We start from the raw sequence: 243,793 nt of genomic DNA, 5'->3' as shown, positions 1-243,793 counted from the left end.
CTCATGGTCAAGCATAGGAGTCATCAAGGTAAAGTGCTACTTCAGACTTTGCTGCATTGAGGGACACCATTAAAACACCCATCACACTTGAACATGTCCTGGCCAGATATGCCTTCAAAACCCTGCACCCCACAGTGGACATTACAGGCATTATTGCCAAAGTGCTGTTGCCTACCAGATCTACTGAGAGAGACTCAGACTTTTGGCCTCCATCTGGCTAGTGTGCGTCAGTATACCGCAAAATTATAGAAATGGTACTCCTTCACAAGTTCTCATTATCAACTGCAGAAGTGTTGGGATCAAGTTGGACAAGACCCCATAACAGTCTATAGTACAAACAGCCTAACTGGTAAATAATATATCATAATATATGATAATATATCTAAATGTAAAAATACCTGTGGAACCATGGCTGATTCAGATGATGAAGAATCCATTCTCCTACCTGATCTTACCTGAAAACAGAAGACAGAAAAGTGAAGAAGACACAGTCGAAGATGTCTACTGTCGTTAATACATGGAAAAGGCCATAATGTGTGGCCACAATAGGTCTATGCCGACTCTAAAGATGACTTTCCATTGAGAATTGTGGTCAGATGGATGACCATACAACTGTGCTTTTTGGTGAGGGCACAAAAACATCTTGCCCGCGTCCATAAGGAAGATCCATAAGGGTTCTTTGGTTACAGACAGCCCCTTTATCAAGTGAATCCTAAATGGATCTTTTTAAGAAGAAGAGGAGGTCCCTAATCCAGATTATCCTTCTAGTAGCTTAATAAAGACTGTATCCGGCACAAGATGGAGAACAGATCGACAACATGGAAATGTTATTCCACAGAGACTTTTTATTGAAAAGTTACTAACCCTTAAGTTGCGCTCATCAATGTCCTCGCTGCTCTCGTGATCACACCTCCCAAGAGAACAGGGTCCATCTCCACCATGTTTCCTTCCAACAATGGGCAGGATCGCAGATGCTTCAGTTTTTTTCAGAAAGGCTGATAAGAAATAATCTAACATAAAAAATATATCCCGTGTTTTTTATGTCTTTGTGACATCAGGCATACATATACTCTGCTGGATGTATAGCCAATGACTGTACAGCATAGACAGCACATTTCAGCTGCTGTTCTATGGCAGTGCCCAGGGTCGGCAATAACTCCAATCTTTTCCATTTAACATCTTAGATGCTGTGCCAATAGCGACCCTGACAAAGAGAGAGAGAGAGGTCGCGCCTGTCATTCCGTTGGTATCCCTGTAAAGCTATTGCTGGATTCAGTTGGATTGCTATATCAAGATCTGGGACTGCCCTTGTCATATGGATTTGCAGAAACAATGAAACACAAAACCCCACAAACTGCAAAAATTGTGTATTTTTTCATTAAAAAGATAAAAATAAAAAAGGAAAAACTAGCTGAGCTCTCAAGGTGTTATTGGCACCGCCTCCTGGGACATATGAACCTAAATGGAGCACATTTACCAATGAGATTCTTACCCAAGTGTGCAAAATGGAAAACCAGGCCGTAGCAAATACTCAGAGCCAACAGAAGCTTCATGTCTCCGAATACAGCCTCGTCCCTCGCAGACCCTTTTATAGCCACCTGTGTACATACCACACAGCGGCACTCACCTGGGATTAGACGTTATTATGCTATCAATATGTCTCTTCACATACAGGAGCCTCTGTTGAAGGATAAGGGATTTATTTCATAGACGAGGCTCAGTTGTCTTCATAAAAATCTCAGATTAAAAGATTATCAGAAGATACACTCGAGTAGGTGGTGAACCCTTGCATTCCACAGGAAATAATATATATTTTTTGTACATTTACGTTATAAACAATACTATGTTGATGGCTATTGGGATTTGAGCGTACAATACATTGCAGCCATTAACATAGTTCGTAGTCAGGCCTGGATTTACCTATAGACACAGCAGGCCTGTGCCTAAAGGCATCCCTTAAGGGCACCTGCAAATTTACATATGAAAACACAATATGGTTAAGGGCTCATGCACACGACCGTTGCCCGGCCGTGGCCATATTGCGGCCCGCATACGGCGGGTCCGCAATACACAGGCACCGGCTGTGTGCTCCCTGCATCCCGGACCCATCTACTTGAATGGGTCCGCAATCCGGAAGATGCGGTGCTGAACGGAAGCACTGATCGGAAGCCCATGGAAGCACTACGGAGTGCTTCCGTAGTGTTTCTGTCCATGCCTCCGCACCGCAAAAAAATAGAACATGTTCTATTTTTTTACGGTGCGGACAGTCTACTGACCCATTCAAGTTGAATGGGTCTCGATCCTTCCCGTCCGCCGCACGGATGTTGCCCGTGCATTGGAGACTGCAAATTGCGGTCCCCAATGCACGGACCGGCCACACAACGGCCGCGTGCATGAGCCCTAATTAATATTTTAACCTCTTCAGGACACATGACGTACCGGCACCCCAAAATAGTGCCAATTGAACAGTCATCTCATCCCGCAAAAAATTAGACCCTACCTAAGATAATCGCCCAAAAACTGAAAAAAGTATGGCTCTCAGAATATGGAGACACTAAAATATGATTTTTTTTTTGTTTCAAAAATGATATTATTGTGTAAAACTTACATAAATAAAAAAAAAGTATACATATTAGGTATTGCCACATCTGTATCGACCGGCTCTATAAAAATATCACATGACCTAACCCCTCAGGTGAATACTGTAAAAAAATAAAAATAAAAAAGTTGTAAAAAAAAGCCATTTTTTGTCACCTTACATCACAAAAAGTGTAATAGCAAGCGATCAAAAAGTCACACGCACCCCAATATAGTGCCAATCAAATCGTCATCTCATCCCGCAAAAATCATACCCTACCCAAGATAATCGCCCAAAAACTGAAAAAAACTATGGCTCTCAGACTATGAAAACACTGAAACATGATTTTTTTTGTTTCAAAAATGATATCATTGTGTAAAACTTACATAAATTTTTTTTAAAAGTATACATATTAGGTATTGCCGCGTCCGTGACAACCTGGTCTATAAAAATACCACATGATCTAACCTGTCAGATGAATGTTGTAAATAACAAAAAATAAAAACGGTGCCAAAACAGCTATTTCTTGTTACCTTGCCTCACAAAAAGTGTAATATAGAGCAACCAAAAATCATATGTACCCTAAACTAGTACCAACAAAACTGCCACCCTATCCCGTAGTTTCTAAAATGGGGTCACTTTTTTGGAGTTTCTACTCTAGGGGTGCATCAGGGGGGCTTCAAATGGGACATGGTGTCAAAAAACCAGTCCAGCAAAATCTGCTTTCCAAAAACCGTATGGCATTCCTTTCCTTCTGCGCCCTGCCGTGTGCCCGTACAGCAGTTTACGACCACATATGGGGTGTTTCTGTAAACTACAGAATCAGGGCCATAAATATTGAGTTTTGTTTGGCTAACTGTAAAAAAATTATTAAAATGGAAAATCTGCCAAAAAAGTGAAATTTTGAAATTGTATCTATTTTCCATTAATTCTTGTGGAACACCTAAAGTTTGTAAAATCAGTTTTGAATACCTTGAGGGGTGTAGTTTCTAGAATGGGGTCATTTTTGGGTGGTTTCTATTATGTAAGCCTCGCAAAGTGAGATTTGCTTCTAAACTTCTAAGCATTGTAACATCCCCAAAAAATAAAATGTCATTCCCAAAATGATCCAAACATGAAGTAGACATATGGGGAATGTAAAGTAATAACTATTTTTGTAGGTATTACTATGTATTATAGAAGTAGAGAAATTGAAACTTTTTGGCAAATTTGGTATTTTTTTTATGAATAAAAAAGATTTTTTTTGACTCCATTTTACCAGTGTCATGAAGTACAATATGTGACGAAAAAACTATCTCAGAATGGCCTGGAAAAGTCAAAGCGTTTTAAAGTTATCACCACTTAAAGTGACACTGGTCAGATTTGCAAAAAAATGGCCGGGTCCTTAAGGTGAAAATGAACCCAGTCCATAAGGGGTTAATTCACCTTCATAGAGTTTAATGGAGCGTCAATGTGCCTCCTCTACCACCGCCCCATTCCAACTTATTTCATAGACACAATTGATTTTCCATAGTGATTCTCACACCTAGAGAATAAATGGCCTTTAATAGATTTACATTATATACAGTCGTTTACCGAGCTGGCTATAGATATTCTATACTCAGCAATATTCAGGGCAGAGTCTGACTAATTAAAAGTGGAGACTTTCATCTCATGTTCCTACTTGCGGAATGTAATTGAATATTGTAATTTTGAAGGATTTCATTGTACAGTGGCGCCTGACTCTTAGTAGAAGGAGAATACCCTAGTTCTGTCCAAGACGGGCCATTGTTGTCTTGGCCTCGCTTTACCCTGTAGGTGATACCTTCACTCGCATAGCAATAACTCAATAAAAGAAATTAAAAAGAAATTAACTGAAAAGAATAAACCCAAAAGAATGACCCTCTGTATGGAAGGGTCAGTAGGGGAATAAGACGCACAGTTTTGTGGCACTCGGGAGGATTATTATTTTTTTTTAATTGGTACATTTTCTTCTAAAGCTCTATGCACGGGGCCGTTGTTGGCAAACAGCAGGTCTGCAATACACGGGCATTATGGAGATGGACCCATTCAATTGAATAGGTCCGCAATCCGTAAGGTAAGGTGAGGAACGGAGGCACAGAAGCACTATGGAGTGCTTCCGTGGTTTTCTGTCCGTGCCTCCACACCGCATGCACTACTCCTTGAGGTGCGGACTGTCAGATGCAGATTCAAGTTAATGGGTCTGCGTCCACACAGTCAGTACCCGTGCATTGCGGACCACAATTGTCGGTCCGCAGCAAGGGCAAGGCTGGCGCACGGTCGTCTACATGAGGCCTAAAGAAGAGATAACTCTACAAAATGCTTCTCAACCAATTTCTAGACTTCAAAGATCTCTAACCTTCTGATCGCTATAGGAGTCTAGGGGTACGGAGAAAGATAATAAATATGTATGGAGCAGGTAATCTATTTTATTTAAAGGGGTTGTCTCACTTCAGCAAGTGGCATTTATCATGTAGAGAAAGTAAATGCAAGGCACTTACTAATGTATTGTGATTGTCCATATTGCTTCCTTTACTGGCTGGAGTCATTTTTCCATCACATTATAAACTGCTCGTTTCCAGGGGTTATGGCCACCGCTGCAGCATAGATAGGCCAGTGTGTTTTCAAGTATGCAAGCATGACCACTGATGCTGGATTGCAGGGTGGTCGTAAGCCCTGGAAACGAGCAGTGTATAATGCGATGGAAAAAGGAATCAAGCCAGCAAAGGAGGCAATATGGACAATCACAATACATTAGTAAGTGCCTTGTATTAACTTTCTCTACATGATAAGGCCTCATGCACACGACCGTTGTTTTATTCCGTGTCAGTTGTTCCGTTTTTCGTGATTTTCTGCGGACCCATTGACTTTCAATGGGTCCGTTGAAAACTCGGCTAATGCACCGTTTGTCATTTGCGTCCGTAATCAGTGGTTCCAGTCCGTCAAAAAAATATAACCTGTCCTATTTTTTTCACGGAAAACAGTTCGCGGACCTATTCAAGTCAATGGGACCGTAAAAAAACGCGGAGGCACACAAGATTGTCATCCGCGTCCTTTTTTTCCCTATCATTTGCATGGCAAACTTGACTTAGATTTTTTTTTACTTTCCTTTATGTCTGGTGATCCTCCAAAAATAAAGGAAGACACACGGAAACAAATCACGGAACAACGGAACCCCATTTTGCGGAACGGAACACAACAACGGTCGTGTGCATGAGGCCTAAATGTCATTTGCTGAAGTCAGACAACCCCTTTAAAGGCCTCTTGCACACGACCGTATGGCTTTTTCAGTATTTTGCGGTCCGCGTGTATTCAGTTTTTTTGCGGAACGGAACAGCTGGCCCCTAATAGAACAGTCCTATCCTTGTCAGTTATGCGGACAATAATAGGACATGTTCTATCTTTGAATGGAACAGAAAAACGGAAATACGTAAAACGGAAGGCATACGGAGTAGATCCGGTACTGGAGCTGCACTGAAACAGCCGATCGTCAGCGATGCGGGGTGTGGGACCTCTGCCCATCAGATATTGAGAAAGAAGAGGACAGCCCATTTGAAGGAGAGGACAGCCCCTTTAAGCCCTAATGAAATAACAAAAACATAAATGCACACCTGCTTGTGATAATTAGATTTTTATTACAGTCATGAGAAGTATTTCTGGTAACAATTCACAAGTTAAAGCAGAAAAACGCTCAATAAAAAATATATACAACATTCATTTTACCTGCCTTAACAAACGTCCATAATAATTGATTGACCGTACTCCAACTTTCATCCCGGGGGCTCAAAGCACAGTACGAAATGCATGGTGAGCCTCTGTTGGCGTGTTCTGCCGCTTACACAAAACGAAGGCAGCCATTTTGTGGGCGGGACTTTCAATAAACAGCTGCACTGGTACACCGCTAGCTTTCAGTGAATCGGCAGAACATTTCCAAAGAACAGTCGTCCATCCCGCAAAACGGCTGCCGGTAATGTGTACAGGCGGCAGGTACACTAGAACATACAGCATAAGAAGCGGTCTATTCATATTAAGGGGCGGACATAAAATGCTTATTTTTAAACAATCAGCCAAAAAGTGATAAAAATATATTTAATATTAGTGATTGTGCCATTAGTGACAAAAAAAACTAAAATTCAAAAAGCATAGTTAATACTAGGCTGGCTTTTTTTTTCAGAAGCCACCAGGTGGACAATTTCATTTTGCTTTCATGGTGTTATAAGGATTTTTGGGACTCATTTGTAAAATATTGTATATGAAGAAGTCACCTGTAGCCACCCCCACCAGAACAATAGCAATAATAACCCTATGTTTTATTGCATAATAAAAAATTAAAAAAATAAGCGTCAGAGACTCTTCCCCAATTGGTCAAAGCAGAAATGGGTTAGTGTATTAGAAAAACATAGCTGCTTTCTTTCAAAAACAGCGCCACGCAGGTTGTGTGTGGTATTGCCGCTTGGCTCCATTCACTTTAGTGAAGCTGAGCTGCAGTACCACCCATGGGCAGTTGGAGCGCTGTTTCTCACAGATAGCAGTCATGATGTCTTTCTATACTTTTACACCCACTTGAAGTCATTTGCCGTTAGAATAGTGCATACGGTTGACCATAGCTGACGTGAATCTGCAGTAAAAAAAAAAATTATTGTTTGTAGCAAACAGAAAGCCCTTGCAGCTGGTACATGACCCCCTGAGGCCTTTACAAGGTAGGGTCTTTCCCTGTAGAATAAAAAATAAAACTGGTAACTGGGCAGTGGGTCATGGTGCCCATCCCTAAAAGGGAATAGAATTAAAGGGAATGTCCAGGATAAATTTAAAAAAGTTACCTAAAGTCTACAGCAGAAAATGGGCCACTCTTGACCATAGGTTGTATCAAGCACTAATACTCTTCCCTGTTGAAGTGGGTGAGACTTTATTATCGAATACAACCAAAAGGTCAAGAGTGGCGCTGGTTTTGGGAAAAAACTAGACATTTTTTTCTAATCCCTTTAACAGGCCCTACTGGCCACTTTTCTTCTACAAGAGATGAAAATGGGATGGGGGCATGTGTCAGACCCTCCTGTGTTAGGACCGCATTTGTGATATAGGGTCTCACTATATTTATGAATACGGCCCTCCCCCAATTTGTGTCACTCGGCATGATGAATGATACAGTGGCAGCTGGTGACCAAATGACCCTCCATCATTAGAATATGGACCATGTAATACTTCACTGAGGTCTAGTGCAGGACTGTCCCTCAGGATATCATCAGCAGATCACCGGGGGGTTTCAGCAGCTGGACCTGTGGCAATAAGCTTACTTCTAGAGGAGGACACTTCTGACGAGGAAGTTCCTTACAGTCGTCCCAAGACTTATATGTATCACCTATCCATAGGATAGGCGATAAGTGCTTGATCGGTAAGTGTGCAACACCTTGGACCCCCACAGACCACGAGAATGGAGGTCCTGTGTCCCCGGAGGGGTGGCCGAGCAGTGCGCTGCTGCCCTATTGATCTCTGTGGGACTGCCGAAGACAAGCAAAGCACAGCATTGACTCTGTCAGAACCTTAGAGAGCAATGGATCTGCAGTGCGTTCTGAAATGTAACTTTTGGGACTCCCCCTTTAAAGACGATGGACACCTATGGGTGGGGCAGTTTTTTTTTATCATTGTGTTCTACTTATTTTGGGCTAAAAAAAAAAAAAAAATTTTCAATTGGTTTTTATTAAGAATTTCAACAGTTTTTCTTCTGCAATTTTCACTTTCATTGCATCTGCAGAGTCTTGCTTCTTCCCTCTCGGTGAATCCATCAGAGAGCTGCTCTGTAGGCCTCATCTCTGAACTCCTGACAGCTCCTTATCACTATTATCACTCATAAGCTAAGGCCTAGTTCACACGATCTGTTTTTTTGCGAGTGTACGGGCCATTTTATACGGAACCATTCATTTCAATGGTTCTGCATTAAAAACGGAATGTGTTCCGTAAGCATTCAGTTTCCGTATTTCCGTTCCGTTGAAAGATAGAACATGTCCTATATTTGGCCGCAAATCACGTTCCGTGGCTCCATTCAAGTCAATGGGTCCGCAAAAAAAAACTGAACACATACGGAAATGCATCCGTATCCATTCTGTTTTTGCTGAACCATCTATTGAAAATGTTTTGCCCAGCCCAATTTTTTCTATGTAATTACTGTATACTGTACATGGCATACGGAAAAACTGAACAGAAAAACGGAAAGGAAACACAACGGAACTCAAAAACGGAACAACGGATCCGTGAAAAACTATAAAAGCCATACGATCGTGTGAACTAGGCCTGAACTAGGTTCCGTTGCTGGAACTGCATGCCGGATCCGGCAAACTATATGCTAACGGATATCCTTTTTTTCCGGATCCAGTGATATACCGAATCCGTCTCATCCGTTATCATCTGGAATAACGGATCCGGTATTAACATTTTTTCAAAGATCAAAAGTGAAACTAGCTCCTCCTATATCCTGGCGGAGGCGCAGACCGGAAAACCTTATCCGGCGACACGGCAATTTCCAGAACACTTGGAACTGGATCTGGCATTAATACATCTCTATGGAAATGAATGCCGGATCCAGCAAGTGCGGCATTGTTCCGGGATTTGGGCCGGAAAAAAATACCGCAGCATGCTGCGGTATTTTGTCCGGTCAAATACCGTGCAAGGGACGGAACGGAAGACATCCTGATGCATACTGAACGGATTGCTTTCCATTCAGAATGCATTAGGACAAAACTGATTTCAATACCGGAAAAGAATAACGCTAGTGTGAAAGTAACCTAAATCCTTATTAAAATGATGAGTGTTTATGAGCTGTCAGGAAAGGACAGATATGCGCTACACGTCGGGCCGTCACAGCAGCTTTCTGAAGGCTTTAACGAGAAGGGGAAGCAACAGTCTGCAAATGCAGTGAAAGTTGGAAAAACTGTTAAACGTTTATAATACTAAAAAAAAAATAGAAAAATGTGTTTTATCCCAAAATGAGTAGAATGCAAAGATGAAAGAAAAAAAAAAAAACTGCCCTCAAAGGTGTCCGTAGTTCAGTGGCTTTTGCGAACCCTTTAATAACTTCTTTTGTTATATGGTAAGAGTAGAAATTCTTCCACATGTACAGAGAGGAAGCTCCCAGCAGTTCCAACACTTAAGGGACATACATATATTACCTAAAGTGAATCGTAATAAATCACGCTTAGATTCTTGAAATATTCTCAGTAGTCCTGTGAAAGGCAAACATAGGTGAATTTACACAAAAATACAATTATGTTGCCTAAAAAAGTGCAGATCAAATACGATTTTAAGGTGGCGAGCCCTCAACGACGACTTGTCGGCTCTCCTGACAGCTGGGCGTCACCATTCCCTCTTTTCAGCAGGGCATTGATTGGACATACTCAATCGATAAGGGGAATGGTAACATACATTTCCAGTAGGAACAACAGAGGAACCAATACAGACTTCTAATAAAAGATTACTCGGATTTCTTATTTTATGGGGTCACTAAGACACGTCAGGAGTGGAGACAGGTCCTCTTTACTGTAAACACTATGTACAAATAAAAGGCATATAAAGTACCTGAACATACAACATATTAGTCATTGGTTTTACTCCAGACGTAAAAACGTGATCCAGTGCGTTAAGTCTACTGCACTGGGCATACAGCCTGTGTTACAACCTGGATTGGACTACATGTCCCAGATGCAAATCACAAGAGTAAGCTTTGAGTAGCAAAGGAAACCTGGAGATTTCAGCTCTGGAGTCTCCAGAAATCTGAATGCTGGTCTGGACTGTCCTATGATAGGAATTAATCTGCAAATTAATTAACCCTTCAAGGGGTTGTCCAACCCCCAAAAGTGCTCAGCCCGCCCCTTACCTATTCACCAACACTCTGTCCCAGCGCCGAGGATCCCATCCCACACTGCATCTATTTCTCTGCGGAGCAGAAGTGGCAGCCATTCACTGACCTCAGTGGTCCCATGCCACAAAGGGACAGATCATGCGATGACGTCACAAGGGACCCACAAAACTGTCTCATCTGGGACATCTGCATTTGACAGTTGAACATCATGGGCTTTGTCCCATCTTCCCAGGTGCCCGCATTCTTGAGAAAATTGATATTTTATAATATGCAAATGAGCCTCTGGGAGCAACGAGGGTGGTGCCGTTGCATCTCTGAACTCCCAGATGTTCTGCTCACTGCCATTCATGCCCCATCACTCAGTGACAGGGCAAGGCAGAGAAGAAGTACACAAGTCTGACGTATGCACTCCTGGCCCTGAAGTTTCGCTGGAGCTCGTTAAGTGCACGCGCTTTAGGCCTCTTTCACACGATCGTATGGCTTTTTCAGTGTTTGCGGTCTGTTTTAAACTGATCCATTTTTCGTTTCAGTAGTGTTTCTGATTCCGTTCCGTTTTTTTTTTTTGCGGATCGCAAACAGAAATGGAAGTATGGCGTATACAGTGATTACATAGAAAAATTGGGCTGGACATAAAATTTTCAATACATGGTTCCGCAAAAATGGAACGGATACGGAAGACATACGGATGCATTCAGTTTTTTTGGCGGACCCATTGACTTGAGTTGAGCCACGCAACATGATTTGCGGCCAATAATAGGACGTTCCCGTGGCAGGTACCAGGAGATCGGAGAGACTGGCAACTCGTGGGTTAAATTGACAAGTGTGTTTTGGTGAATGCCACTCCCCTTGCTTCAGGTGTTGCTTGTAATTTACTTTTCCCATAAGTAGCTGCTTCTCACTCTTGGAGGTGCGGTTTATAGATTTTCTTCCTGCCTTCTAACTAGCTGGTCAGTTGTAATCTGTGGTGCTTCTGGAGTTGCCAGTTTTCTACTTTCAGATAAGTCTTGTCGTTTCTTATTGTTTTGTGTTTGTTATATTCCCTGTTTGTATCTGGGCCTGTGACAGACTTCCATTCGTCCATCTGGGGAGGAATGGGTTGTCTCTGGTCCTAACCTTATTACAGGGCCTTGTAGGGATATAAGGGCCTAGGTATCCTGCATATGAATATTCCTACCTTCAAGGTCTATTCATATTGATAGGTAGTTAGGGCCCGGATTAGGGTTGTTTAGGAGGTGACCTGTTCCCTCCCTAGTTTCCAGGCCCAGTTACTGTTCCCCTTTCCTCCTGTGTTTAGTGTGGAGTTTTTCCCCCCACACTGATCGTGACAGTTCTATCTTTGAATGGAAATGGAAATACAGAAACTGAATGCATTCAGTTTTTTTTTTTTTTTGCGGAACCATTGAAATGAATGGTTCCGTAAACGTGTGATAGAGGCCTTACAGGGATGGAGGCGCTCTATTCCTGTACAGCCTGGGCTGGATGACCTCCCACAATACCTCAGGGCCAGGCGCGAGTACGTCTTCACTGTTCCTCCACCGCTGTACAGCGCATTTGCTGCACAAGCTCCCCCTAGACTTCAGAACCAGGCATGAGCATATCTTCACTGTGACGCCAACCCTGTACAGCGCATGTGCTGAACGAGCTCCCACGAGACTTCAGAACCAGGCATGAGCACGTCTTCACTACGTCTCCATCCCTGTACAGCGCATGTGCTGAACGAGCTCCCCCTAGACTTCAGAACCAGGCATGAGTATATCTTCACTGCGACGCCAACCCTGTACAGCGCATGTGCTGAACGAGCTCCCCCGAGACTTCAGAACCAGGCATGAGCACGTCTTCACTACGTCTCCATCCCTGTACAGCACATGCGCTGAACGAGCTCCTGCAAGATTTCACGGTCAGGTATGGTTATATCTTTACTGCCTGGCCCTGTCAGTCAGTAAGGGGGAAAATGAAGAGAAGTGAGTGGAGCAAAAAGGTGCAACGGCACCACCCTAGGTTGCTCCTAGGGGCTCATTTGCATATTATGAAAAACATAAATTTTCTCAAGAAAGTGGGCACCAAGGAAAATGGGACCAAGCCCCTGATGTTCAACTGTCAAGCACACAGGTCTCAGGTGAGACGGTGTTATTGCGGTGTCTCTGATAACAGAACCCCTTTAATTTCAGGGCTCATTCAGACGAGCGTACACATTTTTGCAGTCTGCAAATTGCGGATCCGCAAAACACGGATACCGGCCATGTGCATTCCGGGGAACGGCCATCCCTATGATAGAAATGCCTATTCTTGTCCGCAATTGCAGACAGGAATAGGACATGTTCATCTTTTTTGCAGGGCCACAGAAGGAAGTACGGATGTGGACAGCTGCTGTCCACATCTTTTGCGGCACGATTGAAATTAACGGGTCCACATCCATTCCGCAAAATTGCAGAATGGATGCGGACTCGAATATACAGTCGTGTGAATGGGCCCTCAGGCTGAGCACTTTCACTATGGGGGGGTCAGACAACCCTGTTTAATGAGACAGAACTGTAAAATGGCCATGAAAGGTGAACGTACAGTACAATGTTGTGACCTCCTGTATAACTAAGTATTATTACGGTATTAAGGGATCTAAGTAATGTATCCACGGAAATTATTTGATTAATTTTGTAGGATAGGGAAGGAAAGTTTCACCTTCTGAGGATAAATTGGCTACAAAGAGGTTGAGCTTGATGTGCGAGTGACTTCTATCAACTAAATAATATAAAAAACACAGAAGCACAAACGCTGCTTAACGCAACCGATACCGAAATACTGAATGATTATCGAATCAAACCTGCGCCACAGTCACAACATGGTCAACCTAAAATCCTCATCCTCACCACCTACCAATAATAATACTACTAATAAAAGCGTACCGGAGGTAATACCATAGTAACATAAAGAAGCAACTAAACATATACTTCCAATGATAATGAGGTAAAGGGTCACAAGATCGTTAGGCTGGTTTATAAGAAAACAGGAATGAAAACCAAAGTAAAAAATAAGAGATTTCCATCAAGGCAGCGCCCAGTAAGATCATCAGGATTGGAATATAATAATAATAATAATAATAATATTGCAGTTTCTGGCATATCTGACAGTAGATATCTTAAGCAGTGGAGACTCCACCCCCTCGGCGAAGCCCCACCCACCGTGAAGCGAGAGCATAGAGAAAATCTCAACAAAATGCAAAAATGTGGCTTACCCAAAAAATAGCAATTTTTGTACACCAGGAAACTGGCATAAGCAGGGTGACGAATCCCCCCTAATCCTAGGCAGCCCAGTCATTTCTTTATGTCATCTTGGTACAGGTAAAGGGGGGTTCGCACTAGCGTTATGCCATTCCGTTATAGGTTCAGTTTATAACGGAATGGCCAGGCGGAATGCAAAACGGAAAACTTTGGGAGGATTTCCGTTTTGCTCCATCCTAATAGAAGTCTATGGGCAACATAACGGATCCGTCTGGTTTCCATTATGCAGGACGGAAACAAAGTCCTGACGACAGGAAACCAGGCGGATCCGTTATGCTTGCCCATAGCCTTCTATTAGGACGGAGCAAAACGGAATGCCTCTTAAAAGGTTTCCGTTTTGGATTCCGTCTGGCATAACGCTAGTGCGAACCCACCCTAAGGCCTCATTTCTGTGAAAACCCGTCCTGCAGAGTGTTCGGTGTCACTGGTTGCTATGACGCCGTGCACTTCGTATTGACCATACGAATGCATTACTGTACAGCTGCAGCAGCATGAAGCGCATAGCAACCAATGGCGCAGCGCACTCAGCAGGACGGGTTTTCACGGACCATATGTGTGAATGAGGCCTCAGAATTATAGAAGGTGGTATTAGACGGGAACTGGGCTCAGCTACTTGAAGTGAGTTTTTGTTGCCAAACATTTTCCTTGGCCACCATATTATTCCACCGATAGGACCCCCTGCAGTCAGCTGTAATACTGTCTGTAGGGGAATCCGGCAGTAAGTGATCAGTCAGCAGATCTGTACCCATGACACCGGCTGACCTGTTACATGTGTGCTCGGCAGCTGAAGACATCTGTGTCGGTCCCGTGTTCCTATGTATCCGCATTGCTGAGCAAAATGAGGTTTTAAAATACGTAAATGCACCTCTAGGAGGAATGGGGGGGTTTCCATTACACCTAGAAGCTCTGCTCTCTCTGCAACTTCTGTGCCCTCTCCACTTTGATTGACAGGACCAGGCAGCGAAAACATCATTACGCCTAGCCCTTTAATTAAAAGTTCAGAGGGTGCAGCAGAGGTGTAATGGTAACGCCCCCGTTGCTCCTAGAGGCTCATTTGCATATATTAAAACAACCAACACAGATGTCTTCAGCTGCCGAGCGCACAGGTAACAGGTCAGCCAGTGTCATAGGGACAAATCTGCTGACAGATGCCCTTTAAGCGTTACACTGTGCCCATTGAAATCAATGGATCCTCAGTGAGAGACACTTTTTTTTAAGACTCTCTTCAGCCTGGCTGAGAATAGTCTTGAGGACCCTTCTATATTAGGTAACATTACAATTATAGGATATTTGCAATCCCTGAACAAGGTGACCACTATTATAAATGCTCCAGCGCTATTAGCTTATGCACACAATTATCTTAATTATAATAAAGAATACATTGAAAGTTTTCTTCTAAAAGAATATTTGACAAAATTGTGTCATCTTCCCTTTAAGATCCATAAATAACAACAACATTTCATATACCACAGCCTGCTCATGACTATTCATGTTCCCTGCACAATACTTAATTAGTTAGAGAAGCAGTTTGGCCTCCAGAGCTGCTCTTCCTACTGTACAGTAACTGGGGGCAATCAACCCATGTCAGACATTTTTAGGCTACTTTCACACTAGCGTTCGGGGCTCCGCTTGTGAGCTCCGTTTGAAGGCTCTCACAAGTGGCCCCGAACGGATCGGTCCAGCCCTAATGCATTCTGAGTGGATGCGGATCCGCTCAGAATGCATCAGTCTGGCACCGTTTGTCCTCCGCTCAGCAGGCGGACACCTGAACGCAGCTTGCAGCGTTCGGGTGTCCGCCTGGCCGTGCGGAGGCAAACGGATCCGTTTGAAGATGACACAGTATGGCTCAATTTTCAAACTGATCCGTCCCCCATTGACTTTCAATGTAAAGTCAAAACGGATCTGTTTGCATCATCATGAACAAAAAAAAATAAAAAATTTTTTTTTGTTCATGGTTATGCAAACGGATCCGTTCTGAACGGATGCAAGCGTTTGCATTATAGGAGCGGATCCGTCTGTGCAGACACCAGACGGATCCGCTCCTAACGCAAGTGTGAAAGTAGCCTTAAGTTGCAGAGCGGAGTCTTCTGGTCACCCACTCTCTCACATGCATATAGACAGTGCTCTCGTCTCCCACCTTGCCGCCTCCTCCTTCTACATGGCAATCATCTATACGACTCCATATGCCATCTGTGCCCGCCTGCAATATTTCAAAAGGGGAAGGCAATGCCAATATGAGCTAAAACTGCTACCATAATAGGGCAAGATGTGCAATTTTTAAATAAAATAAAAGCATATATGGTGCACCCCAAGGCACAGCTTTACAAGAAGCTTTAAACAATTACCTGAGGCATCATATCTTAGAACTCTGTGTTGTGTCATTCCTCTTGTATTCCTCCTGGAAATGTATGAATACATTGCCAACTGGGTGTCCCCATTCCGCTGGGGCCCTACACACTCGGGCCATTCAATCCTGCAGTGTCAGACCCATTTCCAAGCTCTGTTGGCAGTTCATCATACATTTTCCAGGACGAATAACTGAGGGACAGCACAGAGTTATAAGAAAAGATTCTCTGGGATCGTTATCTAATTGGAGATGCAAGCATTTACTAAAACAGATATGTCAGAAAAGCAGCTAAAGGGGCCGTATCTATGGAATAGCACTACTCTCATCATGGACACCACTACTCTCATCATCCCAGGTGTGATAATAGCCCTGAAGTAGATTATTCGTTCCAATCCTACTAATGCATAAAGTGCAACATATTATTTCATTATAATTAGCCCGGGCAAAAGTTTATAGATTGTAAAGGTCCAATTCAGATGTAAAAAAATACTCTGTGCTGTATTCAATATACTGTATGCAAATATTACACATCTACTGATTTATTCAGATTAGAAGACTATATAGAAAAATAAATCGGCATCGCACGGACGCCAAAATAAATATATGCTCTACCGAATGCAGAGGAAGTGATATTGTGATTGGGCCACGTTCTTAAAGGGGAAGGATCAGTCACCGATGAAACAAGCAAACATTGTTAATGCAGGTCTTATAAAATGAAAATGTCCCTTCATTGGGCAATGATAGATTATGGCAATAAGGTACGTGTAATCCGTGTAGTTTCTTTTAATGATATATTATGTTTTTTTAAGCAATAATAATAATAAAAAAATAAAAATAAAAGATATATCATGGTTGTCTCGTCACCGCTTTAAACAGGGGCAGACTGAGAACTTAGTGGCCCTGAAAAAAAAAATAAATATTAAAACTGAAGTGGGTGGGGGCCAGCAATACCATATACCACCCCAGCAAGGCCAAATACCATAGTGCATCCAAAATACTGCCCCAACAGTACAAAACCCCCAAAAACTGCCACTGGCCGGCCGCAAGCAGGGCTCAGGCGGTCTCCAGGGCATCGTCCCACCGGGAGGTTTTCCTGTAGGGTCTATGACCAGTCCACCCTTGACTTTAAAGGGTAATAAAATAAAAAAATGGGTTAAAGGCCGAGAATGAGTTAAAATAACAAAATACCATATCCTCACCAGTTCAATCCAGTTTTTTTGCCCTCTGCTCCGGTCCTCCCCGCTTTACTAACATGGCTGTAGTGGTGACACGGCCGTATAATCCACGTGACTGCTGAAGCCAATCACTAAAATTTTCAAGGTCTGTTCATAATATACAGAGACTGTGCTGTCAAATTTGGGCTATCCTAGGCTGAAAATGGGTGGGTTTTGTGTGAGCCTCACCCATAAGAGGCCAGTTCCTCTTGTTTGGGGCTTGCATGTCTGAATTTACCAACTGCAATGTTGGTAACCATGCTCTAGCCTTAGCGATCTCGTGCAGTATACTGCTGAGGCCAGTGACTGGTTGCAGCAGCCGCATGGGGTACACGAGCACGCCTTCGATGCATCCATGTAAACAAAGCCGAGCGGGGATGGGACCGCAGCAACAGCGCTGGAGCAGAGGACTTGAACCGGTGAATATAGGGTCTATTTTATTTTGTTTTTAACACATTCCAAGCCTTTGTCCCATTTTTGGGATTATCTCGGACAACCCCTTTAATATGGAACCCCTGCATGCACTAGTTTTACCATTAATAGGATATATGGAGAGGGGTTGTGCTGATACATTAAGGCTTGATGAATACTGGCTTTGCCGATGCCTGAGATATCTTCCCCTGTACGTTCAGGATCAAATTCAACAACTTCGCAGTCAATGACACCGACGCCAAATCTGCATAATGATAAGGAAAACCATATCTGACAACCACACTGCTCTCTCTAGTGGCCAAAGGGATAAACTGCAACTCTCATTCTTCCATTGGTCATCAGCAAGGAGTGCGCTTGGTTCCCTAACTCGCTGCGTTCCTGTCGTTGTTAGATGCAGGTAATACTGCACTGTAGTCATAAGGAAATAGGAATGTAATACTGCCCGGACCACGGGCTGGTAACACAAATAGCGTTGATGGCTGGTCATGTGACACCTCACGTGGCAGTTATGATAACTGTGCAACACGCAGAGGACAACTCTTAGAATTTTGAACATGCAGAACATGTATGCGGTAAACACAGCTTAATAAACCGTACGCTCCCACGGGCCCCTCCGGGGTCACCGTACAGATGCACTGGATAGGTTATCTGCTGACAACCTGACAACTCTTGAATGTTGCATCATATGGAAAGCGTGGGCAACACAGCAGCTCAGCCACAAATCTCCACAGCCACGTGCAGTTGTATGAGGACACTTCCGTTGGTGTTAGGGCAAAGCATCATGTACTAAACGCTGTGGCGGCTAAATACAGGGTGTAACATGGCTTCTGAGAGCACGATCGCACGGCGTACACTGGAGGGTTCCTTCCACAAACAATCTGCCAGTCAAGTAGAAAGATGTCCGGGTGACATGACAAATCCGGCTTGACACGGAACTTTCATTCCCGCTTGGCAATTTGTTTTTTACACTACTTGCTCATCGCTTGGTGTTGTTGCCGTTCTTCTGAGATTTTCCTTCACTTTGATGAATTCGGGAGCATGGCTTTCTTCTTTAGGTTCCTCTTCTTCCTTTTCCAGCTACAAGAAAACACAAGTAAAAATGAATCAAAGTAGAATCCAAACATTACTGCAATATGCCTCATTCACACATCAGTGTTCGGTCAGTGATTTTGAGCCAAAACCAGGTGCAACTCTAAACACAGAACAGATGCAGATCTTTCCCTTATACCTTATGTCTGTGGAGGCTCCACTTCTGGTTTTGGCTCAAAATCCCTGATGGAAAACACTGACCAAACACTGATGTGTGAAAAAGGCTTTAAACTGAACAGACGTGCACTACGGTACACTGAAGATGATGCATACTGCCGACCACTATATAGTGGACCGTAGACACTATACATCTGGTCAGTCGGCACATATATACCGTATTTTTCGCTTTATAAGACGCACCTGATAAGACGCACCTAGGTTTTTGAGGAGGAAAAAAATATATATATTTTGAACCAAAAGGTGTGCTTTTGGTAGGTTTTGAACTAATGGTGGTCTGTGGATGATGCACTGTTATGGGGCGGTGATCTGTGGATGACGCACTGTTATGGGGGGGTGATCTGTGGATGACGCACTGTTATGGGGGGGTGATCTGTGGATGACGCACTGTTATGGGGGGGTGATCTGTGGATGACACTGATGGGGGGGGATCTGTGGATGACACTGATGGGGGGGGGATCTGTGGATGACACTGATGGGGGGGGGGGATCTGTGGATGACACTGATGGGGGGGGGGGGATCTGTGGATGACACTGATGGGGGGGGGGGGGGGGATCTGTGGATGACACTGATGGGGGGGGGATCTGTGGATGACACTGATGGGGGGAATCTGTGGATGACACTGATGGGGGGGGAATCTGTGGATGACACTGATGGGGGGGGAATCTGTGGATGACACTGATGGGGGGGGAATCTGTGGATGACACTGATGGGGGGGGAATCTGTGGATGACACTGATGGGGGGGGAATCTGTGGATGACACTGATGGGGGGGGAATCTGTGGATGACACTGATGGGGGGGGAATCTGTGGATGACACTGATGGGGGGGGAATCTGTGGATGACACTGATGGGGGGGGAATCTGTGGATGACACTGATGGGGGGGGAATCTGTGGATGACACTGATGGGGGGGGAATCTGTGGATGACACTGATGGGGGGGGAATCTGTGGATGACACTGATGGGGGGGGAATCTGTGGATGACACTGATGGGGGGGAATCTGTGGATGACACTGATGGGGGGGGAATCTGTGGATGACACTGATGGGGGGGGAATCTGTGGATGACACTGATGGGGGGGGAATCTGTGGATGACACTGATGGGGGGGGAATCTGTGGATGACACTGATGGGGGGGGAATCTGTGGATGACACTGATGGGGGGGGAATCTGTGGATGACACTGATGGGGGGGGAATCTGTGGATGACACTGATGGGGGGGGAATCTGTGGATGACACTGATGGGGGGGGAATCTGTGGATGACACTGATGGGGGGGGAATCTGTGGATGACACTGATGGGGGGGGAATCTGTGGATGACACTGATGGGGGGGGAATCTGTGGATGACACTGATGGGGGGGGAATCTGTGGATGACACTGATGGGGGGGGAATCTGTGGATGACACTGATGGGGGGGGAATCTGTGGATGACACTGATGGGGGGGGAATCTGTGGATGACACTGATGGGGGGGGAATCTGTGGATGACACTGATGGGGGGGGAATCTGTGGATGACACTGATGGGGGGGGGGATCTGTGGATGACACTGATGGGGGGGGGGGGGATCTGTGGATGACACTGATGGGGGGGGGGATCTGTGGATGACACTGATGGGGGGGGGGGATCTGTGGATGACACTGATGGGGGGGGATCTGTGGATGACACTGATGGGGGGGATCTGTGGATGACACTGATGGGGGGGATCTGTGGATGACACTGATGGGGGGGGGGGGATCTGTGGATGACACTGATGGGGGGGGGGATCTGTGGATGACATTGATGGGGGGGGGGGGATCTGTGGATGACATTGATGGGGGGGGGGATCTGTGGATGACATTGATGGGGGGGGATCTGTGGATGACATTGATGGGGGGGGGGGGGGATCTGTGGATGACACTGATGGGGGGGGGGGATCTGTGGATGACACTTATGTCATCTACAGATCCCCCATCAGATGCATCAGTGTGGAGGGAGGAGGTGGAGACACTCATGGCGGGGCCCTGTTAAATACATTCAATCCGATTTACATCTAAATGTATACGCTCTGTTCGGTACTTACTGTAGTACTGCAAGTATAGCATTAAGACGGTGCAGACCGGCAGCTCCCTCGGTCATGCGCCGCCTGCCCCAGCTCCCTCGGTCATGCGCCTGCCTGCCCCAGCTCCCTCGGTCATGCGCCTGCCTGCTCCAGCTCCCTCGGTCATGCGCCTGCCTGCCCCAGCTCCCTCGGTCATGCGCCTGCCTGCCCCAGCTCCCTCGGTCATGCGCCTGCCTGCTTATCTCACTTTATGAATGAACAGGCAGGCGGCGCATGACAGAGGGAGCTGGGGCAGGCGGCCCATGACAGAGGGAGCTGGGGCAGGCGGCGCATGACAGAGGGAGCTGGGGCAGGCGGCGCATGACAGAGGGAGCTGGGGCAGGCGGCGCATGACAGAGGGAGCTGGGGCAGGCGGCGCATGACAGAGGGAGCTGGGGGCAGGCGGCGCATGACAGAGGGAGCTGGGGGCAGGCGGCGCATGACAGAGGGAGATGCCGGTCTGCGCAGTTAGATATAGATCAGATTGAATGTATTTAACAGTTGCGGGGCCCGGTGTATTAGAGTAGAGTCACTGCACCGGGCCCCGCCATGAGTGTCCCCGCCTCCTCCCTCCACACTGATACTTCGCTGGCCGCGCTGTGCAGCATAGCGGCCAGCGAAGTATCCGCTTTATAAGACGCACGGCCATTTCCCCCCCAGTTTTTTGGAGGCGGGGAAGGGGGGGGGGGGGGGGGGGGGGGGGAGTACGTCTTATAAAGCGAAAAATACGGTATTTGCACGGACGTGACAGCAGGTTTTTCACCATCCCTGCCTTCCCATTGCTCTACACACAGCGCTCCATGACTCAGATCAGCTTTGCAGAGAGGCTGTACAAGGATGTACAACCTCTCTGGAGGCTGTATTCCTTCTTTAACTGGGACAGCAATGTCAGCCGCAGTTGCAGGAGAAATCGTAAAAAAAGAAAAAAAAAAAAATTAAAAATGTCCCCCAAAAGTCTTGTAAAATAAAAAAAAAATATATTTGTTTTTTTAAACAAGCCACAAAAGCCGAACTGCAGCTTCTAGCCCCGCCCCCAGCAATATAGGTCCTGCATTCCATAAATCAAACTAAAACTGTTATGGAAAAGGGAAATACTAAAAATAAATATTTTAGTTGCACATTGTGTTATTAACAAAACATAAAAATGTATTCCCGTGAATAATGTAAAAAAAGAAAAAACGGGCATCATATAGTACATGACAATATCTTTCTAACAAAGCTAGAACCAGCCCTGCACCTGACATGGAACCAGAGATCTCCCCATTCATTGCTCCAGTTGCTCTTCTAGCTTTTCTTTTAGAGAGCAGCTCAGGGGTGTGTCCTTGATGCAGCAGCTCTCTGCCTATCACAGCTCAGGGGTGTATCCTTTTTGCAGCAGACACAGTTTCTAACTGTAAACTGTCTCCGTTTCGAACAGTAGATACAGCTGATGGCTATTTAAGGCTGGACCTGACCATGTGCATCCACCTCAGTGATGTCACTGAGATGGACAGAGAAATAAGGAAAAGCACAAACAGCAGGTGGCGCTATTCAGGTACATTTTATTGAATAACTCAATAGCTAGACTGCATTTACATTTTTGTGGACAAGAATAGGCATTTCTACGACAGGGCCCACACAAAGTGCGGGATGCACAGGGCCACAAAATGTCAACAGCCATGTGCATGAGCCCTAATAGTTCCGGAGAACCCCTGTAATGTATATTCATCAGGCATACTTCTCATGCTTTCAAAATGTTCATGATTTGTATAGAGAAGAATTACCTGCTCGAGCCTCTGCTGTCTCTTTAATAACTCTTGTTCAAATGGTGACTGCATCTTCTTGCTCTCCTCCTCCTGTCTCTTCTGTTGTATGATCTTGTCTCTTCTCCGATTTTCCAGCACCCTCTGCAGTTCCGGCTTCTTGTCAATGCTCAAACCTCTATAAGGACCAGACATGGTGAATTACCCCACAGAAAGGACAGCTTACCATGACATCCAATCACAGTAAAAATACAAATAATCACCAAAATGCTTCAGAGTAAAAAAACGAACAAAAAACCTTTATAAGAATTATGTTTCTCTAAAACTAGATGCATTTGGTTCATTCCGTGAACTCAGCTGCTTGTGGAGGTGCAATACACTCTTCTGGCACTAGAGGGAACAGCAACACCGAGACAAGAATAACATGACCGGGTCATAGTAGAGGTCTACACGACATGTAATCACAGCAGAGCACTTGCTTTAATGCTTTTTTTTTTTTTTTTTTAAAGGCACATTCAGATTTGTGCGTCACTTGATCTAATTGAGATGGGATGTAACAAAGGGCCCACTACCGTAGGTGTGGGAAAATATCCTTATTAAAATTTAACTTTTATAAAGTATGCAATAAAATTTATACACCCAAGGATGCAACAACATGACACATGAACAAACATATAAAGGGGTCCGTATGAGGGTACCCCACTGCTGGTAAAGCAAAGAAGGAAATTGGGCCTGCTGCGCCTATACAGACGCAAGCAGTCTTACCCGACCAACAAGATGGCTAGGATCAGCTGAGGCTTAGGTGATGCCCGGACCAGATGGAGCCTGTGTAGTCAGAGGGAGTGATGGTGCTGTGCCCTATGTCACCCTATATATTTGGTAGGAAGGGGACTGCTCCCTTACTGCCTGTCTACACAGAGCACTCGCCCTGAAAAGGGCGACCCCGTCTGGATACCTGTCCCTAGTTATGGACCTGAACCCTAGCACTGTTGAAAAGAATTTTGCGGAATCTTCAAACCTCCCGACGTGGCACGTTTCTGTCGTGTCGACTCCTCAGGGGAAGTTGGTACAAAAAGAAGGGAAAAACCGGCATATAGCATAAATGACCGCACGTACACAGTAAAGTGGACCATACAGTCAGAGATGCAAAACGAGGCTCTATCAGCCAGATAGAGAGCCAATGGACAGACACCCCTGGTGTTGAAGTGCCGTACTTTAGCATACACAGCCGTGGGTACAGCCCGAAGAATGATCCCCACGGTTAGAGATGCCAGAGATAACTCTATCAGCAGGATTAAGAGCCGATGGGCAGGCACTCCTGATGTGGAAGTGCCGTGCAGCAGAGTGATAGATGTTCCTCTGCACGTTGGTGTGTGGGGATATGGTGATCCTCACTAAAGGTAAAGTCCCACTAGTTCTGGGGTTCCTACGTTTACCTGCCACACTGATACATACCTTTGTGGGGTTTAAATAAAGCCCACACGCGCCTCTCCTGGATGGACCGCCCTGTGATCGTCAGCGTCTGACGTCACGCGCATGCGCCACGCACGTCTTGCGCATGCGCCGCGCCGAATGCACGTCAGACCCCGGCGCCCGACACCACGTGATAGCGGCAGCCAATCACAATCATGAGGAGGCCGTGGGAGAATGCGGTTGCCTTGGAGATGGTAACAACAAAGCGGCAACCCTATGGACTGCCTCCTGATAGAAGCGTCCATAGCGACGCTGTGACACAAAATCACAGCAAGATAAAGACTGATATTTCCTGCAGGATACATGTAGAACTAGAAAGCGCTGCAAAGAGCTAGCTGAAGGAATTGGACATATAACCGAAACCTAGAGGGGTAGTCTAGGTTCCTATTAGCAATGTCATTCATATGAAGCACCCATAGTCCAGCCTTTCATTAAGGCCCAGGGGTGCGGTAGTTTTCAAGCAGAATATCCAGCGGGATTCACGCTGGAGAAGATGTTTATCCCAGTCACCCCCTCTAATGGGAGGCTTCACCAGGTCAATGCCCAGAAACGCCAGGGATGCCCTACCATTATGTGCAGTGTGTACATGCTTGGATAGTGGGGTGTCCCGTTTATGTGAGATATCCCCCAGATGTTCTCCTATCCGCTTCCTAAACTCGCGTATTGTTTTCCCTATATACTCCATCCCACACTCACACTGGATATGATAGATAACCCCTCGAGATTTACAATTGATAAAGTGTGGGATGGTGTATATTTGGCCTGTCACGTGACTCACAAAGGATTTTGTGGTCTGTATGCGTTTACACGCAATACAATTCCCACATTTGTGACAACCCACAATGTTTGACCGTAGCCAGGTGGACTTGGTGCGACTAGGTGCAAAGTGGCTGTGAACCAGTTTGTCACGTAAATTAGGCCCCCTTCTGTAGGTGATCTGAGGCTGGTCTCCCAGCACATTCTGCAAGTCTGGGTCCATTTTAAGGACCTCCCAATGACGTTGGATGATGCGCTTTACCTGTTTGGACCCTCTATCATAGTTACTGATGATCCTCATCACTTTTGGTCGCGGGGTTGGGGATTGATTAGGAGTTAGTAGGGAAGATCTTGGTCGAGTGAAGGCGGTCTGAAATGCAGACCTTAAGACATGGTCAGGTTATCCCCTGATCTGGAATCTCCTTCTCAGATCTGCTGCTTGATTGATAAAATCACGTTTGTCCGAGCAGTTTCGTCTGAGTCGCAGATATTGGCCCCTAGGAATTCCACTCCTGAGTGGGAGTGGGTGATTACTCTCCCATCTCAGGAGGGAATTCGTGGAGCTGGCCTTCCTGTAGATGGTGGTGTCTAGTTCACCTCTATTGTTTTTGGAAATTTTGATGTCCAAAAAAGGTAAACTAGTGGGGTGTGATTCGCTCGTGAAATGCATCCCTATTTGGTTTTGATTGAGATGCAGTACAAAGGCCTCAAAACCCACTTTATCTCCATTCCAGAGGATGAAGATGTCATCGATGTATCGCGCCCACAAGCCAATTTCAAAGGTGTCCAACGCTTCACCCTCACTAAAAACCATAGTCTCCTCCCACCAGCCCAGGAATAGGTTTGCGTACGATGGGGCACAAGGGCTCCCCATCGCCGTACCCCTGAGCTGGTGGTAGGTCTTGCCATCAAAGGAGAAAAAGTTTAGTGTGAGGGTGAATTCGAGAATGCGCAGGACAAATTGGCTGTGGGCGCGATACTGACATCCCCGTGATCGAAGGAAATGCTCCACAGCGAGGAGGCCTAAACGATGTGGTATAGAGGAATATAATGCCTCCACATCGATGCTGGATAGGAGGCATGTCTCCTCCAATGTCAGACCCTCCAGACGTTTAAGGAGGTCAGTGGTGTCTCTGACATGGGAGGGGAGAGCCGTCACAAAGGGTGCCAATATCTGATCAATGTAAATCCCCATATTCTGGTTGAGATTATCCACCCCAGAGACTATCGGTCTCCCCTTCAGGGGATGAACCCCCTTATGGACTTTGGGGAGGCTGTAGAATGTGGATTTACGTGGGTGTGCCGGAAATAAGAAGGCATATTCGTCGGCTGTAATGATATGAGAGGTCTTGGCCTCATCTAAAATGATCTTCAATTCCCGCCTGTAACCCTCGGTGGGGTCTCTATCCAAGATTTCATACGTCTCTGTATCCGCTAAGATGTTCCTACACATATTCTTATACTGCCCCGAGTCCATGACCACAATGTTACCCCCCTTGTCGGCGGGTTTGATGACAATATGGGGGTCATCCGCTAGTGTAGAGATGGCAGTGGTCACAGACCCGGCGCAGTTGGAATAATGCGTAGTCACTCTCAGATCCTCCAGATCCCTGGTTACCATATTTAAAAAGACGTCGATACAGGATAATTCTTTCGCAGTGGGTGGCATCTTGGTACTTTTTAATTTTAAGTTGGTAAATGGGCCAGCGCCAGAGGCCCGTCCCTCTTCAGTACTCAGGGAACACAAAAGTTGTACGTCACCCAATAGGTCAGTGGGGATCCCTAACTCCAGGCACCGACGCCGATCCATATACTTGTAGTGCTTATGCCACCTTAACTTACGAATGAACAAATTAATATCTTTGACGGATGAAAACCTGTCGAACTTGGGGGTGGGTACAAAAGATAAGCCTAGTTCTAGGGTCTTGGTCTCATCCACGCTCAAGATGCGCGAGGAGAGATTAATCACTTGTGGGCCTAGAACTAGGTTGGAGGTTTCTGTGTGCGACTGCGCAGCGGGTAGTCCTCCGTTTGGTTGAACTGGCCTAAAAAACGATTATCCTGTCCCCTATAGGCACCCCGACCTTTACCCTTTCTGTAGTTGCCCCTATTATTATGTTTGATCACCTTTGGAACTGTATCTTTATCCGAGTCAGACAGGTCAGTTTCAGTAGAAGATCTCTCTGAGTTGCTTGGTACTACCTCTCTTCTTGTGTTGCTAAGAGACAAGTAGATCCGGTTTTCTTTGAAGTCAGAGAGATCTCTAATGAACTGCCGGTGTTTTCTCTCTCCTGTGATTGGCTGCCGCTATCACGTGGTGTCGGGCGCCGGGGTCTGACGTGCATTCGGCGCGGCGCATGCGCAAGACGTGCGCGGCGCATGCGCGTGACGTCAGACGCTGACGATCACAGGGCGGTCCATCCAGGAGAGGCGCGTGTGGGCTTTATTTAAACCCCACAAAGGTATGTATCAGTGTGGCAGGTAAACGTAGGAACCCCAGAACTAGTGGGACTTTACCTTTAGTGAGGATCACCATATCCCCACACACCAACGTGCAGAGGAACATCTATCACTCTGCTGCACGGCACTTCCACATCAGGAGTGCCTGCCCATCGGCTCTTAATGCTGCTGATAGAGTTATCTCTGGCATCTCTAACCGTGGGGATCATTCTTCGGGCTGTACCCACGGCTGTGTATGCTAAAGTACAGCACTTCAACACCAGGGGTGTCTGTCCATTGGCTCTCTATCTGGCTGATAGAGCCTCGTTTTGCATCTCTGACTGTATGGTCCACTTTACTGTGTACGTGCGGTCATTTATGCTATATGCCGGTTTTTCCCTTCTTTTTGTACCAACTTCCCCTGAGGAGTCGACACGACAGAAACGTGCCACGTCGGGAGGTTTGAAGATTCCGCAAAATTCTTTTCAACAGTGCTAGGGTTCAGGTCCATAACTAGGGACAGGTATCCAGACGGGGTCGCCCTTTTCAGGGCGAGTGCTCTGTGTAGACAGGCAGTAAGGGAGCAGTCCCCTTCCTACCAAATATATAGGGTGACATAGGGCACAGCACCATCACTCCCTCTGACTACACAGGCTCCATCTGGTCCGGGCATCACCTAAGCCTCAGCTGATCCTAGCCATCTTGTTGGTCGGGTAAGACTGCTTGCGTCTGTATAGGCGCAGCAGGCCCAATTTCCTTCTTTGCTTTACCAGCAGTGGGGTACCCTCATACGGACCCCTTTATATGTTTGTTCATGTGTCATGTTGTTGCATCCTTGGGTGTATAAATTTTATTGCATACTTTATAAAAGTTAAATTTTAATAAGGATATTTTCCCACACCTACGGTAGTGGGCCCTTTGTTACATTGCATCTTGAAATATCAGTGAGGCTTATACATCTATTAGCTTCATTCAGCTTCTGCTAATTGAGATGGGGAAACAGCTCTCCTTGTCTGAACACTGTGTAGATTAAATTAAATGATCTGAACGGACATTCTGCTGTTTGGCCACAAGATGTCACTGTTTTATAAACACAGCTACAGACTGTATATATATATGTCTATATTCATGAGAGGTAGGGTTACACAGAGCCTGGAGAGGAAGAGAAAGAGAGCAGCCATCTTAGAGGGAGCCGAGACGGAGGAACTGTGTGAGCAGAGGATCCAACTGCATCCAGGTGTGAGAGCCTACCTCAGTGACCAGAGCGGCAGCTAAGTGAAGCTGATTGAGTCCAAGACCCTGATCCTGACCAGAGGAACAAGGATTGCTTCTAGGAACCCTGATGAGAGCGGAGGAGCAAAGTTACCGTACATACACTGCAGCACCGCATGCTTGTTGGAGAGGCATTTGTTTAGTTTCGAGTCACCAGCAGAGGCAGAGCAGACCCGGGTCGGTAAGATCGTGCACGCACCTCATCACAGTGTTGGCACCTAGAGACTGAGGCCTGTAGTTAGAGGTCTCTGTGTCAGGCCACAAGTGTTGCTATTGTTCATTGCAAGGACTCCATAATTTAAAAGGGACATTTCACACTGAAGAGCTGATAAACTTCCCACAAACTCAAGCCAGGCTGGCGTTTTGCTCAGAAGGAATACTCAGGCAGGTGCTACAGGACCAGTTATGGGAGGGGGAATACTGTAGAGCTTTGTAAGCTGTTGTGCTGCACCGCAGGCTAGCCCACACCACACACCCATACAGTTATTCTTGTTTTTTAGGGTAATAACAGGTAAGGTGTGGCAGTTTAGTTGTGCCCACCAGTAGGTAAATTACCCCGCTTTACTCCTGCATCCATCGGAGGGCGCCGTGCTGTGCAGCACAAGGGTCTCAGCCTTCGGGCTGGGTGTATGTAAATTTATTGCGTGTTCCCAGCATGTGTGGTTGTGTTCATTACCACGTTTAAGTAAAATTCTGTTTTGGCAAAAGCTGCTGGTGGAGTTGTTTTCCTAGTTTGTGACTTCGCTGTATCCTGGGGAGCCCACCCCGGTATCCGGCTTCAGTGGCACACCTACAGGGGGGGTCCAGCGGGTCTGGACCCCCCCTAGAACAACCAGACAATATATATATTTTTTTATCCCTCAGGGCCGCACCGCCGATCACCACAGGCGGCGCGGCCCTGGATGCAATTGCGGCAGCGGCGGCGGGCAGTAGGAGATGAGCGCTTCCATTGTGGAAGCGCTCATCTCCATATCCATCTGTATCGCTGTCCTCAGGACAGCGATACAGATGCCTGTGCTGCGGCGGGGGAGGGAGAGGCGTGTCCCTCCCCTGTTCTTCTGATAGGCTGCAGGCATTAGTGCCTGCGGCCTATCAGAGGCCGGCTCAGGCGGCGCGATGACGTCATCATCACACCGCCTGAGCCGGGCAGCACACAGCAGGGACACAGGCCGGAAGAGACCTGCATCACATCGCTGCTGATGGAGGCAAGTATCAGTGTTTTCTATTATTCTTTTTTATTTTTTTGGAGGGGGAGGGGGGAGCGAGCTGGCACTATGGGGGCATCTGACAATTCTTACAGCCCATAATTTCTTACTGGCACATAATGGGGGGGGGCACCATGGGGGAGAGGAGCACTATGGGGGCATCTGGGGGGTCTAAAGGGGCTTTTTTATTGACACATTATGGGGGGCACTATAGGGGAGAACGGCACTATGGGGCATCTGGTGGCACTATAGGGGCATTATTTGGGGGCACTATGGGGAAGTGGGGGGCTCTAAAAGGGCCTTTTTTCTTATTGGCACATTATGGGGGCATTATGGCATCTGGTGGCACTAAGGGGGCATTTTTTACTGGCACTATAGGGGAGAGCGGCACTATGGGGCATTATTTGGGGGCACTATGGGGGAGTGGAGCACTATTGGGGCATATGGTGGCACTTCGAAGGGGCATTTTTTACTGGCATATTATGGGGGACACTATGGGAAAGGGCGAGAGGAGCACTATGAGGGCATTTACTGGGGCACTATATAGGGGTATTTTATACTGGCATACATTATGGGGACATTAGCTCAACTACGGGCACTAAGCGGGGGTATTTCATGTACTGTCATATAGGGAGAATTATTACTACTAGGGGGTATTAGCTTTACTACTACTGGGGGTCTATGAGGAACATGATTACTAGGGCACTATAGGGGCATTATTACTACTAAGTGTGCTCTGGCAGAGAATTATTTCTATTGGTGGGATTTTGGGGAGCACTATTACTTTGGGGGGCACCCTGGCACAGTATCAGCTTAGCACAATAATTTTTGGGGGACTATCTTTATACTATTAGTGTCTGGGCATTTTTTAGAGCACTGTTTGCCAATAATTGTTGAAGGCGGTACTATCTGTGTGGTAGTAGTATTTCCAGGGGGACTTTCTCTGCAGTATAGTATTGGGGGTGGCAGGAAAGGGTGTTCAGAAGATGATGGAAATGTGGGAAACTAATGTCTGTTTGTTAATCTCTGCAGAGACGGGAGATGGCTGAAAAATCATCATGGCGGTCTGGTGGAGAAGATAAAGAAAGAGAACGTCTACAACAAAGGTGACATTGGATGTAAGAGGTATGTGGTGGTATGTAGGAGAGGAGATACTCCGGCTCCTCCCCCTGCCATTTGCAGAATGAGGATTCAGAGCTGGGTGAGGACGGCCAAAGGGGGCAGCAGGCCACGGGCGGGTGACAGATGGTGGGGGGAACCACAGGCCTTGAGCAGGATCTGGGGAGGGAGGAGAGCGGAGGAGCTTCCTGGCTGTAGCTTGTTATATAAGCACGCAGAGCAGCCAGGACAGGCCTCCCCTCTCCGTATGATATGTAGAGACAGGCCTCAACTATAGAATGTCAGCTGTACAGTGTGTGTTGGGCGTGGCCTATTATATGTAGGAGGGGCTTTTAATAATGGGCGGGGCTAAAAGAAAATTGGCGGTGCGCTGCGCGCGACGCATTGTTCCATTCCTGCAGAACTTTTAGAAATGGCCAAGTAAAAGAATCAGCGCAACACACTACAGAAACCCCGCCACCCCCCCGAACTACACATGCCACACTTTTTTGCCTTTTGGAGCCCCCCCCTAGACAAAATTCCTGGGTGCTCCCCTGTGCGGCTTACATAACTTCATAATGTGTTATCTATCCATGGTTTTCCACCAGACTGCAGGTAAACCAGTTATGTAACAAAACATTCAGTTCTGTTACCATTTCAAAACATGAAGATTTTTTTGTACCTATTTACATCAATCTGGTTTCATTTTCAGCTCCTCCTATGTAACAATTCTTACAGCTCTATTGTTCCTATCCAGAGGATAGGTCATCTGTAAAAATATCTCAGAAACCCCCGTTAAAAGCTCACGCGCACAAACGCATTTTCTTTCTGTGTCCGTTCCGTTTTTTTTGTGGACCGTATTAGGAACCATTTCAAAGGGTCCACAAAAAAAACAAACACGTTACTTCATGTGCATTCCGTTTCCGTATGTCCGTTCCACAAAGGAATAGAATAGGTCCTATTTTGTTGTCCGCATTATGGACAAGGATAGGACTGTTGTATTAGGGACCAGCTGTTCCGTTCCGCAAAATACATACGGTCGTGTGCATGAGCCCTAAGGCTCATGCATACAGTAATGGTGTTTGTACAGCAGTTCATGGAGTCTGTGCTCCACTTCTATACAGGCGTCATGGGACCAAGCATGGGAGATTCTCTGCTATAGGTACCAGTGAGAAATCCATGCTTGGTTTTAATCTGTACATAAATAAATGAAAAAAATAAAAAATTAAATAAATATAAATAAGGTCAGTGATACGCTACAAAGCCAATACCACTCTATGTAGCTCCAGCATATTCCTAAGAGATGTACATGCTGGAGAAAACTACAATGTAGATGCAAAAACCATGAACAAAGACTAGGTAACACTATAAGAAGCAGCTGGATAAAAGGAGATAGGAGGCAGCTTGTTAGACGTTACTGGCGCCGGTCTTCCTGATGCTTTACTGTATGTCTGTGTATCACTGCTGGCGCTGCGGCTGGCAGTACGAGCGGCTGTAATGCATACTACATGAGGTCGGAGCCTCTCTGCTGCTGTTAAATGGGAGTATAAAGGTGACTTGTCGGACAGGATTCCCTGGTGATCTTGTCGTCAGGCTTCTAACTGTCTTGTAAATGGAGAGCGATACTGAGCTGACAATGGCTGTTCTGGGACAGAAGATACTGTTAAAATGCGGGACTCAAGGGCAAATTCAAGAAAAGGAACTGTGCCCTCTTACAATAATATGACACCTTTAATCAATGTGCGAAACTAGCGGATTTGCCAGTTTTTTTTTGGGGGGGGGGGGGGGGGGGGAATGTTTCTTTCATATATGGAAGGTTACAGATTTAGAATAAGTCCATCGCATCTCAGCCCTTTTAACTTGATTTCAGGGAAATACAGAACTGCAGGGAGTTTTGGTGCTATAATACAGATTACGACAATTATACTGCTATAATATATTGAAAATGACAAAGTGCAGGATGGCCACAGCCATTATCTTTACCATAAAGTATTAGGTAAGCAGTTTTCAAGTAATGCCACCTCCATGCTCAAACACATTGGTATAATACTGCCAAAATGATGCCACATACTGCCCTAATACTACCGCTATACACTGTCTAAATAACCCTGCCATATAAGCTCCTGATAACTACTTTTCAAGCTAAGTCCCAAACATGTGAACTGCACAGCAGAAAAGTAGAGAGACGGGTGCCAGCGGGGTGATGGCGCGATCCTCTCCCCCAAGATAAACAGTCAAAAATATCCACGGCACTTCCTTCAGTAAAAAAGTGCAGGTTTATTCACCAGTAGCAATGTTTCAGTTCAGACACTGGAACCTTTCTCAAGCAGTACTTTTCAAGCTAAGGATCAGAAAGGTGTTACAGTAGTTACACTTAAAGGGCTATTATGGTTGTTGCAAATTATTTCCATCCTCGGGATAGGGCATAATTATTAGATCTGTGTGGGTCCTACTGCCGAGACCCCTACTGAACATGAGAACGGGGACTCCGTACCCCTTGAAGTCCCGTGAAATGAATGGAGTGGCAGGTCGAGCATGCACACTGGCACTCATTCATCTCTATGGAAGTTCTGGAGACAGCCGCTATTTCAGGAACTCCCATAGAGATGAATGGAGTGGCAGTGTGCATGCTCGACCTGTCACTCCATTCATTTCAGGGGGCTCTGAGGGGTACAGGTTCTCGTGATCGGTGGCGGTCCCAGCAGTAGGACTCCCACTGATCTAATGTTATACCATATCCAGTGTCAAGAGGGATACACCATCTGCAGTGTTACAAGTGACCACGTATGGGACGTCACCATTCCGGAACGCTAGAGGACGGAACCCTCAATAGAAGAGTTTTCTTTTTCTATAAACATTTTGAGGGGTTGGATAAAACCTTTAAAGAGGGAGGTGAATGCTTTTACGTGGTAGAGCAGGGATCAGCATCCTGGGGCACTCCAGCTAAAACTACAACTCCTAAAATCCTCCTTCCACTTCTACGGAGTTACAAGAACAGCCGAGTAAGTGTGCATACTGGGAGTTGTGGTTTTACAGCAGCTGAAGTGTCGGAGTTTGCTGATCCCTGTGGTAGAAGATCAGTAGGAGTTGAGAGGAGTAAGGCTGGGTTCACATCTGCAATGTGAACTACGGCAGTCTGTTCCGGCGGAAGAAACAGACTGCCGGAGATCACCGTATCCGGCATGGCCGGATACCACAGTGTAATCCAGCTGCTTTCCGGCATATATGCCGACTTTCGGCTGGACAAAAATAAATAAAAAATGTTGTGTGTACTCTTTTGTCCAGCTTTAAGCCAGCATGTATGCCGGATACAGTGACCGGATAATAGTGCTGGAGTTGACAACGCAGATGTGAACCCAGCCTTAAAGGGAACCTGTCATCAACTTTATGCTGCCCATGCTAACGGCAGAATAGAGTAGAGACCGGAGAGTTGACTTCAGCGGTCTGTCATTTATAAGTTAAAAGTAAGTGGTTGCCGAGAACCAACATCACAAACATTGCAGACCAGGCCTGGAAAAGAGTCACAGCCACCTGAGAAGAGTCCTGGTTATTCATGAATTCCTGCTCTCCTGCTGATGGCTGACAGTCTTCTACCATAAAGTTGATGACAGGTTCACCTTAAAGGGGTTTTCCAAGATAAGCACATTAAATGTCTATCCTTAAGTTAGGCCCCTGGTGTTCAGCTGTTTGAGGGGGCTGCAGTGCTCATGTGTGCGCTGCAGCCACTTCACGGTTCACCTTGCATGATACATATAGCAGCAGTGGTCCAGGGTAATTGCAGCTTTGTCCCATTCAAGTGAGTGGGAAGAAGCTACAATACCCTGTAACATCACTACGACAAAACAAGGTCACAACGCTCGCACAAGCACCGGGTTGCTTCAAACAGACAGCTGATTAGCGGGAGTCGGACCTTCATCGATTTGAGGCCATCTTTATGCTGAGCCCGGAAAAGTTGAAAGTTAACTACTGTATGAAAAAATTGAAAATGTACCTGCGATGGTTCATGAGCAGCTCGCGATGGAGCTCCTGGTGACTTCTAGATGCCTTCACAGGATTCGAGAGCTTCTTGGGCTTGATGAGTTCAGCATTTGATTCCAGATAGTCAGGATGAGCCAGAATACTCCCTATATCCGGCGGCTCCCTCTGTATCTCAGAGTACATGGAAGCTGCAGGTAAAACACACATATAATACAGTACACATGTTAATGCAAAAATGAACACAGGCTGAGATACTGCAGGCACGGAATTCCTAGATCCCCTATTCAGTGTGCTGACCGTTGCACTCAAGTTTAGGGAGCCGTATGGCAGGTGCACTTAGTGTCCATTGGTTTCTACCTTTACAGATACCAGCTGATTTAAAAAAAATTGCATTATTTTTCAGAAACCGCGCCACAGGTGTCCCATGACTGTCTGGTATTGCAGCTATCTTCCATGTAAACTAAAAAAAACAACAAACAGTGCTATACGCTAATTGCTGAATCCTGGAACCATGACCTATAAAATATCTGGTTATTAGCTGAAATGTTAGGCTTAAAAGGGCATCTGTCAGCAGTTTTGTCCCTATGACACTGGCTGACCTGTTACATGTGCGCTCGGCAGCTGAAGGCATCTGTGTTGGTCCCATGTTCATATGTGATCGCATTGCTGAGAACAATGATGATTTATTATATGCAAATTAGTCTCTAGGAGCAACGGGGGCGTTACCATTACACCTAGAGGCTCTGCTCTATCTGCAACTGCTGCACCCTTTGCACTTTCTTTGACAGGGCCAGACGTGATCATGTTTACACTGTCAAAGTGGAGAGGGAGCGGCAGTTGCAGAGAGAGCAGAGCCTCTAGGTGTAATGGTAACGCCCCCATTGCTCCTAGAGGCTCATTTGCATGTATTAAAGCTTAATGCGGACACATATGAACATGGGACCAACACAGATGTCTTCAGCTGCCAAGCGCAGATGTAACAGGTCAGCCAGGGTGACAAATCTGCTGACAGATGCCCTTTAAACGTGTCCAAAATGTGTAGTATAAAAAAAGTCAGCAATTTGGGGTGCAACAGAAATTTATAAAAGCAAAGAGTCAATAATTGGTTCCCATTTTTTTGTCAGAATAATGCAAATAAATGTTTTATATGTTGGTGGGAACAGGGTCAAATACTGTAGAGAACATCAGCAGCGGGAGTCTCCAGTGATCCCTTCAAGCTGTGCTCTTTGGAAAGGAGAGGGTTAAAACATACTAACGAGGATTAAAGAGCCCAGTAACCGCTTCAGCCGCCGCCGAGTTGGGAGTTTTTAACTCTTTCAATTCCAGAGAACACAGCGAACAGGACTTCTAGAAGAAAGCAACGGAAAACCTTCTGAGCTACTTTAAAAGGAAAGTTAATTTCCCAAGAATTTAATCTCTACATGAAGTCGGTCAGGTGCACAGCGATTCCAGGCCAAAACGCCCTCCGGGGTCTAGCGATGTATACATGGAATTAGCCTAGATCTACCGAGGTCTATAAAAAGCCATCAATTCCTGGTTAATATTAACTGAGGCCCCGTTGTGTAGAAAGAGGTTGTGAGAGGGAAGGAAAGCGAAGAGGAGGAGACACTGGAAAAATGGAGAAAGACCTAGTTCGGGGGGGGTCAGCAACCTTCGGCACTTCAGCTGCTGTGAGACCACAACTCCCAGCATTACATTTGCTTAGCTGTTCAGGTAACTCCCATAAAAGTGCTTGAGGGTTCTGGGAGTTGTAGTTTCAGAACAGCTGGAGCCACTTGGCCTAATTCACACTTCAGTGATTTCCATCAGTGATTCTGAGCCAAGACTAGGACTGGAGGCTACACAGAGATCAGGTATAATGGAAAGATCTGCACCTGGATCTGGTTCACAGTCACTGATGGAAACCACTGACCAAACACTGAAGGGTGAACTAGGCCAAGTGGATACAGTGTGAGACAGGAGGTGAGAAAGAAAAAAGAAGCATCACATTATAAGAAGGCAAAAACATAGGACATAAGGATTGGGCCCCATGCACACAACCGTATCCATTTTTCGGTCGGCATTTCCTGCCCTATGATAAAAATGTCTATTCTTATCCGCAAAATGGACAAGAATAGGACATGTTCTACCTTTTTTGCGGCACTGCAGAACGACCATGCAGATGCAGACAGCACACGGTGTTACCATTCTCATTTTTTGCGACCCTATTGAAATGAATGGGTCTGCATCCAATCCGCAAAAAAACTGCGGATCTGATTCAGCCTTAATGGAAAATACAGCAATTAAAGTAGGCTTTGGAGCCCAAGGCCCTCCCAATTATCTAAACTTCCCCTGAAGATCATATAGATGGGTTATCGTCTTTCTAATCGTCACTTAAAGGGGTTGTCTGAGTTATTTTTTTATTCTTTCTAGGTTTCTAACTAGGCAAATGTAACAGCTTTCCAATTAACTCACTTTATCTCCAGTGGCTGGTTTCTCTCCCTGCTCTGATGAGGTTTGTGCACAAGCCTGAGAGATCTGTACAGAGCGGTCACTGTGCTGGCCACGCCCCCTGCACTGCCAGCTGCTGCTTATTGCTCTCTCCCAGGATTCTTAACCCCTTCAGCTGCACAGACTCAGGGCTGAAATGTTTACTGTGTAGCTGCAGGCAGCGAGGAGACAAATGCTGGGCACAGGAGCTGAAAGAGAAGTTCTGCAAAGCATTACAGGTAGGGGGAAGATCCTGTGTGTATTAGCAGTGTCATTGTACAGCTGGGACTTGTAGTTCTACACATACAACATGCTGCTGAATCTCCCAGCAGGCAGGCATGTCACTCAGGGAAGCACTTGTATTCACTCCCTTAGCAGTGTTATTATACAGCTGGGACTTGTAGTTCTACACATACAACATGCTGCTGAGTCTCCTAGCACACAGACATGTCACTCAGGGCAGCACTTATATTCACTCCCTTAGAAGTGCAGGGGGAGGGGCAGAGATTGTTTTTATTGCAAGTAAACAAAAGGCCAGAAGAGAACCAGGGAAATGAGGAAATAGATATTTTTTTTGCCTAAGACTTACTTAGTTTAGTTATATAATCGCTGACCATCAGATTTACAGTGCTATATATTTTTTTTCCCCATAACTTGGACAACCCCTTTAAAATGTAAAATTGTAATCCAAAGTCACTTCTTTGGATAATCGCTGTTTTTATTTGCATAACCGCCACCAAGGTTTACATTCTAACTTTTTAATCTGTAACACAGTGGCTTAAAAGGGTATTCCAGGATTTCAAATAGGGACGGCCTATCTTCAAACAGCTGATTGGCAGGGGTGCCCGTGGTCTGACTCCCACCAATCTGATCCTGAGGATAAGTCATCAATATCAAAACCTCAGAAAACCCATTTAAACCTATCTCTGCCCAAGATCACAAAAGATGCAGATAGAAAAGCCTTAATTATCCTGGACCACCAGGAATGTACGTATTGATGACCCATCCTGAGGATAAGTCATCAATATGAAAAACCTCAGAAAACCCATTTAACACCTGTTTCTGCCCAAGACCAGAAAATATGCAAACACCTTAACTATCCAGGACCACCAGGGTTGTTTGCACAGCCACTATAAAAAATATTCACCTGGACAATGCAAGGCTGAGCAAGCTCACGAAGCCCACGGTCATGCCAAGACCTGCACAGTGGAAGTCACTCTTTCATAGAGGCTCTTCACCAGCTAGAAGGTCTACCCAACCCAGTATGTCGGATGGCCAACCTGAGGCCCTCCAGCTGTTGCAAAACTACAACTCCCAGCATTCCCAGACTGCCTACAGGTATCAGCCTACAGCAGGGCATGGTAGGAATTGTAGTTTTACAACAGCTGGAGGGCCGCAGGTTGTGTCTCAATATATGTCATGTTGAGGAAAACCCCTTTAAGACAACCTGGTGGGGTTTGCCTGGTAAATGAACATTTCAGTTTTGGTCTTCAAGTGTCCTTCAGACTCTCTTTGAGGTGTCAAATTTGCCTTCGCTGGAGATGTCACAAGTCCGAACGGCCTTTAATTTGTTGTGATGCATTAATTATCATCCTCTTTATAACCTGAAACTGTATTTGCCTGCAAAGCAAGAGTCATTCGATATGTCGAAGACACGGCAAGACAGAATATGGAGGAGCCCAAAGGCCGTCACTAAAGACACCTAATCCCATTACGTATTAATAGCATCCAATGGATTGTGCTCCGACAACACAGTTATCGTACATGTCATTTTCCATTTGGGTAATAAACATGACTAATGTAGGGTGCAGCCAGTGAGGGTGTGAGGCAAGAGACCTGCGGCAGTGGCGTTGCTAGGGGGGTGCGGACCGGCATTTACGAATCATTTGTATTGCCGTCCTCAGGAGAGGGAAAGATGTGTCTGGGATTCAAACCCACGACCTTCTGTATCAGAGGCAAAGCATTTAACCACACAGCCATAAGAGCAACCTTGCTACTGACTGAAAAAATATGAGACTTCTACTGTTGTAGCTGGCTAAGTGTACATCTATACACATGACAGCTGCCCCAACACACCCAGCACTGCTATATCTCTATATTACAGCTGTCCCAGCACACTCAGCTCTGCTATATCTCTATATATGATAGCTGCCCTAGCACACCCAGCTCTGCTACATCTAATACACATGACAGCTGTACCAGCACACTCAGCTCTACTATATCTTTATATATGACAGCTGCCCCTGCACACTCAGCTCTTCTACATCTATACACATGACAGCTGCCCAAACACACCCAGCTCTGCTACATCTATATATCTCTAAGTATTGCTATACAGTAGATAGATATATAGAGATATAGCAGAGCTGAGTGTGCTGGGGCAGCTGTCATGTGTATAGATGTAGCAGAGCTGGGTGTGTTTGGGCAGCTGTCATATATAGAGATATAGTAGAGCTGAGTGTGCTGGGACAGCTGTCATATAGATATATAGCAGTGTTGGGGCAGCTGTCATGTGTATAGATGTACACTTAGCCAAACAGTAGAAGTCTCATATTTTTTTCAGTCAGTAGCAAGGCTGCTCTTATGGCTGTGTGGTTAAGTGCTTTGCCTCTGATACACATGGGGGAATTTACTGGGGGGGCACTATATAGGGGTATTTTATACTGGGACATTATGGGGGCACTATGGGGACATTAGCTCAACTGGGGGCATTACAAGGGGGTATTTTTTGCACTGTCACATTAAAAGGAGAATTATTTCTACTAGGGGGGGGGGGGGAATTATGGTGGGCTTTATTACTCCCCCATGGTATGACCCCCTAGTAGCAGCACCAGCCTCTCCCCGCTCTGCTATTCCTCTGCCCCTTCTCCAAATCCTTATTATGAAATCTTTCTCATTAGGATAAAAACACAACATCAGCTCCGCCGAACTCCCGGCCAAAGTGTTGAAGTGGTGTCCGAGATCCCCAAGGGCCAAGTCAAGTAATTGTAAGTTTTCATGTGGAATATGTTTGTTATACACATATAGCATCCACTGTGCCACACAATATACAGTATACCGCTACACTGTGCCACACAATGTACAGTATACCTCTACACTGTGGAGTCTGTTCTATAAGCAACATTGTTTTGTGGCGACGGACAGAAAATAATCTGGAAGTGGCCCTCCCGAGACCAGGCTCTGACTGCTAGGGGGAGGTCTGCTGAGCTAACGGATGCCCCCTATGGCAGTAGCACCACCATAGCCCCCATATATGGCAAAAAAAATTGCTTCGGGGAGGAGGGGGAGGGGTGACACCATTTTCTACCGCACCGGGTGACACCAGCCCTAGCAACGCCACTGACCTGCGGGCATTCATAACGGACCCAAAAATACAGATTTACAGTCATTATTATCCTCCTAGTTGTGCCGACCTATCCTGCAACTCTGCATGGATAAGGGATTTAGTTATATGCAACGTAGCTATCAGTTTCATTTCCCTACCTCCAGGCCTATGAAGGCACATTAATCTAGGAGGCCATTTTGCCTACACTACGAGGGAGCAGTCACAAACAGAGAAAAGCTACAAACTACATGCATCGTGCCCTAAAGGGACTGTCAATTCCCATTCACCTTTTAAAAGCCCCACAGCTCTTATCCCTGTTTGTCAACCCCCCCCCCCCCCCACCCGTCCATGGTCATGCCGAGCTGTGCAGCCATTGACCAGGCTCAGTAGTGACGTGTCCCCGAGCGGCATGTGACTACTGAGCCTCTGCCATCACAAGTCGCTTGGAACACACCAGAGAATGGCCACAGTGGTCAACTTGACCATGGATGGGACATCATCAGTTTCAGCCACAGGGAGCAATGGGGACCGGATGTCACGAGGGTGTCAAGAGCCACGTCTGACTCCGTTATACCTGGGGTCAGGAAGTCGCAGCGGGTGATCACGCTGTTACTTAATGGTAGCTTTCTGTGTTTGCCTTGCAATCCTTTTTGTCTCACTCAGGGATCCGTAGCTTCTTCTCCTGAGCGGTTTCTTGTCCAGCACTCCCAACCTCCTTATATTCCCCTCTCCCACTTCTCTGGTTGCCAGATATAGAGCTTCCTGCATGGACTTTTATACTGACCCACTGGAGCTGAGTTGCTGTTATCCCTGGTTGTCGTCCCAGAGCATTACCCTCCGGATCCCTGATGGTTGTTTGTTGTCGCCCACCTGGGACTATATGTTTTGTCTGTATTGTCTGTCCTCTCCTTGGTGTTTTCCCTTAGTGTTAGTGGTGCGGACTAGTGATCCCACTGCCCTATTCACTACGTAGGGCTCATCTCAGGGAAAGCCAGGGTTTAGGCACGTGATCGGCGTACGGGTGAGAAACCCATCTAGGGGGGTCACCATCTTTCCCTCTCCCTTGGACAGGGCCTTCCTTTTCCCTCCCTTTGCGTCACGTATGTGATCGGCACGCCGGTCGTGATATTATATCTGGCCCTTATTTTGTTTAAAAGATTTTTTATTTATTTTTTTCTCTTCTGCCTATTTACAATCCAGTATGGATCCTATTGCCGCTTTGACAAAAGCAACTTCAAGGCCTGTCTTTGGAGGTGGTAGGATTGAAGGCGTCGGTCCTTCAGCAACAGCAGCAATTGCAACAGACCGCAAGTCCTGCAGTTGCTACGGGTAACCAGGTTGCTCCGGAACCCAAGGTTGTTCTTCCTGACAGATTTTCTGGGGGAAGGGACAAATTTGTGACGTTCTGTGAGGCCTGTAAGTTATATTTTAGGCTGCGCCCCTACTCCTCTGGTAATGAAGAACAGCGGGTGGGGATTGCTATTTCCCTGCTTCAGGGGGACCCGCAATCCTGGGCGTTCTCTTTACCCACTGATTCTCCGGTCTGTGGAGGAATTTTTTGGGGCTTTGGGTCTCATATATGATGACCTTGATCGAGTCGCCCTGGCTGAGTCGAAATTACGGAGACTCCTACAGGGAGAGTGGCCAGCAGAGGAGTATTGCTCAGAGTTCTGTAGGTGGGCTACAGATACCCAGTGGAACCATCCGGCTCTCAGGAGTCAGTTTTGCTCTGGGTTATCCGAAAGGGTTAAGGATGCGCTTGCGCTGTATGAGACCCCCTTTTCCCTAGATAGACGTCTTAGGCCTCATGCACACGACAGTTGTTGTGTTCCGTTCCGCAAAATGGGGTTCCGTTGTTCCGTGATCCGTTTCAGTTTTTGTTTCCGTGTGTCTTCCTTTATTTTTGGAGGATCACCAGACATGAAGGAAAGTAAAAAAAAAAAAAAAAATCTAAGACAGGTTTGCCATGCAAATGATAAGAAAAAAACGGATGCGGACGACAATCTTGTGTGCCTCCGTGTTTTTTAGCGGTCCCATTGACTTGAATTGGTCCGCGAAAATAATAGGACAGGTTATATTTTTTTGACGGACTGGAACCACGGATCACGGACGCGGACGACAAACTGTGCATTAGCCGAGTTTTCAACGGACCCATTGAAAGTCAATGGGTCCGCAGAAAAACGGCACAATGGACACGGAATAAAACAACGGTCGTGTGCAGGAGGCCTTAGGTACCGATTGAAAGATCCTAAGCAATTAGTAACCCCTCCAAAGCAGCAGTTAGTCTGTACGGACTTAGACGAGCCTATGCAGCTAGGAGGAACTACTCATAAGGTCCGTCCTCCTGAGGCTCGCCGTAGGCGGGGGGGTTTGTTTTTTCTGTGGGAGGAGGGGTCATTTCATTAATGTCTGTCCTTCCATACTCAAAAACAAAAGACCGTCGGAAAAACTACTAACCCCAGGCTGTGTGGAGGATGTCAGCCGGGGGTGGGTAGGGTATACGTTTCCTCCATACGAACATCTCAATTTGTGTTGCCAGCGGTTGTTGTTTTTGGTGTTAAGACGGAGACTATTTCTTTCTTCCTAGACAGTGGAGCAGGAGTAAATTTGATAGATGCCCAGTTTGCCCAGACTATGGGTTTGTCTTTCTGTACGCTACAGAGACCTATTCCCATTTTTGCTATCGACTCTGCTCCTCTGTCTCAGAGAAACCTTACTCATATTGTCCATAACTTACACCTTCGGGTAGGGGACCACCATAACGAGTGTCTATCATGTTATGTTCTGGAGGGCCTTCCCACTCCTGTGGTATTGGGTCTTCCCTGGTTGGTAGCGCACAATCCAGTGGTGGATTGGCAGGCCAGGGGAGATATTGGAGTGAGCATTGCAGAGAAAATTGCTTAAATAGCAATTGCTTATTCGCCTCCATAACTACTCTACCTACTTTTGTTTCGGACTTTGAGGACGTTTTCTCTGAAAAGGGGTGTCAGAAGTTACCACCTCAATGTCCTTATGATTGCCCGGTTAACCAGATTCCAGGTGCGAAATTACCCAAGACCAGGTTATATAAACTTTCGGGTCCCGAGTGACAAGCCATGAAAGATTATATCTCCGAGAGCTTGGCTAAGGGACACATCAGACCCTCTTCATCACCCGTGGCGGCAGGGTTTTTCTTTGTTAAAAAGAAAGATGGGGGCCTGCGTCCTTGCCTAGATTTCCGCGAACTAAACCAGATAACCATCCGTGACCCATACCCTCTTCCTCTCATTCCTGACCTTTTTAATCAGATTGCGGGTGCTAAGTGGTTCTCCAAACTTGATCTTAGGGGGGCCTACAATCTGATTCGTATCAAGGAAGGGGATGAGTGGAAGACAGCCTTTAACACCCCGGAGGGGCATTATGAAAATCTAGTCATGCCTTTCGGTCTGACCAATGCTCCCGCTGTCTTCCAACATTTCGTTAAAGACATTTTTAGTCGTCTTATCGGCAGGTTTGTGGTGATATACCTAGATGATATTTTAATTTACTAGTCTGATCTGAAGACACACGAGGTGCATGTCAGACAGGTACTGCAGGTCCTACGGACGAATAAATTATATGCGAAAATTGAGAAGTGTGTTTTTGCCGTTCAGGAAATACAGTTCCTGGGATATCTATTATCTGCTTCAGGTTTCCGTATGGATCCTAGGTCCAGGCAATTCTAGATTGGGATCTTCCTGAGAACCTTAAAGCACTGAAACAGTTTTTGGGTTTCGCAAATTTCTATAGAAAATACATTAAAAACTATTCTGTGATTGTCAAACCCCTTACTGACATGACTAGGAAGGGGACTGATTTTTCTATATGGTCTGACGCCGCCAAAATGGCATTTTCCTCTCTAAAAAAGAGAGGTTTACCTCGCCACCGGTACTAATCCAACCTGATGTCTCCCAGCCTTTTATTGTTGAAGTAGATGCGTCAGAGGTGGGAGTGGGGGCTGTACTATCTCAGGGTCAGTCTACTAGCGTTTGAAGAATGGCGTCACTTTTTAGAGGGGGCAATCCACCCAGTCACTGATTACGGACCACAAAAACCTTCTGTACCTCGAATCAGCTAAGCGTCTCACCCCTAGACAAGCTAGGTGGTCTCTATCTTTTTACCAGGTTAACTTTTTCATCACCTATCGTCCTGGGGCAAAAAATACCAAGGAAGACGCATTATCTCGTAGTTTCCCTGGAGGGGGTAATGTGGGTGATCCGGTACCCATTCTACAAAGAGGATTGGTTGTCTCTGCTGTACACGCTGTTCTGGAGGGAAAGGTGTTAGAGGCCCAGGGGGACGCCCCGGTCTCTTGTCCCTCAGAGAAATTGTTTGTACCGTTAAACCTGCGTCTCAAATTATTAAAGGAACATCATAATTCGGCACTTGCTGGGCACCCGGGTAGTAAAGCAACCTTGGAGCTATTGTCTCGTTGTTTTTGGTGGCCAAGGTTGCGTCAGGATGTAATGGATTTTGTGTCTACTTGTTCTACTTGTGTACGCGCTAAAGTCTCTCATACACATCCTGCAGGGTCTTTATTACCACTTGTCATTCCCAATAGGCCATGGACACATCTGTCAATGGATTTCATCACTGACTTACCTTTGTCTGCGGGTAAAACGGTTATCTTGGTAGTAGTGGACAGGTTTAGCAAAATGGTACACTTTATTGGGTTACCCGCACTACCTAATGCTAAGACTCTTGCTCAGGTATTCATCAGTGAAATCGTGAAGCTTCACGGGGTCCCTTCCGATGTTGTTTCGGATCGGGGAACCCAGTTTATAGCTAAGTTTTGGAAAGCTTTTTGTTCCCGTTTGGGGGTACACTTGTCCTTTTCCTCAGCTTTCCATCCTCAGTCGAATGGACAGACTGAGCGTACCAACCAAAACCTTGAGACATATCTAAGGTGTTTTGTGTCTGAAAACCAAGAGGTGTGGTCATCATATTTACCGTTAGCAGAGTTTGCTATAAATAATCGCCGTCAGGAATCCACTGGCAAGTAACCATTTCTTGGTGCATATGGTTTTCATCCCCAATTCTGTACTTTCAAAGAGGGGGGGGGTCTTCTGGGGTTCCCGAAGAGGAACGGTTTTAGTCATCTCTTTTATCTGTATGGCAGAAAGTGCAAGCTAACTTGAAAAATATGGGAGGTAAATACAAATGCATGGCTGATAAGAGACGGTCGCCAGGTCCGGACCTAGGAGTGAATGACTATGTGTGGTTATCTACTAGGAACATTAAGTTAAAGGTTCCCTATTGGACACTGGGTCCTAGGTTCATTGATCCTTACAAAATAGTAGCCATCATTAACACCGTGGCTTTTCGCCTGGAGCTACCTCAAACTTTAAAAATCCATAGGTCATTACTCAAGAAGTATGTTCCACCTCTAGAACAGTCACCGCTGCCACCCCCTCCTGTTGTTGTGGATGGTAATCTAGAGTTTCAAATATCCAAAATTGTTGATTCTCGTCAGGTCCGCCGCTCTCTTCAATATCTGGTGCATTGGAGGGGTTACGGTCCCGAGGAAAGAATGTGGGTTCCAGCGTCTGAGGTAAACGCCGACAGGTTAGTTCGGGCTTTTCATGCCTCTCATCCTGAGAAACCTAGTGTCCGAAGGCCCTTCGTGGAAAGGGGGGTAATGTCACGAGGGTGTCAAGAGTCACGTCTGACTCCGTTATACCTGGGGTCAGGAAGTCGCAGCGGATGGCTGCGCGCTCTATGTCTAAAGATAGCGCTGTTACTTAATGGTAGCTTTCTGTGTTTGCCTTGCAATCCTTTTTGTCTCACTCAGGGATCCGTAGCTTCCTCTCCTCAGCTGTTTCTTGTCCAGCAATCCCAACCTCTTTATATTCCCCTCTCCCACTCTGGTTGCCAGATATAGAGCTTCCTGCCTGGACTTCTATACTGACCCACTGGAGCTGAGTTGCTGTGATTCCTGGTTGTCGTACCAGAACGTTACCCTCTGGATCCCTGTTGGTTGTTTGTTGTCGCCCACCTGGGACTATATGTTTTGTCAGTATTGTCTGTCCTCTCCCTAGTGTTTCCCTTTAGTGTCAGTGGTGCGGACTAGTGTTCCCACCGCCCTATTCACTACGTAGGGCTCATCTTAGGGAAAGCCAGAGTTTAGGCACGTGATCGGCGTACGGGTGAGGAAACCGTCTAGGGACGTCAGGTGCCAGCCTCAAGGCGAGTTAGGGGTCACCATCTTTCCCTCTCCCTTGGACAGGGCCTTCCTATTCCCTCCCTTTGCGTCACGTATGTGATCGGCTCGCCGGTCGTGATACCGGAGCTTTAGAGCAGGAACAGAGGGGCTTTCAAAAACTTTATGCTGACCGTACTGAGGGTATCATAAATTAGTGACATAAATGCTGATCTCAGCGGTGTGTCACTCATGAGCTAAAAGTAAGTGGTTGCCGAGAACCAGCATCATAATCATTGCAGCTCAGGCCTTGAAAAGAGTCAAATCTACCTGAGAAGAGTCCTGGTTATCCATAATCTCCTGCTCTCTCACCATCTGCTGATGACTGGCAGTTCTCTCCTAGAGAGAAAGGGAGAAAACTAGGTAGGAGACGGTCAGTCATCAGCAGGAGAGCAGGAATTCATGAATAACCAGGACTCTTCTCAGGTGGCCGTGACTCTTTTCCAGGCCCAGTCTGCAATGTTTGTGATGTTGGTTCTCAGCAACTACTTACTTTAAATTTTTAAATGACAGACCGCTGAAATCAACTCACCTGTCTCTACTCTATTCTACCGTTAGTATGGGCAGCATAAAGTTGATGACAGGTTCCCTTTAAGAGAACTTTTTGGTTTGTTTTACACCGCTTCCCCCACCCTTACTAATTTTTGTGGAGGTCAGGAAAGCCCTTTGACTTGCTGAATGTCATAGTCAGGCCTCGGGACTGGAGCAAGGATCCACTATCCCTACTGGATTTAGCTGATCTAAGTGTAAGGTGGGATGGAGTCTGAGTGAGATGAGAGTCATGAGTCTCCCTGACCTTTCTCTCTTCTCCAATCTGAATTCTGAAACCAGCTGACCTGTTACATGTGCACTTGGCAGCTGAAGGCATCTGTGCTGGTCCCATGTTCATATGTGCCCGCACATGGTTTAAAATGAGGTTTTAATATATGCAAATTAGGCTCTAGGAGCAATGGGGGCGTTGCCGTTACACCTAGAGGCTCTGCTCTCTCTGCAAGTGCCGCACCCTCTGCACTTTGATTGACAGAGCCAGGCAGTGGAAACATCATCACACCTCGCAGAGGGTGCAGCAGTTGGAGAGAGCAGAGCCTCTAGGTGTAATGGTAACGCCCCCGTTGCTCCTAGAGGCTCATTTGCATATATTAAAACTTCATTTTTCTCAACAATGCGGACACATATGAACATGGGACCAACACAGATGCCTTCAGCTGCCAAGTGCACATGTAACAGGTCAGCCAGTGTCATAGGTTCAAATCTGCTGACAGATGCCCTTTATCTCAATGGTCCGTAGCGTTTCCTCGTCCCACTGCACTTCAAAAATAGTCTCCAATTTAATTCAATTTTCCGTCAAGACTTTACCAGGTTCTAGAAGTACATATCTCAGCATGGTGACCGCACATCAAAGAATTTTGGTCAGAAGAGTCAATAATTCGCGCCGCTCCAGCCCAGGCTTGAGGTACAATATTCAGCATTATAGTAACAGCACAAACTCCAGGAGACGCTGCATGCCCCATTGTAATGTGATATCTAAATAACCCCGGCAGAATGTAGATTAAGATCCCCGCCATAATCTCCGCAGCGGTTCAAGTTCCTGACAACAGTGGATCTTTGTTTGAAAAACAATAGTTGAGACATTTGTATTCCTCCAGCCACCGGCCGATGCCGTAATGCAGATTCCTCAAGGCCTGGCTTCCCGGCTGAAAGAAAAAAAGGTTTTTATTTCCTCATTTTCAATGGTCTGAGTGAATCTGTCAGAGATGAGGGAGTTTGGCCAGGTCTAAAGAAGCGAGCCGTACGGCGAAGAAAGGAGCCTGGCCCAATGCCCGGATGAGGAGAGGACATTTCTCACGAGACTCGCTGAGCACATTGGTTCTGGACCGCCGCAGCATTGAATGACTACAGACCGTAAGGACGGACGCTCGCATTGAGGAGACTTTGAAATACGCCACTTGTGGGGTATTTGGACAAAACCCGCTGATTTTTGAGGCTGACGTCATTTTCTTTCAAGCATTTTTTTTTTGTTTTTTGGTACCCACTATTCAGAGTATGTGCGACCTGTAAACTACAGCAAAAGGGGAACCAAAAGGCAAATATAAAATAAGTACAAAATAAACCCAAAAAAGATTTAGGGCTTATCCACACATGACAGACGTGTGTCTGTGTTCACCATGGACGGCACATGCATCCATTGACTATGGCGTGTTTACTCACTGATCGGGGGTCAATGGAATAATCAGCGGGGGCGCGCACTACCTCGGTCTGTGATGCGGATGACACACGCTCATTGACGTCTAGGGCATCCGTGTTCTGTCAATAGTCTTGGTGGACCATTGGTAGGAAATTCACTTGAATGGGAATGAGCTGCGAATAGGCCGATGAATGGGACATCACTGGCCTAGGAAGAGGCCGCAGCGAAACAGCTGATAGGCGGGGGTGCTGAGAGTCGGACTCCTACTGATCACCTATTCGGAGGACACGCCATCGGTATTAAACACTCGGACAACCCATTTAAATAACTATTCTGCATCATCTATTCCTAGGATCCTATGTTACGCCATTCCTCTTTTATTCCTACTAGAATTTTTTTTTAAACTATAAATTGCCATCTGGGTGTTAACAGTTGAGGGGAGTGTCCCTCCCCGGTGTGACACCGTCCAATCAGACTGTGCAGGGACACACCCCCAGTTGGCAAGTCAATGCGAAATTTCTAATAGTAATAATAGAGAAATGGCACATCATAGAGTGAGAATAGATGCTCCAGAATAGTTATTACATGGGGGATGCAAGCAGTGACTAAAACAGACATGTTGGGGGCTGTAAAGGGTCTCTAAGCGGGTGCTATGAACGGAAGGCTCCTAGCACTCCTTTTTGTGAAATGTCTATCATCTGTATAAGGCTACATTCACACGTCAGTATTTTTCTATATCCCGATTTTCGGTCCGTTTTTTGCGGATCCGTTGTTCCTGAAAATGTTTCCGTATGTCATCCGTTTTTTGCGGATCCGCAAAAAAACGGAAACATGTATAAATTTCAATAAGCAAATAAAGTTGTTTGGATTTCTTTGAAAAAAAAATTAAAAATAAATTAAAATGTAATTTCCAGGAACGGAATCCGCATAAAACGGATGACCTACGTAATGACATCCGAATGTCTTCCGTTTTTTGCAGATCCATTGACTTTGTATTGTACCAGGATCCGAATTTTGCGGAAAAGAATAGGACATGTTTTATATTTAAACGGACATGCGGAACGGAACAACGGAAACGGACAGCACACATTGTGCTGTCCGTTTTTTTCCAGGACCCATTGAAAATGAATGGGTCCAGATCTGGTCCGCAAAAAACGGAACAGATCAGGAAAGAAAAAACGGACGTGTGAATGGACCCTAATAATTAATATGTAAATGGCAGCCTGTTCACATCTGTACCTCTGTGCACCCACAGTCTAAAGAATCAGTGGGCGGATAACCGAAATCTGATGATCCTTATATGGGGTAGGTGTCACCCTGACATCGGGCCATGTCCCTTCCAGCTGATTTCCAGAATAGTAAAATTCTTTTGTAAAATTCCTTAGGGCTCATGCACACGACAGTGTGCTGGCAGGGCCCATGCTGCGGACCGCAAATTGCTGTCCGCAATGCACGGGCACAGAGCGTGGGGCAGCCGCATGGGGGTCGCGGACCCATTCGCTTGAATGGGGTCCGCACCGCAAAATAGTAGTGCATGCGCTACTTTTTTGCGGTGCGGAGGCACGGACAGAAAACACACGGAAGCACTCCGTAGTGGCTCTGTGGGGTTCCGATCCGCATATCATCCTGGATTGCAGACCCATTCCATTGAGTGGGTCCGCATCCATGATGCAGGATGCACAAGGCCGGTGCCCGTGTAATGCGGACCCGCCGTATGCGGGCCGCAATACAGCCACGACCGTGTGCATGAGGCCTTATTCTGTAAATGCACGGAATAGAAAGTAAATATGATTTGCAGGGAGGGAAGCAGCCGTCCTGGCGCGGGGATATCAGTTCACGGAGCTGGAAGAGATGGCGCTTACAGAACGAACATTTGGCAGGATGTGCACAGATGGTGCTGTCAGCGCGGAGAGGAGGCGAAGGACAGCGGGGAGATCATCTAAGTGGGCTCTCCACGCACAGTCCAGCTGATACCACTGCCTCCGTCTCTCTCATTCATATTGCAACACAATCCACGCACTTTTGGACTCCTAGCGCCAATGACCCTGTTCCCCGGGTCCATGGCAGATTGTATTTTTTTTGCCAGAGATCTGTGATCAGAAATTGGTCCCATACATCTGAATGGGGTTGTCTCTGCGGCATGTGCATGGATTGTACAAACCCCATTCAAATGAACGGAACACTTCTGCAACAAATCTGCTGCATGTGAACATGCCCTTAAAGGGGTTGTCTCATCTCCGCCTTTCATAACTACGGTAAGGCAGCGTTACAGGAATAGCCGAGCGACTGTGTCATGTCGGACGCTCGGAAGTTTCTGTAATTCCGGCAGCCTCTGGACAGCGCTCGCTGTGGTTATTCCCATCTTGGCCTGTCATGGGACCCTTTAATGGCCACACTAGTGCTAATATGGTGGAATCTGCAATAGGCGCTCCAATGCAGGTGTGAACAGAGACTAAAAAGCAAAACTTTTTGAGGACACTGGTTTGCTATGTCTGGTCTAAATAAGTTTAAATTATAAGCTTAAAGGGGTTGTACCACAAAAAAAATATATTCTACAATTTTCAAACCAGCACATGGATCTTTTTTGTAATCGCATGTAATTAAAAATGTAGCATAGACACTGGGTTATTCAATAAAATCTATCTGTATAGCGCCACCTGCTGTTTGTTCTTTTTCTTATTTATTTGTCAAGCTCACTGAGGTGCACGCACATGCTCAGTTTTATCCTTCAACTGTCACCTGAGCTGTGATGGGGAGAGCATGGACACGCCACCTGAGCTGTGATGGGGAGAGCATGGACACGCCCCCTGAGCTGTGATGGGGAGAGCATGGACACGCCCCCTGAGCTGTGATGGGGAGAGCATGGACGCGCCCCCTGAGCTGTGATGGGGAGAGCATGGACGCGCCCCCTGAGCTGTGATGGGGAGAGCATGGACACGCCCCCTGAGCTGTGATGGGGAGAGCATGGACACGCCCCCTGAGCTGTGATGGGGAGAGCATGGACACGCCCCCTGAGCTGTGATGGGGAGAGCATGGACACGCCCCCTGAGCTGTGATGGGGAGAGCATGGACACGCCCCCTGAGCTGTGATGGGGAGAGCATGGACACTCGACATAGATCTAGCAGAGCAATGAATGGGGAGATCTCTGGATCCATGTGAGGTGCAGAGCTGGTTCTAGCTTTGTTAGAAAGAGATTGGCATGTACTATATGATTTAGATTTTTTTACATAACCCCTTTAGGTTAAAGGGCATCAGTCAGCAGATCTGTACCTATGACACTGGCTGACCTGTTGCCTTCAGCTGCCAAGCACACATGTATCAGTGTTGGACCCCTGTTCATATGTGCCCGCATTGCTGAGAAAAATTATGTTTTTAATATATGCAAATGAGCCTCTAGGAGCAATGGGGGTGTTACCTTTACACCTAGAGGCTCTGCTCTCTCTGCAACTGCTGTGCCCTCTGCACTTTGACAGGACCAGGCGTAATGAAATTTTCACTGCGTGGTCCTGTCAAAGTGCAGAGGGCGTAGCAGTTGCAGAGAGGGCACAGCCTCTAGGTGTAACAGCAACACCCCTGTTGCTCCTAGAGGCTAATTTGCATATGGTAAAACATATTTTCTCTCAGCAATGCGGGCACATATGAACATGGGACCAACACAGATGCCTTCAGCTGCCAAGCACCGCTGACAAGATGCCCTTTAATAGACACTTTCATCAGAAAGGGGAAGGTTTTTAAACTCAATATTATTTATTTTGGCACCTTTTCGTTTTCATTTTGACAGTGCAATACCATTGAAAATGAAACATAAAACACTGCTGTTCTTGTAGCAATCAGCACAGAGAGATAAAACTCCTATAAAGATAGGTAATATACTGCCAGTTTACTGCTGCTGTGAGGGGAAGATGTTATCTGAAGGGTAATCCTCCTCATAACAATAGGTGTAGAATTGGGATAGCAGTATTGTTCTTTTGATAGGCCTAGATATAGAAGAGCTCTGCACTTATCAGTGTAATGTGTGATCGAGTCGCTCATCCCCTCTCGCAGTGATCCTGGAGACTTGTCCAGTCATAGGAGCTGACAAGGTGTCCATCTGATCTAAGCACCGGCGTGTGCATTTGCAGGCTAGCATTTATAGACTGATATGCAGAGGGTAGGAGGGACAGAGGGACTTCTTCCCTTCCTCTCATGTTGGAGCCCCCCTCTTCCCCGTTTCTCCATCTACTGTCATTCTGGCAGACAGGGTTAACACCACTCGCTGCATGACATTTCTCCGGCACTTTCCAGCTCATCACGCAGTTTACATAATTGCTGGTAAGTGAACGAGAGTGTCCTCCTCCTCATTTTTCAGACGAATGGCAGAATTCCCACTAAGGGGAAAATTCACAAGTTGCAGTTGGATCGATGATCAGATCAAGTCAAGTTCATGGTTTTGAGCAGAGATATCTCTAAATGTGCGGCTGACCGGACCACAGCGAAAAGACCGGGTCCTCGTCAAGAAACCCCATCCAGGGGTTCAGTACAGAAAGGTTTACGTGGTTATTGTTAGGTTTGCCCCACAGAGCAGGGATGTCAAGCTCGTGGCCCTCCAGCTGTTGCAAAACAACCACTCCCAGCATGTCCTGATAGTTGTAGGCTGTCTGGCCATGATGGAAGTTATAGTTTTGCAACAGCTGGAGGGCCACAAGTTTGACATCCCTGCCCTGCCAGAAACAGCACGACACTTCTCCATGGGTTGTGCGGCCTCAATCACTTCAACAGAGCTGAGCTGCAATACCAGATACAACCTGGGGTCAGGTATGGCACTGTTACAAGAAGTCAGCCTCAGTTTTCTAATCCTTTAAGAAAATTAATGCTACAAAAAGGTGCAGCCCCAAGTGTCTAAATATACACACACAATTAAAGGGATAGCACCACCATGACATTTTAATATAATGCAGAATGATAAACTAGTAACTTTTGTACATTCTTTATTATAATGGCGCTCCCTGGTGTTTAATCTGTATAGTAAAGTGCACTTCCATCTGGTCGCACATGCTCTGTTCCATTCTTCAACTGCCACATCTACTGTTAGAAGCTGTGAAAGTTACTGGGGGACAGCGGCAGCAGAAAGGACATGTCCCCTCAGCCAAAGGCCTCATGCACACGACCGTTGTTTGGGTCCGCATCTGAGCCGCCGTTTTGGCGGCTCGGATGCGGACCCATTCACTTCAATGGGGCCGCAAAAGATGCAGACAGCACTCTGTGTGCTGTCCGCATCTGTGGCTTCGTTCCGCGGCCCCGCTAAAAAAAATAACATGCCCTATTCTTGTCCGTGCTTTGCGGACAAGAATAGGCATTTATATTGCCGGCGCCCGTTCCATTCCGCAAATTGCAGAAGGCAACACGGGCGGCTTCTGTTTTTTGCGGATCCGTGGTTTGCACACGGTCGTGTGCATGAAAGGACACTTCCTGAGCTGTAACAGGGAGAGAGCTGCAGCAGAAAGAACACACCCCCTGGCTGTAATAGGGAGAGAGCTGCAGCAGAAAGGACACACCCCCTGGCTGTAATAGGGAGAGAGCTGCATCAGAAAGGACACACCCCCTGGCTGTAATAGGGAGAGAGCTGCAGCAGAAAGGACACACCCCCTGGCTGTAATAGGGAGAGAGCTGCAGCAGAAAGGACATGTCATGTGAGCTGCCTGCCTAAAGAAAAGCTAGCAGAGCAAATGGAGCAATGAATGACCTCTGGATCCATGTGAGGTACAGGGCTGGGTCGAGAGATTGTCATGTACTATACTATATGATGTCTGATCTTAATTTTTTTTTTTACATCAATCATGGAATAACCCCTTTTAAGTTTTTCTTATTGTTGAGCCACAGTCAAACAAATATGAAATGCTGCGCATCTCCTTGTGCACTTGTACTGTAGGTACTTTTGTGCTGCAATTTTTGGCAGCTCTTGCATTGGTCACCTACAGTACATTGCGCTCCCCGATGCAGGCGTGCGGGGAATGACATCACACGACTTCAGCTGCCATGAAATGTTGTGCACAATAAGCGCACATTGTTGGAATTGTTGTATCCATCATTGATGATCAGAAGATGACATCACGGACAGAGAACACACGGCTCTCCAGATGTTCCCAAATAAGAAGTCCCTGAAAGTCACCCGGCCTCGGACAGCTGCTCACTGATCAGACGCCTGACTGTGATTTATGTGCACAACAAACGCACACAGGAGGCGAATGTAAAGGGGGGGGGGGGGGGGGCAGCCGACAACCTGATATGGCGCTCCTGACTTCTCTTGCTCTTTCCTTTTGTTCTCCCAGTAGATCCTTTTGTTCTCCCAGTAGATACGCTGCTGCCAAAAAACGTTCTATAGTGGCTTTCTTTTCTCTCCCCCAAATTGACGTGTATGAGGGACTCAGAAAAGGTAGCAGCCAGCAAAGCCTGACAGCTACTGACTGTGCATGGCCACCCGTGCAGTAGGCTAGCTACACACGTTGCGGATTTATACAACAGCAATTCTTTTTCTTTTATGCATTTTTTGGTGGATTTTCTGTTTGTCAACAACCCCTTTGAAGTCTATGGGGGAAACCACTATACCCAGGGAGCAGAATCGCACAAACTATTGATGTGCTGCAGATTTTAAAATCTGCACGGCTAGTCAGTTTCCACGTGTAAAAGATGCGCTCAGTGTACATGAGATGTGTCAAATCTCATTCACTTTGCTGGTACTGTATTACGCTGCGTTTTTCCCGCATGAAAATCTGCCCATAATCGACAGTGTGCATTACCCTTAGGGCTCATGCACACGAACATATTTCTGGTCCGCATCCCATGCACATATTTTGGGTGCAGACCCATTCACTTCAATGAGGCCGCAAAATATGCGGAAAACACACCACGTGCTGTCCGCATCCGTAGGTCCGTTCCACGGCCTGACAGGACTGTTCTATAGGGGGCAGGAAGTTGCGTTCCACAAAATACGGAACACACACACCCCAGTATATGTGTTTTGCAGATTCACAATTTGCGGACCTCAAAAATGGCTATGGCCGCGTGCATGAGCCCTTAGGCCTCGTCCACATTTCAGTGTCAGTGAAACGCCCATGAAAAAAAAAGCGCACGTGTTTCATCCGTGAACAATCTGGGGTTGGTCCGTTTTTACTATTCATGTGTCATCCCTAATTCACCGACGTTGCACAGCTGAAAATTAATTTCTAAAGAATCTCCTCTCAGCCTTCAGTGAAAAATGGACACACCGCGGATGACATCTGTGGCGTGTCCGTAATTTTCACAGACCCATAAGCTTTTATTGGCGTGCTTGGTCTGCATCATGGATGAAAGTAGTGCAGGTCGCCAAGATTTTTTTTACTGACCCACAGTCAATAAAAAAAAAAAAATAAATACTGATATGTGAACAGACACGTTTAAATCAAGGGGTACGTGTGCTGTCCATGGAAAATGCGGACAGCACACGTCAGTGAAAAACGGATATTGGACGAGGCCGTCTTTCTTGACTATATCACTCAGGTGACTTTCTCTACTACGTTGTGACAACTGCTACTTTACTACATTTCATCACCACTACAAGAATTTTTTGGTTGAACTAATATCAGCCGTTCACGTCAACATGTTGCAGTTTTGATAAGCATTTTATCTGATCCTTGGTTGAACTTGGACTGTTTATGTCTTTTTTCAACCGTATCAACTATGTAATCTGTTCTGCTCTCACAGGGACATAAACAGCTCCCGGCCACACCTAAAAGTCTAATATGCTTCCGGCAGAAACTCCAAGTTTACTTTTCATGTTCTCGATGGGGTAAGGAAGAATGATCGGTATGTGACTTGGAAAAGGTAATTAAGATGTTGAATTAAACAAGTGGCCAGTTAGGAATGTCAGCGCTACCAGCGTATGGGATTAACCAGGGAAGATTAAACTTTACTGCCACTTCTTAGATGGGTTGTATGGTTAAAGGACAGGAGCGTCAGGACCCCTTTATTCGAGGGATCAGCTAAGGCTTGGTTTACACTTTGTTATTGCCTTCCGTCGGAAGTGTAAATCAGGACAATTTCTCAACCTATAACGCCAAAAGGATGATTCCAACTATGGATCAATTCAACATATGTGCCTGGAGCTCACATATGCCTCATGTATGGCATAAATAATTTTTGAAGACTGAAATGATATGACCTCCATTTGTGGTCTTGGAGCACTCCCTGTTGCTTGTGAACCTTTTTCTACCACACTTTTCTTCCACTCAACTTTTGTGACTTACCCTCCTTGTGGAGGGTGTCAATGACTGCCTTCTGGACAACTGTCAAGTCAGCAGTCTTCCCCATGATTGTGTAGCCTAGTGAACCAGACTGAGGGATCATTTAAAGGCTTTTATGCAACTTCTAGTATTGGAGCACTCCCTGTTGCTTGTGCACCTTTTTTCGACTACACTTTTCTTCCACTCAACTTGTGTCTCTCTCTCTCCCCTTGTGGAGGGTGTCAATGACTGCCTTCTGGACAACTGTCAAGTCAGCGGTCTTCTCCATGATTGTGTAGCCTAGTGACTCAGACTGGGGGGGCCATTTAAAGGTTTAGGAAACCTTTGCAGGTGTTGTGTTTATTCGCTGATTAGAGTGTGACACCACGAGTCTACAATATTGAACTTTTTCACGATATCCTAATACCGATTTTTGGGTTTTCATTAGCGGTAAGCCATAATCATGAACATTAAAAGGAAGAACGCTTCAAATAGATCATTCCGTGAATAAACGATCTATAGAATATATGAGTTTCAGTTTTTGAATTCAATTACGGAAATACATTTTTCAATGATATTCTAATTTATTAAGATGCACCTGTATATTGGTTCCTGAGTGGTCCAACCTCTCGAGAACAAGATGTCCCCTCTCTAAATGCACTGGTTGTCCACATGTCACTCTATTCACTTCTATGGGATGGACATAAACAGTGCTGTGTTCAGAGAGGGTATCCCCTATTCTCAGGTTCCAATGTTCCAACCCCACCACAATCTGATATCATGTAAAGTGGGGAAAGGTGATAAATACTTTTTGTGGGATAACCCCTTAACATATGAGGAATCCTTTTTATGCTTGAGGCAAGAGGTTTGGTCATGGACGTTCCCGCAACAGGTGGCAGGAGATCGGTGAGACTGGCAACACATGGTTTGATCGGATATGTTTTCCGTTTGGATCAAAGGACGTCTGTGTTGTTTCTGGTGCTTGCCGCACCTTTTTTCCCCAGGTGTGGCTATTAGTCATTTAACCTTCTCTATTTATTGTTGTTTCTCCCACTATGCTATGCGGTTTATAGCTTCTTTTGGAGTTGTGGATTGTTGGTGTGTGGATCTCAGCTGAGTTCCTGGTGCTGCCATAGCTACTTGAAGTTAAGTGTTTTCTTTCCCTTTTGTATTTTGTTGGGTTATTTTGTGCGTTACATTTCCCTGCCATTTGTATTAAAGGGCTTCTGTCAGCCCACTAAACCGTTTTGTTTTTTGCTTAATAATAACCCCTACACTGCGATTTATCCATACATAAGTAAAATAAGAATTTTGGTTCAGTAGAATTTGCTAAAACCCTATTTTTATAATATGTAAATTACCTTGCTACCAGCAAGTAGGGCGGCTACTTGCTGGTAGCAGCCGCATCCTCCGATGGTAATGACGCCCCCTCTGCTTGTTGATTGACAGGGCCAGCGGACGGGATCTTTCTCCGCTGGCCCTGCCTGTTTTCATTCAATATCTGGCGCCTGCGCCGCACCTATCTTCAATCGGCGCAGGCGCACTGAGAGGCGGCCACTCACTCGGCCGATTCATCCTCAATGCGCCTGCGCCGGGTGTAGATGTAACGTCATCGGCGCAGGCGCATTGAGGATGAAGCGGCCGAGTGAGTGGCCGCCTCTCAGTGCGCCTGCGCCGATTGAAGATAGGTACGGCCGCGCGCAGGCGCCAGATATTGAATCAAAACAGGCAGGGCCAGCGGAGAAAGATCCCGTCCGCTGGCCCTGTAAATCAACAAGCAGAGGGGGCGTCATTACCATCGGAGGATGCGGCTGCTACCAGCAAGTAGCCGCCCTACGGTTTAGTGGGCTGACAGAAGCCCTTTAAGGCCGGAGGGAGACTCCTGTTTGTCCTTCCTTTTGTAGGAACAGGTTGTCTCAGTCCTGCCATTAGTACCAGGGTCCTATAGGGCGAGTTAGGACACTAGGTATTTCTGTGTATGAACTCACCTACCTCTGGGGTCTGTTCATACTGGTAGTTGGTCAGGAATTTTATTAGGGTTTTACTAGGAGATGTCCATCTCCTTTCCCTAGTTTCCAGGCCTTATTCCGTCACCCCTTTCCCTCCTATGTTCGGTGTGGTGTTTCCCTCCCACACCTGAAAGTGACAGGTTTAAAGGAGTTGTCTCACCTAGAACATTGGTGCATATCGCTAGGATAGGCCACCAAAGTCAGATATCTCTAGAACAGAGCACCCATAGTTCAGTAGAGTGTACTGCGCATACACAGCCGCCGCCCATTCATTTCTATGGGAGAACCAAAAATAGTAGAGCGGCTTGCTTGGCTATTTTCGGGAAGTCCCATAGAAATGAATGGAAAGCGCACCGTGCAAGTGAGGCCACAGCTCTAGTCACTGCAATGGAACGGGCAGAAATAGATGAGCCACAGCTCCGCAATTTTTGGCACTCCCATAGAAATGAATGCACAAAGAGTAATTTCCGCTTTTTTTGCTGACTCATTGAAGTGAATGGTGCCGCGTATGGGCTGCCAAAAAACAAAACAAAACACGAACGGACACGGCAAGAAAATACGGTCGTGTGCATAGGCCCTTATAGGGACATGGGTGGCATTGGAATAGCCCTCCTATGCCACGGTCACCAGTGTTTGGAGTTATGAAGTTTAGCGGGCTGAGGTACCCCGTTTCTGTAACCCCCTTAGAAGTGAATGCAAGTCATGGAAACAGCGCATCTCGCCGCACAACGCTCCCATTCACCTCAATGGGAGGTACGGAAACAGCATACCACAGCCCGGCATACACGGTTATTCCGATCCCAGCTATGGGAATAACAACTAATAATTTAATAATCCCTTTTTCAAGACTCCTCTAGATTAGCTGGAATTAAGAGCATCTAGATAGAGAGTCTCCCGACGACCCCGTTCATCTGTACATTACACAGACAGGCCATTGATCTCCATGGGCATCCTGGACTACCTTATGTCTCCTGTGGGGGGCACCGCAGAAAACCTAAATACTTGCTGCCAGGCTACTGAACAGGTGTCCCGTCAGGACTCCCAGCCGGATTATCAGTGAAGTACGACCCTCAGAGGAATGAGACTGAGAGTCAGAGTGAAGAACGAAGGGGGAAAGGAACGGAGGCTGATAAAAAAAAAAAAAAAAAAAAAAAAAAAATCGAGAAAATTAATGGCACCGCTATTTACCTGTACAGAACCACCGGACAAGAAGAGTGCTTCTTTAATGTAAGCCTATGGTGTGCAAATCAACACACCATATAATTCAGATAATATGAAGCCAAGCAAGTGGAAATAAAACTGTTTTTCAGTGTACGCAGTGTGCCATGGCTAAGTCTATTATAGAGCTCTTCAGGGAGTCATCTGGAGCCACATATGTGGGTGTACAGGAGCAAAGCGTGCGCTTCATCCAAAAAACATTTTATTTTCCAATATTAAGTTCTAATGGTTGACAGAGTTTGCATGAGTGTAAAAAAAACTCACAGCTAGTACCCCCATAACACATCGTTCTATCGGGCATTGACCACCGTAATATTACCAAGGACAATCAAACATGGTCAGGCACAGTGCCTCCATAATACTGCAGCTACCATCAGTGCCCACATTGGGGATGGGAGCCACTTTAACAAAACGACTACGCCAGTTTTATGCATCTGTGCTCACTCTGCACGAGGTCAGTTGAGGTGGGGGTGCCAGGGGTTAGACCTTCACCTATCAAGCATTTGCTGTAGATAGACCATACATGTCCACAATGGGAATACCCCTTTCCAGATTTTCTAAAACAGTTTCATGCAGTTAAAGGGGCAATCCGGTTCACAGGATAACTATTAGATCGGTGGGTGTCCTACGGTGCTCGGCTATCTCTGAATTTTCATAGAAGGGAATGGAGCGGCCGCACTCATGCCCGACCGGCCCCTCCTTTTTTTTCAGGAGGGACTTGCAGCGGGTACGGTGCTCCCGTTCTCGTGATCGGTGGGAGTCCCAGCGGTAGGATCTAATTGTTATCCCTATTCACAGGATAGTGGATAACTAAGTAACCGGAATACCCCTTTAACTGCATGAAAGTTAGAAAAGTTGGAGCTTTTGTAACTAAGCTACTACATAAAACCGTAGTGTAATAATATTCTTATTACTGACCCATAAATTATAAACTACGTATATTTCCTCCCGGATACTTGCAGAAGATTCTGATGCAGTAGTAGTAGTAGTGGGTACAGCGTCCTTATCAGATGCCTCATGCAAATGGAAAGAAAATACTAAACTTGCTAAACCAGTTGTTCCATTAGACCTCATGCACATGACTGTAGCTGTGGTCAGCATCCGGTCTGTATTTTCTGCGGATCACATGCGGACCCATTCATTTCAATGGGGCCTTATAAAGAGGGGGGAAGAAAAAACAGGCAACAAGGCTGAGACTTTGCAGTATTCATCAGCAGACGGGCCCATCACATCAGGGAATCACAATGTACCAGAAGATCAGATACGACAAATGCTAACAGAGTTCTATGGTCGTTCAGAAAGATAAGGCTGCTGATCATATTCTGGGGTTTTGATGGCATAGGTAAGAGCTCATGCACACAGCCATTGCTCGGCCGTGGCTGTATTGGGGCCCGCATACACGGTCATCAGACGTGTGCACCCCGCACCACGGACCCATTCACTTGAATGGGTCCGCAATCCAGGAGATTCGGTGCGGTGCAGAGGCACGGATCGGAAGCCCACGGAAGCACTGTCCGTGCCTCCGCACCGCAAAAAAGTAGTGCATGCATTACTTATCTGCGGTGCAGACCGTCTGATGCAGATCACGGACCGCATTCAAGTGAATGGGTCCGCGATCCGCATGCGGCTGCCCCATGGTCGGTGCCCATGCATTGCGGCCCGCAGCATGGGCCCGGCCAGCACACGGTCGTGTGCATGAGCCCTTACACCCAGTAATAAGCAGTAACTGCTGAGCCACGCCAGCACCCTTAGGCCTCATACACACGACCATATTTTCGGACCGCATCCAATCCAATTTTTTTTTTTTGCGGATCAAATGCTAGCTTGATTTCTTTGGGGCCGCAAAAAATTTGAACAGCACACGGATGTCATCCGTGTGCTGTCCGCATCCGGGTCGTCCATTTTGCGGACAAGAATAGGCATTTCTACAATTGGGCCAGCAAAAAGTGCGGGATGCACACAGGCCTCATCCGTATTGTGGGTCTGCAATTTCCAGACTGCCAAACGGATGTGGTCATGTGCAGGAGGCCTTAAAATGAGGTAAACAGGGTATTCCTATTAGGCCTTAATGCACACAACGGTGTTCGAATTGCAGTCCGCAAACCGCGGATTCACAAAAATGCAGATATCTACTGTGTGCAATCCGCATTTTTCTCACTCCCATCACTAGAAATGACTATACTTGCCTGCAATACAGACAAGAATAGGACACGTTCTATAATTTGCAGCACGGACATACAGATGCAGACAGCACACAGGTGATATCTGTCTGCTCTCCGTTTTTTTTACAGACCTGTAGAAGTGAATGGGTCCATGTGCAATCTGTATTGGACACGGATGCAAACTACAGTCGTGTGCATGGCATGAGGCCTTACAGAGTTTTTCCAGGCAGGGTGCTGGATCTTCTTAAAGCGGTATACCGGTTGTTAGATGTTATTCCTGATCCACAGGACAGGGGATAACTATTAGACCGGTGGGGGTCCTACTGCTGGGACCCCCACTGATTATGAGAATGAGGGCCCCGTACCTCCTGCAGCCCCGCTGAAATGAACGTCATGGCCGCTCCATTTATTTCTATGGGAATTCCGAGTACAGCGCTCAGCTATCTCTCGGCAGCACGCTGTTCAGTCTCATGATCAGTGGGGGTCCCAGCAGTAGGATCCCCACCAATCTAATAGTTATTCCCTATCCTGTGGATCAGGGATAACATCTAACAACCGGAATACCCCCTTAAAAGAGACCGGTCCTGTATGAAGGCTTGAAGTGCTCCATGATATGGGGACTTACTGATAATGCGCCATAGGAAACGAATATGCAAAGTAGTATCTTCCAAGAAAGAGAACCGTCTCGCCAGCGCCACCTATTGGAAGTGCCTCTTATCAGTCAAGACCCGACTTTCCAACAAGCAATATAACCAGGCCAGATATCCATCTGTAGACAGCATAGTCCGGGGGCTCGTCAGTATGGAGCAGGGTTCTGGCTGGACGCGGCTCAGGCAGGGCGCTGTCTACGGATGGACATCTGGCCTGGTTATATTACCCTGTCAAATCCCAAGGCTTCTTGGAAAGTCAGATCTTCAGGCATAGGGGGCACTTCCAATAGGTGGCGCTGGTGAGGTGGTTCTCTGTCTTGAGAGAGTTCTTCCCAGTTCTTGCACCATCTTCTCCATTGCTTACCTTGGCCCATAAGAAACTGAAGCGTAAGAAAATACAAAGAGATTACCAGGTCTGTTTCACAACATCTTTCCCATCTAGCGCTAGAGCAATAAACCTATGACCTGACAACACCAGCTCCGGGCTTCCTATGTAAACACGCATGTGATCTCCGTGTCCTCCTACAAGAGAGGATGAGCGGTGTGTCACTGTAAAGCAATGACCCAGAGAGTTCGAGACAATGGAGATTACATCTGGTTTCATGTAAGAAGGAGAAATAAACAAACGAAATCTGAATGTTTACGACAGAATTATCAGCATAAAAAACATCCAGGACTGAACCAAAGCAAATATTAGGACTAATGCTAACAAGATACACAGAGATATACAGAACAAACACATCTGATGCCAAGACTGGGGCAGGTCAGGTCTTCACCCTGCACTGGTATAAAAACCAGTAGTCAGATGGACCGCGCCAGGAGCCAGTGAGATAGCAGCCAGACATTAAGGGCTCATGTACAGTCGTGGCCAAAAGTTTTGAGAATTACATAAATATTGGAAATTGGAAAAGTTGCTGCTTAAGTTTTTATAATAGCAATTTGCATATACTCCAGAATGTTATGAAGAGTGATCAGATGAATTGCATAGTCCTTCTTTGCCATGAAAATTGACTTAATCCCAAAAAAACTTTCCACTGCTGAGATCATTTCAATAATAGTCTTGTTAACTCAGGTGGGAATGTTGACGAGCACAAGGCTGGAGATCATTATGTCAGGCTGATTGGGTTAAAATGGCAGACTTGACATGTTAAAAGGAGGGTGATGCTTGAAATCATTGTTCTTCCATTGTTAACCATGGTGACCTGCAAAGAAACGCGTGAAGCCATCATTGCGTTGCATAAAAATGGCTTCACAGGCAAGGATATTGTGGCTACTAAGATTGCACCTCAATCAACAATTTATAGGATCATCAAGAACTTCAAGGAAAGAGGTTCAATTCTTGTTAAGAAGGCTTCAGGGCGTCCAAGAAAGTCCAGCAAGCACCAGGATCGTCTCCTAAAGAGGATTCAGCTTCAGGATCGGAGTTCCACCAGTGCAGAGCTTGCTCAGGAATGGCAGCAGGCAGGTGTGAGCGCATCTGCATGCACAGTGAGGCGAAGACTTTTGGAAGATGGCCTGGTGTCAAGAAGAGCAGCAAAGAAGCCACTTCTCTCCAAAAAAAACATCAGGGACAGATTGATCTTCTGCAGAAAGTATGGTGAATGGACTGCTGAGGACTGGGGCAAAGTCATATTCTCCGATGAAGCCTCTTTCCGATTGTTTGGGGCATCTGGAAAAAGGCTTGTCCGGAGAAGAAAAGGTGAGCGCTACCATCAGTCCTGTGTCATGCCAACAGTAAAGCATCCTGAGACCATTCATGTGTGGGTTGCTTCTCATCCAAGGGAGTGGGCTCACTCACAATTTTGCCCAAAAACACAGCCATGAATAAAGAATGGGACCAAAACACCCTCCAACAGCAACTTCTTCCAACAATCCAACAACAGTTTGGTGAAGAACAATGCATTTTCCAGCACGATGGAGCACCGTGCCATAAGGCAAAAGTGATAACTAAGTGGCTCGGGGACCAAAACGTAGACATTTTGGGTCCATGGCCTGGAAACTCCCCAGATCTTAATCCCATTGAGAACTTGTGGTCAATCCTCAAGAGGCGGGTGGACAAACAAAAACCCACTAATTCTGACAAACTCCAAGAAGTGATTATGAAAGAATGGGTTTCTATCAGTCAGGAATTGGCCCAGAAGTTGATTGAGAGCATGCCCAGTAGAATTGCAGAGGTCCTGAAAAAGAAGGGCCAACACTGCAAATACTGACTCTTTGCATAAATGTCATGTAATTGTCGATAAAAGCCTTTGAAACGTATGAAGTGCGTGTAATTATATTTCACTACATCACAGAAACAACTGTAACAAAGATCTAAAAGCAGTTTAGCAGCAAACTTTGTGAAAACTAATATTTGTGTCATTCTCAAAACTTTTGGCCACGACTGTACATGAACATGTGCGGTCCGCAATATACGAGCACCGACCGCGTGCGCTCAGCATCACGGATCACTTAAATGGGTCGGCAATCCGCAAGATACGGAGCGGAGGCACAGATTGGAAGGCCACGGAAGCACTACAAAGTGCTTCCGTCAGATTTCAGTCTGTGCCTCCACACCGCAAAAAACAAATAGAACATGTTTTTGCCGTGCGGACTGAATTTTGCAGATAGCAGACCCATTCAAGTGCATAGGTCCGCACCTGCAAACGGTGGGCACACGGCCAGCACCCGTGCATTGTGGACTGCCATTTGCAGTCAGCAGCACTGTGACGGGCCGCACACGTTCGCGTGCATGAGACCTTAGATGGTAAAAGAACCGAAATTTAAGCACCTGTGAGTCTCTAGATCAGCCATGCTCCACCTGCGGCCCTCCAGCTGTTGTAAAATACACCTCCCGCAATGCCCGGCTATAGCTGTAGGCTGTTCGGGGATGCTGGGAGTTGTAGTTTTGGAACAGCTGGAGGGCCGCAGGTTGAGCATGCCTGCTCTAGATGCATCGGCGGCCAGACTCTCGGGATTTGTCCTGCCTTGATCTGAATATACAACTATACAGAATTATATTGTGTGTTTTTGGGGTTTTCCCCATCATAGAAATAGACTGCATACTGTTCGGATGGGATGTCACTTCCTAATCAGTGAGGAGCACAATGACGAGCTTTGCCCTGTACTGAGGCACTGCAGGACGTGGCAGTATGGCGGACCGCGAACAGCACCGGGGTGTGCACCATGCGAGCACCGGCCGTGTGCAGATCCACTGACTTGAATGGGTTCACAATGCTCAAGATACAGTGCGGAGGCACAGATCGGAAGCACTACAAAGCACTTCCGTGGGATTTTGGTCCAGAGGTGGAACCAGCACCTATCAGACATTGGGGGGCATAACATAGCGATATGCCTCCAATGTCTAAAATGGGCAAACGCATTTAAAGGGGTTATCCTAGGAGTGGGCGATATAGACGATATAAACGCTCTCGGCGCGCACCATGTTATCCTGAAGCGGCACAGTGGAGAAGGAGGAGTCCCTCCCTCCCCCCACTGTGTGCGGCTGTCGCTGGCCACCAATTAGAACAGAGAGGAGCAGGAGGGGAGGGGCTGTGGACACTGGGCCACAATGAGAACAGAGAGAAGCAGGAGGGGAGGGGCTGTGGACACTGGGCCACAATGAGAACAGAGAGGAGCAGGAGGGGAGGGGCTGTGGCCACTGGGCCACAATGAGAACAGAGAGGAGCAGGAGGGGAGGGGCTGTGGACACTGGGCCACAATGAGAACAGAGAGAAGCAGGAGGGGAGGGGCTGTGGCCACTGGGCCACAATGAGAACAGAGAGGAGCAGGAGGGGAGGGGCTGTGGACACTGGGCCACAATGAGAACAGAGAGGAGCAGGAGGGGAGGGGCTGTGGCCACTGGGCCACCAATGAATATATTAGAATAACCACTGTCAGCGGAATGTACCTGCACTCGTCAGATCGCAGAAAATATGCAGCTTAAGGCTGGGCAAGTACCAACTTGGGAGACTGGTTGGGAGTCCCTGGTTCCATTGACACCAATGAATATAGTTAATGCCTGAATAGAAACGTAGCCTGCGTGTGACGGCCATATCCCATACCCAGCACCCAGTCTCTATGACTGCGCGCTGCGACCCGCCACAATTAACCCCTCAGTTCCTGAGGGGTTAATTTCTGCGAATTGCAGCACGCAGTCCTAGAGGCCGGGTATGGCTATATTCATTGGTGGCGCAGTGGCCACAGTCCCCCTCTTCTACTCCCCCTCTTCTCAGTATTATATTAATTGCGGTCCCTGCCCCCCCCTCTCCCCCCGCAGTGCAACCCTCCCCCACAGTATTAAATAATTGGTGGCAGTGGCCCCAGGGACCCCCCCCCCACCTCACCCATTGGTGGCAGTGGCAGCTTCTGATCGTAGCCCCAGCAGTGTAATTGCGGGGCTCTGATCGGTTACCATGGCAGCCAGGACGCTACTGAAGCCCTGGATGCCATGGTAACATCCCTGCTGCTGTGTGTACTATGCACAGGGCAGCAGGGAGAGTGTGAGATCCTATTCACCCTGAGAGATCTATTAGGGTGAATAAGACAAGGGTTCTAGCCTTAGCTTAGGGGGCAAATGGTAAATAAAAAGTAAAAAATATATATATATACACACACCGGTATATATATATATATATATATAAATAAGAGAGAAAATAATATATCGCGATATATATCGTTATATCGCACATGCTTCAAATTACAGTATATCGCAATATAGATTTTAGGCCATCCCTAGGTTATCCAATTTCTGAAACAGCCCCTCACACGGAATATACTTACCCAGCTCCCGGTCCCTGCACCGTCGATGCTGCTTCTCCCTCCGGTGTCGAGGAGAAGCAGCCAATGGCAGGCAGGGACGAGCCTTCCTATCATCGCAAGTGACGCTAGGGAGGGTCGTCCCTGCCTGCCATTGGCTACTCCCCCCCCCCCCCCGACACTGGAGGTTTTCATCCGTGTCCAGGGAGAAGCAGCAGGGGCGCTGGAAGTGGGGTAAGTATATTGCCTGTGAGGGGCCCGGCACATGGGGGGGGGCCCAATTTCAGAAATTGGATAACTCCTTTAAGTCTAGTTTCACATCTGTGGCATGGATTCCAGCAGAGAACAGCCTGCCAGAATTCTCTGGATCCAGCACTGCTGGATGCAACCGGAATGGCCGCCGGCCCCATCAACTATAATGTGGTCCGGCGGAGATCTGGCTGCAATCTGGCAAATATACAGAGAATCAGCCAGACAGAAACCGCTGCACACTGCAGTTTGTGTCCGACCGATTTCCCGTATTCTCTGCCGGATCGCAGTGCATATGTGAGAGTAGCCTAAGACTCCCTAAGCCACAAGGAGAAACAGATTTCCTCCAGAGACGTATCCTAGTGAAGGGTCATAACTAGAGATGAGTGAAGTTTAGAAAAATTAGATTTGGCAGCTTTGCGGAAGTTTGATAAGAAATTTGATTTGTTACAAATTAATTCATCACAAATCGCTATAAATCAGGTATACCCAGGCCAATCTGCCTAAAAGTAACAGTGGCCCGTAATACTGACGCACAGTAACTCTACAGCCAACAGAACGAATTGGCTATGACTATTGGAGTCTGTAGTTCAGCAGTCTCCTACGCTCTCTCCCTCCACTCAGCAGTCTCCTACGCTCTCCCTCCACTCAGCAGTCTCCTACGCTCTCCCTCCACTCAGCAGTCTCCTACGCTCTCCCTCCACTCAGCAGTCTCCTACGCTCTCCCTCCACTCAGCAGTCTCCTACGCTCTCCCTCCACTCAGCAGTCTCCTACGCTCTCCCTCCACTCAGCAGTCTCCTACGCTCTCCCTCCACTCAGCAGTCTCCTACGCTCTCCCTCCACTCAGCAGTCTCCTACGCTCTCCCTCCACTCAGCAGTCTCCTACGCTCTCCCTCCACTCAGCAGTCTCCTACGCTCTCCCTCCACTCTCTATGAACAGTTTGCAGCAACACTTTCCCTAGTGAATGAGCATCTTGTCACGTCTCTCCCCATGCTCAGCTCACAGGAAAATGGCGGCGACCGCGTGGGATCAGAGGTTTATAGCGCTCTGCCTAGCTGTGACATCACGGGGGTGTGGCTACCTGCGGATTGGCTGACTGCACGGCATGATGGGTGAACTTGCATTCCCAGGCTTGTCTCCTCTACACTTACTTTCACTTTGTAACACACGCAGCCGCCATTTTTTGGAAAACTGATTCGTTACCACGAAGCGCAAGTAAATTCGGATTCGTTTAGAATCAACGTTTTCCTAAACTTCACACCGACTTCCGCTTCAGTCATAACACTTGATTGATGGGATGGGAATGACCCCATTAGGCCATGTCCACACGTGGCTGAAAATACAAAGGAAGAGCCTGCAGTTGTCACCCTCCATTCACCACCGAAAATAGCCGAGCCAGCGGTCAGAACTCCCATAGCGGTGGATGGAGGGTGACCGTGCATGTGCAGCCACTCTCTGTTCCCTTCAGGGGCCCCGTTCTGGGGGTAGGAGCGGGTCCAGACGCAAGACGCGCATCTTTCTGACATTAACGGCATTTCCTGGCGATACGTCATCAATGTTCCAGATGGGAATACTCCTTTAAAGGAGGTTTTCCAGGCTTTTAATATTGAAGATCTATCCACAGGATAGGGCATCAATATCAGATCGGGGGGGCGGGGGGTCCGGTACCCCTGCTGATCGGCTGTATGAGGAGAAGGCATGTGCCACGTGCCGTCTCCTGCTTGCCATAGACATATCAGCGAGCAGGAAAAGAGACAGGAGACGGCACACGCACATGGCGCACACCTTCTCCTCATAGAGCTGATGGCCGGTGGTGCCGGACATCGGACCCCCGCCAATCTGATATTGACGACCTATCCTGAGGATGGATCATCAATATTAAAAGACTTAAAATGACTTATAAATTATCAACCCATAATCAGAGATATGTCACCAATATCAGTAGTTATATTGATGGGATTTATTATTTTATAATCCCCTTTGAATTATTTATTAAAATACATGAAATATGTAACAAAAAACAGCAACTACCCACTATTACTATAGCATACTGTTATAGCGGTATGCTACTACTGTACACTACGGTATGTCATCAAACTGGGCGCCGTCAGGAGGACCTTTATGAGGCAGTGCTGGGTGGGCCGATGGCGGTCCCGTCTTATTTCTGCAAGTGTCGTGTGTATTCTGGCTAAACCCACAATTTACTGCTTGCAGCTGCTGCCGGGACATCCGGTGTATTCCGGACACTGATTGACAGCCTTCTCCCTATTATTTTACATAGCGACGAAGCTGTTAACCTGTGACTGCAGAGAGGGAGAGATACAGGAGCTCCAAACCCTCAAAGCATATGATCTCACCGAGGCTACTTTCACACCAGCATTGTTGCTGGATCCGGCAGGGTTCAGCAAAAACGCTTCCGTTACCGACAATGCAACCGTTATCAACTCCATGGAAAGTCAATGGAGGATAGATCTGTTTTCTATTGTGGCAGAGAAAACGGATCCGTCCCCATTGAGGGTCATAACGGATCCGTATCCCAGGACGGAAAGTAAACCACAGCATGCTGCGGTTCGCTCTCCGGTATGGGAACGGAACAGAATGCATTTTGGAGTATTCCATTATGTTCAGTTATGTTTTCTCCTCATTGACAATGAATGGAGACAAAACGGAAGCGTTTTTTCCCCCCCCCGGTATTGAGCCCCTATGAAAGATCTCAATACCGGAAAATAGAAACGCTAGTGTGAAAGTAACCTAATACGGGATAGACCTATCTGACTATTACACAGTATGTACAGATAGAGAGGCGGCGGGGGGGAATTGGCAGGATGCTTTCCTGTCTAATAGATCCATTCATCCATACAAAACCAAATATTTCTATACCAATGTGAGACATTACTAATCCGCCCGGCGCCGTCCTGATCGCTGTGGGGCGGTATATCCTGGATCTGCTATAGTAAAGTTCTGCACAGCGATGGTTGATGGTCCACATGGCACCGGGGCTCCTCATGGCGAGATACCGTACATTTTGTCTCTCCTCAAGTCACGATTTCCTCCAGCAATAAAAAAAATTTAAAAAAAAAAACCACGTATCTCACTGGCCGCGCGGAGCCAACTGACTGCCGTCTCGGGGGTCCCGGGTGTTAGGGCGCTTTTACGCGCTGCAGATTTTGTTGAAGAAATTCCTGCGACTGTAAATCAGTTGCGTTCATCTGAACACGGCGAACACGTGGATGCCTGCGAGCCCCGTTCAGAGGAAAGTTCTGCCGTAAACCTCCGCGGCGCGTGCAGGCGTCCTCATACGATGAGCGGTCCTGACAATCGCCTTGGGGTTCTCCCTTTGGTGTACGTCCCAAGTTGTCAAAACACCCAAATTCCATGCGGGCATGACCCAGAATGCTACTTGAATGGTAAGTCTGCCATAGGGCACCAGAAGATGACGGCGGTATAAACTGGCAGCTCTATCAGACTCCAGGAAAGCTGGGTGACAACCTATGGGGCCCGTCATGGCGACAGCATACATAAATAGACACAATGCTGGTTTACTTTCCCTATTTCAGAGGTCACATTAGATACACTGGTGCTTGTGGAACCACAACTCCCAGCAAGCCCTCTGTGGCTCTCAAGGCATGCTGGGCGCTGATACTATAACTCCCAGCAAGCCCTCATTTGCTGCTTCCGTTATCAGGAGATGCTGAAGTAGTTTTATTACATGTAGAAAGCCCCACACACTGCAGACCACAGAGGGGAAAAAGCATTCGGAGCTGCTGCAGAACCTCTTGGGTGCTGAGCTTTGAGTCACCATCTCCTTCCATCTGCGTAGAAGCTCTGCAGCAGCACGGCATGTACACGTCCCTACAAACCCCCCGGTAACGAGCTGCTTACGGTATAAAGCCCCCCCCGCTTACCGGACTTGACCAGCATGGCCCTGTGCATCCCGGTGCCCGCGGTATCAGGTACCCGCACCCGGTCAAACCACCTCTGTGACATGAGCGCGCCCCCTGCTGTCCGCACCGCGCACGACGAGCTCTGCCTGCGGCTGAAGGGGAACTGCAGAGCTCTCCCTCGTCCGCGGTGTTTTCTACGAGAGCTGCCAGTCACGTGACACCCGCGCCCGCCCGGATTGTACCGGAGCCTCCCCCGACTGCTGACAGCTCCATCCCCCGAGACCCTGCTGCCGTATCACAGCCCACGCCATGTAGGACCGTATAGATAGCCACACAGTCATTCAGATGTATTTCTCTTTTCAGTCTGATGATGGGAGTTATAGTGTGCGGTCCATGAATTAAAGGGGTTGTTTAGAAAAAATTTATAACAAAAAGGCTGCTTTCTTCAAGGAACAGCGCCCCACCTGTCGATGGGTTGTGTCTGGTATTGCAGCCCAGCTCCATTGACTTGAACGGTCACAGCTAGGGATGAGCGAATCGGCTTCGGATGAAACAGCCGAAGTCGATTCGCATTAAAACTTTGTTTCAGTACTGTAAGGAGCGAGCGCTCTGTACGGTATTAGAATGTATTGGCTCCGATGAGCTGAAGTTATTACTTCGCATAATAACTTCAGAAATTGATTTATACCGTAAAAAAATCATTTCCCGAACTCGGGTTCGGTTCCGAGGGGCCCCTATACATCACAAAAAAAAAGAAAAAAAGAGTGACAGTTACACTTTAAGGCTACTTTCACATTAGCGTTTTCAACTACGCTATTGAGATCCGTCATAGGATGTTAACAGTAGATAAAAACGCTACCGTTTTGTCCCCATTTATTGTAAATGGGGACAAAACTGAACTGAATGAAATGGAGTGCATTCCGTTCCATTTGGTTGCGCGTCCCCATCGCGGACAGAATAACGCAGTCCGCGATGTGGTGCGGAGCAAGACGGATCTGTCCTGACACAATAGAAAACGGATCCGTCCACCACTGACTTTCAATGGTGTTCAAGACGGATCCGTCATGGCTATAGAAGACATAATACAACCGGATCCGTTCATGACGGATGCATGCGGTTGTATTCTGGTAACGGAAGCGTTTTTGCAGATCCATGACGGATCCGCAAAAAACGCTAATGTGAAAGTAGCCTTAGACAATCTGCCATTGAGGGAAAGTTAAGACACCACCAAACACATTCGGGTCCGGCCACACGGTCAGATTTCCTGATGCAGTTTTGGAAGCCAAAATCGGGAGTGGATCATAAAAGGAGAAAAAATATACGACTTCCATTTTTTTCAAATTGACTCTTGGTTTGACTCTTCAAATTGACTCTCTGGCTGACTCCCCTCCTCCCCCAATGAGAACCTACATACACTCTTAGGCCTCTTTCACACTGGCATGTGCGGCCCGCAATGCACGAGCACGGTCCGTGGGGCAGCCGCAGCGGATCGCGGACCCATTCACTTGAATGGGTCCGCGATCCGGCCATTGCGCAAAAAGATAGGACATGCTCTATCTTTTTGCGGAAGAGAAGTACGGGACGAAACCCCACGGAAGCACTCCGTAGGGCTTCCGTAGGGTTCCGTTCCACACCATTCCGCATCTCCGGATTTGTGGACCCATTCAAGTGAATGGGTCCGCATCCGTGATGCGGGATGCCCACGGAACGGCGCCCGTGTATTGCGGCCCGCAATACGGCAACGGGCCGCACATGCCAGTGTGAAAGAGGCCTTACAGGGGAAGTCTGCATGTGTATGGCCAGCTTCAAGGTAAGGACGGGCAAAATGTACCCCATCGACAGCACATTTCATACAAGGGGAAAGACTATAATATGTGATCTGCTCTACGAGTAGCTACTGTGAAGTATTGAGGTGAACCTTCATCATGGGCGGTCAGGGGAAATGGGCTTTGGGTCTAGGAGTGACCTATCCTCCAGAAGGGTCATCAGTATCAGGTTGGTGAGGTCTGACACCCGGCACCTCCACCACTCAGCTGGGCACTAGGGTGCCGGGCACCATGCAGTGTGCTGCGGTCCAGAAGCTACACAGTTAATGGGCCCTTCTGCTTCCGTCCCTACACCATACCTCCCAACTCTTGAAAAGCCCAAGGAGGGATTACATCAGTGGTGCGTGTGGCGCACTTAGGCAAAAAAATTATTTTTACACTAAGCCATGCCTCTAAGGGTACGGTTACACAATGACGTGTTGTGCCACAAGTCCACATATTTTTGTGTCGTGCAACTTTTTTGCATCTTGATGTCGTCATGTAGCCTTACCGTTACCCAATACCTATCTATACCTGCCCCATCCTGTCCAGTCCCCACATGATAGAATGCCCCTTAGTGCCCTCTGACAATAATATTGCCCCCTCAGTGCCCACCTTACAGTAGTGCTGCCCCTACAATAATGTTGCCCCCTTACTGTCCCCCCTTGCAGTAGTGCTGCCCCCTACAATAATGTTTCCCCCTTACTGCCCCCCCTTGCAGTAGTGCTGCCCCCTACAATAATGTTTCCCCCTTACTGCCCCCCTTGCAGTAGTGCTGCCCCCTACAATAATGTTTCCCCCTTACTTCCCCCCTTGCAGTAGTGCTGCCCCCTACAATAATGTTTCCCCCCTTACTGCCCCCCCTTGCAGTAGTGCTGCCCTCTTACAATAGAGAAGACCTGTAATAAAAATAAAAAATAAATTAAGTTATTCTCACCTAGCCCCATTCCCCCAGAAGTACAGAGGGATTCAGATCATAAATAGGGAATGTCCGTCCAAAAGTGGGACACATTAATTTCCGGCCAAAACAGCTGATCGGTGATCGAGCTGGGTGTCCGACCCCCACCCATCTTATACTGACTACCCATCCTGAGGACAGGTCATCAATGTCCGGAGCCCGGAGAACCCCTTTAATTATGTAACCTATTGCTCCCTCCCTCTTTTCCAGCTGTCGGTCCATCACTCCAGTCACAGCAAATCACCGCTCCAATTATGATGTCTTCACAGAACATAGAAACATAAAAAGAATATAAAAATATAGAGATAAGTGAATAAACTCAACATGTCGGCCCTTACAATCTGATCTACCAGTGAAGACAGTGATTTCTATATTATCTGCAGGTTATTTCCAGTAAATACACGACCGAGGATCCCTTCCAAGACCCAGTGTCCTCTGTGAGGTGCGGTGGGTTCTTTACTCTGCCCTTCTTCAGGCCACAATTATAGTAGTAATCTTGTCCTCAGTATAATGACCGGAGTCAATAGTTACTAATATGAAGGTCCGTCTCTCCTTAGAATACATACAATATCACATCATGGCTCAGCGGCCGCCCCCTAATTCCAGCCCAGTGTAATTGAAAGGTTTCAGGGGACGGATAACAAGAAAGGTGTGTCCCTGACAAAGGTGTCTATTGTCAGGTATCCCGCCTGTAGTTTCACTGATTCAGAGCCAGTACACAAAGTACAACTGCTGTACTAGAAAGATAGCCCCATAGCCGGAGCGTAACCCACTGTGTGATATATATTCAGCCCCCCTATAATCACTAAAACTAAATATTAGATCCGTGGAGTCCAGTGGTCTGACGCCAATGATCTAACATTTATTACATATTCAGCGAAAAGAAGAGGAATATTTTTGGGTGGTATTCCCCTTTGAAGGCTCATTCAGATGGCCGTATGAATGAGTCTGCCTCTGTTCCGGAATTTTTGTGGAACGGGTGCGGACCAATTAATTTCAATGGGGGCCGCAAAAGATGCAGACAGCACACCGTGTACTGTCTGCATCCGTGGTTCCGATCCGTGGCTCCGCGGAAAAGATCGCAGACAAGAATAGGCATTTTTTATTATGGTTGCGGCCATGTGCGGTTCACAAATTGCGGAACTCACATGGCCGGTATCCGTGTTTTGTGGATCCGCAAAGCAGTATGGCCGTCTGAATGGGATCTAAAAGTGTAATCTGATAATCAGGATAGGGCATAAATATTAGATCGGTGGGGCTCCTACTGATCACAAGAACAGGGACCATGCATTCTGCCAAATCGCCAGTACCCCTTTGAGCATGCACACTGCCGCTCCATTCATCTCTATGGGAGTTCTGTACATAGCAGAGAGCCAAAGATATAATGTCACAATGGGGAGTGGGGGGAAGCCCCCACCGTGCGGTGTCAAAGGGTAAAAGGGGATCAGCCTGGCCAAAAGGAGTAGTAAGGGAGCAGGTCACCTCCTACAGCGTCCCTAATCCTCTCCCTGGCTCCTCACCGTATGAGCGGACCCCGATGATAGGACAGCTCATACTCTGGATTCCTATAGACCCTGAGTCGCCCTGGTAATCCCTCACCAAGGAGCAGGGAAGAGACAACCTGTTCATCCCTGTCATGGAGGAACAGGAGTCTCTATCTGAGGCCAGGCTGCAAGGAGAGGGGAACACATACAGCATATGGAGTTGGCAGGTAACGAAACCCATAACACACCTGCCACAGACACATTGACTGGAACCCGTGCACAAGTGCTGCTGTCCACACCAACATTAAAGGACACAGCACAAACCACAACCACACAGGAACCCAGGATAACCATAGCTGCAATAAACGTGAGACAGGGGGAATGTCTAGCAAACATGCTGGACATCAAACTTCACCAGCCATGTAACACAACACAAGACATACAACACCCTGAACAGAACCCACACAAACCAAAAGATAGGAAGGGAAAGAGACAGCATAATAACATCAATGACCACAAGGGTGGCCCTCACTGGACAAATGGTAAAAGCCAGGAACAGTGAACCACCAGCATACACCAAGTCTGGAGGAACACTGAGCTTCAGGCATCCAGCAGAGGCTAAATAGCCCAAGCAGCCACAACCACACACACATAAACCCAGTGTTCACAAAACAATAGGAAGGGAGTTAACCCTTCCAACACCAGAGGAAGGAAGGCACTTAAAGGGGAAGTGCACACACAAGCAAACCAAACGTTACAACCGGCAACAGCATGCGTAACAAACAAGTCACGGCAATCACCCAGAAGGCCGAGACACTGCCACCGCATGCTTTAACAACAACACATTGCCGCGGGCAACCACAAATGTGGCAACAGTGTCACAGCGCAAACCAAATGGCGTGACATTCCCACCCCTAAAAGCCCCCCCAACAAAAAAAGGGGAACTAAACAGAACACCCAAAAACAACAGGGCAGGGGGGGGGGGGGGGAGTAACAGGATCAGTGTGAGATTGCTTATTGTATTTTGTATTGTATGACTGCATATTTCCATGTTAATTCCTGTGTACCAGGCCTGCTAGGGGTGTAGTTTCTCCTCCTGAGCTGTAGAGGGAGCTAGGGAACCCCCTAGTATATATAGTTAGGCCAAGACAGGAAAGGAGAGTTCAGTCTAGTCCAGGAGGCTAAGCAGTTCAGTCTAGCCTGCCTGAAGTCCTGAGTAAGTGAAGCTCAGAGGTTAGTCCAGGAGAAGAAGATCCTCCTGAGTTATCCTGCACCCTGCAGAGTACAGAGCAGTGCTAATCCTATCCAGCCAAGTAGAAAGCTGAGGGGCAGAAGTTTATTGTCAGCAAGAGAATTGATACCAGAGGAGGTTTCCCTACCCAAGGATAAAGCCAGCTATTAGGCATACGGGCTTTGGAGAAAGCCAGACAGGATTCTGCAGAAAGTACAGCCTGATCTGTGAGTTTAATTCCCCCCTGAGTTATCTTGCTAGGATTCTACCTGCCACCTAGGTAAAGCCTGCCTGCTACTAAATATTCTTCATATGGAACTGTTTGGAGTTTGTACATAGTTTGAACTGTTCAGTAAAGAAGAATTCTAGTTCACTGCAATCGTGTGTACCTCCATTATTCCTCCTAACAATCTGTGTGCCACCATTACTGGCACTGGCGTCACAAACTGTAAGGGATCTTGCCACAGGCACGCTAAACCTTCAACACCCAGGGCGCCTCACCTATCACCCGGCCTGGTCCCTATATTTAGAGAGTGCCCCAGAGGATCTACGTGCCAGCCTCATCACTGACTGTATGCCTGCCCAGGGTATACTACAAACTGTGAGTACTAAGAGTAACCCTCGGTCTGTTAATTGACCCCCGTGACCTCACACTCACTCACCCTGAAGGAATGGCGTACTGCAAAGGGGAAGTAAGAAAATTCAGCGTCAGAGCAAGGATGTCTCTCTAAGACTGCCGCCAGCCCCTGGAGCAACACACAGGAACCAGGGCACCAGCCACCAAACAGCCCAGAGAAACTGCACTGAACGCTGCGTCCACCTCAGATACGGTTCACACCAGGTCACTGCCAGCATGCATCCCCAACCAGCACACAGCCAGTATACCAAAGGGATGCATCCAGCACACAATACAAGCACCTGAACCACTGAGAAATGGACGAGGAGAAACGCAAACACCAGTGACGGTTCACACCAACTGCAACCAACTGTCACAGGGAACCGCACTGTTAACAGCGTCTCACCTTTCACCCTCCCTCCGGAGGATAAGCATGTGCGCCAGAAAATGGCAGGCGACACATGCTGGGCCCTCTTCCGAAGGCACCAAGCAAGGAGCCTTTGTGGTCATACTGTCACGATGGGGAGTGGGGGAAACCCTCCACCATGCTGTGTCAAAGGGTAAAAGGAGATCAGCCTGGCCAAAAGGAGTAATAAGGGAGCAGGTCACCTCCTACAGAGTCTCTAATCCTCTCCCTGACTCCTCACCGTATGAGCGGACCCCAATGGTAGGACGGCTCATACTCTGGATTCCTATAGACCCTGAGTCGCCCTGGTAATCCCTCACCAAGGAGCAAGGAAGAGACAACCTGTTCATCCCAGTCATGGAGGAACAGGAGTCTCTCTGAGGCCAGGCTGCAAGGAGAGGGGAACACATACAGCATATGGAGTTGGCAGGTAAGCGAAACCCATAACACACTTACCTGCCACAGACACACTGACTGGAACCCGTGCACAAGTGCTGCTGTCCACACCAGCATTAAGGGGCACAAACCACAACCACACAGGAACCCAGGACAACCATAGCTGCAATAAACGTGAGACAGGGGAATGTCTAGCAAACATGCTGGACACCAAACATCACCAGCCATACAACACCCTGAACATAACCCACACAAACCAAAAGATAGGAAGGGAAAGAGACACCATAATAACATCAATGACAAGGGTGGCCCTCACTGGACAGATGGTAAAAGCCAGGATGTCACGGCTGTATGTGAGCAACAAGAGCATACACAGTAAATAGAGCTACTGACCGGACCCAAACTAGGGAGGATAAAGGGTGACCCCTGTCAGACCCTCAAAGCTCTCCCTATGCTGCTAAAGCACATGCCCGGATCCAAATGGTGGAACGAGGCATGCCCGCGTACCTAAGACTGATGACCACTGTAACCCCTACAATAGTGGAAGGGGCACGGCCACCGGTGCCCTGCTCAGTATATGGAGGGAACCGTGGTCGCCTCAGATCCAGTCAGAAAATAAACAGATACACTACAATGTCTGCACACTTAGCTGAAGGAGCTGCAGCAGCAGAGAAGACGGATCCAAAGACAGCTGGCAATATCCGGAGTACTTGCTGCAGCAGAACACAGGTCCAGTGAAATGATAGCTTACAAGTGAAGATACTCAAGCAAGAGCTACAACTCAAATGAGAAATATAATCCACACCCTACAAAAGGAGGAGGGGTGATTTAAAGGCAGGGAAATCAAACGCAGGAGGAACAGCTGGGAGGAAGGAAACAGAAAGTAAAAACCTCATCACAGGGGCGGAGAAACAGAGCAGTGAGAACTCCTCCAAGCTCTAGTAGTGACAGTACCCCCCCTCTACGGGTGGACTCCGGACACCCAGGACCCACCTTCTCAGGATGAGCCCTATGAAATGCCCTGATGAGGCGAGTGGCTTTAATGTCCGACACCGGAACCCACATCCTCTCCTCAGGACCATAACCCTTCCAATGAACGAGGTACTGAAGAGAACCACGGACAATGCGAGAGTCCACAATTCTGGAAACCTCAAACTCCAGATTGCCATCAACCAAAATCGGAGGAGGCAAAGAGGAGGGTACCGTGGGCTGGACATATGGTTTTAAGAGAGATCTGTGAAATACATTATGTATCTTCCAAACCCGTGGAAGATCAAGACGGAAGGCAACAGGATTGATGACTGACAAGATTTTATAAGGCCCAATAAACTTGGGACCCAATTTCCAGGAGGGAACCTTCAGTTTAATATTTCTTGTAGACAACCACACCAGATCACCCACATTCAGGTCCGGACCAGGCACACGTCTCTTATCAGCCACACGCTTATACTTCTCACTCATCTTTCTAAGATTACTCTGAATCTTTTGCCAAATGGTAGACAAAGACGAGGAAAATCTCTCCTCCTCAGGTAAACCAGAAAGAGCCCCTCCGGAGAATGTCCCAAACTGCGGATGGAACCCATATGCACCAAAGAATGGTGACTTATCAGAAGATTCCTGACGACGGTTGTTCAGAGCAAACTCAGCAAGAGGGAGAAATGAACACCAATCCTCCTGGTTCTCTGCCACAAAACAGCGCAAATAAGTCTCCAGATTCTGATTGAGGCGCTCAATCTGACCATTCGACTGCGGGTGAAAAGCAGAAGAGAAGGACAGCCGAACCCCCAGGCGAGAACAGAAAGCCTTCCAGAACCTGGACACAAACTGCGTGCCTCTATCGGAAACAATATCAGAGGGAATGCCATGCAATTTAACAATATGGTCGACAAAAGCTTGCGCCAACGTTTTAGCATTGGGTAAACCAGGGAAAGGTACGAAATGAGCCATCTTGCTAGAACGGTCCACCACCACCAGGATCACAGACTTCCCTGAGGAACGAGGAAGATCAGTGATAAAGTCCATGGACAGGTGTGTCCAAGGACGGGAAGGTATGGGTAACGGGAGAAGGGAACCTGAAGGCCGTGAACGAGGGACCTTAGCGCGAGCGCACGTCTCACAAGCAGCCACAAAACCCTCCACCGACTTACGAAGAGCCGGCCACCAAAATCTCCGAGCAATGAGATCTACCGTGGCTCTATTCCCGGGGTGACCAGCAAGAACAGTATCATGATGCTCCTTGAAGAGTTTGTGACGTAGCTCAGGAGGCACAAACAACTTCCCAGAAGGACAACGGGCAGGTGCCTCAGTCTGGGCAGCCTGGACCTCGGCCTCCAAATCAGAATATAGAGAAGAAACAACTACCCCCTCCGCCAAAATGGGACCCGGGTCCTCGGAGTTTCCTCCTCCCGGAAAACAGCGAGAGAGAGCATCAGCCTTCACATTTTTGATCCCAGGGCGGAATGTAACAACAAAATTGAATCTGGAGAAGAACAGAGACCATCTGGCCTGTCTCGGATTCATACGCCTGGCCGACTCCAAGTATGCCAGATTCTTATGGTCAGTAAAAACGGTGATAGGGTGCCTGGCCCCCTCCAACCAATGGCGCCATTCCTCGAAAGCCAACTTGATGGCCAGCAACTCCCTATCTCCCACATCATAGTTTCTCTCTGCCGGGGAGAGTTTTTTAGAGAAAAAGGCACAGGGTCGCCATTTGGCAGGAGAAGGGCCCTGGGACAAAACCGCACCCACACCCACCTCGGAAGCATCCACCTCAACAATAAAAGGTAAGGAAACATCGGGATGCACCAAGACGGGAGCAGACGCAAAACTCTCTTTAATCTTAGAAAAAGCTGCAAGCGCCTCCTCCGACCAAGAGGAAATATCCGCCCCCTTTTTTGTCATGTCAGTGAGGGGTTTGACAACAGAGGAATAATTCAAAATGAACTTTCTGTAATAGTTCGCAAAACCCAGAAAGCGCATCAATGCCTTCTGATTCTCAGGAAGCTCCCACTCAAGTACAGCACGGACCTTCTCCGGATCCATGCGAAAACCAGAAGCAGAGAGGAGAAAACCCAGAAATTGAATCTCCGATACCATAAAAAGACATTTCTCCAGCTTGGCGTACAATTTATTTTCCCGCAGAATCTGCAGAACCTGAAAAAGATGATCCTGATGGGTCTGAACATCAGGGGAAAAAATCAAAATATCATCAAGATACACCAATACAAATTTCCCCATTAAATGGTAGAAAATACTATTAACAAAATGCTGAAAGACGGTCGGAGCATTCATCAGGCCGAAAGGCATAACGAGATTCTCGAAATGCCCGTTAGGGGTATTAAAGGCCGTTTTCCATTCATCCCCCTCTCTGACCCTGACCAGGTTGTACGCGCCTCTCAAATCCAATTTGGAAAAAACCTTGGCCCCAACAATTTGGTTGAAGAGGTCCGGGATCAGAGGAAGGGGATAGGGATCGCGAATCGTGATACGGTTCAGCTCCCTAAAATCTAGGCAAGGTCTCAGAGAGCCATCTTTTTTTTTAACAAAAAAAAAACCTGCGGCAACAGGTGATTTTGAGGGACAAAAAGTCCCCTTATCGAGACTCTCGGAGATATAGGTTCGCATTGCGATTCTTTCCGGTTGTGAGAGATTGTAGAGGCGTGCTTTTGGCAGCTTGGCGCCGGGAATGAGGTTAATGGGACAGTCAAACTCCCGGTGAGGAGGTAGCTCCTGAACACCGCTCTCGGAAAACACGTCCGAGAAATCAGAGAGAAATGATGGCACAGTTTTAGTAGACACCTCTGCAAAAGTCACTGTGAGACAATTCTCTCTACAAAAGTCACTCCACTCATTTATTTGCCTTCCTTGCCAATCAATAGTGGGGTTATGTCTAGTGAGCCAGGGTAACCCCAAAACTAGAGGAGAAGGCAATCCGTTAAGGACAAAACAAGATATATCCTCCACATGAGTGTCACCTACAGCTAGCCGGATATTGTGAACAATGCCCTTCAGAGATCTCTGTGAGAGTGGAGCAGAGTCAATAGCAAAAACAGGTATATCCTTTTCTAATGTGCAAACCTGAAAACCATGCATTGCTACAAATTGAGTGTCAATAAGATTGACGGCCGCTCCACTATCGACAAAAATCTCACAAGAAATGACTTTGCTCTCTAGCGCCACCGTGGCAGACAGGAGAAAACGGGAACTGCAGGTCAGAGGAAAAGCATCAATTCCTACATCAACTTTGCCCAAAGTAGCAGATGAAGCAGAATTTGATGATTTACCTTTTGAGGTTTTTCTCTTATTATCGCTCTTAGTACAGTTCAAGAATCTCCTAGACGGACAAACATTTGCCAAATGACCTATGCCCCCACAACAAAAACACACCATACTCTGAGGACTAAATCCTCTTTTATCAGGGGCAAGTCGACCTAGCTGCATGGGCTCCTCCTCAGAGGGGAGCGAGACAGGATGAGGCCCCTGCACACTGAATGAGTCCGCACCACTGCCCCTAGACTGACAATGGCTGGACAGAGAGGTCTTGTTTCTTTCTCTTAGACGCCTGTCAAGGCGTACCGCCAATGACATGGCAGACTCTAAGGACGTTGGTCTCTCATGGAAAGCAAACGCATCTTTCAATCTCTCTGAGAGACCATGACAGAACTGACTCCGGAGTGCAGCATCATTCCAACCTGAATCAGCTGCCCATCTCCGAAATTCAGAACAATAAAGCTACGCAGACAGTTTGTTCTGGCATAAAAAACGTAAGTTAGATTCGGCCAGAGCAACACGATCCGGGTCATCATATATCTGCCCCAGGGCCACAAAAAATCTTTCCACGGATCGAAGGGAGGGATCCCCTGATGGCAGCGAAAAAGCCCAAGTCTGAGCATTACCCCTGAGCAGGGAGATGACAATCCTCACCCTCTGCTCCTCAATACCAGAGGAGTGGGGACACAAGCAAAATGGAGTTTGCATGCCTGTCTGAAGCGAACAAAATTCTCACTGCCCCCGGAGAACGTTTCCGGAAGCGAGACCTTTGGCTCGCAACAGACTCCATGGGCCGGAGCAGAACCCAATGCTTGAAGCTGAGTCATAGATTGACGGAGATCCGCTACCTCCAAAGAAAGACCCTGCATGCGGTCAACCAGGCCAGAAAGCGGATCCATGTCAAAAAGGACGGTTTTGGTGGATTATAATGTCACGGCTGTATGTGAGCAACAAGAGCATACACAGTAAATAGAGCTACTGACCGGACCCAAACTAGGGAGGATAAAGGGTGACCCCTGTCAGACCCTCAAAGCTCTCCCTATGCTGCTAAAGCACATGCCCGGATCCAAATGGTGGAACGAGGCATGCCCGCGTACCTAAGACTGATGACCACTGTAACCCCTACAATAGTGGAAGGGGCACGGCCACCGGTGCCCTGCTCAGTATATGGAGGGAACCGTGGTTGCCTCAGATCCAGTCAGAAAATAAACAGATACACTACAATGTCTGCACACTTAGCTGAAGGAGCTGCAGCAGCAGAGAAGACGGATCCAAAGACAGCTGGCAATATCCGGAGTACTTGCTGCAGCAGAACACAGGTCCAGTGAAATGATAGCTTACAAGTGAAGATACTCAAGCAAGAGCTACAACTCAAATGAGAAATATAATCCACACCCTACAAAAGGAGGAGGGGTGATTTAAAGGCAGGGAAATCAAACGCAGGAGGAACAGCTGGGAGGAAGGAAACAGAAAGTAAAAACCTCATCACAGGGGCGGAGAAACAGAGCAGTGAGAACTCCTCCAAGCTCTAGTAGTGACACAGGAACAGTGAACCACCAGCATACACCAAGGCTGGAGGAACACTGAGCTTCAGGCATCCAGCAGAGGCTAAATAGCCCAAGCAGCCACACCCACGCACATATAAACCCAGTGTTCACAAAACACTTGGAAGGGAGTTAACCCTTCCAACACCATATAGAGGAAGGAAGCCACTTAAAGGGGAAGTGCACACACAAGCAAACCAAACATTACCACCGGCAACAGCATGCGTGACAACCAAGTCACGGCAATCACCCAGAAGGCTGAGACACTGCCACCGCATGCTCTCACAGCGACACGTTGCCGTGGTCAACCGCAACAGTGTCACAGCGCAAACCAAAGGCCGTGACATATATACACTGAACAAAAATATAAACGCAACACTTTCGGTTTTGCTCCCATTTTGCATGAGCTGAACTCAAAGATATGAAACATTTTCTACATACACAAAAGACCCATTACTCTCAAATATTGTTCACAAATCTGTCTAAATCTGTGTTCGTGAGCACTTCTCCTTTGCCACGATAATCCATCCCACCTCACAGGTGTGGCATATCAAGGTGCTGATTAGACAGCATGAATATTGCACAGGTGTGCCTTAGACTGCCCACAATAAAGTGAGGTGGGATGGATTATCTTGGCAAAGGAGAAGTGCTCACTAAGGGCTCTTTCACACTTGCGTTGTCCGGATCCGGCGTGTACTCCATTTGCCGGAGGTGCCCGCCGGATCCGGAAAAACGCAAGTGAACTGAAAGCATTTGAAGACGGATCCGTCTTCAAAATGCGTTCAGTGTTACTATGGCAGCCAGGACGCCCAATAAAGTCCTGGTTGCCATAGTAGTAGTGGGGAGCGGGGGAGCAGTATACTTACAGTCCGTGCGGCTCCCCGGGCTCTCCAGAATGACGTCAGAGCGCCCCATGCGCATGGATGACGTGATCCATGTGATCACGTCACCCATGCGCGTGGGGCGCCCTGACGTCACTCTGAAGCGCCCAGGGAGCCGCACGGACGGTAAGTATACTGCTCCCCCGCTCCCCACTACACTTTACCATGGCTGCCAGGACTTTAGCATCATTGCAGCCATGGTAACCATTCAGAAAAAGCTAAACGTCGGATCCGGCAATGCACCGAAACGACGTTTAGCTTAAGGCTGGATCCGGATTAATGCCTTTCAATGGGCATTAATTCCGGATCCGGCCTTGCGGCAAGTGTTCAGGATTTTTGGCCGGAGCAAAAAGCTTAGCATGCTGCGGTATTTTCTCCGGCCAAAAAACGTTCCGGTCTGGAACTGAAGACATCCTGATGCATCCTGAACGGATTTCTCTCCATTCAGAATGCATTAGGATAAAACTGATCAGGATTCTTCCGGCATAGAGCCCCGACGACGGAACTCTATGCCGGAAAAAAAGAACGCAGGTGTGAAAGAGCCCTAACACAGATTTAGACAGATTTGTGAACAATATTTGAGAGTAATGGGTCTTTTGTGTATGTAGAAAATGTTTCAGATCTTTGAGTTCAGCTCATGCAAAATGGGAGCAAAACCGAAAGTGTTGAGTTTATATTTTTGTTCAGTGTATATATATATATATATATATATATATATATATATATATATATATATATGTATATACACACACACAGGTGAAACTCGAAAAATTAGAATATCGTGCAAAGTTAATTTGTTTCAGTAATGCAACTTAAAAGGTGAAACTAATATATGAGATAGACTCATTACATGCAGAGCGAGATATTTCAAGCCTTTATTTGTTATAATTTGGATGATTATGGCTTATAACATATGAAACCCCAAAGTCTCAATCTCAGGTCCCCTTTGCTCAGGGGATATGGATTAATTAGCTGACAAAGAGTGACACTTTGAGCCTAGAATATTGAACCTTTTCACAAAATTCTAATTTTAAGCTGCATTAATGCAATTCCTTTTAAGTTGCATTACTGAAATAAATGGACTTTTGAACGATATTCTAATTTTTGGAGTTTCACCTGTATACATATATATTGGGGGACTCGCTCTGGTAGACAGGATTAGTTGACCCAGTATAGAGGCAACAACAAGTTCTTTGGATCAAACAGTTCAGTGTTATTCACACTTTAGGCAAGTGACAAAACAAGCAGTCCCAATCCTTGCGGTGTTGGTGGTAATTCACACCATGCAGCAGTACTGCCTCAAAGAGTCCTTGAGCATAGCAGCACCAACCTGTTTTCACGCCAAACAAGTAGCAAGACTTCATCCAGACATAAGGCTCCCAGATCCCAACACAGAGACATGGCTACTGAGCCCAGCTGCCTATTTAAAGACAGCCAGGTGCTGCCAAAACCCGGACCGGCACTTAAAATCCGGTCCGGTATTTGACCTCACCTGGCTGTAAACCAGATAATAGGAAATACCAAACATTGCAAATAAACACACATATATATATTTCAGATGTTTAAAGTGTCCCATTTACACACTGATGTGGGATGCTGCATATATACACATACACACATTATATATATATATATATATATATATATATATATATATATATATACAGTGGATATAAAAAGTCTACACACCCCTGTTAAAATGTCAGGTTTCTATGATGTAAAAAAAAGAGACAAAGATAAATCATTTCAGAACTTTTTCCACCTTTAATGTGACCTATAAACTGTTCCACTCAATTGAAAAACAAACTGAAATCTTTTAGGTGGAGGGAAAAAAACAAAAAGTAAAAACTAAAATAATGTGGTTGGATAAGTGTGCACACCCTCTTATAACTGGGGATGTAGCTGTGTTCAGAATTAAACAATCACGTTCAAAATCCTGTTAAATAGGAGTCAGCATACACCGGCCATCATGTAAAGTGCCTCTGATTAACCCCAAATAAAGTTCAGCTGCTCTAGTTGGTCTTTCCTGAAATTTTCTTAGTCGCATCGCACAGCAAAAGCCATGGTCCACAGAGAGCTTCCAAAGCATCAGAGGGATCTCATTGTTAAAAAGTATCAGTCAGGAGAAGGGTAGAAAAGAATTTCCAAGGCATTAGATATACCATGGAACACAGTGAAGACAATCATCATCAAGTGGAGAAAATATGGCACAACAGTGACATTACCAAGAACTGGTCGTCCCTCCAAAATTGATGAAAAGACGAGAAGAAAACTGGTCTGGGAGGCGACCAAGAGGCCTACAGCAACATTAAAGGAGCTGCAGGAAAATCTGGCAAGTACTGGCTGTGTGGTACATGTGACAACAATCTCCGTATTCTTCATATGTCTGGGCTATGGGGTAGAGTGGCAAGACGAAAGCCTTTTCTTATGAAGAAAAACATCCAAGCCAGGCTACATTTTGCAAAAATACATCTGAAGTCTCCCAAAAGCATGTGGGAAAAAGTGTTATGATCTTATGAAACCAAGGTTGAACTTTTTGGCCATAATTCCAAAAGATATGTTTGGCGCAAAAACAACACTGCCCATCACCAGAAGAACACCGTACCGACAGTAAAGCATGGTGGTGGCAGCATCATGCTGCAGGGCTGTTTTTCTTCAGCTGGAACTGGGGCCTTAGTTAAGCTAGAGGGAATTATGAACAGTTCCAAATACCAGTCAATATTGGCACAAAACCTTCAGGCTTCTGCTAGAAAGCTGAACATGAAGAGGAACTTCATCTTTCAGCATGAAAACGACCCAAAGCATACATCCAAATGAACAAAGGAATGGCTTCACCAGAAGAAGATTGAAGTTTTGGAATGGCCCAGCCAGAGCCCAGACCTGAATCCGATTAAAAATCTGTGAGGTGATCTAAAGAGGGCTGTGCACAGGAGATGCCCTCGCAATCTGACAGATTTGGAGTGTTTTTGCAAAGAGTGGGCAAATCTTGCCAAGTCAAAATGTGCCATGCTGATAAAAAAAAATTATATTTTTTCTTCCCTCTACTTAAAAGATTTCAGTTTGTTTTTCAATTGAGTTGTACAGTTTTTTAGGTCACATTGCAGGTGGAAAAAAGTTCTTTTTTTTATATCACAGAAACCTGACATTTTAACAGGGGTGTGTAGACTTTTTATATCCACTGTATATATATATGCAGCTTCCCACATCAGTGTGTAAATGGGACACTTTAAACATCTGAATATATATATGTGTTTATTTGCAATGTATGGTATTTCCTGGCAATGTCATTACACCCACTCGCCCCTAGGCGGTGCTGGCACCACACTATATGTGTAGCTTGGGTGTGTCTAGACAGGAAGTAGAGTGAGTTAGGGCCCTTTCACACTTGCGTTCTTTTCTTCCGGCATAGAGTTCCGTCGTCGGGGCTCTATGCCGGAAGAATCTCTGATCAGTTTTATCCTAATGCATTCTGAATGGAGAGAAATCCATTCAGGATGCATCAGGATGTCTTCAGTTCCGGACCGGAACGTTTTTTGGCCGGAGAAAATACCGCAGCATGCTGCGCTTTTTGCTCCGGCCAAAAATCCTGAACACTTACCGCAAGGCCGGATCCGGCCTTAAGCTAAACGTCGTTTCGGCGCATTTCTGAATGGTTACCATGGCTGCCAGGACGCTAAAGTCATCCATGTGCATGGGGCGCTCTGACGTCATTCTGGAGCGCCCGGGGAGCCGCACGGACTGTAAGTATACCGCTCCCCCGCTCCCCACTACTACTATGGCAACCAGGACTTTAATAGCGTCCTGGGTGCCATAGTAACACTGAACGCATTTTGAAGACGGATCCGTCTTCAAATGCTTTCAGTTCACTTGCGTTTTTCCGGATCCGGCGGGCACCTCCGGCAAATGGAGTGCACGCCGGATCCGGACAACGCAAGTGTCAAAGAGCCCTTAGTAGTTGGTGAGAGGAGGAGAAGCAAGTTTATGGAGGAGAGAAACAGGCTAAAGTCACCGTGTAGCTGTTTTCCTTTCCTCTGGGCCCTGATAGAGCCTGGAGAAGATAACTATAGGAACCAAGCACCAGACAGTGAGTCTATGTACAAACATGCAGAGAGCCTAGTGAGGGTAACAGCTAAACATAGCTCATGGACCTCATTAGCACAAGTGACCAGCAGCAGCTTTCCGAGTGTCTGGACACAAATGGACAGTTAGTGCGCAGAATTGTCCTTATCCACTACACAAGCCTTCTGGGTCATATTGGAAAAATCTAAACCTATTTAGAAGAGTATCCCACAAATAATGAAGCAGATGTGTTTGCCTTCTGCGAAGGGAACGCCCTTAAAGGATAGCTCATAGTAACCAGATTTATCAGCATACTCAGTACCACAGTGCTATAGAATGAAATTGGGATTACCACCAGGATACTTGCCTGTAAAGTATCAGCATTAGGCCTCTTTCACACGACCGTTTTTTTTTTCCGTTTTGCGGGCCGTTTTTTGCGGTCCGTATACGGTCCGTATACGGAACCATTCATTTCAATGGTTCCGCAAAAAAAACGGAATGTACTCCGTATGCATTCCGTTTCCGTATTTCCGTTTTTCCGTTTCGTTGAAAGATAGAACATGTCCTATATTTGGCCGCAAATCACGTTCCGTGGCTCCATTAAAGTCTATGGGTCCGCAAAAAAACGGAATGCATACGGAAATGCATCCGTATGTCTTCCGTATCCGTTCCGTTTTTTGCGGAACCATCTATGGAAAATGTTATGCCCAGCCCAATTTTTTCTATGAAATTACTGTATACTGTATTTGCCATACGGAAAAACGGAACGGAAACGGAAACACAACGGAAACAAAAAACGGAACAACGGATCCGTTTAAAACGGACCGCAAAACACTGAAAAAGCCATACTGTCGTGTGAAAGAGGCCTTAGGGTACTTTCACACGAGCGTCTTTCTTTTCCGGCGCTGAGTTCCGTCCTAGAGGCTCAAATCCGGAAAAGAACTGATCAGTTTTATCCCCATGCATTCTGAATGGAGAGAAATCCGTTCAGGATGCATCAGGATGTCTTCAGTTCAGTCATTTTGACTGATCAGGCAAAAGAGAAAACCGCAGCATGCTACAGTTTTATCTCTGGCCAAAAAAACGGAACACTTGCCTGAATGCATTTTTTTCCATAGGAATATATTAGTACCAGATCTGGCATTCAAAATGCCGGATCCATCCTTCCAGTCTGCGGTTTGGTATGATATATATATATATAGAGAGAGAGAGAGGGCATGTGCAGCTGCTCTCCATTCATTCCTATGGAGACCATTGAAATAAATAGGAGGGCGCATTGTGCAAGCATGGCCACCGCTCCATTCACTTCTATGAGGGCTGATGGAAATAGCCCTCTAGGATTTTGCCAGCTCCGTTCTAAAGATAGGTGGGACCCCGCACCTCTCAGGCATTGGGAGCATATCCTAGCGATATGTCTAAGATGGGAAAACCCCTTTAAGTTATTATAAAAAGAACCTGTCAGCTCTGACACATCTGTCTAGTAAATACTTGTGTTCCCTGTATTGTTCCGTTTCTCTGTTATTTACACTAGAAATGTATGAATAAATTATTGACAACTGAGTGTTAGTAGTTGGGAGGGGGCGGGTGACAGACTCGCACTTCTTTCGACAAATAGAACAGGGGTGTGACAAAAAAAGGGCAAACTTTTAAAGGGGTTTTCTGAGATTTTTTAACAGATGAATTATCCCCTGGTTAGGGTATTAGTATCTGATTGGCTGGGGGTCCGACACCGGGACCCCCATCAATGAGCTGTTTGAGAAGGCACCGACACGTACAATAGCGCAGTGGCCTTCTCTCAGCTCACCAAGCACAGCGCCGTACATTGTATATAGTCTGTGCTTGGTGTCACAGTTCAGTCCCACTCACTTCTACGGGGCTGAGCTGCACCTAGACCACATGGCAAGGCCTAGGGAAATCTGCAAGAAGGCCACCATTGCCTTCTCAGACAGCTGATCGAGTGTCAGACCCAATCGATCGGATAGTGATGACCTATCCAGGGAAAGGTCATCAGTAGAGATGAGCAAACCTGTGGAAGTTCGGGTTCGGGACCCGAACTTGACCCCATTAAAGTCAATAGGGACCCGAACTTCACTTTATTATTTTCCGTTATAGCAGGTCCTGCAGAAAGAAGAAGAGGATGAGGTGAGTTTTTTTATTATTATTTTTAACCCCTCAATGGCCATTTTATTTAGCATTCTGTCTTAAGAATGCTATTATTTTCCATTATAACCATGTTATAATGGAAAATAATAAAATCACCCGAACACCGAACCCGAACTTCAGTGGAAAAGTCCGGATTCGGGTCTGGGTACCCGAACTCGCAAAGTTCGGTACAAGCCCGAACTTTGCAGTTGGGGTTCGCTCAACTCTAGTCACCAGTTAAAAAAATCTCGTCTTCCCCCCCCATCCAACTTACACACACACACACCAAGTGACATAAATAACGTGTTATTCTCTTGGTCGGTATGATCACCAAATACAGTATATGTAGTTTTTTGTTTTTTTCTACATTTCACAACTTTTGTATCAGGATAGCACATTGCATGGAAAAAGGACAAAACAGTGGCAGTGTACCATGTAAACTTTATTGCTGTTCGTGTGTGTCTGTGGTATAAGTGTTTGGTACGATTTTATGCTGTGATCTGGACATTAGTAAATATCTGGGTCATAGCATCAATAAACGGCCTAATTAGTCGCAGAGGGATGCTAAGATGAGCAAGTGCTCATTTTCACACTGCTTTTCTAGAAAAAAAACAACATATGTGACAATCAGAGAGCAAGAATACTGTGCGATTAATGGAGGAGGAGGGGATAACATCCCCAGAAGTCCATATTATCCTCTCCCCCTGGGGTCATGTACAGTAGTTACATAGAAAGGGGAGAATCTATATCTCTGTCAGCACGCTCCCCACTGCCCTCTGCTCCTCCATGCATACAGAGACCATAGCCGGCTGAAGGTGGAGGAGGCTGCTTTGAACTGTTCTATCTCAGGCTGTGCAGCAGGTCTTGTTTTAAAGCTGAGAATGTAAGTTTTAAAACAAGACCAGGATTATGGTGCTAGCTAGAAATAGAACCTTTAGAAACCAGGTCGGTAATGAGATCTTCAGTGATGGATGTTGCGACATAGCCATACATCTGTGTTTAGCAGCGAGATCTGTGTTAGTGATTAGGTATGCTACAACTTTAAGTGACAAGTGGGTTTGAGACGATCAGCTTCTGACTAATAGCTGTAGCGTGCGGTTTATTGAGCCTTATTGTATATACACTGTAAGCTCTCGCATACAGATTTTCAGGGACATCTTTTTATTTATTTATTTTTTATACTGTATCACCATCTCCTCCATCTGTGTCCTCATACTGGTGGGGGTGATGGTATACCCTAGCTCATAGGTTTCACATTCCTGTTAATAAAATATAGGGCAATCTTCTGTTCATTTGTAATTTTTTAAAGGGGTTGTCACACAAAAAATATTCTATACTTTTAAAACCAGCACCTGGATATGAATACTTTTGTAATTGCCTGTAATTAAAAATGTATTATAGCTACTGAGTTATTCACTGAAATCTCTGTACAGCGCCACCTACTGTTTGCTCATTATCTAATTTCTCTGTCCTGCTCACTGAGACGGAAGCACATGCCCCTAAACTGTCCGTAAATCTACCAAAGCAAATGGAGCAATGAATGGGGAGATCTCAGGATCCATGTGAGGTACAGGGCTGGTTCTAGCTTTGTTAGAAAGAGGTTGTCATGTACTACATTATATATGGTTTTCAATGTTTACATTATTTATGGGATAACCCCTTTAACTAATAAAAAAACCTCACTTTTTAGCTCTTTTCGGCTCGGACTGAACAGATTTATACAGCCTCCCCCCCTTCAGTCAGCTACCGATACTGCAGCCCCATAGCAGACCCTATGGCTGCTGCAGCTGTAGTTCCGCCCCTGGAATGGTAACACCCAGTGGTCAATTTATTAATAGCGAATATTCTAATAGCGAATTTTAATCGCAAATATCAGCACTTTGAGAATTCGCGAAGATGTTGAATATAGTGCTATATATTCGCAATCACGAATATTCTAGATTTTTTTTTTCCATCAGTAACCTCCCTGCTTCTTGCTTGTGGGCCAATGAGAAGGCTGCAATGTCTTTGTCAGAGCTTAGCAACATCCCTAGCAACTAATAGGAAAGTTGCCTGCCCCTTACTATATAAGAACCTCCCCGGCAGTTCTGAGAGAGAGAGCAGTGAGATTGCTGTGCTCTGTGCTTTCATCTGGATCCTATTCCTTATCCAATTACATTACATAGTTAGCTCATATATATATAATACAGATAGTTAGTGGGAGATAGTGTAGGTTAGATAGTGATATAGTGTAGCTGACAGCTTCCAGTGCAGGGTGTTAGGTAGTGTGATAGGAATTACTGTTTCTCTGCTGTCCATACATACATGCTACAGACATAGCGCTGTGATGTCACAACAATACTTAGGCCTCTTTCACACTTCCGTTGCCGGAGGTGCCCGCCGGATCCGTAACAACGCAAGTGTACTGAAAGCATTTGAAGACGGAACCGTCTTCCAAATGCTTTCAGTGTTACTATGGCACCCAGGACGCTATTAAAGTCCTGGTTGCCATAGTAGTAGTGGGGAGCGGGGGAGCGGTATACTTACAGTCCGTGCGGCTCCCGGGGCGCTCCAGAATGACGTCAGAGCGCCCCATGCGCATGGATGACGTGATCCATGTGATCACGTGATCCATGCGCTTGGGGCGCCCTGACGTCACTCTGGAGCGCCCGGGGAGCCGCACGGACGGTAAGTATGCTGCTCCCCCGCTCCCCGCTACACTTACCATGGCTGTCAGGACTTTAGCGTCCCGGCAGCCATGGTAACCACTCTGAAAAAGCTAAATGTCGGCTCCGGCAATGCGCCGAAACGACGTTTAGCTTAAGGCCGGTTCCGGATCAATGCCTTTCAATGGGCATTGATCCCGGATCCGGCCTTGCGGCAAGTCTTCAGGATTTTTGGCCGGAGCAAAAAGCGCAGCATGCTGCGGTATTTTCTCCGGCCAAAAAACGTTCCGTTCCGGAACTGAAGACATCCTGATGCATCCTGAACGGATTTCTCTCCATTCAGAATGCATTAGGATAATCCTGATCAGTATTCTTCCGGCATAGAGCCCCGACGACGGAACTCTATGCCGGAAGACAAGAACGCAGGTGTGAAAGAGCCCTTAGTGCACCAATCAGTAATATCTACTCCGACCTGATAAAATGTGAAGTTGCATGTATTGCACAAAAAATAGGCGCATCATTAGTGCCGATTTGCGCAATCGCGAAAATAATGACTGGAGATCCCGAATTCTAGAATTCGCAAATTTATTGCGAATATTATGCGAACAATTTGCAAAATATCGCGAACAACAAATATTGCCTATGCCGCTCATCACTATTTATTAATCCATTTCTAGGAGGAATAATCGAGAGAAAGCACACGATCGATTTCAGAGAAAAGATGCTGCAGAATTGTTATCTTGAGCGGAATACAATTATTTAATTAGACGGACATGGCAGGAGAGAGTACATACATGTTGAAGAAGAAAATAAATGGGATCCATAATTACCAATATCATACTTGGGTGATCGGGCTGGAGATTTCCTCTGTCATTTACAGACCCACGAAAATATATTGACCCCCAAAAAAGGAGCCAATTAATTCTTGTAGACTTTGGTTTTCACCCCTCCCGGGACAACTCATAGAACACAATAGACCTTACTCACATAATTGCTTATTTTAATTGTCATTTTATTGTATATTTTACGACCTTCATATCGTTTTTTTTTATTTTTCCGGATGATTGTAAAACAACGATAAATAAATAAATAATAAATAAATAAAACAATAATTTCAGTGAAAAGATTCTTTGGCCCTGAACTCACTCACTCGCCGATGTGCCCGGCGGATGCGCTGAACACCACGTTGACAAATGTCATTGGGTAAACAAAGGCACAAGTCGGATCTGCTGGTTCTGCCTGCGGAAAGCCTTTTTCTGTCGTCTGTCAGTAGCTCGTACTTGCCAAGGTACAACGTGTTCTCATAATGCGGCTCAGTATAGGTCCGTTTCCATGGCAACAGGAATAATTACACGCCATCGGGAAGCCTCTTAGTATATATATATATATATAGCAGGACTGGTGGGCGAGAAGTTTTTCCTTGCTGATTGACACCTCGGTGCTACATGCAGGAGTTGCCAAGGCTTAGCGAATCCACAGGTCGTTTTCTGCTGTTTGCCTGTTTATTGTCTACTTTTTTTCATACTTTTTTTTTTTTTTGCAGTCGGTTTCTACGTTATTGCACAATTGACTATTAGATATTCAGTTTTTTGCTGCATGGAAGACAGCCCCCACAATTTGTCATATACGGTATATTCATTGCTTGCTGATGTGCTTCCACTGACTAATAGAGATGAGCGAATTTCAGGTTATGAAATTCGTTCACGCTTCGTTTACTGGTAAAAGGTGAATTGCGTTATGGATTCCGTTACCACTGGCCATAAGGCAATTCTATGATGGAATGCATAACGGAATGCCTTCAGAGGTATTCCGTTATTCATTCCGTCATAACAGAAGTATATGGGCTGCATAACGGATCCGTCCCGTTTCCCGACTCCCCTGCATAACGGAAACGGGACGGATCCGTTATGCAGCCCATAGACTTCTATTATGACGGAATGAATAACGGAATACCTCTGAAGGCATTCCGTTATGCATTCCATCATAGAATTGCCTTATGGCCAGTGGTAACGGAATCCATAACGCAATTCACCTTTTACCAGTAAACGAAGCGTGAACGAATTTCAAAATATGAAATTCGCTCATCTCCACTGACTAATGTTATATTAGGAATATTAAAGGGGTTGGCCCATCTCATATTAGGACATGCCCCCAATGTCTGATAGTTGCGGGTCCCACCTTTAGGACCTGCACCTATCTTTAGAATGGAGCCTGCAAAGTGAAGGAAAGAGGACTGTGTATGCGTGGCCGCCCTCCACTAATTTCTATTTTTGGAAGTCCCATAGGAATTAATGGGAAGTGCACCGTGCAAGTGCAACCACTGCTCCATTCACTTCTGTGCTCTTGGCTATTTTCGGTGCTACTATAGAAATGAATGGAGGGCGGCTGCACATACACAGTCCGCTGTCCTTCACTTTGCAGGTGCCATTATAAAGATAGGTGCAGGTCCCACCTCCTAGAGCAGGGATCAGCAACCTCTGGCACTCCAGCTGTTCTGAAACTACAACTCCCAGAATCCTCCTTTCACTTCTGTAGGAGTTACATGAACAGCTGAGTAAGGTTGCATGATGGGAGTTGTAGTTCCACAGCAGCTGGAGTGCCGAAGGTTGCTGATCCCTGTCCTAGACATACGGCCCCAATGTATGAGATCCCTTTAAAGGGGTTATCCAGGAAATAATATTGATGACCTATGTACAGGATAGGTCATCCATAGCACATCGGCGGCAGTCCAAGTCCCGACACCCCCCACGATGAGCTGACCTGGGTATCTGCAGGATAACCGGAGTTCTGGTAAGCGCAGCGGTCTCCTTAGGCTTACCACAGCGCCGTACATCATATAGTGGCAGTGCTTGGTATTGCAGCTCAGCCCCATTGACTTGAAAGGGGCTGAACTGCATCTTAGCCATGTGACCGATGTACAGTGATGTCACATGGCGTCCCGCGGTTTCTTCTAACAACTGATCACCAGATGTACATGGTGTGGGACCCCCGCCAATCTGATATTGATGCTGATAGGGCATCAATATTAATTCCTGAATAACCCTTTTAAATAGTTTGAGTTTTGAAGGGACACTTCCCTCAGAACGAGGTATATTCATAGAAAACACAGAGACAACTCCTAAGTAGATAGGTAATCCTTTGTCAGTTTATTGCTGCTGTAAGGGGAAGATGCTATCTGCTAGTAGAATAGTATTTGTAGAATTAGGATAATAGCATGACAGCTGTATTATTCTCTTGATAGGACTAGATAAAAATGTCCACAGAAGAGTGTTGTATTGATCGGTGTACTGTGTGATGCTCTCACTGAGTCACTCATCCCCTTCCCTCTCAGTGACCGGTCTGACAGAGTTAAAAGGGTTGTCCCATGAGTAATGTAAAAAATTAAAATCCGACATCACATAGTACATGAAACTCTCTAACAAACTTAGAACTTGCCCTGTACCTCACATGGATCTTCAGATCTCACCCTTTATTGCTCCAATTGCTCTGATTTATTTCAATCTGGTAGCTTAGGGGCGTGTCCTTTCTCTGGGGGCGTGTCCTTTCTACTGCAGCTGGTGGCAGTTGAAGGATGGAACTGAGCACGTGATTCCGTCTCAGTGAGCAGGACAGAGAAATTAGAAAAAGAGCAAACAGCAGGTGGCGCCATACAGATAGATTTCAGCGAATAACTCAGTGGCTATGCTAAATTTGTAATTACATGCAATTACAAAAGTGTTCAGATCCAAGGGCTGGTTTGAAAAATGTAGAATATTATAATGACTTTATTATAGTGACCTGTGTTCCTTTTCTGAAAAATAAATTGCGTAAAATGTTCACATATAGGATGAAAATATGGTATAAAAACATTTCTTGATGATGGTGTCCCTTTAAGGGTTATGTTTCACTTGGTACAGTACTTAATCACCAAGGCAGTTTTCCCAATAATTTCTTACAGGCTTTTCTTATCATTGTACCATTAGCCATGCAGTGCATGAATATCTTTTGTTTGTTGCCTAGCAACAAGTCCGGTAGGACACCGGTGACAACACTGAAGCACCTTGCTCTTGTGGTGACTGGTGTGGTCACCTCTGGTCTGTAGGATTGATTATTATATGGACCCAGAGAAATAGTAATTTATCCTAGATAAGTGGTCATACCGTGAGGCTACACTTCAGTATGTACCCAGGGGCGTAACGACGGCTGTAATGGTGCAGAGGTTGCGGTTGCATCCTGGAGCCTAATGGGGCCCAAAATAAGAGAACTGTATTATAAATGATGAGTAATAGTTGTCGGCTGTATTATAGATTATTGGATAGCAAAGGTGCATCAATTATGCAAGTGACACCCGAAGGGGGATTTACTGGTTCAGGGGTGTTTCTGGGGTGGGGCTTAAATGTTCAAATTTTGTCTGTTAAAATGTTGGCAAATATCATAATAATTATGCAGTGGCGGACATTACCACCATGCAAAGATTGGGGGGCAAACATAATCTATGCAGCCGATACAGCTGCACAGGGGCCCAGAGTTAGGGGGCCCTTCCCAACTGTAGAGGAGTAGGAGAACTGCCCAGGCGGCACTGCTAAGATGAGAGGGGGGCTTAGCGGGACAATGGGAGGTGGAGCTTATCAGGCTAATGGGCGGGGCTTAGCGGGGCAAGGGAGTGGAATTTTGCAGTGTGACAGGGCGGAGCTTAGCAGTATGATGGGGACCCCAGTGGTAACTTTGCTTGGAGCCCCAAAAATGCCAAATCCTCCCCTGTAACTATATATTTAAAGATCTAGGAATAGAAATTCTCTTACCCGATCCATTTATTATGTGTCTTCCATATTCATTATGGTAATTATCCTGCAGCGAGTATTCCTTCTGTAAAGAGAGGAAAATGAATGGACATTTAGTGCTTTTCTCACTTACAATTTCCTGTTACTGATTTATATATCAACGTGTGGCCTTTCATTCATTTTAACAGTTGACATTTCTTTAAAGAGGACCTTTCATCAGTTTTGCCATAGGCTAATTATGGTATTACCTTGTAGGGCGGCCCCCACTGATACCATGGGTGTATTTAATTTTTTTTCAAACCCCCCCACCCCCCCGTTCGTCCACTGTGGCCCCCCCCATCCCCGATGATTTGGCGCGCTGTATTGTAATGAGCTGTAACTTGGCAACGGGGCGGAGACGCAGTCTTCTACTGTGGGCGTCTCCTTCTCCCTGGCTGTGAGCGCGATCCAATCAGAGCGGACCGCTCATAGCCAGGGAGAAGGAGGCGCCCACAGCAGAAGACTGCGTCTCCGCCCCGTTGCCAAGTTTAATGCTCATCATAATACAGCGCGCCAAATCATCGGGGGGCCACAGCAGATGAACGGGGGGAGGGGGGGTGACGGTTTAAAAAAAAAATACACCCATAGCATCAGTGGGGGCCGCCCTACAAGGTAATACCATAATTAGCCTATGTCAAAACTGATAAAAAAGGTCCTCGTTCACACTCGCGTTTTGTGCAGATCCGTTCAGATAATACAACCGTCTGTATCCGTTCAGAACGGATCCGTTTGTATTATCTTTAACATAGCCAAGACGGATCCGTCTTGAACACCAATGAAAGTCAATGGAGGATGGATCCGTTTTTCTATTGTGTCAGTAAAAACGGATCCGTCCCCATTGACTTACATTGTGTGCCAGGATGGATCCGTTTGGCTCAGTTTCATTAGACGGACACCAAAACGCTGCAAGCAGCGTTTTGGTGTCCGTCTCCAGAGCGGAATGGAGACTAAACTGATGCATTCTGAGCGGATCCTTTCCCATTCAGAATGCAAACTGATCCGTTTTGGACCGCGTGTGAGAGCCCTGAACGGATCTCACAAACGGAAAGCCAAAACGCCAGTGTGAAAGTAGACTAACCAGCAAAGATTTTATTTTTTTTCATATTTAGACATTTACGAGACATTTCAATGTAAAAGCTATAAATGTGCAACGGGACGCCCCCCTAGGGCACGGTCGGGGTCCCAGTGTTAGGAATGCCGAGTGGTGATGTGGCCTGAATAGTTTGTGTGTCAGTTGTAGTTTGTGGAGAATAAGTCGAGTCCAGACTTGGTAAAGTTCAACAGTTTAACTTGAATAAACTTGCATGCAGATAATATTTTATCTTTCTCTTGGTTTCAGCAGGTTTTGGGGTAGACTGGCAGGTGAACTTGAATACTTGGCTTTATCTTTCTCTGCTGTACTAATCTCTGGCTTCAGTCTGATGACAGTTCTGGTACCATTGAATGGGGTGTATTTGGCTGTTGACCCCCTTGCAATGCTTAGTCCATGAACTGCAAGGAGTCGAGGTGCTCCACAAGACTCCTGATGCAGGAGGGGGAAAGAAACGCTCCCCTCACTGTGCCATATTCTCTCCTCTCCTTCCAACTCTCAACTTCCTATTGCTTTCTGCAACCCTTCCCTTGGTAGGAAGCAAGACTCGCCCACTTCTGCCCAAAAGGGGGGAGAATAGAATGGTAAGTTCCATTGCATCTAAGAATCTCTCTCTGCCAGATACACTGCCACCTGCTGGATAACCAGGGACAGTGCATGTAATACAGTCCTGATCAAAAGTTTAAGACCACTTGAAAAATGGCAAAAAATCATATTTTACATTGTTGGATCTTAACAAGGTTCCAAGTAGAGCTTCAACATTTTTTGAGCATTCAATTAATTTAAAATAACGATTAAACTGAAACAGGCAGTTTTTCAGCTGATCAAAATTTTAGGACCACATGCCTTTAAAAGGCCAAATCTGTGCAAAAATGTGGATTCATTGTCATTTTCTGTCAGGTAGTCACACGTTGTGATGGCAAAGGCAAAAAACTCTCCCTTTTTGAACGTGGTCAGGTTGTTGAACTGCATAAGCAGGGTCTCTCACAGTGCGCCATCGCTGCTGAGGTGGGACGCAGTAAGACAGTCATTTGGAATTTCTTAAATGATCCTGAGGGTTATGGAACGAAAAAGTCCAGTGGAAGACCCCAAAAAATGTCATCAGCACTGAGCCGGAGGATCCAATTGGCTGTCCGTCAAGACACTGGACAATCCTTGACCCAAATTAAGGCCCTTACTGCTGCTGGCTGCAGCCCCATAACCATCAGACGGCATCTGAGACTGAAGGGCTTCAACAACAAAAAAAGTCTTCAAAGACCTCGTCTCCTTGAACGCCACAGAACTGCTCGTTTTGGACTTTGCAACAGAGCACCAAACATGGGACATTTAAAGGTGGAAGAAAGTTTTATTATCTGATAAGAAAAAATGTAACCTTGATGGTCCTGATGGTTTCCAACGTTACTGGCATGACAAGCAGATCCCACCTGAGATGTTTTCTACGCACCACAGTGGAGGGGGCGCCATAATGGTCTGGGGTGTTTTTGCCTTCAGTGGAACAATGGAGCTTCAGGAAGTGCAGGGGCGTCAAACGGCCGCTGGCTATGTCCAGATGTTGCAGAGAGCATTCCTCATGACTGAGGGCCCTCGTCTGTGTGGTAACGACTGGGTTTTTCAACAGGACAACGCTACAGTACACAATGCCCGCAGGACAAGGGACTTCTTCCAGGAGAATGACATCACTCTTTTGGCCCATCCTGCGTGTTCCCCTGATCTAAATCCAATTGAGAACCTTTGGGGATGGATGGCAAGGGAAGTTTACAAAAATGGACAACAGTTCCAGACAGTAGATGGCCTTCGTGCGGCCGTCTTCACCACTTGGAGAAATGTTCCCACTCACCTAATGGAAACGCTTTCATCAAGCATGCCGAAACAAATTTTGGAAGTGATAAACAATAATAGCGGAGCTACTCATTACTGAGTTCATGTTTGGAAGTTGGATTTCTGTTTTGGGGGGGTTTAGTTTTTTTTTTGGAGGTGTGGTCCTAAACTTTTGATCAGCTGAAAAACAGCCTGTTTCAGTTTATTCGTTGTTTTCATTAAATTGAATGCTCAAAAAATGTTTTGTCTCACTCCCATTTCTTCTTGTTGGATGTTGAAGCTCTACTTGGAACCTTGTTAAGATCCAGCCATGCTAAATATGATTTTTTGCCATTTTTCAAGTGGTCTTAAACTTTTGATCAGGACTGTACAATACATAAATTTCATAGCAAAGTTATCAAAGCACAATATGAGAGGACCTAGAAATAAATATACAGATGACATTCTCTGCTAGCCATTAGAGACGGTAGCTAGGTGTAAGAATGGTAGTACCCCTTCTGGGGTACTACAAATGCATTACTAGAGTGGGTCCAGCTGTTGAGATCGCCATTGATCCCATGACTTGAACTGGTCCAGCTGTTGTCCAGTCGCATCAACCAATCCCTATAACTAAAACTACCATAGACAAAAGGGTTTCCTACTGGGATTCAGATTAGTGATGGTCCGTATCTGGGAAAATGTGTGCAATCATGGGAATAACTTTCCATATGTCCATATGCTTTGCTTCTCATGTGGTAACTTGTTTGATATTTGACTAATCAGTAATTACCAATAATTGTTGGTCTGAACCAATTCTTTTAATCCCATTCATAAGAAGATAACTCACTGTTACCCCAGGCACAATGCCTTGTAGGTCTAGCTCAGCTGAATATAATGATACATTTTACTTAGTGATCCATTTATTCATTCATTCAGGAAAAAAGGCACTTTTAATCCAAAGGAGCAGTTAAGTGCACTGAGGGCGGGGCCAAGTCATTCTGTGCACCCCTGCTCCTCATGCTTCCTCTGCTAGCCCCTCCCTCTCCTTGATTGACAGGGCGGGTGAGGTGACTATGCAGGAACCTGGCCCTGTCATTTAGGAAGGAGAGGGAGGTAGTCAGGACAAGGAAGTAGAGACTGGGGTGGGGGAGTGCAGAGCCTTGGAACAGGACAGACAAGGGTAAATTCTGAGTTATTTTATTACTTTACATCATGGATAGGGTCTTTTTTTTTAAAGGATTTAAACAGGCAGACATCCGCTTCATGATATTTCATTTTCAGCACATAAAGGTAATAATAAAAGGTTATACAAATTTCCAATATTCCTTTAGTATCAGATTTTTTATGGTCTTCAAGATCTCTGCTTGCAGTCATTCAATAGGAATGCACATCGTTTTTTTTCCAGGATATAAATCTATCCTGGTCATGTGACAGGCATCAGATCTCTGATAGCTGTACTGTAACCCGTTGTGCACCTACACGTATATGTCCGTCCCATGACCAGATTTTTTTTATCCCCTGGAAGCAAACAATAAACATTCCTATTGCATGACAGCAAGCAGAGATCTTGAAAACCTTGAGAAATTGATACAGAAAGGATATTTTAACATCGTAGAACTTTTCATTATGCAAAGGATATGCAAAAACCAAAATAACTCTTTAGCTGGTGTGACACAGTGAGAGGTTGTGTCTGGCAAGGCAGGTATTTTCCTCCCAGCATGTGTGGCTGGGCTGAATTCCAGCCAGGTGAGGTCAAATACCGGACTGGAGTTTAAGTGGCGGTCCAGGTTTTGGCAGCACCTGGCTGTCCTTAAATAGGCAGCTGGGCTCAGCAGAGATGTCTCTGTTTTTGGGATCTGAGGCTTTGTGCCGTGCTGGAGGGCTGAGAGCCGCACGCTGGGGAAACTGGACCCCTAAAGTCTGCTGTGGACTACTGGAGGCAGAACTGCCAGGAAGGTGACTTGTGTTATATGAACTTTCCATTGTGTGTGAATTAACACCAAGACTGCAAAGTTACGTTTTGTGTAATTGCCTCAAGTGTGAATAAACACTGATGTTTTGAGTTAAGATCTTGTATTTTGCCTCTATACCGCGCCCACTTACCCTATCTACCATAGTGAAACCCCACACTGGGGATAAAAAGCGGCATTACCTAGCGCTCATTCATTGCCAAAATGGAGGGGGATGGGGGGAGGAGAAAAGAATTGTAAAAAGAAAAGTTGGCTCGGCTCATGACTTTTATTGGCGGTAAGTACGATAAATTAACTTTTGGCAATAATTCCCTTCAGACGTCTCAGGCTTTCCCTCTTGAGTCAATATTTGCTCTTCGAACCTGTTCATTACCTTGATCCTCTGGTTGATACTGGGAATGAATGTCACAGCCTGGAATAACGCGGCCCATTTATTGTCCGCGGAGCTGCGTTAACCATTAACCAGGGGACGAGCGGCTGCTTGATCAAAAAATCTCAGAAATAATATCCGTTCAGCAGATCTTGTGTTAATGAGGGCTTCCTACTGAGTATTCAGGCCGGTTTAACAGCAATTTTATAACTATTCCTAGATTGGAAAGAAAACATTTATTTTTGGATGTTTTATAATAGAAGGCGACCAGCGGACTGCGGAAACCAAGCATCCAGTCAACAGTATTTTGACCAGTTCTTAGGGTGCATTCACATCACGTTTTATGCCTCCGTTTGACGTATACCTAAAAAAAAGGATACAAAAATGCAGCACACCACGTAAGTCTGGTAAAAAAAAAAGTAAACTATATATATATTTTTTTTTTTTACAATGGAACTCTACGGTGAATGGATGCCACCATACGAATGGGAAAAACGTGATGTGAACCCAGCCTTACTTTTGACGGTGGCACAAAGATCATGGAGGAAGACCTGTGTGCTGAGCTGGCTTGGTGGGTATATGAGGTGTGTATTCCTCATTACTGTCATGGGTAAAAATTCCAGCCCTCTCTAGAGTGGGAGGAGTTAGTTAGAGTCAGTCAGTCTAGCCTTCCCCTCCTTGAGGAGAGGTTGTAGAGGAGTCTAGCCTACCCCCTCCTGGGGAAAGGTTGTGTGTTGGCTAGCAGAGCACTGTCTGCTCTGCTAGGCCAAGAGGCTCAGCCTCTGAAGTCTTCATGGTTGCTTGTCCCCTCCTGGGCTCACATTGCCTTAACCTCCAAGTAAAGCTGTGTTCAACATTGCTACAAGTTTATTCTACTTACTTATCACCCAAGTTCAACAAACCCCCTTTTTCACTTGCTTCCGACTACACCACGTCTGGGATCCAAGGATATCCAGGTAGGAGCACTGTGACACATGCATACAACATCTACAGAGACACTGTAGGCCACTCTACACCACTCTGGCAATCCTACCCTGGGTACCAACACTACCATCTACAAAGGGGACTCCATGTCCTCGTTGCCTAACTGCAACTGGCGCCACGACTACTTGCTCTATAAGAGGGACATATTTTGTAGAAACCTCCTAAGGGGCAAGGGATCCCCCAGACGTTGGCTACTGCCCGCTGCACCCAAGTGGTGTCGCAAACCCGATTTCTTATAACATCTTAAAGGGATCCCTTGTAGTACACCCGTCCGTTGCACATGTCTCAAACAACAGTTGTTCAGGGAACCCTAGTGTATGGGGCTAAGCAGATGGATGGTCACTGCTTCTCTGCTAATGAAGGCTTCAATTTTCACAGCAGTATCGGAATCAGACCTTCACAGATTGGTAAAAGATTGACTTCTTCGATGAATCACACTTTTTGCTTCATTGAACAGATGGACATTGGCGAGAAACATCAGAGAACAAACACCCTTAAACCACTGCTGGACGAACACAAGCTGGTGGTGGCGGCATTATGGTCTGAGGAATGTTTTTGTGGCATTCTCTGGGCCCATTCATATCCATACCGATTCGGGCATGAATCCATCCTTGCAGATCACGTACACCCATACATGGTGATTGTCTTCCCTGGGGCGGATGGGATTGTCCAGCCAAGACAATGCAACATGTCAAAGCTAGAAATGTCCGACATTGGTTGGAAGAGCAAGACTTCCAAGTACTACCCTGGCCCCTAATTCCCTAGACTTGAACCCAGTTGAGCATCTGTGGGACCTTCTCGATGGTCTTGTCCGCTCTATGGATTCTCCTCCACGTCCCCTCCAGCAGCTGTGGGATTCACTGCAGTCAGCATGGCTCCAGATACCTGTGACCACCTACCATGACCTTGTGGAGTCACTCTCCATGTTCCACATGGCGGATACTCTGGATATTGGCTGGTGGTCAGAATAATAGGACTCGACTGTGTATATTATTATCGACTGAAAGTGGTGGTATTCACCTTCAGCAGCACATCCCGGATCCTGATGAAAGATGCCAATCAGCCGACAAATGGGCGTTTGCTAGTTCATCAGCTGATCGATTGCTTGATTATACCAACCAGTGATCGGAAACGAGTTCCTGTGAACGCTTGTTCCCAATAATTGCCCCCAAAATCTTGAGGTTTAATAAGTCCTTTATGTTATGGTGGTTATTGGGGTGAATGTGGTTCTTGCTGGGTTTCTCTGCAGCCATGTAGGGTGCTGTCGTCATTTCACGTATTATTCTAATATAATGTAGGTTGCACATTAACACAAGGGACTAGGGGAATGGTAACACCCAACTGTCAATCAATTCATACATTTCCAGTAGGAATAACAGAGGGAAAATAGCACAATGCAGAAATCAAATTAAACCTGCTCCAGAAATTAGCTCAGCCTTGTAGAACCACAAAGCTCCGAATTGTAGGACTGATAAACTCCGGTCCATGACACTGCTAATTTGGTGACCCCCCCCAATGTGCCCCATACAGGATAACACCCCTTATGTGCCCACACAGTATATTGCCCCTTTATGTGCCCCACACAATATAATTCCCTCTTAGCCTACCCACCATTTAACACAGAACAGACACTTGAATAGATGCACTGTCACTTTATTTATTAGTATATTATATGTAATATTATATTTATTTCACTTGTATGTTTTACACTCATGTAATGTTATTTATGGATAAATATCGATGCACTTGAAATTAATATCCACAGTATAGCACTTAGAATTGATTTTTGTTACAGGATATCCGCATATTGATATATTTTGTTATGAATAGACCATTTAGCAATCTTTCTGGACTATTTCCTTTATAGACTAGACTAATTAGACCATGGGGCACATTATACTGCAAAAAACGCATCTTCCCCCCCAAAAAAACGCATGGAAACCACATATGCGTTTTTTGGTTCCAGACCAGATTTTGGTGTTCCAGATCAGATCCCTCACTCCAGATCTGATCTCACATGCATCTTTAAAGGGATATAAAAGGAATCACAGGAAGTTGGGATGTCACCACTGAGGAAGGGGAAAGGAGATCCCCGAAACGCGCTTGGTGCTTTTCAAAGACATCCCCAACAAGAGACCCCCACTGGAAGTTCGTTTATTAATATCCGGATATATACAAAAGAATTGGAGCGCTCCAAAGATAAAGATCCGGAATTTCAGCCATTCAAACTGGTCAGTACAAGTAAAATTTTACCTCTCGCGATATTACACCCTGATCCGAGATTTGTGGTTAACGATTGAGAGAGACCAGTGACGAACGAACCAGGTGGGACGCTAATCACTGAGAACCACGTGAATAAATACTGTGAGTAATAAAAAATTTGTGTCCGATTGGATACTTTATCGAATATTTATATCGGACAATTCTGAATATTTGAAAAGGTGCCTTGCATCGATTTTCATGTTACATTGCATACAAGAAAGTAATGCCAATACTATTATAAGGAATAGACTGACACTTTTGGCTTGCGATATTTTTGCACATTCAGGATATATGGTCCCCTTCTTTTTGGACTTTTTTTGAGTTTTTATTCAAGTTTTAGATTTTAAGTATTTTTAGGGATTGATATTGTCATTGTGTTTCCGCTGCAGCGACTGTCAAGTATTTTAACATTGTATTGTAACGTTGTATTTTAACATATTGTGCCATATTAAATATTGTGTAATGACACTACTACCATTGCTCTATTTCCATGCGAGGGAGTGCCAGTCTCATAATATATACTAATTCCCTCTTATGTGCCCCTGACACAGTATGATGACCCCTTATGTGCCCCTCCCACAGTACGATGTCCTGTTATGTGCTCCCATACATTATAGTGCCCCCACATAGTACTGTATAATGATCCATTATGTGCCCCTCACACAGTATGATGTCCCTTTATATTTCCCCAATACCATGTGGTGTCCGAACACAATATGGTGCCCCTTATGTGCCCTAACACAGAATAATCCCTCCTTTATGTGCCCCAACACAGTATAATGCCCCTTATGAGGCCCAACACAATATGGTGCCCCCTTATGTGCACCCAATATAATGTGATGTCCTTTTTGTGCCCCATAAAAAATACGGTGCCCCTTTACTTCTCTAAAATAAATTCCCACCTAGCCCATGTTTGCAGGTTCTCTCACTGCTGATCTGCTCCGGTGGTCTGGCAGCTGGCACAGAACGTACGATGACATCATCACGTCTGCCAGCACCCCACCGCTGATAGCCGGGTGAATGGTGAATCATGGGGCTGATGGCTCCCTGCTTCAACTGTAATTAAATTGGTGCCACTGCTGGGGGAACCCGGCTGTCAGGGTGCAGCAGGAGGTCCCCTCAACCCCAGAGTGTGTGGTGGTCAAACATATCTAAATTCTACTACTGTATATGGACACCAGCATACCAGATTTATGAGGATCAGTGTAAATTACGGATTACATATGTGACGCTCCCGGCCAGTCGTGTCCGTATAGATCCCAGCGCACAGACCGAGCCGCTGATGTCTGGTCAATGAACCCTTCACGAAGTGTTACAAGATGAAATTCTTGGTGCCTTCTGTTCAGACTAATGAGTCATATGAAGCTATCGAGAACTCATGTTGCTGTCATCACAAATCACTGCCACAGGGACATCTGTAAGGCACGCTTTCCTTGTTAGAGCAATTACTGTAGGTTTTCCATGGAGCAAGCTGATACATATTAAAGGGCATCTGTCAGCAGTTTTGTACCTATGACACTGGCTGACCTGTTACATGTGCGCTTGGCAGCTGAAGGCATCTGTGTTGGTCCCATGTTCATATGTGTCCGCATTGCCCTCTCTGCAACTGCTGTGCCCTTTCCACTTTAATTGACAGGTCCAGGTGTGATGACGTTGTCACTGCCTGGTTCTGGCAATCAAAGTGCAGAGGGCGCGGTAGTTGCAGAGAGAGCAGAGCCTCTAGGTGTAATGACAACGCCCCCGTTGCTCCTAGAGGCTCATTTGCATATATTAAAACTTCATTTTTCACAGCGATGCAGCACATATGAACATGGGACCAACACAGATGCCTTCAGCTGCCAAGCGCACATGTAACAGGTCAGTCAGTGTCATAGGTACAGAACTGCTGACAGATGCCCTTTAATGAGGGATAAGGTGATTCTGACATTAGATAAATGTCAGCCAAACCGGCCGGACCAGCTGATGTGTATGGGGGCGTCCCAGTCTCTCTGCCGACAGCAGATCTCAGAAGATAAGGCAGTTGAAATCCAACCTCCCGATCCTTTTTTTTCCCCAGGGGATAAGCCGATGCTAGGGGGTCCGTTAGTCGCTTCCTCCCATCTTTCCATTCACAACAAATGCAAACATATGTGGATCGGAAGAGACAGAGATCAGCAGAACAAGTGCTCGACTGATGGCTAGTGCAGGTATATGACCTTGCTCAGTCAAGTGGGCATTTTCTGCATGGCAGAAAGGAAGCAGAGACGGGTGCAAGAAACCACGAAATGTCGGAACGTGCACTTGGCGGACCAGTAATGTGAGTATCGACTTCTCCTATTGTTTTACACCACGAGGAGCTTTTAAAAACAATAAGGGAATCTGTCACCAGTTTTATGCTGAGGGCAGCTTAAACTGGTGGTGTAACGCCCCAGAGTGGCATTACCACTTCTGCACCTCACTACTGTCTCCTATGGTTAACCTCATCTCTTCATACGTATTTATTGCAGGTTCTTCACTATGTGCATTATCTAATCTGTAACTGTTTACATGTAATATGCCTGGTTCAACAGCAAGTGGCAGCATAAATGGCAGAGCTACAGGTACAGAGAATGGAGCTTTCCCTTCCATTCTAACACCCCCCCCCCCCCCCTCTGTGGTGTGGTGGGCGTGTCCTGCTTCCTGCAGAGAGGGTGAAGTTCTAGTTAGTCAGTCTAGCTTACCCCCTGCTAGGGGAAGGTCTAGCTTACCCCCTGCTAGGGGAAGGTCTAGCTTACCCCCTTCTAGGTGAAAGTGTAGTTTTACCCCCTGCCAAGTGAGGGTGTGCAGCAGGTGCGTGGTCTTGCCCAGGCCAGCTGGAGCACCTTCAGCTCAGCTGGATATGGAGGCAGAAGCTGGAAGCCTCTGAAGCCAGGAGTAAAGTTCCCTGGACAAACCTAGAGTCAGACTACAAGAGAGAAGTTGCAGCCTTCAACTAAAGCTAAGTTATACAGCTATCCTGTTAGCACTGCAGAGCCAGAGAGCAACAGACGTAGCAGAAAGGAGTTAGCCTGCCACAGTTAAGGACAAAGCCTGAAACTGTTTGGAGAAACGTTTATTCAAGTAAAGCTGTTATCAACTTCATCAGAAGGTATGGACTCAATTTATTTCTTCATACCCTTCATCAACTACCCCTTTTGCTCTGCTTCGGACAACAGCGCCTAGGGTCCAGTGTATCCAGGTAGGAGCACAGTGACACGTGCACCAACATCAAGGGACATTATAGGCCACCCTATACCACTCTGGCATTCCTACACCTGGGTACCATCTACAGTATCACTAAAAAGGGGCCCTGCGCCCTTGTTGCTTCACTGCAATTGGCGTCACAAAAACAAGTATATTTATTTCTCTTAAAGGGACCCCTTGCCGCTGCCGTGCGTCGCATTGGCAGAGACCATGACGAGAATCCAGATCACTTACTGTACTTGTCCTATGTTTAAATCTTGCACTGAACAGCTCCAGTGCTGGAATCCACAAGCTCTGGAGTCCTCATATTTATGACCTCCGAGCTCACACCCCCTGCTGCAGATTGACATTGCTCCTCCTATAGCAATCAGCGGCTAGAGATGGACAGAGCCGGGGGTTCATGAATATGGTGACCACCGAGCTTGCCGACTTGTTGGAGCTGCTCGATATAGATTTTAGCAAATCAACAGGGTCAATTCAAGTGATTGACCCGGTGTTAAAGGGGTTTTCTGGGATTACTATGGTTTGTAACAGATATGCTTATGTATATTTTGGGGTTATTACTATTGTGTACTTTAATTGCTGCATTGTATACCTTTTATATGCAATTCTATGTAATTTTTTGTATGTCACCTGTAATAAGTATCTTATCCAGCAGGGGGAGGTATTGTTTGGCAACGACTGGCTCTAACCGGGCTTAACCACCCTGTTCCCCCTACTGGTAGAGTGGGCTCATCTGACTTCCTGACAGAAGGGAAAAGTCTAGTGTGGTTCAGTCTTGGTCAGAGTAAGGTGTAGAGGGGACATGAGAGGTCCTGTCCTTATAGTGCAGGGGGTAGGGAAGCAGCTCATAGAGCACCTGCTCTGAGGAACCACTTCTGAGAGTCAGGATCCAGATACCCTCTCCTGCCGGAGAGTGAGGGAGCAGCTCATAGAGCACCAACTGTCAAGAACTGAAGGAAAGACTCAAGTAAAGCCTTGGGAGCCGAGTCAGCAAAGTGAACTGAGACATCAGCTTCTATAGACACTGCTGTGTGGTGAGGAAATACGGCTAAAAACACCCTCGTCACCAAACAACCACTAGGCCAGCAGAACTCCAACCATCCAACCTGCCACCATACCTCCTCAGCTGGTTCTAGAAGAGAATTACACTAAAGCCTGCTGCTACTGTATGTATTTTCCAGTTCTATGTTGCACTTAGTAAAAAGGACTTTGTTACATTGTACTCCGGCCTCATTCAGTGCTACAACTGGTACTGCAATGGACCCCTGGGAGCGATGGTTTGAGGTGGGACATCGTGATACTACAACACTACATCAGGGCCACTATCACTCCCATCCTCTACACCGGCTGCCACAGAGGCTTGCTGTACATCTTTATCATGCTTTTTCCTGACCTGTTTTCTCCACATAAACCAACCCCTCTGGTTTGTTTCGATCCTATATCTAGCCCTTTCTGCTGTATCCAGGGCTGGACTGTCCATCTGGCAAATGGCAGATGGGCCAAAACATCCAGTGCTTGGTCCCTTGATGTTTTGCCTAGGGCCCCTAAACTGGTGGCCCCTGCAGATACAACTGTATTGTCATCTTCAGCATGGTAATACAGTTGAAAAGTGCGATGGGCCACAGGAACCAATGGTTTCCAGCCCCTCCATTCACTTTCATAGGCCACAGGCCTGGAGTCTATGAGGCAGCACCTGTGGTCACAAAGAGAGGATATCATCGCAACCGCGTGCAGTTCGATGTCATTGTGCCAGGACACAGGTGTTGCGATGAGTTCATAGCGACGGCATGTCCCCGGACACAAGCAACTTGGCTGCAGGCTACAAAAGGCCAGTGGCCTACTTCGCAGATTACAGCTTGAAACGGGACTCTACTACTGAGTATTTCCCCCCCCCTCACTTTTGGGGCAATACAGGAGGACATTATATGTACTGGGGCAATGCAGGGGAATATTATATATACTGGGGCAATACAGGAGGATATTATAAGCACTGGGGCAATTCAGGAGGACATTACATATACTTGGGGCCCTACACAGGGACATCATATATACTCGGAGCTCTACAGGGGGACAGTACTGGACTAATACAGGGGCATATTATAAGTACTGGGGCAATACAGGGAGATATTTTAAGTACTGGGGGCAATACAGGGGGACATTATATGTACTGGGGCACTACATGGGACATTATACAGTCAGGTCCATAAATATTGGGACATCTACACAATTCTAACATTTTTGGCTCTATACACCACCACAATGGATTTGAAAAGAAACAAACAAGATGTGCTTTACCTGCAGACTGTCAGCTTTAATTTGAGGGAATTTACATCCAAATCAGGTGAACGGTGCAGGAATTACAACAGTTTGCATATGTGCCTCCCACTTGTTAAGGGACCAAAAGTAATGGGACAATTGGCTTCTCAGCTGTTCCACGGCCAGATGTGTGTTATTCCCTCATTACCCCATAGCAATGAGCAGATAAAAGGTCCAGAGTTCATTTCCAGTGTGCTATTTGCATTTGCAATCTGTTGCTGTCAACGCTCAAGGTGAGATCCAAAGAGCTGTCACTATCAGTGAAGCAAGCCATCATTAGGCTGAAAAAACAAAACAAAACAAACCCATCAAAGAGATAGCAAAAACATTAGGCGTGGCCAAAACAACTGTTTGGAACATTCTTAGGCTCCATTCAGACCTCCGTAGTGCATTGCGGATCCGCAAATTGCCGGCACCCCCATAGAAATGCCTATTCTTGTCCGCAATTGCGAACAAGAATAGGACATGCTCTATTTTTTTTCGGAGCTGCAGACAGTAAGATCGAGGCCGCGCTCCGGAAATGCGGATGCGGACAGCACACTGTGTTGTCCGCATCTCTTCTGGCCCCATAGAAAATGAATGGGTCCGCACCTGTTTCGCATTATTGTGGAATTGATGCGGACCAATTCTACGGACGTGTGAATGGACCCTTAAAAAGAAGGAAAGGACCAGTGATCTCAGCAACACCAAAAGACCCGGAAGACCACAGAAAACAACTGTGGTGGATGACCGAATAATTCTTTCCCTGGTGAAGAAAACACAATATTATCTGCTCATATTTAGCCAAATGCTTCAGAACTCATTGGACGGCGCTTCACAGTGCAGATGGACAATGACCCAAAGCATACCGCAAAAGCAACCAAAGAGTTTTTTAAGGGAAAGAAGTGGAATGTTATGCAATGGCCAAGTCAATCACCTGACCTGAATCCGATTGAGCATGCATTTCACTTGCTGAAGACAAAACTGAAGGGAAAATGCCCCAAGAACAAGCAGGAGCTGAAGACAGTTGCAGTAGAGGCCTGGCAGAGCATCACCAGGGATGAAACCCAGCGTCTGGTGATGTCTATGCGTTCCAGACTTCAGGCTGTAATTGACTGCAAAGGATTTGCAACCAAGTATTAAAAAGTGAAAGTTTGATTTATGATTATTATTCTGTCCCATTACTTTTGGTCCCTTAACAAGTGGGAGGCACATATGCAATCTGTTGTAATTCCTCCACCGTTCACCTGATTTGGATGTAAATACCCTCAAATTAAAGCTGGCAGTCTGCAGGTAAAGCACATCTTGTTCGTTTCATTTCAAATCCATTGTGGTGGTGTATAGAGCCAAAAATGTTAGAATTGTGTTTATGTCCCAATATTTATGGACCTGACTGTATATACTTGGGGCACAACAGGGAGACATTATATATGCTCGGTGGCCTACAGGGGGACATTATGAGTACTGGTGCAATACAGGGGGACATTATAAATACTGGGGCAATACAGGGGGGCATTATAAATACTGGGGCAATACAAGGGGACATTATAAATACTGGGGCAATACAAGGGGACATTATAAATACTGGGGCACTACAAGGGAACATTATATATACCCAGGGCGGCACTACAGGGGGACATTATAAGTACTGGGGGCACTACAGGGGGACATTAGAAGTACTGATGCGTAAACATATTTTACATTTACCACACAACCAGTGGGCCTATCTGTTATTAAATGCCAGGGCTGTATTTCAGTCCCAGTCTGGCCTGTTCCTGTATCCAACTAAATCCATGATGCACTTCTTTCTCTGCCACAGCTCCAGCACTGTCCCTAATAACGCCCAGCTAGTTTATAGCTCCTCCCACTCTGCCAGTTACATAGACACTCCCCTATCACTGCCCCGCCCATGGACAGGACATCACAGGAAATAAGAAAGAGCGGCACGGACATGGTAATGTGACCACAGCCCAGAATAGGAGATAGAAGCAATAAAGGTAAAATAAATACATTACAAAATTACAGCAACATAAATGGTTGTATTAAAACATGTTGATGCAAAGTAGAACACCCCTTTAAGGCTCACGGTTTGTTGATAGTTCTCCTGTAATATTTCCCAGGTACACGCATTGATTTCTGGGGTAAAGCACACATGACCTGCTGATTTCACATTGACTTTGCCGTCCACATTGCTAAACAGTAGTTGTTGAAAGTAGTTGGAAACAAAAAGCCTTTGTGTTTCTTCATAGCTCCCTGAAGTCGATTTCTGGTTGCTAGGAGATTTCTGCACCGCTCCATCTGGCTCAGAAATGCCGTCATTTGTTACGAAATTATAGGAAAAGGCAGAGAGGAAGTTTCCAGCAGATCAGATACTTCCAGGGTTCCACAAGGAATTGCTTTACGAGAAGTTTCCTAATATAATGTTATCATCCCTTTCCAGCAGGAGTAACCTGACAACAGCTCTGAAGATCTGAGGGCTATTTGTAAATCTCTGTGCCCCTAGGAGGCATTTGTGCCAGCTTGTTTTCTCCCAGTGCCATCACAATGCCCCTCAGAAATTTTCAAAAACCCGCAAGAACATTGCATTGGCAAAGTTCCGGCTTCCTGTGTCATCTTTAACTTCATGCCTTTTGGAGATCATTTCATCTTCAACTTGTTTAGGGTACTTTCACACTAGCGTTTTTCTTTTCCGGCGCTGAGTTCCGTCCTAGGAGCTCAAATCCGGAAAAAGAACTGATCAGTTTTATCCCCATGCATTCTGAATGGAGAGCAATCCGTTCAGGATGCATCCAGTTCAGTCTTTTTTTTACTGATCAGGCTTTTCAGAAAACCGTAGCATGTTGTATTTTTACCTCCGTCCAAAAATCCGGAACACTTTGACTGAACGCCAGATCTGGAATTTTTCCCATTGACTTGCATTAATGCCGGATCCGGCTTTTGCATGTTAAACCCGAAAAATGTGCAAAAAAAGGTAAAGTCCATAAATGGCGGATCCGTTTTTTCCAAAGCATTTTTTCATTGTGATCAGAATCTTGATCAGGATTCAAATGTAATCCGTTTTCACACGTTTTTCCGGATACGCCGGGCAGTTCCGGCGACGGAATTGGCCGCCGGATTTAAACAACGCTAGTGTGAAAGTACCCTTAACTTCCCCAAGTTCAGGAAATTATTTTCTCCAGGGTTTCACATTTATGTGAAATGTCTTTATTTGTTCTGTATGGATTGGGAAGTGGGAGGGGGGGGGGGGGGGGGGCTGTGGGACCTTATTGACTAGAGACCAGTGGTTCTATGTGTATGACCGGGGCGAGGCTGCTTACGGTCCTGTACTGCTATGGTTTAAAAACATAAATGGGTACCCTTAGAATAATTGCCTGGAATGTGAGGGGGCTGAACCAACCAGCTAAACGCAATGCCGTCTTTTATGCCTTGCAAACGTATCAACCAGCAATTCTGTGCCTCTCAGAAACTCATCTCACTTCTGGTAGAACACATCTTATTCATAAGGCTTGGGTGGCACAGAAGTTTAATTCCTCCTACTCCACGCAATCGAGAGGGGTGAGCGTGTTAGTGCATAGAAATGTTCCCTTTATATCAAGGGAGGTACATGTGGATGAGGAGGGTCGCTTTATATGTATTAACTGTTCTGTGTTTCATTACCAAATGATACTAGTGGCCGTTTATATACCTCCCCCATATTCCTGTGAAGTTCTCAAAAAAGTATTATCCTTCACTTCCAAATTTCCAGATCTGCCAGTTCTCATAATTGGTAATTTTAATATGTTCTTGGACAAATCCCTAGATAAATTCCAATCTGATAGTGGGGCCTCTGGCCCTTCCCTATCCTCATTAGCCAAGACGCTCGCTAAAATAGACTTGTATGATTTGTGGAGGTCCAGAAATCCCGGTGGGAAGCAATACTCCTGCTACTCGTCATCACATAGTTCTCTTTCTAGGATAGAAGACTCAACATTATTTTGTGGAAGGGGAATGTACGGGCCACCTACTATTATTAAGACCCAATCGGGCCCATCTTGTGTATTGGGAATCACTAATAAAATGGGCGTACAGGTATCGGGAGATGATAACATAATGAACATATTCCATGAGCACTATGCAGAAGTCTATAAGTCCAGACTAGGGATTGACTGTAGTGACAGAGAGCAATACCTGCATAATATCCAGATGCCCGCACTGTCTGATGATCAGGGGTTATTACTTGATGGGGACATTCAATTGGAAGAGATGGTATTGGCGGTGCAATCGCTTCCTAACGGAAAAGCACCTGGGGGAGATGGTCTGCCTGGGGAATTCTACAAAAAACATCAAGAAGTTTTGCTCCCGCATCTCCTACAGGTGTTTAATGAATCTTATAGGACAGGTATTTTACCTAGCTCTATGAGAGAAGCATTGGTGGTGGTGATCCCTAAACCAGATAAGGATCCCAATATGGTGGATTCATATAGACCCATCTCACTCTTAGGCCTCATGCACACGACCGTTGTGTGCACCCGTGGCCGTTGTGCCGTTTTCAGTTTTTTTTCGCGGACCTATTGACTTTCAATGGGTCCGTGGAAAAATCTGAAAATGCACCGTTTTGCAGCCGCATCCGTGATCCGTGTTTCTTGGCCGTGAAAAAAATATGACCTGTCCTATTTTTTTCACGGCCAACGGTTCACGGACCCATTCAAGTCAATGGGTCCGTGAAAGAACACGGATGCACACAAGATTGGCATCCGTGTCCGTGATCCGTAGGTTACTTTCATACAGACGGATCCGTCTGCATAAAAGCATTTTCAGAGCTGAGTTTTCACTTCATGAAAACTCAAATCCGACAGTATATTCTAACACAGAGGCGTTCCCATAGTGATGGGGACGCTTCAGGTTAGAATATACTAAAAAAACTGTGTACATGACTGCCCCCTGCTGCCTGGCAGGTGCTGCCAGGCAGCAGGGGGCAGCCCCCTCCCTGTAGTTAACACATTGGTGGCCAGTGGGCCCCCTCCCTTCCCTGTAGTTAACTCTTTGTTGTCCAGTGCGGCCGGCCCCCCCCTCCCCTGTAGTTAACTCGTTGTTGTCCAGTGTGGCCGGCCCCCCCTCCCTCCCTCCCCTGTAGTTAACTCTTTGTTGTCCAGTGCGGCCGGCCCCCCTCCATCCCCTGTAGTTAACTCTTTGTTGTCCAGTGCGGCCGGCCCCCTCCCTCCCCTGTAGTTAACTCTTTGTTGTCCAGTGCGGCCGGCCCCCCCTCCCTCCCCTGTAGTTAACTCGTTGGTGGCCAGTGGGCCCTCCCCCCTCCCTCCCCCTCCTAATTAAAATCTCCCCCCCTATCATTGGTGGCAGCGGAGAGTACCGATCGGAGTCCCAGTTTAATCGCTGGGGCTCCGATCGGTAACCATGGCAACCAGGACGCTACTGCAGTCCCGGTTACCATGGTTACTTAGCAATTTGTAGAAGCATTATACTTACCTGTGAGCTGCGATGTCTCCGTGTCCGGCCGGGAGCTCCTCCTACTGGTAAGTGACAGATCATTAAGCAATGCGCTGCACAGACCTGTCACTTACCATCAAAATCGAATATGGCACCTCCCGCTCATCACTAGTAGCGAATAACCTAGTACCACTAATGGACAGATTTAATCGGAAAGCGGTCACCTGGCATAAGCTTCCATTGTCAATGATAGGTAGAGGTAATCTTCTTAAGATTATATGGATGCCGCAATTGCTCTACATACTGCATAACTCACCAGTATGGATTCCCATGCATTATTATTATAAGTTACAGAGAATATTTAGATCCTTGTTATGGAAAAATAAAAATAGTAGAATCAGATATGAAACATTACAGCGGGGTAAAGAAGCGGGGGGACTGGCGTTACCTAACCCCTTTATATAGTTCTTAGCAGCAGTTTGGTTGTTGGATCTTTATGTTAAAGATCCTGTTTATTGACTATCCTGTTTTGTACAATGAGTATTTTTGCACTGTGTTGAACATAATATATGACACAAGAATTTTGTAAAATTATATTGTTTATTTTTACAAAATAATAAAAATGTATCTGATTTAAAAAAAGAAAGTACCCTCAACTGTTCACAGGAACAGTCATTTTGACCAGGGTTGCCCAAACTTTTGCATGCCAATGTAAATTCTAAATCCGTTCCTGCACTGCTTCTTGCTGGCTATCAGGGTATGTGCAGCGGAGCTGTGTTGCCATCTTGCTACACATAAACACAATGATGAATGCAAACCCGCTGAGTCCAAGCTATATGAGAAGGAAAAGAGGCCCAGAAAACTTGTCCAACAGTGGACCGCAATAAAAAAAAAGGCAGGCAAATTGTAAGGTGGGTGCCACACGCTTCATACATGCCTCTATAAAGTGGTAACCACAGTGTGTACCCATACAATGTCAGTCTAGTGGGTCTCGAGAAAGTAACTTCCATTTTGTCTGTATATTTATGGGTGGAACTACCAGAATACCAGGCCCCAATGAAAATTAGGCTTTATAGATAAGTCCCTGATTTAATAACATGCACTGCTTCTTGTTCGCTATCAGGGTATGTGCAGCGGGACTGTGTTTCCCAATGCTACAGATGTAGCAGGGTTAGCACTCCAGCTCTTAACTCAAATTTCTTAACTCATCGCGTTATCTTGAGACAACGTAGCTTAACATGCTCCCAATACAATGCCAGCAAAAGTATGCCCCCCAAAAAAACACAGTATGCTGACCTAGACATGTGACGAGGTGAAAACCCACTATCTTGCTACACATAAACACCAAATGACCATGGTGAATGCAAGCTCCCCCCCCCCCCCCCCCCCCCCCGAGTCCAAGCTATATGAGAAGGAAAATAAGCACAGAACACTTCTCTAAGGCCTCCTGCACACGACCGTATTTTTTCACGGTCCGCAAAACAGGGTTTCGTTGGTCCGTGATCCGTGACCGTTTTTTCATCCTTGATTTTTGGAGGATCCACGGACATGAAAATACTGTCGTTTTGGTGTCCGCCTGGCCGTGCGAAACCAAACGGATCCGTCCTGAATTACAATGCAAGTCAATGGGGACGGATCCGTTTGACGTTGACACAATATGGTGCAATTGCAAACGGATCCGTCCCCCATTGACTTTCAATGTAAAGTCAGGAGTCCCTTTTATACCATCGGATTGGAGTTTTCTCCAATCCGATGGTATATTTTAACTTGAAGCGTCCCCATCACCATGGGAACGCCTCTATGTTAGAATATACTGTCGGTTATGAGTTACATCGTGAAACTCAAATCCGACAGTATATTCTAACACAGAGGCGTTCCCATGGTGATGGGGACGCTTCAGGTTAGAATATACTAAAAGAACTGTGTACATGACTGCCCCCTGCTGCCTGGCAGGTGCTGCCAGGCAGCAGGGGGCAGACCCCCCCCCCTTGTTTTTAACTCATTGGTGGCCAGTGCGGCCGCCCCCCCTCCCCCCCTGTAGTTAACTCTTTGTTGTCCAGTGCGGCCGGCCCCCCTCCCTCCCCTGTAGTTACCCACTGGCCACCAACGAGTTAACTACAGGGGAGGGAGGGGGGGCCGGCCGCACTGGACAACAAAGAGTTAACTACAGGGGAGCCCACTAGCCACCAATGAGTTAACTACAGGGGAGGGGGGGGCCGGCCGCACTGGCCACCAATGTGTTAACTACAGGGGGGGCCTGCCACCTGCTGCCTGGCAGCACCTGCCAGGCAGCAGGGGGCAGTCATGTACACAGTTCTCAGTATATTCTAACCTGAAGCGTCCCCATCACTATGGGAACGCCTCTGTGTTAGAATATACTGTCGGATTTGAGTTTTCACGAAGTGAAAACTCGTCTCTGAAAAAGCTTTTATGCAGACGGATCTTCGGATCCGTCTGTATAAAAAGTAATCTACGGCCACGGATCACGGAGGCGGATGCCAATCTTGTGTGCATCAGTGTTCTTTCACGGACCCATTGACTTGAATGGGTCCGTGAACCGTTGTCCGTCAAAAAAATAGGACAGGTCCTATTTTTTTGACGGACAGGAAACACGGATCACGGATGCGGCTGCAAAATGGTTCATTTTCCGATTTTTCCACGAAAAAAAACTGAAAACGGCACAACGGCCACGGATGCACACAACGGTCGTGTGCATGAGGCCTAACAGTGGACCCCAATAAAAGGCAGGCAAACCATAAGGTGGGTGCCACCACTCCTTTGCATGTCTCCATAAAGCCACAATGAGTACTCATACAATGTCAGTCTAGTGGGTCCCAATAAATTGACCTCCATTTTCATGGGGGCAACCCATGAGTGTGGCTAATGCAAGAGTGCATTGCTTTCTTGCTTTATTTCTGTGCTGTGACATCACTGATTTATTTCGGTACATTACCATTCATTTTATCATACTGTTGTGACATCACTGTGACCCTTCTTGTTGTGCTGTGACATCATTGTGCACATTTTGCCCACTATCGTGACATCACTTTGTGCATTATCACTGTGCAATTGGGAAACCAACTTAATCATAAGCTTCTCATTTTCTGAACTTTGCTTGAAGGTGATCATGGTGGAGGGAGGCCCCATACCAAGTTTTGCTGTCGGGCCCCATGGGCCCTTGTTATGTCCCTGTGGATTTCCAAGCCTTATTCCTATCCCCTACCTCCAAGTCTTCCAGAACCATAGTACCTGTTCTTTTTGGGGGGGGGGGGGGGGGAGTTCCTAGGACCTGTAAATTCCAGTATTTCAGCATTTTCAGCGTTCCCCCGAGTTGTTACTAAGGTGGATTAAATCTCAGATCTCAGATCTGGCTGGGATTCTCACCATTCAAGTTGTTCGAGTTCTCATTGCTTGAGTACAATTATTTGACAAGGAAATGAACTAAGTTTCCAGCTCATATTTGGCAAAGGAAATATGTTCTCCCATCCCAGGCGTCTAAAACAGCCTTCCCATGTTGTAACGATACCTCCATCATTCATTCCTACAGCTAACGTAGGGTATGAAGAGTCACAAAGAGGGGTGAAAACATCGTCCACCTAGGATGCTTCTCTTCAAAGTTTGCTGGCAGAACTACTCATTGTTACACCAGACACTTCTCATGACAGCCACAGATTGCCCCCATGACCGTCACAATTCCCCCAAAATGCCCTCACCGAATCATAAACAGGCTCAGTTTGTCTTGGGGGCAGCAATATGATGGGGGTTGAGTTAAAATGTGAAGATAAATTTAACTGTGTCACCAGAATTTTATTCCCGCTCCGTTTCATATGGGAACCACCAAGGCAGTCAACTGATTGCCATAGGTCTGACTACTGACAACCTCAGCAAACAGCCGATTCTCTGGGTGAAGCTGCAGCCAACCTGCTATTTAAAATGGTTATCCTAATGTAGATAATTTTCATATAAAAAAGCAGTTTTAGAGTAATTGTGTTTATAGCATAAAAAATAAAAAAATCTTTCTGAAAGAGTGATTTCCTCCTCCTTATCTGTTCTGTGAGCTCCAAAGCTAAAAACAAACATAGTGGGAAGTAAGAAGAGAGACGACCGCTGCTTCTGAGTGAACTGCATCTAACTGTGCAGCTGAAACTTGGAATAATATGGCTGAAAGAATTATTGGGGAAGCCCAAACATAACACAGCCATTATGCAAACTTTTTTTTTTAAATCTCAGGTACGGTAAAGGGGTATTCCTATTACAAACAATGGGGGCATATTGCTAGGATATGCCCCCTTTGTCTGACCCGCACCTACGTCGAGAACGGAGCGCGACCACCGCTCCTATTAATTTTTATGGGGCCGACGGAAATAGCCGAGCCAGTGCTTGGCTATTTTTGGCAGCTCCATAGAAATTATCAAAGGGCGGCTGCACATGTGCAGTGCACCCTCCACCACTTTCCCCGCTCTGCTCTCGGTGTACTGTAGGTGTCCCAGAGGTGGGACCCACACCTATCAGACAATTGGTGTATATCCTATAGTGATGGACGAACATCTGCCGGGACGGTTCGCGAACGCGATCAAATGTTCGCGAACCGCAAGTTCACGGCGGGTCCCATTCATTTTAATGGCAGGCGAACCTGAAAAACCTTCAGCTCATATTTGCAGGCAAGAAATAAATTCTAGAAGTGCACAAATAGTCCCACAACATGGACAGTGACATACCAGATGTATTATTTGAATTTGTGATCTCCATTTATTATTTATTTCAATGCAAAATATCTGCAATATAATTTTCGCGTACACGCATGTGCAAATGCACTGTACAGTACCCAAATGCACTATAAAGAAAGTATATCGGTATATAACACCCCGCTTCAATCAGTTTTTTTGGGGGACGACTGGTATATCACACCAGTAGAAATTATTTGTTCCAATAACGCTTGGCCCTCTATATACCTGCAGTATCGCAGCAGAACCGCACACAACTGCCGCACAATACAAATGCACTATAATATACTGTCTAACATAGAAAGTATATTATAACATTGTACAACGAAGGCAATCCATTAGAATATACATAAAGATAAAACGTAACGTTTAATAATGTTACTATGAGGGTCCGCAAAACACGGACACCGGCAATGTGCATTCTGCAATTTGCGGACCGCACATCGCCGGCACTATAATAGAAAATGCCTAATCTTGTCTGCAATTGCGGAGAAGAATAGGACATGTTCTATTTTTTTGCGGAAACGGAAGCACAGATGCGGAAGTACGGATCCGCAAATGCGGACAGCACATTCCGGCCCCATTGAACATGAATGGGTCTGCACCCGTTCCGCAAAATTGTGGAGCGGATGCGGACCCATTTTGCAGACGTGTGAATGGAAAAGATATCCCTCAAAATTAAAATTAATTAAATTATTAAAGTTAAAGGGGTTCTGCACTTTGTTTTAACTGATGATCTATCCTCTGGATAGATCATCAGCATCTGATCGGCAGGGGTCCGACACCTGGGACCCCCGCCGGTCAGCTGTTTGAGCTTAGCCCCGCCCACGCTAGTTGATACTAGTGGTGACATCACTGGGCCAGCGGTAAACAGCGAGAAGGCCGCAGAGCTGCTGAAGCGCCGCTGCCTTCTCAAACAGCTGATCGGCGGGGGTCCCGGGTGTCGGACCCCCGCCGATCAGATGCTGATGATCTATCCAGAGGATAGATCATCAGTTAAAACAAAGTGCAGAACCCCTTTAAGCAAAAAGCATAGATGTGGTCGGCAATAACAAGTGCTCGGCGGCACCAAATCAGAAACCATATGTCCTACCATAATCCGGGGGGTTCCAGTGCACATCCATGAATCCCTGGGCTAGATGATGATGTGGTATTGAAGGACAGGGTGGGCAAAGAACTGTCCCTGATATTGCCCTACAGGGGGGTGCTATTCTGGCCCTTATAGCCTAACCACAGACCACCCGCCCTGATAAGAGCGACCCCGTCCGGAACCTTACCCTATATAAGCCCCTAGCCCCCTGACTTCCAGGTGATCACTATATAGATCTATGTGTTTTTGACTCATTATAAAAGTATAAGTATATCGCACCCCTCTGTGTATCACACCTATCGATAGCACACCTATACTGGTCCTTAAAAGGACTTTTGTGGCCCTATTAGCTAGCGTTTGGTGTCCCTAACAGCCTGTCCCTGCTCCACACAGCAACCTCTCCCTACACTGGCAAAACACTGAATGTAAAATGGCGGCCAGATCAGGTTTATTTATAAGGTAGGGGGTATGTCCATGTGCTGAAACGTCTCAATTGGCTGTCCTGTACCACCTGATGGATGTGTCATGGGTCAAAGTTCTTCATAATGTAAAAGAATATGGCGGGCGCAAATTTCTCCTTATGTTCGCATGTTCGGCGAATTGCGAACACGCAAAGTTCGCCGCGAAACGACCGCCGGGCGAAACGCAAGGCCATCTCTAATATCCTAGAAATATGCCCCCATTGTCTGTCATAACCCTTTCAGCTATGTACCTACTTTCTTGACCATTGCTTTTAGGAAGGAAAACAAGCTCTCACAGAACCATCATACGGTAGCACACGGATTCACTAGAGGTCTGTGTTACGGTCCTGCCAGGACTATAAGTGGCAATGCCGTGGACCCTAATAGGCATATCAGAGCATAATGGGGGAGATTTATCAAAACTGCTGTAAAGGAAAGCTGGCTTAGTTGCCCATAGCAACCAATCAGTTTCCACCATTCATTTTTCAGAGCTCCTTTGGAAAATGAAATCAGATAAGTCTGATTGGTTGCTATGGGCAACTAGGCCAGGTTTTGCACCAGTTCTTATAAATCTCCCCCATTGTCTGTAGCACAAAACCCCCCTTAAATTACAAGTGACTGCTGACAAAAACTACATAAAACACCACAAAAAATAGAAAGCTGACAATACCGAGAAAAGATCTTGTACAGGGCTAGAAAAACATAACTGCTTGCTTACTGATACAGCGCCACCTTTATCCACAGGTTGTGTGTGGTATTGCAGCTCAGCCTCAGTCACTTGAGAGGAGCTGATACCAGACATGAATAGACAAGCCTTTTAATGGAACCTGTTTCCCTACAGGTTATATTAGCAGACGCCTCCAGGTCCATCTGATCACGGAAAATGGTGAAAAATGAGGCATCCAGGTTCCATCGACATCGGTAATGTACAGAACCTGCTGAAACCGAAGAGCTGAGCAGAATCATTATTAGACATTTTGTAAAGGTGCGCGAGTAAGACGGAGCCGTAATTAACCGCCGTCGCTGCTAACCTTTATTCATGGGATGCATCGCCTCCACTTTCAGATTAGCTGACATGTAATTATCTCCACTAATTTATGTTAATGCTCTTTCAGCATGAAATCACAGATGAACCGGTACAGGAAGAATATGGATTTTACCGTTTGTCTTGATTCATATATTTTCTATGGATTAAAAAAAAAAAAAAAGATTTCAGTTTTCTACCCTGGTATGAAATACTCTCAACATATCTAGAAGAGGCCTTATCTCAGCATTATTGACGTGTCAGTGTGCCAGTACAGCCACACGGGGTTTCATTTCTGCTGCAGATTTTGCTGCAAGGGTGGCGGAGGCAGGCAGCAAAACCGTGGCCCCACATCTTGGATACATTGTAATTCTGACCTTTATTCTTCATCCATTAGTCACCGTCTCTTCATACAGCTGATCTGCGGGGGGTCCCGGGTGTTGGACCCCCGCCGATCTGATATCGATGACCTATCCTCAGGATGGGTCATCAATATTAAAAGCCTGGAGAACTCCTTTAAGTGCCAATGACTTATAAATTATCAACCCATAATCAGAGATATATCACCAATATCATTAATAATATTGATACGATTTATTATTTTATAATCCCCTTTTAATTATTTATAAAAAAATACTCCATATTAAATTATTTTAAATATTTAACGGAAAACAGCAACTACCCGCTATGCACTATTACTATACCATACTATTATAGCGGTATGCTACTACTGTATATTATGTCATCAAACTCTGCGCTGCTGACAATTTTCAGAATAATACTATTTGCCTGGATGAAATTACCAAATTATTATTATTGTTATTGCCAGTCTATACTAGCAATTATTATTATTATTTGTCGTGTAATATTACGGAAGTGAAAGATGCTCCCCCCAAAAAACTGAGTCTGGGAATCTAATATCAATCAAGAACGCCACTTTATATCATTTAATGATTTTATATTACTGATCTTAAATTTTTTGCCTAATCCATTTTTTTAGCCCCCCCCCCCCCTCCGAGACAGAAAAGTCCATCAAATCGTAACGACTGTTTTTAACCGTGTACTTTTTATCACTTAATTTTATTATTTTTTGTAAACAGACTGCTTTCAAATTTATTTTTATACCTTATTTATGGCAAATTAGTTTTATGTTGCCTTAAAGGGGTATTCCCATTTTAGACATTGGGGGCATATCACTGGGATATGCCCCTAATGTCTAATAGGTGCGGGTCCAACCTCTGGGACCCGGCCGCACCTATCCTTAGAATGGAGCCCGCCAAGGGCATGCACAGCTGCCTTTTATTCATTTCGATGGCAGTGCCGAAAATAGCCGAGCACTGGCTCAACTATTTCCATGAGCCCCACAGAAGTGAATGGAGCTGTGGTCGCGTTTGCTCGTTGAGCTTACGAAAAAAGCTGAGGGGCATCTGAGCATGCATGGTGCGCCTTTAGTCACTTTGCGGGGTCCATTGTAAGGGTAGGTGCGGGTCCCACCTCTAGACATTGGGGCCACATCCTAGCAGTATGCCCCAAATGCCCAAGATGGGAATACCCCTTTTAGACTTGAAAAAGGAGTATCAATACTCCGAAATGCGTTGTCGTAGGGCTGTTTAATAATAAAGAAGTTATCCTGACGTATTCTGTACAGTACCTCTCTCCGTCATGTTTGCGCCATTCCAGTGACATCGATCTGGTGCTCCCAGTGGTCTACCTTTCCGATGCTGCAGCAATTACATACCTAAGTACTCCATAAGATCGCTGCAGCCAATCACTGGCCTCAGCGGTCATGTGCGTGATTACCCCTGGTGATCACTAAGGCCGGTGATTGGGGTGCGGGTGCAGATACAGTGCCCAAAATCTAGGACACTCCTGCTGGATCCCGGATGGTTGGGAGATAGGAATGTCAAGGGATTCACCACGTACGTTTTTTATTTTTTATTTTATAGCGTTGCTGCCCTTCAGCTGAATTTTTGGGGTCTTGGAAGATCCCTTTAATTTGCCAGGATTCAAAATCTTGGAGAAAACAACCCAAGTAGCGTGAAGCTTTTTCTACACAGCAGTTTAGTACAAGCGATACAGCTGAGCGTACGACTTTCACGTGACTTTGTCAGTCGTGTAACAACACATGACATGTGTAGCAGAGGCGAGTGTGTTATTTAGGACACCTAATTGCAGTACCATGCTATAAATAATTTTCCATAGGAATTTGGTCTCTTTCACACTTCAGTGAATCAGGCCTCATTCACATTTTCGTTTTTCACTGATGCGTGCTACCGGCACACATACCCATGTATCTGTTCACATATCAGTAGTTTTTCACAATGGGTCAGTGAAAAAAATCACGAAGACATGCACTACTGTGGTCCATGATGCAGACTGTGCCTATTGAAGTCTAAGGGTCATTGAAAAACTACTGACGCAACAAGTTGCGAATCCTCAGGGATGTGTGCTGTCTGTGGTCTCCATGGACCGTTCACTCATCCATTGACTTCAATGTGTTTTTTCCACGGACTGTGGGTCTATGAGGATGCCTTGTAAGCCATGCCCTATTTATGTATGTGATTACTTATCCTTGATGCCCATTAGAGTCTATGGGTCCATGAAAACCACGGACACAACACAGATAGTGCAGTGTCCCAGACTTGGGGGTATCTGCCATTGCTTATTATATTAGGTATTTTGTATTATACTTTGTTCTGCAGTGTACTCCAGCTGAAGAGGTATGGTTGGCAGGAACAGGGTTAACCACCCTGTTCCTCCCATCTTAGTAGGAGTGGGCTGGCCCTGCTTCCTGCCAGGATGGGGAGTTCCTGAGAGATAGTGAAGGAGATAGGAAGCGCATGCCAGAGCTCCTACTGCTAGGGACTTTAACCAGTTCTCCTGAGAGACTCTTACTCCAGGGAGATTGCCAGAGACAAGAACACTGATTTTCAAAAACCTTTAGCATGCTTAGCAGAGTGATCAGCAAAACTACAGCTTGCTGGAGACCCTGCTGAGGGTGATGGACTATGGTTCAGACACCCATCACCTTGATCTCTTCCAGGTCTGTATCTAGGGTGGCCAGACATCCGGTTTTAGGCTGGACAGTCCGATTTTCAGGATCCCTGTCCTCCGTCCGGTGCAGGGCCTGGACGGACACAGGGATGTCCACCCTTTCAGTAGCTCACACTCAGACAGCAGCACTGAGCAGTCTGAGCGTGAGCTGCAGCAACTGACTGAGGCTTCTCTCACCCCCAGTCAGTCACTAGAGCCGCAGACATGGCTCCCTGTGACTGACTGATGGGGAGAGAAGCACCCCGGCTGCCCCCAGCTCACCATCCCCTCAGAAACTTCTTCCCTCTCCTCCCCCCCCCCGGCGGTGATGGGGGCGTGGCTTCATGGAGGCAGGGGCGTAGCTTCACAGAGGTGGGCGTGGTTTATTGGTTTGGGGGCGTGGGCGGTGAGGTCCGGCTTTCTTGGGTGAAGCCAGTGGCCACCATATCTGTATCACACCATGAACACCTGTACCCAAAAGTGCCTGCAAGTGCCACGTAATTGCCACCTAACCAGCCACCATACCTCATCATATTGTGACAGAAATTTCACTTTTTACCAACTATTGCTGGATGTAAGTGGAACTAAAGAGAGACTTTTATACTTTTACTCCTGGCCTAATTCTTCAAACCACCTTTCCACAGACGGGTCCTTTCCAGACATCTTCATGAATGAACCACCGACCATGTTGTCACGGGTGTCATCACGTGAAAGTTACCTAAGGCTGAATTTCCAGGTTCAGGTTTTCTGATGCACTTTTTGAAGCCGAGTCAAACAATTTGGAACCTGTAAAGCCACCTTGCAAATGTACCACAATGCACCAAAGACCTAGTGCAATTACAAATTCATCTCTGCTGCATCTTTATGTAACAAATCATGCGAATCATGTTGTAGATCTCTGCTGCTGATGGGGGTTGTAGTCTCAGGATCTCATTACAAGAAATAGTTCATGTTACTTCTCTGCCGGTCTTCCAAGCATGGCAGCCACTTGTACACTCAAGCTATTCAACTGGAAAATGAGCGCAGCTTGAAATAGCTCCCTTTATTATATTATCCATTAATAAAATAGTCTGACACGGGTGAATTATGTTCCTGTCCTTCTTGGTGCTGATACAATTGAGTTTAGGCCAAATTTTTCAGCAACTTGATACAGTAGATAGCCTAAAAGGGTCTTCTGCAATACATTTTTGGCTTTTACGGGTATTTCCATGGAAATTTCATACAGCACAAGGTGCAAGTCTCCAACTCAATCCGGCAAATAGGCAAGAATCTGGCCAAGTGCAGACCATATAAGGTTTGGACGGTCATTTTCCCTTATTATTAGAGATAAGCGAGTTCGATTCGGCTGCTTCGCTGAATTTTACAAAAAAAAATTGGCTTTGTGATGAATTACTTTGTCACAAAGCGCATTTTTTTTATAAGTAGCGGGTGCAATGACAGGGAGCTGCAATAGCACCGCCCCTCATACATGATCGCGGCATCTGAGTGTAAAAACTGTGTAAAATAAACACTGTAAAAAAAAAATTTTATCAAACTTTCCGCCTCCATTTGCTTGCGACGGGCCGGCCGCCGCCATCTTGCTTGAAGATCTGGGGCGAAATCTCGCGTGGCCCGATAGGACGTCATCATGCCGGTTGGCGAGTGGATGTCATATGTCACCATGCACGGGATTTCGGGTGAGATGTTCAATCAAGATGGGGGCGGCTGGTACGTCGCGAGCAAATGGAGGGAGTAAGTATGATTTATTTATTTCTTTTTACATTATTTTAGGTTAAATCGATTCGCGAAGCGAATTTATCCTGAAATTCGTATCGAATTCCACTTTCGCTCATATCTACTTATTATGTTCATCAGATGGAAGTATTATGGTTCGTATTATGATCCTGATGTTACACACAGAATATTCCCCCAGCCATTATATACTGTACTTAGGGCCCACGCCCATTGCTGTACCACAGATCTATGTGTACGGATCTCTACTGCATTGCCTGTAGCTGTGGGGCCCTACTGTACCACCGCGGACCTCTGATTATAGACGAAATCTCAGAAGAAATCTATTTTGGTATGCTCCATCACATGCCCTATTACACAGGTACTCGTCCCTGAAAGCACTGCATCTAGGGGAGAATACTGTCTCACACAGGCACCATATGGCGGCACACAGAGTCCCTACAGGGGCATAGCCTAGAGACTCTATGCTCTGAGATAAATGGCTTGTGCTTTTCTGCTTGGTATACAGCACATAATACAATAGGACTATAAATAAAAATGCAGTGTATACTAAGCAAATAAACTATTGGAATACATTTATGACCGCTCCGTAAAAGGGTGAACGCAGGGCAGTATGGCACCTACTGTATTCCTATAGGGGCAACATCAAATCGCATTTCATGAAATGGTAAAGTATTTAGCCCCGGGGGCTCATCTACATGAATATGCATGCCCTGTATACTTTTCTAAACGCAGAGAATAGCATGCCGCTACGTAAGCCGTCGTGATAATGGTGATAGCTGAGATTGGTTCCTATTCAAAAATGGAGGAAATTACATGTGTAATGCCAGGTTGCTAGGCAAGTTGCTAAAAATATCAAAGAATGTAAGACATAAGGGCAGAGGTGTAAAACACACTGTACATTCACATACAGAGGATTCCATTGGCATCACATAGGCTAGACCTGTAACATGCTGCCCTCTAGTGGAACTTGTAAGAATAGTTTTGTGCTGCAATTACCATATGTGCATGCAATTTAAAATCATCTCCCTATAAACCACATTGACGATCTCATTTATAGGAACACTCTGGGGTGGATTTACGAAACCTATAAATGGCCATCTCGAGCTGCAGCAGATTTATCCCAGTGGCTCAAGCTAAAGGATAAATGAGACACTATCGGTTTCCTTACTCTGAGACAGAACTTTATACCAGAATTGTGGTGCAAAATAATATTTCTTAGGCCCCGCCCTATTTCCCCACAAGGCCCAGCCCCTTTACCATTTTTTGCACTGGCACACATTAGGGGGCATTTTTCTACTGTCACATTATAAGGAGAATTATTACTACTGGGGGGCATTATGGTGAGCTTTATTATATGCAAAAATGGTAAAAACTACAGCTCGTCCCACTAAGACACTGAGACCTTATCGCCCAAGTGCCGACCTGAACCTAGAGCCGGTGTTCTGCCAAATCTCTATACCTTGCCAAAAGTCTATACCGGAAGTGACGTGGCCGCACCAGAAGTGACGAGATTGCCAAGGAATCAGCTTGAGGAGGGTGTGCGCAAGCGCACATCCACCGGCTTAGCAAAGAGTTATTGCAGCGTCGCGGTAGAAGTTCTTCATACACCGCGCGTGCACACTTAGGGGTATAGAGATTTTGCAGCGCAAAATGTTTCATCAGATCTCCCTACCCCTGAGTGCGCAGGCGCCCACAAATCATCAGTTGCAGTTCATCTTTACCGCAGAGCTGAGTGCTGGATACCAAGCTCACCACATAGTAGAGCTGAACTGCAACTGATGATTTGTGGGCGCCTGCGCACTCAGGGGTAGGGAGATCTGATGAAACATTTTGCGCTGCAAAATCTCTATTCCCCTAAGTGCGCACGCGCGGTGTACGAAGTACTTCTATCGCGGCGCTGCAATAATTCTTTGCTAAGCCGGAGGATGTGCGCTTGCGCAGAGCCGCGCACACCTTCCTCCAGCTGATTCCTGTGCGGCCGCGTCGCTTCCGGTATAGACTTTTGGCAAGGTATAGAGATTTGGCAGAACACCGGCCCTGCTTCCCATAACTTTGTTATTTTTCCATTCACATAGCCATATGAGGGCTTGTTTCTGGCTGGACAAGTTGTACCAATTTATATTGCATACAATGCATCGTGAACTTGGAAAAAAAAATCCAAATGAGATTAACCCCGATAACTTTTTTAGATTTCCATCTACTGAGCTGTGCATTTTTTGGGAGTGAGAAAGTGAGAAAAGAAATGGAGAATTGGCAAAAAAATTAATTCTGTTCACTGTATGAAATAAATTCGTTTTGATCTTAATAGATTGAGCATTTTTGGTACGCAGCAACGCCTATGAGCTTTATTTATTTTTGTTAATTTATTTTTATTTTGATGTGTGAGGAAAGGGGGTAATTAGAATTTTTTTTTGTGATATTTCGAAAAACTTTTTTTTATAACTTTTTTCACTTCTTTCACATGTGATTACTTCTCCCATAGACTGCAATGATTTAACCTTGCAGCCTATGGGAGATTCCTTATGTTCCTATGCAGCCCTGTCTGATGAAGCTGCCATATCAATCAAACAGCTTCCTCATTTCGGGGAAGGAATTCGGGCCTCAGAAGTGCAGTGCTCCTGGGGTTTCACCACTCATAAGCCATGGTCTCAATTGATCATGGCATCTTAAAGGTTAAATGTCCATTGCCTCTGCAACAGATCCCAATTCCTAGGGCCCCTTTTGTAATGGTGGTGGTACCCAGGTGTAGGAATGGCCGAGTGGTATAGGGTGACTTAGAATGTCCCTTCTAGTGTAAGTGAGTGTCACGGTGCTCCTACTTGGATACGACTGGACCCCAGGCTTTGGCTCCAAAGCAGACAAATAGGGGTAAATATTTTAGGGATAAAAGAATAACTTGAGTCCAGACCTTAAGATGCAGTTGAAAAGCAAGTTTACTTTGCATAAACGTTCATCAGACACAATCTTCAAACTTTGTCTTGGTCCCAGCAGGCTTTGGCATTAAAACTCTGGCAGGCAAACTCGTCTCTGCTACATCTGTTGCTCTCTGGCTCTGCTGTGCTGACAGGCTGACTGTATAACTTTGTTTCTTCTTTATGCTGCGACTTCTCTCTATGTAGTCTCTTAATTATGCCAGGGAACTCTCCTCCTGGCTCCTGAGGCTCTAAGCTGTGGCCCCAACATCCAGCAGAGCTGAAGGTGCTCTGGCTGGCTTGGCTTGGGCACGTCCAGCAGACACGTTCCCAGCACACCCTCCTTCCCCTAGCAGTGGGTAAGCTGCTAGACTAACTAAAACTGATCCCCACCCTTCCTGCAGGAAGTAGGACTCGCCCACTACTCCACAGAGGGGGTTAGAATGGAATGGAAAGCTCCATTCTACCTAACTGTAGCTCTGCCGTTTTTGCTGCCACCTGCTGGTGAACCAGGCACATTACATTTGAACATAACAGTTGCAAACATTAGAAATGCGCATTGTATAGGACCTGAAATAAATGCATAGATGACATGATATTAGCATACACAGATAGAAGCAGGCAGGGCATAGGAGTGGTAATTGGTAATGCCACTCTGCGGCGTTACACCTCTGGCTGTCTGCTGTGTGAAACCTGGAGGCTAAGGTGCCCACTCACCTTCTGAGCGCCCTCCATGTTTAAAAACTGGACCTCCACCATACACTGTGTGCAGAATTTTTAGGCAAATGAGTATTTTGACGACATCATCCTCTTTATGCATGTTGTCTTACTCCAAGCTGTATAGGCTCGAAAGCCTACTACCAATTAAGCATATTAGGTGATGTGCATCTCTGTAATGAGAAGGGGTGTGGTCTAATGACATCAACACCCTACATCAGGTGTGCATAATTATTAGGTAACTTCCTTTCCTTTGGCAAAATGGGTCAAAAGAAGGACTTGACAGGCTCAGAAAAGTCAAAAATAGTGAGATATCTTGCAGAGGGATGCAGCACTCTTAAAATTGCAAAGCTTCTGAAGCGTGATCATCGAACAATCAAGCGTTTCATTCAAAATAGTCAACAGGGTCGCAAGAAGCGTGTGGAAAAACCAAGGCGCAAAATAACTGCCCATGAACTGAGAAAAGTCAAGCGTGCAGCTGCCAAGATGCCACTTGCCACCAGTTTGGCCATATTTCAGAGCTGCAACATCACTGGAGTGCCCAAAAGCACAAGGTGTGCAATACTCAGAGACATGGCCAAGGTAAGAAAGGCTGAAAGACGACCACCACTGAACAAGACACACAAGCTGAAACATCAAGACTGGGCCAAGAAATATCTCAAGACTTATTTTTCTAAGGTTTTATGGACTGATGAAATGAGAGTGAGTCTTGATGGGCCAGATGGATGGGCCCGTGGCTGGATTGGTAAAGGGCAGAGAGCTCCAGTCCGACTCAGAGGCCAGCAAGGTGGAGGTGGAGTACTGGTTTGGGCTGGTATCATCAAAGATGAGCTTGTGGGGCCTTTTCGGGTTGAGGATGGAGTCAAGCTCAACTCCCAGTCCTACTGCCAGTTTCTGGAAGACACCTTCTTCAAGCAGTGGTACAGGAAGAAGTCTGCATCCTTCAAGAAAAACATGATTTTCATGCAGGACAATGCTCCATCACACGCGTCCAAGTACTCCACAGCGTGGCTGGCAAGAAAGGGTATAAAAGAAGAAAATCTAATGACATGGCCTCCTTGTTCACCTGATCTGAACCCCATTGAGACCCTGTGGTCCATCATCAAATGTGAGATTTACAAGGAGGGAAAACAGTACACCTCTCTGAACAGTGTCTGGGAGGCTGTGGTTGCTGCTGCACGCAATGTTGATGGTGAACAGATCAAAACACTGACAGAATCCATGGATGGCAGGCTTTTAAGTGTCCTTGCAAAGAAAGGTGGCTATATTGGTCACTGATTTGTTTTTGTTTTGTTTTTGAATGTCAGAAATGTATATTTGTGAATGTTGAGATGTTATATTGGTTTTACTGGTAAAAATAAATAATTGAAATGGGTATATATTTGTTTTTTGTTAAGTTGCCTAATAATTATGCACAGTAATAGTCCCCTGCACACACAGATATCCCCCTAAAATAGCTAAAACTAAAAACAAACTAAAAACTACTTCAAAAATTTTCAGCTTTGATATTAATGAGTTTTTTGGGTTCATTGAGAACATGGTTGTTGTTCAATAATAAAATTAATCCTCAAAAATACAACTTGCCTAATAATTCTGCACTCCCTGTACATACTGTATATGGTGGAGGTCTAGAATGGTTTAAAGGGCTATTCCCATCTCAACATTTATGGCATATCGTCCATAAATACCAGACAGGTGCAGGTCCCACCTCTGGGACCATATCCAGAATGGGCCCCTGAAGTGAAGGAGAGCGCACCCCAGATGCAAGGCATCCATTCCCTTTACCACCTCTCCATTCACCGCTGGCTGACTCGGCTATTTTTGAAATTCCCACATCTGTGAGTGGTGAGGGGCTATGCATGCACAGCTGCATCCTCTTCTGGAGATAGGAGCAGTCCCAGAGGTGGGACCCTCACCGTTCTGACATTTATGACACATTCTAGCGATATATCATAAATATTTAGATGGGAATACTCCTATAACATCACATTCTAATGTCAGGACCTGAGAGTTTTTGCAGAAATGAGCAGCGTTACAAAGGCACCACTTATCTCTTCTTGCCGGTGAGGTATGTCACAGATGACCTTTAGGCCTCTTTCACACGGGCGTTACGGGAATACGTGCGGGTGCGTTGCGGGAACATGCGCAATATTTCCGCGCGAGTGCAAAACATTGTAATGCGTTTTGCACTCGCATGAGAAAAATCGCGCATGTTTGGTAGCCAAACCCGAACTTCTTCACAGAAGTTCGGGTTTGGGATCGGTGTTCTGTAGATTGTATTATTTTCCCTTATAACATGGTTATAAGGGAAAATAATAGCATTCTGAATACAGAATGTATAGTACAATAGGGCTGGAGGGGTTAAAAAAATAAATAAAAAATCGCGCAGCCCGGCTTCTCTTCTGTCTTCTTTTTTGCTGTGTGCAGGAAAAGGACCTGTGGTGACGTCAATCACATGGTCCATCACCATGGTAAAAGATCATGTGACGGACCATGTGATGACCGGAGTGACGTCACCACAGGTCCTTTTCCTGCACACAGCAAAAAAGAAGACAGAAGAGATGCCGGCTACGCGAGCAAGTGGATTAAGGTGAGTTTCATTATTTTTTATTTCTTTTTTAACCCCTCCAGCGCTATTTTACTTTGCATTCTGTATTCAGAATGCTATTATTTTCCCTTATAACCATGTTACAAGGGAAAATAATAATGATCGGGTCCCCATCCCGATCGTCTCCTAGCAACCGTGCGTGAAAATCGCACCGCATCCGCACTTGCTTGCGGATGCTTGCGATTTTCATGCAACCCCATTCATTTCTATGGGGCCTGCGTTACGTGAAAAACGCACAAAGAGGAGCATGTTGCGATTTTCACGCAACGCACAAGTGATGCGTGAAACTCACCGCTCGTGTGCACAGCCCCATAGAAATGAATGGGTCCGGATTCAGTGCGGGTGCAATGCGTTCAACTCACGCATCGCATCCGCGCGGAATACTCGCCCGTGTGAAAGGGGCCTTACACTTTTGTAGGGCATAGTATGTTGGTATTTCATGATCTGTATAGGACAGTGTTATCTTGCCACTATAGGGTGGTATTATGTGCACTGTATATGGCAGTATTATCTTGGAATTATATGTTGTTTTATATGGGCTGTGTACAGCAGTATTATTTTGACACTATATATTGGAATAACGTGGGCTGTACATGGCAGTATTATCTTGGCAGTATAGAGTGGTATTATGAGGGCTGAATATAGTAGTATTATCGTGCCATAATATGTTTGCTGTATATGGCAGCATTATCTTGGATGGTATTATGTGGGCTATATATGGCAGTATAATCTTGGCATTGTATGGTGGTATTATGTTTGCTATATACTATATATCAGTATTATCTTGGTATATGGTGGTTTTACGCGGGCAGTAAATGGCCGTATTATCTTCGCGTTATATGGTGGTTTTATGTGGGCAGTAAACGGCAGTATTATCTTAGCAATATATGGTGGTTTTATGTGGGCAGTATATGGCAGTATTAATTTGACTATAGATAGTGCTATTACTGTATGTGGGCTGTATATGACAGCATCATCTTAGCATTATACATCTGAATTATGATATTATGTGGGATGAAAAAAATCTCTAAAAATTGCTAGTGGGCGAGACCCTTTTTTGCATGCTGTCCAAGGCCTTATTATAAAACCCGCCCTTCAGTAAGTGACACATTATCCCAAATATAATAATGCAAGTATACTATACTGGGATTTACTGTATGTATCTGCACTAAAGCCTGTGCATTCATGATTTTCAGAAAGTATGAAACCATCTCCAGAGCCTGGTTCGGTGGTTCGGTGCACCTTCAGCCTCCTCAGTCTCAAGGAAGTCACTCCGCATCTCTGCAGGAGTCTAAGGCAAAAATGGCCCTGGACCCACAGAAGAACATCTGATATCATTGTGATTTCATTACCCGGACAGTGGCCGGAAAGACGGAAAAACAAGCTGGCAGAGGCAATGCTTCATGGCTGGAAACACAAACCTAATTGATTTAAAGTAACAAAGCCACTCTGGAGCGATGTTGGCTCGGTTCAAGAGAAACGCGAGACTCGTCAAGTCAGAAAGAGATTGCAGACGTTTTCAACAAGGATTGAGAACGTAGCCAGGGGTCCATCAAGTTTAAAGGGGTTGTGCCTTAAAGGGGTTGTGCCTCTATGAAATGTTACTTTAATATAATTCAGAATGAAAAACTAGTTCTGCTACAAAAATTCTGCAGTTGCAAGATATTCTCTTTACTTCATTATAATTGCACCCCCTGGTATAGTAATGTACACGTCCACTTACTGAGGTGGTCGCACATGCTCATATTCACCACCTGGATCTACTGTGAGAAGCTGTGACAGTTACAAGTTGATGTGCAGCAGAAAGGACACGTCCCTTCAACTGTATGGGCCGAGAGCTGCAGCAGAAGGAAGTGCCCCCTGAGCTGTGGTAGGGAGAGAGCTTCAGAAGAAAGGGCATGCCCCCTGAGCTGTTAGGCTACTTTCACACTAGCGTTCGGAGCGGATCCGTCTGATGTTTCATCAGACGGATCCGCTCCTATAATGCAAACGCTTGCATCCGTTCAGAACGGATCCGTTTGCATAACAGTTTATTTCAGATCTGATTTTTCACTTCGGAAAACTCAGATCCGACAGTATATTCTAAACACAGAAGCGTTCCCATGGTGATGGGGACGCTTCAAGTTAGAATATACTGAGAACTGTGTACATGACTGCCCCCTGCTGCCTGGCAGGTGCTTCCAGGCAGCAGGGGGCAGACCCCCCCCCCCCCTCCTGTATTTAACTTATTGGTGGCCAGTGCGGCCCCCCCTCCCTCCCCAGTATTAATTGTAAGCAGTGCGGCCCCCCTCCCTCTATATGCATCGGTGGCCAGTGCGGATATTAAATATGAGCAGTGCGGTCTCCCCCTCCCTCCCTCCCTCCCCAGTATTAAATATGAGCAGTGCGGTCTCCCCCTCCCTCCCTCCCCAGTATTAAATATGAGCAGTGCGGTCTCCCCCTCCCTCCCTCCCCAGTATTAAATATGAGCAGTGCGGTCTCCCCCTCCCTCCCTCCCCAGTATTAAATATGAGCAGTGCGGCCTCCCCCTCCCTCTATTCATTGGTGGCCAGTGCGGATTCAAAGTATTGTGATCAGTGCGGCCTCTCCTCTCGACCCCCCCCCCCCCCATCATTGGTGGCAGCGGAGAGTACCGATCGGAGTCCCAGTTTAAATCGCTGGGGCTCCGATCGGTTACCATGGCAGCCAAGACGCTATTGCAGTCTTGGCTGCCATGGTTACTTAGCAACAAATAGCAGCATTATACTTACCTGAAGAGCTGCGATCTATGTGACTGGCCGGGAGCTCCTCCTACTGGTAAGTGACAGGTCTGTAAAAGGAAGAGAGCTGTAGGAGAAAGGACACACTCCCTGAGCTCTGATAGGAAGAGAGCTGTAGGAGAAAGGACACACTCCCTGAGCTCTGATAGGAAGAGAGCTGTAGGAGAAAGGACACACTCCCTGAGCTCTGATAGGAAGAGAGCTGTAGGAGAAAGGACACACTCCCTGAGCTCTGATAGGAAGAGAGCTGTAGGAGAAAGGACACACTCCCTGAGCTCTGATAGGAAGAGAGCTGTATCAGGAAGAACATGAGCCAGGGGCGTACATAGAAATCACTGGGCCCCATAGCAAGAACCTGACTTGGGCCCCCTAACCCCACCCACTGTCCTGGCTCCTCCCCTGCCACACCCCCATTTGCTGAAACCGTTAGGAATACATTTTTATTTTTTATTAACTCTCCTGCACCGCTGATATGACATTGCTGTGTGGGAGTGAGGATCTCCCTGGGGGGCAGTGAGCCATGTACAGCGCACAGCACTGCTCCTGCCGGTCTGCTGTGGTAAAGCCGGGCATAGATGGGCTAGGTCAGGCTTTAGCAGAGCGGGCACGGGACGCGATATGTATGCGAGCACAACTGAACGAGTGCAGGGCAGGGGCCCGCATACATATCGCTCCTCCTGCCTGTGTCCACTGTGCTAAAGCCTGACATAGCACATCCCCCACATCCTAACCCCTTTCCTACCAGCGCCATTTTTTCATCACTTCTCTAACCCCCAAAAATGTGATAAAAAAGTCACACACATTCCAAAATGGTATCAATAAAAACTACAGTTCATCCCGCAAAAAATGAGCCCCCCACACAGCTCGGTAGATATAACTATAAAAAAAAGTTATGGGGGTCAGAATATGGCGATGTAAAAAAGTAAATAAACATTTTTTTTTCAAAGTTTTAATTTATTTTTACACTATTTACACATTAAAAAAAACTATACATATGTAGTATCATTGTAATCGCACTGACCCAGAGAATGAAGGGCACAGATCAGTTTTGCCGCAAAGAGAACACCGTAGGAACAAAGCCCGTAAACTGGTGGAGAAATATATTTTTTTTCCACCCCATTTGGCATTTTTTTTGCCCGCTTCCCACTACATTGTATGCCTTATTAAAGTACAACTTCTCCCACAAAAATTAAGCCTTCATATATCTAAGTGAATGGAAAAATAAAAAAGTCTCGTTCCCACCGTGGCCTGCTATTGGCTGCCCCCCCCCCACACATTTTGCTGGATGTTTTCATCTGCGTGACGGGAGGGAGGCAGTGGTGGCTGTGCGGGCATCAGGTAACTACGGTGCCCTGGCATTTTGGGGGGTTAGATAGCACAGTGTGCACATAGCCACTAATCATATCCCCCCCCCTGCAAGGTGACTGATGTGCTGGGGAGGGGGGGCCCTGTAGGCTCATATAGAGGACTCAGGAGGACAGTGTGCTCCCCCCCGGGGGAAGGGGGAGGATTAGGAGGAAACCACACTGTCCTCCTGAGTCCTCTATGATCCTACAGCCCCCCCCCCCAAAAAACCCCCCAAAAAAAACACTGCTTGCTGCTGCCCTCCCCCATCAAGAATACCCATCCAACCATACATGAACTTTAACTTTTTATTAAGTCTGACTGCTGTCTTCTTACTGTGGCAGGCACACTATGGAGCGGTCCTTCAGTCTGTGTCGGGGAGGCTGCACTCACTGGCTGATGGGCAGATGGCGGGCAGCGCGTAAGCGCAGAGCAGAGGACAACTACGAGCGCACTCTGTTTGTGATTGGATTGTTGAGCCTGCTCCTGCTGCGATACACTGGCCAATCAGCAGCAGGATCGCTGATTGGCCAGTGTGAAATGCAGCAGACACCGGGAGCCCGCAGCTGGAGCCTGTAGCCAGGTCAGATAGGGGTCGGGCGCGTGGAAATAACACAAGTGGGCGGGACACGGCAGCCTGAGCGCCTCAATTAACTATGAATAAAAACTGTCTTGTGCAGAGTAGACTTAGGGGGCAGGGCCTTCCATGCGCTCCGGGCCCCCCCTGTGCCACGGGCACCATAGCAACGGCGTGGTCTGCCTATATTGGCAGTACGCCACTGACATGAGCTATTATAGGAAGGGAGCTGCAGCACAAAGGACATGTCCCCTGAGCAATGACACAACCCCTAAGCTTCCAGCTTGAAATAAATGTAGCAGAGCAATGAATGGAGGGACAGGGCTGGTTCTAGCTGTGTTAAGGATTTGCATGTTCTACTATTGCAAGAAAAAGTATGTGAACCCTTTGGAATGATATGGATTTCTGCACAAATTGGTCATAAAATGTGATCTGATCTTCATCTAAGTCACAACAATAGACAATCACAGTCTGCTTAACCTAATAACACACAAAGAATTAAATGTTATCATGTTTTTATTGAACACACCATGTAAACATTCACAGTGCAGGTGGAAAAAGTATGTGAACCCTTGGATTTAATAACTGGTTGAACCTCCTTTGGCAGCAATAACTTCAACCAAACGTTTCCTGTAGTTGCAGATCAGACGTGCACAACGGTCAGGAGTAATTCTTGACCATTCCTCTTTACAGAACTGTTTCAGTTCAGCAATATTCTTGGGATGTCTGGTGTGAATCGCTTTCTTGAGGTCATGTCACAGCATCTCAATCGGGTTGAGGTCAGGACTCTGACTGGGCCACTCCAGAAGGCGTATTTTCTTCTGTTTAAGCCATTCTGTTGTTGATTTACTTCTATGCTTTGGGTCGTTGTCCTGTTGCAACACTCATCTTCTGTTGAGCTTCAGCTGGTGGACAGATGGCCTTAAGTTCTCCTGCAAAATGTCTTGATAAACTTGGGAATTCATTTTTCCTTCGATGATAACAATCCGTCCAGGCCCTGACGCAGCAAAGCAGCCCCAAACCATGATGCCCCCACCACCATACTTCACAGTTGGGAGGAGGTTTTGATGTTGGTGTGCTGTGACTCTTTCTCTCCACACATAGTGTAGTGTGTTTCTTCCAAACAACTCAACTTTGGTTTCATCTGTCCACAGAATATTTTGCCAGTACTGCTGTGGAACATCCAGGTGATCTTGTGCAAACTGTAAACGTGCAGCAATGTTTTTTTTGGACAGCAGTGGCTTCCTCTGTGGTATCCTCCCATGAAATCTATTCTTGTTTAGTGTTTTACGTATCGTAGATTCGCTAACAGGGATGTTAGCATATGCCAGAGACTTTTGTAAGTCTTTAGCTGACACTCTAGGATTCTTCTTCACCTCATTGAGCAGTCTGCGCTGTGCTCTTGCAGTCATCTTTACAGGACGGCCACTCCTAGGGAGAGTAGCAGCAGTGCTGAACTTTCTCCATTTATAGACAATTTGTCTTACCGTGGACTGATGAACGGCAAGGCTTTTGAAGATACTTTTATAACCCTTTCCAGCTTTATGCAAGTCAACAATTCTTAATCGTAGGTCTTCTGAGAGCTCTTTTGTGCGAGGCATCATTCACATCAGGCAATGCTTCTTGTGAAAAGCAAACCCAGAACTGGTGTGTGTTTTTTATAGGGCAGGGCAGCTGTAACCAACACCTCCAATCTCATCTCATTGATTGGACTCCAGTTGGCTGACACCTCACTCCAATTAGCTCTTGGAGATGTCATTAGTCTAGGGGTTCACATACTTTTCCCACCTGCACTGTGAATGTTTACATGGTGTGTTCAATAAAAACATGGTAACATTTAATTCTTTGTGTGTCATTAGTTTAAGCAGACTGTGATTGTCTATTGTTGTGACTTAGATGAAGATCAGATCACATTTTATGACCAATTTGTGCACAAATCCATATCATTCCAAAGGGTTCACATACTTTTTCTTGCAACTGTATATAATGTCTGATTTTCATTTTTTTACATCTGTCATGGGATAACCCCTTTAAAATCAAATGTACAGTATGTGTTGTATGTAAGACGCAAAGATGCAGCAGTTAAAGGGTCATCTCTACGTAAGGTGTAACCAAGTGTGTGCCGCTCACTTCAACAGGGCATGACTCGTGGGCATGGGAATGGTGTAGCAGAACAGGGCACGCTGAATGTGCCATGGCAAGGCTTTCAGACTTTGGTCCTACCATAATTAATATATACAGGTTAGTCTACTTTCACACTTGCGTTTGGTGCGGATCCGTCATGGTTGTGCACAGACGGATCCGTTCAGATAATACAACCGTCTGCATCCTTTCTGAATGGATCCGTTTGTATTATCTGTAACATAGCCAAGATGGATCCGTCTTGAACACCATTGAAAGTCATTGGAGGACAGATCCGTTTTCTATTGTGCCAGATTGTCATAGAAAATAGATCCGTCCCCATTGACTTACATTGTGTGTCAGAACGGATCTGTTTGGCTCAGTTGCGTCAGACGGACACTAATGCGCTGCAGGCAGCGTTTTGCTGTCCGCCTCCAAAGCGGAATGGAGATGGAACGGAGACAAACTGATGCATTCTGAGCGGATCCTTTTCCATTAAGAATGCTTTAGGACAAAACTGATCCGTTTTGGACCGAGTGTGAGAGCCCTGAACGGATCTCGCAAACGGAAAGCCAAAACGCCAGTGTGAAAGTAGCCTTACACAAAATCAAACCAAAATAAAGACTGAAAGCCAATACTGGGCAGCGTCACCAGCTCTAACAAGCCCACTTAGCATGGAACAGATACATCAACATAAAAAGAAAAAAACTGAGTCTAAAAGGGCTCCAAATATATGGTAAATTTTATTCAAAAACGTATACTAAGCGTTGTTAAAAATAGAGACAAAAGACATCAAGAATAAAGTGCGGTATGCACCTGAGGTGACTAAGTATAAACATCGCATGAGGGAATTTGACAAATAACACGAGTAGATAAACAGAAAGGCGGCACTCACCGCTGTGGTAAAAAACTCCTTTTATTCTTCCAACCGGATGCAATAAAAATAGGGCTGGGGCGGACTCTTGCCTCTACACAGAACGCGAAGTGGCGAAGGCCGTTTTGCGTTTACGCTTCCTCTTCGGGCCACTGACCTCATCGCACAGACCCGCTCACCTTTTTAAGCGTCACTCCATACAGTGTCTATAGCAGCCCCTGACGCTATTTTACTTATTAAAACAAAATAATACAAAATGACACATATCGTTAAAGCTCATAAATGTTGTTGGCATTATTTAAACACGCTCAGATCGTTCCTTTCATTTCCTGTACAGCAGCGGCAGCACGAAGCGCACGGCGTCATAGCAACCAATGACACCGTGCGCTCCTGCACTCAGCAGGAATCCAGGCCGGTATCTCACGGTCCGCGTTCCACGGACGTGTGCATGAGGCTTTAGTCTGATAAATTCCCCGTAAGGGACAGACTTTTTTCTACGGTAAGTGGATGGAAACTATCATGGTGTAGTAACGAGTTGGTGGCAGTGGGCTTGCGATACCCTTTAGTAATAAGAGTACCCCCCTCTACCGTTACCAAGACGTCAAGAAACTCCAACGTCATGCCACCATAATTCAGAGTAAATCTCATGTTCATGTCATTGAACTCGTTTAGGTATGATACGAATTCACTACATTGGGCTTCAGTCCCCGACCACACCATGAAAACGTCATCCACGTAGCGCAAAAAAAGGGTTTCTAGTGGCGAATATAAATCTGTCCTCAAACGTGGCTAAATAGATATTCTCAAAAGTACATGACACCGGTGTGCCCATCACCGTTCCGTAAATTTGCTTGTACCATTGGCCTCCAAAGCAGAATACGTTGTTGGTAAGGACCCAATTTATCACATGTCAAAGTAATGATGTGGTTTATTTGATTCTGTGGCGCTTTTTATATAGGCAAAACAATCAGACCTTTATAGGAGAGATTCAGGGAGCATATTAACTCTATAAGAACGGGAAAAGGCTGCCTTAGATTGATTACTCACGTATGCGGTGTCCACGCAGGTGACCCGAATTGTTTGAGCTTTGCAGGTATTGAATTAGTTCCAAGTATGCCACCAGGGGGAGATATAGGCATCGCCTGCTCCTACGAAAGCAGGCTAGATGGATTGTCCGGACTGCAGGTCTCAATGGAAGGAACGATCTGAGCGTGGTTATATAACGCCGACAACATTTATGAGCTTTTAGCGTTATGTATCATTTTGTGTTATTTTGTTTTAATAAATAAAATAGCGTCAGGGGTTGCTTTAGCAATTGTATGGAATGACGCTTAAAAAGGTGAGCGTGTCTGCGCGATGAGGTCAATGGCCCGAAGAGGCGTGTAAGCGCGAAACGGCTGTCGCCACTTCGCGTTCTTTGTAGAGGCAAGAGTCCGCCCCAGCCCTATTTTTATTGTATCCGGTGGGAAGAATAAAAGGAGTTTTTTACCACAGTGGTGAGTGCCGCCTTTCTGTTTATCTACTCGTGTTATTACATGGACTTTCGTTGTTTTCGAGGCTGAGCACCACAATCACTGTTGATATGGACAGGTACACATAGGAATCCACCATTTACCTGAAGACGCCCCTTTCATTCTATTCTATTATACTTATATGAATTTGACAAATAGTTCAGTATGTCTGGTAAGGGCAAATGCAATATAATGACTATAGAGTTAACCCACATCTTGACCAGACGCTAACCAAAGGTCACAGAAAGTCAATCAAATAGGGGCAAACAAATGACCATACTAAAAATGGTATTGTATCATAGAGTAATATTCAATATTCCCGCGCCAGAGTGTGCAAAATAGACATAAGCATATCATAATACCCATACCAGACGACATACTGATAGTAACATATATGACATACCCATAAAAATGGGGAACCCACCTCAGGAGAACCGCACACCCCGACGCGCTTTTCGGCGACACCTTCCTCCCCCAGAGAAAAAAAAGAGCCTAAGGAAAGGGTTAAACATTTCCTCTTTAGAAGAAATATCGTTTTTAAAATCCTATTAGTTATTGATTCGTAAAAATGAGTTTTTATGGAAATAATCTTGTCCATGACTTATTTTAGGACATGCAATAGAGTAAATGCAATTATATAAGGGAAGTTGTGGGTTTAGCACTGGTGTCTTAGCAGACGGTGCAAGGGATTAAGCTCAGGCTCAAAGCAGATTGTTTTTAAGTGGTCGTCTGCCTAAGGCCTCCTGCACACGAACGTATTTTTTTATGGTCCGCAAAAACGGGTCCCGTTTTTCCGTGATCCGTGACCGTTTTTTCGTCCGTGGGTCTTCCTTGATTTTTGGAGGATCCACGGACATGAAAAAAAAGTCGTTTTGGTGTCCGCCTGGCCGTGCGGAGCCAAACGGATCCGTCCTGAATTACAATGCAAGTCAATGGGGACGGATCCGTTTGACGTTGACACAATATGGTGCCATTTCAAACGGATCCGTCCCCATTGACTTTCAATGTAAAGTCTGGAGTCCCTTTTATACCATCGGATCGGAGTTTTCTCCAATCCGATGGTATATTTTAACTTGAAGCGTCCCCATCACCATGGGAACGCCTCTATGTTAGAATATACTGTCGGATATGAGTTAGATCGTGAAACCTCATTTCCGACAGTATATTCTAACACAGAGGCGTTCCCATGGTGATGGGGACGCTTCTAGTTAGAATATACTACAAACTGTGTACATGACTGCCCCCTGCTGCCTAGCAGCATCCGATCTCTTACAGGGGGCTGTGATCAGCACAATTAACCCTTCAGGTGCCGCACCTGAAGGGGTTAATTGTGCTATCATCTCCCCCTGTAAGAGATCAGGGCTGCCAGGCAGCAGGGGGCAGACCCCCCCTCCCCCCTCCCCAGTTTGAATATCATTGGTGGCCAGTGCAGCCCCCCCCCCCCCTTCCTCCCTCTATTGTAATAATTCCTTGGTGGCACAGTGTGCGCCCCCCCGCCTTCCTCCCTCTATTGTAATAATTCCTTGGTGGCACAGTGTGCGCCCCCCCCCCCCCTTCCTCCCTCTATTGTAATCGTTGGTGGCACAGTGTGCGCCCCCCATTGGCCCCCCTCCCTCTATAGCATTAACAACATTGGTGGCCAGTGTGCGGCCTCCCATCTCCCCCCCCCCCCCCCCCCATCCCCCATCCCCCATCCCCCATCCCCCATCATTGGTGGCAGCGGGTTACTAGCAGTAGTGATTCATACTTACCTGGGAGCTGCGATTTCTGCTTCCGGCCGGGAGCTCCTCCTACTGGTAAGTGACAGTTCATTTAGCAATGACACTTACCAGTAGGTGGAGCTCCCGGCCGGACACGAACATCGCAGCAGCCGGCCCGGTAAGTATGAATCTTCTACTATTGTACTATTGCTAAGTAACCATGGCAACCAGCGTCCTGGTTGCCATGGTTACCGATCGGAGCCCCAGCGATTAAACTGGGACTCCGATCGGAACTCCGCTGCCACCAATGATGGGGGGGGGGGAGATGGGAGGCCGCACACTGGCCACCAATGTTGTTAATGCTATAGAGGGAGGGGGGGGGGGCCGATGGGGGGCGCACACTGTGCCACCAACGAATTATTACAATAGAGGGAGGGAGGGGGGGGGGGCGCACACTGTGCCACCAACGAATTATTACAATAGAGGAAGGGAGGGGCGGGGGCGCACACTGTGCCACCAACGAATAATTACAATAGAGGGAGAGGGGGGGGCCGCACTGGCCACCAATGATATTTAAACTGGGGAGGGGGGGGAAGGGTCTGCCCCCTGCTGCCTGGCAGCCCTGATCTCTTACTGGGGGCCGTGATCAGCACAATTAACCCCTTCAGGTGCCGCACCTGAAGGGGTTAATTGTGCTGATCACGGCCCCCTGTAAGAGATCGGGTGCTGCCAGGCAGCAGGGGGCAGTCATGCACACAGTTTGTAGTGTATTCTAACTAGAAGCGTCCCCATCACCATGGGAACGCTTCTGTGTTAGAATATACTGTCGGTTCTGAGTTTTCACGAAGTGAAAACTCAGCTTTGAAAAAGCTTTTATACAGACGGATCTTCGGATCCGTCTGTATAAAAACTAACCTACGGCCACGGATCACGGACACGGATGCCAATCTTGTGTGCATCCGTGTTCTTTCACGGACCCATTGACTTGAATGGGTCCGTGAACCGTTGGCCGTGAAAAAAATAGGACAGGTCATATTTTTTTCACGGCCATAAAACACGGATCACGGATGCGGCTGCAAAACGGTGCATTTTCCGATTTTTCCACGGACCCATTGAAAGTCAATGGGTCCGTGAAAAAAAGCGGAAAACGGCACAACGGCCACGGGTGCACACAACGTTCGTGTGCAGGAGGCCTTATACTCATCCCCAGACACAGTTCATTACCTCTTGCTGTAAGTACGTACATAAGGCGGTGCCATGCTTTACCTGACTTCAACTTTTATGGTCATATCTTTGCATGACAATCACACTGAAACTTTAATTCCAGGAAAGATAAGCAGCATTTTCAATATTTGCTTGTGACTATGAGCATAAAACTGATCAAAATGAGCTTATACATAACAAAAAAATAAAACAAAACATGCTAAACCAAATATAATAGAACTAGGAATTCATCTTTCTTTATGCATCGCAAGAATCATATAAAATTCATAAAACAATACTAATCCCTACAGGGAGGGACAGACAAAGGACAAAAAAAATAAGAAATCCATAGCGCCACAATAGATGAATGTTAGTATAAATACAAATAAATTATATGCAGGAATCACAAAATTCATCAACTATTTATGCCCTAGGTACATAAAGATACCACAAAAATAATTATATTTATGCAAAGTACAAATCTTTAAAGCGGCTGATAACTGGGCCAACAAATGCTACCAGTCTGAAAATACCAAAATTGGAATATATAATGAGGGCTTTTAAAAAGTTCACTTAAAAAAAGCTAATAGGATGTAATTTATACACCAGTAATAAACATAAAAATACAGACCAAATTTAGTGGGGAAATGGGAACCCTGATGGATGTTTCGCCTTCGCTTCTTCTAAGGGGTCAAGATGGGTGACAACTGACAATACCCATGAGAACTGTAGTGACGGGCACGATAGCTGTCATCCAGGAATGGATTACACAAGGAACCACTTCAAGCACCTCCAGACAGGGATGGACTGGGACAATAAAGTGGCCCTGGACTTCAGCCAGACCGGCCCACTTTATTTTTCCCAAACACACTCAAAAAAAAACATAAGTAAAAACATTCCACTGTAAGTATAAGTATGTTTCCATCTCCTCTGTCATCTACTATCTCATGCGTTATGTCTTCTCCTCTCTCTAATCCTCTGTCTTTTTTCAGAACTTCTCTCTCTTGTCTACACTCATGTTCCTGCTCATCTCCTCTATCGTCTTCACATTTATCGCCTGCCTCATGCTCCCTCTCCTCTCCACTCTCCTCTATTGTGGACCCAGCCTGAGAATAGACATATAGTAAGTCACAACTGTAGGCTAAATATGTTCCATAAAGTCCACAAATCTGTATGTGGTTTAACCACCTCCGGACCGCCTAACGCAGGATCGCGTTCCGGAGGTGGCAGCCCTGCGCAGAGTCACGCATATATGCGTCATCTCGCGATGGGCGAGATTTCCTGTGAACGCGCGCACACAGGCGCGCGCGCTCACAGGAACGGAAGGTAAGAGAGTTGATCTCCAGCCTGCCAGCGGCGATCGTTCGCTGGCAGGCTGGAGATGTGTTTTTTTTAACCCCTAACAGGTATATTAGACGCTGTTTTGATAACAGCGTCTAATATACCTGCTACCTGGTCCTCTGGTGGTCCCATTTGTTTGGATCGACCACCAGAGGACACAGGTAGCTCAGTAAAGTCCCACCAAGCACCACTACACTACACTACACCCCCCCCCCCGTCACTTATTAACCCCTTATTAGCCCCTGATCACCCCTGATCACCTCATATAGACTCCCTGATCACCCCCCTGTCATTGATCACCCCCCTGTCATTGATTACCCCCCTGTAAAGCTCCATTCAGATGTCCGCATGATTTTTACGGATCTACTGATAGATGGATCGGATCCGCAAAACGCATCCGGACGTCTGAATGAAGCCTTACAGGGGCGTGATCAATGACTGTGGTTATCACCCCATATAGACTCCCTGATCACCCCCCCTGTCATTGATTACACCCCTGTCATTGATCAACCCCCTGTAAAGCTCCATTCAGACGTCCGCATGATTTTTACGGATCCACTGATAGATAGATCGGATCCGCAAAACGCATCCGGACGTCTGAATGAAGCCTTACAGGGGCGTGATCAATGACTGTGGTGATCACCCCATATAGACTCCCTGATCACCCCCCTGTAAAGCTCCATTCAGATGTCCGCATGATTTTTACGGATGCACTGATAGATGGATCCGATCCGCAAAACGCATCCGGACGTCTGAATGAAGCCTTACAGGGGCATGATCAATGACTGTGGTGATCACCCCATATAGACTCCCTGATCACCCCCCTGTAAAGCTCCATTCAGATGTCCGCATGATTTTTACGGATGCACTGATAGATGGATCCGATCCGCAAAACGCATCCGGACGTCTGAATGAAGCCTTACAGGGGCATGATCAATGACTGTGGTGATCACCCCATATAGACTCCCTGATCACCCCCCTGTCATTGATCACCCCCCTGTAAAGCTCCATTCAGATGTCCGCATGATTTTTACGGATGCACTGATAGATGGATCCGATCCGCAAAACGCATCCGGACGTCTGAATGAAGCCTTACAGGGGCATGATCAATGACTGTGGTGATCACCCCATATAGACTCCCTGATCACCCCCCTGTCATTGATCACCCCCCTGTAAAGCTCCATTCAGATGTCCGCATGATTTTTACGGATGCACTGATAGATGGATCCGATCCGCAAAACGCATCCGGACGTCTGAATGAAGCCTTACAGGGGTATGATCAATGACTGTGGTGATCACCCCATATAGACTCCCTGATCACCCCCCTGTCATTGATTACCCCCCTGTAAAGCTCCATTCAGATGTCCGCATGATTTTTACGGATGCACTGATAGATGGATCCGATCCGCAAAACGCATCCGGACGTCTGAATGAAGCCTTACAGGGGCATGATCAATGACTGTGGTGATCACCCCATATAGACTCCCTGATCACCCCCCTGTCATTGATTACCCCCCTGTAAAGCTCCATTCAGATGTCCGCATGATTTTTACGGATGCTCTGATAGATGGATCGGATCCGCAAAACGCATCCGGACGTCTGAATGAAGCCTTACAGGGGCGTGATCAATGACTGTGGTGATCACCCCATATAGACTCCCTGATCACCCCCCTGTTATTGATCACCCCCCTGTCATTGATCACTCCCCCTGTCATTGATCACCCCCCTGTCATTGATCACCCTCTGTAAGGCTCCATTCAGATATTTTTTTGGCCCAAGTTAGGAGAATTTTTTTTTTTTTTTCTTACAAAGTCTCATATTCCACTAACTTGTGTCAAAAAATAAAATCTCACATGAACTCACCATACCCCTCACGGAATCCAAATGCGTAAATTTTTTTAGACATTTATATTCCAGACTTCTTCTCACGCTTTAGGGCCCCTAGAATGCCAGGGCAGTATAAATACCCCACATGTGACCCCATTTCGGAAAGAAGACACCCCCAGGTATTCCGTGAGGGGCATATTGAGTCCATGAAAGATTGAAATTTTTGTCCCAAGTTAGCGGAACGGGAGACTTTGTGAGAAAAAAATTAAAAATATCAATTTCCGCTAACTTGTGCCAAAAAAAAAAAATTTCTATGAACTCGCCATGCCCCTCATTGAATACCTTGGGGTGTCTTCTTTCCAAAATGGGGTCACATGTGGGGTATTTATACTGCCCTGGCATTCTAGGGGCCCCAAAGCGTGAGAAGAAGTCTGGTATCCAAATGTCTAAAAATGCCCTCCTAAAAGGAATTTGGGCACCTTTGCGCATCTAGGCTGCAAAAAAGTGTCACACATCTGGTATCGCCGTACTCAGGAGAAGTTGGGGAATGTGTTTTGGGGTGTCATTTTACATATACCCATGCTGGGTGAGAGAAATATCTTGGTCAAATGCCAACTTTGTATAAAAAAATGGGAAAAGTTGTCTTTTGCCAAGATATTTCTCTCACCCAGCATGGGTATATGTAAAATGACACCCCAAAACACATTCCCCAACTTCTCCTGAATACGGCGATACCACATGTGTGCTTTTTTGCAGCCTAGGTGGGCAAAGGGGCCCATATTCCAAAGAGCACCTTTAGGATTTCACAGGTCATTTACCTACTTACCACACATTAGGGCCCCTGGAAAATGCCAGGGCAGTATAACTACCCCACAAGTGACCCCATTTTGGAAAGAAGACACCCCAAGGTATTCCGTGAGGGGCATGGCGAGTTCCTAGAATTTTTTATTTTTTGTCACAAGTTAGTGGAAAATGCTTTTTTTTTTTTTTATTTTTTTTTTCATACAAAGTCTCATATTCCACTAACTTGTGACAAAAAATAAAAAGTTCCATGAACTCACTATGCCCATCAGCGAATACCTTGGGGTCTTTTCTTTCCAAAATGGGGTCACTTGTGGGGTAGTTATACTGCCCTGGCATTCTAGGGGCCCAAATGTGTGGTAAGGAGTTTGAAATCAAATTCTGTAAAAAATGACCTGTGAAATCCGAAAGGTGCTCTTTTGAATATGGGCCCCTTTGCCCACCTAGGCTGCAAAAAAGTGTCACACATCTGGTATCTCCGTAATCGGGAGAAGTTGGGGAATGTGTTTTGGGGTGTCATTTTACATATACCCATGCTGGGTGAGAGAAATATCTTGGCAAAAGACAACTTTTCCCATTTTTTTATACAAAGTTGGCATTTGACCAAGATATTTATCTCACCCAGCATGGGTATATGTAAAAAGACACCCCAAAACACATTCCTCAACTTCTCCTGAATACAGAGATACCAGATGTGTGACACTTTTTTGCAGCCTAGGTGGGCAAAGGGGCCCACATTCCAAAGAGCACCTTTCGGATTTCACAGGTCATTTACCTACTTACCACACATTTGGGCCCCTAGAATGCCAGGGCAGTATAACTACCCCACAAGTGACCCCATTTTGGAAAGAAGAGACCCCAAGGTATTCGCTGATGGGCATAGTGAGTTCATGGAAGTTTTTATTTTTTGTCACAAGTTTGTGGAATATGAGACTTTGTATGAAAAAAAAATAAAAAAAAAAAATCATCATTTTCCACTAACTTGTGACAAAAAATAAAAAATTCTAGGAACTCGCCATGCCCCTCACGGAATACCTTGGGGTGTCTTCTTTCCAAAATGGGGTCACTTGTGGGGTAGTTATACTGCCCTGGTATTCTAGGGGCCCAAATGTGTGGTAAGGAGTTTGAAATCAAATTCAGGAAAAAATGAGGAGTGAAATCCGAAAGGTGCTCTTTGGAATATGGGCCCCTTTGCCCACCTAGGCTGCAAAAAAGTGTCACACATCTGGTATCCCCGTACTCAGGAGAAGTTGAGGAATGTGTTTTGGGGTGTCTTTTTACATATACCCATGCTGGGTGAGATAAATATCTTGGTCAAATGACAACTTTGTATAAAAAAATGGGAAAAGTTGTCTTTTGCCAAGATATTTCTCTCACCCAGCATGGGTATATATAAAATGACACCCCAAAACACATTCCCCACCTTCTCCTGAGTATGGAGATACCAGATGTGTGACACTTTTTTGCAGCCTAGGTGGGCAAAGGGGCCCATATTCCAAAGAGCACCTTTCGGATTTCACAGGTCATTTTTTACAGAATTTGATTTCAAACTCCTTACCACACATTTGGGCCCCTAGAATGTCAGGGCAGTATAACTACCCCACAAGTGACCCCATTTTGGAAAGAAGAGACCCCAAGGTATTCGCTGATGGGCATAGTGAGTTCATAGAACTTTTTATTTTTTGTCACAAGTTAGTGGAATATGAGACTTTGTAAGAAAAAAAAATAAAAAAAAAAATCATCATTTTCCGCTAACTTGTGACAAAAAATAAAAAGTTCTATGAACTCACTATGCCCATCAGCGAATACCTTAGGGTGTGTACTTTCAGAAATGGGGTCATTTGTGGGGTGTTTGTACTGTCTGGGCATTGTAGAACCTCAGGAAACATGACAGGTGCTCAGAAAGTCAGAGCTGCTTCAAAAAGCGGAAATTCACATTTTTGTACCATAGTTTGTAAACGCTATAACTTTTACCCAAACCATTTTTTTTTACCCAAACATTTTTTTTTTATCAAAGACATGTAGAACTATAAATTTAGAGCAAAATTTCTATATGGATGTCGTTTTTTTTTGCAAAATTTTACAACTGAAAGTGAAAAATGTCATTTTTTTGCAAAAAAAATCGTTAAATTTCGATTAATAACAAAAAAAGTAAAAATGTCAGCAGCAATGAAATACCACCAAATGAAAGCTCTATTAGTGAGAAGAAAAGGAGGTAAAATTCATTTGGGTGGTAAGTTGCATGACCGAGCAATAAACGGTGAAAGTAGTGTAGGTCAGAAGTGTAAAAAGTGGCCTGGTCTTTCAGGGTGTTTAAGCACTGGGGGCTGAAGTGGTTAAGAAGGAATAAATAATAATGTCTGACTTACCATAGCAGTCAGGCCCGCACTGCTCTCAGCTTTTGCGGACGTTCCAGCAAATAATGCATCTAATTTTACACATTTAGTGGCATCTGCCTCAAGTGCTTGCCTTTTTTTGTCTCTTAACTTCTCGGCTCCTCCCTTACGTTTAGTCTTGTGTTTTAACATGTTTGTTGTTGCAAGTCACACCTAATGGCAATAGGTAACACTTGTTGTTAACCTTACTTGCTGACGCTGTGGTGGTGGCACTGAATTATCGCTGTACTCGTACACTTTCTCGTTCCTCCTCGTTCCTCCTCGGCGGCGCTGGCTCCACCTCCTCTTGTTGCTTGAACGGGCTCGGCTCCTTCCATACTCCTCCTCTCCTCCCGCATACGGCCGTGAGCGTGACCCCTGAGATACCTCACGTCGCTGGGAGGTGATCAGGGCCGCTCTAAACATAGGAGGAGGCGGAGCCGGAGGGAAGTGGCAGGCCAGCGCAGCTTGATGGACGCCGGTCATTGGCTGACGGCGCCGCCGACGCCAGCCGCCAGGTAAATGAATCAAAATCACACAGAAAATGACAGTGATTGACAGCCGGCCCATAATTCGATCGGCCCACCGGGATTCTCCCGGTACTCCCGATGGCCAGTCCATCGCTGCCTCCAGATGTGATTTCTCATTTAATCTGCACTTTAAAGGGGTTATCCCATGATTAATGTAAAAAATGAAAACAAGACATCATATAATAAATCACAATCTCTTTCTAAGAAAGCTAAAGCCAGCCCTGTACCTCACATGGATCCAGAGATCTACACATTCATCGTCCAAATGTTAGATTTATATCAAGCTGGCAGCTCACGGGGCATGTCCGTTCTCAGGGGGCATGTCCGTTCTCAGGGGGCATGTCCATTCTCAGGGGGCATGTCCATTCTCAGGGGGCATGTCCATTCTCAGGGGGCATGTCCGTTCTCAGGGGGCATGTCCGTTCTCAGGGGGCATGTCCGTTCTCAGGGGGCATGTCCGTTCTCAGGGGGCATGTCCGTTCTCAGGGGGCATGTCCGTTCTCAGGGGGCATGTCCGTTCTCAGGGGGCATGTCCATTCTCAGGGGGCATGTCCGTTCTCAGGGGGCATGTCCATTCTCAGGGGGCATGTTCATTCTCAGGGGGCATGTCCGTTCTCAGGGGGCATGTCCTTTCGGCTGCAGCTGGTGGCAGTTGAAGGATGGAACTGAGCATGTGCGGCCATCTCAGTGAGCTAAACAAAGAAGTAAAAAAAAAAAAGAGCAAACAGCAGGGGGCGCTATACAGATAGATTTCACTGAATAACTCACTAGCTATACAAAATGTTTAATTGCATTATTCAGATCTTGGTGCTAGTTTGAAAAATGTAGAATATTTTTCGTGGGACATCTCGTTTTGGGAAAAATGACACATCATATATATTTTGCTGGTCAGTACAATTACAGAGATAGCAATTTTATATACCTGTATTTTTTTTTTTTTTTTTTTTTTACATTTTACCACTTTTACACAAAGCATTTTTGAGAAAAGAATATCCTGTTTTTGTGTCGCCAGTTTCAGAGAGCCATATTTTTTAAATTTTTCTGACGATGTCTTGTGTAGGGTCTAATTTTTGTGGGACATCCCCTATAATAATTTTATTAAAGGAGTTGCACCAAGATGGACACTTGTTAACTGTCCACAGGATCTGTGATGTGTTTGATCAGTGCGGGTCCAATTGCTGGGATCCCCACTGATGATTAGAACAAGGGAACAACGTCCTCTGTTTGACTGAAGCATGTGCATTGCTGTCATTGCATTAAATCGCTATAGGACTGGCACCACCAATTTCCTGGTATGTGTGCATCAAACATTCCCAGGTAACGTGAAATGCAAACTGCAATGCCCAAGATTTCCGACTAATTTACAATCATTTTATTAAGTAGAAGAAATTTTTATTTAAAAAAAATATATAATAAAAAAGTTGCCCTCGGTCTTACTCACTTTATCTGACTTTTTCATCGGAAAAAGTGGAACTGGTGCTTCAAAAATATTGCGCTCTTTCTGGACAGCGTGTTTCTAAATGTTTCTCATCATGGCATGCAGCGTCCCACTCAGGACACGTGGGAACTGCAAAATTACTGTGAAACGGCATTATCATATTGCATGTCATTTTGTATTACAACACCTGTTGTATCCCTGTTCATAGGCTGGTCTGGTGACATTTATACATCCCACCACTAGATGGGGATAGCACTTCGTTCATATAAATACTTAGGTCAGGCCTAGTGGGAGAGGTTAGTCAGTTGTTTAAGCTGAGGCTACACACCACAGATTAATGGGTGAAGTCAGATCCAGAAATGAGGTAGAACCAAGGTATGAGGCGCAGGAGAGCGTTTCCTCCTGTGATCCTCTTAGTTCCTACATCCTACAACCAGAGGATAGTGTTTGCGTCCCTGGAAGAAGACCAAGCTAAAAGAGAGACATCGGTGATAACAGCCATTACTGAAGGCTTAATGGGCACCTTTGCACATGGTGGAGGACAATCTAGCTACAGGCAGCCTCGCCATATATTGAAGACTACAGATTAGCTACCTGTTCAAGGGCTTGGAAGAAACTGAAATAATAGGACTAAGCATACCAATAGGTATTACAGGCAATCTCACCAAATTCTACTGGTTTAAAAAGGACCTTCAAGCTAAGTTAAACCCAGCCAAACCTATTAACAGTGGATCAACAGAATTCCGCTAAATTGCAAAAGACTGTATTCTGTCTGGATGTATATGCCGCAACTGGAACCAACCTCAGTAAAAGTTGTGAGTTGTATCCTACCACTGTCTACTTCATTCTTCAATACTACTACAACTGGTTGTACCACCATTAATGGTACTGGCGTCATGACAAACAACACCAAGGGACCCAGCCGCCACAAGCACCCTAAACATCACTGGCACCAAGGGCACCTCAACCTCCATCTGGGCTGGTGCTTTCCTACCACAGAGTGTGCCCCGGAGGATTTCGTGCTGTCTCCCTTAACACTGTGCTGCCAGCCCAGGGAGGCTTTCTGCTAACCGTGAGTAAACCGATGAACTGTGCTATTATTTGGCCCCTCATCGGCCCACCATGCACCTCACCTGTTGCCCCTGCGGTTCTGGCTGGCTGCAGGCATAAATCCATTGATAAATCCCCCACTTCACTTAAAGGGGTTGTCCGGGTTCAGAGCTGAACCCGGACATGCCCATAATTTCACCCAGGCAGTCCCCCTGAGGCTAGCATCGGAGCATCTCATGCTCCGATGCGCTCCCTTGCCCTGCGCTAAATCGCGCAGGGCACGGGCTCTTTTGTTTATCATACCACACTGCCGGGCGGAAGCTTCCGCCCGGTAGTGTGTTCGATGACGTCACCGGCTCTGATGGGCAGACTTTAGCACTGCCCTAGCCATTTTACTAGCTAGGGCAGCGCTAAATCCCGCCCATCAGTGCCAATGACGTCACCTGGCTACCTGGCAGCCCCATGGAGAGCCCAGTACGTCACTGGATCTCCAAAAAACACCTTTGCCCTGCGCGATTTAGCGCAGGGCAAAGGAGAGCATCGGAGCATGAACTGCTCCGATGCTCAAGTCAGGGGGGCTGCCTGGGTGAAATTATGGGTATGTCTCGGTTCATCTCTGAACCCGGACAACCCCTTTAAGTGTAGTAGGGGATTTATCAATGGATTTATGCCATGATGAGAAACATTTAGAAACACGCTGTCCATAAAGAGTGCAATATTTTTGAAGCACCAGTTCCACTTTTTCACACACAGTATTTTTCACATTGGGAACAGAAGGAGGGGTTCAGCGCTGGGCCCCTCCTCCCTCAGGCCCCATAGCAGTGGCCTGGTTTTCCTACATTGAAGGCTGAACCGGAGATCCATTCAAAGTGGAGAAATGGAACCCCTGTTCTGATGTTCACAGTGGTCCAAGAAATTGGACCCTCACCAATCAGACACATTTCACCTATCCTATAGATAATCTTGGTATAACCCCTTAACAGAGGTTCTCCTATTAGGGCATATGGACACCACAGTGTTTGGGACTCCCTCCCTTTTTTATTTACCAGAGTGGGGAGCCACTACTAACAATGGCTTCTGCTCTGGAGGACTGTATTACTTTGTTGACAATTAATACTGTATGTATGCAAACATGCAATACCACATTGTTCCTGTAGTGGCCACTGCAGGAGAAATGTGCAGCCACCTGGAGCTTCTTGACAAGAGCTGATCGCCAGGGGTTTAATCGGCGGAACCTATAGCAATCAGTTGATCATGTTTCTTGTGCCATATACAATGGTATATGATATTGACCTGTTACACTCACCGAGAAGAAGAAAATTCATGTGGAATGTTGAAAACATCTAAGATTACAAGATGACTTTTGTATCAGTCACCCATAAGAACATTTTAATTTCCTTGGTATCTTCTCATATAATTGACTTATCTCTCTGGGCAGAACCGTCTGGCCGCCCTTTCAGCTGGAAACAGACGTAGCCAAGAATTTTTCGATGAAAATATGTTTTCAAAAAATGAAAAAAGGAAAGAGTAGAAATGACAACCCTTCAGAAATGATCAGAATCGAGGAAACGTCTTGCTTCTCATTTGGTAATTAAAAAAGAAAAAAGAAAAAGAAGGAACAAGAGCGCAGTGTTGAGTGAGGACAGAGAGCTGTTATTTCTTGTGAAAGTCATCGACTGTTTCGAGAGATTTCCTTCATGTGTGGGAGTGTTCTCAAGGCTTACTACCAGAGGAACTAATGTCATGGGGTCATAAACATTATGCTTAGCTTCCAGTATAATTCACATGCTAAGCAAATATTTGAAACATTTCAACTGGTGACAGCATCAGCTACTGTAGCTTTTCTGAAAATTAGAGCGGAATTCCCACCTTAAAGGGAATGTATCATCAGAAAATGACCTATTGTTTAAATCAAGTTTTTAGGCCCAGTTAACACTTCAGTTATTTAGTCCGTTATTTCGATCAGTTATTGTGAGCCAAAACCAGGTGCGGGTCAAAAACACAGAACGGGTGTAGATCTTTCCATTATACCTGATCTCTGTGGAGGCTTCACTACTGGTTTCGCCTCACAATAACTGATGGAAATAACTGACCAAATAACTGAAGTGTGAACTCAGCCTTAGGGCTCATGCACAGGAACGTATTTTCATTCTGTGTCCGTACCGTTTTTTTTGCGGCCCTTATGCGGAACAATTCATTTCAATGGGTCCGCAAAAAAAAATGGAAGTTACTCCGTGTGCATTCCGTATGTCCGTATTTCCGTTCCGCAAAAAAATAGAACAAAACTATCTTTGTCCGTAATGCGGACAATAATAGGACATGTTCTATTAGGAGCCAGCTGTTCCGTTCCACAAAATACGGAATGCACACCGACGTCATCCGTATTCATTGCGGATCCGGTTTTTGCGGACCGCAAAATACATACGGTCGTGTGCATGAGCCCTTAACCATATTGTTAAAGAATTTAGGTGATATTATTTGTAATTTTTGTAAAAAAACATCCCCAAATCCTGCAGGCCACTAAGCCTAATAATAGGCACCACTTCTTGGGTTTGTTTGGATCACTTTTCAGTAGTCATATCATTATCATCACAAGCAGGATTACAATGACAGATAAGGAAATAGAATAAAAAAATCTGAAGAAGATTAGAAAAATAATATGTGTTTTAATTGGCAGAAAAAAATTCTAGGTAGCACATTAACAAATTTTTTGCTGTAAATGTCCCACTTCTGGTTCCTCACCAATCTCCAGAACTGGGGTTCCCTGACTACAGTTCCACCTGGTGAAACGGATGCTAGCCGCAGTATCAATTGACTGGAGAAGTGAATGGGATCAAATCCCTCCATTCAGTTCGATGGGAGTTACAGCTAGACTGTTTTCGACTGGGTCTGAGGCTTATTGCACACGAACGTGTGCGCTCAGTGGCCGTATTGCGGATCGCATTTGCGGATCCGCAATACATGGACACCGCTCCGTGGGCATTCTGCATCACGGATTCGTGATGCGGACGCATTCACTTTAGTGGGTCCGCAAATCCGGAGATGCAGAATGGTGCGGAACGGAAGCACGGAATAGAACCCTACGGTAGCACTACAGAGTGCTTCCGTGGGGTTTCGTCCCGTACTTCTGTTCCGCAAAAAGATAGAACATGTCCTATCTTTTTGTGGAATGGTCGGATTGCTGACCCAATAAAGTGAATGGGTCTGCGATCCGCTGCGGCTGCCCCGCGGTGGATGTTCGTGTATTGCGGCCCGCAATTTACCGGCCGCAGCACGGACAAGGGGCGCACATGTTCGTGTGCAAGAGGCCTGAGACTGAAGGAGCCCTGTTCTGGAGATAGGTTTGGTTTCCAGAAGTGGGACCTACATGTATCAGACATTCAAGGTAGATATGCAGAGTACAGTATGCTGCATAGTTTTTGAATTTTCAACCCCTTTCCGACATCTGTTATACATGTACAGCACAGCTGGAAGGAACTTCTCAACAGCCGCCATACAGGTACAGCGTGGTGATCGGGCGGGTGCAGGAGCAGTAGGGGCCCAGCTGTTCCTGACATTAACCCTTTGTTTGCCGTGTTGGCATGCAAGGAGTTTTTGGAGGAATGGGGCTCCCTCTCTGACCCCATTGGGTCCCTGCGCTGCAGTGTCCTGATGGCTGGGAAGGCAGCTCGATCTGCAGAAAAATAAAAATAAATATGGCTCTCTGAAAATGGAGACGCAAAACCAGGATTTTTTTCTTTAAAATGTTTTGTGTAAAAGTGGTAAAATGTAAAAAAAAAAAAAATATAGAGATTTGGCATCCCTGTAATCGTACTGACAGCAGAATAAAGATAACGTGTCATTTTTCGCCGCAATAACAAAACCCATAAAGCAATGTCGGTGTTGCTGCCTTTTCTTTATCCTGCCTCCCAAAAAGCTACATAAAAAGCGATCAGAAAGTCGTATGTTCCTCAAAATAGAACTGTGACGGTAACGTACACTACACACAGGGGGAGGATAGTGACCACTGCGCTCCACCCTCACCCCTGGCCCTGTCTACTCGCCTCGCAAGTACTGATGACAGGGGACAACTAGACGGCAGTCCCTAACTTAGGATACGTGCTGGGAAGACAGACAAGACAAAGAACGGAACGTGAACCGACCGGGTCAATACCTAGAGAGCTACGCAGTACTAAGGGATGAGCAGAGAATAGTCAGGAAAAGCTGAGGTCAAATACCAGGAGAGAAACGAAGTACAACAGGAGTCCGCAAAGAATCGTCAGGTGGAAGCCGGGGTCAGGATACCAGGAGAGATGCGCAGTACAGGAGGAGCAGGCAGAGAATCGTCAGGGAACACAGGATCAGGTAAGTATGCAGGAACAAACCAATCACCAGATACCTAAAATTAACAGGCAACCTGTGGCCAGCAGGCTGCCTGTATTTATAGTGGGGAGTGAGGGTCATGTGACGTGGCCAGCGTCACATAACCGACAGACCGAACAGTCGAGCACCGAGTGATCAGCTCGGCGCTCAAGGCAGACCTAGGAGCAGGGAGCCTCCCAGCTAGCAAAGCCGCCCTGGGAACGAGGCCAAACACAGATCCTCACTCTCGAAGCTAAGCAGCAGGTCTGCGGCTGATGGGAGACCGAGTGCACCTTTGGCGCCCCGTGACAAGAACTAATGATAAAACTCAGTTGAGAGAAAAATAAAATGCATGGTTGTCAGAAAAGGTCTGTACTGGTCTCCAGAGGCTGCCCTCCAAAAACCATATGGCGCTCCTTCTCTTTTGGTCCCTGCCGTGTGCCCAAACAGCAATTTACAACTACATATGGGGTGTTGCCGTGTTCAGGAGAAAATACTTAACAAAACTTGTGGTGCTTTTTCTCCTGTTACCCCTTGTGAAAATGAAAATTGGGGAGCCTATGAAACATTGTATTAGAAGAAAAGAAAAGCCTGTGTGGTCTAAGTGGTCAGAACACCTTTCCATAAATTCCTTGAGGGGTGTAGTTTCCAAAATTGTTTTTTTTTTGGGGGGATTCTACTGTAGGGGTACCTTAGGGTGCCTTCAAATGTAACTATACACCCAAAAACCATTCCAGCAAAATCTGCCCTCCAAAAACCATATGGCGCTCCTTCCCTTCTGGGCCCTGCCATGTGCCTATACAGTAGTTTACAACCACATATGGTTTGTTTTGCTGTAAACCCTTACTGCCTTACAGGAAAAAAATCGATTAAAATGTAAATTCTCTATTTTCCTTTAATTCTTGTGAAACATGTAAAGGGTTAACAATGTCAATAAAATCAGTTTTGAATAAAATGGGTAATTTATTGATGGCTTCTACTACGTAAGGGACTTCTAAACTCAACTGGTCCTTAAAAACAGTGGATTTTGGAAATTTCCTTCTAAAAATATAAGCCTTCTAATGTCATAAATTAAAAAAAATGACATTCACAAAATTATGCAAACATAAAGCAGACATATCTCTGTTCGTCTTTAAAGCAGAGAAATTCAGATTTAGAAAATAGTGAATTTTTCAAAATATTCCGCAAATTTGGGATTTTTTAGATAAAAAAAATAAGTAAACCGTATCGACTCAGATTTACCTTTAAAATAAAGCACATTGTGTCACAAGAAAACAATCTCAGAATTGCTTGGATACGTAAAAGCATTCCAAAGTTATTACCACGTCAGATTTGAAAAAATAGTCTCTATCAGGAAGGTGAAAAATGGCTGTCTCCTGAAGGGTTTAAAGGACTTCCCCAGGACAATAATGGGATAAAATAAAAATAAACCATACTCACCGATCTCCCGCCTCTGGCGACAATCAGTGGGGACGAGTATGGTTTATTTTCTTAAAATTTTTATTCCTTTGTGTCCCTTTTTTTTTACAAAGTTTTTTTCCTGGGAAATCACTTTAATCACAAAAAGCATATACTCTATATATTCCAGTGATGGCGATGGCAGTATATACAGAAGAATGGATATACTTCTGATCACCAGAGAATTGAAGTTGCTTCTACCAATGACCACAAAGGAACAAAAACTTAGCTAATGAAGACAACCTAGTTTTGACAAAAATCCAGCGACTCTCAGCCCGAGCCATGAGATGCAGTCAGCCACCCAAATGGTTCTGACAGAGCAGCTCTCCAATCTGACACTTTGATGGGGGTCCCAAGTGGGGAGTCCTTCGCTATATACCCGGATAGGGCAGATGGACAGGGGCCGCCATGATACCACAATCTCTTTGAGTATTGCCATGACCACCAGGCAGTGGTGGGAAAGTGCTCTGTAGATCACCAAGAACCAGGGGTGCACTTAGCTTTCTGCTGCCTGAAACGGCGCCCCTTCCCCCTCCCATGGCAATTTCTTAACCTAACCTCTTTGCCACAATGAAAGCGCTCATTGCCCATGGCCCTTCCGCTGCCCCCCCCCCTCTTGCCCCTCCCTGGTGCTGCCTGAGGCGATTGCCTCAACTGGCCTCATTGGTGGTGCACCCCTGCCAAGAAGTATACATTTCCTAAAGCTTACATGATGTACAGTTGTGTTCAAAAAAATAGCAGTGTGTTTAAAAAAGTGAATAAAGCACAAAATCTTTCTAATAGCTTTTATTTCCATACACACAAATGCATTAGGAACATTACACATTCTAATCCAAATCAAAACATGAAGAAAAATATATCAAATTTGTGCTGTTCCTCTATAAAAAATGAAGAAAAGTGAATATTAGACTGTTCAAAACAAAATAGCAGAGTTTGTATTCTTCTTTACAAACTCAAACATTTACTATATAAACTAAAAGATGTTTGAAGATTTTGCTTTCCTTTGAATCACTTAACTAATATTTAGTTGTATAACCGCTGTTTCTGAGAACTGCTGGACATCTGTGTTGCATGGAGTCAACCACCTTCTGCCCCTGTGAACAGCTATTCCAGCCCGGATGATTGGACTACATTCCACAGTTCTTCTCTATTTCTTGGTTTTGCCTCAGAAACTGCAATTTTGAGGTCACCCCACAAGTTTTCTATTGGATTAAGATCCGGGGATTGGGCTGACCGCTCCATAACGTCGATCTTGTTGGTCTGGAACCAAGATGGTGCACGTTTACTGTTGTGTTTGGGGTCGAGAAACATCCCCATATCATGATGCTTGCGCCGCCATGCTTCACTGTCTTCACAGTGCACTGTGGCTTGAATTCAGTGTTTGGAGGTCGTCTGACAAACTGTCTCCGGCCACTAGACCCAAAAAGAACAATCTTACTTTCATCAGTCCACAAAATGTCTCTTTAGGCCGGTCAATGTGCTATTTGGCAAATTGTAACCTCTTCAGCACATGTCTTTTCCAACAGTGGGACTTTGCGGGGGCTTCTTGCAGATAGCTCGGCTTCACATAGTCGTCTTCTAATTGTAACAGTACTCACAGGTAACTTTAGACCTTCTTTGATCTTCCTGGAGCCGATTGTTGGCGGAGTCCTCGCCATTTTGGCTATTCTTCTATCCATTCAAATGGTAGTTTTTCGCTTTCTTCCACGTCTTTCAGGTTTTGGTTGCCATTTTAAAGCATTTGCGATCATTTTAGCTGAGCAGCCTATCATTTTCTGCACTTTATATGTTTTTCCCTCTCCAATCAACTTTTTAATCATGGTACACTGTTCTTCTGAACAATGTCTGGAACGACCCATTTTCCTCAGAATTTCAGAGAGAAATGCACTGTAACCAGCATGTACAACATTTGCTGCCTTCCTTCCTTAAATAAGGGCAATAATTGCCACTTGTTTTTCAAAGAATGATTGATCTCACTCATTGAACTCCACACTGCTATTATTTTGAACACAATAAGTGATTGAATTACACAGAATCAGCAGCATGCATGGCGTGACTGTTGGGTTTCTATTACTCTACTACACCTGCTAGTAAATTATTTGCCATGTAGAAATATCATTTCTACCAAAAACAGTGATTAATCAGGTTAGTGATGTCTGACTGCTATTATTTTGAACACAACTGTATGTACCCCTGACTACAAAGAAAAAAGTTGAATTTATAGGTACAAGATGTGGCAAGACCAGGTAATGGGATTACTGCTACCTACTGTAGAGGCGCAACAGGCATATGTGAAATTTAAATGGATTGTCCAAATACATTTTTTTAAGGCAGGAAAGCTATTATAACAATAACAAAAAGTTATACTCAATGTTTCAAACCCCCTCCATTTCAGTGCTGCCGTTCTCCCTCATCCAGATATATATTATTGACAGAAAAATGAAAATCACTTATAAAAGAACCAAATTTCCCCGTTCACATCAATTCCAGTACTAAACACCCTTTTACCTGGGCCGATGATCGTGCAAATGTTTGTTCCCGATCATCACCCTATGTAAGCAGGAATGTGCTGCCGACAATAGGCAAGCTGCATGAGGTGGCCAACTGTGGCCTAGTTGCCAACAGTTCCAAATTTGCAGGGACTGTCCCTAATTTTCAAAGACAGTCCTGGCATATTTGGGCTGTCCCAAGCATAAAATATCTGAACATCAGTATCTGAACAGGGGGAGGTCGAACTCCTGGCGCCCCCACGATTAACTGACTGAAAAGCCGTACACTTTGTAGTGGCTGTACCTGGTACTGCAGCCCCTTTTCAAGGCACATCCTATGCATCCATAAAGCTGGCCTCAATAAGCGTTACAACTCCATGAGCTCCCCCTAGTGGCAACTGCAGGCAATTGATATAGCTATGTGACAGAAGACAGGAAGAATTTCAGTGCCAAGCCCCCTCTCGGCAAGGGGTAAATGGCGAAACTACTAAGATTACTAAGACAATGATGTTTTGAACAGTGTTTTGGTGAGTGAAGGAATGTGGTCTTTAATAGGCTGGGCACAATTTCAGTAAAACCACTGAACCATTGCACTGGTCTACGCCAAAATCAAAGGGAACCTGTCACCAGGAAACTCACAGTTAAATCAGGCACAACTCCTTGTAGAGCTAGCTCCGCTGAATGTAATGATATCTTTCACTTAGGGCTCATGCACACGGCCGTTGCCGTATTGTGGTCCGCAAACAGTAGGTCCGCAAAACACGGGCACCGGCCATGTGCACCCCACATCAGGGATGTGGACCCATTAAAGTGAATCCGCAATCTGGGAGATGCGGTGCGTTGCGGAACGGAAGCACGGTTCAGAAGGCCATGGAAGCACTACGGAGTGCTTCCGTGGGTTTTCTGTCCGTGCCTCCGCACCGCAAAAAAGTAGCGCATGCACTACTTTTTTGCAGTGCGGACAGTCGGATGCGGATCCCATTCAAGTGAATGGGTCCGCAATCCGCATGCGGCGGCCCCACGGTCAGTGCCCGTGCATTGCGGACCACAGTTTTAAACCTGATGATATTTTTTGAGCCCACATTAAAGGGCTGAAGTAAAGGTCCAGCCGTGCAACGATTCTAAGTCAATTTGATTACACACAGGTTAAATCCGTAGTGAAGGCAAAGTGGGACAGTAAAGTATTTGAGAAAGTGCCTGTGACAGACCATTTATTGAGAGCATTTTGGAAGGTGGCCGAATCAGTAAATCAATAAGTCAGCTATTAACGGAAGCAAAGTACACAGGCCTCTGAGTCAGCTGCAGTGATTTATTCTAGATGCAGGTGAGTCACAGGATCCCAGAGACCGCTGCCAGCGAAAGGCTAAATTATAGCTATCTACAGGACTGATCTGATATGTGAGCGGTCCGCCGAGGGACGAGACACTCATCTTTTAATAAAGGCTTATTATGCCATTCCACTGAACACGATTACTGCCGCCATAAAATTGCAGTACGGGCAGTTTCATTAGGACTTCTGGTGGAGGCTAATCACAATGTAAGTCAGGGATCAGCAGAGACGAGCCGCGCACCGATCACTTACTGCTCCTGGATTCTCTCACTTTTTTAGGGTTATGTGTCTTACATCCGCTGCAATTAAGGGCTGATGCACACGGCACCCTTACTGTACCTGCATACGTCGCAGATTTTTTTATAGAGGCGTATGGAGGTATTTTCTGTTGGATTTCTATATCACATACAAAAAAAACATTTAAATTCGCGCCTAGTGAGGTATCCTGCACTAAAAAGAGCTGCTTCCAGGGCAGTATATGTCAGTGTGTACAGCGCCTAAAGAAGAACTCCAGAACTCTCACTAATAAGTGCCAGATCTGTGTGTCTAGGATGCTGCTGCCTTCCCCCTGCAAACTGCATTGTGAGTGTTTTTCTCCCTATCTACAGCCTGTTTCAGCTGGCCACCTTGTATATTCTGCCCCATCTCCACACATCGTGGTGCACAACCTCCTGCTGCTATCTCTAACAGAGAGAAGAGAAAAAAAGACAATGCAGCAGCACCCTGCAAATCAGATAAAGTACAATAATGCCATAGTCACAAATATTATAGTGCTAATGCTACGCCTTTTTATAAAGTGAGATGCTTGGCCAATGCATTTTGTACAAAACCATCTGAGCCCGTCTGCCGAACGTCAAGGCGATCTCTGTAAGACGGGTCCTAACACTAAATACTACCTGTTATGCACCATAATGGTCGCCATAAAGTTCAGGAAGTGTTGGATCCACATGCATGCTGCGTCCACTCTGCCTTTTACCATTTTTGGTGCCATAATGGCCTCCATTACAAGGGATGCAGGTACCAACATGCATGCTGAGCCCACTCCATACCTTTCCTTGTGCCAGACAGCTTCCAATGAATAAGTCCCGCATAGGCTGATTTTAATTAGTTTCAGTATAAGGCCTCATGCAAACGACCGTTGTTGTGTTCCGTGTCCGTTGTTCCGTTTTCCGTGATTTTCTGCGGACCCATTGACTTTCAATGGGTCCGTTGAAAACTCGGATAATGCACCGTTTGTCATCCGCGTCCGTGACCCATGTTTCCAGTCCGTCAAAAAAATATGACCTGTCCTATTTTTTTCACACACAACCGTTTTTTTTTTTGCGGTCCGCAAAAACGGGTTCCGTATTTCCGTGATCCGTGTCCGTTTTTTTGTTCCGTGGGTCTTCCTTGATTTTTGGAGGATCCACGGACATGAAGGAAAAAGTCGTTTTGGTGTCCGCCTGGCCGTGCGGAGCCAAACGGATCCGTCCTGATTTACAATGCAAGTCAATGGGGACGGATCCGTTTGACGCTGACACAATATGGTGCAATTGCAAACGGATCCATCCCCCATTGACTTTCAATGTAAAGTCAGGAGTCCCTATTATACCATTGGATCGGAGTTTTCTCCAATCCGATGGTATATTTTAACTTGAAGCGTCCCCATCACCATGGGAACGCCTCTATGTTAGAATATACCATCGGATTTGAGTTAGATCGTGAAAACTCATATCCGACAGTATATTCTAACACAGAGGCATTCCCATAGTGATGGGGACGCTTCAAGTTAGAATATACTACGAACTGTGTACATGACTGCCCCCTGCTGCCTGGCAGCACCCGATCTCTTACAGGGGGCTATGATACGCACAATTAACCCTCAGGTGCCTGGCTGGGGAGGAGTCAGGACTGGAGCAGGGCGCACGCAGGGCCGGGCCGACACAGAGGCTGGGGAGGCTTCAACCAGGCCACTGAGTAATTCAGAAAATACAGGGCCACGCCGCTCACAGGAGTACATTTATAAACTAATCAGTAACTTTAACTTTAATCATTGACATTGCTGATCTCTTTACTTGGATATCTTACTCTGTCTTAGCTCCGGTAACAGCAGGCAGTGCGGGGGGCGGCGATCACTCACTGACGTCACGCGCCTGTGCCGCCTAGTGGGAGGAGCAGGCGCGTGACGTCAGTGAGTGAGTGCCGCCCTCCAGCACTGCCTGCTGTTACCGGAGCTAAGACAGAGTAAGATATCCAAGTAAAGAGATCAGCAATGTCAATGATTAAAGTTAAAGTTACTGATTAGTTTAAAAATATACTCCTGTGAGCATCAGGGAGGGGGATCTGTGGATGTTACTGTTTAGGGTAGGGGGATCTGTGGATGGCACTGTTTAGGGGAGGGGGATCTGTGGATGGCACTGTTTAGGGGAGGGGGATCTGTGGATGGCACTGTTTAGGGGAGGGGGATCTGTGGATGGCACTATTTAGGGGAGGGGGATCTGTGCACTGTTTAGGGGTGGGGGATCTGTGGATGGCACTGTTTAGGGGAGAGGGATCTGTGGATGGCACTGTTTAGGGGAGAGGGATCTGTGGATGGCACTATTTAGGGGAGAGGGATCTGTGGATGGCACTGTTTAGGGGAGAGGGATCTGTGGATGGCACTATTTAGGGGAGAGGGATCTGTGGATGGCACTATTTAGGGGAGGGGGATCTGTGGATGGCACTGTTTAGGGGAGGGGGATCTGTGGATTGCACTGTTTAGGGGAGAGGGATCTGTGAATGGCACTATTTAGGGGAGAGGGATCTGTGGATGGCACTATTTAGGGGAGGGGGATCTGTGGATGGCACTATTTAGGGAGGGGGATCTGTGGATGGCACTATTTAGGGGAGGAGGGATCTGTGGATGGCACTATTTAGGGGAGGGGGATCTGTGGATGGCACTATTTAGGGGAGGGGGATCTGTGGATGGCACTGTTTAGGGAAGGGGGATCTGTGGATGGCACTGTTTAGGGGAGGGGGATCGGTGGATGGCACGGGGGGGGGGGGGGGGCATAAATTTTTTTTGCTATGGGGCCCATGCATTTCTAGCTATGCCCCTGTCTGAACGGGTGACATCTTTTAAGCCCCTAATGGCACAAGCCATTAGGGGATTAAATAAATACAATACTACTGAAATTAATGTAAAAACAAATGCGTTATTTTTATTTCCACTTTTTACAGACACGAGAAGAAAATACGTTGAGCCCTCAAGGATGGTGTCTGGGAGGGAACAGCCTGCCGGAGCTCTCTGGATCTGACATTGCCAGAAGCTGCCTGAATGCTCACCAGCCCCATTATCTGTAATAGAGACCGGCGGAGATTCGGCTGCAAACCTGGCAAATAGGACGAGAATTGGCCAGACTAAAACTGAAGTCAATTCCCCACAGAGACCTAATGTAGTGTACGGGGACTGTAATGCCCGTCACTACCAAAGGGTCACTTGTTGTGCTGTCGTGTCCCCTTATTTATGGGGAAGTTGGTATAAGTCATCTTTATAAAATGTAATGCTATGTATTTCCCTGTTACTGTGAAACTTGCAAGTACAGGCCTGCTAGGGGTGTCATTCCAGCTCTTAGTCACTAGAGGGAGCTAGGGAGCCCTAGTTTATATAAGGCCCAGTCAGGGAAAGGAAAGTCAGTCTAAAGTGGGAGTCTAGAGTTGGAGTTGGAGTCTGGAGTTGGAGACTAGACCATGTCAGAGTCTAGTCCAGGCCTGAAGCCTGTAGACCAGGAGAGGGTATTGCAGTCCCTGTAACCGGGTTCCAGATTCAAGGAGAAGGTTCCCCTCCTGAGTTCCCATATGCAGTAACAGGAATACCGCAGTTAAAGAGCCTGAGGAAGCTGAGAGAGAGACAGAGGCAAAGCTCAGAAAAGCAAGAGGTACTCAAGACAACAGAGGAGGTACTTGATAAAGATAAAACCAAGGATATACGCCAGAGCTAGGGTATCGGGCCTTGGAGAAGAGTTTCTATGTTCCAGGATCAGTCAGGAATAGAGTGCAAGCCGCCTGTACTGCAAGTCCTGTGTTTAACCCTCTGAAGTCACCTTGCTATATATATTGCCTGCATCAAATGTACTGCAACCAACTGTCTTCAAAGGAACTGCGCTTCCATCTATGTCCATGTATGATGACTACTAAAGTTGGAGTTCTGTTTTAACATCGCGTGGTTCCTCAATTATTCCTGCTATCGGCAAACGGCGTGCCACCGTTTAATTGGCACTGGCGTCACGAACATTTCTCATCATCACCTGCCCTTGCAGAGAGTCAGCTGTCTCAGGTTAGTGTCACAATTGCACTACAACACCCAGGAACATTTCTACACCTAACTTGAGTACGCTGCACTAAGGCTACTTTCACACTGCCGTTTCTGGATCCGCCTGTGAGATCCGTTTCAGTGCTCTCACAAGCGTCCCAAACGGATCAGTTCAGCCCCAATGCATTCTGAATGGATGCGGATCCGTTCAGAATGCATCAGTTTGCCTCCGTTCAGCCTCCATTCCGCTCTGATGAAACTGAGCCAAACGGATCCGTCCGGACTTACAATGTAAGTCAATGGGGACGGATCCGTTTTTACTGACACAATATGGTGCAATTGAAAACGGATCCGCCTCCCATTGACTTTCAATTTAAGTCAAAACGGATCCGTTTGCATTATCATGAACAAAAAAATGGTAATGCAAACGGATCCGTTCTGAACGGATACAAGCGTTTGCATTATAGGTGCGGATCCGTCTGTGCAGGTACCAGACGGATCCGCACCTAAACGCAGGTGTGAAAGTAGCCTTACACAAAATTGGCTTTTTTTTTTGTTGTATTCAAGGGGTTGTGTCATCTCAGACTTTGATGGTATTTCCCTAGGTTATACCATCAAAGTCAGATAGGTGCAGCTCCCACCTCTGAGACCTGCACCTGGCTGAGCACTGGCTCGGTTACCTCCAGCAGTCTCATAGAAGGAAATGAAGTAGTGACCGCGGTGCGCTCTTGAAATGCCATCCAAGTCTTAGATGACAGAACCCCTTTAATGCAACAACAATAGAGCAAAAAGCATTAAAATAAATGTGTTTTTGTAACATACTATTAAATATCACAAAGCAGTATTTGGTATCCCTGTAATCTTAATAATATAGTAAACATACAGTATTATTTATGGTGATTGGTGAGCGGCAGAAATACAAATGGTGCATTTTGTTTCCTTCATTTAACCCAGAATAAAAATTGATAGAAGTTAAAATCTTACTCATGTGTATAGAAAAACGACCCGAAGCAAAAAAAAAAGGTTATGGCTGTTATGATTATAAGTAGAGATTAGCGAATTTCTCAAAAATTCGATTTGGCTGGTTTGGCGAATTTTCCCCAAAAATGTAGTTCAATCCGAATTTATTAGTGGCGAATCGCATTAAAAAACGTCTATTTCCTGTCTGCGGAGAGCCTGTATAGTGGTGTAGAACACTGTGCCTTGCAGTAACACGCATAGGGAGTCTGCTGTGGTAGTGAAATAATACTGTGAGTCAGTATGACATGGAGATGACAGGCGTCGCTCCTGAGCAGGAGACAGTCTTCAAACAAAGATAGGGGAGATACATGGCAGCACATGCAGGAGGGCACCTGGAGCGGGCACTATAGGGTAAGCCTGGGGCTGCCATTACGTGAGGCACAATCACCAATATACAATGTATCTCCTTTCCACTGGGAAGGTTTCTTTTTCGAGATTCCCTATTTAGCCCGGTTTATCCCAAGTACGTGCGGTCCAGGAAATATGGTCGATGGTGCAGTGAGTTGGGGTCAGCCTAGCCGCGGTCCATCCAGAAAATGGGTCCGCCACGCTTTTTGTTGTAATTTTAGGCTTGTTTGCCCAGGTATAGTTATTATTATTATTATTTACATATATCTTTTTTGCCTTTCACATATAAATTTGAAAAAGAAAAACAGGAGACAAAAGCTTCATTGCAGAACCGCGCGCTAATGTTGCACATCAGTAAAAGTGTGATCTGGAATGTAAGCAATGCAGTAAGCAGCTAATATATAAGCAGATCATTCAGAGCATTACAACTCCCAGGACCCCCACTGTGCTGTAGGTGACACTAATCACATGAGATGCACCATGCGCACTAAAGGGGTTGTCCCACAAAAAATATACTGCATTTTTCAAAGCAGCCCCTGGATCTCAATACTTTTTTAATTGCATGTAATTAAAAATGTAGTATAGCAGTGAGCTATTTAATAAAATGTATCTGTATAGCGCCACCTGCTGTTTGCTCTTTTTGTTCTCTGTCTCCAGCCCTTAGATTCGCTATGGCAGTTAGGGCTCATGCACACGAGCGTATTTTCTTTCCATGTCTGTTCCGTTTTTTTTTTAACGGACCGTAGGCGGAACTATTCATTTGAATGGGTCTGCAAAAAAAACCCCACGGAAGTTACTCTGTGTGCATTCCGTTTCCGTATGTCCGTATTTCCGTCCTGCAAAAAAAATGTCCTATTATTGTCCACATTACGGACAAGGATAGGACTGTTCTATTAGGGGCCAGCTGTTCCGTTCCGCAAAATCCGGAATGCACACGGACGTCATCCGTATTTTATGTGGATCCTTTTTTTGCAGAACGCAAAATACATACGGTCGTATGTATTCTCTAACAGAGAACTGCAGCAGAAAGGACAACACCACTGAGAAAGGACACACTCCCTGAGCTGTCAGCAGAAAGGACTTGCCCCCCGAGCTTTGATAGGGAAAGAGCTGAAGCAGAAAGGACACCTCCTCTGACATGTGAGAGGGAGCTGCAGTAGAAAGGGCACGCCCCTCCTCTGAGAAAGGACACGCCCCTTGAGCTGCCAACTTGAAATACGTAAATCTAGCAAAGCAAATGGAGCAATGAATGGGGAGATCTCTGGATCCATGTGAGATACAGGGCTGGTTCTAGCTTTGTTGACAGATTGTACGATACTACACAATGGCTGATTTTCCTTTTTTTACATTAATCATGGGATAATTCCTTTTGGATGCGCACATATATTTATGGAGTTTTTACATTTTTGTAATTTTTTTCTTAATTGTTAGATGAAAATCTGTTGGAATTATGAAATGCAGGACACACGTGCTTTTTTTTTTTGCTATTGGTGTTTATTTCCGTTGCACTGATTTTTTTGGTGTTCATGGTGTTTTTTTTTTAAACGCAGAATGTTTGTAGCAATGGTGTTTTTTTCAGGGATTTTTGCATCCCCTTCTCTATAGGGGAAAATGATGTTTAGAATAAAAAAGCATGCTAAGAAAATAAAAACTATAAAAATGTACGTGTCATACAAAAAAGGCCTCTTGCACGCGGCCGTTGTGTGCCCGTGGCCGTATTGCGGCCGCATATGGCGGGTCTGCAATACACGGGCACCGGCCCATGTGCACTCCGCATCACGGATGCGGACCAATTCACTTGAATGGGTGTGCAATCACGGAGATGCAGAACGGAAGCGCGGATCGGAACCCCACGAGGTGTTTCTCTCCGTGCCTCCGCACCGCAAAAAAAATAGAACTTGTTCAACTTTTTTGCGGTGCGGACTGATCACGGACCCATTCAAGTTGAATGGGTCTCGATCCGTCCCGGCTGCCGCACGGACGTTGCCTGTGCATTGGGGACTTAAAATTGCGGTCCCCAATTCACGTTACGGACCCACAACGGCCGAGTGCAAGAGGCCAAACTCATGCATTCTTCCTGGTAACAAATCACCAAGGCAAATTCAGGTGTGTAGGAGTCTGGAGTCACATGACCGCGCACACGCAACACGTCAGCCGTTCTCTCCACCGCCTGTAACCCCTTGAGTTCATATTCAAATCATTTTATGCCTGAACAAAACCTACCAATGAAGTTCTTTATAATTATTTATATCTATATATTTTTTATAATTGTTGACAATGGATGACAACAAATATGGGTGCCATTTTCAACAGAGGTCGTCAGGAAGCTTCCCAAAAGTCATGTGTGTCAAATCTGTCTGGTGAGAGACATCACCCTCCCACATCTCCACATTTGCTACACAGAGCAGAAATAATTAAAGGGGCTGTCCATGGTTAGAAAACATGGCTGCTTTCCTACAGAACCAGCACGGAGTCTGTCCATGGCTTGTGTCTGCAACTTCAGCTCCACTGCAGTGAATGGGGCTGAGCTGCAATACCTCCCCCTAACTGGTGATAGCTGTGGCACTGTTTCTGGAAGAAGTCTTTTCCTAATCATGGAGAACAGGGATAGTTGCCGTCTTCTATACGTTTCCCCTGCAGCGCCCTCTGCAGGCAACTGCAGTATTATATGTGGCCATTTATATGAAGGGTTGACCACTGAGTACAGGTACAGCTCCAGTCCGCCATACTGTATGTTAGTGGCTCTCAGCGCTGGCTCATAGTAGGGTTCCTAAAAGAGGCGAGCCCCTCTACATGGACAGGCAGGGCCGCAGCAATATGTTTCAAAATTTTGCATTGAGGTTCTGGAGATATTTCTTGGTGGACAAGGGTTGCCTTTGTGAGACACAGATCCTGAGAATGAAGGGGCTACAGCTTTGCAGCCCCCTTACTATATTGCCCAATACAATGATGCCTCCGGCCATCCAGCTGTGCAGAGAACTGCAGCCGCCCCCATTCACTTGAATGGGTCTCGAGTAATGGGGCACATATATGTCAAGTGTTATGTAACGCCCCCCACCAGGCACAACATTCAGTTTGCTGCAGGTACCACTTGATCCTTTGACTTGGGTGAAGTAAAGCTTACAGCGCTGCCATAGACCGTTCATTTATAGGAGAGCAGTAACATCGAATCCCTGTTCTATGAAGCATGACTGCGGGGGGTGGGGTGTGAATACTTATCTTAAAGGGGTCGTCCAACTTTTTTTTTTACCTGTCCCCAGCAGAAAAAAAATCACCCTCATCTGCTCCCTGCTGCTTCATTCCTGCTCCCTTCGCTGACCTTCCGTTCCCCATCCTGTAAACCTCCGTACTGATTGTCGCTGCAGCCACGGACTGGCCTCAGCGTTGACGTGTGCCCAAGAGGTATGTGACCCAGCACGCACTTGCAAGAAGTTTACAGGATGGGGACCAGATGAGCAGCGAAGGGAGCTGGAACCGAGCGGGAGCGAGCAGGCTGGGAAAAAAAGTTGGACAAAGCTTTTAAATTAAAGTGCATAAAATATATTTATTTGGTCAATGACGAAAAATGTAGATTATATGGAATGCGAAATCTCACCCTTTATAAAATCCCTTCTGCAACGTCGGGTCTGACAGGAGTAGAAAATATCACGTGCACTGTAAAAAAATGGCGCGGAAGGAGAAAATTGACAACCAAGAGCCAACGACAACCGACCCTTCTATAGAAGTGCGCACGCAGTGTACGGGCTCATGCACACGACCGTATGTATTTTGCGGTCCGCAAAACACGGATGACGTCCGTGTGCATTCCGTATTTTGCGGAACGCAACAGCTGGCCCCTAATTGAACGGTCCTATCCTTGTCCGTTATGCGGACAATAATAGGACATGTTCTATTTTTTGGGCGGAACGGACATGCGGAGATACGGAAATGGAATGTACACGGAGTAACTTCCGTTTTTTTTTTGCAGACTCATTGAAATGAATGGTTTCGCAGGAAAAAAAATATGGAATGGACCCGGAAAGAAAATACGTTTGTGTGCATGAGCCCTAACTGTGGTGCATGTGCGGCCTACCCCTGACCCGTATTGGCATCACTGGTCATCATAGCTTCAGGTGGCGTTGGTCATTCTATATCATCGCCCCCCCCCCATGGTGCTGATAATGAACAGTTAGGCCACTTGCACACGAACGTATTTTCATTCCGTTTCCGTTCGTTTTTTTTTTGCGGACCGTATACGGAACCAGTCATTTCAATAGGTCCGCCAAAAAAAAACGGAAGGTATTCTGTGTGCATTCCTTTTCCGTATTTCCGTTCCGCAAAAAAATAGAACATGTCCTATTATTGTCAGCATAACGGACAAGGATAGTTCTGTTCTATTAGGGGCCAGCTGTTCCGTTCCGCAAAATACAGAATGCACACGGACGTCATCCGTAATTTTTGCGGATCCGTTTTTTGCGGACCGCAAAATACATACGGTCGTGTGCAAGAAGCATTTTAATAGGACGCAATATTAGTTCCACCCCGTGCTCTCCAGCTCGGTTACTCATTTATAGAACCTGCTCTTAAAGGGATTTATGATCTCCGCAGGTGCAATGAAAGAAGAAAAGCCATTATTAAGACGGGAATGCGAACAATCCCCATACCTTCTTTCCATGAGCCGCTCCCATGCTACGAGGAGCTGGAAATCCAATCTCCCCCCACGGAAAAAACGCTGCAGCTCCTCACAATGAGCTCCTTGACTTTCTGGGAGTTGGCACTTTGCAGAGTGTGTATTGTCCACCCAGACTCTGGAAAGGCACGGACTGCATGGAACGCACAGCCGCTGGCCCCCCGACAGCTCCACTTTACTTTACCCAGCGAGGAGGAGAAATCAGCAGCATCTTAAAGGAGAGGAACATTTTCGCTCGTCTTTTGGCAGAAGAGGGAACAGTCTTTTCCGGGGTGAAGTGTTCACGCCATGCACAATAGCACCTTTCATACAGACCCTGCCGTTAAGCCGAAAGGCTGGACAAGATTAGAGTAATTGCTCCTGACAGCCCAACATGTCACCGAATGCCGAGCAGTTTGTAAGAGATTCAGGAAACGTTGGTCGTAGACACAACCGAATGGTAATATTGTCATTCCGCCGCGTCCAGAACAAACGATGGGAGAAGCTCATTAGCTATAAGACTAATAGCTATACATGGACCGCCAGTCCCTTACTGTAAGACATCCTTCTATGCAGGAATGTAAGCTATAGGGGGTACAGGGGTAGCAGATGCAGCTGGGACCCTGGATCCTGATGGGCCCCAAAGCTCCCCTGCCATATAAGATGACAATAGTGTAAATGTCACATGGGGGCCCTGTTCCAGATGTTGCATCGGGGCTAATAAAATTTAAAGGGGTTGTCAATGGTCACAAAACCGTATGGGTTATGTCTATCAAGTACTGCAGCTCAGCTCCACTGAAGTCTTGGCATGTGGTCACTTAAAGGGACACTTCCATCAGAACGGGATATTTTTTAAACTCAACATTCATAAAATTATACTATCCATTTACTATCCATCTATCTATCTATCTATCTATCTATCTATCCATCTATTCCATATCTATCTATCTATCTATCTATCTATCTATCTATTATCTATCTATTATCTATCCATCCATCCATCCATCCATCTATCTATCTTTCCCTCTATTCCATATCTATCTATCTATCTATCTATCTATCTATCTATCTATCTATCTATCTATCTATCTATCTATCTATCTATTATCTATCCATCCATCCATCCATCCATCTATCTATCTTTCCCTCTATTCCATATCTATCTATCTATCTATCTATCTATCTATCTATCTATCTATCTATCTATTATCTATCTATTATCTATCCATCCATCCATCTATCTATCTTTCCCTCTATTCCATATCTATCTATCTATCTATCTATCTATCTATCTATCTATCTATCTATCTATCTATCTATCTATCTAACTATCTATCTAGGTAATCCATTGCCAGTTTGCTGCTGCTATTAGGGTAATATGTTATCTACAGGGTAATCATTTTCATAATAGTAGGTGTAGAATTGGGATAACAGAGTTACAACTCTATTGTTCTCTTGATAGGACTGGATAAAGATGCCCACAGAAGATCATTGCATTGATTGGTGTAATGTGTGATGCCACAATTGAGTCACTACAGGGGGCGTCTCTCTGGTCGCAGTGATGGTCAGAGTGAGAAAGTTAGGGATCAGGCACACATCCGCATGTATTTTGCGGTCTGCAAAACACGGATCCGAAAAAAATAAATGGATGACATCCGTTTGATGTCCATGTTGCAGCCTTTTTTTTGCGGGTCCACTGTAACAATGCCTGTCCTTGTCCGCAAAACGGACAAGATTAGGACGTGTTCTATTTTTTTTGCACAATGGACATACGGACACAGAATGCACACGGAGTCATTTCCATTTCTTTCAAGCCACATTGAAGTGAATGGTTCCGCATGTGGACCTGTAAAAAAACCGGAACGGAAATGGAAAAAAATACGTTTGTGTGCATGAGCCCTTAAGAAAAGCTTTTTACCATGAGTGTGAGTTATGGTCCATTCATACGTCCGTAGTGTGTTCCAAACCCGCAAATTGCGGATCCGCAACACACCCGGCCGGCACCCCCTATAGAAATGCCTATTCTTGTACGCAGCTGCGGACAAGAATAGGACATGTTCTATCTTTTGCGGAGCTGTGGAGCGGAATTTCGGGGCCGCGCTCCGCAAATGCAGAAGCGGAGAGCTCATAGAGAATGAATGGGTCCGCACACGTTCCGCAGAATTGCGGAACATATGCAGACCCATTTGCGGACGTGTGAATGGAGCCTTAAAGATCTAACTATCCACCAGTTTTTTTATAGGTATTCTTCTTCACTTGGGGCAAATTAATAATTGTGGTACCCCCCACCCCCCCATAGACAGTGAAGCCCAGCCGTAACATCCGCATATGGATTACCAGTAGTTGTCAGACAGCACCAGTACCTGACATTTTAAACAATAGCAATTACAGGTGCAGACCAGCAATCAGCGGTATTCTACATGCGGATCCCATGGCTGGAACCCTCCGTGTACAGAGACCCTAAAACTAAAGTAAATTTGTCCCCCCTTAAAAGATAACTTTATACTGTATGTAGCCTTACTCTAGTTTTTGCAAAACAGTGACATCTAGTGATAACAGTTAGTATTACAGTACACGCACATAACTTTATTTTCTCAGTGTGCTATCCTTCTTGTTCAAGCATAGTACATTTATTTCTATAGAGCCGTGCACACATCAGTTTTTTGTATATCCGTGTGTTCTCTCTCTAGAATACACCTGCCTATTGATGGAAGTGAGAAAAATATGCAATGCACATGAAAGCTAGCCATATGTTGCAGATCAGAATATGGACAGCTACAAAGTGAGGGAAGACTCCAAGTGCATGAGGACTAGATATGCCAAACATTGTTCCTGGATCAAGGACGTCCCCCTTCGGACTAAAATAGAATGGACTAAATAAAGTTAAAGGACTGTCCCTTTAAGACATAGTATGAGCTACCCCAGCTATGGCTTTGAACTAGATTTCATTATTGGATTCTGTGTTATATTTGATATCTACTTACTTAGTGTACTTTGCTGCCAGCTAGTGGCCATTATTATATGTTTTTATTATGTTATCTATGGTTGTAATTTCATTATGTCATTCATCTTGTAACTCCTCCTCGTCTGTGAGCTCATATCTCGTGCCCTACAGTCCTTTCCTGTTTGTCAGAAGGTAGTGTCTAAACTCCACGCACCATATGGACTTTTTGACATTACAGGGCCTTGTGACATTGTAAGCCTCAATCTCAAAGTTAACACCATCTATAGGGCTAATTATTATTATTTTTATATTATATTATTAATTTTTATTACCACAGCACATGGGGTGTAGATACAGTACAGACCAAAAGTTTGGACACACCTTCTCATTCAAAGAGTTTTTTTTTTTTCATGACTATGAAAATTGTAGATTCACACTGAAGGCATCAAAACTATGAATTAACACATGTGGAATTATATACATAACAAACAAGTGTGAAACAACTGAAAATATGTCATATTCTAGGTTCTTCAAAGTAGCCACCTTTTGCTTTGATTACTGCTTTGCACACTCTTGGCATTCTCTTGATGAGCATCAAGAGGTAGTCACCTGAAATGGTTTTCACTTCACAGGTGTGCCCTGTCAGGTTTAATCAGTGGGATTTCTTGCCTTATAAATGGGGTTGGGACCATCAGTTGCGTTGAGGAGAAGTCAGGTGGATACACAGCTGATAGTCCTACTGAATAGACTGTTAGAATTTGTATTATGGCAAGAAAAAAGCAGCTAAGTAAAGAAAAACGAGTGGCCATCATTACTTTAAGAAATGAAGGTCAGTCAGTCCGAAAAATTTGGAAAACTTTGAAAGTGTCCCCAAGTGCAGTCACAAAAACCATCAAGCGCTACAAAGAAACTGGTTCACATGCGGACCGCCCCAGGAAAGGAAGACCAAGAGTCACCTCTGCTGCGGAGGATAAGTTCATCCGAGTCACCAGCCTCAGAAATCGCAGGTTAACAGCAGCTCAGATTAGAGACCAGGTCAATGCCACACAGAGTTCTAGCAGCAGACACATCTCTAGAACAACTGTTAAGAGGAGACTGTGTGAATCAGGCCTTCATGGTAGAATATCTGCTAGGAACCACTGCTAAGGACAGGCAACAAGCAGAAGAGACTTGTTTGGGCTAAAGAACACAAGGAATGGACATTAGACCAGTGGAAATCTGTGCTTTGGTCTGATGAGTCTAAATTTGAGATCTTTGGTTCCAACCACCGTGTCTTTCTGCGACGCAGAAAAGGTGAACGGATGGACTCTACATGCCTGGTTCCCACCGTGAAGCATGGAGGAGGTGTGATGGTGTGGGGGTGCTTTGCTGGTGACAGCATCTTGCAGCGGCATGCTATTCCATCCGGTTTGCGTTTAGTTGGACCATCATTTATTTTTCAACAGGACAATGACCCCAAACACACCTCCAGGCTGTGTAAGGGCTGGCGCAGCACCCCATCACCATGAAGGAGAGTAATGGGGTGCTGCGCAAGATGACCTGGCCTCCACAGTCACCGGACCTGAACCCAATCGAGATGGTTTGGGGTGAGCTGGACTGCAGAGTGAAGGCAAAAGGGCCAAAAGTGCTAAGCATCTCTGGGAACTCCTTCAAGACTGTGGAAGACCATTTCAGGTCACTACCTCTTGAAGCTCATCAAGAGAATGCCCAGAGTGTGCAAAGCAGTAATCAAAGCAAAAGGTGGCTACTTTGAAGAACCTAGAATATGACATATTTTCAGTTGTTTCACACTTGTTTGTTATGTATATAATTCTACATGTGTTAATTCATAGTTTTGATGCCTTCAGTGTGAATCTACAATTTTCATAGTCATGAAAATAAAGAAAACTCTTTGAATGAGAAGGTGTGTCCAAACTTTTGGTCTGTACTGTATATCCCTGCTGGTAAATCCCTTGGCTGCTTCAAACCCACATGACTTTAGCATGTCACATGACCCTATGACATCACAAGGTCCTTAAAGGGGTTGTCCGGGATTGGGGACATTGGTGTAATAGTACTAGAGTGACATACATATTACATATGCAGTGATCAGGAACGGGGTGCGCTGACGCCACTAATGCAGTGGGTCAGTATATGGGTATAATAGTCTTTAGTTTTGTTCGTGACGCCAATTGCAGCGTGTGCAGGGTACACTCGCAGGGCTCTTTAAAAGGTATTCTAACGCCCGTCCCAGGTTAGGAATGCCAGAGTGATGTAATGTCTCTGTATGGAAGTGGTAATGGTGTCAACGGTGTCTCCTACCTGGGTACGGCTGGACTCCTGGATCCTGGCTCACTTGCAATAAATTGAGTGTAGTGCTAGTAGGAATAATAGAGGGATTTTGCAGCAGAAATTGAGATCCAGACCTTTGGTAAAGTTCAAACTTGTCTTTACTGATTGTAACTTTCATCCAAGCAAAATACAGCTTTAGTCTTGGGTCCCAGCAGGTATTAGCAATGGTTGGCAGGAATTTATCTTCTGCTCTATCAACCTGGAGCTTGCAGGAAAGGACATCTGCTTAGTAGCTCTATACTGTGGCAGGAATTTGGCTTCTACACTCTCTATCTTCTGTGATATGGGGACTGACTTGCTGAGGAGGAATGGCTTCTCCTGGGTCTCTGGACTTAACTCACAGTTATCTTCTCAGGGTATGTTTTCTTCCTGGAACTGGAGTTTATCTGCTTGCTTCATCCAGCTGAGGCTGAAGGGCTCAGGCTGGGGATGATGATCAATGTCTCAGCCGAGACAAGATCCTGGGTTTCTTCTCTATTCAGGGAGCTCCTGATGAACACACCCTACCCCTTTCGGGGGTAGGCTACACTCTGACTAACTTCCTTCTCTCCTCATGCTGCAGGATGTGGGCTCAGCCCACTCTGCTCAGAGAGGGAGAGCTAAGCTGGAACGAACCATTCCAGCCTAGATATACTATACTGAACCTAAGTCGTTACTAACACATTGCTGCCACCTGCTGGTGAACATGAAAATTACAGCACTTATTAGATTTAACATGGTTTTATGCACATTTGTGGATGACATAATGTAAAATTACATCAGATGACAATGTAAAGGCTCTTAACAGATTGTAGTGGGGTAAAAGAGTTTAGTAACACAACTCTGGGGTGTTACATATACATGCATGTCCTACCGTTGCCACATATTTATGAAGCCCCGTTTTCATATAGGAAATTCTTAGCCGGAAGTGACTGTTTTCTTATACTCAGTGACGTGCCGGGTCCCTTGCAGTCGAGTGAAGCCTCTTCTTCCAGCTGCTCAGGGAGCCCGGTAATGTCACCGGCACTGATGGGCAGGCTTTAGCGCTGCCCTAGCCAGTAAAACGGCTAGGGCAGCGCTAAAGCCCGCCCATTAGAGCCAGTGACGTCACCGAACACACTGCTGGGTGGAAGTGTGTTATTATAAACAAAAGAGCCCTTGCCCTGCGCGATCTAGCGCAGGGCGAAGGAGAGCGTCGGAGCATGCATTGCTCCGATGCTCAAGTCAGGGGGGCTGCCTGGGTGAAAATGGAGGTTTGTCCGGGTTCAGCTCTGAACCTGGAAAACCCCTTTAAGACTATGCATCTTTAGACACAACTTTTGTCAGACATGCATCAAAGAGCTGGAAAGAGGATTTTCCTTTGACCTCTATCATTATTTTCAAAGGTACATTCAATAAATCAGCAAAAGTAGAGACACTGTCCGGCCCTGCAACAATGTAATGCAAGGATCTGCGCAGAAACTAACTCCCACCACAGGACCTGGAGTGCGCGCACAAAACAGTAGTTTAGGTGCACAAGGATGTCAGCATAGTAAATGGTAGTAAATATAGAAAAAAAGATAGCAGCACTGTACATTCAATAAATCACCTAAAGGCATATCCATTGCTTCTCCCTCACTGGAATTCTACATGCCACTAGTGTTGCTAGGGCAATGAGTATAGCGAGTTCACTATCAAAGACTTCTCTCACGTACATCGGTGGCAGAGTATAGTGCCTCTACATGAGAACTGATAACCTAAATTGTGCCTCTAGACTGTAGATGAAACAACTGTGTGTATGTGCCCTTACTAACAGGCTGCAACCATTAAGCATACTGTGCCTTTAAGAGACTGTAACCACCAAGAGTGCTTTTCCCTCATATTGAGTGAAGCAACCATCAAGGGTATAATAGATATAACATCTTAATGATGTAGTGTTTTAAAATACTGCTGCCACAGACCACAGGGGAGGTAAAGATGGTAGTGGCTAGGTAGTAGTCCCCACAGTGCACAGTAGTAAACCTCCCTCTAGCACTCCCTGGGTCTGCACGACTGTGAATGGAGGGACAAAATCCTTCTTTCCCTTTTGACACATCCTGGTGTTGGAGCTCCTGCCTGACGGTAGTTGGGGTGCCCATGATGTTAGTTGTTTGCAGGGGTGCACCCAGCCTTTCTGCTGCCTGGGGCGAAAATTGAAATGTACTCTGCCCACAAAGCCAAATTCTAAACCTAACACCTTCCCTCCTAACATTACATACAACAACACAAAACATACAGGGCAGTACAGCACCACATACCTCTTACATCCAGTGATGTCACCTCTGAGCTAGAGGTTCTCTTCTCTATTCGAACCAGACCACCATGATGATTTCTTTCGGCGGTCTCTTGTCTCTGCTGAGTTTGCCAGACATCCTAGTTTCCTACTTTTCCATCATCCTCCCCACCTTCTGAACACCCCATCCAGCCACCCCAATAAATTGCCCACTGTGCTCCCCAATACTATACTGCAGAAACAGTCCCCCTGAGAATACTAGTACAACACAGATAATGCCCCCATTCAATAATTATTAGCACACAGAGCCCTAAAAAATAACTGCGCCCAGCAAATAGTGCCCCTGACACTAATAGTGTAAACATAATGTCCCCAAAAATAATTGTGCTAAGCTGATACTGTGCAGAGTAATCATGTTCCCAATAGTCCCCCAGTAGTAATAACGCTCACCATAATGCCCCCCCAGTAGTAATAAATATTCTTATAATGTGTGACAGTAGAAAAATTCCCCTTAATGTGCACAAGTACAAAAAATACCCTCTTATATTATATGCCAGTACAAAAAATGCCCCCCTTAAAATGTGTGCCTGTACAAAAAGACCCCTTATATTGTGTTCCTGTACAAAAAAATGTCCCCCTTCTTTTGTGTGCCAGTTCAAAAAATACCCCCTCTTAGTGCCCCCAGTTGAGCTAATGTCCTCATAGTGCCCGCCATAATCTGTGCCAGTATAAAATGCCCCTATATAGTTCCCCCAGTAGATGCCCTCATAATGCTGCTGTCTCCCTCCCCCATAGTTACCCAACAGCATGGTATTAAAAAAACAAAACAAAAAAAACCCTCAAATACTTACCTCCATGCGGCTGTCAGCGATGCGGCGCAAGCCTCTTCCGACCAATGTTCTGCGCTGTATGCTGCCCGATTCAGGTGGCGTGATGATGATGGTGACGTTATTTCGCCACCTGCACCAGCCTCTGATAGGTTACAGGCTTAAAGCTTACCATGGGAAATAGGGAATGGAGACATCCTGAGGATGACGATACAGTTAAATATAGCGCTCATTTCCCTTAGCCCTGCCGCCTCCCCCACATGTCTCCAGGGACAATCTCCTTACCTCGCCTAATTGGCGGTGTGGCCCTGGGTTTTTGGAAGGGTAACCAGTTGGGGAATGCTGGTAGTTACTAAAACAAATATGTCAGGAGAGGCAACAAGTCCTCTTTAAAAACAGTAAATCCACAACATTTCCCTTAAAGGGGTTGTCAGGCCATACATATTGATGACCTACTGTCAGGATAGGGGAAAAAAAGAGACAATGCAGCAGCACTTTGTGCCAAAATGGCCTCCATTACAAGGGATGCAGGTACCAACATGCAATGGAGGCCATTTTGGCACAAAAAATGGAAAAAGGCAGAGTGGATCCAACATGCATGTGGGTCCAACACTCCCTGAATTTTATGGCGGTCATTATGGCGCATAACAGGTAGTATTTAGTGTTAGGACCCGTCTAACAGAGATCGCCTTGACGTTCGGCAGACGGGCTTAGATGGTTTTGTACAAAATGCATTGTCCAAGCATCTCGCTTTTATAAATAAGCGTAGTATTAGCACCATAATTTTTGTAAGCATTGTTGTACTTTGTCTGATTTGCAGAGTGCTGCTGCATTGTCTCTTTTTTTCCTCTAGGTCTTTGCCATGGCAGCGTGCACCTGCGCACTGGGAGGTGCTGACTGACCCCCTTTTTTTTGCAGATCTACTGTCAGGATAGGTCATCAATATCTGATCGGCAGGGATTCAACACTCGGCACCCCCACAGATCAGTTATTTGATGAGGAGGCGGCGTTCCATGTGAGCACCGCTTCCTGGTTATTTCACTACGCGACGTCTCCTGTGGAACGGCGGCACAGTGTGATTACAAGTACTCGCTCCATTCACTTGAATGGAGCGAGAACTTGTTATTACTCTGCACTTCCGAGATAAAGTGCAGCGTAATGAACAGGAAGCAGGAGCGCCGTATCCTCTTCTAACCGCTGATCGGCGAGGGTGCCGGGTGTCAGATCCCCACCAATCAGATAGGTCATTAATATATATGGCCGCGGCACAACCCCTTTAAGAATAAAACATAATGTCAATTAACTCTTTGCACTGGAATGCAGGTTTCTATGATATGGAATACTTCAGTCTGCAACTTACATCAGCCAAACAGAGGTCAAAAGAGTCTTTTTTTTTTCTGCTCTTTCTGGCTAAATCTGTGACGGAGGAGGCCTCGTTGCAGCTGCCTGGTCTAGCTGTAGGATTTGCACGCTCTTTCCTAAAGTGTAATGACTTTAGATAGGATTTTTTTCTTCTTTAGGCCGGGGAATTCAATGTTCAATATGGTGATGAGTTGGTTTATGTATAAAAGATCAAGGTTGTAGGTTTGGTGATAGAGAAAACAGATGACATTTAGAGTAGTAGAAAGCATTTACTGTAGGAGGTTATGTATTATACATAAGGTTGCATATACAATATCATTTAATGAATCCTGGTTGCATCCTATACAAAGACAAACACCTTTAAACTGTAAGCTCCACGATTGGAAAATGCCGCCAATCACTGCAAAAGTTAAAGCGTAACTAAACCTTTGTTTAAAATATTAATATGTTCTCCCTAATGCCCTAAAAAAAGTTTTTCTAATTAACTGTATTAATTAATTTTCTATTTTTATTATACTTTTCCCTACCTAAAGCGCACCATGCACTGTGTGCTTAAAACTCAGTTCTCACGGGCATGACATTTATGAATGGGGCCGCAGCAACACTGCTCCTGCCTGTGCCCCCCGGAGGATTACTAACTCCTGGCATAGCACATGGTTACTCTGTACCATGCCAGGATTAGCTGAACGGAGCGACTCCTGCTTCTGCCTGCTCCGCTAAGCTAAGAGAACTGCTAAGCAGGAGCCTGCTCCGCTCAGCTAATCCTGGCATAGCACTTGGTTACAGGGTACCCATGTGCTATGCCAGGAGTTAGTAATCCTCCAGGGGGCACAGGCAGGAGCAGCAATGTGCGCTCCTTCCCGTACTCACAGCGCTGCTGCTCCATTCATAAATGTCATGCCTGTACTCTGTACGCCGCTGAGCTGTCAGCGGTGTACGAAGAACTGAGTTGCGCATGGTGCGCTTTAGGTAGGGAAAAGTATAATAAAAATAGAAAATTAATTAATAAAGTATATTAGAAAACCTTTTATTAGGGCACTAGGCTCCATTCACACATCCGCAATAGAACATGTCCTAGACAAGATTAGGCATTTTTTATTATAGTGCCGGTGATGTGCGGTCCGCAAAATGCAGAACGCACATTGCCGTTGTCCCTGTTTTGTGGATCCGTGGATCCGCAAAACACACACGGATGTATGAGTGGACCCTAAGGGACAACATATTTACATTTTAAACAAAGATTTAGTTACTCTTTAATGGAGATCAGACAAAAATGCATTATAGTAAATGTGAGCTAAAAATCTATGGTGGTCTCAGACCACAGACTTGACCTTTATGATCTGTGTCTATTAGGCCTCATGCACACGACCGTCGTTCTGGTCCACATCCGAGTTTTTTGCGGACAAGAATAGGCATTTCTACAATGGGCCGCCTGTTCCGTTCTGCAAATTGCGGAAGGCACACGGGCAGCTTCCGTAGTTTGCGGACCGCAAAAAACAGAACGGTCGTGTGCATGAGGCCCTATATATCAGATAACTTCATGTGTCAATGACTTCATTCAGTAGGGCTCTCTGTATTAAACTGGTCTGAACTTCATTTCCGTTATTTTATAGGAATAATAATAGCCTTCTTCTCCACTGGCCCAATTAACTCCGTCCGCGAAGCTGGCGTGTTTTCCTCTCAGATACTGCCCGTTCAGATTGGAGTTATGGCAGTTTCTGTACCACCAAGCACCTTTATACACTGCGTGCAGAATTATTAGGCAAATGAGTATTTTGACCACATCATCCTCTTTATGCATGTTGTCTTACTCCAAGCTGTATAGGCTCGAAAGCCTACTACCAATTAAGCATATTAGGTGATGTGCATCTCTGTAATGAGAAGGGGTGTGGTCTAATGACATCAACACCCTATATCAGGTGTGCATAATTATTAGGCAACTTCCTTTCCTTTGACAAAATGGGTCAAAAGAAGGACTTGACAGGCTCAGAAAAGTCAAAAATAGTGAGAAATCTTGCAGAGGGATGCAGCACTCTTAAAATTGCAAAGCTTCTGAAGCGTGATCATCGAACAATCAAGCGTTTCATTCAAAATAGTCAACAGGGTCGCAAGAAGCGTGTGGAAAAACCAAGGCGCAAAATAACTGCCCATGAACTGAGAAAAGTCAAGCGTGCAGCTGCCAAGATGCCACTTGCCACCAGTTTGGCCATATTTCAGAGCTGCAACATCACTGGAGTGCCCAAAAGCACAAGGTGTGCAATACTCAGAGACATGGCCAAGGTAAGAAAGGCTGAAAGACGACCACCACTGAACAAGACACACAAGCTGAAACGTCAAGACTGGGCCAAGAAATATCTCAAGACTGATTTTTCTAAGGTTTTATGGACTGATGAAATGAGAGTGAGTCTTGATGGGCCAGATGGATGGGCCCGTGGCTGGATTGGTAAAGGGCAGAGAGCTCCAGTCCGACTCAGACGCCAGCAAGGTGGAGGTGGAGTACTGGTTTGGGCTGGTATCATCAAAGATGAGCTTGTGGGGCTTTTTCAGGTTGAGGATGGAGTCAAGCTCAACTCCCAGTCCTACTGCCAGTTTCTGGAAGACACCTTCTTCAAGCAGTGGTACAGGAAGAAGTCTGCATCCTTCAAGAAAAACATGATTTTCATGCAGGACAATGCTCCATCACACGCGTCCAAGTACTCCACAGCGTGGCTGGCAAGAAAGGGTATAAAAGAAGAAAATCTAATGACATGGCCTCCTTGTTCACCTGATCTGAAATGTGATACAGAAACACCTGATACACCTGATACACCTGTATCACCTGATACAGAAATGTATATTTGTGAATGTTGAGATGTTATATTGGTTTCACTGGTAAAAATAAATAATTGAAATGGGTATATATTTGTTTTTTGTTAAGTTGCCTAATAATTATGCACAGTAATAGTCACCTGCACACACAGATATCCCCCTAAAATAGCTAAAACTAAAAACAAACTAAAAACTACTTCCAAAAATATTCAGCTTTGATATTAATGAGTTTTTTGGGTTCATTGAGAACATGGTTGTTGTTCAATAATAAAATTAATCCTCAAAAATACAACTTGCCTAATAATTCTGCACTCCCTGTACACTACCGCACAGTTGTCTGAAACTTCATCATTGTCTCTGTCTTTGGTTGTGAAAGGACGATTGTTGTGAGGAGAGAGAGCGTCACCTGCATGCAGGGAAAAGAAAGGACAATTGTCAGAATTTCCCTAGACATATGGCGACAGAAGCTCAGCTGTAAAACACCCTGGGGTTTTGCCTAAAAGCAGTTTTACCTGAAAAAAAACACTGAGCACAATCACAAAGAAGCGTATGATTTGTGATGAAACTGCATGTCAGAGCAGCGGCGTGCACAGATCTCACAAGATCTCGTAGCCAAACATAATATGGTTACCCTGCCCCACAGTACATGAGCATCAAACTCTCCCAGGCAACCTGTAACGTAAAGCCGACACCTGAGATTCATGACATTTTTTTAAAACTTTTGAAACTTTTAATTTAAAAAATGAATTAAAAAAGTGTTACTTTATCTAACGCTTATGATGGAAAAAGTGTAACAGCTGCCTCATAATTGTGGCACTAATTCTGAACACCACATTTCTCAATGTATTTACAGCAGGAAAATGCCATAACTACTGCAGCAAGCCCTTGTGGGAGCCGGTGCAGAGAATGGGAGTGGTAGTGACCCTGATGTAGTGTACTTGTGTCATGGTGTTCTATCTCAGGCTGTCGCTCGCAGGTGTCCATTGCAGTGAAAGTCGTAGCACTGAAGAATGAGGCTAGAGTTGAATGTAACAAAGTCCTTTTACTAAGTGCATTGTAGAACTTGAAGATACAAATGGTGGCAGCAGGCTTTAGCACAATACTCTTCTGGCACCAGCTGAAGAGGTATGGTGGCAGGTTGAATGGCTGCAATTCTGCACTTAGATGCTGCTGGCCTAATGAAAGTTGTTTTGTGATGAGGGTGTCTTCAGTCTGCTTCCCCTGACTTCACAGCAGTGTCGGCAGAAGCTAGATGTAGCAGATGACTCTGCTGTCCCTTATTCCAAGACCCAACACTTGAGTCCTACTTCAATTCTCGGAAGTGGGTGCTCTAGGAGCTGCTTTCTCACTCCCTGGCAGGAGAGGGTCCACATTCATCCCTTCTCCGCCTAATTCTCCTCTAGGCTGGCTCTGCTTAGCTCAGCCCCACCCTTGGCAGGAATTTGGACTGGCCCACACCTACTAAAGGTGGGAGGAATGGAATGGTAAGTTCCATTCCTGTTACCAAACATTACCGACCATACCCCATCTGCTGGTGAACCAAGTGCAAAACATGTCATTACATTCACATTGCATAGGAAATATGTGTAAGGCCAAGGCAAACCAGTAAAACCAGTAAGGTAAAACCAGTAGTGAAGCCTACTCAGAGATAAGGTATAATGGAAAGGTCTGCACCTGTTCTGTGTTTTTGACCCGAACCTGGTTTTGGCTCACAATAATTGACAGAAATAACTGACCAAATAAATGAAGTGTAAACTTGGCCAACCAGAGAAGAACCAATTACAAAATGGCAATACCTCCAACTCTCGGGTATTACACAACATTGATAAATCTCCTGTAGCCCTATACAGAACATAATATAAAATCAGCTCCCTGCAACCACCACTAGGGAGAGCTCCGTGCATAGGAATGTATACAGTTACTGAAATCAATGAAAGCTATAGAATCTCTATACACCGAGCTCCCCCTACTGCAGGCAGATGGAAAATGCAGTGAAACTACATGTTTGGGATAGGAAAAGCAGCTCATCACCAGCCAACCCTACCTCTGGGCCCCATAGCAGACTCATGGTCTGATCTGCTTTTTCCTGTCGTGGGGGGTGCACATTGGCCGATTCCACCCCTAGAGGCCTCTGCAGGGGAAGTGCTTCATTATATTGCGGCCATTCAGATAAATGTAGTATGCTTACAGCACACTGTCCATATAATGCACAACGGCCCAGTTGCACTAGAAGTTTTTAGATATCAGGTCCAATAAGAGATCATTTCATAGGTATATCTGTTGACAGAAAAGACTCTACCTGAACTGCCTCCAGTGAAAGCGCCAATGTTCAGATTATAATTGTCATCTTCTCCTGATAGGGCAAACGAAGCATACGTGCCGAAAGTGGAATCATTTTCAAAATCTGTCAGATCAACTCGAAGCTGATGAGTTCCTAAAAGGTTCAAGACGTGCAAAGTCAGTGCATGGATGAAGGAGTCCTAGCAGATCATACATACTGAGCTGGGTGTCTTTTAAGAGTAGGGTGTGCAGAGATCAGTAGATGTGTCCGCAGTAATGACAGACTTCTGAAGGTGAAGAAGTCATTACCTGTAGACGTAAGGCGGTGAATATTATCATTTCCTAGCCAGAATTCACTTAGTTGGTTACCAAACCCTTGCTTGTAGTCTTTCCACTCTCTGAAAAAATTCACAGTGCCATCATACCGTCTCTGGAAAACCTAAAGGATTATAAGAGATGGAAAAGATCATAAATGGCACATTTCAATGGAATAGACAGGGCAACACTTTTGCCTTGAACCACATGGGACACATGAAATATACTGATGTTATGATCCTCCCCTGCAGCTCCAAACGTCATCGACGCATGCACAGTAGGCATCTGCACTGCTTTGGTAGCCAGAGATGATGCTCTGTTGATGCACCATTCCTGCAACCAGAGGCACAGGCGATAGATTACAAAGCCAGGAGAGATGTCTGGTCCTGTTAATCAATGGGAAAGGGGGTGGGGGGGGTGGCAGGAGGAGAAGACCTTTAAAGATCCGGTGCTCAGAGGGTTATGGCCCACCCGTGGGTGCTCCAATAAGCTCATTTGCATGAAAATAAAATGACAGCTCTTCAGAGAAACATAATAACAGTGTAATTTTACTTGACAGGATTAACCCTATCAGATATATAACTGGCTTAATAGAGTTGATGCTGCTGACAGATTCGCCATACGAATGATTCTGCATTCAGGTAGTTGGATACAGAACATTTCCTTACAGAGTTAATTCCTGTACAGTTACTAGGATGGGTCATCATGACAACAACTACCTGGGACCTGAGAATACAGCCAAGTTACTGGAGCAGCTTGCAAGAAGACCCCCATGAATGTTCAGAATGTTAAGAATAACTTAGGGGGTGAAGTTTTTGCCCAGACGGACACTTTAAAAGAAAAAAAGAAAAAGCTGCATTATTACTTACAATCCATCCTCCTCCATCTGTATCCATGTCACACAAGACTGTAAATGGTTTCTCTCCATCTGGATATATTTTGTGCCACCCACTGAGGAAAGTCCCTTGGTCCCGCAGTTCTTTGCAATTTCGAGGAGCTGGAAAAAATAGGTTTGTTGGTGGTCTTGTCCAAGGAGATACCTGGTACAACGTCTACCAGTGGAAATACAATGAACACCAGATATTAAAGCAGTTGTCCCACAAAAACAACTCATCAACCAACGGATAACTGAGGATCCCTCCGATCACTAGAATTAAGGTACTCTATCCTGAAGAAGGTGGCGGCCCGCCACTGAAATGTGTAGCTAGCCTTTTATTTATAGTGTTTTATGTATGTTTTTAATTAATAACTTTTATAGATTTCAGAGCAGCGTGTTTTTCTTTTTCTGCTCCTTGTTCCTATGTGTATTCCGGACTCCATCTAGAGGATCCTGGCGAACAAGCGCAGCAGCCTGACCTATCCTCTACAGGAGAGACCAGACCATTTCCTACTGTTGTGCCTGGATTTGCACAACATTATTCGGTAAGGTATACTGACTTTGAGTCCTTAACTGGGAACCCTAAGGTATTTCACAAAGGAGTACCCCCAATTGTTTTTGATTTTGAAGAATTAAGGTACTGTGTCCCCCGAGAGCTCGAGAGGCAGTCAAGTAAGTGTGCCGCTGCTCCATTCGAAGTCTATGAGACTGCTGAAGAGACGCAGAGAGCATCGCTTGGCTATGTCCAGCAGTCCAATAGAGTTCTCCTGCTCAAACATTGCTCCATTCAAGGGCTATATAAAAATTACAGCAGAACACTCACATCTAGTAAACTTCAGATAAAACCTTGCCACGCAATGTTTCGGAGGGAAAGTCATGTGGCAAGATCTTATGAGAAGCTTACTTCAGATGTGAACATTCTCTGAGTATGTATGGACTAAATTAATAAATGTCCTAGTGAGACTGCTTAATATAAGAGGTCAACTGTAAGTGTTCTATAGCCCTGAAGGTGTGAAATTGAATTTATTCAGTGTTGATCAATGTGTGGGGGTGGTGGGGCCATAATTGCAAAGAAGTGGTAAGTTGCATAAGATTTTGAACATTTGTCTTCCTACAGCCACCACTAGGGGGGGCTCGCTGCATACTATTTTATTATTGAGCTCAGTGTACAAACAATAGGCTGTAAGCTCTCCCTATTAGTGCCTGGAGTCAGCTAGAATTCAATAATTTAACTCCTTGTATTCAGGGAATTTGTTTTAACTTCATGCCAGGAGTTATTAGGCAGTACTATCCCCCAACAGACACAGGAAAGGAGGACTTTATAACAGTATAGACTATAAAGGTGGATTTAGTGATAGATTTGATGGCACACCACTTGTGAGGTATGGTTGCAGGAGATGGTTCCGAAGCCAGAATAAATAGAATAAAGACTCCCGCACTCAACCAGGGCCTACAGCACTACTGTGATAGCGCCTCTGCCCCCTCTTTCCTGCTGTCACATCTCCTTACCCCTCTGGTGCGGCACTCCAGTACTCTAATCAAGGCTTAAGGCTGAAAATACTCATATTTTTACTGGAAGTCCACTCAATAAAGAATAGAGCAGTGTTTTCAATCTGGTGGAGTGCGGGAGTCTTTAGTCTAAAGGTGGATTTAGACGTGGCAAACATAAGCCGATTGTCGGGAAGAAAGCTTTCAAGGGTTTTAGTAACATGGTGTGGTATTGGGGCAGATTTACTAATGCTGTATAAAATTAAGACAGTCTAAACTTAGACAGACAGTCTTAAACTGCACCAGTGCCAATCACTGTCCTCAGAGTTAGACCGCCAAGCAGGGGTGCACCACCAATGAGGCCAGGTGAGGCGATCGCCTCATGCAGCACCAGGTAGGGGCAAGAGGGGGGCAGCCGAAGGGCCAGGGGCTGAATGGAAGGGGTTAGGTTAAGAAATTTGCATTAGAAAAAGGGGGCACCGTTTCAGTTTTCGCATCAGGCAGCAGAAAGGCCAGCTGCACCCCTGCCGCCAAGGACAGTGATTGGCTTCAGAGGTCTCATGTCGCTTTTTTAAAGAAGCAGCTGCAAAGGGGTTCAGACCGGCACTGGTGAAAGGGACGAATATAACATGTTTTTTTTAATGGAAGAACAAGGAGAACAATTGTGGGACTTGTCCGAGATTTAGATTTTCTTGGACAAACCCTTTTTCACACCCCTTGTTCGACAAGGTGTAAAGAGTGTCTAAAATTGTTAACAAATGTGGTGCAATGCATGTACATCAGGTGTTTGGCACAATTCTGAACAGTAGATCTGGCCTATTGTATGGAATTGATTTCATGACATATTGGAGCCCTTAACCAAACTAGAGGTATGATAAGAGTGGACAAATCTGTTCCTTCCATGACCAGGGTCAGACTGACACTACAGGTAAAATTCCCATTGGGCCGAAGCCCAGGGGGCCACCCCAGCTCTACCAGATACATAGCAATCTGATGCACTCAGCATTAATTAACGTTAGGAGCATCAAATACTTTTGCACATGGCTAGCAGCCGCTGGTGATAGGGCAGTATTTTCTAGTACACTGCGGTGTTTGGTTTGCCTATGGCGGTATTTTGTGCTGCACTATGGTGTTGCTGGCCCTACTTACGTCTGTTGTCCCTACCTAGTTGTGGCTTTTGTTAGCCCTGCCTACTTGTGTTGCCCCGCCGTCTGTCAATTTAGACTCACCTACAACTTGGGGACTCTAGTTTTTTTTTTAGGGCCACTTTAAGTTCCCAGTCCGCCCCTGTCCATGATACATTGCATGAGGATGACTGCTAATGGCGCCACCTTTCTGTTTCCTCTTTGCGTTGATCAGAGTTCAGTGCATGGAGGAGAGTGAGGGCTGTGCAGCTACTGTATGGCTGCATAGTTTTCTCTAGGATCTCATTAAAGGGGTATTCCCATCTGAGACAATGGGGACATATCTCTAGTATATGTCCCCATTGTCTGATAGGTGCGGGTCCCACCGCTGGGACCTGCACCTACATCGAGAGTGGACAGGAGGGTGATGGCTGGAGTGTCCGGCCACCACCAAGAGCCTTCTCCATAGAAGTCAATGGGAGCACACCGCGCTTGCACGGAAAACGCTCCCATTCATTTCTATGCAGCCAATGTACGGCTATTTTTTGGTGGCACCATAGAAATGAATGGAGGGCGACTGCACATGCGTAATGCGCCCTCCACCACTTTTAGGGCTCAGTTCGCGGTGTAGGTGTGGGTCCCATCTCTGGCAATGGGTGGGTGATATGCTCCATTGTCTCAGATGGGAATAACCCTTTAAGGCCTCTTTCACACTTGCGTTGTCCGGATCCGGCGTGTACTCCACTTGCCGGAATTACACTCCGGATCCGGAAAAACGCAAGTGTACTGAAAGCATTTGAAGACGGAACCGTCTTCCAAATGCGTTCAGTGTTACTATGGCACCCAGGACGCTATTAAAGTCCTGGTTGCCATAGTAGTAGTGGGGAGCGGGGGAGCGGGGGAGCGGTATACTTACAGTCCGTGCGGCTCCCCGGGCGCTCCAGAATGACGTCAGAGCGCCCCATGCGCATGGATGACGTGATCCATGTGATCACATGATCCATGAGCTTGGGGCGCCCTGACGTCACTCTGGAGCGCCCGGGGAGCCGCACGGACGGTAAGTACACTGCTCCCCCGCTCCCCACTACACTTTACCATGGCTGCCAGGACTTTAGCGTCCCGGCAGCCATGGTAACCACTCTGAAAAAGCTAAATGTCGGATGCGGCAATGCGCCGAAACGACGTTTAGCTTAAGGCCGGATCCGGATCAATGCCTTTCAATGGGCATTAATTCCGGATCCGGCCTTGCGGCAAGTGTTCCGGATTTTTGGCCGGAGCAAAAAGCGCAGCATGCTGCGGTATTTTCTCCGGCCAAAAAACATTCCGTTCCGGAACTGAAGACATCCTGATGCATCCTGAACGGATTTCTCTCCATTCAGAATGCATTAGGATAATCCTGATCAGGATTCTTCCGGCATAGAGCCCCGACGACGGAACTCTATGCCGGAACACAACAACGCAGGTGTGAAAGAGCCCTAAGCTCTCATTAAGCCCTTGATTAAGGGGAAGAGTTCTTAAAGTGAATCTGTCACCATGAGAATGCAATATAATCTGTAGACAGCAGGTTATAGAGGAGGAGGAGCTGAGCAAATTGATATTTTGTGGGAAAAGATTCAGTATAACTTCTTGCTCATTCTGGGCTTTAAAGTCCAGGGGGCGGTCCTGTCATAGAGGGGAGGCTGTCAATCACGGATAGGACCACTATCATGACCGGTGTGCCGATCACATACGTGACTCAAAGGGAGGTAAATGGGAAGGCCCTGTCCAAGGGAGAGGGAAAGGTGGTGACCCCTAACTCACCTTGAGGCTGGCACCTGACTGCCCTGACGTCCCTAGACGGGTTCCTCACCCGTACGCCGATCACGTGCCTAAACCCTGTCTTTCCCTGAGATGAGCCCTACGTAGTGAATAGGGCGGTGGGAACACTAGTCCGCACCACTAACACTAAAGGAAAACACCAAGGAGAGGACAGACAATACAGACAAAACATATAATCCCAGGTGGGCGACAACAGCGGACAACAAAAGCCCAACAGGGATCCAGAGGGTAACACTCTGGAACAACAACCAGGAATCACAGCTACTCAGCTCCAGTGGGTCAGTATAGAAGTCCAGGCAGGAAGCTCTATATCTGGCAACCAGAGAAGTGGGAGAGGGGAATATAAAGAGGTTGGGAGTGCCAGACAAGAAACAGCTGAGGAGAAGAAGCTACGGATCCCTGAGTGAGCCAAAAAGGATTGCAAGGCAAACCCAGAAAGCTACCATTAAGAAACAGCACTACCTTTAGACATAGAGCGCGTAGCCACCCGCTGCGACTTCCTGACCCCGGGTATAACGGAGTCAGACGTGGCTCTTGACACCCTCGTGACAGTACCCCCCTTTCCATGAGGGGCCTCCGGACACTCAGGTCTAGGTCTCTCAGGATGAGAGGCATGAAAAGCCCGAACTAACCTGTCAGCGTTTACCTTAGATGCTGGAACCCACATTCTTTCCTCGGGACCGTAACCCCTCCAATGCACCAGATATTGAAGAGAGCGGCGGACCCGACGAGAATCAACAATTTTGGATATTTGAAACTCTAGATTACCATCAACAATAACAGGAGGGGGTGGCAGCGGTGACGGTTCTAGAGATGGAACATACTTTTTGAGTAACGACTTATGGAAGACGTTATGGATTTTAAAAGTTTGAGGTAGCTCCAGGCGAAAAGCCACGGGGTTAATGATGGCTACTATTTTGTAAGGACCAATGAACCTAGGACCCAGTTTCCAAGAGGGAATCTTTAACTTAATATTCCTAGTAGATAACCACACATAGTCATTCACTCCTAGGTCCGGACCTGGCGACCGTTTCTTATCAGCTATGCATTTATATTTACCTCCCATATTTTTCAAGTTAGCTTGCACCTTCTGCCATACAGATGAAAGAGATGACGAAAACCGTTCCTCTTCGGGAACCCCAGAAGACCCCCCCTCTTTGAAAGTACATAATTTGGGATGAAAACCATATGCACCAAGAAATGGTGACTTGCCAGTGGATTCCTGACGGCGATTATTTATAGCAAACTCGGCTAACGGTAAATATGATGACCACACCTCTTGGTTTTCAGACACAAAACACCTTAGATATGTCTCAAGGTTTTGGTTGGTACGCTCAGTCTGTACATTCGACTGAGGATGGAAAGCTGAGGAAAAGGACAAGTGTACCCCCAAACAGGAACAAAAAGCTTTCCAAAACATAGAAATAAACTGGGTTCCCCGATCCGAAACAACATCGGAAGGGACCCCGTGAAGCTTCACGATTTCACTGATGAATACCTGAGCAAGAGTCTTAGCGTTAGGTAGTGCAGGTAACGCAATAAAGTGTACCATTTTGCTAAACCTGTCCACTACTACCATTTCATCACTGCATTTTGCTAAACCTGTCCACTACTACCATTTCACCATGGATTTCATCACTGACTTACGCAGACAAAGGTAAGTCAGTGATGAAATCCATTGACAGATGTGTCCATGGCCTATTGGGAATGACAAGTGGCAATAAAGACCCTGCAGGACGTGTATGAGAGACTTTCGCGCGTGCACAAGTAGAACAAGTAGACACAAAATCCATTACATCCTGACGCAACCTTGGCCACCAAAAACGACGAGACAATAGCTCCAAGGTTGCTTTACTACCCGGGTGCCCAGCAAGTGCCGAATTATGATGTTCCTTTAATAATTTGAGACGCAGGTTTAACAGTACAAACAATTTCTCTGAGGGGCAAGAGACCGGGGCGTCCCCCTGGGCCTCCAACACCTTCCCCTCCAGAACAGAGTGTACAGCAGAGACAACCACTCCTCTTTGTAAAATGGGTACCGGATCACCCACATTACCCCCTCCAGGGAAACTACGAGATAATGCATCTGCCTTGGTATTTTTTGCCCCAGGACGATAGGTGATGAAAAAGTTAAACCTGGTAAAAAATAGCGACCACCTAGCTTGTCTAGGGGTGAGATGCTTTGCTGATTCGAGGTACAGAAGGTTTTTGTGGTCCGTAATCACAGTGACGGGGTGGATTGCCCCCTCTAAAAAGTGACGCCATTCTTCAAACGCTAGTTTAATAGCTAATAGTTCCCTATTGCCAATATCATAGTTCTTCTCCGCTGCAGATAGTTTTTTAGAAAAGAAAGCGCAAGGATGCCATTTGCCAGGAGACGGACCCTGAGACAGTACAGCCCCCACTCCCACCTCTGACGCATCTACTTCAACAATAAAAGGCTGGGAGACATCAGGTTGGATTAGTACAGGTGCCGAGGTAAACCTCTCTTTTAGAGAGGAAAATGCAATTTTAGCGGCGTCAGACCATTTAGAAAAATCAGTCCCCTTCCTAGTCATGTCAGTAAGGGGTTTGACAATCACCGAATAATTTTTAATGAACTTTCTATAGAAATTTGCGAAACCCAAGAACCGTTGCAGTGCTTTAAGGTTCTCAGGAAGATCCCAATCTAAAATTGCCTGGACCTTCCTAGGATCCATACGGAAACCTGAAGCAGATAATAGATATCCCAGGCACTGTATTTCCTGAACGGGAAGACACACTTTTCAATTTTCGCATATAATTTATTCGTCCTTAGGACCTGCAGTACCTGTCTGACATGTACCTCATGTGTTTTCAGATCAGACGAATAAATTAAAATATCATCTAGGTATATCACCACAAAGCTGCCGATAAGATGACTAAAAATGTCATTAACGAAATGTTGGAAGACAGCAGGAGCATTGGTCAGACCGAAAGGCATGACTAGATTTTCATAATGCCCCTCAGGGGTGTTAAAAGCTGTCTTCCACTCATCCCCTTCCTTAATACGAATCAGATTGTAGCCCCCCCTAAGATCAAGTTTGGAGAACCACCTAGCACCCGCAATCTGATTAAACAGGTCAGGAATGAGAGGAAGAGGGTATGGGTCTCGGATGGTTATCCGGTTTAGTTCGCGGAAATCTAAGCAAGGACGCAGGCCCCCATCTTTCTTTTTAACAAAGAAAAACCCTGCAGCCACGGGTGAAGAAGAGGGTCTGATGTGTCCCTTAGCCAGACTCTCAGAGATATAATCTTTCATGGCTTGTCTCTAAGGACCCGAAAGATTATATAACCTGGTCTTGGGTAATTTTGCCCCGGGAATCAGGTTAACCGGGCAATCATAAGGACGGTGAGGTGGTAACTTCTGACAACCCTTTTCAGAAAAAACGTCCTCAAAGTCCGAAACAAATGTAGGTAGAGTAGCTATGGAGGCGACTAAGCAATTGCTATTTAAGCAATTTTCTCTGCACTGCTCACTCCACTCCAATATCTCCCTGGCCTGCCAATCCACCACTGGATTGTGCGCTACCAACCAGGGAAGACCCAGCACTACCGGAGTGGGAAGCCCCTCCAGAACATAACATGAAAGCATCTCGTTATGGTGGTCCCCTACCCGAAGGTGTAAATTATGAACAATGTGGGTGAGGTTTCTCTGAGTCAGAGGAGCAGAATCAATAGCGAATATGGGAATAGGTCTCTGTAGCGTACAGAGAGACAAACCCAAAGTGCGGGCAAAATGGGCATCTATCAAATTTACCCCTGCTCCACTGTCTAGAAAGAAAGAAATAGTCTCCGTCTTAACACCAAAAACAACAACTGCTGGCAACACAAATTGAGATGTTCGTATGGAGGAAACGTATACCCCCCCGGCTGACATCCTCCACACAGCCTGGGGTTAGTAGTTCTGACGGTCTTTTGTTTTTGAGAAAGGAAGGACAGACATTAATGAAATGACCCCTCCCCCATCAGAAAAAACAAACCCCACGCCTACCGCGAGCCTCAGGAGGACGGACCTGACGAGTAGTTCCTCCTAGCTGCATAGGCTCTTCTAGGTCCGTACAGACTAACTGCTGTTTGAAAGGGGTTACCAATTGCTCAGGATTTTTCAATCTGTCCCTAAGACGTCTATCTATTCTGATAGAAAGGGACATAACAGCATCAAGGGAAAAGGGGGTCTCATACAGCGCAAGCGCATCCTTAACCCTTTCGGATAACCCAGAGCAGAACTGACTCCTGAGAGCCGGTTCGTTCCACTGGGTATCCGTATCCCACCTACGAAACTCTGAGCAATACTCCTCTGCTGGCCGCTCTCCCTGTAGGAGTCTCCGTAATTTAGACTCAGCCAGGGCGACTCGGTCAGGGTCATCATATATGAGACCCAAGGCCCCAAAAAATTCATCCACTGACCGGAGAGCCTGGGAATCAGTGGGTAAAGAGAACGCCCAGGATTGCGGGTCCCCCTGAAGCAGGGAAGTAACAATCCCCACCCACTGTTCTTCATTACCAGAGGAGTAAAGGCGCAGCTTAAAATATAACTTACAGGCCTCACGGAACGTCACAAATTTGTCCCTTCCCCCAGAAAATCTGTCAGGAAGAACAACCTTGGGTTCCGCAGCAACCTGGTTACCCATAGCAACCGCTGGGCTTGCGGTCTGCTGCAATTGCTGCTGTTGCTGGAGGACCGACGCCTTCAATTCTGCCACCTCCAAAGACAGGCCATGAAGTTACTTTGTCAAAGCAGCAATAGGATCCATGCTGGATTCTAAATAGGCAGAAAGAAAAATTTTTTTTTTCTTTTTTTCTTTTTTTCTTTCTACCTACACAAAATAAAGGCCAGATATAATATCATGACCGGCTTGCCGATCACATACGTGACGCAAAGGGAGGTGAATGGGAAGGCCCTGTCCAAGGGAGAGGGAAAGGTGGTGACCCCTAACTCACCTTGAGGCTGGCACCTGACTGCCCTGACGTCCCTAGACGGGTTCCTCACCCATACGCCGATCACGTGCCTAAACACTGGCTTTCCCTGAGATAAGCCCTACGTAGTGAATAGGGCGGTGGGAACACTAGTCCGCACCACTAACACTAAAGGGAAACACCAAGGAGAGGACAGACAATACAGACAAAACATATAATCCCAGGTGGGCGACAACAGCGGACAACAAAAGCCCAACAGGGATCCGGAGGGTAATGCTCTGGAACAACAACCAGGAATAACAGCTACCCAGCTCCAGTGGGTCAGTATAGAAGTCCAGGCAGGAAGCTCTATATCTGGCAACCAGAGAAGTGGGAGAGGGGAATATAAGGAGGTTGGGATTGCTGGACAAGAAACAGCTGAGGAGAAGAAGCTACGGATCCCTGAGTGAGCCAAAAAGGATTGCAAGGCAAACCCAGAAAGCTACCATTAAGAAACAGCACTACCTTTAGACATAGAGTGCGCAGCCACCTGCTGCGACTTCCTGACCCCGGGTATAACGGAGTCAGACGTGGCTCTTGACACCCTCGTGACAACCACCTCCTGGACTTAAAAGCCCAGAATGAGCTGACATTTCAATCTTTTCCCATAAAACTATATATCAATGTGCTCAGCTCCTCTGGGTCTACAACATACTGCCTTCAGCTCAAACATCATGTTCAACCTGACAGATTCCCTTTAAGCTGGGCGGCTGTTAACATCTACAGGGCTACTAGCTGCCTGCCCTTGTGGCTACATTCACATATATTAACAAAACGAATGAGCAGGTTGACCTGAAATTGAACTGGTGCTAGAAGGTGCACAAAAGTAAAGTGAAATATAACCAAAAGAAATTTGGGTTTCACCTACCGGTAAATCATTTGTAAATGTGCACTGCAGCCTATGGACACCAGATGTATAACTCTTATATTTCCAGAACGTAGTGTATGTATAAAAACAACTCCCAATTCATTTTACAAAGGAATAAATGTGCAAAACATAACTTTATATTACCCAAGAATTTCAAGACTCACTTGGACTTGAGATGCCAGGTTCCCCCTTCTCTCCTGGAAAAGAAAATGGATAAAAAATGACTAATTATTGTTCTGCTCCACTTTTCCTTTGCACCAGTTTTGATATTTTTACTTTCAGTTACATCAGTCCACTCACCTTTTTGTCCCTTTAATCCAGGAGAACCTGCAGGTCCTGTAATTAATAATACAGCAGTGAATACTGGTACAAGTTCCTGTGTAGGGTGTGTTACGGTATATTGATGTTCTTATACAGCGGCGTAGCTAGAAATGACTGGGCCCCACAGAAACTTTTTGAATGCCCCCCCCCTCCCCAGCAACTACTTCTCACCCCCTCCTCCCCTGCAACCTTCACTTTGTGGCTAGTCAAGATCAATCTCTCAGACCAGGTCCGACAGCCGCTCTGTCCGTTTACTATACATATACTGTATACTATATGTCATGTATATAATGTCATTGTATAATACTGTTGAGGAGGCCCTGACAATAAAATCTTTTAGTCCTCCTACTGGGTGGGCCCCTTCTGAGTTCAGGCCCCAAGGCAGCAGCTTCTCCTGCTTCCCCTATAGATACACCCCTGTTCTTATAAGAGACATTTATTTAACCACCTCCGGACCGCCTAACGCAGGATCGCGTTCCGGAGGTGGCAGCGCTGCGCACAGTCACGCATATACGCGTCATCTCGCGATGGCCGAGATTTCCTGTGAACGCGCGCACACAGGCGCGCGCGCTCACAGGAACGGAAGGTAAGAGAGTTGATCTCCAGCCTGCCAGCGGCGATCGTTCGCTGGCAGGCTGGAGATGTGTTTTTTTTAACTCCTAACAGGTATATTAGACGCTGTTTTGATAACAGCGTCTAATATACCTGCTACCTGGTCCTCTGGTGGTCCCCTTTGTTTGGATCGACCACCAGAGGACACAGGTAGCTCAGTAAAGTAGCACCAAGCACCACTACACTACACTACACCCCCCCCCGTCACTTATTAACCCCTTATTAGCCCCTGATCACCCCATATAGACTCCCTGATCACCCCCCTGTCATTGATTACCCCCCTGTCATTGATCACCCCCCTGTAAAGCTCCATTCAGATGTCCGCATGATTTTTATGGATCCACTGATAGATGGATCGGATCCGCAAAACGCATCCGGACGTCTGAATGAAGCCTTACAGGGGCGTGATCAATGACTGTGGTGATCACCCCATATAGACTCCCTGATCACCCCCCTGTCATTGATTACCCCCCTGTCATTGATTACCCCCCTGTAAAGCTCCATTCAGACGTCCGCATGATTTTTACGGATCCACTGATAGATGGATCGGATCCGCAAAACGCATCCGGACGTCTGAATGAAGCCTTACAGGGGCGTGATCAATGACTGTGGTGATCACCCCATATAGACTCCCTGATCACCCCCCTGTCATTGATTACCCCCCTGTAAAGCTACATTCAGATGTCCGCATGATTTTTACGGATGCACTGATAGATGGATCGGATCCGCAAAACGCATACGGACGTCTGAATGAAGCCTTACACGGGCGTGATCAATGACTGTGGTTATCACCCCATATAGACTCCCTGATCACCCCCCTGTCATTGATCACCCCCCTGTCATTGATCACCCCCCTGTCATTGATCACCCCTCTGTAAGGCTCCATTCAGACATTTTTTTGGCCCAAGTTAGCGGAATTTTTTTATTTTTTTCTTACAAAGTCTCATATTCCACTAACTTGTGTCAAAAAATAAAATCTCACATGAACTCACCATACCCCTCACGGAAACCAAATGCGTAAAATTTTTTAGACATTTATATTCCAGACTTCTTCTCACGCTTTAGGGCCCCTAGAATGCCAGGGCAGTATAAATACCCCACATGTGACCCCATTTCGGAAAGAAGACACCCCCAGGTATTCCGTGAGGGGCATATTGAGTCCATGAAAGATTGAAATTTTTGTCCCAAGTTAGCGGAACGGGAGACTTTGTGAGAAAAAAATAAAAAATATCAATTTCCGCTAACTTGTGCCAAAAAAAAAAAATTTCTATGAACTCGCCATGCCCCTCATTGAATACCTTGGGGTGTCTTCTTTCCAAAATGGGGTCACATGTGGGGTATTTATACTGCCCTGGCATTCTAGGGGCCCCAAAGCGTGAGAAGAAGTCTGGTATCCAAATGTCTAAAAATGCCCTCCTAAAAGGAATTTGGGCACCTTTGCGCATCTAGGCTGCAAAAAAGTGTCACACATCTGGTATCGCCGTACTCAGGAGAAGGTGGGGAATGTGTTTTGGGGTGTCATTTTACATATACCCATGCTGGGTGAGAGAAATATCTTGGTCAAATGCCAACTTTGTATAAAAAAATGGGAAAAGTTGTCTTTTGCCAAGATATTTCTCTCACCCAGCAAGGGTATATGTAAAATGACACCCCAAAACACATTCCCCAACTTCTCCTGAATACGGCCATACCACATGTGTGACACTTTTTTGCAGCCTAGGTGGGCAAAGGGGCCCACATTCCAAAGAGCACCTTTAGGATTTCACAGGTCATTTACCTACTTACCACACATTAGGGCCCCTGGAAAATGCCAGGGCAGTATAACTACCCCACAAGTGACCCCATTTTGGAAAGAAGACACCCCAAGGTATTCCGTGAGGGGCATGGCGAGTTCCTAGAATTTTTCATTTTTTGTCACAAGTTAGTGGAAAATGCTGATTTTTTTTTTTTTTTCATACAAAGTCTCATATTCCACTAACTTGTGACAAAAAATAAAAACTTCCATGAACTCACTATGCCCATCAGCGAATACCTTGGGGTCTCTTCTTTCCAAAATGGGGTCACTTGTGGGGTAGTTATACTGCCCTGGCATTCTAGGGGCCCAAATGTGTGGTAAGGAGTTTGAAATCAAATTCTGTAAAAAATGACCTGTGAAATCCGAAAGGTGCTCTTTGGAATATGGGCCCCTTTGCCCACCTAGGCTGCAAAAAAGTGTCACACATCTGGTATCTCCGTACTCAGGAGAAGGTGGGGAATGTGTTTTGGGGTGTCATTTTACATATACCCATGCTGGGTGAGAGAAATATCTTGGCAAAAGACAACTTTTCCCATTTTTTTATACAAAGTTGGCATTTGACCAAGATATTTATCTCACCCAGCATGGGTATATGTAAAAAGACACCCCAAAACACATTCCTCAACTTCTCCTGAGTACGGAGATACCAGATGTGTGACACTTTTTTTGCAGCCTAGGTGGGCAAAGGGGCCCACATTCCAAAGAGCACCTTTCGGATTTCACAGGTCATTTTTTACAGAATTTGATTTCAAACTCCTTACCACACATTTGGGCCCCTAGAATGCCAGGGCAGTATAACTACCCCACAAGTGACCCCATTTTGGAAAGAAGAGACCCCAAGGTATTCGCTGATGGGCATAGTGAGTTCATGGAAGTTTTTATTTTTTGTCACAAGTTAGTGGAATATGAGACTTTGTATGAAAAAAATAAAATAAAAAAATCATCATTTTCCACTAACTTGTGACAAAAAATAAAAAATTCTAGGAACTCGCCATGCCCCTCACGGAATACCTTGGGGTGTCTTCTTTCCAAAATGGGGTCACTTGTGGGGTAGTTATACTGCCCTGGCATTCTAGGGGCCCAAATGTGTGGTAAGGAGTTTGAAATCAAATTCTGTAAAAAATGACCTGTGAAATCCGAAAGGTGCTCTTTGGAATATGGGCCCCTTTGCCCACCTAGGCTGCAAAAAAGTGTCACACATCTGGTATCTCTGTACTCAGGAGAAGGTGGGGAATGTGTTTTGGGGTGTCATTTTACATATACCCATGCTGGGTGAGATAAATATCTTGGTCAAATGCCAACTTTGTATAAAAAAATGGGAAAAGTTGTCTTTTGCCAAGATATTTCTCTCACCCAGCATGGGTATATGTAAAATGACACCCCAAAACACATTCCCCACCTTCTCCTGAGTACGGAGATACCAGATGTGTGACACTTTTTTGCAGCCTAGGTGGGCAAAGGGGCCCATATTCCAAAGAGCACCTTTCGGATTTCACAGGTCATTTTTTACAGAATTTGATTTCAAACTCCTTACCACACATTTTGGCCCCTAAAATGCCAGGGCAGTATAACTACCCCACAAGTGACCCCATTTTGGAAAGAAGAGACCCCAAGGTATTTCGTGATGGGCATAGTGAGTTCATAGAAGTTTTTATTTTTTGTCACAAGTTAGTGGAATATGAGACTTTGTAAGAAAAAAAAAAAAAAATAAATCATCATTTTCCGCTAACTTGTGACAAAAAATAAAAAGTTCTATGAACTCACTATGCCCATCAGCGAATACCTTAGGGTGTGTACTTTCCGAAATGGGGTCATTTGTGGGGTGTTTGTACTGTCTGGCCATTGTAGAACCTCAGGAAACATGACAGGTGCTCAGAAAGTCAGAGCTGCTTCAAAAAGCGGAAATTCACATTTTTGTACCATAGTTTGTAAACGCTATAACTTTTACCCAAACCATTTTTTTTTACCCAAACATTTTTTTTTTATCAAAGACATGTAGAACTATAAATTTAGAGCAAAATTTCTATATGGATCTCGTTTTTTTTGCAAAATTTTACAACTGAAAGTGAAAAATGTCATTTTTTTGCAAAAAAATAGTTAAATTTCGATTAATAACAAAAAAAGTAAAAATGTCAGCAGCAATGAAATACCACAAAATGAAAACTCTATTAGTGAGAAGAAAAGGAGGTAAAATTTATTTGGGTGGTAAGTTGCATGACCGAGCAATAAACGGTGAAAGTAGTGTAGGTCAGAAGTGTAAAAAGTGGCCTGGTCATTAAGGGTGTTTAAGCACTGGGGGCTGAAGTGGTTAAAGGGGTTGTCTGGGACATACCTCCATTTTCACCCCGGCAGCCCCCCTGACTTGAGAATCGGAGCAGTTCATGCTCCGATGCTCTCCTTTGCCCTGCGCTAAATTGCGCAGGGCAAAGGCATTTTTTGGAGATTCGGTGACGTACCGGGGCTCTCCATGGGGCTGCCAGGAAGCCTGGTGACGTCACTGGCACTGATGGGCGGGATTTAGCGCTGTCCTAGCCAGTAAAACGGCTAGGGCAGCGCTAAAGCCCACCCTTTAGAGCCGGTGACGTCACTAAACACACTGCTGGGCGGAAGTTTCCGCCCAGCAGTGTGTTATTGAAAACAAAAGAGCCCATGCCCTGCGCGATCTAGCGCAGGGCAAGGGAGCGCATCTGAGCATGAGATGCTCCGATGCTAGCCTCGGGGGGCTGCCTGGGTTAAAAAAAGTGTATGTCTGGGTTCAGCTCTGAACCCGGACAACCCCTTTAATTTTCTTCTAAAGGTCTCAATAGTACACGCTCCCCCTCTGTATCAGTTTGTTAATAGTTTTACGTTTATCGTATTTGTATTTTTTATGTATGTATCATGTAGGTGTAACCGGCTCTTGATGTACTGTGCCATGGAGCTTTCAAATAAATAATAATAATAATAATATTATAATAATAGTTCTCCAATGTGGAATAGTCCTGAATGAAATGCTCATACTGACAACTGTTAGCTGTGGATGGAAACCATTAACCTGTGCAAGCCAAGCCATGCATTATAAGATTATACAGCAGGGTGTAAATAGCGCCCGTATTCTACTGACCACTCCTGCGGTATAATAGCATGTTGTAGAGCAGGAGGAGCTGAACAGATATATACTTTTACGGGAAAAGATTCATTATAACTTTTATTTTATACATTTAAATTCCTGCTCATTCTGGGCTTCGAAGTCCTATCAGTGATTCACAGCCTTCCCTCTATGACTGTGTATACAGAGAGAACTGTCAATCACTGATAGGACCGCCTCCTGGACCTCAAAGCCCAGAATGAGCAGGAATTTAAATGTATAAATTACTTTTATACTTTTTTACTGAATCTTTTATCTTAAAACTATATTTCAATCTGCTCAGCTCCTCCTGCTCCATAACATGCTTCCTGCAGCTCAAACACCATGTTCAACCTGACAGGTTCCCTTTAAAACAGGAGAAACCCGTTGGCTTTGGTGCCTGCTGCAGACCTCTGCCATACATGTACAGGTCTGAAAAAGATAAAAAATAAAAATCACAAATGTACAGTTATTTGAGTAGCAAACTTTAACTTGACCCTTTCAATGGCTTTTGTAGTGTTAAATGTCAATTTAAAGTTTGCTACAACTGTAATGTAATCTCTTTACAGATGGAGGACAGTGCATATAAAATGTCAGGGCTATACATTATACATCAATAATTTTGAGGTACCGGCCCTATCAAACGGTTTATTTAATGCATAAAATCCTATTCTCTGAATCCAAACCTGGTGGCCTTCAGGTCCAGCACTCCCGGGGTCTCCTTTAGATCCTGAAACCAAAACAGCAATTATTTATTGTATCTAGTTAATCTATCTATCTATCTATCTATCTATCTATCTATCTATCTATCTATCTATCTATCTGTCTGTCTATCTATCTAATATCTATCTATCTATCTATCTATCTATCTATCTATCTATCTATCTATCTAATATCTACCAATCATCTATCTATCTATCCGTCTATCTATCTATCTATCTATCTATCTATCTATCTATCTATCTATCTATCTATCTATCCCTGGGAATAAATTGGGTCACCACCTGTTCACCTAAAGTTGGAGTGCTGCCTCGTTTTTTGGATTTATATAACAGTGGATCTCCCCTGAGGATTTGCACCCTATTCACCTTTAGTCGACTGTGCTGCTGCTTTTTTTGCATTTTGATATCTATCTATCTATCTGTCCATCTACTGTATATCGGCTACACAAATGTCCTGCTTACAGTTTTTCTAACCCTGGATTATAAAAAAGTTAAACTGCCCATAAATATTCACCTTTCTCTCCTGATGGACCAGTTTCACCTTTTTGTCCAGGAGGTCCATGCAGACCCGGGCATCCTCGAACGATAGTCAAGTTTTTAGTTTCTCCAAGTGCCACATATTTTACTTCTGCAAGTAAGATGTTTCAAGAAGATGGATGATGAGGATGATGTATGGCATACTAAACGTGCCATAAAATGTAGATATCTACAGTACTACTAAAGGTGGCCACACATATTAGATTAAGCACCAAGCTAAATATCGGATTATGGCGGGGCTCACATCTACGTCAACCCCATAGAGGTGAATGGAGCAGTGGACCCACAAGCGCACTACTGCTCCACTCAGACAGGACCCCTCGTTTTTTTCTTGTTTCCCTGGGGTATAGGTGATAAATCAAGAATTTAGTGAAGATATTAAAAATTTGGCACAATTTCTTTATGTTTAAAGTATCTTGCATAGTCCACCTTCCTCAATTTTCAAGAGCCATCAATACCAGGTACAGTGGGTTTACCAGATTAGTTGAGTATTAGTTGTGTGAAGTACCATAGTACTAGAGTCATTCTACTGATAATGTAAGAATCAGTTTTGAAGTTTTTAGTCAGCAAAGGTCTTCTTCAGGAAAATGTCCACAAATAGTTTAGATCTTGTATCTGCTTATTAGAGATTACTCACCTGGACATGCATCTTTGGTGCTTCTAGTACAGGCTACCAGGCAGAGGACGGTGACCACCGTTGTCCACATACTGACTACACTCACCATCTGACCTTAAGTTGGCTGATTTACATGAGTTTTTATATGAGCTTATTTCCTCTCAGGCAAGCCTCTTTACGTGAATGTTGTACAAATTAGGCTTCTTTGTGGATCTTATCTGATTGAACATAGGAATGATCCCTAAGTAAATATTCGTAGAATACCTGATATGTCTCATTCCTGTTTGTTTTAGTTATCTGTTAAAGATATTTACAATGTACAGTAGCATTCACAATTTGATAGATGATACAATACATTAGGGTTGTCACGATACCAATTTTTTTTTTGATTTTGATACCATAAAATAGTATTGTGATACTCTATGCCATTCAATTCCACGCATTAAAAAAATAAAACACCAAAAAAGTTGTGTGCATTCCGCATTTTAGGGAACGTCTGGCCCATAATAGAACAGTCCTATTCTATTTTCTGGGGTCGGGGGGGTTGACAAAAAAATGTCGAACCGCGTTTTTTTTTATTAGCGTTCAACGCATAGGAGATTTTATATTTTAATAGTTCTGACTTTTTCGGATGCGGAGATACCTAATATGTTTTTTTTTATTGTTTTGGAGAAAGGGGTGATTTAAACTTTACTGTCGTTCTTTTTTTTTTTACTTTTTATTTAATAACTATTAGCCCACTTAGGGGGCTAGAACCCTTGTCTTATTCGCCCAAATAGAGATCTATTAGGGTGACAGGAAATGCCGAACCCCGTCAATTAACCTTTCAGGTGCTGCGATCAACACTGATTGCGGGGTTAATTATATTAATTGGTGGAGCAGTGGTTACAGGCCCCCCACCCTCCTCAGTATTATATTCATTGGTGGTCAGCTGCAGCTTCACAGCCCCCTCCCCTTAATCTTTTCATTGGTGGCATGGAGGGGTGTGTCACAGTGGGGAGGGGCTCCCTCTAACACTGTGTCGGCTGATGAGAATATGTTCTCTAAAAGATACTAGGCTGCACAGTAGAGCAGCCTAGTATCGGAAAACAGCTAATCCTGGTATCGTATCGATCTGGGTGCAAAAGTAAGGATTGAGAACCGAAAGTTCGATACCCACTGCAACCCTATAATACATTATTTCACAGTAAGTCAGCCACATAGGAGAGACTGATCTTCTGTTTACATAGGAAAGCATGCACTGAATTGGGGAGGGGGGGGGGGCAGACAAGGATCAGAGGACCAAGTATCCATAAAGAAAGGGTTCAAAATATATGGATGCAATTGAATTGGAGTAAAATAAATGACACTGCTAGACAATTGTTGGTGAGTTAGCATTATATGTCCCAAAAAATACTGGTGGTCACACAGTGTTCCCCTATAGCAGTGCTAGCACCATTAACACTTACTTGTACCTGCTCCTTTGCAGTGTGCAGCTCTTTACCACACTCTCTCTTTTCTCATGCTTGGAAAATGTGACATGTGACCAGCCACTAGAGGGCACTCGTGCAGGGGCGTAGACAGCAGAGTAGGATTCTCTGAACTCTGGCCCTCCTCAGATACCCATTCTGATCCTTGCTTTAGACTCATTTGTATCAATGTAATTAAGATGGTACAAATGAAGGCCTCATGCACACGACAGTATTTTTTCACGGTCCGCAAAATGGGGTTCCGTTGTTCCGTGATCCGTTTCCGTTTTTGTTTCAGTGTCTTCCTTGATTTTTGGAGGATCACCAGACATGAAGGAAAGTGAAAAAAAATCTAAGTCAAGTTCTCCTTGCAAATGATAGGAAAAAAACAGACGAGGACACGCGGACGCGGATCACAATCTTGTGTGCCTCCATGTTTTTTCACGGACCCATTGACTTGAATGGGTCCGCGAACCGTTGTCCGTGAAAAAAATAGGACAGGTCATATTATATGTGTTCCTCAATCCAACGCATCTTGTTCCCGCGCTCGGGGATCGCAGGGGGGCGGGAAGTCGCGTCTATTCGCGACTTCCGGTCAGATGGAACGCATCCAAAGACCGGACTTCCGGTCTTTAGATGCGTTCCATCTGACCGGAAGTCGCGAATAGACGCGACTTCCCGCCCCCCTGCGATCCCCGAGCGCGGGAACAAGATGCGTTGGATTGAGGAACACATATAATGTGTGAGTTTTTATGTTTGTATGTATTAGCGAATACCTTGCTCCTGAGGAAGGGGTTTTGCATAACCCCGAAACGCGTAGAGCTCCATTTATTAAAGATTTGAAGAAACCAATCTTAGGACTGGATGTGCTGATTTCCAGTTTGGAGACCACGACAAGCAGACTCGGCCGGGGGGGTACTGTCTCAGGTGTTTTACACTACACCTGTTTGACGGCCCTCCAGTGAAGTGAGTAACAACTGCCTTACAAGATTTGCCTTTTTTCCTCAAGTGATTTCAAGTGATCCTGTCCTAGGTATTTGGGACTACTGACCTATGTGACAGCCCCCCCAGTGAAGTGAGTAGTGTGTTCACTTCAGTGTACAGCCACTGACTTTTATATCTGTCCTCTTTTCTTGGCAGCCTTGGTTGGGGGGTTACTGCCGCAGGTGCATTTTACCTGTTCGACAGCCCCCCAGCGAAGTAAGCTACCATTCACGGTTATTGCCGATCATTCGGTTGATCATCCTTTTTTTCAAATCGCCACATCGAATTGTGTATATATATTTGGTTCGTTTTATGTTCGTGGGGATTAGGCGCTATTTTTATGTGTATTTAGAAGTTTCCAAGGTCATTAACACTATAGACCAAATCTTACACATATTTCCTCTTTGGCTACTCAAGTGTTTAGCCTGGTGCTAACACTATTTTTTCGTGCAGCCTCCCCTATTACTGTCGTCCATACAACTAGATCATCTTTTCTTGGTTCACATAGTAATATTATTCCATCTTTAGTCCCATCACCGCTGGCGCCTTGCGAGTGGGATATTCCTTGTCTCAAGGTCTTCCTAACCTCCTTTCTTTTGTTGTTTTCTACATACCGTATATAGCATTTTATGCTATGTGTCATCCACAGATCCCCCTCCATAACAGTGTCATCCACAGATCTCCCCATAAGTGTCATCCACAGATCCCCCTCCCATAACAGTGCACAGATCCCCCTCTATAACAGTGTCATCAGCAGATCCCCCCATAAGTGTCATCCACAGACCCCCCCATAACAGTGTCATCCACGGATCCCCCTCCCTATAACAGTGCCGTAATCCATAAATCCCCCTCCCCGCCGCTCACAGTAGTATACATTTATAAACTGTAATTGGTATCCTGCAGTGGGAGGAGCAGGCGCGTGACGTCAGTGAGTGAGCGCCGCCCGCACTGTCTGTTACCGGAGTCAGTGTAAGATAGTAAAGAGAGGAGCGCTGATTTTAAAGTTAACACACCGACACAAAAATATATATATATGGCTCGGGACTGGCCGGGCCCCCCCGGGGTCCGGGCCCCTTACTGGGGTATCAGCTGTACCCCCCTGATGGCGGCCCTGCCCCTGACACAGAAATAAAATAATTATTCCAGCTGTTAATTCTGTGGGTGACCTATAGCAAATTTTGGTGGGTGTACCCCTGACACAAAAATATAATAGCTAATCCGTCTGTTAGTTCGATGGGTGACATATACCCATTTTTGGTGTGAGATACACGTGCACTTTATACGTGACAGGAAAATTAATATAGTTAATCTGACTGTTAGTTCGGGGGGTAACATATTCCCATTTTTGGTGTGAGGTACACCTGCACTGCATACGTGACAGGGAAATTAATATAGTTAATCTGTTTTTTAGTTCGGTGGGTGACCTCAAAGAATGAGGAGAGCATCAAATAATTTATGTGGCCCTGGTCGTGGTGCTGCTAGTGTTGGTGGAGCTCCAGTTTGGCCGGACTAGGGCGCAGCTAAGGGTAGGCCAGCATGATTAGGTTTGGTTGTAGGGTCTGGTGGGTTAAGGGGTTAAGTTATTTGAATTGAATGGTGGGGTGGGGGGCGTTGCTATAGTGGGAGGAGTTTGGGGGGCTATTTATGGGGGTGTACTGAGGTGAGGGGTGCCATTTTGTGGAAAAAGAAAACTGAAGATGTCACAGACACTTACCGTGGAAGACATGCTGTCCAGGCTGCGGGAGGCGGCGGCAGAACGGGGACACGAATGGCTGAGCGAGCAGATGGCTGGCATGTTGAGGGGGGAGGCGGTGAGTACTGTCAGCTCACCGCCGGAAGGCAGACGGACGCGGCGGGTACGGCCGCCGGCGCGCCTGAGTCCCACAGAGACCCCCCGGGTTCGGCGCCGCGTTAGGAGCCCCTCCGGGGACCCTTCACACCGGGAGTCATCAGGGCAGCCTGCTTCTGTGTCCTCCCGGCGTGGGAGGAATCCGAGAAAAAGGTCCCTCCCTCTGCCCTCTCCTGCAAGCGGCGGTGGAGCGGGAACAGGTGCGGCGGGATCCCTTACTGGTACGCTGGTTGGGAGGCCTGCTCAGCGTGGGAACGGCAGGAGCAATGAGGCACACGAGGCTGCGCAGCTGCAAGATGGTGGGGAGCGCAGGCCTCAGGAAGAAGATGTGCCGGGAAGATCGGTGTCGCTTCAGCGCCCTCTGGTGGCCTCTGAGAGAAGCGCACCCAGCATGGATTCTGCTGGGGTGCAGAGTTGCAGCAATGAAGTCCCAAGAAGGAGCGTGGTGGTCCAGAGGGAGGATGTTCGTCAGGATGCAGGATTTTCCGCTGCAGGGTTCACAGCCCCCTGGCAGCAAGGTGAGAACCCGTGGGGATCCCTTAATTCTATGTTGAGTGCCCAAGGGGGGAGCGGGCTGGGGGGTGGTCAAGGGGAGTTAGCCGGGGGTTTAGGCCAGTTGTTGAGTAGTTTGGCGGGATTGGTAGCGGGGTTGGGGAGTGCGGGCAGGGTTCCGGTGCAGGCTGGGGGAGTCCGGGCGGGGAACGTCGGGGGGAATGGTGAGGCGGTGACGCAGGATGGCGGGTCGGTTTCTGTGCAGACGCAGGCGGGGGGGGAAGCGGTAGGGGATAAGGTGGGTGATGCGGCTCAAGGGGAGGTATACGTTTGTTTTGAAGGGCCGTTGGGGGCGCACTTGAGGCAGGAGGTGCGGGATAGGATTTGGAAAGGTGAATACGTGGAGATTTTTTCGCTTCTCCCGCTGGAGCGTTTTAATCTGGATAGGGAGAGGAAGGATGAGAAGAGGAAAGATGAGGATGAAAAACGGCGGTACAGATTGATACCGCGTACGTTCGGGAATTGGTTGCAGGCGTTTGCAATCTTGGCGAGTGTTATAGGGGAGAAGAATCCGGAGTGTTGCTCGCCGTTATTCTGTTACATGGATGCGATAGGGGAAGCTTACCGTGTGTACGGGGGTGTCGGTTGGTTAAGGTATGATGAACAGTTTAGGCAGAGAAAAGCGGTCCGCCCTAATATGCGGTGGGACCATAAGGATATAGGTTTATGGATGAGGGTGACGGCGCCAGGGAGACAGGGGCAGCCCTTTCGGAGTGAGGCAGGGGGAGCTGGGCAGTTTACCTTGGCGTCCGCATCCGCAAAGGGACAGTGTTTTTTGTTTAATGAGGGGGGATGTAAGTTTGGCGCGAAGTGCAGATTCAAACATGAATGTGCCAGTTGCGGGGGGAATCACGGGGCGAACAGATGTTTTAAGGGGTCAAAGCACAGGGGGGGTGCAGATGGGGCTGGAAAAGGGTCGGACGCCGGTGCGGGTGGAAAAGATGGGCCCGTTCCTAGATAGATATCCTTATAGGGAGGTGGCGGAATGGTTGAAGGAGGGTTTTACTGTTGGGTTTGTGATTCCGTCAGATCCTATGCCGGCGGTTTGGGGGGGTAGGAATTTGCGATCGGCATTGGAGCATAGTCGGGTGGTGGCGGAGAAATTGGCAGGTGAGGTTCGGTTGGGGAGGATGGATGGGCCGTTTGATACACCCCCGTTGGCGAATTTGAGAATTTCGCCCTTGGGGGTGGTGCCTAAAAAAGAGCCGAATAAATTTCGGTTGATACACCATCTTTCCTTTCCGAAAGGGGCGTCGGTCAATGATGGTATTGACCCCGATATTTGTTCGGTGGTATATACGTCATTTGATGCGGCTGTGGGTTGGGTGAGGAAGTTGGGGCCCGGGACGCTATTGGCAAAAACGGACATTGAGGCTGCGTTTCGCCTGATGCCGGTTAATCCAGATAGCTTGCATTTGTTGGGATGCTGTTGGGAAGGGAAGTTTTTCGTAGACCGGTGTTTACCTATGGGGTGTTCGGTTTCTTGCGCGTTTTTTGAGAGGTTTAGCTCATTTTTGGAATGGGTAGTGATGGACGTGGCGGGTTGTTCGTCCATCATTCACTATTTGGATGATTTTTTATGTTTGGGTCCGGCGAACTCACGGGTGTGTGCGTTGTTGTTAGGTTCGTTGCAGGCAGTTTTTGCATCGTTTGGGGTTCCGTTAGCGGAGGAGAAGACGGTTGGTCCGACGACCGAACTGAGTTTTTTGGGGATCATCATCGATACGGTTAGGATGGAGTGTAGACTCCCTGTGGAAAAAGTTCAGGATTTGCGGGAGACGGTGGCTAGGGCGGGGAGGGCTAAGAAGATAAGGTTGAGGGACCTTCAATCACTGTTGGGGAAGTTGAATTTTGCCTGTCGCATTATGCCGATGGGCAGAATATTTTGTAGACGGTTGGCAGCGGCGACGGCGGGGGTGACGGCACCGCATCATTTTATTAGGTTAGGGAGAGAGCTGAAGACGGATTTAGAGGTGTGGGATGGGTTTTTGCAGCATTTTAATGGGAGGACGCTAGTCATGCAGGAGGTGATTGATACGTTTGATTTTGAGCTTTTTTCGGATGCCGCTGGGGGGGTGGGTTTCGGGGTGTATTGTCAGGGGAGTTGGTGTGCGGGTAGGTGGCCTGAGTCATGGATAAGCAGGGGCTGGGTGCGGAATTTGGCGTTATTGGAGCTTTTCCCGATAGTGTTAGCAGTGGTGTTGTGGGGTGAGGTTTTTCGGGATAAGAAAATTCGGGGGTGGTGCAGGCGATCAATTCCCTGACCGCCTCATCCCCTCCTGTAGTGCGTTTGTTGCAGCACATGGTGTTACAATGTTTGTCTAGGAATGTTTGGGTGGTTGCGTGTCATGTCCCGGGGGTGTCTAATTCCATTGCTGATGCTCTTTCTCGTTTGCAGTGGGAGCGGTTTCAGCAGTTGGCACCGGAGGCGGATCGGGAAGGTTTGGTTTGTCCGGCGTCAATGTGGGAGATCTTGGAGGTACTGTAGCGGGACTGTTTAGGGCATCTCTTAGTGATGGAACATGGGCGGCTTATGGGAGGGCTTGGGCTGGTTGGGAGCGTTGGTGTGCAGGTTTGAGGTTGGGAGTCGACGGGGGTGAAGTTCCTTTGTTGTTATTTTTGGGGCAGATGAAGGAGGAAGGGTGGTCGGTTGCGCAGGTTAACAGGTGTATGGCAGGTTTGGCTTTTGGGTTCCAGTTCCGAGGTTTAGCGGATGTGACTAAGACTTTTTTGGTTAAGCGGGTTTTGAGGGGTTGGAGGCGGGGTAGGCGGTACCAGGACGGCAGGAAGCCAATATCGTTCGAGTTATTGCTGGGCATTGGGAGGCAGGTGGAGGTTGTGTGTTCTTCGGCATGGGAACGGCGTTTGTTTAAGTTGGCCTTCTCGTTCGCATTTTTTGGTGCGTTTAGGGTGGGCGAATTGGTAGGCAGGAGTGTGAGGTGTTCGGGGGGTTTGTCTGCGGAGGACGTAGAGTTGGGTGGTGACAGGGTCTGGATCAGGTTGCGGGGGTCCAAGACGGATTTGGAAGGCAGGGGTTGTAGGATTACTTTATTTACGGTTCCTGGGTGCGGGTTGTGTCCGGTCTCCACCCTGGGGGATTTTAGAAGGTATGCAGACTTTGTGGTGGGACCGTTGCTCAGGCATGAGGATGGCTCGTTTTTGTCGAGGTACCAATTTGTGGCAGTGTTAAAAAAGTGTCTGTCAGCTTTGGGTTTGGAGTCTGCAAGGTATTCTGGTCATTCATTTAGGATTGGGGCTGCTACTGAGGCAGCTAGGCTGGGGTTGAGTGACAAGCAGATTATGAGATTGGGGAGATGGGAATCGGTTAGGTTCAGGTCGTATGTCAGGCTGGATAGTTTGATTTGAGTGGGGTTGGTGGGGTTTTTGATGCTTAATGTGTTTTTTGTTGTTTCAGGTTACTCGACGGCTCTCGTCTGGATCCTGGGCCACTCCTTTGTTTGGTGGGGAGCGCTTAGGGCGGACGTCAGGAAGCAGGGTCGGCAGTTGGGGTTGTCGGAGGAAGTTGCGGTAGTGAGGTGGTTGGGGTTTAGGGGCATGTTATGGGGGGGGGGTGTTACGGGAGGTGCATAAATTTGCGCGTTTGGATCGTGTTCCAGATGTGTTGGTTGTGCATTGTGGGGGGAATGATTTGGGGGTTACGCCGGTGCGTAACTTGATTCGGGATGTAAAATTTGATTTGGTCGTTATTTCCAGGGATAGTGGTTGTATGGTCTGACAGTGTGCCTCGTAAGAGATGGCGGGATGCACGGTCGGTCGAGAGGATAAATAAGGCGAGGATTAAAGTGAATAGAGCGATAGGGAAGTTTGTGGCGAAGCATGGTGCAGTGGCTGTGAGGCATAGGGAGTTGGAAGATGGTGTGGGGGAGTTCTGGAGAAGGGATGGAGTGCATTTAAATGCGGTGGGCATTGATTTGTGGTCACTAGGGTTGCAGGATGGCATTGAGAGAGCGTTGGGGGTGTGGCGGAACGCGCAAGCTTGAGGGGTGCGGGGGGTCAAGTTGCGCGTTGTTGGCGGTAGGAGGTACTGGAAGCTGGGACTACGGATCGGGATTTGAGGTTGAGAGGGCCCCTTATGGTGGGGGCTGGACTCTCATGGTGGGGCTTACCTGTTCGGTTTGGCGAGGCGTCCACCACCGGGTGTCTCCGAGCTTGTATACTGCGGCTGGAGGCAAGGTGGATTTGCCGTGTGGTTTGTAAGTGGACAATTTGGGGCTTCCAGGACCTCCTTCGTCTGTGGTTATGTTATATATATGTTATGTATTTATATTAATAATAAATGGCTGCTGTGGCCAATTAAATCCATTTGATGAGTGGTGTGGTTATTTCGGGGGGATAATGGTGGGTAGACGGGTATAGGAATGGTGGGGCTAAGTGTTGGTGAAGACCCGGAGTATCAACCAATACCTTAATCATGTTGCAGGGAGAGGACATGCTCGATCTGTGCCAGCTACACGCCCAAATGAAACACCCTCCTCAGGTACACGTAGGCGACAGGATGTTCAGCATCATTTTGTAGGCCTGAATACCGGTGTACGAATGGTGAGGCCAGAACAAATAGAGGCGTTAATAGATTGGATGGCTGACAGTGCCTCCAGTTCCTTCACATTGTCTCCCTGAAACCGCAGAGTTGACACCTGCAGCCCATGGGCATCTGTTTTTCACCTCATCACCCTTGCAAATCAGCAAAGCAGTCTGAGCCTCAAGTCATGCAGCAGTTTATTATGCTTTTTGATGACTCTGCTGGTGGGGTTTCTGTGGGTCATCCACCTAGCCCTGCCCCAGAAGTGGATGAGATTGAGTGCACTGATGTCCAACCACTTATGTTTCAGGATGTGGACCTTTGGAGGACCACCGCAGCACATTCCTGATAATGATGACAAGATGATTTGGTCCTAGTCCCCACATGGAATCCAGGTAATGCGAGTGACGTGTGCAGTTCGGAGGAAGAGTTGGTGGTCACACAGCGCCAGCTGCACAGCAAAAGAGGGAGCAGGGTGCAAAAGCAGAATGACCGTCCCCTAGCCAGTATGCCTTCAACTGCCTACCGCACCCAGGGACTGAGCCAAAGCCAGCTCTAAGGAGTTCCCTGACAGTTCTTCAGACAATGTGCTGACGACAAGACGCGAGTGGTTTGCATGTTGAGCAATCAGAGCCTGAAGCAAGGCATGAATGTTCTAAACCTGAGCACCACCTGCATGACCAGGCATCTAAATGCAAAGCATGAGCTGCAGTGGAGTAGACATCTGAAAAACCACAAAAGATCTCAGGCTCCTCTTGCTCCCTCTTCCGCTGCAGTCTCGGCCTCTTCCTCCCCCTCTGGAGTGACAGTGGCACCTGCCACCCCGCAAAAAGAGCATCTGGCAGCAACTCCACCACCATCATCCAGCATATCCAGACTGTCCCATGGAAGCGTTCAGCTGTCTATCCCCCAAACACTGGAGAGAAAGAGGAAGTACCCACCTACCCATCCGCGATCCCTGGCCCTGAATACCAGCAGTTCAAAATTCCTGGCCTTTGAAATGCTGTAATATCGCCTGGTGGAGACAGAGACTTTTGAAAACCGGTGGCGGTGGCTGTTCCACAGTACGTGGTTCCCAGCCACCACTACTTTTCCAGGCGAGCCATCCCTTCCCTGCACAACCAAGTGGCGGACAAAATCAGGTGTGCACTGCACAACGCCATCTGTCGCAAGGTCCACCTAACTACCGATACGTGGAACAGTAATCACGGGCAGGGACGTTATATCTCCCTACAGTGCAGTTTCTAGCTAAAATTTCTCTCAGGGCGAGTGTCAAAAAAACTCCCCCCCCCCGCCCCTCAAAACTGCTCGATGAAATAAGTGTCTCCCCATTGTAAAAAATGTGGAACCACATTGCACGGACGGTCACAGTGACGCACCCAGTGACGCACTGTCCCACAGACTCAGGCTCTCACTCACAGCAGGCTTCTTTCTCAGCACTGCTCCGGGCGGGCGGTAACAGGCAGGCAGTGCGGGCGGCGGCGCTCACCTCACTACTGTACGTCACGCGGCGCGTGCCTGTGGGGGGACATTATTTTTAATAAGGAATCACTATGGACATTATTTAGAATGCAGGCAGCTGTGGGTGTCATTATAACTGTATAATGTCTGATAGGCCTAGTCCTGAATATTACCCTGCCTTGTATAATAATGTACCCTGATACCCCTTAGTTATATTACTCCAGCGGGGTAATAAAACTAAGGGGTATCAGGGATGGGTACATTATTATACAGGGCAGGGTAATATAACTCAGCTCAGGACTAGGCCTATCAGACATTATACAGTTATAATGACACCCACAGCAGCCTCCATTCTAAATAATGTCCATAGTGATCCTTATTAAACTTAATGTCCCCCACAGTGACAGTGGCCCCCACTTTCATGTCTGCCACAGTGGCCCCCCCCCATTGTAATTAATGCTTTGTACTGGACATCACTATGGCCTACAAGTTACCAGATGCTGGGGATACTCTCCATAGGCTGCAACTAAAATAAAACTAGGAACATTCATCCTGGAGCCAGCATGGTGTTTAATAGGGGTTCTCCAGGAATTAAAAGAAAATACTTACATGCACATAGTACACATCACACATGTTATTACATACAGACACATAGTGCACATCACACATGTTATTACATACAGGCACATAGTGCACATCACACATGTTATTACATACAGGCACATAGTACACATCACACATGTTATTACATACAGGCACATAGTACACATTACACATGTTACCACATACAAGGCACATAGTACACATCACACATGTTACTACATACAAGGCACATAGTACACATCACACATGTTATTACATACAAGGCACATAGTACACATCACACATGTTATTACATACAGGCACATAGTACACATTACACATGTTACCACATACAAGGCACATAGTACACATCACACATGTTACTACATACAAGGCACATAGTACACATCACACATGTTACTACATACAAGGCACATAGTACACATCACACATGTTATTACATACAGGCACATAGTACACATCACACATGTTACTACATACAAGGCACATAGTACACATCACACATGTTACTACATACAAGGCACATAGTACACATCACACATGTTATTACATACAGGCACATAGTACACATCACACATGTTACTACATACAAGGCACATAGTACACATCACACATGTTATTACATACAGGCACATAGTACACATCACATGTGCACTCACTTTTATGCAGGATTCCTGGGGCTCCATCATGCAGTGGAAGGGCAGTCCTGCAGCTAGTAACACTGCCTCTCCTGACAACCCTCCCCCTCCGACCCCGGTCCAGACTACATAGCGGCATCATTTACACCAGCAGCTGTGTAAATAAGAGGGTAAGGGTTAACAGGGCACCAGCTAGCAATGGGGAAGGGGGGCAGTGACCAGCAGTTCTTACTGCAATGTCGGCTCCTCTGATCAGGAGCAGCTGGGAGGAGGAGTCTTCTTATGATGTCTTCAGGCTGCTGAGTGCCGGACCGCAGGGCTGGCTGCATGATTAGACGTCACCACCAGCTACCTGCTACAGAAATCGGGAGAGTAAAGAGATCGCTGTGCCCGGCTCTGAGAAAGTCTTGAACCCGGGCACAGGATTACAAACCCGGACTGTTCGGGTCAATCCCGTACGGGTGGCAACCCGAGGCAAGATGTCAGAGGGAGGGAGCCAGGGCGCACGGCAGAGAAACGACAAGAGGGCGCCCCTGCTGGCGCCCCCCTTCTGACAGCGCCCCGGGCGGCCGCCTGTCCCGCCCGCCCCTAGAAACGGCCCTGTCTCCCTAACTGCACAATGGGTAAATGCAGTGGCGGCTGGGCCTGAGGCGGATAGCAGTTTGGCGCATGTCATACCGCCACCGAGGATTGTAGGACATTTCTTATTGCTTCCTGTTGCCTCCTCTGCTTCCTCCTCTACCGCTTCCTCATCTGGTCAGCATTACACCTTTACCACCAACTTCAGCACAGCCAGGGGTAAACGACAGCAGGCTGTTTTGAAACTCATCTGTTTGGGGGACAAACCCCACACTGCGCAGGAGCTGTGGACGGGCATGGAACAACATACCGATGAGTGGTTGGTGCCGTTGAGCTTCAAGCCCAGCCTGGTGGTGTGCGATAATGGGCGAAATCTCGTAGCAGCTCTGGGGCTAGCCGGTTTGACGCACATACCTTGCCTGGTGCATGTGCTTAATTTGGTGGTGCAGAGGTTTCTGAAAAATTACCCCAATATGTCAGAGCTGCTGCAGAAAGTGCGGGACATCTGTACTCGTTTTCTGCGTTCTCACCCTGCTGCTGCTCACCTGTCTGCGCTTCAGCGTAACTTCGGCCTTCCTGCTCACCGCCTCATATGCGACGTACCCACAAAATGGAACTCCACCTTGCACATGCTGCAGAGACTGTGTGAGCAGCAGCAGGCGATAGTGGAGTTTCAGCTGCAGCACGCACGGGTGAGTCGCTCTGCGGAACAGCACCACTTCACCACCAACGAGTGGGCCTCCATGCGGGACGTGTGTGCCGTGTTGCACTGTTTAGAGTACGTCAGCGTGACTATCCCACTTCTATGTCTCCTCGAAAAAACACTACAGGCGATGATGGAAGAGGATTTGGCACAGGAGGAAGAGGAGGAGAAAGAGGGATCATTTCCACGGTTATCAGGCCAGTCATTCACAAGTGGCTCGGAGGGTGGGTTCCTGCATCAACAAAGACCAGGACACAGTTCTTCAGGATGAAAAGGAGGAGTATGATGAGGAGGAGGAACCGTGTTCAAAGCAGGGTGGCACCCAAAGCAGCTTATGGGCATCAATGGAGCGTGGCTAGGTGGTTACAGAGGACACAGACAATACACCTCCCACAGAGGACAGCTTGTCGTTGCCTCTAGGCAGCCTGGCACACATGAGCGACTACATGCTGCAGTGCCTGCGCAATGACCGCTGAGTTGCCCACATTCTAACCAGTGCTGATTAATGGGTGGCCACTCTGCTGGATCCCCGCTACAAGGACAACGTACCGTCCTTAATTCCTTCACTGGAGAGTGATCGTAAGATGCGCAAGTACAAGCGCACGCTGGTAGATGCGCTGCTGATGGCATTAACACCTGACAGCGGGGGCAAAGTGGAAGCACAAGGCGAAGGCAGAGGAGGAGGAAGAAGTCGCCAACACAGCTGGGGCACCACCAGCACCTCAGAAGGGATGGTTAGCATGGCCGAAATGTGAAAAAGCTTTGTCAGCACGCCACAACAACCAGCACCATCAGCTGATACGGAACGTCTTAGCAGGAGGTAGCATTTCACCAACATGGTGGAGCAGTATGTGTGCACACGCCTACACGTACTGACTGATGGGTCTGCCCCCTTCAACTTCTGGGTCTCCAAATTGGGCACATGGCCTGAGCTTGCCCTTTACGCCTTGGAGGTGCTGGCCTGCCCTGCAGCAAGTGTATTGTCCGAACGTGTGTATAGCACGGCAGGGGGCGTCATCACAGACAAGCGCAGCCGCCTGTCCACAGCCAACGTGGACAAGCTCACGTTCATTAAAATGAACCAGGCATGGATCCCACAGGACTTGTCTGTACCTTGTGCAGAATAGACAAGTATACCGGCCGCACCCAGCCATTGTTATACTAAAAACAGTGTTGGCTACCTCCTCCTCCTCCATCGCCGCTTCCACCTACACCGCCACATCCACCGCCTCCTCAACCTCCTACTCCACTTTGACCTTCGCCTCCTAGTTCAAGATTATTATTATATATTTTTTTTCTATTCTATGTTATTTTAAGTCATTTTCCTATCCACATTTGTTTGCAGGGCAAATGTCCTGCTCTTACCCCCATTTTGCTTTCTTTTGCAGCCCTCTAGCCCTTACTACGACTATTTTACAGCCATTTTAGTGCACTAAAGTTCAGGTCCCCATTGACTTCAATAGGGTTAGAGTTTGGGTCAAGTTCGGGTCTCGAACCCGTACTTTGCCCCGAAGTTCAGCCGAACCCAGCGAACCCGAACATCCACGGGTCGGCTCATCCCTATTCATAACCTCACCCGCAAAAGTTCTCAACTCGCATGTAATTACAGTAAGAAATTTGTGTCTAGGGTTGTTGTCATTAATGGGAGCCCACATTGCCCCTCTTCATACACAGTAGATTGGTCAGTACTCAAATTTCTTGTAAATCTTGCATATCAACCCCTAATTCCTGACATTGCCGTCTGTCATGAATGAGGAAGATGTTTTCCATTTTAGTTTCCAAGTGAAAAGATGTAAATCTTTCACAAAGTTGAACAGATTGAAATTCTGTATAGGGACAAATGTCAGCCCCTAAAGAAAACACATTTCTGCTGGTAGTAGAGTGTGTGCTGATAAGTTGACAATTTGCAAATCAGCGATGGGAGAGGCTGGAGGTAGGGCTTAGGCTACTTTCACACTAGCGTTTCTATTTTCCGGTATTGAGATCCGTCATAGGGTCTCAATACCGGAAAAAGCGCTTCAGTTTTGTCCCCATTCATTGTCAACGGGAACAACACGTAACTGAACAGAACTGAATGCTCCAAAATGCATTCCGTTCCGATTGCTGTGGTTTGTTTTCCGTCATGTGATGCGGAGCAAGACGTCATGACCCATAATGCAAGTCAATGGGGACGGATCCCTTTTCTTGGACACAATAGAAAACAGACCAGTCCCCCATTGACTTTCAATAGAGTTCATGCTGGATCTGTCTTGGCAATGTTAAAGATAATACAACCGGTATTCGTTCATAACAGATGCAGATGGTTGTGTTATCAGTAACGGAAGCGTTTTTGCTGAGCCCTGCCTGATCCAGCAAGAACGCTAGTGTGAAAGCAGCCTAAGCGTCCATTCACACGTCCGCAGTGTTTTGCGGATCCGCAAAACACCGGGCCGGGAACCCAATAGAAATGCCTTTTCTTGTCCGCAGCTGCGGACAAGAATTGGACACGTTCTATTTTTTTGCAGAGCCACGGACCAGAAATGCAGATGCGGACAGCAAACTGTGTGGACGTCTGAATGGAGCCTAATAATGATATATGTGGCATTTTCTAAATAGAGAATAGCTTCATTCTCTTCAGATGTGACATTAGGACGTTTCATAACCTCACCCGTAAAAGTTCGTTGGTAAATCTTGCATATCAACCCCTAATTCCTGACATTGCCGTCTGTCATGAATGAGGAAGATGTTTTCCATTTTAGTTTCCAAGTGAAAAGATGTAAATCTTTCAACAGATTGAAATTCTGTATAGGGACAAATGTCAGCCCTTTAAAGGGGTTGTGTAACTTCAGCAAGTGGCATTTATCATGTAGAGAAAGGTATTACAAGCCACTTACTAATGTATTGTGATTGTCCATATTGTCTCCTTTCCTGGCTGAATCCATTTTTCTATCGCATTATACACGGCTCATATCCAGGGGTTACGACCACCCTGCAATCCAGCAAGGAATAGGCTTCAGCCTCTCTGGTGGTTGTGACTGCGGGAGTGTTTCTAGGCTGGTGCTTTTCAAAATAGTGTGCAAGCACGGCCACCGCTGCTGGATTGTAGGGTGGCCATAACCCCTGGAAATGAGCAGTATATACTGTGATGGTCAGAACAGAAAGTAGGATTCAAGCACGGGGATAAGAGAAAACTGCAAATTAGGTAAATTAAAAAAGAAAAAGAAAAGAAAAGACAATCCTAGGAGGAATGGGAGCTAGAGTAATTGATGAAAATAAACTTTAATATGAAAAGTAGTTGATGGCACAACCCCTTATCAAACGAAAATGAATATGTATACATTTGCTAAAATAGCCACTGTCTGAAGAGGACGGTAAAATACAAATAACAAACTGGTTTATTAGTAACAATCTTAAAGTATGTACAGTTGTGTTCAAAATAATAGCAGTGTGTTTAAAAAAGTGAATAAAGCTCAAAATCATTCTAATAGCTTTTATTTCCATACACACAAATGCATTGGGAACACTACAAATTCTATTCCAAATCAAAACATGAAGAAAAATATATCAAATTTGTGTTGTTCCTCAAAAAAAATAGAAGAAAAGTGAATATTAGACTGTTCAAAAAAATAGCAGAGTTTGTATTCTTCTTTACAAACTCAAACATTCACTATATAAACTGAAAAATGTTTAAAGATTTTGCTTTCCTTTCAATCACTTTACTAATATTTAGTTGTATAACCGCTGTTTCTGAGAACTGCTGGACATCTGTGTTGCATGGAGTCAACCAACTTCTGGCACCTGTGAACAGGTATTCCAGCCCAGGATCAGAGGTCGCAATAACGCCTGTACAAGAGTCATAGACGCCGCTTCAGGCCATTTTACTCCCTGGAAAAAGTCTAAGGCGTACCGATACGCCTTAGACTTTTCCCTGCCATTCATCAGCGCAGTGAACGCTGTGAACGGCACAGGCAGCGCAGCGATGCTGCCTGAAACAACCAATCACAAAGTTCCTTACAGTAAGGAGCTTAGTGATTGGTCAGTTTGAGCGGGCTGCCGGAGCTTATGGCACACCGCTTTGAAGTAAGGAAGGAGGTGCAAGTCACTGGCGGGGTAAGTGGCCTTGCTGTAGCACCTTGTTTCAACTTGTTCAGCCTCACATGCTGTATGAGCCTAATCCGGCTATGAACACATATGGATATGTGAGCTATAGCAGTGCTCGTCCGCGGTGTGCGCCCTGTCAGGGACCAGCCCTGCTAGTAGTAACTTTCGGTAACTCCACAGTTCGCACAGGTTACTCATAAATGACGGCCGGCCGCATGGTGAGTGTTGTGTCACCGACAACGTCTGGCAAGCGCCCGACTCCTAAGGAGGGTGATTAGGGACTGGTGGTCCCCCCTTTTCCCTTCCTAGCCGTGGGTTTGAGATAGCACCTTGCCGGTTTATGTTTGGTGCTTGAGGGGTTAATGGTAGTATAATGGCACGTCACTGGGGGACGAGTATGTGAGGTCTCCTCCCTCTTGCAAGGGTTTATAACCTCCTCCCCGGCTGCTGCACTTCCTCTTTGCAGCGGAAGCCAAGTTGGTAAGGTGGCTGTCTGTGAGAAGATGTCCGCAAGGGATGCCTCTTTGCGTGAGGCCCTTATGGCGAGCTATTCGGAAGGGGGAGAGGGCTGGCTGCGCTCTTTTTTGAGCAGCCTCAGCTCCCCTCTGCCCTCTTCTGCTGCCGCGATATGTGGAGATGTGGCGGCGCTGCCGCAAGCTGCTGGCAGCGCTGTTACTTTCCATGGAGGCCGGCGGTCCACCCGGTGCACCCGCCCTCCCACCCGTTTAGGTCACAGCCCCCCCGCACCTTCCAATAGAGCAGCAGGTACTCACCGGAGCTCCCGGTCCCGCGCACGCGCTGTGACGCCCGGCCGTGAGTCTTCTTCAGCGCATCAATGCGCTCTAGCCCCGCCCCTTCCTGTTACGTCACCTCCGGCCGCTCCAGAGTTAGTTCGCGCGTGGCAGGCGAGTTTGAGGAGCATAATGGGAGCGCAAGGCAGCGTCGAGTCTTGTGACTCCCCACCGACCCCCCCTCTTTCCCAGCCTGCAGCTCAGGTGGCTAATATGTATGAGGTGCCAGGGGGCACAGGGGCTGCCCCGAATGTTATATCTGCCAGCCAGGCTGGCTCTGTGGTGCCTGCATCCCCTCTGGCTGATCCCCCTGCGTTAGCTGCGCCCCCTTCTCTACTGGCTCACCCCTTACAGGTGCCTCATCCCTCCCTGCAGCATCACCCCCCCCTGCAGCCTCAACCCCTCATGCAGCCTCAACCCTCCCTGCAGCCTCAACCCCCCCTGCAGCTGCAAACCCCCATGCAGCATCAAACCCCCCTGCAGCTTCAAACCCCTGGTGGTGATGTTAGGTTGCGCAGGCATAGGGAGATGTCGAGATCCTCGTCATCGTCCTCAGGCAGTAGGAGGCGGCATCATCGTCATGCACGTAGGCGACAGTCCCGTCACCGTTCCAGGATGTCAGGCAGCAGCAGGCGTTCCAGATCCTCTAGATGGCGCTCACCGTCATCTTCGGATGGATCGACGGGCGCATCTGAGGAGTCTGGTCGGCCGGCGGGTTCAAGAAGAAAGAGGCGGGTGCCTAGTCATACCTCCAGGGCTCCCAGCCTGGCCCCAGTGACGGAACCCCGGATTGAGATCCCGGTACCCGGTCCTTCTCCGGTTCTGACGACTGACGCACCTGGTGAGTACCAGTATACTGGGGCATGGGGGGGAGGGGGGATTAGTGATGTGGAATCAGTACTTAAGGCGTTGATTGCAAAGATGTCCCCTTCCCCTTCTCCTTCTTTATCACGTGCCCCAGTTTTAGCGGGAGTATATAAAGACTCATGCTTTTGTGGTGTTAGTCCCCTGGGCTGTCATTTGGATGACGCCGTGAAAGAAAAAATTTGGTCCAACCAATATATTGACATTTGGTCTCTCATATCGGTGGATCAACATACGGTCGACAAGGAGAGGCGTTTCCCTGATAAGCCTTTTGATCGCAAGCCCAGGGTCGCTAAGACCATTAATAATTGGTTGCAAGCTTTCTCAGTTTTGGGGTGTATCATGGGTCAGCGTCACCCTGACCGCTGTTCGGAATTATTTGTCTACCAGGACACCATTTATAACGCTTATAGAGCTCATGGCGGCAGCGCTTGGTGGAAATATGACGAGGAATTCCGACGGCGGTTAGCGTTACATCCAGACGTAGGTTGGGGCGTTAAGGCTACTGATGTCTGGCTTCGCCTCATGGTGTCCCAGCGGCAGCCCCCCTTTCTTAGCGTGGCCACTGGTTCCGGAGCAGGTTCTGGTCAAGGGCCAGTGGCCGTCCGCCGCCCTGGGGCGTGCTGGCTTTTCAACGAAGGCCATTGCAAATACGCAGGATTGTGCAAATACAAGCACGAGTGCTCGGCATGTGGTGGTAACCACGCCGCTAACAGGTGCTCCCGTCCCACTACCAGACCTTTTAAGCCCCCTGGTGCGGGAGAACCTAAGGACCCCGGTGAGCGTAACAGAGATGTCCCCATGGCTAGACATTTACCCCAATAAGGCGGCTGCCTCCCAGCTTCGCTTTGGTTTCACATTTGGTTTCTTTATTCCGTTTGTCTTGAGTAGGTTTCCTGTTTTTTCCGACAATTTACGTTCTGCTAGGGAGCTCCCTGAGGTCCTCCGTGAGAAGTTGGGTAAGGAAGTTTCTTTGGGCAGAGTTAAGGGGCCGTTTCAGTCTATGCCGTTTCCTAATCTTAGAGTGTCGCCTTTGGGTATTGTTCCTAAGAAGGATCCTGGCAAGTTTCGCCTCATACACCACTTATCCCACCCCAAGGGTTCGTCGGTGAATGACGCTATTCTGCCTGAGGAGTCGTCAGTGTCATATGTTTCCTTTGACCGTGCGGTGTCTCTGGTTAGGAATGCAGGACAGGGCGCCCTTTTGGCCAAGTCAGACGTTGAATCGGCTTTTCGGCTCTTACCCGTTCACCCGGATTGTCATCATCTTCTTGGTTGTTCGTTTGAGGGTCTGTTTTACTATGATACTTGCCTGCCCATGGGGTGTTCTATTTCCTGCCACTATTTTGAGATGTTTGGTTGTTTCCTGGAATGGGTGGTCAGGTATGAGGCGTTGTCTACATCGGTAATACACTATTTGGATGACTTTTTGTTTGTTGCTCCGGGGTCAGGGGATGGTTGTCTTTTGCTTCTCAACACGTTTTTGTCCTGCATGTCCAAGTTTGGTGTTCCCATATCAGCAGAGAAGACGGAGGGTCCGGTCACGTGTTTGTCTTTTTTGGGCATCGAAATTGATTCTGTCAATATGGTTTTTCGTCTGCCCGGTGATAAGTTGCAGAAGTTGTTGTATTTGATTGAGGGTTTTTTGGCAGTGCGTAAGGTTACCCTACAGCAGCTTCAGTCATTGCTAGGTTTGCTCTGTTTTGCATGCCGGGTCATGCCCATGGGACGTGTTTTTTCCAGGCGTTTGTCGTTGGCTACTCGGGGGGCTAAGTCTCCTAATCACCGTATTCGCCTGACTAGGTCTTTGAAAGCCGACTTGCAGGTATGGCGGGATTTTCTGTGTTCGTACAATGGCCACACGTGTCTTATTTCCGAAGAGGTTCCTAACTCGGTTTTGTCCCTTTTTTCAGACGCTTCTGGTCCCTGCGGTTTCGGCACCATTTTCGGTAGGGCATGGTGCTCTGCCCCCTGGCCAGAGTGGTGGCGCTCTCTTGGCCTTTGTAAAAATTTGACCTTGCTGGAATTGTTTCCTATTATAGTGGCGGTGGAGATTTGGGGTCGCGACCTTTCTAATCATCACGTTTGCTTTTGGTCTGACAACCTGGGTGTGGTTCATTGTATCAACCGCCTGTCATCCTCTTCTCTCCCGGTGATTGCGCTGCTGCGACATTTGGTATTGCGTTGTCTTGAGCATAATATCTATTTCAGGGCTCGACATGTTCCAGGTGTGGATAACAGTATTGCTGATGCTCTTTCGCGTTTTCGTTGGCAGGTTTTTCGGGAGCTTCTTCCGGAAGCGGAGTACATCGGGAAGGAATGTCCGGAGCACCTATGGCGTTTGGTGGCCAACAGCTGATGTCCCTTGTCGGGGCTTCGGTGTCCCCTGCGACCTGGCGGAATCACGGTAAGGCATGGGCCGACTTGTTATCAGTAGTGGGTGCGAGGAGCGTTTCCACACAGGATTCCCTCCGGCTGGAGGTAACAGTGGAATGGTTGCTAAAACTCAGATCTCTGGGTGTGTCCGCACCAGTTGCGCAGCGACGGTTGTCTGGGGTTGCCTTTTTCTTTCGCCTTTGTGGTTGGTCTGATGTCTCCAAGCATTTCATCATCAGGCAAGCTATGAAGGGTTGGAAAAAGGAATATGTTGCGAAGGACTGTCGCCGGCCTATTTCATTTAACCTGCTATGCAGGCTGGTCGATGTTTGTTCAGGGGTGTGTACTTCAGTTTTTGAAGCAAAGCTTTTCTCGGCCTGTTTTAGTTTGGCCTTTTTTGCAGCTCTTCGAGTGGGTGAATTACTCCCCCCTTCTGGCAAGAAGCCTGGTGGGTTGTTAGTACAGGATGTGGTACAGGGGAATGGGGCAGTAAGGGTTCGTGTCCGCAGATCAAAGACGGACCAGTTTGGCAAGGGGGCTTGGATCCCTCTTCACCAGGTTCCTGGTGTGGCTTGTCCGGTGCGTTTGGTCTCCATGTACGGTGAGGCTCGTGTGGGTGGTGTTAATTTCTTCACTCACCAGGATACCTCCCCATTGACAAAATTTCAGTTTGTAACTGTCTTTCGCGCTTGCTTATCACGGTTGGGAATCGAGCCAAAGGAGTTTGGCACCCATTCGTTTCGCATTGGTGCGGCTACGGAGGCGGCCAGAGCCGGTTTGCCAGAGTCGGAGGTCATGCGCATCGGCAGGTGGCGGTCCGCCTGTTATGCCAGGTATATTAGGCCGGATCTCTTGTTATAAAAAAAAAAAAAAAAGGGGTATAGATATATATTGTAGAATTTATACGTGCGTTATATGTATGTAAGCTTGTGTTCCTGGTCTGTTATTCATGTTACGGCAGTGGGCTTACAGCGCGGGTTCGCAGCGTTATCCTATGTTAATTTAGTACTAACTGCTTTTTCTTTTAGGTATGGTGCGCCCGGCGGTCTGGTTGGTTGGCCACTCGTACATTTTCTGGGCGGCTCAGAGGGCGGAGTGCAGGCCTGGCGGTCGGATGCTGGGATTCCGTGAAGTAGACGTATCCTGGAGGGGTATCCGCGGTCTTAAGTGGTCGCAGATTCTGACTGAGGTGGTGGATATTGGTTTTCATTCCAAGGGGCCGGTGATCTTAGTTATCCATGCTGGTGGGAATGACCTATGTCTATCTCGCTTGGCTGAGCTCATGACTCTCATGCGCTCCGATATTGAGAGGTTCTCGTCCTTCTTTGCCGAGATGGTTTTAGTATGGTCCGAAATCATTCCTCGGGTGGTTTGGCATGGTGCCAGAGATGCCGAGGCTGCCGAGAAATGTAGGAGGACGGTCAACTCCCGTATGTCCAGGTTTGTTCGTTCACGGGGGGGCATTGTGGTGAGGCATCGCCAACTGGAAGGCGATAACAGAGCCATGATGAGGCCTGATGGTGTTCATTTGACCGAGATTGGTCTGGACATATTTATTTCTGGCTTGCAGGACGGTATTGAACAGGCCATGTTTTTGCTGGGTGGTGGTCGGAGCCCCGTGTAGGGCTGCGGGTCTCCTCCGTGGCGGCAATTGATACAGCGGAGTGTTGGAAATGGCTGATGGCGTACTTGCCCGCCGGGAGACCGGCGGTTGGCATACCGCTCCAAGATGTTGTTTGGTTTTGCCGCATAAAATAAATAAGCTGTGGCCGATCATCACCCAGCTAAAAGGTTACCTGTTGTCCTGCGTGTTTATTATATGGGCAGTGTTCAAATATGGGGAGCTTTAGGTAGGCAGAGGTGCCGGCCCGGTTCCTAGCTCTCCTTTGCCCTCTCCTGAATACCAGCAGTCTGGCAAGCGCCCGACTCCTAAGGAGGGTGATTAGGGACTGGTGGTCCCCCCTTTTCCCTTCCTAGCCGTGGGTTTGAGATAGCACCTTGCCGGTTTATGTTTGGTGCTTGAGGGGTTAATGGTAGTATAATGGCACGTCACTGGGGGACGAGTATGTGAGGTCTCCTCCCTCTTGCAAGGGTTTATAACCTCCTCCCCGGCTGCTGCACTTCCTCTTTGCAGCGGAAGCCAAGTTGCCCACCCTCCCGCCCTTGAATGGGTACCTCAACAGGTTTTTTCTGTTAAAAAAAAAAAAAAAAAAGAAAAAGAAAAAAGCAACGAATGAAAGAGAATGATGGGATAGAGCAAGATTATAGGAATGATGATGTAGTAAGGAACAGTTTAAGAAGATGTTATTTCTTTGCCTTTGTTTTGAGTTTTTACGTTGTCTTCTTCTTTTAAGATGGGCGGTTGGATTTGGGATTTGAAGTCACAGCTGGCGGCAATTGATACAGCGGAGTGTTGGAAATGGCTGATGGCGTACTTGCCCGCCGGGAGACCGGCGGTTGGCATACCGCTCCAAGATGTTGTTTGGTTTTGCCGCATAAAATAAATAAGCTGTGGCCGATCATCACCCAGCTAAAAGGTTACCTGTTGTCCTGCGTGTTTATTATATGGGCAGTGTTCAAATATGGGGAGCTTTAGGTAGGCAGAGGTGCCGGCCCGGTTCCTAGCTCTCCTTTGCCCTCTCCTGAATACCAGCAGTCTGGCAGATTGGCACTATTCTGGGGGTAATGTGGCTGATGGGGTTATGACTTATGAACAGACTATGGCTGCTTCCTCTAATTACAGAACAGGCCGTCTCCGGTTGCTATGGGTAACAGCTGTACTATACTCCTCATGACGCACGCTGCCTGCACTATAGGAGGCTGCTGCCCCATAGTTACTTGATGGGCCTTTGTGAGATTGTGGAACAGCTATTCCTGCATAATGTTTGTACTTAAACTGTCATTTGGCATTCCGGGCACTAGAGGCCACTGTTCTGCAGCTACAACCAGCACACTCTGGGATTTGCATATGTAAAGTAGGTGATGACTCATGCTGGCCGCTGGTGAGTGAACCAGGAAGTTTTGATCTGACATAGTGGAAGGATTGTGCTGTGAGGGACTGAATCCAATTCCATCCTGGCTTGCAGGTGTCCGGCAGTTAATGGACACTCAAAGGAAGGAGAGTAGCTGTTGTCCCCTTACTGAATCCAGCTCTTTTGAAAGAGAGGTTGTCCAAGGAAGACCAGTTCAGTGTGTGGACAGAAAGCCTCATCATCAAGCAAGGCCACATGGTTGCTGAGAGGTTGGTGGCCATCTCGGGTAAGCGGCATCCTCGGGCCCAGAACGGACGCAGGTCAGTACACCTGGTTACTGATTGTAATATATTGTGTGGCGCCTGAAGTAACAGAGACTAGCCTAGGCCTTGCATTAGTTAGTTAGTTAGGGTTATATCATTTGCTAGGCCTTACTGTACTGGACTGCAGCGCAGTTATTGACTTGCAGGCTCTGCTGCATCTGCACTGGCTAGGGGTGTTCTCTGTAGCAGCACAGCACGACTTGCAGGCTCTGCTGTGTGCGCCATCGGGCTAGGCCTGTCCCTCAGACAGGGACGGTGACTGTGGGCCTGGGGGATAACTTAGTCTATGCATACTTGTATTGTTATGTTATTGCTATTGTTAAAGTAAAGTTTCTGTTTTTGCATATAAAGCTGGTGTCAGTGTCGCTTTTCTTGTCTGTGATTTCGCTGTATCCTGGGGAGCCCACCCCGGTACACGACTTACAACTTGGCATAGTCAGCAGGATACAGCGACCGTTATGGACGGGAACGCAGCGGGAGATCGTCCCCCAGCGCCAGTGGTGTCAGATCAGGACCCAGCCCAGGGTGCACAGGCACAAGTCCAGCTTGCCCCCAACAATATGGCTACCCCAGTAGGATACATCCCTGTAGGGGCACTACTGCATCATCTGCCAAAGTATGACGGTAGAAACATGACATTGCAGGACTGGACTGAAAGGGTGTGAAGTGTGGTTAAATTGTGTATCCTGACCCCCGAACTGCAGGCCGAGGTTGCGTTGGGAGCCCTAGACGGTGACGTCAGGTGGACAGTGATGGTAAGACCTGACTCCGAGAGAGATACCCTAGAGAGGATATTCTCCCTGCTAGAGAGAGCCCAAGGGGGGCAGACCAAAGTGGTAAAGTTACGGAGTCACTTCTTTAACCGACCCCAGCGAGAGGGCGAGACCCTGATGCAATATTCCAATGCTCTACAGGAGACGCTGAATGAGATACGACGAGACCCTGAGGCCATGGGCGCCTTCCGGGAGGTGGACCGGCTTCTATGAGATCAGTTCATAGTGGGGATCTCCAATAAATTCTTACAAGATAAATTACAAGAGATGACTCGAACAATGGCCAATATAACATTCTACAGTGTCTACTTAGCCGCCGTAGAGAGAGAGAAAGAGCCCATACCTGCGGCAGCAAGAGGGGTGAATAGCACGCATGTTACAAGGGACCGGTCGGGGTCTGAAGAATCGGAGTCCTTAAAGGATTTGGTCCAGGCCCTGCGGGCGGAATTGAAAGAGCTTCGGCTGGAAGTGTCCCAGGTGAAGGCAGAACCATCCCGGCGTCTGGAAACGGTCCCCAAACCTCGTGCCACTCCACTCAGAACAACCCTGGTGATTGGGCCAGTCAGAAGAGGGCCCTCTGTTGGGCTTGCCGAAAGTACGGCCATATGGCCAGAGAGTGCCCAGAACAGGTAGCGTCTGAGCCGACGTTAAACTTCCGACCGCTGCAGTAGCTGGGCGTCCTGCAGCGGTGCACCAGAAGTTAAGCCCTCTGCGTGAAGAACATGACCTGTATGCCAGCAACCCCATATTAGAAGCCGAGTTGGAAGGCCGAAAGGTCTGCTGCCTAGTTGATACAGGGTAAGAGTGTACCCTAATGCCTCTGGAGTTCTTCGAGAGGCACTTCGGGCATATGATGGAGCCCGAAGACGGGAGCGTCATCAGGCTGACGGCTGCCTATAATAAAGAGATGGATGTCCGAGGGATAGTCTGGATGCGGGTCCGACTGTTTGGGCAAGACATCGGCAAGAAAGGGGTCGTGCTTGTGGACATTCGTCCCGGAAAGGAATGGACGTGACCCTGGGCATGAATATACTGAGAGACCTAGACCATCAACTCTATGCGAAGGAAGGGCCGAAGTACTGGCAACGGGCCACCGCACAACGTCCTACCCAGAAGGTCTTACAACAGATGGTGAGGAGCTGTAGCCTGCAAAAGAGTAACCTGTCTGGTTGGGCCATTGGAGACGTGAGGGTGCTCCGGAGGACCCCGCTGAAGATCCCACCTCGACAAGAGCGAATATTGATGCTGCCAGTGGGTGCTGGACGACGATTGAATGGACTGGAGGTCCTAATCAAACCCGCTTATCAAGAAGGAACGCAGATTCACCCAATGGTAGCCCGGGCCCTCGACATTGTAAAGGACGGATGTGTGCCTATAAGCTGCTGTAATATTGAGGACTGCGAGTTAACCGTCCCCGCAAACACCCTGCTGGCCAAAGTTTATATGTCCGAAGGTGGTATCGCTCGACGAAGGGGCTTCACACTGCAGCCGGATAGGAGATCAGCCTGGACCTATGCTGTGGAGATCCATTCAAGGGAAACCCAGACTGCGGAGTGGAACGGTCGAGTGATCATGGCCTGTATGGGGGTGGACTGCAGAACCCTGACCCCGGGGTAACAAAAGCGGCTGGAAGACACCCTCTGGGAATTTCAGGAGGCCTTCTCAAGACATGATGAGGACTTTGGGTGTACTACTGCCATCGAACATGAAATCCCAACCGGCGATGCTGCGCCGATCAGGGAACGTTACCGGCAGATCCCACCTAAGATGTATCAGGAGGTGAAAGATATGGTGGCCAGCATGTTGGAGAACTGGGTGATCCAGGAGAGTCAAAGTCCGTGGGTTGCTCCGGTAGTCTTGGTGCGGAAGAAAGACAGGAGTCTCCGGTTCTGCGTGGATTATCGGAAGCTGAATGCTCAGACCGTCCGGGATGCCTACCCCCTTCCACGGATTGAGGAGTCATTATTAGCCCTAAGCCAAGCAAAGTTCTTCTCAACTCTTGACCTGGCTAGTGGGTCCTGGCAGGTGCCGGTGGCCAAGAAGGACAAAGCCAAGACAGCCTTCATTCTACCTATGGGACTCTACGAGTTCAACCGGATGCCCTTCGGCCTCTCTAATGCTCCGGATACACCTGGATGACATAGTAGTGTTCGGGGCTTCCTTTGATGATCACCTCCAGAAGCTGCGACAAGTCTTGGGACGGCTACGAGACCATGGGCTCAAGATCAAGCCCAAAAAAATGCCAGCTGTTCCGACAGCAGATAGAGTACTTAGGACATGTGGTCACCCAGGAGGGGGTAAAACCGGCCCCCAGCAAGGTGGAGGCTGTTCAAAAGTGGCCCCGGCCAAGTACGCTATGGGAGGTACGGGTGTTCGTGGGACTGGATGGCTACTACAGGAGGTTTATACCCAAATTCGCTCATCTGGTGGGCCCGTTGAACGAGTTGCTAAGAGGCACGGTTGGGGGCCCGAAGAAACGCCCCATCGACTGGGGCCCCCGGCAACAAGAGGCCTTTGAAGCAGTGAAAGAGGTGCTGACCAATGCCCCGATCCTGGCTTACGCGCGGTTTGATACCCCATTCCTGCTGTATACTGATGGAAGCCTACATGGCCTGGGGGCCGTATTGTCCCAAATCCAGGATGGACGGGAGAGAGTCATCACCTATGGAAGCCGGTCCCTAAGAGAGTCAGAACGCAACTCTGATAACTATAGCTCCTTTAAACTGGAACTACTGGCACTGGGGTGGGCCATGACCGAAAGGTTTGCAGTATACCTGACTGGTGCAGAAGTGACCGTGATGATGGACAACAACCCGTTGGCACACCTGGAGAATGCCAAGCTTAGTGCACTCGAGCAAAGATGGTTGGCCCGCCTCTCTAAGTACCAATACCTCATCAAGTTCCGGTCCGGTAGGGAGAACGGCAACGCCGATGCACTCTCTCGAGTTCCAGTAGGACAGTCGACTCAGAGAGCCAATGAGGCGTTAGAGGATACTGAAACTCCTGACCTTGGTCACTTACCTCTTTTTCCGGATGTGGCACATTCAAGTGGAGTGACGCTGGTTCCGGTGGAAAACGTTGACTGATTGGGAGAGAGTCCAGGATAGCTGCCGAGACTTGTGGAAAGTGAAATAATGGGTTCGGAGCAAGATCTGGCCTCGGCCAGAAGAACAAGCCTATTTGACCCCAGAGAGTCAGAAGTTGTTGAGGCAGTGGGATAAGCTGACAATTACCGAGGGCCTCCTGTGCCGGAACATATACTTACAGTCAGAGCTGCAGTACCGGCAACAGATTGTCATTCCCATGTCGTTGGGACCGGAGGCCGCCAGGGAAGCTCATGAAAAGGGAGCTCATTTTGGGAGCGACAAAACATTTAAGTTGCTCCAACATCTGGTATACTGTCCAGATCTGGTCGACATGGTGGCCGCGGCATGTCTTAAGTGTCTATCCTGTGGGTTGAGTAAGAGTACTGAGCAGTGGGCTCCTGTGCAGACCATCTGCACCTCAGCGCCCCTAGAACTTCTGATGATCGATTATGTACAGATTGGGTACTCTACCTCGGGACACTTGTACTGTCTAGTCATGACAGATCACTTTACCAAGTATGCGGTGGCTTTGCCGACCAAAGACCAAACCGCAGAGTCGGTTGCCGAAGCTGTCTGTAAACACTTTATACAGGTGTTCGGGTGTCCACGGAGGATACATTCTGACCAGGGAGCATGCTTTCAGGGTACTCTAATGAATGAACTGTACCAACTGCATGGGATTGAACGCTCCCGCACCACTCTGTATCACCCACAAAGAAACGGGGCGTGCAAACGCTTCAATCGCACCTTGCTTCAGATGCCGCGGACTCTGGAAGACAATCAAAAAGCCCAGTGGCCCGCGTACCTACCTGAGTTGATGTGGGCCTATAACAACAGAGTACACAGTACCACCGGATACTCTCCACATATGCTCATGTTTGGATGAGCCAGACGGGAGATTGAAGATCTCCACATGCCCAACCCGATGAAGCCCCCATCGAGAAGTAGCACCGCATGGGTGCAGGAGCACTGCCACCGGCTGAGAGCGGTCCACAAGGTTGTGGGGGAGCACCTGGGACAGGTGGTACCCCCTAACCCAAGACCAGTGCAGAAAGATGGGTATGTCCCAGGTGATCGTCAAAGCCAAACGGCCATCTGGGAAGTTGGATGGACGGTGGGAGGCAGTTCCATACATGGTGAAGAGAAGGGTAGACCCCGCTATTCCGGTCTATGAGGTAGAGCCAGTAGGGACAGGGGGACCCTCACGGAACTTACACCGTAATATGTTAAGACGTTGCAATTTTGATGAGCCGGTGTGCGTGGAGGGGGTGCCTCCTCACGCTCTGAGTATGGAGGAAAGTCCCTCAGATGAGGAAGAGGAGGAATGGTGGGTTGTCCCTGCCCAGGTGTCCACAGAGGTTCCGGCTGTGACAGGTTTGCCACCCAGGTCCAGTGCTGAACAGTCAACAGCTCCTCTCATGTCAAATATGCCTGATGTCCCTAGTACTTCTGAAACCCTCAATCTGAGAAGGCCAGCAAGGCCCAATGCTGGTGTGCATCCACAGCACTATGCACAGGATGAGTTTGTATGGGGAGAGGACGACAACTTCTAGTGGGGTGGTATGTGAGATTGTGGAACAGCTATTCCTGCATAATGTTTGTACTTAAACTGTCATTTGGCATTCTGGGCACTAGAGGCCACTGTTTTGCAGCTACAACTAGCACACTCTGGGATTTGCATATGTAAAGTAGGTGATGACTCATGCAGGCTGCTGGTGAGTGAACCAGGAAGTGTTGATCTGACATGGTGGAAGGATTGTGTTGTGAGGGACTGAATCCGATTCCATCCTGGCTTGCAGGTGTCCGGCAGTAATGGACACTCAAAGGAAGGAGAGTAGCTGTTGTCCTCTTACTGAATCCAGCTCTTTTGAAAGAGAGGTTGTCCCAGGAAGACCAGTTCAGTGTGTGGATAGAAAGCCTCATCATCAAGCAAGGCCGCACGGTTCCTGAGAAGTTGGTGGCCATCTCGGGTAAGCGGCATCTACACCTGGTTACTGATTGTAATATATTGTGTGGCGCCTGAAGTAACAGAGACTAGCCTAGGCCTCGCATTAGTTAGTTAGTTAGGGTTATATCCTTTGCTAGGCCTTACTGTACTGGATTGTAGCGTAGTCTGTACATACTTGTATTGTTATGTTATTGCTATTGTTAAAGTAAAGTTTCTGTTTTTGCATATAAATCTGGTGTCAGTGTCGCTTTACTTGTCTGTGACTTCGCTGTATCCTGGGGAGCCCACCCCGGTACACGACTTACAACTTCAGGGCCTAATATGGCTGGTACTGTTCTGCTTGGGGGTAACATGTCTGGAACAGTGCCAGAGACATGTTACCCCCAGAATAACCAGCCATATTAGGCCCTGAAACAGCGCCGCCAGCCATAATAACCCCAGAATAGTGCAAGCCACAGCAATGACCTCTCCACCACTGCTACCAGTAAAGTCAGGGCGTATCTACTATCAAATAACCATGGGGCAGCACATTACCGTGTCAAAAGTATACACTTTTGAACTAAGTTTTCCCAGTTATAGTCTATGAATATGTCAAGCCATACTTTCTATACGTTTGCACAGCATGAG

At 46.4% G+C, this 243,793-nt stretch overlaps 2 protein-coding genes across 3 annotated transcripts; both read right to left on the bottom strand.

Annotated features, from left to right (window-relative positions):
• Positions 1 to 15,776: 15,776 nt before the first annotated feature.
• On the bottom strand, positions 15,777 to 178,673 carry FAM107A (family with sequence similarity 107 member A). Of its 2 annotated transcripts, XM_040408331.1 has the most exons (5): positions 178,634 to 178,673; positions 99,567 to 99,630; positions 35,018 to 35,192; positions 22,805 to 22,961; positions 15,777 to 18,775 (listed from the first exon to the last, which is right to left on the bottom strand). In XM_040408331.1, exons 1-5 carry the CDS (start codon positions 178,655 to 178,657, stop codon positions 18,662 to 18,664), a joined length of 534 nt encoding a protein of 177 aa, XP_040264265.1. In that variant the 5' UTR covers positions 178,658 to 178,673; the 3' UTR covers positions 15,777 to 18,661. The 2 variants fall into 2 exon arrangements, with proteins under 2 accessions (XP_040264265.1, XP_040264266.1); XM_040408332.1 differs by lacking the exons at positions 99,567 to 99,630; positions 178,634 to 178,673 and adding an exon at positions 72,371 to 72,495.
• Positions 178,674 to 189,908: 11,235 nt separating this feature from the next.
• Positions 189,909 to 212,687, bottom strand: LOC120979770 (ficolin-2-like). The gene is made up of 11 exons (XM_040408727.1): positions 212,618 to 212,687; positions 211,953 to 212,071; positions 211,408 to 211,455; positions 205,188 to 205,197; positions 205,058 to 205,084; positions 196,905 to 196,916; positions 194,605 to 194,732; positions 193,730 to 193,859; positions 193,440 to 193,574; positions 191,451 to 191,546; positions 189,909 to 190,075 (listed from the first exon to the last, which is right to left on the bottom strand). The coding sequence occupies exons 1-11, from the start codon at positions 212,685 to 212,687 to the stop codon at positions 189,909 to 189,911; spliced, it is 942 nt and encodes a 313-aa protein (XP_040264661.1).
• Between the last annotated feature and the right edge of the window lie 31,106 nt (positions 212,688 to 243,793).

This window comes from Bufo bufo, chromosome 9 (assembly GCF_905171765.1).
Source record: "Bufo bufo chromosome 9, aBufBuf1.1, whole genome shotgun sequence".
Lineage (NCBI taxonomy): Eukaryota > Metazoa > Chordata > Amphibia > Anura > Bufonidae > Bufo > Bufo bufo.
This window is presented reverse-complemented; position numbering and strand designations above follow the sequence as displayed.

What these genes read in the sequence shown, in the direction of transcription:
- LOC120979770 (XM_040408727.1), bottom strand. Translation starts at nt 212,687, where the DNA reads ATGTGGACAACGGTGGTCACCGTCCTCTGCCTGGTAGCCTGTACTAGA. An exon ending in CACCAAAGATGCATGTCCAG is followed by an intron (nt 212,072 to 212,617) that starts GTGAGTAATCTC and finishes TCTTACTTGCAG; the next exon opens with AAGTAAAATATGTGGCACTT. An exon ending in CAGATGGAGGAGGATGGATT is followed by an intron (nt 193,860 to 194,604) that starts GTAAGTAATAAT and finishes ATAATCCTTTAG; the next exon opens with GTTTTCCAGAGACGGTATGA.
- FAM107A (XM_040408331.1), bottom strand. Translation starts at nt 178,657, where the DNA reads ATGGGAGCGGCTCATGGAAAGAAG. An exon ending in CTGCTCATGAACCATCGCAG is followed by an intron (nt 22,962 to 35,017) that starts GTACATTTTCAA and finishes TGGTCCTTATAG; the next exon opens with AGGTTTGAGCATTGACAAGA. An exon ending in GACAGCAGAGGCTCGAGCAG is followed by an intron (nt 18,776 to 22,804) that starts GTAATTCTTCTC and finishes GTTTTCTTGTAG; the next exon opens with CTGGAAAAGGAAGAAGAGGA.